Genomic DNA, 271917 nt, shown 5'->3' with positions numbered 1-271917 from the left:
CAAACTGTGAGATCATGACCCGAGCTGAAATCAAGAGTCGGACGCTTAACTGAGCCACCAGGCGTACCCTGAAATGATTTTTGATACAGGCTAAGTTAATGGCATCACATATCCTGCTTACTAGCAAAATGCCAAAAAGAAGTCCCCCAGGACCGACGAATTTGGAAACCTTTACTTTTAAAATAACAACTCTGTTATTTTAAACATGGCTGTGTAGAGAATTCGACAAGGAAATTCTCTGTGTGTTAGATTTGTTCCGTAAAGGAGCAGAATGTGTGAACTCTGTTTCTCTCAAGTCTTCTGCCAAAAGACTGTTCTAATATTCCATAGAAGATCTATTACATTATCTTTATTTGGAAAAGGGGAAGAGCCATTTCTATGAGCTTTGCTAACAAACTTCTAGAAGTGTAGGCAGAACATCCTGCCAGAGCTACTTAAGATGACTTGTGTTGTTCACAGTGACATCCATTCCCCACGCAAATTACCTTCAGTGGACTTCAGCGGCTGCTATTTTCTCATTTCCCATCGTGTAATAAGTTCTTATTGACTCTCCACTGTGCTGGAAGAAAATAATTTGTTGAGATTACGCACAGAAGTTTTGAAAGCAAAACCAAACACCATATGCAATGTAAACACAAATTTTCCATTTGAGATTTTAGAGTCAGAATTTTAAAGCCACAGGGATCCTGAAGAAATCAATGTTACTAAAAGCTCGCTCTTTTTTTTTTATTATTTTTTTTTCTTAATGTTTTTATTTATTTTTGAGACAGAGAGAGACAGAGCATGAGCAGGGAAGGGGCAGAGAGAGGAGACACAGAATCCGAAGCAGGCTCCAGGCTCTGAGCCATCAGCACAGAGCTCGATATGGGGCTCAAACTCACAGACTGAGATCATGACCTGAGCCGAAGTTGGATGCTCAACCGACTGAGCCACCCAGGCGCCCCAAAAAGCTCGCTCTTTTACAGAGGACAAAATGAAGATCAAGAGAAATTAATCATCTGTCTCATTCACAGAGGTATTCAATGGAACACCGGGACCAGAACTCACTGGAGCTTTGTTCTTTCATTCAACTAAGGGCTGCCATGCCAAGTACTGTGCTTGGTGCTAGGGATGCAATGATGAGTAAAGCATTCTCTGTGCTAAGATAAGGCAGGAAATAAAAAAAAAAAAACAAAAAACTATTATTTATAACATGCTAGATGACCTCCCTCCTCAATGGATTCTTTGGCATGCAACATACGTTATTCCTGTTGATTGCATGTATCTTTTTTTCCCCTTTCACCTGTAACTATAATATAAAATTCATGTAGTTTTCTTTAGAACATGTTAAGCACCTGGGTGGCTCAACAAGTCAAGCAACCGACTTCGGCTCAGGTCATGATCTCGAAGTTCGTGAGACAGAGCCCTGCGTCAGGCTCTGTGCTGACAGCTCAGAGCCTGGAGCCTGCTTCAGATTCTGTGTCTCCCTCTCTGCCCCTTCCCCAATCACGCGCTGCTCTGTCTCTCTGCCCCCCCGCCCAACCTGCTCACGCTCCGTGTCTTTCCCCACCTCTCTCTCTCTCTCTAAGTGTAAACATTAAAAAATTTTTTTTAATTTTTTTTTTTAAATAAAGCCTTGCACTTTATCACAGCAAAGCTCTGTTGTCAATAGCTCCCAAATGTGACTTGCGGAATAAGAAGGAAGTTCTTCATAGATAGCTATCATGTTTCAAAATTCCCTATTGTCCTCTTTTTCTTTTTTTTAAACCAAGTTAAATGTTGTGTTTTAATATATGTTTTCACCTTGGGACACGCCAATAAGGGAGTGTCTGAAAAACCGCTAATCCCTTTTACTTATCGTGTACTTCATTTACGTTGCCTACCTTTTACGTTAGTGCTCTCTCCATGCCCTGATACAGAATGAGAGCAATGTGGGGATCACACTGTTTCTGGCAAGGCCCTCTCCTTCCCCAGGTCTGCCTCTCCCACACCCTCTAAGGCAAATTTTTTAATCCCTCTCCACCCTAATTCTCCATAGTTAACGCGAAAAACCGAATTGCCAGAAGTTAACAAAAGCAAAGCGGTTTAAAAATAGCAAAGCCCCTTACAAACACAAGATTTGTCAACTATCCAACAAAGGCACACAGCTGCAGGAAAAGCACTCGGTACGAAAGGGTCTTCTCATTTGAAAGGGTAAGACTCTATCACATCGATATGTTTTTAAAGGCCAGAGGGGCATCGTCATTCCTCACAGTCTAAAGATAGGAGCTAACTTGCATGGTACAATACAGAAGTCCTGAATCTGCTTAGAGTTTGATGCTTTTGTGCAAGCAAATGTGTTTCCATGGCAACTTCCAAGTCCCAGGGGTGATTCAGGTCTCTAGGGACAGAGCCCCTGACCAAGGAGACTCTTGTGTTTCATCACCGGCCATGCAGTGCTTTGACTGCTATCGGTATCCTGGTCACATGCAGTAAGGATCTCCCAGAATGTGACAAACGTTTCATACTTAGTTCACTTTTTCCTCTTTTCTCTATAGTGATAGGACACGTGCTTTTCGCCAACACGGTGATGAGTGGGGCTTGCAAATGAAAATCCGTAATAATTAAAATGGAGGTGCAGTTCTGAGTGGAGGAAAACTTACAGAGATCAGCTGAATTTTTCCACTTTAAGAATTAATTCAACATGTCTTATTACAAAATATTCTCCCTGAATGGTTAGGTCAGAGAGGAATTGGTTCATCTGACTTGTCCGCCTGTGTTCGCAGTCCATTTAGATACTCATTTTCGGTTGCCTGGGTTTTCTGTTTTGTTTCATTTTGTTTTGTTTTTATGACTATCCCCCCAGAAGGTTCTTGCTTCTCAGCGGAATCCCTGCTCACTTCGCATTTGCCTCGCATATTTCTTCATTGTTTGGCATCTGTCCAGAAGAGAACTTTACTAAAAGATGAGGGTCTGAAATCGTCTCTTCACACAAGAAACGTAAACTCTCTGGGCACCAAGGTGGCTCAGTCAGGTAAACGTCCGACTTCAGCTCAGGTCATGATCTCACAGCTCAAGAGTTCAAGTCCCAAGTCGAGTCTGTGCTGACAGTTCAGAGCCTGGAGCTTCCTTCAGATTCTGTGCCTCCCTTTCTCTCTGCCCCTCCCCCACTCGTTCTGTCTCTCTCTGTCTCTCTCAAAAGTAAATAAAAACTTTTAAAAAATTTTTTTAAAGAAATGTAAACTCTCTTGGGCAATTTGTCTTCTTTACAAAAAGAGAAGAGCTCTGTTTAATATTAGCCCACTCTATTTTTACAATTTACATTCATTAAGACCATCTTCTCCTTTTTAATGGCCATTTCATTACTGTTTGTTAATTAGAAATCAAAAGAACACAAAGCAACCTGAATAATTGTCACCATTACTAATTACGCCATTAAAATAAGATTTAATAGAGTCGGCTTTTTTGGATTCATATTCCTGCTTTCACAAACAGAGAGGCTACTCACAAATGAGACCTATGTATCCACACTGGTATTGGAGGAGGAGGAAAACAGCAAGCTGCAAACCATTTTTGCACAATGTCCGGGCTGGGTGTAGCTGGAATGCCAAAATCAAAAGTTATCTATTCCTTTAAATGTATTGACTGGGAACGGGGCGGGGCTATTCTCATTCAGAGTCGACTTTAACACAAGCATCCCGTGAACTGAAGGACTTTGGTTTAATTCACTGCTTCCTTGAGACATTAGTTCAGTATGAACCACAGTGAAGTTAGCTAATCATGCGCTCACTTGCACAAGCCTTCCCGCTGAGAGAAGCTCGAGGTGTGAGTGGCCCCTGTGTGGCTTGTGACCAGAACCAAAGAGTCCCACATAAATACCTTGCCTGTCCCCAAAAGTATCTCTTTCCTAGAATTTGGTGTGAGCTGTGTCAGGAAAAATTGTGAAAGACTTGGGAAGTGGCACACACTCACACAAATTACCTCCTGTGTTATCTAGTGTTACCTTCTGGCTAATTTGGCCTTTCTCTGTCTTTGAACTGCTTTACAGCAGCATAAAATGTTAAAAACCGATAACAATGCTAATGATGCTTTATCCATGCAAATGCAAATTAATTGTGTCCTGGGGAAAAGCAATTGATTATCGCCTTGTCAATAGGGCCTTTTTGCATTTATTTGTAAATTCATTTCAGCATCCCCGTATTACTCATATTTGTGCATTCTTCAAATGTACCTTTGACCCAGTCTTAACCTCTTACTGGTGCCCTCATTAATCAATGAGTTAAAATCTCTTAAATGTGTTCATCTTACCTTTCGTGAGAATCATGATTTCGCCATTAAAAAAAAATATATCGTTTAACAGATGCAAATGATTTAATCATCCTCGTTGCTTTCTTTTAACATTTGCAAAACTAGAAAGGGAGAAGGTATACTGCTGATTGGCTAAAGCCCTCCTCTCAATTGTGAAATATAGCTGTAACAATTTTGGGTGTTTATTGAAATTAGCTTTTTGTCTTGTTTTGTTTTGAGGTCTGATCTCGCTCGACTATTGGCAAATGCCACATGTGTACTTGTATATATGTACATTCACACACACACACACACACACACACACACACACACACACACACACCATGCATATGCACTAGAGTAGAGTTAATTCACCACAGCTGCTAGTTCCCTCTTGAAAAGCATACAAGGCTTCAATAAATGCAAAGTCTTAATTATTTCTCACATCTGGAAAAACTTGAATATGAGAGTGGATTTATTGAAGAAGCTCTTTGCTTGGCTGTCAACACCATATCAAGAGCCAGAGAGAGAGTGTGGGGTTGGATCACTATTGGCAATTCTTTAACTCTTCGGAGATAGATGTTCTACCAATTAATTTATAACATGTCCGAAGCAGGAACACGATTTATGAAAACACAGTAAAGTAAATGATTTCCTAGTCGTTTATGGAGAAAAGCTGTTTTTGTCATGTTTTCAGGGGGGAAATCATGCATTACAATGTGGAAATAATAAGGAAATCCTTAAATCCTAGGAATAAAGGGGAAGGCTTTGGGGTTGTAGATTAAAAAACAGCCAACAGAACAATAATTTACATAAACACACGCAAAACTAGACAATTTGGCCCTTTTGGAGATAGTGGAATAATGTTCCTAAAAGGGGAGTTACATGAGATCATAACAAGGAGATTTAGTAGAAACCAAGGAATGGACAGATCCCTCCTTAGGGAGGATATTTAAGCCAGAATTAGGCAAAGTGATGGGGTTTAGGGAATGTATCCAAAGAGCATTTGCAAAGACCCAGAGACAAGAGTTGAAGGAACCAAAAGTTCAACGTCACTGGAGAATACAGTGGGAAGGGCTGAGGGTAGCAGAACAGGAGACCTCAGGGGAGAGACTGACAAGAGTACGTGGGCGGAAATCACTTATCTTAACACAAGAAGCTTAAACCAGTTTGAAGCATGAACCCTTTACAAAGAACACAGTTCCTGGTCAATTAACAGCAGAAACAGCACCTTCACACCCACTCTAGTCCCTTCATATGCCTCAAATTTAATTTCTACCCCTTCATTTTACCGTGAGTCAATTGAAATACTCTGTGTATCTAGAATTTACGAAAATTCATAGTGAAGAAATCTCTCCCAGGTTTACTAGTTTAACAAAGAAAAATATTAAGGGAAATATATTTGTGTTATATACACCCCCAATTAAATGGAATTTATGTCAAAGGTGTTTATAATACAAATTTCATACTTCCACATTTCTTTTTTTAATGTTTATTTATTTATTTTGAGAGAGAGAGAGACCATGAGGAGGGGAGGGGCAGAGAGAGAGGGAGGGTGAGAGACAACCCAAGCAGTCTCCCTGCTCAGCACAGAGCCTGACATGGGACTCAGTCTCACGAACCGTGAGATCATGGCCTGAGACAAAATCAAGAGTCAGACGTTTAACTGACTCAGCCACCCAGGCGCTCCATATTTCCACATCTCCACAATTTCAAGTTTATTATTGGAATGCACCTCTTTTTCTTCCTTTTTCCTAAATAAGTCATATCAGTGTTTCTACTTAAACCTTAAGTATCCAATTACTGTACCTACATTCACTAAGGCTTTGTTTTATCCTGAAATCGTGATTTCATCCGAGTTTTAAGCCAGGGAAAACAACACAAGTGATTCTCACAAGTTCAGAACTTGTGAAGCATTAATTCCTGCATCTTATTCCAACTGTTTCCACGGAGTTTCTTCATGTATAATGCAAAATACAACATAATATCAAAGTAGAATCATAATTAAAGTAAATGTATAATTAAAACAGCTATATAGTGATGTTTGGAAACAACTGGTACCCTTTGAAGAGCGAGAACTAGTTTAACATTATTTGGGGTGATTTCTTATACTTTCTCTTATTATTTAATATGTGTGTGTGTGTGTGTGTGTGTGTGTGTGTGTGTGTCTTCATTCATTTACTTCCCACATAATTTTGTGTGCATTCTGCAGGCCAGGCACTATTTTAATCTCTTCAAATAATCAATGAACAAAACCAATAAAAATCCCTACCCATCTCTCCTATTTCAATCACATATTCCTTCATCAAATATTTGAATATCTACTTTGTGCCTTGCTCCGTAGTAAGCATTGCGTCCCGAGGTTATTCCAAGTACTGAATGTACATATGACCGTCAATATTCACTGGTATGTTCAGTTAAAAATATGAATTTTCTTAGACTACGAAAAATGCGTTGGGCTTATAAAACCTACATTTTCAACAAAGCAGCATGTTTTAACGAATTTTTATCAATGTGCAAATAATTTATAGATATCAATTTTCTATCCTATTTTTTTTAATGTGTATTTATTTTTGAGAGAGAGAGACAGAGCACGAATGGGGGAAGGACAGAGAGAGAGGGAGACACAGAATCCAAAGCAGGCTCCAGGCTCTGAGCTGTCAGCACAGAGCCAGACGTGGGACTCAAACTCACGAATCGCGCGAGATCATGACCTGAGCCAAAGTCGGATGTTTAACCAACTGAGTCACCCAGGAGCCCCAATTTTCTATCTTATTTTATACACTATATCTGTAGATGATTTTCTCCATCCTTTTTTTTCCCTCAAATCGTGTGTGGGAAATTTTCCTTCCGAACCCCAATACGCTTGGCATACTTTTGATTTGCCCCTAAAGTGGCATCCTTTGGGCAATGTCTATCTATGATGTTTTAACTATATCAGGAATTATTCGCTGGAGCAGCTCCGTCTAGGAGACTTATAATGTGAGCTCCATATGCAATTTTAAGTATTTTGGTTGCCACATTAAAAAAGAAACATAAGTTACTTTTAATGATACATGTGATTTCATTCAATATATCCGGATTATATTCACTTCAGCATGTAATCAATATAAAAAGTACTGGGGTATTTTACATTTTTTTATACGAAGTCTTTGAAATCCAGTGTATTTTCATCTCATATTTGCAGTTCATCCCAATTCAGATGAGCTGTACTGGAGAGTGACCTACCATTGCACATTACAGCTGTACAATAATGTTATAAAAATTGTAAACCATTCGCTATGTTTTTCATTTTAATTGTATATACCTTAAATGTGAAAAAAAAATACATTTAACATTAAACTTCTTAAGAGGAGGGTTTCAGAACCCTAATAAGCAATAAAAACTGCAATCTAATTTCGTTTCCAGACCTACTTAAGTCAGAGTCCTCTGTATGGGGATGTATTGTATTAAAGGTTTCAACGGTTCTTCTAAATAATGAATTAACTCTTTAAATGATGTTTTAATTAACTTCACCGAAGGTGTATTTTCAAAATGCTATCTTGTTTCATTAATGAGAATGACATATTTAAGGTCCCAGCAGTTTTCAGGATAAATAGTCACTCTTTAATTATCTCTCTAATAAATAGATAATTATATGAGTGAATAATAGATATTGACTCTTTCTTTCTCTACTTAAATACAAAAAAAAAAAAAAGTCCAGATAGTGAAATATCTTCCACTGGTCCTCCCATTTTTAACTCCTAGAACCTAATTTAAAATATACCAGCAACTGTTTACCAGCTTGGCTTAGTTACCTAAGCCATTGTTATAAAGCAATGTTACAATGATCCTTTGCTAAAGAGGCCTGATGGATCATTTAAAGAACCGAAGTGTCTCACTGAAATGAGATTTTTTTCTATTAAAAACTTTAAATTTTCAAATTCTCAACAGAAAAGCCCTTGAGCAGCGAGAGGAAACACAGTATCTCTCACCTCTGTTCTACAAAGGACCCATGGAACCCGCAAAATGGATATTTTGTAACTGCTAGGATCTTCGATAATATCCAAATGCAATGAAGTGCTTTGAATCAAAAATGCTGTTACATAAAGCGATATCCAAGGACTTAAATTTTACTTGTGTCATCCCTCAGTCAAGAACTCTTAGAAGTCAAGAACTCTTAGGAACTCCGCCTGCTGGGTACTAGGAGAGGGCACAAAAGCACTGTGTGTGTCACAGGATGCCAAGCACCGTGACTGTGGGCTTCACCTATAAAATCCCACTTAATTCTCACACCATCCATTTCACAGATGAGCCACTGGGACCCGGAGAGATAATTTGCCCAAGTTCTCACACTGAGAGATATCAACCCAGGTCCGTATCGCTTCAATCTGTGTAAAATCTGTGGAAACAGGGAACGGGAGAACATTCAATGACTTATTTCTTTCTGCGAGTGATATTATTATTATTTTCTATCCTCTTTTCCAATTTCCAACTTCAAAGTAATTGTCATTGCTGACAGTGTCATGGCTGACAGGAAGAGTACTTGTGGTGTGGGGACAACTGGGTTCCTGTGGCGAAAACGAGACTTCCCAGGAGTCGGAAGCAATGGTAAAGCACATAATAATGAAAGCGTTAGGAGCACTCTTGACCCGGCAAGAACCTAATTGGAGAAGCTTTCCTGATTGTTATTCAATAATGATACATTTATAAGCAGTAGTAAGCTGGAAAAATATTTAACAACCATCTCTCCCAGGGGGAGGAAGGAAGGAAGGAAGGAAGGAAGGAAGGAAGGAAGGAAGGAAGGAAGGAAGGACACGGAAGGAACACAACTGACTCAGATGAGCTGACTTGAGCCAGAAACACGAAGCACTGTGAGTAACAACAATGAAAAGCCTGCATCTCACAGTGAGTGGACCAAAGGTTGCCAGTAGACCTGAGAGACTAATCTTCCAAACTTTAAAACAGGCATTTCAAGATGCACAGTTATGCCCCAGTGCTATTCTGTCCCATATCTGTATGCTGATGAAATCGTGCTAAGAAATAACATTTCAAATTTATCAGAGCAGCCGTTTTTCTTTACTGATGGCCATATACTAAGATCATAAAGTCTGTGTTTGTGTTACTCTTAAAGATAATTCAAATGCATATCAGATACTGTACACACAAACGAAGGAAATGGGATGAAAAGTAATGTAAGAGGCAGATTTTACTGTATTTAAATAGAGTCTCCCCTTTCTACATAACTGCCTTGATACCCAAAAAGATTTGACGAGTTTTCCTTTAATGCAATTCAATGCATAACTGTTTAAACAGTATGGAGTTTCCTCAAAAAAATAAAGATAGAAACACCATATGACCCAGCAGTTCCACTTCTGGGTACTTATCTGAAAAAACAAAACAAAACACCAACTCAGAAAGATATCTGCACCCTCATGTTCATTGCAGCATTAATTGCAATGGTCAAGATATGGAAACTACCTAAGTGTCTATTGACAGATGAGTGGATAAAGAACATATGGTGTGTGTATATATATATATGTGTATATATATATATAAATATATATATATATATGTGTGTGTGTGTGTATATATATGTGTATATATAGATGTGTGTATATATATACACATATATATGTATATATACACATATATACACATATATATGTGTATATATATACACACACATACATATATATATATTATATATATATAAAATATATATACTCATACTGGAACATTCTTCAGCCATAAAAGGAAGGAATTCTTGCCATCTGAGACAACATGGATGGATCTTGATGGCATTAAGCTAAATGAAATAAATACCAGAGAAAGACAAATACCATATGATCTCATTTATATGTGGAATCTAACAAAAACAAACAAAACAAAACAAAACAAAAAACCCACATACACACCAAGCTCCCAGACACAGAGAACAGATTATTAGTGATTGCCAGAAGCAGGTGGGGGGGGGGGGGGGCGTTGGTGAAATGGGTAAAAGGGATCAAAAGGTATACATTTCCAGATATAAAATAATAGGTCACAGGGATATAATATACATCATGGTAACTGTAGTTGAGAATACTGTATTGCATTTGAAATTTGCTAAAAGAGTCATTCTTAAAAGTTTTCATCATAAAAAAAAAACACTTTTTGTAACTCTGTATAGTGATGGATATTAACTAGATTTATTGTGGGGATCATTTCAGTGCACGCAAATATTGAATCATCTCGTTCGACACCTGAAACTAAGATAATGTTATATGTCAATGATACCTCAAAAAGAATTTTAAAAAAACACTAAAAATTCAGAATATTGTAAGTATTCATTGAAAACAGTGTGACAGCAGTGACATTTTTGTAGCATGCATTCCCTGATTTAGACAAAACTGATAATTTGCAAAAAACCTGAATTCTCTGGATTTATACTAGAATATTAGGAAAAATTCATCTCAAATATAAGGACAATAATAATTGTACTAAAGAAATACTGGCCTGAAATGTACTCTGAGCTAAAAATTACAATTTCACTTAACAATACTGTTTATTTGTGAAGCGCATGTGTTCTAGCCACTTCTTGTAAATCTAACCATCTTTAAAACACAGAGTAGCTACTTTCAAGGTTTTCTAGGACAAAACTGTCCAATAAAACTGACCTCTTTGAAGAGCAATCCCACTATGAGGGTCTTTCTTGTGTCAAAATTTTTACTTAAGGATAAAGTTTGCTGTAAAGGAGGTCTTTTGGCTGACATACGTTAATGAAGTAGCAAAGACACCTTTTTTCAGACCACTATTATAACCCTATGAAAGAATTTTCCTACAGAAATATCACTACACGTGCATCTGATCAAAGCTGTGCTTAGTTCCTTATTTTAAGATTTAAAATCACTATATATAGGCGCCTGGGGGGCTCAGTCAGTTAAGTGTCCGACTCTTGGTTTCGACTCAGGTCATGATCTCATGGTTCGTGAGTTCGAGCCCCACGTCAGGCTCTGTGTTGGCAGCTCAGAGCCTTCTTGGGATTCTCTCTCTCTCCTCTCTCTGCCCCTCCTCTGACTATTCTTTCTCTCTCTCAAAAAATAAATAAACTTAAAAAAAAAAAGATTTAAAATCACAATATAATTCTTTTGCTAATTCTTTTTTCTGTTAATGTCTATTTTTGAGAGAGACAGAGCAGAAGCGGGGGAAGGGCAGAAAGAGAAGGAGACACAGAATCCGAAGCAGGCTCCAGGCTCTGAGCTGTCAGCCCAGAGCTGGACGCAGGGCTCGAACTTGTGAACTGTAAGATCATGACCTGAGCAGAAGTCGGACCCTTAACTGAATGAACCACCCAGGTGCCCCGCCCCCTGATTTGATAATTATTTATGATATTTACTTTCTCTTATACAAATAATCATGAGGGAAGTCTCAGATTTAAACTTAATCAGAATAAATAGCTAAATTGTATTATCCTACATTAAAATATCATATGCATGGGTTTTAAAAAACTTAGAATAGGTTTAGATTTGCTTAACAAACCTTACAAGATTTTGTTTTAAAGATATCATCTGATTATCAATTAAGTGTGGCCCAATTCAAAATACAAAGGTTTCTCTAAAGGGGTAAATCATCTATATGATAAAATCTAATCTTCTGGGGTAGTTGCAGAAGACTTTATTACAAAGAAAACTACACACAATTTTATGCTTTAACTAGTGCTTTATTTAATTTACCTTTTCTATTATACTCTAAGTTCAGTGTTGTATTAATTTCTTTTTTTTTTTTACTTTTCTAAAACAGCAATAGCAAATGTCCTGTTTAAACAAACTATCTTTGTTTAAATATTCAAAGGTTTAAATATCTATGATATAAGGACTAACTAGTTCTCAAAACATCATCAAAAATGTATCTTTTAAAGTACATTACAGGCTTTTGTGACGTTTGTATTTCAGGGACAGGACTGGCGACTGTATTCGGAGTCATGGCTTGGCAAAGATTACAACCGACTCAGGACCTATGTTACGGTGAGGCTTCTACTCAAATCCTTTACATTATGCTAAAAAAAAAAAAAAAAATGCCTGAAATTATATTCCACAGTGAATTGATAGCAGAACTTTATGCTGTTTTCTATCCTGGCAAAAACAGTACGACTGACCAGGCAAAAATGACTAAGCACAGAAGAGACGCTAAGCCCACCAGATCCTCACGGAATGAACCTGAGTCGCTGAGCCATTGTTGGCAAAACCCATCTGGTGTGCAGAGGGTAAAAAGCATCAGCCCTGCCCCGAGGAGTCTACTATCTGAGTTCAAAACCCCACTCTGCTATTGGCTAGCCCTGTGGCGTCATTTGAAGTTTTTGGTCCTTTATTTTCTTATCTGTTCAAAATCAGGTCAGCCTTTCTAGGTTCTGAGACTGTATGATTACCAACTTTATCTCCTAATCGCTGGGGCACAGAGTTCGAAGATAAAAACATCATCGATCAACAAATTCTTTTACCAAATCACTTTTGGTTTTGGGAAAAGTGGAACTGTATTGAATAGTAGACACTGTGGTAAGTAGCCTTTACGTATCTTATCTCATGGCATGTTCCTAAACTCTTTAGAAAGCAAATCCTGTCGGGATCCCCACACCGAAGCTCAAAAAGGTAGAGTAATTTGCTTTAAAGTGACATCAACAGGACTGGAGTCAAGATCTTCTGTAGGTTTATGCATCTTCTCCCCATATAAACCCATGGCGAGTATTCAACGCTGTGATGTTATACAGCTGGACTCTACTTTTAAAGAGTCCCCTTGTGTTTTGACTACAGGTCAGAAACCCAGCAGGTATGACTGAATGGCTAATAAAGCATGAGATATTTATAAAACCGATTCCCATACACATCAGTATGTCGTGAACTGTTATAAAGACGAGGCCTTTAAACAACTACAAAGACATTTTCATAGTCTATTCTAAAAACGAGAGTATTAACTCAAGGTACCTATATAGATGACACTATAAGAGGGTTCCACATGCGCATAAAATAGGGATGTATTCCCAAGGCATGGGAAATCATCGGTGATGTAGCTATGCTGAATATCTTCGTGGGTATGTGTTCCAAAGTCGATATAAACATAATCAGTGGGAAATTAAATTCTAGTAGAGCCAAGAGCATGGCTTTGAAAAGCTTTTAAGCATTTATCTCCACAATGATCTCATGGGGAGTTCAAGCTTGCTTTGCAAGCAATGACAGTGTCCAAAGCTCTAAAAAGCAGATATTTACCATACCATTCAATCTGTTGCAAGAGTTTCTTGGCAGTTTGACTCAATATGAGAAAATAAAGTTTTCATGTCATCACAAAGGGGAAACAATTGTTATCTTAAGCATGTGTCCCTAAGTTCCTTGTCCCTCAATTTAATTACACATTCTCTTTCAAGGTTATAATAATAACTTTTATTATTCTTCACCCTAATAGTAGTTTAGTTCTGTAAATATGAATGCGAACTAGAAAAAATAAAAATCACTATTTAAAAATAAACGACATGACCAACACAACTTTATTTTATATTAGTTCTGCTTTATGTTTTCAGTTGTATTACCATCTCCTAAAGGAATGCTTGGGGACTGCGGCTTATAAGGAGAGTAAATCAATGGCACTGATATGTTTGAAGTGCAAACATATATTGGCCATGTATATATTATTTTAAAATAATTCAGTATTTGGATCAAAATATCAATATTTGAACTACTACATACAAATCATTACGTTAGGTATTGCAAGAAATATAACACCGAATAAAATCTAGCCTTTCACAGCCATGAAGCAATTAAAGAGGATACTAAAGCCGTCAGAGAATTGCAGAGGGCTGTAACCATTCAGAAGATGGAAGAAATCAGAAATATCAAGGAGACTCTAACCGAGGAACACTGCCTTTGATCTGCACATTAGGAAGACCAGTCCACTTGTCACAAGTGAGAAAAGGGAAGAGGGAAGACAGAGCACAAGCAAAGACAGCAGAATAGCCATACGTGAGCCCCCGTGAGAAATAAGTTGAGTGTGCAGAGACGAAGTGTAGGAGTAAGGAATACATGCAAGGCAGAACAGGACAGCTGCAAATGTCAAGCCAACAATTTTATATATAATTCAATCAAAAATGTTGCATCTTGAAGTTTTAAGCAGAGGAGTGACATAAAAATCCAATATAAAAAGGTTAATCTAGTTCCGATGGGCTGACACGAAAGGAAAGAGAATATCAGAAGATTTCTGCAAAAGAGCCCATGGAAAAAATAAAGACGGATACCAGGGTCACGAAGTTGCCAAAAGTAAAGATTTGAGAGACGCTATAACGATGGAGGCAGAAGGACGCCTGAGTGGCTCATGGGTTGGGCATCCAACTCTCGGTTTCAGCCGAGGTCGTGATCCCAGAGTCATGGGATCGAGCCCTGCGTGGGACTCTGCACTGAGCGTGGAGCCTGCTTAAGATTCTCTCTCTCCCCCCACCTCTGCCCCCTTCTCCCCCGACTCTCTTTCTCTATCTCAAAAGAAAAAAAAAAAAAAAGATGTAGGCAGAGCAACAGACGTGAAGAATGAAAGGCTTTTTTTTTTTTTTGAGTAAATATTTTTCTTTTTTTTTTTTTATATTTTATTTTATTTTATTTTTATTTATTTATTTTTTTTAATATATGAAATTTACTGTCCAATTGGTTTCCATACAACACCCAGTGAAAGGCTTTTTTAAGGTGTTGAGCTGTTTGCCTAGAAAGGGAAGTGCGCTTAGCCACGCGGTTGAACCTAAGGTGGAGCTGTTCAGGTGAAGTAGAGCCATCAGTTAGGAATGTGAGGTGGTCAGATTAGGGCACTGGCTCAGCTCTGAGACAGGAGTCCGAGTTCAGACAGGCACGCGCAAATAGCGGAGAAAGTAAAGAAGACAGTTTTACAAAGGCATCTCCTAAAGAACAGCAAATCGTCCTCCACAGGCACTGCTGATTGTTAACGTTGTAACATAGGAAAAGGTCCACTCCCCAAACAAGGTCTCCTGGGGGACAAAGAAATATTCTCTCTATTCTGTTTTCTTAACAATTCTCAAAAACTAGACTACTTTGTTTTAATGGAATGCTTCATTAAGAGTATTTATTGGAAAAAAAAGTATTTATTGGGACACTCTTATAGGAGTTAGGGACTTATAGAAGTTAGGAACTTATAGGAGTTAGGACACTCTTACAGGAGGTAGGAGTTAGGAAATTAATCATCTTCCCAAAGGTGCTTTTAAAACCATTTACATATTCTTGTCTGGTTATAAAAAATGATAAATGTTCATGGTTTACTGGAAATAGCAAAAAAGCATAAACACCAAATGTTTGAAATATTGCATCGGGAACTGTTGTCGAATTTTATCAAATGCTTGTTCAGCATTAGGTGGCTTTCCTTATTTGACTTTTTGATTAATATCAATAGTATATTAACTTTATAATATTACTAGATTTCCTAATATCTAACCATCCTTGCATTCGTGAGTAAAATACTACTTGCTCTTGGTAGATTACTCTTTAAATGAATATGATTTCATAGCATTTTATTATATAACAATATGTATGTAATAATGAACATTTATGTTAATGACCAGAGCCACTGATGTTCATGAACTTGAGTTTTCTTTCAAGGCTATTACCTTTTTTGGGGTTCTATGCCAGTTTATGTACATTTGGAATGGCTGTTCCCTGAAAATAGGACAGACTCAACAATAAAGCTATATCATACATGTCAATAAACCTACCTGCATGAACCATGCTCGGGTCCCTGACTCTTGTAAGCGGACTGTGAATCACATGACCTGACTATCCAGCCATGGCTCATTAGATCAGGAGCAGCCATTGCACTTGGGGAAAGGAAGTGCACTGGCCATCCACTGACTAATAAGAATGTGTTTCATGAGTTTGAACGAGAAGACATTTCGTTGTAGATAATCAGAGGGTGGTGACTGCTGGGGTTATAAGGCCAGGTACACTCAGGCAGATGGCTGTTTTGCAATCAGATGCTGAGAAGGAGGCTAAGAAATCCCATACTGAAAAGCAGAGACAAAGAACTACACAGACCCTAAAAGAGATGGTTAAAGAGATTTGCTTTCTAATGGCTTCACAATTCCCGTGGCGTCCAATACTCCTGTTGGAACTGTTTGCTATGATATTATCCCATATCTTGCCTATATATCCCTTTTTTCTTAAGCCATTCCTTGGAACCAAACACCCCTAAGACAATATTAGGGACAGGAGCCTTTTAGAAAGCTAATTATTTCATAATTTTTTTCAGTGTTTTCCTTGGTTATTGCTTTGCTCAGCTTTTCTAATTCCTCTGGCATCAATTTTGGAAGTCCCTATATTTCTTTTAAAAATCCATTTCATTTGTATTTTCAAGATTTATTAACATAATGTGCTCTTGTGGGTTTTGAATTTAATAATAATCTAATCCGATTCTGAGCCAGAAGAGATAACCACACATCCAGAAAGATGTTCAAAACTTGAAAGAAATGCATGAGAGGGTAAAAATAATGGAAGTGGGGATTTCAAATTATCAAGACAACTTTAATAACAGATTTAATATGCACTGATGATTCTAGCTCTCGAGATTTCCTTTATATATATATATATTTTTTTATGTTTATTTTTGAGAGAGAGGGAGAGACAGAGTGTGAGCCGGGAAGGGGCAGAGAGAGAGGGAGACACAGAATCCGAAGCAGGCTCCAGGCTCCGAGCTGTCAGCACAGAGCCTGACGCAGGGCTTGAACTCACGGACCGTGAGATCATGACCTGGGCTAAAGTTGGACGCTTAACCGACTGAGCCACCCAGACGCCCCACCTTTTTATAAATTTTCTTAATAAAAGTTCTTTAGAGTACACAGCAGGCATCTAATAAATGAACCGATCACTATAATAATACTTCACTAAAAAATACTTTTTAGACAGTTACATATATAAAGCACCAGGCTTTGAAAATTTTAAAGTTAATGTTTTAAATCAGATCCGCAAGCTAACAGAACATATTCATATCCGGATAGTAAATGAACATTCTATTAAAAACACAATAACGAAAACTCATTTCCAAATGTTATCATAACCTTATCACTTAGTTATACAGCATAGTAATACATAAAAGACTGTCTTTCTATGATAAATCCTTATTAACTAAGTCCTCCCTTATTTCAGAAACAGCTAGCCTTTTATTTCCTGAGAAGTGAAACATAATGAATCATAAGGTAATTAACCAGTCATCTAGTTTGACAAGATGTTTGATGAGTACAGATTACTAAATGTCAGAATTCTAAAACTACAGGCAAGAACTATTGCTTCCCAATTTCTTGGTCTACACAATCCTGAAACATAACCATATGAAACAGCTACAAAGGAGGGGTAGAAATAGAAGGAAAATCAATTTTAAATATAAAAAATTTAAAATGTAGAAATATCTAGAGTGTGATTATGAAATCTTTCTCAGGCAGTTCTGAAGAAAACAATCTAACTTCCAAATGCTTCCTGAAAGCCTCTAACCTTGTTTAGGGATGAAATGCGTCCCTAGCTGAAGCTCTGTAAGATGACAAACTGTTTTATACTCCACCACTAGAGTGACAGATAGATACAGGATATTTGAAACAGGACATAGGCATCTCGCACCGCACTGACCTGCAGAAAAAATTACTAGAATATCATCTATTTTTTTTTTTTGTCTTAACATTCAAGAGAGAAAACTTTACTAGTTTCTGGATCTACAGCGGCACATACATGTAATGTATAAGTAAATATAAAATGTACTGGGGAATCAGCTCAGACTTTTACCTGCTGACAGGAATGGCATGGTGAAAAAGACAAGCTCGGTGCACTAAATTATAAACCTGATGACACGAACAATCCTGCTTTGGCCTAATAATCCCGTGTGCGCCTAGTACAGAGCTGATAAGAGCATCAATTTTTACAAAGTTAAAACTCAGCTTGTGAATCCAAAGTCCGCCATTTTGTTGCCTCCCAGAACACGCACAATTGCACTTAGAATACTGCCAGCAAGAGGGGTGCTTGGGTGGCTCTCTCGGTTAATCGTCTGACTCTTGATTTCTGCTCAGGTCATGATCTCACAGTTCGGGGGATCAAAGCCTGCATCGGGCTCTGTGCTGACACTATCCTCTATAATGGTCACTAATGTAACGTCACACTGGCCTGACACACTTAATTCATTTGTCTCTTCAAAATGTCCTCTCCACTACTTCTCCGAGGGAATAAGTGTAAAATGGCAGTAAAGTTTCCATCTCTCTTACTGATACATCCGTTGATGTCACAACCCAAGTCAATAGTGGGATGTGCACCACGGAGCTGGTTTGCAGTCTGAGGCAGTTCAGGAAATGGCTGTTTTATTGACTTCTCCCATCCAAGTACTAACCGGGCCCGACCCCGCTTAGCTTCTGAGATCAGATGAGATCGCGCGCGTTAAGGGTAGTATGGCCGTAGACTATTTTATTTACTTCCGAATGCACACCAAGCTCCAAACTATTGACAACTTGGGCCACGCATCGCTATGTATCACACATCTCTAACTTGTAATTTGGAACAATTTGGATCTTGGAGAGGCTGGAAAAAATCAAGGTAGCTATGCCAATTTTGATATAAACCAACTTACAGGGAGGATGTTAAGCCAACATAGGAAAGTCAACTCCCTCTGAACAGCATATAAAATGCCTGAGCAGCAAACATGTCCACAAAATGAATGTGTTTTTCTGTCTCACACTAACCTTCTCTATAATTATTCTATTTTATTTTGGGGGCATCTGGGTGGCTCAGTCAGTTAAGCGTCCGACTTCGGCTCAGGTCATGATCTCACAGCTCGTGAGTTGAAGCCCCGCGTCGGGCTCTGTACTGACAGCTCAGAGCCTGGAGCCTGCTTCAGGTTCTGTGTCTCCCTCTCTCTCTGACCCTCCCCCACTTCTGCTCTCCCTCCCTCTCTCTCTCTCCCCCCCCAATTAAAAATAAAAAAAAAAAACAACAACAATTATTCCATTTTATTTTTCAAGATACTTCTTTGTGTATATGCCAAGATCTTATGATTAATATCTGAAGGGAAAAAAAAAAAAAACAAGAAAAGTATTTTTAACTCCTTCCTGTTACAACCTGGCATAAACAATTTATGTTAACAGGCAGGTGATACTATAAATGGAAGTTAATATGATCATTGAGGAAACAAAGACAAACATTTCTGCTAACGTATTAATAAAACTATAGGATCCAAAACAATCTACACAGGACACAATGAGCACAGTGGTTAAAACCTAACTACTAGCGTTAAATACTGAGTTAGAATACAAGCTCCGTCATTTAGCAGCTCTGTGTGGTTGGTCAAGTGATTTCACTTCTCAGAGCCAAGCGTTCCTCATCAGTAATGTTGAAATAACAAAGATTGCAGCCCTCGTTGGGTTTTGTGACAATTAAATAAGGTCACGTGTCTAGAGCACTTTCATCAGCACACTTCAGTAAGCGCTTAATAAATCCTTCGTATTATTTTCATTCTCTCAAAATTGTTTCCCCTTAACATGATCAAATTAAAGCACAAGACTATGCACTAAAAACTTCTGGGACAGGGGCGCCTGGGTGGCTCGGTGGTTAAGCATCCAACTTGGGCTCAGGTCATGACCTTGCAGTTCATGAGTTCGAGCCCCGCGTCAGGCTCTGTGCCGACAGCTCAGAGCTTGGAGCTGCTTTGGATTCTGTGTCTCCCTGTCTCTCTGCCCCTCCCCCGCTTGCTCTGTCTCTCTCTTTCTCTCAGAAATAAATAAACATTAAAAAAGTTAATAAACATTAGTAACTTTTGATAAAAAATTCTGGAAAAAAATTGAACAAAATACTAAAGTATTACTGGGGATCAGTATGAGGGTTCTTCAAAGGTTCTAAAATGAATATACTATCACTAAAAATAAACCAGATCATGAATTATTTTAAATATCCAAAACTAAGAAAATATTTTATGGCAAGAGAAGGCATCCAACGGGGATCTAGTTTCTTGCTAAGAGAGGAGTCACCCATATTTTCTGAGAAAATCATACTTTTGTGAGAAAAATCATGCAATGTGTTAGGCGAACATATGGATTCCGGTCCCACTGCTGACCCTCTGGGTGATGTTGGGTGAGGCCGTACTATCTTTGTAAGCCCTGCCTCCCTTAAAATAATAAATGTAGCCCATGCATGGGTTATCTTTAAAAATGCTTCCATTTCACACTTTGTGTGTTTTTATAAACACAGGAATCCTGTCACCATGACTTTTGCTTTAAAAGGATTTTTTAACACCTATTATAAAGGCTCTATTATTAGAACTGTGTGCTACTAGAACATTCACACATAGAATGGGATTAATAGTCCAGAGACAGACCCACATGCATAGGATAAAAGGCATTCCAGTCAGTGGGGAAAAGGAAGATGCCTTAAGAAATAATGTTAGAACGACACGGGAAACAATTATCATTGGATCCACTCCCCAAACCCCACACCAAGATAAATTTTAAATGAGACCTAAATGTAAAATACAAAGCCATGGAAGATCACGGGGAGGGATTACTCTATAACCAGGGACTGGGAAGCCATTCCTAACCAAAATCCAGAACCAATGGGGAAAAGAATGACTATGTGAAAACAAAAACAAAAACAAAAACTTGACTACATAAAAATAAAAATAAATAATAATCTAAAATTTACACATAAAAATAAAACACTGTAAGCAAAATATAGTTAGTGGAGGTGGGGGCGGGTAATTGCAAACAGATCGTGAAGGAGTAACAGCCCCAGTAAAAGGAACTTTTAAAAATTCAGACGGAAAGCCCAACAACCCAATATGGACAGAAGCGGAACATACAGTCTACAGGAAAAGAAATGCAAATGGTCCTCGGGATTAGAAAAGATGCTCAACTTTCCTAAATGATAAGAGAAATACAAATTAAAACATGAGATCTCATTTTTTACCTTTTAAATTAGCAAAACTTCCAAAAGTATACAACATACTCTGATGATAAGATTGTGGAAAAATTGGCCCTCTTGTATATTACTGTTGGGAGCAAAAAACTATTCAACTCCAATGGTGGTAAACTTGGCAATATCTAGAAAAATTACAGATGCATTTACTCTTTGACCCATCAGGCCCTCTTATAAAAATCAACTCCCAAAAGTACTGGTAAAAAAAAAATGAGATGATGCATTTATAAGACTATTCATTACAGGACCAATAATGGCAAAAGACTGGAAATAACCCAAATGTCCATCAACTAGGGACTGGGTAATTAAACTATAGAACAGCCACAAAAAGGAGCTTTCTAATCCATAAGGCAGATCACCACAGACTGCTATGGAGTGGTCCCCAGGATACAGCAATAAAGGAAAAAAGCCCAGTACAGAAAAGTATGTACTGAATGTTACCATTTGGGTGAGAAAGAGGATATGCTATATAAACACAGCTACTTACATATTTTTTTTTTTTTTTTTTTTTTTTTAAATTTTTTTTCAACGTTTTTTATTTATTTTTGGGACAGAGAGAGACAGAGCATGAACGGGGGAGGGGCAGAGAGAAAGGGAGACACAGAATCGGAAACAGGCTCCAGGCTCCGAGCCATCAGCCCAGAGCCTGACGCGGGGCTCGAACTCACGGACCGCGAGATCGTGACCTGGCTGAAGTCGGACGCTTAACCGACTGCGCCACCCAGGCGCCCCCATATTTTTTTAAAACATAAGGAATAAGCCAAAACTAATAAAAAAATGTGGGGGGGCCTCATGGCTTAGTCCGTTAAGCATCTGACTGTTGATTTCTGCTCAGGTCATGATCTCACAGTTCATGAATTTGAGCCCCGCATCAGGCTCTACGCTGACAGTGCGGAGCCTGCTTGGGATTCTCGGTCTGTCTCTCTGTCTCTCTCTCAAATAAATAAATTAATAAAAAGGAGAAAATGGAACAATGTTTATGAAAGAAATGGAATGTTTATGAACAAGAAGGAAGAAATGGAGCTATATCTCTTCCAATATACTTCATTTCATATTTTGATTTTGGAAAATCATGTAAATATTTTATACAGCTAATATGTATAAATAATTCAAAGAGACAAATATAAAGCAACCTCTAAAATCTAAAATCAGATTGAAATAATTGGACCTAATGATACATTGGTTTAAGTAGCATAGCCACACAGAAAAGAATTCTTTTTAGTATTTTGCCATGTTGCATTCACTATATTTGGTACCAACAAGGCTGTTATTTTGTAAGTAGCATATTTTTCTGTTTCTAAAAAAGTGTGTTTTACTAACTCTGTCCACTAAAGATGTCTAGAAATAATGACAACCCAGTAAAAACCGGTAATCAAAATATTAGAAAAACGATTTTCTTTTTTTTTAAATTTTTTTAACATTTATTCATTTTTGAAAGGCAGAGAGAGACAGAGCGTGAACGGGGGAGGGGCAGAGAGAGAGGGAGACACAGAAACAGAAGCAGGCTCCAGGCTCCGAGCTGTCAGCACAGAGCCCAACGCGGGGCTCGAACTCACGGACCGCGAGATCATGACCTGAGATGAAGTCGGCCACTTAACCGACTGAGCCACCCAGGCGCCCCAGAAAAACGATTTTCAATCTATCTTCATGAACAATCTGAGATAATCACTGAGAAACTGAATTTGTGCCTTTTTTTTTTTTTTATTTAGGAAATAAATGTCAAGATTTTATCCAACAGTATTTTATACTGTTAAAAGAAAATACAGTAGTGCTGATCCATGGCAAAGTTTTCAGGTCTAAGGTGAAATTAGAAAAATAAACCAATCTTGAGAAAGAACAAAGTGTGAGGTATCACAATCCCAGATTTTAAACTATACTACACAACTGTTGTAATCAGAACAGTATGGTACTGGCACAAAAACAGACGCAAAGATCAATAAAACAGAATAGACAGCCCAGAAATAAATCTGTGCTTATTCTGTCAATTAATCTATGACAAAGGAGGCAAGAATATACAGTTGGAAGACAGTCTCTTCAACAGGTTTCCTGGGAAAACCAAACAGCTACGTGCAAAAGAATGAAATTGGACCACTTTCTTACACTACATACACAAAAAGAAACTCAAAATGGATTACAACTCTAAATGTGAGACCTGAGACAATAAAACTCCTTAAAGACAATAGGCGGTAATCTCGTGGACATCAGCCTTAGCAACACTTTTCTAGATGTCTCCTCAGGCAAGGAAAACAAAAGTAAAAATAAACTAATGGGAATACACCAAAATAAAAAGCTTTTGCACAGTGAAGGAAACCATCAACAAAACAAAAAAGCAACCTACTGAATGGGAGAAGATATTTACAAATTATATATCCAATAAGGAGTTAATATCCAAAACACATAAAGAACTAGTACAACTCAACACTAAAGAAGCAAATAATCCAATTAAAAAATGGGCAGAGGACCTGAATAGCTATTTTTCCGAAGAAATCCAGATGGCCATGAAAAGACGTTCAACATCACTCATCATCAGGGAAACACAAATCAGAATCACAATGAGATATCACCTTATACCTGTCAGAATGGCTAATATCAAAAAGACAAAAAATAACAAGTGTTAGCAAGATTATGGAGAAAAGGGAACCCTTGTGCTCTGTTGGTAGGAATGTAAATTTGTACAACCACTGTGAAAACAGAATGGAAGTTCTTCAAAAAATTAGAAATAGGGGCACCTGGGTGGCTCAGTTGGTTGAGCACACAACTCTTGATTTTAGCTCAGGTCATGATCCCAGGGTGGTGGGATCAAACTCCATGTCAGGCTCCACACTGAGTGGGGAGCCTACTTAAGATCCTCTCTCTCTCTCTCTCTCTCTCTCTCTCTCTCTCTCTCTCTCTCTCTCTCACACACACACACACACACACACACCTGGTTAGTGTCTATCTGCCTCCAACTCAGCTCCTCCCCCCCTCCTCTGCCCCAGTCTGTCCCAGAGGGGGCGCCCTGAGCACTGCGTCTCCATGGCTTCCTTGCAGGTCTCTTCTAATGGAGTCTGGCCAGGAACAGGAGATCAGAAGGTAGGAGAAGAGAGAAGGAGGGTATTTCTTCCCTTCACCCATCCTCCTGTGGTGCCCTCCTCTGGTAGGAGCTTCATCCTCACAACTATAAAACCCTGATTCCAAGTTCTCCGTGGGCTCCCCCCCACCCCCGCCCCAGAGCGGGATCATGACCCCCTGAATCTCTGGGCGCCTCACTATCTCTTGCCTTTTCCCTTAACCACCCCCAAACCTCAGTAAAGTCTCTTCATTTGCCGTCACATGGCTTTACTCTGTTTTCTGCTGAACGCTGACCAATACAGGAACAGGCACACACTGCTGTACTTACATATCCACAAATATACGTACATACACACGCTCTCCTATATTTGTATATGCGCACACAAACCCACACATGTATGCATAGAAATACATACATATGAACGTTATGTGTGTGTCCAGGTGTGAGGTTGGCAATAACTTTTACTACCATTTTACATGAAAATGCCCTTTTTTGGAAGGGGAAATAGAGTTAGGTAATGGCCCTAAATAGACTCCCTAATTTTTTTTTTAATGTCTGGTTCCCAATCAATTTTCTTTATACTCATAAGGTAGAGCAAAACTCATAGACACATAGAAGCACGAGGGTCAAGAGAAAAGAGCATGAATCTGGAGAGCTGACAGGTTAAGAGCGTCCCCGCCCTGACGTGGGGCCAATAACTGGACATCTGTGTGCCTTGCTCACTCCTCTGTACCACAGGGACCCAAAGAAGGGCCCCACCTACCTCGTGGGACTCTTGCGAGATTCCAAATGCACCAGGTGCTCCAGAAACATTAAAAGCACGAGAAATATATCATTTGTTCTATTTCGCCAGAATGCATACAGTGCTACATCAGTAAATTCAGAGTGTCGCTTTACACCCCTCCCTCCCCCACCAAAAAGCAAACTGATTATCCATTTAAGAGTGCTCAAGACTGAAACGGACCTTGACAGAAATATCTAGCCTATTCCTTCTAATCAGCAGGACTGCATCGAAACCATTCTGGACAGATGGGTATTTAGTTCTATTTTTAAAGACCTCCAGGGAAGGAGATTCTACAAACTGCTTTGGCAGCTGACACGCCAATGCATTGGAGGATAACTTATAAATATAAGAACAGTTAAAGAGGGTCTCCAGAACGCAGCCCAGCATGTGTGTGCTCACGGAGCACTGACACGCAGCTAAGAGTCATCGTGAGCATTCCGGCCACCTCTCTGAGTGCTGTTCCTCTTGCTTTTAATTATAGATGGTCCTTCGGAAAGTGAGTAAACCCAGGCGAAGGGGGGGAAAGGAGACTTTGTATTAATAAGAAAGATTCTGAATAATATAAAATACACTGATCGGACCTAGTGCAGAGACACAGACGGCTTCATTCAGAAGTAAGGGTTGGGGGGAGGAGAGCATTTTTCCTCCTGACACGTGGGAGAGGTTCAATAAACACGTGTTAGGCGAAAGCATCTGAGAGGCCTAATCAGCCCCTTACCCATTTAATGAGGAAGAGATTTCCCGATGGGCCATGTGGAAGTCAGCTGATGTCACGTAGAAGCCAGTCCGGTCTGTCCTACCACCCCTTTCACCCGGGTCCTGGCTCCAAGAACCTGCTATTTCCCGATTCAGGTAGACTTCTGAACTTAGGCACCGGAACTCCTCCCATCCAAAAGTCCAGCAGGAATGACGGAAGGGGCCAATGGAAGATGAGATCCAGCCTACGCTTCCTTCGCCGCCCCTTTTCTCATTAGGCGCCCCGGGGAGCCACCTTTTCTAACTGTGCACAAAAGCGCAGTGTAAAGCTTCCGGAGAGTCTTGCTTTGACCCCACCCCTGGGTCGCCAAGATTTGAAGACTTTTCTCTCAAGATAGAACAATTCTTGGAGACTGAAGAGCAAATTCAAAAATCACTCCGTATGAGCGACCATCAGCTAGGGTGACTTTTGCCCCCAGGGGACATTTGGCAATGGCTACAGATATTTTTGAGTGTTCCCATTGGGGGGTTCGTAATGGTATTTAGTGGGGAGGGGCCAGGGATGCTGCTATGCCTCCTAAAAGGCACGAGACGCTACCCAACAACAAAGAATGCTCAGGATCATGAAGTCCACAGTGCCGATGCGGAGAATCCCTGTACTACACGCAAGGCCTTTCCACGATGTGTCTGGGGCCAAGAAAGTTTTATCTGTAATAGTTTACGGTGGGCGTAAGCCAGTCTGCTCAGACACCCACACCTTAACTTATGATCCAACAAACATTCACTGAACGCCTCGAGGTCTCTACTAGGCATGCAAACAAGTAAAAGGCACTACCTTCCCTCGGAAAGATTATAAGCTAGCTGGAAAAGAAAAGTGCGGAACAGCATGTTGGAACAAACAAAAGCCCGGAGGTGGGCAAGCCCACAACTGCGTAGAGCGTTTCTGTCATTTCCAAGATGAGTGAGAAGAGACAGGCAGAACCTCCTAGAATAAATCTGAAGTCCTTTTTTTTTTTTTTAAACTAGGAAGATAATAGACATAAAATTGAGAGAGGATGGGCGGAGATGATTTAGTTTAGTAGTTTCGTATGCTCTCTGGAACACTGTAGAGTTTTCCCTACAGAAAGAGATTATAAATAGTAGTTCAGTGCCAGGTCAGCCCAGAGAAGCTTATTTAACCATAATCCAGCTGAGGTAATAAAACAAGGAGTCTGGCATACAAGAGCCCTGAGCTTTGTGACTCAGAAGAAAGAAGGACAAAGAGATTACTGCCTCCTCCTGGCTTCCCCCACGCCCCTCCTCCCTTCCTTCCCGGAACCACACACCAATTTTCCTCAGGGCAAGAATAATCCTGGAAGTGATTTCTTTTTTTTTTTTTTTTTTTTTTTTTTAACTTAAAAGTAATAGACGTAAAAAAATCAAACTGTACCCCCAAAATTGCAAATAAACAAATCCTACCTCAGACCCGGATCCCCAGGCTCCCTTCCCAGAGGCAGCCAAGCGACTGTTTATTGTATTTCATCCAGAAATACTCTCTGCATATACTCAGGCAAACAAATGCATGCATATATGCATATTAACATTTCAAAAATCACATACAGAAGTGGGAGCATACTCTACAGTCTGTTTTGTACTTTCTTTTTAACCATAAATCTACCTTGTTTCTTTAGCGGATGCAGAATATTCCATTACATGGATGCACCACTTGTATTGATAGAGGATGACTCCTAGGAACATTTTGAAAAAGCAGAAGTTTCTCTCTCCCCTCTTACAATTCAGTGCCCACAAACCCCAATATTCCCCTGTCCTCAGGGCAGAGCTGCCCCAACGCCTTCACTTTCTCCTACTGACCAGTTCTGCCCTAGCCGTTTCCCGAAATGTCCACTCTCCAAAAGGGCTTCTTCTCTCCACCAAACACAGTTAGCTGCTCTCACAGTGGCTGACCTTGCTGACCCTACTGTGAAGAAAGCAATCTGATTCACCCTGGTTATTATATGAATTACTGACAAATCCTTCACCTTCACTCTTAGAAAAGGAGATGCTTGTAAACGAAGTTGAACCTAATTATTGGAATTCCAGAGAGAACAACAAAATTGAAAAAAACACAATCAAGTGCACAGCATTTTGACTTGGGGGTTACCATACGGACTACTGATTCACGTCAGAGAATCTAGGCAGAGAGCTTCCTCTAACTGATGACACTTTGGGCAGTTTCTACTTTTCCTCTAGCTAAAAATCCATTCATTCTTGGGGCGCCTGGGTGGCTCAGTCGGTTAAGCATCCGACTTCGGCTCAGGTCATGATCTCGCAGTTCATGAGTTCGAGCCCCGCGTCGGGCTCTGTGCTGACAGCTCGGAGCCTGGAGCCTGCTTCCGGTTCTGTGTCTCCTCTCTCTCTCTGCCCCACCCCCATTTGTGGTGTGTCTCTCTCTCTCTCAAAAATAAACGTTAAATTTTTAAAAACCCACTCATTCTTCAAAAGTTCTGAGATTTTTCACAATACTCTGATTCGACAGGGAGCCTGCAAGGATGACAGATGCCTGTGGACGTGGGTCATTAGTTCCTGTGTAACACAGGGACCCGCTATCCTGACACTGGCCACCAGTAAAATGAGAAAGAACAGAAAAGAACATTTTAACTAAACTCTCCATTATACCTCTTATGAAATCCTATATAAAAACACCAATATCTCCTCATCAGATGCACAAAAAAATTGCCTGAGTAGCTACTGGTATCTTGTTGCTATGCTGTAGACAGAAATAAGTATTCCCTTTCCACCAGGGGCAGGATGGTTGCAGGCTCAGTTCTGAAATTGTATCCTGTTTGGACAGAGACCCGAGGTAAATGCTAAAGTCACGTAACACAGAGCTGTGGGCATGGTTTATAGTAATGGATTCTTCTGCTATCCTTACGAAACTTGACTAATTTTTCAAAGACGACTTAAACAAACTTGGGATTTGATTAAATGAAATGCTGCTTCCTTTACCACCCCTTTTTACTTTTTCGTTTCTTTTCTTTTTAATTTCCTATTGCAAGCTTTGGCTCATAAACAATGAGCCAAGGGCGCTGCCTGTGCAAACGCCTGTATGGAAATTATCCACGGTTTGTCCCGAGGTTGTTGAGTATTAGATGTCATATTCTAGGGATTTCCAGCCAATTCTATTCCCCAGGGACATATTACTGTAGGACTTAGACTCCAAGAAAGAAATCTGTCCCTCATTAGCTGAAAGTGGCCAGGGAGAGATTTTTGTTGGAATCTACGTGAGCCAAGCAGGCACGTGGGTATAGTGTGCAATCTTGCATTCGGCAAGGGCCCGCAGCATCGCTGCTGATCGTCCATCCACCTGAAGAGTCATGCTGAATAAGCGTTGCTAACGGTATTCAGGAGGGAGAGAGAAAAGACGCGCACGAAGAGAGAAACACAACCCAGGACCATCCCTGTCAATAGCACAAGCTCTCCACTGAGACCTCAGGACTCAAAGATGAGAGGCAAAGGCCCCTCTCCTGAAAGACGTCCCAGATGAGTTGGAGCAAGAAGAAAAGCTAGAGATGCTGAAGGTCTGAACACGCAGTAGCAGTGGGTGGGAAGAAGGGATGTGAGGCTGGAGGGGCTTGAAATGTCACTTGATGGCTGCGTGCAGGGGCCGGTGGAGGTGAGGGCGTCTGGGTGGCTCAGCCAGCTGGGTGCTGACTTCGGCTCAGGTCATGATCTCGCAGTTCGTGGGTTCGAGCCCCGCGTCGGGCTCCGTGCTGACAGCGCAGAGCCTGGAGCCTGCTTCGGATTCTGTGTCTCCTTCTCTCTCTGCCCCTCCCCCGCTCGTGCTCTGTCTCTCTCCGTCTCTCAAAAATAAATGTTAAAAAAAAAAAAATCTAAAAGCAAATAAATAAACATTAAAAAAACGTTTTGGGAAAAAAAGATGGAGAGGATAGAGGTTTCTGACCAGCCACCAGATATGCGGCAAACATAGCAAATAAGATAGGGAATAAAGAAGAATGAGAGGAACGGATAATGAGGTCTGTCTGGGATTTACTGACCTTCAGATGTCCACGGAACACTGTGGCAGATCACAGACTTTGGCTTCACCGTGTAAGATGTACAGTAACTCTAAATTATTCCTATAAAAAAATAAATCTTTTCTTCACGAGGATCCTTAGTGAAAGCTGGCCAGTGGCAAGACAAAAGGAGCGTATCATCAAATACGGAATAACGGACTCAGATAGGGGGTCCGGCGCCCGGAGCCAACCGTGCTCGTCAGTAGCAGTAAATAAGAAACATGAAGGAGCTGACGGTTAGTCTTTGAAATCAAGGAGAGAGAGGCCTAACTATAAACTGTGTATCCTCGGTTAAATCAAAGCCAAGTCAGTAACAGTACATGAAAACCATATCCCGAGAGTCATAATTTCGATTGCTTGAGTTAAAAACCAAATTCTGTCCTTTAAGTGTCTATGTAAATATCCTCTGCTAGTGTAAACACAGAATAACTCGAGAGAAAGAATGCACAGAATGACTTCCAGGTGGCAAACGGTCCAGGGCGCAGCCTGTAAATGGCCAGAGAGCCAGGGTTCAAATCCCCGTTCCGCAGCCCCAAGACCTTAAGCAAGTAGCATCAACCCCGACAGGTCATGTTTCCTAAACCGTCACCGCGCCTCGTGGTGAGATATGAACGACTCCTACACAGGCACGACCAACTGTATACCTAAAACATGAGCCTTTCTTAAAGGCACAGCCCATAAAACAGCACCATCCAATAGAAATATGATGTAAGCTATCTACTAACTAACTTTTCTAGGAGCTGCTTTTTCAAAAGAAAAGTTTTTTAAATCCAGTGAAATTAATTTAACAATATCGTTCGACTCAACATATCCAAATTACTGCCATGTCAACACGAGGTCAATATAAAACTATCCATGAGGGAATTTACATATTTTTCAGCTAAGTCTTTGAAACCAGGGTACAATTTACACTCAGAGCGCATCTCAATCCAGACACTAAATTGTAAGGAAGAAACTTGGCGTAGATTCAGATTTCTATACTGATCCAGACATAGCAAAAGTTTTCTAATAACTGAATCCAGTATCAGTTTTTAAGTTAAATTAACTAAAATTAAATGTCCAATGCTTCCGTTGCACCAGCCACATTTCAAGCACTCAGGAGCCACACGTGGCTTGGCATCTAGGTAAAAGAATATCCCAGACCCGTTCTGAGCCCGGCTATGCCACTGCTTTTGCAAACACCCACAAGAGGACTCAGACGTGTCCAAGATGGGGGGCTGAGCTGAGATGGGGTTGTACGGGGCCAGCTCCGAAGCATTCGGAGGAACGCGGTGAAAGGTGCAGTGAGCCCACAAGCACAGATCCAGGAAAAGCAGAAACCCCCCATGGTGAGCCCCCACCCTCCACCACTAACCACAAGCCCGCCTGTACCTCAACACTCACCTTCTGCTTTCCTCCCCTACTACAGTGGAGGAAGCGTTCTTGGGTCCTATCAAAAGCCGACCTCTCCACTTGTGTTTTGAATTCCATCTCTCCATCTCTCTCTCTCTCTCTCTCCCTCCCTCCCTCTCTCTCACTCAGGTGTCACTGGCTTCTCCTCCTCCACTGGTCAATCCCATCAATACTAATTCAAATAGGCTTTACTAGCTCTCATAGGAAAAACCAAACAACAAAAAAGATAAATGTAACAAAAATATTTTGACCTGAAATTTACCTCCACCTTCAGTCTCTGCTGCCCTTCACAGCAAAACTTCTTGAATAAGTTGCCTCTGTTTGCTATCTCCAAACCATCACCTGGCAACTCCAGCCTGACCTTCCTCCCCGCCACACCACTGAAACTACTCTTGCCAAGGACAGCAACCCCCTTGATGGTGCCAGGTTTAATGAGCATTGCAGTCTCCTCCCTTTATGTGACCCCTCAGCAGCATTTGCCAGTGGACCGCTGTCCTTTTTAACAAATGCTTTGTCCCTTGGTTTCTGTTCCCCAATTTACCTTAATTCTCTGTCATCTCACTAGACCCATCTTGTCTCCTTCCTCCCCTTCTACTGGGCCTCCAAAAGGTGGAGAGTTTAGGGCTTCTCATCTCTACACTTTCTCTCTAGGTGACCTCAGCCAATTCCAGGGTTTGAAATACTATTTAGGTGCTGACGACCTGCTTCAGTTTAGACCTCCTTCCCTGCTCTCTCCCATGAGTTCCATGTTATAGAGACAAGACCTTGCTGGTCCCTTCCACGTGGATGTTCATATCCAACCAAGAGAAATTTCTATCTTCCACTTTTTCCTTCCCTGACTTCCTCATCTAAGTTAAATGGCCACACCGTTCACCCATTTGCTAGAACCAAAAGTCTAGGAGATGCTTCTATTTTCTCTGTTCCCTATTCTCCGTATTTCATGCTTTAGCATGAAGCTGAAGGAGCCCCAGTTCCAAAATAAAACTTGAAATTGTTCTCTTTTCTCCATTTCTATTACCACCAGCTTCATCCCAACGAGCATGCCTTACGTGTCCTCCATAATCATTCCCTGTGTTCATTCTTGGCCCCGTGCAATTCATTCTTTTTTCCCACAAATCAGCCAAGCAATCTTTTTGAAAATGTAAACCAAATTGTGTCACGTCCCTGCTTTAAAACCTTTAATGGCTTCCATTATACTTACACTAAAATCCCAGCTCTTATCATGGCCCTGCCTTCTCTGTCTTCCTCCATCCTGTACCCCTTCCTCCTTTGCTCACTCTAGCTTTATCTGCGTGCCCACAGCATACAAAACTCCTTCCCGCTGGAAAATTTCCATACTTGGTGCCCCTTCTGCTTTGAGCCTAGATGGATGGCCTCTGCATAGAGGTGAACCAAGTAAATACCAAGAAGAAAGACAAAATCCTCCTTCCAAATGGTTCTGAGCCTCCTCCAATTCACAGAGGCATATGTGATCCAGGCCCCAGTCTCTATACCATAGGACTTGCCTAGAATGATATAACTGGAACACATCCAAAGCAAACAATACTGTATACCCATTAGAGATCCAGAACATTTGAACCAGCCACCTCTGTCAGGTGGACAGTGATAGGCTTGCCCTCCACATATAACACACAGAAACAAAATTCTGCGTCTTCACTTCAGTTAATCATGGAAAACAAGTACTCATGGGGCTTTGAGAACGGACAGTATAACTGAGCAAGCAGTTCCTTTCAAATTCACACCTAAGACATTCATAATTTTCTCAACCTTTCCTTTTCCATAAGGAAAAAAAAAAAAAAAACTCACTCCCTGCCACTTCAGCTTAAGACCAGCCAACCAAAATTTTCACTAGGAAGAAGTTACTGGAGCATGACAAAGGTACACCATGATTTTCAATCCCTTCCAAACAGCTGGTACATTGTAAATTCCTCAGCAGAGGATGCAAAGAGAAAGAGAAAGAGAGAGAATTGGGGGGGGGGGGGTGGAGGGAGGAAGGGAAGGAGAGGGGAAAAGGAGGGGTGCGGGGAGGAGGGGATGGGAAGGAAGGAAGGAAGGAAGGGAAGGAGGGAGGAGGGAGGGACACTTTGCAAGTTGAACCTAATAATAGACCAAGCAGAATCAGAAGCATGACAAGATCAAGGAGAGATTTTCCTCTAGACTAACAAAGATATGGGGTGGAGGTCAGTAGATCACCAAGCAGGAAGGAATGTCAACCCCCATGCTCCAAAGCATGTCCTGGGAATGTCCTGACCTCCTAGGGGAGGCTCCATAGCTTGCCTAGGAGGCTGGACCCAGAAACTGGGGTTTCCAGCCTGGGAAAGATTCCAGAAACCAGAATCCCCTGAGACGTCACAGACAAGCGTATCAACAGTGACCATGAAGGACTTGAAATAAGAACTTTCCCTCCCCCCACCCCAACTGTCATCTTTTACCTTCTTAGATGCATCCTAAGATCAGCCAAGGAAGTCCCATGCTGACTGAGCTGATTATTTCTAGCGGTCAAATTCAAGCTAAAATAAGTAAAGAAATAATAAAGAAATAAAGTATTTCTTTTTTGTGTGACTCATTTTTTTTTTATTTTATTTTTTAAATTCACATCCAAATTAGTATATAGTGCAACAATGATTTCAAGAGTAGATTCCTTAAGCCCCTTACCCATTTAGCCCATCCCCCCCCCACGACCCCTCCAGTAGAGGGGTTTGTTCTCCATATTTAAGAGTCTCTTATGTTTTGTTCCCCTCCCTGTTTTTATATTATTTTTGCTTCCCTTCCCTTATGTTCATCTGTTCTGTGTCTTAAAGTCTTCATATGAGTGAAGTCATATGATTTTTGTCTTTCTCTGACTAATTTCACTTAGCATAATACCCTCCCTCCAGTTCCATCCACGTAGTTGCAAATGGCAAGATTTCATTCTTTTTGATTGTCGAGTAATACTCCATTGTGTATATATATATATATGTGTGTGTGTGTGTGTATTTACACACACACAATGGTATATATATATACATATATATATATACCACATCTTCTTTATCCATTCATCCATCGATGGACATTTGGGTTCTTTCCATACTTTGGCTATTGTTGATAGTGCTGCTATAAACATGGGGGTGCATGTGTCCCTTTGAAACAGCACACCTGTATCCCGTGGATAAATGCCTAGTAGTGCAATTGCTGGGTCGTAAGGTAGTTCTATTTTTAGTTTTTTGAGGAACCACCATACTGTTTTCCAGAGCGGCTGCACCAGTTTGCATTCCCACCAGCAGGACAAAAGAGATCCTCTTTCTCCGTATCCTCACCAAATCTGTTGTTGCCTGAGTTGTTCATGTTAGCCATTCTGACAGGTGTCAGGTGGTATCTCACTGTGGTTTCGATTTGTATTTCCCTGATGACGAGTGATGTGGAGCATTTTTTCATGTGTCGGTTGGCCATCTGGATGTCTTCTTTGGAGAAGTGTCTATTCATGTCTTTTGCCCATTTCTTCACTGGGTTACTTGTTTTTGGGGTGTTGAGTTTGATAAGTTCTTTATATATTTTGGATACTAACCCTTTACCTGATATGTCATTTGCAAATATCTTCTCCCATTCCGTTGGTTGCCTTTTAGTTTTGCTGATTGTTTCCTTTGCTGTGCAGAAGCTTTTTATTTTGATAGTTCATTTTGCTTTTGTTTCTCTTGCCTCTGGAGATGTGTTGAGTAAGAAGTTGCTGCGGCCAAGATCAAAGAGGTTTTTGCCTGCTTTCTCCTCGAGGGTTTTGATGGCTTCCTGTCTTACATTGAGGTCTTTCGTCCATTTTGAGTTTATTTTTGTGTATGGTGTAAGAAAGAGGTCCAGGTTCATTCTTCTGAATGTCTAGTTTTCCCAGCATCACTTGCTGAAGAGACCATTCTTATTCCATTGGATATTCTTTCTTGCTTTGTCAAAGATTAGTTGGCCATACAAGAAATAAAATATTTCTGACCAAAATTATTTCCTTACTAACCACACGTTCTTTGTGTTGGCAATGTGTTAGAATAAATGCTCTTTGTGACAACTGCCATATATTCTAAAATACTATTTTCTAAAAATCGTGTTGCTGATTAAAGACACTTCAACAGTTGTCACTTACATCTATTAAATACACTTAAATAAAACAATTCTATTTGTCAATATTAGTGCCTGTGCTATTCCTCTGCATGCTTTTTCTAGTCAAAGAAATTCTGTCAAAAGGACAAAAGTTGAAAACTGTAACCTCAGCAATCACTAACTTTGGGGACTTATCCCCTGGTACAAATGTTCATGCATATGCATATTTTTATCACACACTCAGACAGATGCCCTTGCATTGATTTGAATACTTGCATAAATATTAATGTGTACAAATGCTTGCATGCAGAAAGCCCACTTATGAAATATCCAATTGCATAAATTAGGAACATTAGATACTAACTGCATTAACACTTCATAAAATACATGCACAAGTTTGCATGACAAAAAAAAAAAAAAAAAAAAAGGCACAATCCTTCGGAAGAGGCTAGATTCCCTCAGTTGTGTTTGCCATTCCGTAGCCACAAACTGGGAATTTCCACAAACTATTTGAAGCCTTTAGATTATTCATAATTTTTATTTACATTTAGATGCATCTCTCCTGGGCTGAAATGAATGAAGTTCTCTTCTAGAGTAGATTTATGAATTGTTACATATGACCCCAAAAGGAAATGTCAGTTTTTTTAAGTCACTCAATGGCCTCAGAAACTAGTCACAAAGACTATGACTCAAAAACATTTTTCACAATATAACATCCTCTAAACTTAGCTGTATACCATTGTATTATGTTTGATTCTTTTGCAGTCACAGCAGATAAATGCAAACTCTTGGGGTTTTTAAAAATTTTTTAATGTTTATTTATTTTTTGAGAGATAAATACAGAGTGTGAGCGGGGGACGGGCAGAGAGAAAGGGAGACACAGGATCTGAAGCAGGCTCCAGGCTCTGAGCTGTCCACACAGAGCCCAATGGGGACTCAAACCCACGAACTGTGAGATCATGACCCAGCCAAAGTCAGATGCTTAACTGATTGAGCCACCCAGGTGCCCCACTTTTGGGTTTTTTTTTTTTAAGTTTATTTATTTTGAGCGAAAGGGAGAGAGAGAGAGAGAGAGAGAGAGAGAGAGAGAGAGAGAGAATCCCAAGCAGGCTCTGTGCTATTAATGCAGAGCCCAACTCGGGGCTCAATCTCACAACTGTGAGATCATGTCCATGAGATCATGACCTGAGCCGAAACCAAGAGCTGAACACTTAACTGGCTGAGCCACCCAGGCACCCCAGCAAACTTTTCAAAAATTATAAACGAAAATACACAGAGGGCAGACTGATGGTTACCAGAGGCAGCCTAGAGGATAAGCAAAATGGGTGAAGGAGGTCAAAAGGTACAGACTTCCAGTTCTAAAATAAATAAGTCCCGGGTAGGTAATGTACGGCATAATATCTACAGTTAACAATACCAATCTGTATATTGCAAAGTTGCTAAGAGAATGGATCTTAAGAGTTCTTATTACAGGAAAAAGAAATTGTAACTATGTGCAGTGATGGATGGTAAATAGATCTACTATGTCATAATGTATACAAATAGCAAATCATTATGCTGCACACCTAGTATGTTATATATCAGTTATATCTCCGTTAAAAAAAAAAAAAGGGAAAGAAAGAAAATACAATAAAGCTCCGTGGTTTAGTAAAGTTGGACACAACACCATTGTCAATTGGCAGGTGGCTCCTGTCCTCCACCCAGCTCCCACTTCCAAATGGGGACAGGCTAAGGTTCTTCTCCGGGGGAGACATGTATCGAGGAGATGATTTTCTTGTGACCATCTGTGTCTTCTCAGCTCAGTCTATGGCCAGCTGATGAGTTTCCATTTTTTTTACTTTTGTACTTTTTGTGACAGTATAAATTCACTTAAAAAATATTTTTTCATTAACTTTGAAATCAAAAGAAATCAAGTCTGCATTTCACACTTGAACTTTTGCCACCCTTTCACCACATTATGACAAGGTCTCGCTGCCCACTTTATTTTTTTTTATTCGATTAATGTTTACTTATTTTTGAGTCGGGGGCCGGGGGCGCAAAGAAAAAGGGAGACACAGAACCCGAAGCAGGCTCCAGGCTCTGAGCTGTCAGCACAGAGCCCGACGCAGGGCTCGAACCCACAAACCGCGAGATCATGACCTAGCTGAAGTTGGACGCTCAGTTGACTGGGCCACCCAGGCGTCCCTCACCACTCATTTTCGATCGGACGTCAGTCTCCTCTCTAGCTAAGGCAGACTTGACAGGTCTACGGTCACGACAAAGAAGACAGAAAAAGGGTTTTCAGCCCAAAGTATCACTTCTACTACACAGAGGGCCTCCTTCTCCCCGAAACTCAAATTCTGCTCGTCTGAGAACACACGAGCAATTTAAAGGCTGACCGGACACACAAAGCATGGCACTGCAGTAGCCTCCCCAACTTACCCACTGTTTTCCTTTCAGCAGTTCAGTTACTCACTGTCACTGATGGTCTGGGAGCAGATGGTCCTTCCTCCTGACTTGTCATCAGAAGGTGTCAGTAGCTGCCTAACATTGTGTCGTGGTGTCTACGTCATTCACCTCACTTTACCCTCTCGCACCGTCACTTGGTCATCTTCACGCCATCCCGGGAAGGCGGGGGAGTACAGTACCATAAGGGATTTTGAGAGAAGGAGAGGAAGACCACACTCACATGACTTGTCTCGCCGTCCATTATCATGGTTCTCTTTTGTTATTATTTGCTGTCGTCCACCTCTTACTGTGCCTAATTTATGCATTAAACTTTATCACGGGTGCGTCTGCATGGGAGAAAACATAGTATGTGTAGGGTTTGGTGTTGTCTGGGGGTTCAGGCATCTACTGGGGGTCTTGAAATACATCCCCCACAGATAAGGGGGCACTACTGTATTTCTGCCTAGTCTAGGAGGACCGACTACTGATAAAAGGTATGCGACGGGGACTGACTGTGGCCACCAATACCCACTTTTGTCTTCCTTCTTGGTCCCCTGAAGTTAGGCAAGTCACAGGACTGAATTCCGGCCTGGGCAATACGGATGGTTGTGCTGTACACAACTTCCAGATGCAGCCCCTGTGATCTCCCAATTAATCTATTGCTGAAGTCAGACCACACAACTTACCGGATATTCTCTTAACAGACAGATCTTTGAGACATCGCAACGCATCTCTGCCAGGGGGCAAAGAGAGCTGAGAGGGTGGCAAAATAGGGCGGGGCCTCATGAAGAGTTTTGAGGGGAAGTGAACCTGGGAATAAACTTCCAGTCTGTGCAATGGTGAGGCAAAATGCCACACGATTCTATTTATTCACGAAAACATTTATTGGATGCTAATACACGCCAGGCATTACGTCTGGTGCTGAGGTTAAAAATATTACTGGCCACATTCCCTGAGCTCAAGGAACCACAGTCTACCTGGCTTGGGAGAAAGGAAATTAAATCAGTCCTTTGGCACAGTGTGGTAAGTGCCATAAAAGTCGCCCTGAGGAAGCATCTATAATCCTCTCTCAGATGTGGATTATGTGTAACACACAAATTGGTAATCCGTAACAAAGGTTGCAAAATAAATTCACTTCTGGATGAAAAACAACAGAAATTCTGGATCTTCCAAGAGGGGGCGAAACATGACGGATGGCAACTGTGAGCGTACAAGTAATACTGATATTAACTAACGCTGTAGATGATTATCGGCTTCTCTTTTATCAAAGCCAGTAAGCCCTGCACGGAAGGACGCAGATAACAGAACTGGGGAACCCCCAGCGAGCAAACCCACCCCAGTGATGTGCCTTAAAATATCTATATCGCCTGGAAATTGCCACGGACACTGACAGATCTCCTCCCTCAGATCAAAAACTGAATCTGGAATCTGTGCCCTTTAATGAAGCAGCAACAGAATTTAAATGTTAGTTTCTACCCTTTTAAGTGAAAACACAGAATTCCAGCAGACATATAGGCTTCCCCCATCATCCATCCATCTCCCACATCCTATTTAAAAGCTGACATTTAAGTAACCTTGATGTTTATCATAATGTTTGTGAGGAAGCAAAACATCATTAAGGATGTGTCTGAAGATCACAGGGTCCCGCGCTTAAGTTGGGGAACAATTCATTTGCAAACTTATAATAATATGTGCTGTGCCAAGTTGCATTAACGAGAATTTTTTTTTTCACCTTGAATACATGAGAATCACTAAGTGAGTATGCTTATTCTCATTAAAAGGATCAAATTCTGTGCTCATCAGTGAAAATTCTATAATGGACATCAGCTCCCAGGAAAATTTTGCAACCTCTTTAATGATGATTTTTTTTTTCATTTTTTTAAGTTTATTTATTTATTTTGAGAGAGAGAGAGGCAGAGAGAGCGGGAGAGACAGAATCCCAACCAGGCTCTGCGCTGTCAGCACAGAGCCCGACACAGGGCTGGAACTCACGAACCGTGAGAGCATGACCTGAGCCGAAATCAAGAGTCGGACGTTCAACCAATGGAGCCACCCAGGCACGCCCCAATGATGATGTTTTATACAAAACTGTGACTGATAGTGATCAAAATAATGTTACTATGGGAAAGTCCAAATAAAATAAAATAGATTGTTAGAAATGGCCATCAGTTGGAAGACTGGAAATCCTCTTCCTATTTCTACAGACACTAAACCATGTGACTCTTCAAACATTTTCACGCCACGACCTTGTTTCCATTTCCAATCTATTTCATGACAATAACAAAACTATCACTTATTGAGCACTAAGTCAAGTGTTTGAACTACAAATAAAAGCTAATATTCAATTCTTATAATAATCCTACGAGTTGTGGATTTTTTTATTTCCATTTTACAGATGTGGAAATTTAGATGTAGGGAAATGGATGAGGCAGAAACCCCTTAGTATTCTGTTTCCTAGAACAACAGTGGTAACAAAAGGAGGTGCTGTCCTTCGAACCCAGGCCTTGTCTGCCTCTAAAATCAGCATCTAGGACCCACAGGTCTGCTGAGGACAGAGCCTAGGAAATGGCAGGTAGTGATAATGAAACTGTGCAGAGTCCCAGCTCATATCTACTTGTCACAATGGTTCACGTCTTTTCTGTCCTGAGTCACGGAGTTAACCGCGTCTCTTGCCTACTTCACTGTACAGTTAGATCTGGCCTAAGAGCAAGAATTAAGTGAGGGCTTAAATCTGATTGACAGCTTCTCCTCCAGTCTACAAACATTTCAAAGAGCAGAAAGCCAGCTGCCTCTCCCTTGGCAACTTCCCACTGAATCCAAATAAATAATGCAGTGTTTTCTGTGTTTTAATTTTCTTCAGGATTACTGTTCATTGTGGTTTAATTTCTGCCTGTTCTAATTATTGCACATGCTGTCCTTCAAAATGACCTCGTAATCCTGTGTGTTCAGACTTCAACATTCTCCCACCTTATGAATAAGGTTAGTTTGACTCTTTTTCGGGGCCACAAATATCAGTTCATCTCAACTAATTCTTTTTAAAAGAACAACACCTTAAGGTAGAAGGAAACTGGACCTTCCATAAAACATGGCACTTTTTGCCTGGTATTAATCCCTATTTCAAAATATAACATTTTGGGAGCCTCACTTGGCTTTCGCTGTGTGGTCTGGAGGGATTGAAGAGGACCTGCCCAGTGCAGAGCAGCCCGTGATGGCGCCCGCTCTCCCCTCCCCTGCATCAGGGCACACACGATTCCCAGAGTCTACAAAGCGAGACGACACTGCTTTCCCCGTGTGTCTCAATCACATTCTCCTAAAATTATAAGAGGCCAAAAAGGGACGCCAATCACCCCTCCGTGTACTTATATCCATAGACAGAGCTTGACTTCATATTTTTACTTAACGGTGGCTTTCTACTGCGTCACACAAAGGGCTTTTCCATCAGGCTGTCCTTGATCCTCTCAATTTAAAATAAGCATCAAATATTATCATTCCCATTGGAGACATAGGCGAAAAGAGGCATAACGATTGAGATATAATGCTCTGCTAAAATAGATCATTTTAGGGGCGCCTGGGTGGCTCAGGCAGTTGAGCGCTCGACTTCGGCTCATGTCACGATCTCACGGTTCATGGGTACGAGCCCCACATCAGTCTCTGTGCTGACAGCTCAGAGCCTGGAGCCTGCTTCGGATTCTGTATCTCCCTCTCTCTCTGCCCCTCCCCTGCTCCAACTCTGTCTCTCTCTGTCTCTCAAAAGTGAATACACATTTAAAAAAATTTTAAGTAGGTCATTTTAAAAGTTGAAAGAGCCCTAAGGCTTTATCCTGTAATCCACATATCGTAGGAAGCTATTTCTTGTTTCTTACTCGTGTGTCTTGTTACAACCCAAAACTAATTTCCTTTGCTTGTAACTAGGATCCAGTCCTCAACTCCTTGTAAACAAAAAACTAAGTCATTTAAAACCATTCAACTACTAGGATTTTGTTCCTGTGCACCCTGACTTTAGGACTCAAAGGTAGTCAAAGGTGAACGGTCTCAAACAGGCATCCTCATGGACTTCCGAAAATATTGCTTCCAGACAGCGTCCTGAGGATAAAACGGACTCTGGAGGTCACCTCCGCGACCATCTGTGCCCTATATAATGACCTATGCGGATCAGGGTCCGTCATCTCTGGCCTGTTCAACGAGCAAGACGCAGTGCCATTAGCTACAGTCTGGTTTGTCATCTGACTTTTGGAGACACCATCATAAAGCAACAAAGGTTTAGGCTTCACCTTTATTGAAACACAATAAGAAGTTGACCAGAACACCCCCCACTGCCCCCGCTGCAGACAGTTCAGTTAACTGGGATTTTTCTCTCCATATTTGTATGGAACTAATGTAGCATTTGCACGCGATGCTGAAGGCATACATATTTATACGCCTTTGCACTTTCAGACCTGCCAACCTGACATTGTGTCTGAGACTAGCCATCCCAGGCTTGTGTCACAGTTGGGGCGTGAACACACAACTGCCCTATTTACATACCATACAGACACCTGTGCTCAGCATTCGTCATTCGGTTCTAAATCCACGCGATAAAACTGCTTACATTCTTGTTTTTATTGGCATAGCTTAAAAATAGAGATACCGGAACGCGTTATTTTCTTCTTCTTCTGTTCTCCAAGAGCCGACCCCTACAAGTACTGGTATCATAATCATCCCAAGGCCCAACAGCCAGACATAAGGGGCTCCAAGATCCCATGGAGACAATTACAATGAAATCCCACCCAGAGAAGGGCCAGGCTGACAACAAGCCTACGTCAGCCACTCCCAACATTCACACAGTGACCCAAAAATCCGGTGACATTCCCTTACTTACAAAATCTTTTCGGAGTGCCTGGGTGGCTCAGTCAGTTGAACATCCAACTCAATTTTGGCTCAGGTCATGATCCAATATTTCAATGGGAGGCTGTACTCATGGGTGATAAAGCTCTGTTCCCAGGGTTAAAAAATCTGAAACTTCTAAATTTGGTCCTAATAGCAGGATGCGATCTCCAAAATGCCATTTAAGGATAAATCAACTTCTGCATTAACAGTAACAAAGAAATTCCTATCTTGACATTTACTCTACAGCACAAGGGCTCCAGATATCGCATAGAAGGGATGATCCCAAAATTCTGGTGTAAAGGGAGAATCCTGTATTTGAGAGTCAGAAAAAATCTGCACTCAAATCCTGGCTCTTTTATCTTTCTTTTAAATGTTTATTTTTGAGAGAGAGAGAGACAGAGCACGAGCACGGGAGGGCCAGAGAGAGAGGGAGACACAGAATCCAAAGCAGGCTCCGTATCGGCTAGAACCCGACTCGGGACTCGAACCCACAAACCATGAGATCATGACCTGAGCTGAAGTCAGATGCTTAACCAGCTGAGCCACCCAGGCACCCCACTGACTGTGTGTGCTTTTAGTGGTCCAAGAAGCCAATCAGATTTTCTCCAAGATCCGTACGTTGTTTCCATACATGGGAACTGGGTTTTCATATCATCTTTCCATCATTTCACAATGAAAATCTGTGTTTCAAAATGCTGTAGCCCTTTTGTTGGTAGCTACTCAGGGGGATGAGGTATAAACCCAAGGAAACACAGGGACCTTCAAAATTTTCTAAAGTTTTCTATTTCTTTTTTTTTTTTTAATGTTTTTATTTATTTTTGAGACAGAGAGAGACAGAGCATGAGCAGGGGAGGGGCCGAGAGAGGGGGAGACACAGAATGTGAAGCAGGCTCCAGGCTCCGAGCTGTCAGCACAGAGCCTGACGCGGGGCTCAAACTCATGGACCGCGAGATCATGACCTGAGCTGAAGTCGGATGCTTAACCGACTGAGCCACCCAGGCGCCCCGAAAGTTTTCTATTTCTTAAGCTGGGTGGTGGGTACACGGGTGCCTGCTTTATTACTATCTTTTACACTCTACGTAAGTTTCTGTGGACTGTTTTGTATGTGTGATACATTTCACAATTTAAAAGAAAGAGTCTTAATACTGAAAAATCCCAAGCATGGAAATCCCACTGGCATTTACTAAGGATAATGCATCACTATTTTGTCCACCTGAACGGATGAATTTTTTTAAGCCACTGATAATATTTACAGTTTAATACCTAAAAGTTACTTTTTAAAATGTACCTTGAAAGTCTAATTCTGAAAGACTGCAAATTTCAATGCCACCAACGTGACTCAAAGCGTCAAGCGTCCAAAAAAGAAAGGCAAACCAGATTAACGGATGGAAGACCTCAGTTCTGGCTGACCCCAGTTTTTTACAAGCTAACTTCCAAAGTATTCAGAAATTAAGGTCAGGTAGTACTTAGCCTAACACCCTCATATGGGATAAGTACAAAACAGTGGCTGTTTTATGAAGGCACGCTAAAAGCTGCCAAACCGGACACGGCTCCTCCCTTCTTGTCCTGTCCTCCCTCAGGACATTTTCTATGCCCCATGTTTGGTGCATTTATGCCCACCAAAAAACAATTTAACTGGGGCGCCCGGGTGGCTCAGTCAGTTAAGCATCCGACTCTTGATTTCAGCTCAGGTCACGATCTCAGGGTTCACAAGTTCAAGCCCCGCATCGGGGTCCGTGCTGACAGCGTGGAGCCTGCTTGGGGTTCTCTGTCTCCCTCGCTCTCCACCCCTCCCCCACCCATGCGTGGGTGTGCGCTCACGCTCTCTCTCTCTCTCTCTCTCTCTCTCTCAAAAGTAAATAAACATTTTAAAAAATCATGATTGAACTAATCATTTCACATTTAGAATACTGATAGTGATAATCACAGTAATAACCTACGGAGCGATCTGCAAAGGTCAGTACAGTGCCGATAAGGTGAACAGTATTACAACTGTGTCATGCTCTGCCCTCAGCAAATCAGTCACAGACGTCGGTACTGGGAAATCACACGCGCGTGCACACGAGCCGTCAGGAGACAAACGGGGGATAGTGGAGGCAGCAGATGGTGTACTGAGTACTTGAGCACTGAACTGCCTCATAGGCAGTTGAGCACAGGCTTCGTACACAAGCGAGGGAAGGGCGCCCCCAAAATGGAAGAGAGTTCCACCGACTTATCCAGAAGCCTGCGATCAGAAAGTCGAACAACTATTCATTTTCAGCCTACCCGTGCGTAGGCCTAGATCTTAGCAGTATTGGTGTTGATTTTTTTATTACTATTATTTGTTTCATTTGAGGGGGAGCCCCACAATCTCTGTGGAATTCAGAACCTTCAAAGGTTATACTCTAACCCTAGAAGCAGAAATAACAATAGAATGGAGTTTGGAGGTGATGGAAATAAATTTGGCCCTTACGCCTACCTCTTAAATATTTCCCCATTTTTTGACCGATAATGTAAACCCCGTGATCAAAATGCAAAATGCCAATCCGCTGACTCCAAATAACCCAGTGGTGTGGTTTGCTTCGTTATAGAAATAATGTGAAATTCACTGCACAATTCCCGAGAAAATGGCTTTCCTCCTTCAGTAAATAATGGCTTACCCTTCACAGTACTTAATCATTTTAACATGCCAAATGTCTTATCTGGCAAAACAGAAACGTGCAATAAAGTTATGAAAACGTTTACAGTCGATGCCCAGGCGTGGGCAGGAGGAAGTTTTGGGGAAAATGAGGGAAATAAATGGTTAACTGCCAGCACACACACACTCATGCTAGAGGACACAAAGAGGTTCCCAGCAGTTGATAAATTCATTTAGGGAAACTCACTTTATTTTTCCAACAGAGCTCTCACCAGCTAATCTGTATTACAACCTGCGGGAGTCTTAATATTCTCAGCAGGATCAAGATTCAGGCCACACTGATTCAGCTATTTAATCTTGCAAGAGAACAATATTTGGCAGGAAAAGACCCCACAGCACTGAGGGGACGTCCCAGAGGTTCGTCGTCGGCACAGATTGGGCCAGCAACTCCGAAGGTGGAAACCAAACAGCGCTAACCAATGTTTATCATCAGCTTTGCGGAGCTCCCTACTCAGACACGCCAGTACACGCGACCTATGTACGCAAAACATACGCATCACGTGTGTGTAGGGCTCTTTTCGGGTACGTGTACATTTTTAAGATGCAATATGTTTTGCCAATATTTTGGACCGAGTCCTGAGAAGTTTTTGATTCGAAACTATCCCTACAGAGGGTGAGGGTACAAAAGAGATGAAGAAAAATGGTCATCGCTTTACTTTCAAAACTTTTCAGCCTCTTGAGTACTGAAAACCAAGATGGAGAGAACATGTGTCTGAGTTTTTAAGTGTATGCAAATATTTACATACTAATCTTCTTAGCCACTGTGACATTAATAAGCTGATCGAGGGGTACCTGGGTGGCTCAGTCGGTTGAGCATCCAACTTCGGCTCAGGTCATGATCTCGCGGTCTGTGGGTTCGAGCCCCGTGTCGGGCTCTGTGCTGACAGCTCAGAGCCTGGAGCCTGTTTCAGATTCTGTGTCTCCCTCTCTCTCTGCCCTTCCCCTGCTCGCATTCTGTCTCTCTTTCTCTCTCTCTTTCTCTCTCTCACAAATAAACATTAAAGAAATTTTTTTAAATAAGCTAATCGATACTCTGCTATAAATGCTCATTCTTTTTTTACATTTCGTGTGTAATCTATGGCTTGATTAATTTTGCGTGATATTTTCTGGACACCCCCACTGACAGGCAAATAGGGAATACAGAAAACAGATGGAAGGAGAGGGTCAAACTTCAACGCAAAGTTGATGGCATCTACTGTACAAACAAACAATACGAATCACGATTCAAAAAAGAATGATTTAGTAAAATTCTTCAAAGACTATTTTCAAGTAACGTTGGCAAGCTTTCAATTCCTTTATCTCCCAAACCTGGCTGGCTACCCCTCTAATAACAGCACAGGGTTTCCCTCTATCGAGCATTTATCATCCTGGGCAGCCATGGTCTGCCCGTTAGAGGGTGAACACCCAGCTCCATGAGGTGAGGGGTCAAATTTATTTCGTTTCTCATTATATCCCCTGCCTCCTGGCAAAGTGCCTGGCGTATGGTAAACACTCAACAATGTCTGTTGAGTCAGTTAATGTGTTCAAAGTGATTTCTTTTGGAGATTTTTTTTTGGCCTTGTAGATACCAAAAATATGCATATTTGAAAATATGATGCCAATCTTTCACCAATCTTGCCTCAGTCTGCATTTCAGTAATGGTGTCTCTCTCCCTCTCCACACTCTGACAAGTAGGCGCTAGGTGCTCCCAACCTTATCGTATTCCTTCCTTCCTTCCTTCCTTCCTCACCTTACAGCTTTTAAGACTGCCCTGCGGCGGTGAAAACCTTGGCCAGCCACTGAAGGCACCCTCACAAGAGTATAAACGCATACACAGAGTGGTGTCTCACTTTCTCTGCCATCTATGGGGCCCGGTGAATGTAAGGTCCACAGCAAATGTTTAAAGAACAAACACATATGCAGCATAACCGTGAAAGCAACTTCCCCCTTGTCTTATTCATCACAGTTGAAACACCGTGTTCTAGAAGATTCCGGCATGAGCAAGAAATGCTGCTTGCCCTCAACGGGTTCATCACAATTACACAACAAAAGCGAACATTGAAATCACTCTGTTTGGGAAAATTCAATTCTCGCTCTCGACAATAACAAGTGTTAAGACCAGAATGATTTCTTTGAAGGTTTTTTTCCTTTCATTCTTTTTTCTGCATCTATACTCTATTTCATACTTTCCGAAACAGACAAACTCTGCCATTTTCATCATCGTTCGCAGAAGGCCATGACACGAAAGCTTAATTCAAACGAATTAAAAGTTGACTTGGTTATAGTTAATATAGCCACAAGAGGAAAAATCCGTCGCAAATATAAGCAAACAAAAAAATAAGTGATCATCGCTTCTTGCTTCTTGTCCTTGGAACCAAGCCTAAGGGTACTGCACAAAAGCAACCGGCCCTTCAAAGAGAAATGTAGACATATCCTTTTACAAACAGCATTGCATGCGATTCTGTACCCAAGACAGAAAGGCTACAGAGCAGGCCTGACGACCGTGAAAGAAAAGGAACCTACGGTAGAAAGTACGAGCAAAAAATAAAGAAAAGCAATTTCCATGACATAATTCTTCTAGGAAAATGAAATGCAAATTAGAGAACATATCTATCTGCATATGCTTACAAAAAGGAAGACATTCTTGCCTCTAACTTCCAGTGGTGCAATTTCCCTTAATTGTATAAACTTGGCTTGGGTTACCAATGGCTTCTAATTAAATCTCTTTATAATGTCTCCTTTGATTCATGACCTCTTAATAAGTTGCGACTATTACACTTATTAGCTGGAAGAACAACCGGTTTCAAACCTACCTGCAAAAATCCACCAAAGTTATAATGATGTGGCATAATTATTAATGACGGTCGCATCTGGCGACTCCACAAATATATAGGCAAGACTGCCGGATCTTCTTTAACGTTCAGTATGTGCTCGCAGTAGGTATGTCCCAAAGGGTATAATCAAATCTGGAAGAAAATTCAGATACTTTGTAAGTTTTTAATCTGTATCGTGTGCCGGAAATTGCAACATTTTTTAAAAAGCTCATCTTTATTCGGCTTTCCCCGTGGCACAGAAATATTTCTTTTCTATTGTCACACCTCTGCCCTCCTTTCCCTCACGTCTGTCCAGGCCAGACTGCCAGCACAGGACATGTGAGATCTACACTCTGAGCTCCATCATTCGACTGAGACCTGGAAAACGTAATTACTACTATATGCTATCTTTGTTTCTATAAATGACTGTGGCTCAAAACCACAAATAAAGAGGCTTGCAAGGGCCAATTAAGGATCGGAAATAGGACCCAGAAGGAAATTCTTTTTTGTTGTTGTTGTTAAAATTGTTCAGTTTAAAACAGAAAAAAAAAATTTAAAAACCGGATGTAGAAGTTTTCCCGAGATGACACAAGGTATTGTAATCCACCTCTGCTAAAGAAGCTGACTTATGATAGGAGCTTATGATTACAAAATGTGTATTACTTAGTTATCTCAAAAGTCCCTATGACGTATGCAGATCACTTCTCATTTGTCCCCGTTATGGACTGAATTGTGTCCCCTCCCCCAAAACTCGTATCTTGAAACCCTAAGCCCCAGTGTGACTGTCTTCGGAGATGGAAATTTTAAGAAGGTAATTCAGGTTAAATGAGGTCAAAGGCTGGGGCCCTGATCCAATTCAACTGGTGTCCTTCCAAGAAGAGGAAGAGACACCAGAGACCTCTTTCTCTTATACACATACATGTAGGAAAAGGCCATATGAGGACACAGTAAGAAAGTGTGCTCTCCCAGCCAAGACAAGAGCTGTCACCAGAAGTCAATCCTGCTGGCCCTTGATCCTGGACTTCCTGCCTCTGGAACTGTGAGAAAATAAATTTCTGTGATTTAAGCCACGCAGCCTGTGATATTTTGTTATGGCAGCCTGGACAGTCTAATGCAAGTCCCATTTATCAGATATTTAGACACGATAAGATAAGATGAGATAAGATAACATAAGATAAGATAAGATAGGATAAGATAAAAGTAAATTGCCTGACATTTTAAAACAGGGTGGTCATTGGATATCTAATACACTGATATTCTGAATTCTTTTTTTTTCAATGTTTATTTTTAAGACAGAGAGAGAGAGAGAGAGAGAATGAGTGGGGCAGGTATAGACAGAGAGGGAGACAAAGAACCCAAAGCAGCTCCAGGCTCTGAGCTGTCAGCACAGAGCCCAATGTGGGGCTCGAACTCATCAACCGCTAGATCATGACCTGAGCCGAAGTCAGACGTTTAACCGACTGAGCCACCCAGGCGCCCCTAATACAGTGAAATTTTTAAATGCCACATTAGAAAGCAAATGTTCCTGCTTTACTGAGAAAATACTGCTGTAAACTTTCGATGAAAACTATAGAAATCACTGAGTGTTTAAGTAAAAATAGGAGAAAGTGAAAAAAATGGGTGTTTCGAAGCAGCACAAAACAAACAACAAATTTGAAGCAACTTTCAAAGCTAAGAACTCTCTGGGGGGCACCTGGATGGCACAGTCGGTCAGGCATCCGACTCTTGATTTCAGCCCAGGTCATCATCTCACAGTTTGTGAGTTCCAGCCCCTTGTCAGGCTCTGTGCTGACACCGTGGAGCCCGCTTGGGATTCTCTCTCCCTCTCTCTCTCTCTCTCTCTCTCTGCTCCTCCCCTGCTCGCACACACTCTCAAGATAAATAAATAAACTCTGAAGAAAAAACAAAAGCTACAAACTCCCTTGCATAGAGAGGTTTCAAGAGAAAGAACGTGCAAATTTGTCAATATTTTAAATATTATCACTTCATTCGTGTACTCAACATACATTTCCTGAGCACCTGCTATGTTGTCAAGCACTATTCCAGGCATTAGCAATTTTGTGTTGAAAGGATGTGCTGGTTCCCTACCCTACTGTGGTGCATATCCTAGGAAAGATTTGATTTGCTTAGACTGAGAAGTGGATGGTAAGGCAGACTCTTCTGAAAAAGAAAAAAAAAAAACTTGAGGAAATAATACCCTTAAAAGAATTCAGTCATGGGGCACCCGGGTGGCTCAGTTAGTTAAATGTCTAACTTTGGCTCAGGTAATGATCTCACAGCTCCCCCCATCAGGCTCTGCGCTGACAGCATGGAACCTGCAATCAGACTCTCTGTCTCCCTCTCTCTCTCTGCCCCTCCCTCATGCACACCTTCTCTCTCTCAAAAATAAATAAACGTTAAAAAAAAAAAATTCGGTCATTTCCTAAGTGAGTATTTATTAGGCAACTTCATCGTGCTACAGAATGACGGAATGAAGGAAAGATCTGGGAGTTTTAAGGAAGGAAATTGATGTGTATCTGCACAGACCTTAAAAGAGATGCTTTGATTAAGATAGATCTAGAGCTATCAGAACGGCTTGTAATAATCTCCGCTGTACGATGAAATTCACACAAGACTGGAGGGGATTCGCTGGTCAAAGTATCAAAATGGGTGTGTTTACAGAAACAGTCCTGGTTAGGCCATCGGGGAGCCGACAGCCTCGGGCATAGTGAGAAGCCTTGAGAAGAAGGTACGTTGGGCCAAGAAGTTAATGCATCCACTTATCAAACGTGGCTCCGTGTTCGGCCCTGGGGTGGCAGAGAAGAAGCCTGAACCTTCATAGAGTTCAGTTCAGGAGGAAGATAACTCAGCGTGCGGTTCCAGAATGAGACTGCCAGGATGCCAAGAGAAAGAGGAAGGCCAGGGAAGAAGAGGTAGGCTCTGAGCGTAGAAGGGATATGGAAAGGGTACAAAGAACCTTCCAGATGGAAGTGGGAAGTGCATAGGGCTGAGGGTTCAAGAGGGACCCCCAGGCTGGAGATCTCATCTGGCAATAAACCAGAGACAGTCTCATATTCCCTGCTACAGTATTCGCATTTCATCCCAAAGGGAATAGGGAGCAAGAGATAGATTTTAAGGTAGAAAGTGACGTGATCAGATGTGCATTTTAGGAACTTGCAAGAAACCACAAAGAGAGCAGCTCGGGAGGGAGAAGAGGCAGTCTTGTGGCAGGCAGGAGCAGTTTAGAGACTTCTTCCCACAACCAAGCGAGGGCAGGGAGGGCCAAGGATGTGACCAGAAAGGTGAAGTACAAAGCACCATGATATGCATTCTTAGAGAGGCAAAAAATAAATTGAAGAAGACGTGGATGGTCTTCATCTTCCTGAAGCTAGAGAAGTAAAACACATAACCAGTGAAAATGCTCCTTCAGACCAAACTGTGGAACGTGATGTGTGAAATGAGCGGTGCGGTTAATGGTGCCATCGAGCAAAGCACTGTCGTGATTGGGAGAGGAGAAAGATCGCTGTAGCTGGGGTCTGAGTGTGGGTCCAGGATCATTTACAGACACCGTGAAATTGTGCCAAACGAGAGGAGTGACTCATGCAAAAGCCCAGGACAGACTAACTTAGTCGGGCCTAAAAGAAACGGAAGAACCGTGTTGACAGGCAGTGAAAGATACGGGGAAAAGTAATTTAGGAGCCGATCGTGGAGGGCCCTGAGAGTCAGAATGAAAGAGCTTCGGAGATTAGACTTTGTCCTACGCAGAGTGGAGCTCCCAGGGAAGTTCTTAGTGAATCATAATTAGGGTCTTGATGAAAGAGATATTTTAGAAAGACTCATCTGGTGCCAGTGTTCAAGATACAATGGAAAAGCTGCAGAAGGAGCCTGGAAGGAGAGAAGGCCAATTAGGAGGTCCCGCAATAACTCAGGCAGGCTAAGGGGCCTGAACACAGGGGAAGAGAAAAGAAAAGAATGAGGGAAAGGAATTTCACTAAAGAAGGATCTTCAGAAATTGTTTGCGGGATCGTTAATCTCTGTTTCCAAAAAAAAAAAAAAAAAAGTCATATGTGTTAATTCTTTTACTCTGGGGGCCCTCCCCCACCTCCCGTTTAGACAATGCCATTTTACAGCCACAACCCTTGTACTTGCCATGCACAAGTAATTACTGGTCTGGGATGTATTTGTTTCTTTAAGTGGCTGTGGCTAAAAACCGGAGGATAAAAAGAAGAGATCAACCTTTGAAGTTCTGCCCTAGGTGGAAAAATAAAGCAAAACCAGGTGTAAGGGAAACCACGGATTTGGACACGAGAAAGGACCGAGAGGTGATTTTCCGTACATTTTTGTTATGAAAGTCTAACTGTTCCTTATAGAAATACTTTCCCTGAGGAGAGGTTGTGCAGAGAATCTAATTAGACTGGGTATGTCAAAGTGTTTCGAAACAAATAAAGCATTCATACATGTGTTCGGTATTATAAGGAAAATACATGTTAATGCCCTATCACCTTCTCTGACATATCGGATCTTTGCTTTAAAGATAATGCTACTTACCCACTATTACTCAGGAATACATGGGAGTTACCAGTTGAGACAAGTTGGAGGTAAGGTACAGCCCATTACAGTGACATATAAATTCACTCTGTGAAAATACTAGCCTCCAAGGGCTTAAATCTAAGCTACTGACCTAATAACGATCTCTGTTATTTCATCTACATTAATCAACCTGGTTATGAGTTGTATCAAAAAAACCATATGATTCTCCTCTCCAACTACTTAATGTATTAGACTTTACCACTCAAAATCAGAAGCTTTCAGATAAATGTTCCATGGCATATACAACAGTTATGCTTCTTGTGTAAGGAACAAAATTAACAAATACTCTCTGTCAACACTGAATGTCTTTCTGATTTTTACCTTCCTCGCCTTTAAAAAAAGAAACTTTTTTATGTTTGCTGAATGTAAAAAGAAAGAGAAATCCTTCTGTATCAGTTGTTCGGGTTCATAGAAGACCTAATTGCCTCTTACACTGTAATTTCGCCACCAGTTTACAATTAGCATGCATTTCTCATGCATGAGTTGACCCAATTACATAACAAATTTTGCCTTTGGGGATTTCTCTTGACTGCTTGTCTTCTGTCCACCATACAACTCAATTTCACACCGTCAGCAGCCTGAACATGGCCACAGTCAGTCTCTGTCAAAATGATTTATTTAAATTACAAACAGAGACCAGATCCCTAGATAATCATCCCTACCCTCCTGCTCACCCTTACACTCAACCTAACTTTGAATCAAATATTTTAATAGCCCATAGACACTGCTATTCAATTATTAGGCCATGTTTGCCTCCAATAATCTAATATTTTTGAAGCTAACTCACAAAATCTCAGGGAACTAAATCATCAGCATCCATGTGAGCTTATTAATGGACACATAATTTATTTTGCATTCTAAGAAGTCAATGAAAAATTATGTAGCTGTATCAAAAAAGCTAAAAATAATTACATTTCAATATCAAATTAGAGAAGAGACTCTTTGCTCTGTAACGTTTTTTTATAAAAAGGCTTCAATCTTAGCTTTTCTTGTGAAGCAAGTGAACATTTTATGAATGGCTACGCTACGTTGAAAATGGTAGTAAGAAGGGGTATTTGGGAAACAGGAAAGATAACCAAACCGATAGATTCTGATGGGGGAAGGGAAGGAATATAGAGCGGGTGAAAATATTATTGCCTGTGTTGTCTATGGGCCAGTGATCTAAGGAAAGGGTGTTTTAAAGATGCCCACTGAAGCCAACACACACAGGCCCACTGCACGCACACACACACACACACAAATTATTTCCTTTGTGAGTCAAGGACAGACACAAATCTTGACAAATCACCTAATGGCAGACTTACCAGTCAGTCCGCAAAATACAGGATCCTGTCATCTGGTTTTGGCGGGGGGTGGGGGGGGGGGGGGGTGGGGGGGGTTTCCCCTTCCCCCCCATATATTTCTCCATTACCTAAAGTAAATTAGAAAATAAACATCTAGATTTTATCCATAGCACAAAGATTTTAAAAGTCTCTTGGGGTTGGACTTTACCGTTTCGTTTCACAATTTATCTATAGACTGTCTCAGCTAATTAAAAGCGCAGTTTAAATGAGTGCATAAGCAGGCAGAATGAAACACATCAATAATCTTCTCAAGGCCCGACCTAGTCCCTTAGATGTCGGCAGTGATTCTCTGCCCAACTGCAGGTATCCTGAATGCACTGCTTATAAACCTGAAGGTGATAACCACCCGCGTCAGAAACCACCTTTCCAATTACCCACACGAGCTGGAGGTCTGAGGACAACAGGAAAAACGGTTTTTGAAAATGGCCAAAGGCACAGTATTCTTTGATACAAGACTGTACGTTGTCTTTTAAGAACATTTCCCTAAAATATCAAGAAGTAAAGAAAATGTGGAGCTCTACCAGGTCATGTCTGCCCTTTCTGAATTTCTACCCCGGACTTTGGTGGGTCGTGGGAGGACACAATTAGGCATTTTCTGGAATTTTCTGGGATTTTGTTGTTGTTGTTGTTTCAGAAACCATTCTGTTTCTTTCCAACCATTCAGTAAATTCTGAAACCTGGCCTCTTTTCTTATTCTTTCTGCAGCTATACTAAGTCGGTGATATAAGAGAGGAATTTTAAATTGCAGCATTTCATAAATCTCCCAGATTCGATATGCTGTCATTACAGAACCCCCCCCCAAAAAAAAAGTCAAGGCTAAACCCACGTTCACCCCTTTCATTACACACAATTTCAAATTTATGGGTTGTGTTCTATCCCACATCTCAGTAACAGATACAGACTGAGTGGGTATTTCCAAATGATTTCAAATCCTGCACAAATGAATCAGAGTGGCTGAGAAAGTTTCATAACACCAATACAGACACAAGCAATCAAAAATGCCCATTCATCCACAACACATTGCCCAAAACACCTAAGAGGTGTCATTAAATTCAGTTTTATGTCTTCCTACTTTCTTTACTCTGAAAGGGATTAAAGGCAGCTTAGAAAGACCCATACAATATTCAAAGATAAAAATAAGGCAAACTAGTAAGTAAAAGTAAACACAAATAAGAAAATGAAGCAAACGGAAAAATAAAGATTACAAAGACCTCGACTTAATAACCCACCTACATCAGCCTGTATTAAACTTGTAGCTTGAATGTCATATGGCTTATAATTTTCAGAATGAGTCTGCTCATCCGAGCACCCCCAGCAGGCAAATTCTGGTGGAGACCAGTCTGGACATTTTCTCACCCCCTTCCCTCTCCAAACAGACACAGTCCAGGCCACTGTCAAAAATATCTGTCTGGATTTGGCGCACATGTTTCGGTATTTGGGTTTATCTGAAAGTAATGTGGAAAATTGGGCTAACCAAAGTGCCACCTTCCATATTAGCCCAAGTTTCTTAGAGAAAAAAAAAAAAGAAAAAAAAGATCTTTGAGTAATGTGGAAAACCCTGTGAGGTCACGGAAAAAGTTCATAAAGTTGCAGCCTTGTTAATGAATAAAAAATTCACGAGACCTCAGAATATTTAACAGTTTCCTTTCTTCAGGAATAAATCCCTAATGGTAATATTATGATATCTATATTCTTTACTGCTATTCAAACATGACTATGCCTCACCATGGCTTAAGAACCAGAACTCCTTGGAACACTGGTAAGGGGCTAACATAAGACAATCGCAAATAAAATAAAATAAAATAAAATAAAATAAAATAAAATAAAATAAAATAAAATAAAATAAAATAAATTTAGGTGTCGTCTCAATTATATGCTTTTAAAAATCAGTGTTGTCTACATCACAGGCTTAATCCAAATGGTATTTGTATATACTGCCATGTATATGATACATACAGATTCATACGTACCTATACGTACCTGTGTTATAAGGGGTTTTTGCGTAATTAAGAATGGATCTGCAAACAGCTCCACGTGTTGAATAAAATGTATATTCCTGCTAATGATAAAGGTTGGTGAAATGATCAGTTCTTTTCTTATTAAATACGAATATTGACTTAATTTGAATATAAATTAAAGGGCTTACCTTTCGACTGACTGCAATCCTTACGGTAGCTGTCCCATGGATATCTTAGAGTAGAAATGTTTAGTTCTTTTTGAAATATATTTCTGTGACAGTTTGTGCACTTACGATATAACTTTGTTTTGTGTGGCATTATTTTGGGTTTTGTTTTGTTTTGTTTCTCAAGTTCCCCAAAAATAATCCAAAGAAAGAAACGTTACCCTGTGTAACTGCCAGTGCCGTATCCCTAACTCACATTTTGAAAAACAAAAATCACTTTTTAATTTAAAGAAAGAATGAAGAGGAAGAAAGATGAGGGCCGTAACACATGACTGGTGGGTTGTCGGGACGGGGGAGAAAAACGAGGGGACAAAAGACGTGAATCTTTAAAATGCATCCCTTTTACCTTCAAAGGAAAAAAAAAGTTCTTACAAACCTAAAATGTCCATTTAAAGAGCAAATAATGAATAAACCTTAGGGAATATGGCAAAACAAAGTGTTCCCTCCACCTCCTGTTATTCCCTAAAGAAGTTTTTTCAAAACATCACATCGTTGTGGTTTTTTTTCACAAATAAAATTCTTTCTCAAATTGTATTACTACAATTTTATCTCCAAATTGTTATATATAATGATGACGGCCAAATGTCAGCGAGTTTAAACCATCTGCTAATTAAACACTTCCTGGAAATTAAGGCTCCATTGTTTATAACATCTATAAACATCGTTTATAACACACAAAGTTCGGTGAAGTAATACACAAGATACACTTCTCATGAAACACAGCATGAATCTTGCAGAGTTGTGCATACTTCTGTATCATGTACATAGTTGTCGATTTTCATACGTATGTCCTCTTGGATACCTAACACTGAACTGATTTTTTTTTTTTCTGAAAAAAAAATACATTTTGACAAACTTCGTATAAAACTTTGGAAGAAACATAATCACAGGCGTGAATTATGAAAATGAAGATAAGCTATTTATCCGCCTTCACGTAGTACGGAATTAACACTTTTGGTCCCTAATGTGCTGGGAACTGATGCTCTCCTCAATTTTCTTTGTCAGGAAAAATATATTACTTAACGAGATACAGCTTTCAAATCCACGGCAACGTCATACGTAAGTGTTTGTTTCAGAAATTCGATGGAATACATCATTTCAACAAATTTCTAGTTTAAAGTGCGAAAGCTTACATACACACAATTAGCAAAATAAGATTATTCAAGATACTTAGCCTTATGTGTATATATTTTTTGTCTGATTAGCCACAGCCAAAACCAAAACTGTCAGGTGTATAATTTTACCTATAAAAGTCCTGTTTTGGAAAAACGCAAAAGCGGAGAACCATTAAAAATGGCGTAAGATGCTAAATTATAACAACTCTTTTAATAGCGATGACTATATTTCTAAATACACAATTCTTGTCATCAAGTTGATCTCTCTAGTAAACGCATTTCGCAAGTTGCTTTAATGAAATAAGTTAAATATGTATTCAGAAATATAGTCGTTGCTATTAAAGTGTGAGGCTCTAGGTAACCGTGATGAAATCAAACGGAAGGAGTTCCCCAGTTGAGCCTGGCATATCTTATGAGCACCTTGAGAACCGCTTGCCCACGGTAGCGACAAGGACACCTCCAAGTCCCAACCTCATTCTCTCATCCAGACACGCGAGTTAGGGCGACCGAGGCACCGAACAGTCACCTACGTTACTGATTTGCTCTTGAGTCCTCTTCAGCCTCTGGAGTTCAGGAGTGTCCGTGACGATGCTGAACCCCCTCCCTTTGCTTTCTTCAAAATCTCTTTTGTACTTGACCTAACAGAAGGGAGGGGAATGAAAGAAAGGAAACGAAAAGTCAACAGAGGAACCACAGATCCCACTCAGGGAAGGCCAGGGCCCGAGAAGCTGCTACAATCGGAAGCAGTGCCTCCGGACGGCAGGTGGCAGAGGGAGAGGGCCGCAAAGCGTGGCCCAGCTGCCTGGTCTGTATCCTATCAATTGCGCCGACTGCGTGACCCTAGGCAAGTCACTAAACCACTCTGAGCTCCGGTGGTCTCATTCTATTTTGTAAGGCAAAGCATATGGATACGATTATACAACGCGATATTACCAAATGTCAAGTATATAAATGCTATGGAAATATTTATAAAACAGGCCACACCTAGAGATTAAAAGGCTCCAAGCACATGCCCCCGGCATACTCTGCTGAGGTACCTACGATTTTTTTTTTCGGTATTTAAATACACTTCTTTTCTAATTACAACGCAGCGAAGCTGAATTTTACAGTTTCCTCGAGGGACCGGAATAGCTAATGCTTAATCTTACTAGAGCCCCATCTCCTATTATTAGCATAATGACGACAACTGTCACACCCGTTAAATATTCATTCTGCTTGTTAGTGACCGAAATGGTTCTATCACTTTATTCTTATTTCTCTAAAATATAAACATCAAGTAATATGGAAACGCATTTTTGATGTCCCACACAACCCCCGTTTTACATTCATCATCACTGGGCTTAAATCAACACTTCAATTAATAGCTAACGTTGAGGGTGCTAATAAAAACATGATTCTGTAAGGGCAACTTTCTGTAGAAATTTGAAAAGTTCTCTTAGTTGAGTATAGAATGACTGTTTTTGTTGAGTCATGTCTGCGTTTAAATATTCAGTTCTCTCAGGCATTACTGTCCTTGAGGCTACCGAAAAATTTCCTTTTCCCAGAAAAGCTTGAAAAAAAAAAAAAACTTCCCAAATGTCAACAAATAGAAAGATTTAGACACTCTCATCACCCGTAGCTTAAGAAGATCTAATTTTCTCTCCGTATTTTCATCTAAATTTGTGAAAGTACTACAACCCTTACTCTTACTATTTCCATAAATAAAAGGTCAAATATGCCACGTGGTTTTTCTTTCATGGAAAATGCTGAATGGGATTAGCCTTCTCACCCTCAAACCCCCAGCACGTGAGAAGATACACAGTCCTGTACGTTCTCGTTGTTGTATGTCTACGCAGGGAAGCCATTCAGCTTTGCTTGAAGGAAGCACAGCGCACAGAGTCATAAAATAATAAAAGTAGGAAAGATGACAAGGTTATAACAGTGACAGCCATGAAGAAGTGAAAAGAAAGATCCGTAAGCCAGATTCGGACACCCCTAACACCAGTTTCAGGGAAGGCACATATTCTTTTTGGGATTAGTTTAAGGGTTTTTGTTTTGTTTTGTTTTTTTTTTAATGGTGATTTCCAAAGAAAGAACTGAAAAGACAACTCATTAAATTCCAGATTCATAGAGTTGATCACAATTGAACAGTCCTTCCCACATCCACAAGACACACAAGAATCACCTGACTCGGGCTTGTCTCATTAAGGGACTAGCTTTGAGAAGCACACGATCACCTCCGTAACTGGTCTGCAGGGTTTTAGAAGATGTTTAATCCTTCTTCGAGGTATGATCCACAACCAGCCTCATATACTGTCAGTCCCAACACACATGCCACCCACCCAGGACACCTTTACCGCATACAGGGACCCCGGCAGCCACAGTCACCTCTTCTCTTGTCTCCCATTCACTTACGTCCTCTCTCTCTCCCCTTAGGTCTAATTTTCAATGTTCTAACTCATGATCTGCCAGCCACGCATAGTCTGATTCTGAGAGACAAGTGGATTTAAAAAGAGATCAGAGGACAGAGGGAGGAGGATTCTTCGCTTCTATCTCACGTGTCCCCTTTGCCCTCACAACATGACCCCATCCTGCCAACGAGAATGCTGCACCCTTGAGCCCAGAGCTTGACCCGTACTGGACCCGTAATCCAGCACAGGCCCGTGAGTCCCAGATCTGGGACCCTGGGAGGAACCCTTGAGGAAGGGGTGCTGTTTCTCCACGGTCTAGTTCAGTAGGCTGTAAAAACTGAAGCTGCCCATCATGACCCGGCCACCCCCCCAGTAGTGACGAAGCCAATACAGAGGCAAGCAGAGCAAGAGACCTAGAGGAAGTCTTGGTCAGCCACCAGGTTTATCCATTAAGTGAGCTGATCTGTCTCTTCTTTTACAATCAAAAGAATTCTGATTGACACAACCCACTCTCACCCTGCCTAAAACGGATACGCACGTACAACAAGGTTCCCAGTAAATATGAACATGTGAGTTTCTCCTCTGTGACCTCTATGCTCTGGTCCTTCCTATTTGCGATGCCAGGTTTCATCATTTACAAAAACAATGGGTTCGATCTCGGAAAAGCGTTGCTTTAGCGGCCAAGAGCCTGGAACGCTCATCCATCCCTGCACTTCTCAACCACCTCGCACGTCTTCTAGCTTCTCTGAGTCAGTCTCCTCATCTCTGATTAGAGATTCTAGCAATTTCTTAACTAACAGATCTGTAGAGACGGAGATAGAACACAGGAAAGAACTTTAGGAAGAATAAGGTCCTGTGCAAATTCTCAGCATGGCCATCATTATATTGGTTTTGCTTGATGTGAAAGGATGACACGGTATTTGTCATGAAACATTAAAAAGAACAGCTGTTCAGGAATAAGCTAACGAACAAAATATATTAAGAATTAGCCATTAGTCTACATTTACAAATGTTACTCAAGTCATTCTAGAACAGAAACTGATTTTTTTGTGTGCGTGTGGGACCTGAGCCAATGATCAGACCCCTGTGTAGCACCTTAGCTATGTCACTCGGTGATCACACAGGTGGAAATGAGTTCTGAACCCATCTGTGCAGGTGCTGGGTGACAATCTGTCTTTGCCAACAGTCAACACCACATGCTGTGCAAATCTTGTAAGAACTGTATGAAGAGTATTCTTGTAAGACTACCGGGGGTTCTCTGTCACTGACAGAATGTTCCCTCTTCCTCCCTACCCTGAGCCCATGGGAAGCATAATCCATTTATTCATCAAAGCTCAGTGCCAGTGATGCTCCTCTGTGAGCAGGACGGGCCTCCCCCCAGTCTGGGGCCCCACAGCTCTACACCTGCCTATTAGAGCAGTTCCCACCCTGAACTACACTTAAGGTGGGGTCATAGTGCCCCACTCTAGAGCACAGGAACATAGTGACAAGGGCAAAGTCTTGCAGATCTTCCTAATCCCAGAAACTAGCAGAGCACTTGGCCCATTAAGATTAAGAAAAAGAAGGAAGAGAGAAGAGAAACAGAAAGAAGAGGGATAAAGACAGAGGGGCCCAGCACAGGCCCATGAGTCCCGGATCCGGGACCCTGGGAAGAACCCTTGGGAAAGGGTGCTCTTTCTCCACGGTCTAGATCAGTAGGCTGTAAAAACTGAAGCTGCCCATCATGACCCGGCCACCCCCCAGTAGTGACAAAGCCTCTCTACCTGCCCCTGAAGAAGCATTCTCAAAGTCAAAGGTAAGAAATATACACAACAGGGAACTTGATTTGACATATTTTTCTTCAGAAGAAACTTAAAATTGTATTTCAAGGGGTGTCTGGGCAGCTCAGCTTGTTAAGCATCTGGCTCAAGATCTCAAGGTTTGGGGGTGCCTGGGTGGCTCAGTTGGTTGAGCATCTGACTTCAGCTCAGGTCATGATCTCGCGGTTTGTGAGTTCAAGCCCCGCATCAGGCTCTGTGCCGACAGCTCGGAGCCTGGAGCTTGCTTCCGATTCTGTGTCTCCTTCTCTCTCTGACGCTCCCCCACTCGCACTCTGTCTCTCTCTCAAAAATAAATAAACATTAAAAAAAAATTTCTTTTTTAAAATCTCAAGGTTCGTGGGATCAATCCCTCCATCAGGCTCTGTGCCGACAGTGGGGATCCTGCTTAGGATTCTCTCTCTCTCTCTGCCCCTCCCCCTCTCAAAAAAATAAACTTAAAAAAATGCATTTCAAACACTGAAGGCAACATAATATTGCCATGCTATGTTTACATGTATGTGCACATATACACATAAGCACACACGTGATAATCTTCCTGTACTACAGATTAGAACCCTAAATTAAGACTCAAAAGACCTGAATTTAAACCTTAATTCTGTCCTGTGATCTTAGTTTGTTCAATTTTTCTAACACTCCTGATCTTCAGCTATAAAACAGAAAAAGAAAAAAAAAAAGCAATATGCTACACAATGTCTGGAGGGTTAAAGTTAACATACGAAAGCATCAAGCAAGGACAGGCCATCAGTAGGTCTCCAGGAAACACTACTTTTGTCCTTGCCACTAAATTTCAAAAATGACCTTTGTGGCTTACGTATGATTATTTCTGCCAGCGTGTACATGCTCAGCGACATTCTGTTTGGAGACATCAGCAAGTACCCCTCCCAAGTTCACACAGAGGAAGAGCCTGGAAGCCAGGGTGGTTCTGGCCCAGCTTAAGAAGAAGGCTCAGAATGACTGAAAAGGAAGACTTATTAAAAGCAAAATGGTGGGGCGCCTGGGTGGCACAGGGGGTTAAGTGTCCGACTTTGGCTCACATCATGATCTTATGGCTCATGAGTTCGAGCCCCGCATCGGGCTCTGTGCTGACCGCTCGGAGCCTGGAGCCTGCTTCGGATTCTGTGTCTCCCTCTCTCTCTCTGTCCCTCCCCTGCTCATAGTCTCTCTCTCTCTCTTTCTCTCAAAAATAAATAGAACATTTAAAAAAAAAAGCAAAATGATGAACGGAGATGTAAGTTGAATTATTTGCTAATTCTGAGATACAAATTCTCTCCCCCGAATGCTGCAAGGGCCATAATTATTAATATTATAACCGTACAAGTAACTGTATAAGTAACCACACAACCGAAAAGCCAGAGACTCATTTCCGATGAAAGAAGCCAAGTGCAGCCACGGTCTGGTAAATTGTCAGACAACGAACTAAAAGGAAAGCACGTCAGAGGCGGCAGTGAAGTCAAGGATGTCACATCCCACATCCCAGCGGCCCCACCCCCAGCTGTTCTCATCTCCATAGAAACCCTTGCCCGGAGCACTTAGGGACAGAGACCAGCATGTTCATAATAACTGTATTATCAAAAAAATTGGAAACAACCTAAATATCTATGCACAGGCGAATGAATAAATTATATTCATATAATATAATTAAAATTATAACTTATATAATCTAAGTTATATTCATATAACACAATATTATCCAGGAGTGAAAATAAATGAACTACAGCTACACGGAACCATACGCACGAACCTCAGAAACGTTTTGTTGAAGGGAAAAGAGGCAAAGAACACGTACATATGTGCTAAATAAAGGGAGGAAAGGGGACTTGCTAAGGGCACCATCCAGAGTTGTTGTGAGATCTGCTCATGGAAGGATGTCCGGAGAGCTTCTCTGGTCCTGACGTTCACGTGCTCGAGCTGGAAGGTAGATCTACATGCGATCCTTTGTTATCATGCCTTGAAACTTACCTGGATACTCCGTACGTTCTTTTGTATTGGTCAAATCTTTTACTATAAAACATCTTTTTTTTTAAGAGTTTTTTTTTTAATATTTATTTATTTCTGAGAGACAGAGAGCGAGCTGGGGAGGGGCAGAGAGAGAGGGAGACACGGAATCCAAAGCGGGCCCCAAGCTCTGAGCTGTCAGCATAGAGTCCTATGTGGGGCTCGAACCCACGAACCACGAGATCATGACCTGAACCAAAGGCGATGCCTAACGGACTGAGCCACCCAGGAACCCCTAAAACATTTTCAAAGAAAGCAGGGACAGAGTTTTAAAACCCCTGACGGGGAAGCTGAGGTGCGCAAACTTGGGCTTTCCATAAATGGCGAGTGACCTGGCCAGTGGGCATCCATACGCAGAAAGTGAAGTTTGTCGCTCGTTTCTTCACCTTAATGAAGCTGCTTCACTGTATTGGCAAAGAGAGAGCAGAAGCAAAAAGGCAGGAAAAATAGAAATCGAGAGAGGGAGAAAGGATGTTGCAAAAGGGATTGCAAACATGGATTAATGAGGAATCCTAGCAGGATAAGAGAATACCGGGCGTATCACAATAGACCAGACGGCTAAGAAGAATCCAGGGGTGAAGGGTAAGCAAAAAGAGAACATTATTCAGCCTTAAAGCAGCTTACCTTGTCAGAATATGTTTAACGGAAACCTAAAATCTAAAGGCATATTTATTACTGTTTCATGTTATCCTGCCCTTTATTTCACACATTTAAAAGTGTCCAGGGGGCGCCTGGGTGGCTCAGTCGGTTAAGCGTCTGACTTCGGCTCAGGTCATGTTCTCACGGTCCGTGAGTTCGAGCCCCGCGTCGGGCTCTGTGCTGACAGCTCAGAGCCTGGAGCCTGTTTCAGATTCTGTGTCTCCCTCTCTCTCTGACCCTCCCCCGTTCATGCTCTGTCTCTCTCTGTCTCAAAAATAAAGAAACATTAAAAAAAAAATTTAAAGGTGTCCATCTGATAGAGTGAAACCAGTGACCAATTTGACTGCCTTTTATGACATGATGGATCCTTTTCATTTCTTCAAGGTTGGGGGGGAGATTGTGAGAGTAGCAAGATTTTTCATTACATGCAGAATTCTTAGTTCGGTCTGAAAAATTTAGCACTCAATTTATGTAGCATCGTGTATAGCATAGATTGTAAAGTGCTAGAGAACATGGGCCATATGCTGCTTTCTTGTGCAACGCATTTTGCTTGGCGCTAAGTATATATTCAAAGCTCAATAACTATTTTGTGATTGATTGCCATCTCGTTTTGTATTTTTTACATCTAAAATCCAGAAAATTGGCTAATGTCACAATGCTAGACGGGAATTGACCACAAAGGAAAATCTGATTAAGGGCTTTTTTTTACGACAGAGTTAATTTTAACAAATGTGAAGTCACATGAGCTCAAAAGAGAATTTTTTTAATAAATTAATCTCATAATTTGTACATTTATGGTTAATTAAATAAAATTAAATTTTTAATTACCTTTTCAAACATGATTAAAAAGCATTAAAATAATTTTCGCAGGTTTCTCAGCCTCAAATTAGCCTTCTACTGTATTCACAGAGGTACTTCCTGATATTTACAGATCTGTCAGTATTTTATGTGTATTCACAGTCCAGCTTCATCAGCGTTGGAGTTCCTTCACTTAAGACACATTGAAATCTAAATTTTATTCTAAGCAAATGTTCAGAATACATAAAGCACATCTTAATTAATTTCTCAATAAGCTAAGATAGTTAAAAATATGGGGCGCCTGGGTGGCTCGGTCGATTAAGCGTCCGACTTCGGCTCAGGTCATGATCTTGCAGTTCATGAGTTCGAGCCCTGCGTCGGGCTCTGTGCTGATAGCTTGGAGCCTGCTTTGGATTCTGTCTCCCTCCCTCTCTGCCCCTCTCCATCTCGTACTCTCTCCCTCTCTCTCTCAAAAACAAAAACAAAAACATAAAAAACATAACCCCTACAACCCTAAAGGGTAGCTTATGGATTAACAGCTCAGGCTCAGGATTTTGACAAACTCCTCTTAAAGCCTGGTTCCGCCTCTTAATAGCTGTGTGACCTTAAGCTAGTTACTTAATCTCTCTGAGCCTCAGTTTCCTCATGTACAAAATAAGTATAACAGTAATACGGCATCAGTAGCACCTTTGTGAGAATTAATGAGATGATGATAATAGAAGCTGACATCTATGAGCTCTCAGGGTCCCAGGCATTGTACTGAGCGCTTTCTGGATCAAGTGAGCAGTCAGGCTGGGAAGGCCAAGCCACGATGTGTAAGGAGTGCTCAGCACTCAATTTCCACAGGCATGTGCTGACGTACTAAAAGTAGCCAAATGGCTAGAGAACACATCTCAGCACGGGGGCCAGGCTCCATGCCCCCTGCATTAGGGAGCCCCTTCAGTCTTTTGGGGATCGAAATAGAATATAAATAAGCAAACAATTAAAATGTGCTTTGGGGCGCCTGGGTGGCTCAGTCGGTTGGGCGGCCGACTTCGGCTCGGGTCATGATTTTGCGGTCCGTGAGTTCAAGCCCCGCGTCGGGCTCCGTGCTGACAGCTCGGAGCCTGGAGCCTGCTTCAGATTCTGTGTCTCCCTCTCTCTCTGCCCCTCCCCCATTCACACTCTGTCTCTCTCTGTCTTTCAAAAATGAATAAATGTTAAAAAAAATTTTTTTTAATAAAAAAATAAAATGTGCTTTGCCTATATCATCGTCAGATAAATGCTAGCAAGGACACATTTTAATGCCCATTTTCATCGATGAAGAAAGGAAATGTGAGACGACAGAGACAATAGGAGACCCAAGTCTCTCTCCAGCACCTCCCCAGACATTATCCATCGATTCAGCTGACAGCGAGAAAATGCAAAGTGACAAACATCAAACTGAACACACATAAGATACAAAAATGTCCTGTAAATAAGGACACAGAGGAGTGTGGAACCAACCAAATATTTCTTAGCAGAGGATGCCGGAAGATTTGTATAAAAGAATTTTAGAGACGTCTTTATCTGCAATGGAACTTCCAGCGCCATAAAAGGGACAAAATTATCATACTTTTCATTCAAAATGTGTCCTGGGATATCTCTTTTGAAAGAGACAACTGTGTAAATTTCCTATGGGTGAGGAGGGTCAGGCCGGGGGTGGGGGAGGAACGCTGTCACCCAAACTGTAGTATTCGTGGAAATATTGATTCAAACCAGAAAATCATATCCACGCTAATGAAGAAAGTTAGAGCCTGAAATATATACACATAATGCATATTTTCACCAGGAATTTTACAGGAGGAAAATGTAACTAATCTACCAAGTTCTGCCTATGAGTTATACGTTACTCTGGGGAATAAATTAAGTATGTGGTGATGATTAACTTTTTCAGGAAACTAAAGTATCATCCAATTAACTATTCGGGTACTAAAGGAGCAAAAAACAATTAGTATTCTAATACCTGATGCACTACTGAAGAATGATTGGCTCACAGAGCCTGACTACTGCTGATTTACGTTGCCATGTTACTTTTTAAATAACAGTTAATAATTCAGACAATTGATGGATTTTGATTTCTGGACACGTGTTCTCTTAACTCTTAATCCTTTAGAGACAGCCAGCCTCATCCCATTACATGATTATGATTTTTACATATAAACAGCCTAATTCACACACAGATTAGAATATTATTGAAATTATGTTGAACCAGAAGATATCACGCAAGGTTAAATTAAGGAAAGAAAGGACAGTAAGCTACAAGAAGGAACAGTCCTGCGTGCACACTTTGAATTATAGAGTATTGGGAAATGGGTAATTCCCAGTTAGGAAGAAAACCCAATTAGGAAATCAGTAATTCAGAAAAGAAAGCTACATCTAAACTACAGTGAAGAAAAGAAATAAGGAGAAAGTCAAGAATCAAGCAAATGTAAACAGCTGAACAAACAGAGAACAGTTGTGAAAGTGAAAATAACCTGTCCTTAATCTCAAAGAGTCACAGCTGATGGAAGTGACAGATGATTCCTCCCTTTTCTTACATATGCCTGCTCCCTAACAGATTGATAATGTCATTAAAACGGGTCCTAACGACCCTCCTACACCTGCAATGGCATTATCCTTCGGGCAACACCGACTGCTTTCCTGTAAGAAAACATGCTTCTTTCACTTCCACAACTGAAAGAAAGGAAAATAAAAACTGTAACACAGCAAATACAAACAAACAAAAAGAATGCAGAGGAAGAATAAATCTAAATGCATTATACTTAACGTGCACACAAATGACATTGAGAATAGCTTCCATGACAGATACCTTTCGCCAGCCAGAAAAACCCATGGATCTTGGCAAGATATTTTAATTAAAAAAAAAAAAAAAATTACAAGATGAAATTCTTAGCACAGAATTTTCTTTAAAACATAAATTGCCTAGAAATTTTGACAAGTTATTAACCTATCTATGCTACGACCAGAAACTTAGTAGTAATTCAGGTCTTCCATAGGGAAGAAATGATTAGAAATAAATACATGCACAGTGTTGAAGAACGAAGTAAAGAATTATGGTTTCTTAGGCATCTTAGGAGTGAGAGTTTCACATAGATTACAGGTGTCAGTTTTGAGAAATGCGGTTTGCTTGCCTCTCTGTAATACCAGCTATGACTTATCAAAGAGCTACAATCGGGGTGCCTGGGTGGCTCAGTCGGTTGAGCGTCCCGCTTCGGCTCAGGTCACGGTCTTTCGGTTCGTGGGTTTGAGCCCCACATTGGGCTGACAGCTCAGAGCCTGGAACCTGCTTCGGATTCTGTGTCTCCCTCGCTCTTTTCCCCTCCCCCCGCCCTCAGAAATAAACATTAAAAAAATAATAAATAAAAAGCTACGAGGTATGAGACGTTGTATCATCCATTTGACAGACTCTCTCGCTGAATCTTCAAAATCACTCTGCAAAAGCGGTATCTATTTTCCCATTCTTTACACATAGGAAATATAGTAGAAACCCATTGTGTGTCCACCTCGGACCTCCTTCCTTCTTAGTAAGGGTCTCATGCCTCAATCCATCCATTTGTGTCTTCTCAAGAGGCACTTCCATAACCACCGTGGACAGGCCCAAAGGTAGTCAATTGTCTGGCCTAAACTCGTCCAAGTCAGGATGTTTGGGGGATTTGGGAACCGGAACCCACAGCACACAGTGAGTTTCAGCCTCTAGCAACTACAACTCTAAGATACTTAAAACTTCGGAACCATCCACAGCCACGTTTGCCACCACCAGAATCCACAGGAACAGGTGAAGCTTAACCTGCCACAAAGAGAGTCTCGACCTGGTGGCATCTGATTTCTGATTCCTACCATTCCTGAAGCCCATACAGGCACGTTCCTGCCCTTGAACTTTTGTAGCCTAATATCCCCAAAAGATCACCTTGTTCAAAGGTTAGGTTTTCTGTCCCTTGCAGCCAAGAGTCCTAACTAATGTAGGAAACTGTGACGTAGTGATTAAGGCGCAAGTCTAGCACGAGCATCTGGTGAGTGGTAGAGTCTGGATTCAAACCCGGATCTGCTTCCGGAAAGCCCTTGCTCCTTCTACCACATCACGTTACAAGATGGCAATTCAAACATTTTGTAAACTTCAATCTTTCACTAAGATCGAAATGCACATTTGATGAAAATACACCATTATTTCTTTCGAAAGACTAGATTTTAAACAACAGTGTAAACCAGATCTTAAATACTTTTTTAAAGTTCATTTATTTATTTTGAGGCCAGGGAGGGGCAGAGGGAGGGAGAGAGAGAATCCCAAGCAGGCTCCACACTGTCAGCGGGGAGCCCAACGCGGGACTTGATCCGAAGAACCGTGAGATCACAACCTGAGCCGAAACCAAGAGTTGGACGACTAACTGACTGAGCCACCCAGGTGCCCCAAATAATTTTTAAATTGTCTTACATGTTGCATGTATTAGCCAGTATTGTATCTTTAATGGTTGTACACACTACCAATTAGATACTTAGTAGGTAAGTGGGTAAATAACTAAGATAACTGTGATGCTTCAAAATGAAACTTGAAAATGACCACTGTCTTAGGGAACCTGGGTGGCTCAGTCAGTTAAGCATACGACTTCCACTCAGGTCATGATTTTGTAGGTTCGTGAGTTCGAGCCCTGCATCAGGCTCTGAGCTGACAGCTCGGAGCTTGGAGCCTGCTTCGAATTCTGTGTCTCCCTCTCTCTCTGCTCCTCCCCCTCCCGCACTCTGTCTCTCCCCAAAATAAACATCCAAAAAAATTTTTTTAATGATCACTGTCTTACAGTCCTAACTTGGAAAATTTTGTAGACGATTCAATATGTTTACTTTTAAATTAACTCTTATTTAACATGAAAAATCAGACACTAAAGTGACTCAAGAAAATCCAGAGTTTAACATTATAATTAGAAAAACTACTGCATAAGTCTGCACATCGATTATTATCTTGGCTGTATTTTTATGAAGTTCCAAGTTTCACGTTGCAGCGTCATTTCATGGTGCTACGGATGCAATTACGTTGCTCCCTTGCTGACCTGAGAGACTCCCCTTGGGTCGGAAACACTAACAGGGTCCCAGTGAGTCCGTTCCCCAAAAGAACAAAAGGTTTTTCTTCTCCCTCTGGAATAAGCACCTCAAGAAGCAATATCCTTTTTTTCTTTTCAATGCGGAAACAGAAATACCTGGCTTTTATAGTTACAAAGAGTAAAAAGAAGAAGAAGAAAAAAAAACGGACTCTAAAAGTAATAGAAGTGGGAGAGGGGACCCAGGGTGAAGCGACATGGACAAGTGTCTCTTAATAATTCCGATTCTGGAATGCCATTCTGCCTGAGCCTACGAACGTCTCACTTAAACATTTCACGGTGCGTGAGAGTACAGCTATTTGAGAAACGGAGATAGGCTGCCATTGCCAAAGAGCCAGGTGGTTCCACTGTTTGGAAACCATCTGGTCTGAGTTTTCTCTTTGTCAGCACCATTAATACTCCAGGAGCAGGAGCTATTATAGTGATTGTGTGTGGCTCACTTCTTTAAATAAACTCAAACACAACTACCCTGCATATAAATTCATTATTTCTTTGAATTGTGCTTGCAGAGTATAATGAAACCCCTGTCAAGATGAGTTACACTGAATACCCACATTGATTCCATAAATTTCACAAAACCAAGCGGCAAAATACTAGAAGCCTGCCCGCAACTTCAGCAGGGACTCTTGGTCATGTTAACCTTCACTGGGGTATCTACTGGCCAGCTTCCCAGGAGCAAAATGGGAAATGTTCTGCTGAGGTAGATGTCACAGCAGAGCCCTCTCTCGATATATGGAGAGAGAGAGAGAGAGAGAGAGAGAGAGAGAGAGAGATCTACAGATATCTATATCTGTGTCTATATCTATCTGTATATATCTGACTGTAGAGAGATTTAGATATTGGGAAAGCTCAAAGGTACATATTATTTAATCAATCAAGAAAAAAAAAACTGAAGGGGTCTAAGAAATTTAAATCTATAAATCATTGTTCCAACTGCTCATCCAACAGACAACATGGCAAGCCAGTGAGCGATACTCACGGCCTCACTGCCTGGACTGCAGAACACAGGACAATACCATGGCTGCAAAGCACTGGGCCTTTACCTCCACTTAGAAGAAAGATGCTTGAGGCTTACTAAAAACTCTAGGCTCTCTCAAAATTAAACTATTGGGTCTGTGTCAACATAAAAAGCTGTTGCACAACCTAGGAAACCATCAACAAAACAAAAAGACAACCCACCAAATGGGAGAAGATATCTGCAAATGACCTGAGAAGGGGCTAATATCCAAAATATATACAGAACTTAGAATACTCAGCACCAAAAAAAAAAAAAAAAAATCTGATTAAAATATGGGCAGAGGACCTGAATAGATGTTTTTCTAAAGAAGACATCCAGATGGCCAACAGACCCATGGAAAGATACTCAACATCACTCAGCATCAGGGAAATGCAAATCAAAACCACAATGAGATGGCACCTCATACCTGTCAGAATGGCCAAAGTCAAAAACACAAGAAATCACAAGTGCTGGCAAGGATTTAGAGTAAAAAGAACGCTTGTGTGCTGTTGGTGGGGATGTAAACTGGTACAACCATGGTGGAAACCAGTATGGATGTTCCTCGAAAATTTTAAAATAGAAATACCATATGATCTAGGACTTCCACTACTGAGTATTCACCCAAAGGAAACAAAAACACTAATTCCAAAGGATGTATGCAGCAGAATTGGCAGTAAGCAAAATACGGAAGCAACCTGAGTGTCCGTCAACACGTGAATGGATCAAGAAGACGTGGTGTATATTATACGATGGGATGGACGAGAGCTTGCCATTTGCGACAACGTAGGCAGACCCAGAGGGTATGATGCTGAGTGAAATGAGCCAGGCGGGGGAAAAACAGACACCAGGAGTTCACTCATATGTGACATCTAAAAGACAAAACAAATGAACAAACAAACAAAAGGCGGAATCAGGCCTGTAAATCTAGAGAACACACTAGTGGCTGCCAGAGGGAAGGGGACGGGGTGGGAGCAAGGTGGATGAAGGGTCACGGGTCTGAAAGACACAGCACAGGGACTGCATCAATGATATTGTAGTAGCATTCTATGGCGACAGACAGCAGCTACACTTACGGTCAGCATAACGTAACGTGTAGAGAAGCCGAATCACTATGTTATACACCTGAAACTAACGTAACGTTGAGTGTCAACTATTCTCACATGAACACATTTTTTTAAATACGAGGCTGTCTGTGATACACATATGTGACAGACACTGGCATTAATAAACCTTGTCTTCTAAGACCTTAATCTCAGCTTCAGTCAAAGATAAAGTTTCCAGACCCAGATGTTTTTATCAGAACATCCAGAGTCAAAGCTCCCTAAATGCCAGCATCTACCCTCCAAAGGCAGACCTCCATTTCCCTGCCCTTTCGAGAGAAGCCGGAAGTCACCCTGTCACATTCACTTAAGAAGGGACAAATTAAAGAGGTTCAAGTACTGACCTAAAGTTAAAAGAGAAAGAAAAGTGAGGACGCAAGAGATTTTACTTTCTTCTGTCGTGGGTCATCCTTGTCCCCCCCCACTCTTTGCACCAATGTTTGACTTGTCAAAATTGCTTCCCTGCATCTACACCTGACATCTAAATCACCTGACAGGCACATAACCTTATCAAATTTCTAGTTATAGTACAAATAGAAGTAACAAACCATGGCAACTGAAATTGATAACGGCTCACACGAGCCAGCAGGCTGATTGCAGGAGGGGACAGAGACACTGCAGGCGCCCTCCCCGCTCCTGCACCCCTGCCCCCGCTCCTGCACCCCTGCCCCCGCTCCACGAAGAGAAGGAGGAGGAGCCTAAGCCAGATAAAGGCTAATTCCACCAAACCCAATCGCTGTGCAATTCCTCTGCCTGAAATTCAAGCAGCCCAAATTGTGACACCAGCGATCTGCTCCGACTAGCGTGCAAGCTTAAAAGGCAAATGGAACAAAAGCATTAGAATGCTACCTTTCAAAGTTTCCTGCTAACTACCATTTGCCGTTATACATCAAGTGTGTGAAGTACCAGGTTATGAAGTACAATTTCTGTTTTTTTTTTTTCAAAAATTTTTTAATCTATTTATTTTTGACAGAGAGACAGAGAGACAGTGTGAGCAGGGGAGGGGCAGAGAGAGAGGGAGGCACAGAATCCAAAGCAGGCTGCAGGCTCGGAGCTGTCGGCGCAGAGCCCGATGCGGGGCTCGAACTCACATTTCGTGAGATCATGACCTGAGCCGAAGTCGGACCCTTAACCGACTGAGCCACCCAGGTGCCCCTGAAGTACAATTTTTTAATTCAGCAGTGCAATGCAAGGAATCATCATTACATCTCTGATTTTCTCTGGAACTCAAGCCAAATCTCCCTGCTTATCCCTAGTATTTGTTCAAAAACAATAGGAAAAATAGTATTTGCCCCAAAAGAATAAAATAATACATCACATTTAAAAATTAATCCTAGATCATTGGGCAAAACATAAAACCCTTTTAAAAATACGTTTCCTAAGCAGTTGGCAACAGTAAGTGCTCAACAAATAATTCCTATAGCACTACGATTAAACATAGCTTTTTAAATTTTTTTCCTAAGTATTTAATCTTTTGTTGTTGTTGTTTTTATGAAAGGAACCTTTCGTCCTTTTTATTTTCTAGAGGGTTGTTACTTATATTAAGAAAATTGTTATTTCAGTACATCAGTTTACAAACTTCCATCTTATTTAGTTCTCTTTTCTATAGTTTTTCAGTTGGCTCTCTTCAAATACCCAGGTATATAATTTTATCATCTGAAAACAATTATAAATGGCCCTTCTCCTATGCAGTTTTACTCACTCGTTTCTTCCCATTGTTTAATTGTCTTGGCTAAGACTTCTAGAACCATAATAAATAATAATAGAAATAATAAATTAATTCATTAATTCATTAAAATTAAAATAAAAATGCATCTCCTAAATTTAAATAATCCAGGCTCCCAACACTTCGGGAAACACTGCAAAAGAAATTAAGGAACTAAATATGATAAATGTATGCAGTCAGCTAGGCAGTCCCCCAGTTAAAGGATAGACCCCAAATTAGATTTCAGTTGGCCCAACCATAAATGTCCCAGCTTCCTAAACACTCTCCTGGTTTGAGACTTTTTAATCCCAGGCCCAGGAAAGGCTCATCTCTGATTAAATACTCAAATCGGAACCGCAACCCCTTTTACCTTTCTAAGTGAAAAATGCACAATTAATACACGATTCCTTCTCTGTAAGTCTACCCTGCTCCTGACATGGTTAGGCAAAATTAACAAGCTCATTCTAGGCTTCCAGTTTCCTCACCCTCCTCTTCCTCCAGCTCGTTCCGCTCAACTCCCAGCCAGAGAGGCCAATGAGTTTCTTTCCTCCATACCTCAAATCCGTCCCACTCCTTCCCAGCCCCACCGCGGCTACCATGCTCCAGCCACGCTCTGACAGCTCCAGAACCTTCCGACCGACGCCTCTGTCTTGCCTCTGCCACACGCATCCTAAGGGAGCTCCCAAAACTCCAAACCTGGGGTCTTCGTTCCTTAGCCAAAAACTCACCGATGTGTCTACACTGCCCTTGGGTGAAATCCGGACACCGCAGCTTTGGTGAGGGGGCCCCTGCATTCTCTGGTCACATCCCTCCTGGGTCTCCACCCTGTCCTCATGCTCCCCAGCGCCTCGCCTTCGCTCAACCCAAGGACAGTCGGTGGAGTAGAGACGACCATCGTGAAGCCGGGTCCTTACTGGTAAGTCGGCGAAGTGTCATCAGGGGTCACTGAAGCAGAGAGAGCCTCTCATACCTCGAGGCCAGCGCGTGATGGCACTACCACCACCCTGAGCTCCAGAAAAGGCGCCGGTTAGAAGCTTAGCAGGGTGATCACCGGCCCAGCACCTGCGTCTTCTCGCCGCTCTGGTTAGCTAATCGTTCGAGTTATTTTCTACAAAAGCACCAATATTCTTTTAAGTCATCTTATAGCCCGAGCACGTTTTCAATTTATTATTTCTCCCTTCTAACCAGACAAAATGTCACGCTTTCCGGGGTCTGACCAGAACTGTGCGCAACAAATCCCACAGGAGCCTTGGAAGCCTCCTGTACTTCTATGTTCACACCTCCCTCACTAAAAAAAAAAAAAAAAAAAAAACCCTGAGGATCCCCCACTTGAGCAACAGGTGATTTCATTCCCCCTCTACCACGTGGGTACAAGGTCAGACCTCACGGGTCAGAGGAGCATAGGCTCCACAGAGAGCTGAGAAAGTTGTGAAACAGGCAAATGGTTCACTGCTGGAGGGACGGTCTGCCCACGGCGCCTCAGATACTGACACGGGCCCCAAAAAAGGTTAACGTAAGTCTCGCTCCTTCCCGTTATTACAAGATAAAGGATTCTCCTGCATTTCACAATCAATGTGCAGAATTACAAGATGGTTATTTTATAGATGGAAAACACAAAATGTGATCTGTATCGTGGTCAGTACCTGCTACTCTTTGACCGCCTGTTATCCATCACTCCTTTGGTACGACACCCTTACTTTCTTTTGAAAACTCAGCTCTTTCCAAAGGTGGCCAATGTAACATAGAATTGGCAGGGATGCTCCATTCCCGTATCTCAGTGATTCGTTCAGCCACGGACACATATCCAATCGTGGCCGGATAGAAAGGGTGACCTCATTGGTGGGGGCCTCTCTTCCCTAAATTCCTACAAGGATGTAGGTTGAAGGTGTGGCAGCCATCTTGCAACCACGTGAGGTAAGCCAACCTGAAAATGGAGTTGTCGCAGAAGACACAGACTTGAGAGACGGAGTGAAACTGGGCCCCGAATGACATCCTCTGAGCACCCGCAGGCGGCCCTGCCCTAAAAAGCCACTTTCACCCCTGACCCCCCTGGGACCTGAGCCAACAATCCTAATGCCAGATAGTGTTGAGTTTTCTGGCACTTGCAACAAAAAGGTCCTGACTGAAATGCTCACATACATTTTGTTAGCATATAAAATATCTAAATGGGTTTTAGAGCCTTCCAGATTACTTTCCTCTCAGTATCATACCTTTCATCTGTCGGGCTAAGACTTAACACAGCTGTTTGTGATCAAAGCTCAATTACACACACTAACAGAGAAGGGGTTCAGAAAGTTCTAAACAGTGGATACTTGAAAATCATTTGCATATGGTTTGGGAATCCGTCATGAAGTTAAGGAAACAAAAAGAAGTCACAAAACACTGTCTAAGTATTTTTTAACAACTGCTCAGATGGGAATCTCCTTCCCTAAATGACTGTGGATTAAGTGTAAAACAGCTAAACTTGAGCAAGAAGTCTGGTTTCCAGAATTTTCTGGGATGTCACTATTTGAGCTGCTGGTGACAGCCACACTTAAGTGAGCAAAGTAAATAATAACTGAACTAAAATGTTATTTAAAACAATTCTCAGAAAAGGGGATAATTCCACAAGTGATGGAAAATAAGGTAACTGTGACTTAGCTTTACATACCCACTGTTTCTGTCAAAAGGTGTTTTCTGCATTATGCAAAATTCCCAAACACTTAAGAATAGGAATCAGCAACCATCCCACTTATATCCTTTTGAATACTTTTTAATCACTTAGCACATAAGCACATGCTCAAAAGTTCTTACTGTCCCCTCCCCCACAAAAATCTTTCCTCACTATCTTTTGGGGTTTTTTAGTCATTTTGATTTTTTTTTTTTAATTTTTTTATCGTTTATTTATTTTTGAGACAGAGAGAGACAGAGCATGAACGGGGGAGGGGCAGAGAGAGAGGGAGACACAGAATTGGAAGCAGGCTCCAGGCCCTGAGCCATCAGCCCAGAGCCCGACGCGGGGCTCGAACTCATGGACCGCGAGATCGTGACCTGAGCCGAAGTCAGACGCTTAACCGACTGAGCCACCCAGGCGCCCCTAGTCATTTTGATATTTTATTTTTCAATCCCAGTTTTGTTTAGAAATGCCTGAATAAAGAAATAATGGGTAAATTCTCGTATCCAGAAAGTCATGTCTTCAGTAAGAATGTCAAGTTTTACATGGATTTGGGCATATACACTCTAAATTTAAAACGGATCACAGTAATATCTCAGAAGATTTCACTAGAATGCTTTACCTGTAAGCTAATTCCAATAAAGAAGAAAGCAAATGCTAAGGCTGGAAGCTGATATCCTGGGTGGGTAAAGGCCCCACTCCCTGGGAACACGGCAGGGGGAGTGGGTCAAACTGGTAAAGGAACCTGGATTCTAACCTTGGAGCTGAATCTAACATGCTGTGTGACCTTCCCAGATTCCCTGAGAATCATATTTCTTCACGTGTAAGGTGAGAAAATTAAACTAGATGATCTTTACAGGTCTCCCAGAATGCTAAACATTTTTGATTCAGTCTGCGAAATCATCTAGAGAATTAACCATGAAAGATGGTAAGAACGATGATCTTAAAACAGCTTATAATAAGCCCCAAATGAAAACACAATGAGTATGCTTCTATTCTAGTGCAAAAGTGTGCACTAAGCTTCAACCATGGCTTAGTTCCCGTGTACTTTGGAATTATTCTCAAAAATCATGAGGGAAGTAAAAGCAGCTTTCTGGTTAACCTTTGGCTAACCGTAACACTGAACTTGGGGGAAACCTCTCCATAATCATTCCCATTCTCTATGGCAATAAACATACCAGTTGTTCTCAAATTGCTCAAATTGCAAAGTGTTGTGCCCAAAATATCTGCTCCTACATGTTCACAGGCATTCAGTGAAAACCAGTCCAACCTAACGCATAGAACGCAGAGAGAAATTACAGTAATTGGCTTGTCCGGGGACCGAACCCAAATCTTGGCGTCATTAATAAATTGTCCGTGCCAACTGGGAAGCTCAGCCACGAATGCATGAGACGTACGCACTTACCTCTGCTGTGAAAGGTTCCAGAAAAACACCATAAATGATACACATAGCAAGGAAAATGCCTAAATGTACCAGATGCTAAAAAATATTGGTAAGTTACACTTTAGCTAATCAAGTCTTATTTTAAACACTTCAGGAAGCTGGTCTTAAAATCCTTTTACAGTAATTACTTTCTAAAAGAGAAAGTAATTTACCTTAATTTATCTGTTCTGTAAATCCATATCATTTATCAAAAGGTAAAAATATTAAACAGCTCGCTCAATAATTAATCTTTAATTAAAATCCATAAAGAGGGGGAAAATACTTTCTACTATTGAAGCATTCCAGGCAAACATTCCAAAATCCACCAAAAAGTTAACTTTATAAAAAGAATTCCACAAACTTTAAAAAAGTGAAGATTATATCAAAAGCAGGCACGCAAAGAACACATAGTAAAAATCTAATATCACACTTGTATAAGCTACCCTGATTTCCACCATCGTTTTAAATCAAACCATCATGATGCCATTTCAACTTAATAACAAAATTATTTGTTTCCAAGCGATCTGAACAATGTAGTTGTCAGTTTATTTGACAAGGTCCAAGGGACAAAACTAAACAATCTAGTGGAATAGAAAGTTATTTATGTTTTTCATATAAAACCAAAATAAAATATTAAACTAAAACTATTACTTCTAGAGAGAAAGCAAAGAGCTAAACCATTTTCAACCTCACACAATAACATCTTGGTTTCATCAGGTTCTAACAATAAGCAGTTTTTACCCTGCAAAACTTCAAATTCAACTTTTTTTAACCTAGAAAAAAGAATTAGGGGCACTGTGTAAATCAGGTCACTCCTTTCATTCAAGGTTTTACAAGGAGCCCTGGAAAATCTCCTCCCGTGCATTCCTGAGTGTTTGTCCTGTGCAGACCTCCCCTACCCACACACAGTCTTGGTTTTACACTCTAACGAAAATGTCCCACATTTCTACAGCGCCCGAAACTCCATCTTCGTGGGCAAAGTAGTCCAGGAAAGAAGATGCCTTCACCCACAGAAAACTGTGTTCAATAACTGTTTTTTTTTTAAATCAAGCTCTGTGACATTCTAATAAGATTATCCTCACCTAAATACCAGAACAGGGATCAACTTTATGACCATGAAATCTCAATCTAAACTGCTAATTAAGTGTTAGGCTAACTTCAGCGAAGTTTCTCCTTGAATCCTGCTACTCCCGTTAGTCAGAAATGTTCACGGGGGCGCCTGGGTGGCTCAGTCGGTTCAGCGTCAGACTGCGGCTCAGGTCATGATCGCACAGTTCATGAGTTTGAGCCCCGCATCAGGCTCTGTGCTGGCAGCTCGGAGCCTGGAGCCTGCTTCGGATCCTGTGTCTCCCTCTCCCTCTACCGCTCCCCGACTCATGCTCTGTCTCTGTCTCTCAAAATAAACATTAAAAAAAAAAAAGAAAGAAAGAAAGAAATGTTCATAGCAGTAAACAAAGCTCTTCTATTTTACCATAAATAAATAAATAAATAAATAAATAAATCTCCCAAATACATTCTACAATTACAAACATTCATCTATGCTGAACGTGTGATATTAATGATGGGGAACAGTGCTGAATTAAAAGATACATGCTAGCTATGACTAAAATTATGGTTTAAAATAAAAAGCATGCATTTGGGTGCCTGGATGGCTCATTTAAGCATCCGACTCTTGATTTCGGCTCAGGTCATGATCTCGTGGTTGTTGAAATTGAGCCCCACATCAGGCTTTGTGCTGCGTGTGGAGCCTGCTTGGGATTCTCTCTCTCCCTCTCTCTCTCTCTCTGCCCCTTGCCTACTCTCTCTCTCTCTCAAAATAAATAAATAAACATTTTTTTTTTTTAGTTTTTAAAAAAAACTTTAAGTGCATTTATATATCAAAGGACTGAAAATAAATAAATAAAATGTTGATCTATTAGATTCTTAGAAAATGGGCCTCTGGGTGATCTTAGATTTTTATTTCCATTATTGCTGTTACAAAATTATTTGTGCAATAAATTAATTCAGGGGCACCTGGGTGGCTCAGTCGGTTAAGTACACAACTTTGGCTCAGGTCATGATCTCATGGTTTGTGGGTTTGAGTCCTGCATTGAGCTCTACACGGACAGCACAGAGCCTGGAGCCTGTTTCGGATTCTGTGTCTCCTTCTCTCTCTCTGCCCCTCCCCTTCTCTCTCTCTCTCTCTCTCTCTCTGTCAAAAATAAATAAACATTTAAAAAAAATTTTAAGTATAAATTCCTTCAGATAAGGGTATTGGCATATTTTGACCCAGTGGCATTACTAGCATGGAGAATGGACCCTTCTCTACAAGGGGAAATGGACTACATTAAAGAAAGCAAAGTGCTAGATTGAGGATACCCATCAGAGGCAATCATACATAATTCACTGCCCTCCTGCAAAGCTCTAATATATATGTAGCTGTGAATACGTGCTTTTTCCAAATAAATAAAATATAACCACACAATATTTACCATATATATAACTCATGCAAAACAATCGATATATATGAGTCATATATAATCCATATAATAATATATGTATAACATACATTCCATATATCATACATATAATTAATGCAAAGCAATCCAACCATTCAAAAGTTCGGTTCGACTGTTGTAATAACCAGATTAGGCTACGCAAAAACAAATACAAATGGTTAAATAGGGCTAACAGTTCTGGGACACCTGGATGGCTTAGTTGGTTAAGCGTCTGACTTTGGCTCAGGTCATGATCTCACAGTTTGTGAGTCCGAGCCCTGCAATGGGCTCTGTGCTGACAGCTCTCAGAGCAGAGAATCCTGCTCACATTCTCTCTCTCTCTCTCAAAAATAAATAAAGATTAAAAAAAAAAATGTGTGTTAAATAGGGCTAACAGCTAATGGAAATGTCACATATATCATTGACCTAAGCAAAATAATTAGCTGAAAGAAATTCAATAATTATTTTCTTCCTTTCAAAATTTCCAAAGTACATTTGAGTTAGAGCCTAACAGGCAATTCAATATTAGTATTATAATCAGCCTAGTCAGTCATCATTCAAAAAGGGTGCTGGACTGCAATGATTTTAATTAGTCTAAATGACAGTTTAAGGCAGATTAAACTAAATCTTATCTAAAATCTCCTTCAAAAATAAATTCTGCGATTCTCTAATTTTCTTAATATATCAACACACAGAACAGGTGTACAGGATTGACAAGTAGCATCAAATCATAATGAACAAGTCAGTTTCACAATTTCAGTTCCTAAGTTTACAATAAATGACCTAGAATCTTTTTTTTTAATCATAAGTATTACTTTTCGGGGTGCCTGAGGGGCTCAGTTGGTTAAACATCTGACTCTTGATTTCGGGTCAGGTCATGATCTCACAGTTCATGGGTTCCGGCCCCACATCAAGCTCCATGCTGACAGTGTAGGGCCTGCTTGGGATTCCCTCTCTCTCTACCACTCCCCCACTAGTGCACTCTCACACACACTGTCTCTCTCTCAAAAAAAAAAAAAAAAAAAAAAACTTAAAAATGTTTTAAATAAGTATTACTTTTCTGTGATATATCTTAGCCAACACTTACTTACAAATTTTAAAGTAATCAAGTGAAAATGAAGAACAAATATATTCTTCTAATCCATAAGCATGGAAAGTCTTTCCATTTGTATCATTGTCAATTTCTTTCATCAATGTTTTATAGTATTTAGGATACAGGTCTTTCACCTCCTTGGTTAAGTTTATTCCTAGGTATTTTATTATTTTTGTAGCAATTTTCAATGGAATTGTTTTCTTAATTTCTCTGTCTGCTGCTTCGTTATTAGTATATTGAAATGCAACACATTCCTGCAACCTCACTGAATTCTTTTATCAGTTCTAGTAGTTTCATGGTGGAGTCTTGAGAGTTTGCATAGTATCTATCATGTCATCTGCAGATAGTGAAAGTTTAACTTTTTCATTACCAATTTGGATGCCTTTTATTTCTTTTTCTTGTCTGATTGCTATGGCTAGGACTTCCAGTATTATGCTGAACAAAAGTGGTGAGAGTGGTCTTGTCTTCCCTTAGGGGAAAAGCATTCAGTTTTTCACCATTGAGTGTGACATTAGCTGTGGGTATTTACTGTATGTCCTATATTATGTTGAGGTATTTTCCTTCTAAACCCACTTTGTTGGGTTTTTTTTTTTTTTTATCATGAGTGGCTGTTGTACTTTGTCAATGTACTTTTTTAATGTATTGCTGGATTCCGTTTGGTAATATTTTGTGGAGGATTTTTTCACCTATGTTCATCAGAGATATTAGCATGCAGTTCTGGGGTTTTTTTGGGTCTTTATCTGGCTTTGGTATCAGGGTAACGCTGGCCTCACAGAATGAACCTGAAAGCTTTCCTTCCTCTTCTAGATATTGGAATAGTTTTGAAAAAACTAGGTATTAAGTCTTCTTTAAATGTTTGGTTGAATTCACCTGTGAAGTCATCTGGTCCTGGACTTCTGTTTGTTGGGAGTTTTTTGATTACTGATTCAATTTCATTGCTAATAACTAGTCTGTTCAAATTTTCTGTTTCTTCCTAATTCAGTTTTGGGAGGTTATATATTTCTATAAATGTATCCATTTCTTCTAGGTTGTACAATTTGTTAGCGTATAATTATTCATAATATTCTCTTATAATCCTTTGTATTTACATGGTGCTGGTTGTTATTTCCCCTCTTTCATTTCTGATTTTATTTGAATCCTCTTCCTTTTCTTCTTTCTTTTTTTTCTTTCTTTCTTTCTGGCTAAAGATTCATTGATTGTTGGTCTTTTCGAAGAACCAGCTTTCATTGATCTGCTCTATTATTCTTTTAGTTTCTATTTACTTTTGCCCTAATATTTATTATTTCCTTCTTTCTATCGGTTTGAGGTTTTTGGTTGTTCTTTTTCTAGCTCCTTTACATGTAAAGTTAGATTGCTTATTAGAGATCTTTCTTGCTCCATGAAGTAGGCCTGTATTGCTATAAATTTAGCTCTTAGAACAGCTTTTGCTACATCCCAAGGATTTTGGACCATTGTGTTTTCATTTTCATTTGGCTCCATGTATTTTTTGATCTCCTTTTTGATTTCTTGGCTGACCCATTCATTATTAGTAACATGTTATTTAACCTCCATGTATTTGTGTTCTTTCCAGATTTTTTCTTATGGTTGTTTTCTAGTTTCATAGTGCTGTGATTATAAAGGATGCATGGTATGACTTCAATCGTTTTGAATTTGTTGAGATTTGTCTTGTGGCCTTGTATGTGATCTATTCTGGAGAATGTTCCATGTGCACTTGAAAAGAATGTGTATTCTACTATTCTAAGATGGAATGTTCTAGGCGCATATGGGTGGTTCAGTTGGTTAAGTGATCAACTCTTGATTTCGGCTCAGGTCATGATCTCATGGTCGTGAGATTGGGCCCACACTGGCTGTAGAACCTGCTTAAGATTCTCTCTCTCACTCTCCCTCTGCCCCTCCCCTCCTAGTGCTCACTTGCTCTCTCTCGCTCTCTCTCTTTCTCTCAAAAAAAAAAAAAAAAAAAAAGAGATGGAATGTTCTGAATATATCTGTTAGATCCATCTGGTCCAATGTGTCATTCAAAGCCACTGTTTCCTTAAAGATTTTCTGTGTGGACGATCTATTATTGATGTAATTGGGGTGTTTAAGTCCCCTACTATTATTGTATTACTATCAATTATCCTTTATATATTTGTTATTAGCTGTTTTATGTATTTGGGTGCTCTCATGTTGGGTGTATAAATATTTATAATTGTTGTATCATCTTGTTGGATTGTTCTCTTTATGATCATATAGTGCCCTTCTTTGTCTCCTGTTACAGTCTTTGTTTTAAAATCTATTTTGTCAGATATAAGCATTGCTACCCTGGCTTTCTTGCCACTCTCATTTGCATGATAAATGCTTTTCATCCCTTCACTTTCAATCTGCATGTATCTTTAGGTCTGAAATGTGTCTTTTGTAGGCAGCATCTAGATGGGTCTTGCTTTTTTATCCATTCTATCACCTTATGGCTTTTGATTGAAGCATTTAGCCTATTTACATTCAAAGTAATTATTGATGGGTATGTATTTATTGCAATTTTGTTACTTGTTTTATGGTTGTTTTTATAGTTCTCTGTTCCTTTCTTCTCTTGCTCTCTTCTCTCACTGTTTGTTTGATTTCTTTAGTGATCTCCTTGGATTCCTTTCTCTTTATTTTTTTGCATGTTTATTACTGTCTTTTGATGTGTGGTTACAATTAGGTCTGTACAAAACATCTTCTGCATACAGCAGTCTATATTAAGTTGATGGTTGCTTAAGTTTGAGCCCATTCTTTACTCCTCTCCCTGCCCCCCACATTTTAGGTTTACTGTGTCATACTTTATATCCTTTTATCTTGTGAATACCTTGACTGATTTGTATAGATATACTTATTTTTGATGTGGCCTCTTCTCTACATTCAGCTGTGGAGAATTTCTTCTGCCAGTCTTTGGATCATTCTCTGAGTTATTTACACGGATGTGGGTGTTCTCTAATTGTATCCATGAGACGAGGTGAGCTTAGAGTCCTCCTACTCTGCCATCTTCCCCAGAAGTCCCCAAGGAGTGACTTTATATTCACTAGACCCTCTTTCTATCTGATCCTACTATGAGGAATTATTAGTGCCTCTCACCCACCAAAAAAGATTTTGTTGACTTCAAAGAGTCCTGTTTCAGCAAGCCCAAAGCATCATTGCTTAATTTGAATTTTAAAAGCCATTCCTGATACTACATTTTTAAGGCATTGGGTTAGACTAAAATGCTGATCATGGGGGCGCCTGGACAGCTCAGTTGGTTAAGTGCCCAACTCTTGACTCCGGTTCAGGTCACGATCTCACGGTTCATGAGTTCAAGCCCCATGTGGGGCTCTTTGCTGACAGGGCAGAGTCTGCTTGGGATTCTGTCTCCCTCTTTCTCTGTCCCTCCCTCTGCTTGCTCTCTCTCTCTTTCTCTCTCTCTCTCTCTCTCTCTCTCTCAAAATAAATAAAAATAAACTTAAAAAAAATAAAATGCTGATCATGGATACAAATCAGTCTACTTTTTCTGGGGTATTATACCATGTTTCTGTGATTGTATAGATGGATACTATATACAGATCCGTTATTGGTGTAGCTGTACTTCCACAGGTCAGCCTCCAACTTTTTTATAGAAACATTCATACACAGGATTCTTTATACTCAAACCATGATTATTTCTAAGGACAGCTTCCTATGAAGCCCTTCAAATGATGAGGGTATTTTCTCCCGGGTCCCAGGAAGCTGGGGGTGGGGGTCCCCATTCCTGCCCACTGCTATCTCCGGGCTTTTATTCTTCTTCCATCCCAGCTCTTTCAGGGGGTACGTGCCGCTGGACAACGCACCCACTGCACCCTGCCTGCAACTATCACACCAGTCACATCACCTCATCTACCCACTGGCTCCGCTACTTCTCCCTCTACTTCTACTCTGTCAACATCCTCAGTGACCGTAACATCACTCATGCAATGCATTCAATACCCTGGGTCCTCAGTCCGTGACCAGCTCTCCTCTCCCCTCCATCCATCTCAGCCTCCCACCACCAGAGCCAGAGCCTGGAGCCTGGAGCCTGTCGCCAACAGCTGTGCTACCTCCAAGGTCGGGTCAAGCCTCCCAATCAATGACCAGCCCCATTTTTTTTTTCAACTCATTCCTTTCAATGCTTCAACTTCAAGGACTCTCTGACCTCGCCAAGGCTCCCAATCCCCCGATCCCACCTACTGCTTGCTTCTTGTGTATCACTGTCTTCGCTCCCTCCACATGTAACTTAGACTCTACACCCATCATTATTTTCATTCCCCAGCAATTACCCTCAAGTACTGTTCCCCTTGTTCCCGCTATTGGAACCTCCTAGCAAAATCGATCCCGGATAAAAATCCAACTCTTTGCCTACTGTGCACTGCATCCAAAAAGCCCAATCTGGCAGAGGAAAATGCACAGGTATGCTCTCTGATCTCGCTTAAATCTACGATCATTGCAACCCAGCCCTCAGCTCTGTCTAGCAACCTCACAATGTGTCCTAAACCCACTACTTTCTCATCAGTCAGGAAAACGATTTCCACGCTCCTCTGTCTCCCCAACATTTTACACCCACTCCCCAACTGGGAGCCTTCGGCTTTGTCCCATTGATCAGTTTCTCTGTCTCTGTGCCAGTTATCTTCAGTTGATGACTTTACTTTTGATTTCCCTGTGGAACCGGTACTCCTCAGAAGAAAGCTTCACTATTTATCCACCAAAAAACTTACCAACCTTTCTGGATCTGTGCCTGTGGGACGCTGCCTTCTCTCTGATTCAGCAGGACTAAGTGTGCTGGCTCCTAGATAAGGCCAACCCCTCCACTTGCACACTAGGTCCTATCCCCTTTTGCCCAGTCGAGGACTTGGCTCCAAAAACTCAACCCCTCTCCTTTCAATCATCAAATTTCTGCTCTCTAGTGGACCTCTGCCATTAGCATACAAACATACTATATCACCTAGAACTCTATTTTTCTGCTCCTTTTTATAGCAGCAACTCCTCAAATAGTTGTATAAACTCACAGCTCCTATTTGTCTCCTTTTACTCAGTCTTCTGTCCCACGACACCACAGAAACAACTCTTGGCAGAGCCACCTGTAAATTCCACGCTGCTAAATCTAATGAACAAATTTGTCACCAACGTCCCAGACACATTGTGACCACCTTCAAGCACCTCCTTCACTTGGCTATATCCCCAGCACCTGGAGAAGTGCCTAGCACACATTAGGTGCTCAATATGTGCTGTATGAATGAATGTATTCATCCACTTAAATGGACGAACTTCTCAGCTGTTTCAAGCTAAAAATTCTCAGTGTGATCAAGCACAGAACGACTTTAAGAATTTCAGCTGCCAGGGCCGCCTGGGTGGTTCAGTCTATTGGGCGTCTGACTCTTGGTTTCAGCTCGGGTCACGATCTTGCGGTTTGTGAGTTCAAGCCCCGTGTCGGGCTCTGTGCTGATAGCGCGGGGCCTGCCTAGGATTCTCGTTCTCTGCCCCTCTCTGGTTCTCTCTCTCTCTCTCAAAATAAATAAATAAAACTTAAAAAAAAAAAAAAGAATTTCAGCTGCCAGAATTATTTTATCACGTGTTTAAATATATGGTCAATTTTCTAAAGTAGCATCTTGAATACAAATAAAGAGGGTTTATGAGAGGTACGCACCTAGTAAGTACAGTACCTGTGTCGTGAGACAATCAAAATCTTCCCAAACAACTATTTTCCCCAATTTACCTAGTTTAAAAACATATTGAATCACCTTTACCTCCTTTTCTTTGCAGGAAATAATTTCCAAAGATGATTATTCAACACCTATCTTCGTGTTAATTAACCATATGTGAAAACCCAAGCAAATGACATGATGTACCCCCTTCACGGCCTGAGAAACTCAAGAACTATGTCACGTCTTCTTCGAATTGATATATGCATTCAGTGCAATTCCAACCCAAATCCCAACAAATTATTTTTTAGACTTTGACCATTTAAGTGGAAGAACAAAGAACCAAAAGAAGCCAAACACTTCTGAAGTATGAGAAGACGGGAAGGAAGGGACCATCTGCCCTCCCAGATAGCAGGAGTAACATAAAGCCACAGTGCAATACTATCACCGGGACAGACACATTGATCAATAGAACAAACCAGAAGGCCCAGTGATAGAACCACGCTTATAATACAGACACTTGATTTATGACCATTATATGTCAGGGATTCCCCTTCTATGAAGGGACACCGGCTCAATGAACATTCAATCAACCCTGTGGAGCAGGGGGTCCTTACCCTGAGGTCTACAAAGGGTGGGTGATGGGCTCGTGACAGAATTCGGGGAGTCAGGAAACTCAGATGTGGAAGAAAGGTAGGTTTATTTTCAGTCACTTCTAACTGAAATTTAACATTCACACTAAAGGTCAATGAAGTATTAACAAACCTGTGTCTTTAATTTTCTAAAGTAGCATCTTGAATACAAATTAACATTTGTTAATTTTCTTGAATACAATTTTTCTTGAATACAAATTTAACATTGCTAAAAATCAGAGATATTTTCATAAAAACATTAGAATTGCTACAGATATCCAGAAGTATTATTTATACTCATTATTACTTTGAAAGTATGCTTAGTACCCTTAACAAAAGAAGACTCATTATTCTATTACATTTTCACTTTTCTATATTTCAATAGCTATTTCAACATACTTTACTTCTTTGTCATCTGCTGTATTTTATGCAATGAAAAACATTTTTTTCTAAAAAGGAACCAATAAAATAAATAAAATAAAATAAAATAAAATAAAATAAAATAAAATAAAATAAAATAAAATGGAACCAATAAGCTTCACCAAACTGCCAAAGGGGTCCATGGCACACAAAAAGTTAAAACCCTTGTTTTGGGGGAACCCTCTTGCACTGTTGGTGGGAATGCAAATTGGTGCAGCCACTCTGGAAAACAGTGTGGAGTTTCCTCAAAAAATTAAAAATAGACCTACCCTATGACCCAGCAGTAGCACTGCTAGGAATTTACCCAAGGGATACAGGAGTACTGATGCATAGGGGCACTTGTACCCCAATGTTTATAGCGGCACTCTCAACAATAGCCAAATTATGGAAAGAGCCTAAATGTCCATCAACTGATGAATGGATAAAGAAATTGTGGCTTATATACACAATAGAATACTACGTGGCAATGAGAAAGAATGAAATATGGCCCTTTGTAGCAACGTGGATGGAACTGGAGAGTGTGATGCTAAGTGAAATAAGCCATACAGAGAAAGACAGACACCATATGGTTTCACTCTTATGTGGATCCTGAGAAACTTAACAGAAACCCATGGGGGCGGGGAAGGAAAAAAAGAAAAAGAGGTTAGAGTGGGAGAGAGCCAAAGCATAAGAGACTCTTAAAAACTGAGAACAGGGGCGCCTGGGTGGCTCAGTCGGTTGAGCGTCCGACTTCAGCTCAGGTCATGATCTCGCGGTCCGCGAGTTCGAGCCCCACGTCGGGCTCTGGGCTGATGGCCCAGAGCCTGGAGCCTGCTTCCGATTCTGTGTCTCCCTCTCTCTCTGCCCCTCCCCCGTTCATGCTGTGTCTCTCTCTGTCTCAAAAATAAATAAACGTTAAAAAAAAAAAAATTAAAAAAAAAAAAAACTGAGAACAAACGGAGGGTGGATGGGGGGTGGGAGGGAGGGGAGGGTGGGTGATGGGTATTGAGGAGGGCACCTTTTGGGATGAGCACTGGGTGTTGTATGGAAACCAATGTGACAATAAATTTCATATATTGAAAAAAAAACAATGTAAAAATAAAAATTAAAAAAATAATAAAATAAAATAAACCCTCGTTTTGGAATGCAAGAATACTTACTGCTATGGACTGAATGGTTGTGTCTCAACCTCACCAAAATTCATGTGTTGAATGATGGTTCGTTCATATGACGGTATTCAGAGGCGGGGCCTTTTTGGAGCTCATGAGGGTAGAAACCCTCATGAACGGGATCAGTGTTCTTTGAGAAGAGCCTAGAGTGCTAGTTGTCTCTCCACGTGAGGACTCATCCAGAAACAGCCCTCTTTAAACCAGGAAGCAGGCACCCACCAGACACCAGATCTGCCAGCACCTTGATCTTGGACTTCCCAGCCCCCAGAATTATAACAAATAATTTTGTTGTCTAAGCCCCGCCCCCCCGTCGATGGTATCATTATAGCAGCCCAAACTAAGATACTGATCCTTAGGCCAAATACATCTTACAGTACTGACGCTATACAGAGGGAGAATTTATGCAAGTCAAAACTACTCACCAAGTCGAGTTTAGCCAGCCTCACCAAAAAAATAGTTTTCTCTCTGTCTCACCCCTAGTGTGACCTGCTTACTGATCTCTGGCCAGAGACACTACCTGCCACTTTTTACTGCATCGGTCCATAATCTTTTTGCTCCAGACTACTCAGCTCCTCTCTGGTTGTCTGATTACCAGCCCGACTGGCCCATCGTCTCCAGATTCTGCCGGACCGAGCAGCTCTCTCTTCTCCTTCCCCTGCCTGCTCCCTGCCGCACATCTGGGCATCCCAGAGGGTACACCCCACCCATGCTTTCCACCAGCTATGCCCTGCGCCATACGACAAATCAGCATCTCCGGCACAGACTCTCACATCTGATGGCTTTTCTCTACAGGGACACAAGGGCTATAATTTAACATCTAAAACACATAGAGGGGTGTGGGATATTTCCTCACAAGCCCATTTGACAATTTTCTCTGCAGCAAATGAAATGTTCTAGATGCCATTTCTTTCACTAAATAGAGAATTGGGTCTCTGACTTAATAAAGAGTTTATGCAGGGGATTTTTAAAGGTGGATTTATGACTGTCAAGCCCTAAAGGAAATTGAACAATGCTACCAGCTTGATGAAAAAGACAAATGTTGAATTAAGTAGAATGGTCTATAAATAGATGGGGAGGTTTTTTTCCTTAGTGTTATAAACACTACCTTGCTGTGAAACTAACAAACCAATTTAGTCAAATTTATCATCATAAATTTGGAGAAAATGAAATCTAAATCAATGAGATCTTGATGTAAAAGAAAAATTTTAGTTGGTATTTGCCTTTCGGGGATATTGCAAGGAAAAATACACATTTGAAAAGTATTAGTCTATAAGGTCAGAGGTTCTGTTGGGTTTTTTATTTGTTTTATACTAATGTCCATTTTTCTAAAAAACAATAATAATTGGATAATTTACCTTCATTTTCACTTTTTAAAAATTACTATACTAATTAATATGAATTAAAAGTTGGTTTTAAAATAGATAGTATGTGGGGCACCCGAGTGGCTCAGTTGGTTAAGCGTCCGACTCTTGATTTCAGTTCAGGTCATGATCTCACAGTCATGAGATCGAGGCCCATGGTGGGATCTGTGCCTGCTTGGGATTCTCTGTCCCTCTCTCTCTCTCTCTCTCTGCTTCTGTCCATCCCCACCACTTGCTCGCATGCTCTGTCTCTAAAAAACTTTTAAAAAATAAAATAAAATAGTATGGAATTTACGTGGACACTTTTCACGCTTTATGGTTATTGAGAATCTTTTAAACAACCCTAAGTTTGGGCGATCTTTCGCGTTTTAAGTCTTGCTTCCCCAAGGTAGGAACTGTAAAGTCACTTTCTCAGCCTCGCCCATGCCTACGATACAGGCAATGTAACCTCAGCACAACCAACTAGATGGACCCTTAAGAGCCTTTAATTCAGAAAAGAACATGGGGGAGCAGAATCTTCTTTCTGCTAAGAGTGATGACAAAGGTTCCTGGGCTTGGGGCAGCCAGGACATTAGTGACAGAGTGCCAGGGTCCACTAGCCCGCTGGGGGCAGGGGAGGCATGAACTCCCAGCAGCAGGTTTAAGAGGGTCCTCGTTTCTTCGTTTGTTTGTTTTAATTTTTTTTTTAATTTTATTTTTGAGAGAGAGAGAGACAGAGTGTGAGCAGGGGAGGGGCAGAGAGCGAGGGAGACAGAATCTGAAGCAGGCTCCAGGCCCTGAGCTGCCACTGCAGAGCCCGATGCAGAGCCTGAACCCATGGAGTGGGACCGTGACCTGAGCTGAAGTCAGATGCCCAACGGACTGAGCCACCCAGGCATCCCTAAGAGGGTCCTTGTTGACACGACCACGGTGCAGTCTCAGAGCCCTGGTCCGGGAAGCACGGCTCCAGACCTGTCTCTCCTGCCCTCACTCTGAACTTTTTTCCCTGAACTACCTAATACCCTACACTACACTTATTTCCTCCCTAAACTACAATAAAGTTAACTATTAACTCTTTTACATGGTTTGTCAAAGTTATTTAAAAGTCACTTCAATTTTCTCTATGAAACGATCAAAAAAGCCTACATAAAGTTTTAAACTATGTAAAATCCCCCCAAATACATGATTAAGTAGGTGTGTCTAATTATATTAATATTTCAGAGGATATATTCATGCAAACTCTGGTCATGACATCTGGCCAGCAAAGGACATCACTGCATCGCGGCCAAGGAATACCACTAACTTATGAGCAACATCAACCCTGATTTCTTGATAGGGTAAAAAGGATCTGAACGTAAATGGAGCCTATTAACCGAAATGAAATTCTTACAAAAGCAGGGATTTTTTTTTTTTTTTTTAGTAGCCGCACCTATTAGCTATTTCCACCGTTATGCTGCATAATCATCAGCATTTCTTTTTCTTGCTCACAGATCTGCAAGCCAGTTGGCACAGTCTGCTTGGTTCCAGAAGGTCCCATCTCCCTGTGTCTCATTCTCCTTGGACCACTAGCTACCCAGAACACGTCCCACAGAGAGCACCAGAGGCCAAGCCAAAGCCCAGGGCACACTGAAGATCTCTGTGGACATCATGTTTGCTAAAAGTCCACTGACAGGCATGAATCACATGGCCACACCCAACATCAATGGGGCAATAGTACTTCCTCCAATGGAAGGTCCTACGAAGTCACAAGGCAACGGTGTGGGCATACGATTCTAAAAGGGGGAGGGGAGGAATGGGGGGAAGCACTGCAATTCACCACAGAAGGTGCCCACTCCCTTTTCTAGGGCACTGCCACCCTAATTAACTCTCTAAAGAGCAAAATACATTGGCTTATCATGGTTTAACAGGGTTCACCCACATATCAACCTCCCTCACCGTAGCCAATGCCACCATATATTATGCATTAAGATTGGACCCGCACACTGTCATATTAAACAATACCCGCATAAACAACAGCAACCATCTCGCAACACAATCATCGCACAGCGAACACGATACGCGTTACATATCTCCAATTGCCAAACCCCGAAGGCGGAGTGATTCTTTCCATCCAGGAATTTAAACTCTCTTTCAGTCCAGCCAGCTAAATCATTTTTTCTCACGTTCTGAATTGCACTGATCTAAATAGAATATACCTTGCCACTGAGTCATTTATTCGATGTCACACATAATTGCTCTCTTTAGTTCCTCCATGTGTAGTCAATTTATCAGCCAGAATGTATTTGAACTTGAAACTGACTCTCCACAAGAGAAGCTAGAGACAAAGTACAGCTAATGTATCTCTAGAGGGATCTTTCCGTGGATTTAATCCAGGGGATCCAAAAAGAGTAACTGTATCTACGATATACATTATTACAAGCCCCTAAGATCGCCGCAGTAACCGACAGACACAAAGATGATTCCAATGTCATTAATTCCATGTCTTGTTGCCTTCAAGATTCAGCTTGAAAGAGAAGACTTGATCTATTGGCCAGAATCCAAGAAGCCTACAGCCATACTGTTACCCCAAGTTACCTCATAAGGGTAATTAGGAAGTGGTAATGCATTTACAGACACCTCTCCTGGCAACCAACCACAAATGCCCATCTTGGGCTGGAGAAAACATTAAGGGGCCTGGGGACCCCTCGCCTTTGAAGCAAAGGGAAACGCAAAAGGAAAGTGTTCTTGAAAGCAAATGGTTTTTCCCGCCCCACCCCCACCCCACCCCCAAAAACATGCACAGCACCTCCAGTAACTCAGAAGAGGAGCGCAGGTCTGACAGGGCCCGCTGCTCAGACACAGGGTGGGGAATGATGTTTACAGCCCCCAGGGGTGGAGAAGAAGGCAGGCACTGCCTTCTTGGGAGGGAAACATCCTCGTAATTGCATCAGATGCGAGGGTAGCGGCTGGACCATCCCGCCGGCGAGACAAAAAGAACAGGACAGTAGCTGTCGTTGTCGTGCAAAATGAAGGCTGCCACACAAAAGAAAAAGGGGGCCCTGCGCTTGAGCGAGGCCTAAAAAGTAAAAATGCTCCGGTTCGGTGCAATTATGAAGGGCTTCGCATGGGCGCTGCTCGCTGAGGAATACCAATGAGCCGCGCTATGGTAACGGAGGAGACAAATATATCAGGAAGATGAATAGGAAGATGCCGCAGGAACGAAATGAACTCCCGACTCGCCGGTTCTGTCTTTTCGTCAACTGTTGCTAATAACCCCCACGCATCACAATATCCTGGGATTTTTTTTTTTTTTTTTTTTTTTTTAAATTTCCAAACCCTACTTTACGGGTTATTCTGGAGCCGTTTCCACGCGTCCTGAAGCTGACACAGCTGTTTGGGAGCTATCTCTGCAAACGCTGCTCGGTTTGAAAATAATTACTTGCGAGCGGAGAAGGCTGGCTACGAGCTGGATGCTGCGAGCAGCAGTTCTTCACCGCTGTCTGCACCCACTCACTCCTCGTGGTACTAATGCATTTTCCTCTATGGTGTATCAAAAAAAAGAAAAGAAAAAAGAAAAGGAAATCTGCACCTCCGTTTTTAAACAGGGAGCACCCCCCGTTCCGGGGCCAGCTTCCTTTACGCAACTCATCTCTGCCAGCAGGTCTGGAGAACAGCTCAGCTCGCTCCAGTTCACGGGCCTTGGCCACTCACACGCATCATGAGCCTTGACCGGCCTGACACTGGCGGAGGCCTCGCACAGAATCAGTCGAGGGACCGGGGCCACGGGGTGCATCGTCGTGGCCCAGAGTTTAGGATTATCAGGAAATGCCCGAGCTATCTCATGTATTTCCTTCCTTCCCGATGTTGTCTACTTGACCTGAAATATACCCAACCCGCTAGGTCATCTCACAAGACTGAGTTTTGCCATCCAGAGTGCCTCTTAGCGTGAATATGTATTTTTTTTTTTTTTTGCTTGATTTGTTTATCAAAACAGTAGGATTTTAAACTTTGTCCTTGGCTTAAGCCACTGAATACACAGGAGAAGCTCATGTGTCTTAACCGTGTTCATAATGCCTTATGAGTTGGCAGAGGCTTCTACAGATTTCCAAAATACCTTTACTTGTTTTTATTTTATTTCTCTTACTACCGCCTTAAAATTCCATTAATCCTACAACTCACCAAAAAAGTAGGCAGACAGCCATTCACTGAAAGAAACCATGCAGGTCATGAGAAGCAACTGACTGGTTTGCCTTTACTCTCTTAGATGTCTCCTGAGACACCATTCTGATTCTCTACACTCTCAAATTATCACCGTGCCTTGGGTATTTCCCCGAACAAGTTCATAGATTATTTAAGCAAGCATGATAAGTTATTTAATAAGGAATTTCACTGTTTTTATAAATCGGAATTTCACTAAGCTATAAAAAGATCAACGAGTACTATCTCTTTTCGCCTTATTTTCTCTTTTAATTTTGGAAGTAACGGGCCCGGGAACGCCTGAATATGCCCTCTAATGTCCCCAGAATCTAGCCTTTGCCTCCCACTTTCCCCTCAATCTAGCCTCCTGTTCCTGGGCCCCGTTGCATGTCTTTAGACACACATCATCCCGTGTGATCCTCACAGAGTCTATGCGTGCTGGCGTCATAATCACATTTTTGCAGAAATGGACTCCCAGGTTAAGTTACTTCCCAAAGCCACGTAACCAGTCAGGGACCGTGGGTGTTTCCACCCAGCTCTGAATCCACGGTCTTTGGCTTAATTTTACATGTTCCCCCTACCAAGTTCCAGCACCGTGCTTTTCTCTAGAAGCTGAGACCAGCTAACAAAGATCAAGGATGTGATTCCCACAATGCCTTCTGGGTCACAATCCCCAAACCACTTCCAAAAATAAGAACAACAGCCACCACTTACAAAACTCATCAGTATCACTTTGAGGACAGTGAGAGAAAGCACATAGGACCCTGGAAAAAAGCGAGTGAACTAACATTTGCCGGGTGGCTGCTGTGTGGCTGGGCCCATGTGTCGGCCTGCTGGCTCCATATATTATCGCCGATCTCCCAGCAACCGTGGACGAGGGAGAGAAAAATCACAATCTTACAATGAAGGGTATGAGACTTCAAGAAACTTGTCCAAGGGGCGCCTGGGTCGCTCAGTCGGTTAAGCGTCCAACTTCGGCTCAGGTCACGATCTCGCGGCTCGTGAGTTCGAGCCCGCGTCGGGCTCTGTGCTGACCGCTCAGAGCCTGGAGCCTGCTTTGGATTCTGTGTCTCCCTCTCTCTCTGCCCCTCCCCCACTCTCTGTCTCTCAAAAATGAATAAACGTTAAAAAAAAAAAAAAAGGAATTTGTCCAAGAACACATAGCATTAAGTGATAGAGACAGATTGAAACCCACATTTACCCTCACTCTCCTCCACATTCCACGGGCTCTCAAGGGGTTGGATTACACGAAGGCCAGCTTTACCAGCTAAGCCATTAAACCGCATAAGGTACCTTCTTAAAGTGTCATACCGATAGCCTAAAAACAGCCAGTTTTGCAGGGGTATTTCTGACATCCCCCAACAGGAAGATGAATGGCAAAGCTAAACAAATCTAAAGAGCGGACCAACCCCCCCGTTCTAACTATTTTTGTGCTGAGACTTTCCTCTGCTCTCTTTCTTTCTCTGTAAACCCCAGAACGAATTTTGAAATGTGCATGCAATCCATCATTGCCTTGGCCATTTCGAAAAACAAACGTTCAAACAGGAGAGCCATTCCGCATGTGTAATCTCTAACATTTGTGTGAGTCAACCACACATTGTAAATGGTTTATTTTCCAAACTCACGCTTTCCAGCTTGCAACGGAACATGGCTTTGGAAAGCTTTAGTTGCTAATAAATGGATTTCTCCTGACTGTCATGGTTTGTCCACCTGTAGGGAAGTTACCTCCCCTTACATGATTGCCAAACTCCTCAAATCAACGCTAATCCTGAACTCACCCCTCACTCTCAGTCCTTCATTCACTCACACGTTGGACACGTAGGGTGATGAGAGATCATGAGCCCCTGACCAATCTCTCTCTGACCAGAGGAACGACAGCAGCACCAGCTTCTCAGACCTACAGCCTCAAAGGCCTCAGCCATCTTGGCCTCCGTATCTCCCAGTGGCACTGCTAAGGGGGTCTGGGGTGTGGAGAGAAGCGACCACAGTCCTCATTAGGCAAACCCCCACCACCAAAAACCTCACCAAATCACAACACAATCTCGGTAAAAACAGTCAGCTGGTTACACAGGGCCCAAAGACCTCTTCTCTTCCAGTGGGTCAGCCCACTGGACGCTCCTTCGACAGAAATTCTAGAACGTCCGTCAGCTTTTCCCCCCACATGCACTCATGCCTCATAATGTGCCTCCTTCATAGTTTCTCTCTTCCTTTCCATCCCCTTGATTATCTGCCTGATGATCGTGCACTTCCATTACAGGGAACATTTCCTAACTTGACTCCCTACTTCACATGTCTCCCCACCCAATCCATCTTGCTGCCTGAGTAATCTTGCCGAAACGTCATTTTCAGCAGCTCGCCCCCCTGCCCAAGTGCATGTAGATAGATCCCTGTGCCTAGGGATAAAGCCCATTTGCCATTCCGGTCTTCTACAACCAGCCCTACCACTTCTGGATTTTCTGTGGGGTCACTGGTCCACTGAGGGTCAATCAACACATCTACCTCTTTTCCAGCACTACCTGCAAGATCCTGGGCCCCACCATCTCTCCTCCCACTTGTCAAAGCCTCTGCTCTTCCATTAAAGCGTGTCCTCTTTCTCATTACACTCGTAAATATCCTCTGTTTCCCATGGAGAGTGTTCTTAATTGCTCGTTGGCACTGGAAGAGCCCAGGAGAAAGATCACATAGGCACAGGGTCTTGTACACAAGCGGAAACCCCCGGTGAACCCTGCCCAACCGGGGCAGTGAGCTCGCCTTTCTTGGGGCACGGCCACTGCCCCCTTCAGGGGCCAGCTGGGTTCTCATCTCTCCTACAAAGCTCTGTGCTGAGCGAAGTCTAGAAACCACAGCTGGTGCTGCTCTGACATTTTGGAGTCCCCAGAAGGAGCCCTGTAATGGTCACGGAGTAAACCGGGGTTCTAGGTCGCTGAGTTGTCTCAGAAGAGAACGACGAAATATGTGATGAGGTGGAAAACATCTCGGGCAATAAAAGTTAGCTCCCAAAGAATTTATGACGGGCAACCGATTCTCCAACATGCTACGTATTAAAGTGTTTAACCAGTTTCTCAACAAATAAAGCATCGCTCCACTAAATATCAAATTTCTTTAAAAAAAAAATTTTTTTTAACGTTTATTTATTTTTGAGACAGAGAGAGACAGAGCATGAACGGGGGAGGGTCAGAGAGAGAGAGGGAGACACAGAATCTGACCTGAGCCAAAGTCGGACACTTAACCGACTGAGCCACCCAGGCGTCCCTAAATATCAAATTTCTAATATAACAGTATTTTCTATGATCAGACCAACTTTAAAAATATTTTTAAAATAGTAATAATTTATCCATCTTTCAGTGGATTTATAATAAGTTAAATGGCAATACTCTGATCGGTAGTAGAAATAAAAAGTTCAAAAATTAGATGCATGAGGGGCGCCTGGGTGGCTCAGTCGGTTAAGCGTCCAACTTTGGCTCAGGTCATGATCTCGCTCGTGAGTTCGGGCGCCGAGTCGGGCTCTGTGCTGACACCTAGGAGCCTGGGGCCTGCTTCGGATTCTGTGTAACCCTCCCCCCCTCACACTCTGTCTCTGTCTCTCTCTCTCTCAAAAATTAAACATTAAAAAAAATTGAAAATACCTTTTAAAAAAAATAGACGCATGAGACATACGCCTACACAGAATTAGAAGTAAAAAATCAGTCAGCTCAGAAAGCATTTATTCAACACAAATTTAAATAGAGAAAACAAAATAGCAGAACTGGTAAAATAATAACTGAACCAAAATAAGTGACGGGCAAACAAGAAGTTATTGTGAAAACAATTAAAAGTATTAAAAACCTCCAGGGACAATAAAAATCACTCTGAGGGCCAAACTAACACCACCAATAAATAAAATAAGATAAGAAGACATTGACCAGACATTACAATTTTTAAAACTGCAGATATAAACACTTCACCTCCTGAAGAGAACTTGGAGAATTTTAAACATGAAATGTCGTAGCTACGACATGCTATTGAGATCGCAGAAAGGTACACACTGTATATCTGTAGTCTCAGGCCTGCTGAGGAACATCTCAGGCTCTGGACGCGGAAAGATGCGAGGTGAGGCCAAATACTAGGAAGGGCCTTGACTGGCTGTGTGACCCCAGGTAGTTTACATGACCTCTCTGAACCGCAGCTTCTCCACCTACGAAATGAGAACGATCACGCTTACCTAAGAAAGCTCTCGTGAGGACTCGAAGAGATACTATACCAAACGCCCTCAGCACCGTGGCTGGCTCACGGTAACCTCGCTCTACTGAATGATGTCCGTTATTGTTCACAATCATTCACTCATCTATTCCTCTAGAATCTGTGGGGATAACAAATCCATGGGGAAAGGCCTCCATCCTTGCTGGAGCTCTCACAACACAGGCATTTGGAAACCATGGGCCCGGACTGCGACAAGAACTTGCAGGAAGAAAGAGGGTAGCAGAAATGATAGAACAGGGGCACCTGGGTGGTTCAGTCAGCTGAGCGATTTTGGCTCAGATCATGATCTCACGGTTTGTGAGTTCAAGCCCCACCTTGGGCTCGCTGCTATCAGCATGGAGCCTGCTTCGGATCCTCTGTCCCCCACTCTCTCTCTGTCCGCCGCCCCCCCCCCCAGCTCACACTCTCTCAAAAATAAAAAAACATTTTAAAATTTAAAAAAAAGAAAGAAAGAAATGATAGAACAACAAAAACGCTATAGCTAGGTGTCATACTTGACATCAGAATCAACAAATAGGAGTGCCTGGGTGGCTCATTCGGTTAAGCGTCCGACTTTGGCTCAGCTCATGATCTCGCGGTTCATGAGTTCAAGCCCCGTGTCGGGCTCTGTGCTGACAGTTCGGAGCCTGGAGTCTGTGTCTCCTTCTCTCTCTGCTCCTCCCCTGCCTGTGCTTTCTCCCTCTCAAAAATAAATAAACATTAAAAAAAAAATTTAAAAAAAAGAATCAACAAATATAACCCAGCAGATGGCTGTGAGGGAAAAGAGAAAGTGTAATAAAGCACACAGCAATCATACTATCCTATCTGCATATTCAAGTGCTTTGAGCACACTGAGATGTGGCTCAGATACCCATAAAAGCCACAATCCGGGGCACGTGGGTGGCTCAGTTGGTTAAGCGGCTGACTTCGGCTCAGGTCATGATCTCACGGTTTGTGGGTTCGAGCCCCGCATCAGGCTCTGACAGCTCAGAGCCTGGAGCCTGCTTCCGACTCTGTGTCTCCCTCTCTCTGCCCCTCCCCTGCTTGTGCTCTGTCTTTCTCGGTCTTTCAGAAATAAATAAAACGTTAAAAAAAAATTTTTTTTTAAAGGCACATTCTGAGTTCAGAGCCAGTCCCAGTTAAGTCACTTAATTCCATCACGTCACTTTCCACTGAGTGACCCGTATCTGTCCAGCTTACAGGTCCGAAGGACAGTGGCCAGGGTGAGATTTCAGGACGGCCAGGACAGGCCCAGAAGCAGGTCCCACTCACAAAAGGGTCTGGAACCAGCCAACCCGCTGCGTGTCCCAGCCGGGTGACGCCCAAGGTCACAGCCAAGTCAACGAACCCAAGCTTGCAATACTTCTCACTCCCAGGCTAATGTTCCCATCGCTCATCCCCAACAGCAGCGCCCAAACGTCCCCAGTCCTACGATCGGCTCATACCATATGACAATACAGGGAAGCCCAAGTGTATGGGCAAGAAAAAAGGGGGGTGGGGGCTCCCCTGAGTAAAGACTTTTCTAGCTTATGGCAACAATCATTCACGGATTGCCTAATGTGTGTGAGAGCCTTGAGACACCAATCAGAACTCTCGGTAAAGCCAGATTTCCAAGAAGTACCCGCCAAACTGACCGTACGTCAGGATTCGAAAAAGTCTGTGTTTTACCTCCACTCCTCCAGAGACACGGCTCAGGCAGCGAGGGACGACGGTTCCTTGTTCCCTCACCAGCTCTCTTTTAACTGCCTCTGAGGCCGTTAAGCTTTTCACATCTATTCGAACATAAACATGAACGTTTCCCCTTTAATGTCTTTTTTCTCCCATAATAATCTGCGCTCTAATTCAAAGAAATGCAATTTCATCGTTGGTTCACCAGGCTGATGTTTGAGAAAAGACCATGCGATGCGAGCCATAATGACTAAGAAATCTAATGGAGACTACATAGCAGATGATTCCAAGCAATGCAGTCATTTACTATAAAGCGCTTCCCTCCCTGATGACAGGTTTGGAAAAATTAAGCTGCGACTGCAGCCATGAATTGTTACATGCCGGCTGCCCGCCTGGGACGGTGTCACCGCCTTCATCGTCGCTGAATCTCTGACTCAGAGAGGACTCCGGCCACCAGGCAGAGGGGAAGGGAAAGGTCAGGCAGATGGGGACAATGGGGGCCGTGGTCCCCACAACGGATCGATTACCTTCTGCCATGAAGTATTAGTTTAGCCCTAGCACGGCCCCGTAAACGGCCATGCAGGGGGCCCTGAGCTACAGCTGGAGCACGGGAACAGGTGGGTTAGCTTAGGACCCAATGCCGCATGACGGGAGGTTCTGGTCTTACTTACGTTCTCAGACAGGAATGACTTCTCCTGGCCTAAAGAAAGCCTATCACCTCCCCTGTCTACACAGGGCTGCCGGATGCTGGACCTCCACAAACAGAAGTCTCTGCAGAAAGAGAAGCCATTCCCATGTAAAGGAGTAAACAGAAACCAGCATGTGCAAAGGAAGGAGTGAGATATCTGCATAAGAGATCAAGTGGGCTTAGAATCTGTTTAAATCTAAACTCTGAACACATTTGGACATGGAAGGGTTAAATACTTGCTGCAAACAGAAAGGAAGCCTCTGAAACAAGAAAGTCACATCTCGATACGGATATAAGTCAGCAAAAGCTTTGCACGGAGCAGAGGACACCAAATCAAACATCTCTAGCCTTGGGGCTCAGTTGGTTAAGCATCCAACTTTGGCTCAGGTCATGATCTCGTGGTTCGTGAGTTCAAGCCCCGTGTTGGGCTCTCTGCTGTCAGCGGGAGCCTACTTTGTATCCTCTGTCTCCCTCTCTCTCTCTCTGCGCCTCCCCTGCTCTCTTACTCTCTCTCAAAAATACACCCATTTAAACAAACATTTAAAAAGAAGTCTCTGGTCTTTCTGGGTGCTCTGCCATTCGAGGGCCTCACAAAGATCTGGAATAAATGTGACGTGCTGAACAGAAATCATGTACAATGAAGGTAGAGAAGGAAGGCAGTGTTCAGATGGCCGTGAATGTCTACACTGAGAGCCAAGGGCAGAGGATGAGGACGGGAAGCACAGGTGCACGGCCAATAAAGCAATCCTCTTATTAACTCCTACAGAGCCCATTTCTCTCCAGAAAGTAGTGGGCAAGATGTCAGAGACACGGAAGGTTGCCAGGAAAGAGCCCCTCTATCTACCATCACACCTGGATATAGGGTCCCACCCCGCCCAAGCCAGCCAGCGGGCACTGCCACATTCCACAGGGAGAATGGGGACTTGTCACAAGAGGAAGACGGGCACGTATGAAGTGGAGTGGGTGCCTGTGTCACACAAACACGGAACTCGCCGGGCTCTTCCAAGTTATCAGGTGGACTTAACTGCAGGGTCTACCAAAGCAAGCGATTTACGCGATGATACGCAACATTATCACAGATCCACCGGGGAGACAGAAACCCAGAAAAACAAGGGGACTATTGGCGAAGCCCAGGGGTCAGGATTCAGGAGATGCCTGACTTTTTGCACTCCTCGCGTGAGCAGATAACTTCCTCAGCAAGCCATTGGTAAGTAAGTCAACACTCTCCTTCAAAACTAAGTCTTTCTGTTTCTTCTTCATAGTCATATGTTTTGTTTCCCGACAGAAAAGACAAACTGGCTCCCTCGCTCGGTTAGAGAGCAATGTAATATACCCATTCTCTGAACCCACTCACCAAATATCCAAACGGTCTCTCGATTTTTCCTAACATAACCATTTCTCATAGAGGAATTGATCTAAAAAAAAACAAAACAAAACAAAACAAAACAAAAACAAACAAACAAACAAACAAACAGGCACAAGAGGAAAAAGGAAAGCCGACTCTTTTCTCGGTAGGTAGGCAAGGTGATTTGTTTGCCTAGGGGGTTTTTCGAACTGTATACTAGCTCAGGATAAATGCCAACCTCTAAAGAGAGGTAGGTACTTTTTAGATGAAGGGAAATATCTTTAATGTGGGAAAGGGGGGGGGGGGGTTATGTTGATGAAACATTGTTCTTTCAAATGTTACTTTACAGGGCCCCCCCCCCCCCCACCCCAGGCTGGCTCAGCCGGTTAAGCGTCTGACTTCAGCTCAGGTCATGATCTCACGGTTCTTGAGTCCAAGCCCCACGTCTGGTTCTGTGCTGACAGCTCAGTGCCTGGAGCCTGGTTCAGATTCTGTGTCCCCCTCTCTCTGCCCCTCCCCTGCTCATGACCTCTCTCTCTCAAAAATAAATAAACATTAAAAAATTTTAAACAAAATTAGATAAATGTCACTTTACAATAGTCTTACTAATATGAGTCATAGAAAATTATTCATGGATAATTGTAGCAGAGCTCTGTGTTCCATGCAGGAAAAAAAAAAAAAAAAAAGTCCTGGAACTGCAGATAAACACCAGAATTTAGTCACCTAGCACTTATCTGCCACCTACTGCGTGAAAGCCTACCACGTTATCCTAAACTGTAGAACATTTTTACCTTGTCAAGGATCTATTCAATGATAGTTGAACTTTATGATACAAATGAATGTCTAAAATCATAAAGGCACAGAAAATTAAAGCTTTCAAAGTCAGTTCATCGGATTTGTTTCCCACCTGACTCTGCTGACTGACCTGCCACACAGTCCTGCTGACACCTTCCGGATGGAACTAGCTGGAAGGATAATGCTCGGGCCTGCCTCCTGTGCTGCTCCTGTCCAGTTGCCTCTCTGCCCACTCATGTCTCTGCCCAGCACCTCCCCTGCCGCACGATCATTCCTTTCATGTTGGTTTCCCCAGTATTTGTTGCAAAGGGCTCTTGTTACCGTACCGTGCAGGTCATCACATGCACATTTGAACTACTTTCTGCACTAGATTGTTCTCCCAAGACAGAAACTATGACTCTTCCTTCTGTGTTCCTCGTGGAATCTAATACATAGCTCTGAAACCAACTCTACTCGATCGATGATTATTGACTGAGGGATGATGTCATGGGTTTCCTGCATCGACTTGGGGTGTATATATCCTGCTGTGGAGATAAAAGGTTCTCAGGGCCTTTCTGATCCGAATAGCATGAAGGTTGTTGTCTATACAGGTATAATCACATGAGCGATGTAGAAAAATGGTCACATAGCTCTTATCACATGAACTAACCTTTGCTTCAATTACTTTGACATTTCAGATAAAAGGGTTGGGGAAGAAACATGGGAGAGGGAATAAATCTTAGATATCTTAAAAAACATCTTCAGCTTTTGTCTCTACTAGGAATGTTTATAAATAAACCAAAAATAGTCCAAAGAATCAAGAATTCCCAAAAATATATGCATTCTGATTTTACTCCTGTAGTTACAAAAAACAAAATACACTATAACCTGTAATTTTCTCTTATTCATATGTATATACTTACTCTGTTGCATTAAAGACATTCGAATTTGACCATCAGATTGTTGATTCTTCAAACCATTCTAGCCCCTTTCTAAGGTACACTGATCGATTCACATTCCACATGGAATTATATATGTTTGGTAATGATGATGCTGTCTGAAAAAGTTTTCTCTTGATAAAATCTCTCTAAAATAAAGGCATCGCTAATGAACAAAAAGATGAAATAAAAAGCTGTTTCAATATTGGAAATTTTTTTACAAGACCATCTGCTGAGTCAAATACCTAAATGTCTTGAAAATTAATTACAGCATCCCTCCTCTTATCTGTATTCCCTTGACCAGGAACCAGAGCAGTGGCATAAGTTTTCAGAAGCCTGTCAGAGCAGCACAGAACTCCAAGGATCCTGCCCTACACACATAGGTCAATCCAGGATGAGAAGTCAGTGAACGTGAACCGACTTCCACACAGAAAAAGAGCCAAGCTTTCCACAGCCATGCAGAAAAGGAGCTCAAAGATGGGGAAAGTCTTGGTAAAATTCTGAGGGGGAAATGCCAGCAGGGCTCATTATTTGACACAGAATTTGATGGAACTAGTTCTCAAAATTAACCTGTGTAAGAATGACTTAGGAACAGATTTCTGGACTCCCTCTTAGTGGATCTGGGGCCAGGCCCACAAATGAGAGTCTTCAACATGCTCGCCAGGTTATCTGAGACACAGGAAACCACACGTTTGAGAAATGCTGACATACAGGAAGCACCTCACACTTCTTTTTCCTCTAAAATCTTTTCAGTTCTATCCTCCTTCGGGGTCTTTGGGGCATTTCTGAAGAAAAGTTGGAGGATGAGGCAATAAGACATTTAACCAAGCAAAAGCGGGAAGATCAAGACCTTACTCCAAATTCTTAGGTTCTTACCAACATGAGAGCAGCACGTATGTTCTCCACCTTACATACCCACAACCGAGTAAACATGAACGTAACACGTGGAGCGGAGGAAGCTCGAACGCAGCGCGAACCATCCCTGACTCATAGACACAGACACACACGCACATACGCACACAGCCACACGTTTGTGCACACGCACACATCCACACATATACACACCCACACACCTGCATATACACACACATACACCCACACACAAGCATATGCACACGTGCACACACATAAACACAAACGTACACATACACAAATACATACACACATCCCTGCACCCCTACAAACATACGCATATGCACATACACACATACATACACATCTATACACACACATGCACACACACTCGCATATACACACCTACACACATACACACACATACACACATACAAACATATACACACCTACAAAAACATGCACACACTTACACACATATGCATACTTACACACACACCTACCCACATGTACACATGCACATACGCACATGTGAGCACACCTACACATGTGTATACATGCACACACATATATAATACACACACCCAAACACAAAGGGGTTAGTTCTCTGACTCTCCCGCACAAAACCTAGTACATACATAAAATAGACATCCAACAAGCATTTGTTAAAAGACTAAACAACTTTATGGGGTGCCTGGGTGGCTCAGTCGGTTAAGCGTCCGACTTCGGCTCAGGTCACGCTCAGGTCACGATCTCGCGGTCTGCGGGTTCGAGCCCCGCATCGGGCTCTGGGCTGACGGCTCAGAGCCTGGAGCCTGCTTCCGATTCTGTGTTTCCCTCTCTCTCTGCCCCTCCCCCGTTCATGCTGTGTCTCTCTCTGTCTCAAAAATAAATAAAACGTTAAAAAAAAAATTAAAAAAAAAATAAAAGACTAAACAACTTTAGACCCATAACCCACAGGAAATTCATCTAACATGTCAGTAGGGAGATCCCAGGCTGACCAAACGGGCCTAGTAAGTGCCACCAAACTGAACTGAAAAGCTCCAGTGTCACTAAGTGCAAAAGAAGTAAAAGAATGGAACGTCAAGTGCGTATCAGCAAATACGCCTTTAAGTCATTATTTTATTTCTTTTTATGTCTACCCACACATATACATATACACTTTTATATATATACGTACACATATACACACATACATATGCATAGTTATATACGTACAATTATACTGTTTTATATATAACTGTACATATATAGCTACATATGTGTGCATTAATGCCATCATATACTTTTGTTTTTAATTTTTGCAACCTCTTTCCCCTTTGTTTGGCTCACCATAGATAAGTACCAAGACCCAGTGTATATTCAGCTACTATATATTAGTCCCTATTTTTCTCCCTACACGTATCATCTTAGTCAGACACGCAAATTCAGACACAGACATGCACACATATGCACGCAGGGAAAGCTTTGGAATTTATATGCTTTTATCTGTATTTCCCATTAAACAAATACCACGTGGACATCCCTACATGGCATCTGGTAGATCTCTATTTCATTCTTTCTAATGGCTGCATGATATCCTAGGGTCTGGATTATCACAATTGATTCTGCTATTACCCTGTTGATGGGCTTTCACTACGCTTCCTGGTTTTTGCTCCTTCCAGCGATGCTGTCCTAGAGACCCCTGTTCATATGCCTCCTACGTCGATGGTTTTGTTTCTATGGTAGAGATTCCCAGGAGTAACTACTAGATTAACGAGTATATATATATATTTTTAAGTCTTAACAGTTGTTGCTAGATAGCTTTTTTTTTTTAAGGCAGTAACATTTCACATTTCCCAAACAACTACTCTTTCAATCAAGATAAAATAAAATTGTGCTTCAAAGGCAGGAAATCCACAATCTTCCTGTGACCAGCCTCTAGTCTCTGTTGAACCTTCCTAAAGCTCAGCCAGTCCTCTTCCTCCCCTTGGCCAATCTGGCCACTCCCCCTAAAGCTTGGGACTCCAATGGCCTTCATTCGCCCATGAACTCCCTGCAATTACATGCTAAAGTTGGCATATTTTTGCTTTTGTACCTGATTCAAAGGAGAAGTTCAATGGCTTTCATCAGATTTCCAAAGGGGCCTCTGACCCAAAAAGGGTTAGGAGCCTCTCCTCTGGAGTCTGGAGGATAACGGGAGGGTTGGGTATTGCTGACGACATGATTTAATTCTCTTGATGACAACCAAAAAAAAAAAAAAAGTGGATTTTAATAGAGAAGGTTTCGATGCTCATGAAGCCATCAAAAACATTTTTCATTCACATTATTTTAAGAAGAAGCAAGCTCTACAAATCGTTTGCAAAAGGGTGTGGGTGCTAAAAAACAAGAAGGGTGGTGGGGGCGACATGGGTGCTAGGAAACAAAAAACAGAGAGAGCTATTTCCAAAACCAGATAAAAGGTCATTTCTTCTCCAGTATATTGTTTCTCAGAGCAGTTGGTATTTGATCCATGTGAAGGGGAAGTCATACTGGGCTTCCATTCAAAGGAGTAAACATTTCAGTAGAAAAAGAGAAGAGAAAGTGAAATGGCAAACAGAAAAAAGTAACAGTTTACAGAATTTGGGAGAAGATCTTTTGAGGAGACCTAATAAACCCTCTAAGCCAGGAATTGTGCCTTTACTCACTCCTCTTCCCCCACGGCTGCTGGCTTCTCTCCACACCCCCTCACACCCTGAGGGTCAGCAGTGTCTGGCCAAAGGAGGTATTCAGTAAGCACAGACTGAACCAAGAAGTAATTGAAACAGCTTTATACAAAATGAAACTACAGGGGCGCCTGAGTGGCTCAGTCCGTTAAGTGTCTGACTCTTGATTTTGGCTCAGATCATGATCTCACGGTTCGTGAAACCAAGCCCCATGTCAGGCTCTGTCCACGCTGACGGTGCGGAGCCTGATTGGGATTCTCTCTCTCCCCTCTCTCTCCGCCCCTCCTCTGCCTTCCCTCTCTCTCTCTCAAAATGAATAAACAAACTTTAAAAAAAAAAGTAATTACAGGAAATACAGTTAAGTCCTTAAATGCGACTTCTTTGCCAGTAAAGGTTTGAAATCAAGAATAGCATGGTTTTTCTTGATTTGTGGTTAATGGCGAGAAAGGATGAAAAAAGGCATCTGTCTACCACTCAAGAGAGTGTCCAATTCTTCATTCTCATGAACTCCTGATTTTCATAAAGTTGTTTACAGTTGTTCCTACTTCATTTCATGCATTATCACCCTTACCATCAAATGCTGTAATATAATCCTGATAATTGTTTAGCATGGTCATCAAATAATAACCACTAAATTAATAAACCTCTGGACTCTAGTTTAAAATCTAAAACAAGGGATGAAGACGAAACAGGTATTTATAGAATTAAGTTAATAAACTACAGATAGAGTAAGTAAAACCCATCAAAATGGGTAAAACCTTTCATTGTGTTTCTGCTTGTTATGTTGTGGAATGAATGGCCTGTCGTCTGGAATGAGCAATATTTTGCAAAAGATCTCATTACCTCACTTCCAGAAATAATACTACCTCTGTTACACTTTTCCACAATAGCACTTTCTTAAAACATATGGAACGACTGAAAGACACAGGCACCGCAAAGCTAATTTACATGATGGGAACCTAGACTGCAATGATATAGCTGTTTCAGTGTCCGGCAGTGAATTAAATCATACTTGGCCATTGATAACAAAAGAGAAACAACACTTCGTGTTTTCTCAGCCCTTCAGGTTTTCAAAGAGGCTATTTACTGAACGTTGTCTTTCCAAGTTAACTTTATTATGTTATCACGTACGTTTATATATACGCATATACGTATGTATATACATAAATATATATGTCTATTATACTCATATGTATATACATGCAGGGGCACCTGGGTGGCTCAGTTGGAAAAGCATCCAACTTCGGCTCAGGTCACGATCTTGCAGTTCATGGGTTCAAGCCCCACATCAGGTTCTGTGCTGACGGCTCAGAGTCTGGAGCCTGCTTCAGATTCTGCGTCTCCCTCTCTCTGCCTCTCCCCTACTTGTGCTCTGTCTCTCCCTCTCAAAAATGAATAAGCATTAAAAAAAATGTAATAAAAATATGTATATACATGTATATGAATACATGCATATTGTATATGTATGTGTTATATGCATGTATACATATACATATGTGCAATATACATCTACATTTTATACATATTATATATAACAGTTTATATACACATTAAGTGGTATCCTATAGAGAGTAAAATATTCTAGAATGAAAAGTTTCAGAACCTTGGCAATTATCCAATCCCAAGGAAATCTTGTTAAGTATGTTTTCTGTGCAATAGGAAAAACATAAGTTAAGATTTATTTTAGTTTTAATTTTAATGATTTATAAGCATTACAGCTATTCTAGAGATAAAGAAGAAAGTGTATAATGGCTCTAAGATTGGTTGTTTAAAAATAGGTTACGATCTTGGGAATGCAAGCTGGTGCAGCCACTCTGGAAAACAGTATGGAGGTTCCTCAAAAAACTAAAAATAGAACTACCCTACGACCCAGCAATTGCACTACTAGGCATTTATCCAAGGGATACAGGAGTGCTGTTTCAAAGGGGCACATGCATCCCAATGTTTGTAGCAGGGCTATCGACAATAGCCAAAGTATGGAAAGAGCCCAAATGTCCATTAATGGATGAATGGATAAAGATGTGGTATATATATACAATGGAGTATTACTCGGCAATCAAAAAGAAGGAAATCTTGCCATTTGCAACTACGTGGATAGAACTGGAGGGTATTATGCTAAGTGAAATTAGTCAGAGAACGACAAAAATCATATGACTTCACTCAAGTGAGGACTTTAAGAGACAAAACAGATGAACTTAAGGGAAGGGAAACAAAAATAATATAAAAACAGGGAAGGGAGCAAAACAGAAGAGACTCATAAATATGGAGAACAAACTGAGGGTTACGGGAGGGGTTGTGGGAGGGGGGGTGGGCTAAATGGGTAAGGGGCATTAAGGAATCTACTCCTGAAATCATTGTTGCACTATATGCTAACTAGTTTGGATGTAAATTTTAAAAAATAAAAAAGAAAAGAAAAAAAAAGAAAAAAAGAATAAAATCAAAATGTACTAAAAACCCAAAAATAATCAATTAATTAAAACACACACACAAACTATGCAATCTAAAAATGCATACACATCAATACATATTATTATATATATTTACATATAATACATATATAATAATATGTATGTATAGTTAATATAATAACAAAAACCACCATAGTTTAAAGACATTAAGAATGTATTTGCTTAGGGGCACCTGGGTGGCTCAGTCGGTTAAGCGTCCGATTTCGGCTCAGGTCATGATCTCACGGTCCGTGAGTTCGAGCCCCCCGTTGGGCTCTGTGCTGACAGCTCAGAGCCTAGAGCCTGTTTCGGATTCTGTGTCTCCCTCTCTCTGACCCTCCCCCATTCATGCTCTGTCTCTCTCTGTCTCAAAAATAAATAAACGTTAAAAAAAAATTAAAAAAAAAAAAAGAATGTATTTGCTTAAATAAGCTCTATTGCAAATTCATTTATTAACTTACAGTCCTTTGCTATAGTAAATGAACACTCCTGATTTCTTTGATGGGTACTGTTTCTTATAGACTGTATTTCTTAAACTTACGGTATGAATTAGGTATGGAAGTGCTATCCGTCTGAAGCCTGCCTGGTCTTTTCTTATGTCTCTGAACAGTCCTTGGTCTCCTTCAGGGGCCCCCGTTCTTCTGCACCCGTTGGCACCCCATTAATAGCCACGATTTAATCCTCAGCCCTCTTTTATAATCCCCATGCCCTTCTTCCATCCTTTTCTGTATCACCTACATACCGATAACTCCCAAATCTCTGTCACCACTTCAGAATATTTCCTCCGCATCAGGTTTGTACAAGGAACAATCCAGTGGACGCCTGAAAAACCAAGCAGGGAGCTGGGACCAGCTCTTCCTAACTTATTTCAAATTAAAAAAGAATCGGTTACGATCCTTGGCTTCACTATCCTTTACTTCTTTAGTTTAAGTAAGAGTGTGAAATTTGGTATATTTAGTCGTTTGGTGTCTAAAAACACTATATGCTTGGGAAGGTAAATCTGTAGCTGAAGATGCTTATTAGATCTTCCTCCGTAGCTACTTGCAGATTACAGACTCCCCTGAAGTTAAAACAATTCCACATATATGGAAACGCAGCATGTCAATCAAAAGGAAGCCAGATTTTCCCTACTAGTTAGGATCAAATTTGTGTTAACTTAATTTCTGATTTACCATCATCTTAACTCTTGACTTCACCAAAAATCAAAAGAGAGGCCAGGAAGGGGTAGAGGAAGGGAGAGAAATTCTTCTAATCGTTCTCTTCAGACACTGTAGTGAGAAATACTCCATTATAAAGTACAATCAAGGGCGCCTGGGTGGCCCAGTCGGTTAAGCGTCCGACTTGGGCTCACGTCATGATCTCACGGTTCGTGGGTTCGAGGCCCACGTCGGGCTCTTTGTTGTCAGCTCAGAGCCTGCTTTGGAGCCTGTGTCTCCCTCTTTCTCAGCCCCTCCCCTGCTTACTCTCTATCTCGGTCTCAAAAAATAAATAAAAGTAAACTTAAAAAAATTGTTTTGAACATATTACTAAGAAAAAAACAGTATTAATCAGTTGAGGATTAAGAAATATTCAATCTCATGAGCTTACTAACTTAATGAAATGGCTTTAGGTTGAGCTTCTCTGTGCTGAGCAGCACTATCTTTCACCTTTGAGCAATTCCTGGAGTCCACCGAATTAACTCAAGGCTGCAGGCTTAGCAAAACAAATTGCTTCTAGAAAGGACAGGGGGTGGGGAGCACCTGGGAGGCTCAGTCGGTTGAGGGTCCAACTTTTGATTTCCGCTCAAGTGATGATCCCTGGGGTCATGGGATCGAACCCCATGTCAGGCTCCGTGCTGAACATGGAGTCTGCTTATGATTCCCTCTCTCTCTCTCTCTCTCTCTCTCTCTCTCTGCCCCTCTCCCCACTCACTTTCTCTCCCTCTCTCCCCCGACTCTCTCTCAAAAAATAAAAATAAAAAAAATAAAATAAAAAATAAAGGACAAAGGGGTAGTGAAAAGCCAATAACCCTGTAGTGAGAAAACACCGACTTTTAACGTCCAAAAGCTGTGACCTAATCAAAGCCACTCAAGAAAACAATTTAAAGCAAAGCATAAAGGAAATGAGCTAAAATAACTAAGGCACTTCTTAAAAGTATATTAATACTTCTAGTTACTTCCACATAGAAAACCTGAGCAACTGAACTAAAGATGACACTAATTGCCATCAATGGATGGATATTACGACTGCTGTTACTTTTGTCTTCTCTTGTCCTCTGTTATTTTTAAACATGTTTAGTGCAAAATTGGACACATCTTCCGAAGCAAAACTGATTTTCCCATCAACTTTCTCAGACCTCTGACCTTCAGCCAATATCTGAGACTAGTCTGGGGAATGTGCTTTTAAAGGAATAGTCACACGACATGGAAGGTCTGACGATTATTATTTTGGCAGACAAAAAAGAATGGCGATTCCTTCTCTTTAAGGTCTTTTCATCTTTGCTAACCTGAGATGTTACTGCAGAACACTTTTGTACTACAGTCAAGATCATTACAACTGGAGGGAATTTTTAAAAATCATCCAGTACAAGCCATTATTTTATGTCCTGAAAAGGCCAAAGGTCAGTGGTACCCAAAGTCACACTTAGTGGCAGAGGCGGGACTCAAACCCAGATCTGTCTTTTTTTTTTTTTTTTAAGTTTATTTATTTTGAGAGAGAGAGCAGGGAAGGGACAGAGAAAGGGAGAGAGAGAATCCCAAGCAGGCTCCACTGTCAGTGCAGAGCCCGAGGTGGGGCTTGAACCCACAAACCGTGAGCTCATGACCTGAGCCAAGATCAAGAGTCAGACACTTAACCGACTGAGCCACCGAGGAGCCCCCTTGAAACCAGATCTCTCGGTCTAGGGCTGTATTTCACCACAAAAGCCAAAGGTTAGCATTTTACGTACAATGTACTCAGATACAAAATAAAGGTCGATTTCCTACAGCTGCTCTGCTATTCCTCCCGAGTCCCCATCACATTCAAATGGGAGGAACTAACTTTAGTCCCAGCCATTAAACCAAATCCACTCAATGATGTAAACGGCTTAGGTATATTCAGACTTCCTCTTGCTTCCTGTCTCCACCATCAATATGCCGTCGCAGCCGGTGTGAGCTGGGAGGGCTTCAGTGACTTCAGAGTGAAGACAGAGGGAAGTCCTGAATCCACGTTCACAACTCCCCATTCTCCCCTCTAACTCCTTTGGCCACAGTGGCATCTCCTCGACCTCTTGGTCATTAGCATCCACTGAGGACTGTGGCTGGTGACATCATGGTGTATTCTTCCCTTGGCTCGGAAAAAGCTTGGTGGCATTGCCTGCCGAATCTGGCTCTCCTCACGGGGGTCCTACTACCGCTCCCTGCCTGCGTAAGCCACCCCTGGCTCCAGGGGCACGTTGTCCCTGCAGTGGGAGCTCCCTCCCCAGCAAGCACCCTCGGCCTTCCCCTGCGAGGTGCGCTGAGACTTCCATCGCCTTCCACGCCACGCCCGATGCTGGAAGACAAAACCCAGGTTCTCCCCGTGCCCACCATGCCGGGGAGGCTCACTGTTCAGGTGGGAAGAAGCGTACGTCTTGTAGGGTGGTCTTCTCTGCTTGTTGCCCCCCTGCCACCTACTCACCATGCCTCCCCATCTTCCCTCTGGGACACTTCGGCCAGGACAGACAGGGAGGTCCCGTTTCAGACTCTGATTTTTCTGCCTTTTCCCACAATCTACCAGGGCCAAAAGAGGGACGGACAGTCCTCTTCACATGGGAGCGTATTTTATCCTTCTCAAAATGGGGTTCGCTCCTCGCCTTTCTCTGGACCCATCAAAGCGAGGTGGTGTGGCAGCACACGATTCATACAAGAGAAAGGTGAAAAACACGTTGATTTGATATTGCTAAAATATTCACTTCATCATAGCTGTTATAGTCATGACCCCAGAGCCACAAAATTGATAGGCTATGTATTCAAATGCCTAATTAAAGGACCAGGAATCTGATTCTGGCCGGCAGAATCACAACAAATAGCGCGTAGCCCGGCCACACAAAGTACAGCACTCACATCCGCCACCATGAGCTGCAGGAGTGATGGAAAGGAAGACAGGACGAGCCAGGAGGGCACCAAAGACCCACGATGCCAGGACTCCGAGACCAGATGGAAAGAATATGGGTCATTTCCGGAGGGGGAGGGGGAGAAGACCAGGCCCCTGTGATGAAAAGCTCTAAAACCCCATCATGACACAGCAAATCAAAACATCTTGGGTCATTTTGCTGTCTGTCACTACTGACATTTTTGTCCCTTACATCATTTTATCCAGAAGCAAAATACGAAAACAATCTGCCTTAAGGGAAATTACCAGGGTTAGAGTTAACATCTGCACAGCACGCTAGGTTCCCTGGAAGAAACGTGCCGCATTAATATTTCTCCTTTGAAGTTCTTACCCACATTCATCCCTTCCTATACGTGAAACATAATCTCTCATCATTCTTGCTGCCTCGAAACCCTGCGAGGGAACGTGCTGAAGCTTCTCCCTGTGAACTTTCACCTTTACATCCAGGAGAAGGTGCTTGTCGCGGGAAGGAGGCAGCATCGCCATGGGATCAGGATACAGCATCAATGGTGAAAAATCAGAAGATGGGAACTAGAAAGCTGCCAAAATTAGGTTCAGAGAAGAGGCACGCATGAAAGGTGTCTCGTGCAAGATCAGCGGAATACAAGAAGTACCAACAAAAACTATCTGGGGGGACAGTCCTGGTGTTCGGAAGTCTGAGGTTGTCGGACGAGATAAGGGACGGATGGGAAGAGGACCCGGCGAAGAGCAGAGGAGAGTCGGCTAAGTTCAGGAAATGGAAACAAAAAAGGAAAACTGATACGCATTTTGAAATGGGGTCTATGGCCAGGCAGGATGCAGCAGACCAGACGGAGACCCCATTACACATTTGTCTGCAGAAAGGTACTCAGGCCTCCTACTCCCTGCAAATGTTTTAAAACATAATTGGAATACACATGGCCCTCCCTGCAGGCCTTGTCCCGGTTGCCATTTTACCCACTTTGATTAGTTTTTTATTACCATCCTGTCCCTGACTAAACCACAGATCCCCTGAGGGTGAGAACTTTATCTGGGCTTTGCTCACCACAGTGTCCCCAACGTGGCCTTTGAATGGTGCCCGGTGGCCAATGAAATTCAGGTCAGATTTATGGCGGGGTGGGGGGGGAGGCCCTCGGGAGGGGATTTGAAGCCTTCAGAAGATGCTATCCAACTACCTCCCCAATAGTCTTTCAAAAGCCACGGGGGTTCCCAAGTCAGAGATTCGTGGCTTTGAAGGAAGTCAGTCTCCGGCGACACTCGATCAGCGTCACCCGAGAGGGGTCTGCGTTAGGTAGTTACTTAACACCTGACTGGATGCTTAGACGGCAGACAACTGAGAGAAAAGCCCTCCGGAAATGCAACCACAGAATGGGGAGGTCCAGAAGTTGCCAAGGGCAAGCTGGAGAAAGAGAAAGCATGCCACAGGACCACCTCCTCGAGCGTCCAGAGGTTTATAGCAAGCACGTGTCTTCCTCTCCCCCACAAAGACGCTAAACTATTATGTCCCCTATTAAGAAAAAGATACATTCCCTTCTCACCCTTCCTGCTCCCATCTACTGTATTCCCTCCAAGCCATGCGCTTTATGCCTCCGCAGAGACGCGCAAGATTAAAAAAGAATCAGCTCAGATTACAAAATGAAGACTCAAGGGTTCCAGAATGATTTGTATTCTCCCCATAATCATTTTCAATCGTTCATCTTACCCGCGCTCGTAAATTACACACACTCCATTTAAGAACACAGTGAGCCCAAAATCTCTATTATTTTCGGCATGATTGCAAACAGCTAAGCCAATCACATAAACAACCAAGTGGGTGCGACTAACGTTCCACTTGGAGCGGTGCTTCTCAGACCTCTGCCCCACAGAGGGCCAGGGTTTCCTGAGACAGTCACCCAGCCCTGGGAGTGGGCAGGGGCGGAGACGGAATGGGGGTTTGGTCCTCCTTCTACTGGAGCTTCCCCTGCCCATGCCACTGAGCGACCCTTTCCACAGATTTTAGAAGTCCGCAGACCCCCGGGCCGGGCACTCAGAACATCCGTGCCCTTTCTTCCAGAAGGAGTATGCTACACAGCCTGAAAAAAGGACACGTTTGCTAACAACATACTTTGAAAATAATTCGTCAAGAAAATGTTTCTCCTAAGGGGCTTCTCACATCACTTAATTTTTTTTTTTAAGTTTATTTATTTATTTTGAGAGAGACAGAGACAGTGTGAGCAGGGGAGGGGCAGAGAGAGCAGGAGACAGAGAATCCCATGCAGGCTCCACACTGTCAGCACAAGCCCAGTGCCGGGCTCAAACTCACAAAATTGTGAGATCGTCACCTGAGCCGAAACCAAGAGTCGGACTCTTAACCGACTGAGCCAGGCAGGCCCCCCTCGTGTCACTTAAGTTTTTAAACTTTAGGGATTTTGCAACTTACAAAGGGTTTGTGTTCCAGGTGAGTTTACAAGGCAGGGCTTTTCAACACCGGCTCACTTTCCTACAGGGCAAGGATATTATGCCCATCCCGAGCATGTTACTAATGCTAATAACTAATAGTTATTTTTATTAGTAACGTTACTAATACCACTGCAAGTAGAGTTTGACTTTTCCTCCTTGTAGAAGGGGCCACCAGGGGCATCGAACCACTATGTACCCTCTTTCTTTGAAGCCATCCATCCTGTGATCTGTGATGAAAAAGGAGTTAAGTGACAGTGGAAGTCCTTCCCCCTCTCCCTCCCCACCAACTCAACTGCCTGTTTCCAGGGCAGTCCCTGTCCCCCTGTCCACCACAGCCAGTGTCTGCCCGTCCGAGGCTCCAGTGGCATGCCAGCTGGAGAAAGCCTGGAAAGCAGTGCCACCACCAGCTCTGAAAAGCTAACTCACGGTTTGCTTGTTTATTCTCCAATATTTCTCATCATTTTATTATGACAATCTGGCACCTAATACAGATCCCCCCAAAAAAGCTTGAGAGGGTTTGACACTCAGGGGAGGAAAAAAAAAGATGTTGGAAGTGTCTACAACCCTCTCAGAAACTAAGAACCAAAAAGATGAAGGAAGAAAAGGGAGAAGATCACAATGTGTCTCTATAAATAACTGTTCAGGTTCAACCAAAATTTCCTTTTTGTTTTTCCTCCATTTTGGCCCATTTGGTAAGCTAATGAGCTGAAACAAAAGAACTCGTTTTGTTTTTTGGTTTTTTTTTTTGAATGTTTATTTATTTTTGAGACAGAGAGAGACAGAGCATGAGCGGGGAAGGGGCAGAGAGTGAGGGAGACACAGAATCCGAAGCAGGCTCCAGGCTCTGAGCTGTCAGCACAGAGCCCGATGCGGGGTTCAAACTCATGGACCATGAGATAATGACCTGAGCCAAAGTTGGATGCTTAACCGACAGCCACCCAGGCACCCCCAAAAGAACTAGTTTTAACCAAACAATTCTAAAAGAGGATTTCAAACTTGAGATTTGGCACAGGCTTAACTCATTTAGTATCACAAATGACTATAAACAAGTAAATAAAATACTAAAAGTCAATTTTCCACCCAAACAGTTGAGCTGTTCAGAATTCTTGATGTCCAAACACTAAGGTAATGCTGTGCTGCAGAAGCAAACTATTTAAAATGCTAAAATTAAATCAACTGCCATTCATGAATGTTACCATTTGGGAAGATCCCTTTCTACGCCTTTGCCAAAGCAGAAATGCTCTTACAGAAGTATTTTCATCTGTCACCCAGAAAAATACAGCTGCTAATAAAGAAGAGGAGGAGGATTTCTTCCTTTGCGTGACTTTTGCACATAGCAAAAGTACCTTTGCATAAGCTGAACTACCACCTTGTGCTGCAACCATTTGCTCGCGGATCTCCTTTTCTGAGCGCCCTCTGAGCCACAGGACCAGAACACTGGTTAAGAGGGCGGATAACGGGGGCTCACAAAATGTAGGCCTATTCCAAGTTCAACTGCTTACCAAGTTTGCAAGGACAAGTTATCTGACTCTTTAAAGGTTGAGTGCTTCATCTAAATAGGGATAGTAATCATAAATACCTGCTCCGTGGGGCTGTTTGAGACCAAATGGAACAACACGTGTAAAATTCTGTGTCCAGAATATAGCAAGGCTGACAATGAGGAGGAGGCTTTCACATCCCCAATGCCCTGCACAGTTCATTGCAATAGTGCAGAGTCAGTACATGTTTCTTGAACCGAGTTGAATTTCCCCACACGGTCGGCCTGATGAAGTCCTACATTTCTTTCCAGCGATGACACCGGAACAAAATCTTAAAGAAAATCGGACGCCTTCACCCGCCCACTGTTTTGAGACCCCACGGTGCTTTGTGCCTTCCTCTATCAGCCCCGTGCCACCACCCTATCGGCACCTTCTGAAGCTTGCAGGTTGCTCCGTGACAGAGAATAAAACCAGCCTTTCGTGAAACAGTGAGCTCCTTTTCTTTGCATTTCCAGAACCGGGCACGTGGCAGGAAAACAGTAAATGCTTGTTCCTGGGCCCGGCTCAGGCACCTATCGCCACTAACTGAACCCACAGGGAGCGGTGTGCCTTCCAAGGAAGCAGACAGGTGTTCATATCCGATCCTTTCTCAACCCTCAAGGGTCCACTCCAATCCCACCTCTGGCGGGAACCAGAGACCAATCCCACCGGCACTCATCCCTCCCTTTTGGAATCCTTACTGTAAATAAAAGATAGCCATTCTGGTGGGGTTGGTGTCGGGGGGGGGGGGGGGGGCTGGTTTATTAGTCCTGTTTCCTCACATACCCTGTGAGCTCTGTGAAGGGAAGATTAACTAATTATGAATTCTTTTGCACAGAACAAGGACATGTAATAGGCAGGAAACAAATATTTGATTGCTTGATTTAGTTCTGTTTTCCAATGTGCTCGAAGTACTCCTCCAGAATTATCTAATTAATCCTAACTTGATGAGAAGAAAGGCATATTGGATCTGCACAGACCACAGCCAAGTCCTGGCACCCTCCACAGTGTGAACGAGCAGGGGTGTTCTTGCCGGCTCGGCGACACTGCCTCTCTTTGGCCAGCACTCAATTTTTTGAACTAATGGCTTAGCACACAAGAATTAGCATTTTACAGAACCAAAAACTAACTGCCAACCAAGTCTTCATGGTGCTGCTAACCGACAGCAAACTCTACTTTGAGTTCTATCTCCCCCAACTAAACGGACTGAGAAGTGGTCCCAAGACCCACAGAAAGAGGGTGGAGGGAACCACAATCGCCCCCATGGTCCCATAAACCTGCACAGAGATAATGAGATCCGCTACCACCGAGAGCCGACCGCTGTCATTTAGAATGGCCACAACTAAGCATTTTCAAAGCGTATCAGCCAGGTACCTCTTTCCTTTGCAAATTCTGCGCTTCTCCCTTTTTTTTTTTTTTCATTTCGAGGATTTTCGGGGACCATCATAAAAACAGTAAGCCTTCACGGTCACATAATCTGTTAACTTTCAAAATGCTTTCGCACCTCACGACCTGTTGGATACCTGCAGCCACCCAAGACGGGTAGACGAGATAAGACAGACGGATAGCGGGTCTCACTTTACATAAGCACAGAGAATCAGAGCGGCTGGCCCAATGTCCCAACCAATGAACCACAGCAGGGAGGGGCCAGACTCAGCCTTCGCCTCCCTCGGCTCCTTGGTGTTGTCTTACTACATGGTTGACCAAAGGGCTGCAATGTAGCTGTTCCCCATCTTCCCACAGTGTGGCAGGCAAGACAACGTCTCTGAAAGAGAGCGCCCTGTGTTCCCTAAGAGATGGGGTGTCCCTGCGGAAAGTGCCGAATTTAAATCCCCAGTCTTAACCAGCGTGCTTCACCATATTGAAGGCAAGTTTGCATCCAAAATGGTTGAGTGGGAGCCAACTGTGGTGTTCTAATCTTTGTTCATGCTGTCAGTGTGACATATGAAAGAAATAGGAATAACGTGACAGGATGAAAACAAAGCTAGTGGCTGGTGTGAGATACACAGACAGGGTGTTAGCCCCACACGCACTGCAACTGGGTCAAGTTAACACCTCTTCTTTCCCCTACATATGCGGTGTGGAAAAGCTATTTATAAAATGTTTTTAAATATTTAGGACCAAATAAATCAATATTGTTGGGAAACACTTCCTCTGACCAGAACTCATTTAGTTGCCCTAGTCCCATGTGAATAACAGGACCGGGAATGTCAGGATGATCCAAGACCAGGAATAAAACAGATGTTTTCAGCGCTTTCACCAAGAATGCCCTCCCAGGCCTGCCTTCGGCCTCCACACCAGCCGGTGACCGGGCATAAACAGAACAATGGTGAAACCTCAGGAGAGTGGCCTTGGGACTAATATTTGGTACCAGTGCAACAAATATAGGCTTTCGAGAAGTTACCTGACTCTGCAATTCACTCTGCTGTTTCAGGCGAAGATTTTCAGGTGTATCTGCCACCGTGGTGAAGGACTGCTTTGGGTAGTGCCTGTGGAGAAATATTTTAAAAGAACGTAATTAAAATACTATGTTGCAAAGCAATGCTTTGACACCCAGTTGCTTTATCCTTCCCTCCCATCACAGTGGAAAGAGGTGTCTCTCTCCCCTTGGCGAAGGCCATCTCCGTATCGTTATTCTGGGTCCCTCCTCCATTCTCATGACCCTCTATCACCAGTTACCCGCCACGCCCCGAAACCTCAACCTCGACTTCTCGACTCTGTTGGCTGCCTCCCATCAGCATCCAGGCATGCTCGAGGCTCTCCTATCTTTTATTACCTCTCCCTCTAACCACACACTATTCTAGCCTGTGGAGCTAGACTCTCTTCTCTCCTTCGGCCAAACTTCCTCACCGAGAGGCCTCAACTCACTGTTCCTGCTCATCTCCTCTCCAACTCTCCTCGGCACCACACATTCGGGCTTCTACCTCCTGCTTCCAGAAGTTTCTCTGCTCAAAGTTCTAAGGACTTCCCTGCGGACACATGCAGCAGCCATCTTTCTGTCTTCCTCTTGCTTCACCACCGCTCCATCTGGAAATGTCCTCTCTCTTGGTTTCTGTGTCACCGCACACTGCCGGACTGGCTTCTCCCCCTCTGGTTGTTCCTTCTCTGTCTCCTGTGGGTTCCTCTCGGTTTGCCCTTCCCCCTTCAGGGTGATCTACATCTGAGTGATCACCTAGGTGATCTCAGTGACTCACAGCCGCGGGTGATCGTTACGTGTATGCCGATTACTCCCAAACCTAGCCCAGCGTTCTGTCCTAGATCTCAGACCCCCTGGCATTTCCTCCTGTGTATGTTCCACAGCCACCATAAACTCAACCAGTCTGAAACTCAGCTGTCCGATATCCCACCCCACCTCCAAGACAAGCACCTCCCTCTTATCCACTCTTTCATTTAGAAGTGCCCAGTTGGCCAAGCCAGAAACTAGGACATAATCTTGCCTCCTCACACAGTCAATCAGTCACCAAGTCCATTGATTCTATCTCCTACGTACGCCCCAGATATGTTTACATCTTTCCATCTCCACTGCATTTTTCCCGATAGGCCACATTTTCCTTTCAGGGAAACAGAACGCTTGCCAGTCTTGCCCTTCTGAGCCAGGGTGCCAAAGCAAACATTCTAAAATGCCCGTATGATTACATTACTCCTCTGAGTGAAACCGCTCAACGTCTCCCCATTGATCTGAGAATAAAGTCCAGTCTCCTGTCTTCCGAGGTTCCACGATCGCCCTCTGAAGTCTTCCTGCTCACTCGCCACGTTCCACCCATGGAGCTCACCCTTCTCTTTCCCACCTCTTCGCCACACGCCGCTCTCCTGGACCAGAATACTCCTCCCTCCTCAGGCCCTGCTTCTCTGGCTGACACTTCCTCATCGCCTAGGTCTCGTCCTACACTTCACTGTTTCCAGGAGTCCTTCCCATCGTAATTCTCATCCCATTCATCTGTACGCTCCCACGGACATGTCTCCAGCTCACAATACAAGGCAAGTTCCATCGTAGCAAGAACAGGCTGTCTTGCCCCTTGTCAGAGCACGTGCAGCCCCTACCGGCGTCCGGCTCCTAATATGACTTCAATAATATGTGTAAATATTTGTGGAAGGAAGAAAAGAAGGAAGAAGGAAAGAAAGGTAGGAGAGAGGGGGAGGTAACAATCAGCCATATGACCAGAGCACGCGATCAAGCTACAGGAAAGCTTCACCATGTTACGTAATAGATGGTCACACATATGCAAACACACAGGTCCTCCTAGAGGTGAAGTGAGGGGCCTCTGCTCCCTCTGTGTGGGTAAGGGTACAAACCCTGATTCGTGGCTGCCCCCCCCCCCCACACTTGGCTGGCACGGGGGGAGGGGGCGTGTATCACTAGCTGCTGTGACTCGATCACCACCAAAGCTGTGGTGCTCAGAGCTGTCCCTCCAAGAGCCTCCTCCCTGGCCCCTCTCGTTAGTGATGTCCACCCTGCGTCTCTTCCTGTGGTTTCTCAAAAGTCCTCTCTGCCCCACTATTTATACGGCACTATACCTACTCTCCTTGTAGACAGAGACATTAACAGAGCACGATGCAAAGCACTAGTGTTTTCAAAGTCTACCAAGGTCCAGGTGGCCTCGATCATAGGAAATCATGGTGCGCAAATGACTTCTGGCCGTCAAGAGATCACTTTTCCCACACAGCACTCAGCCTCTTACGGTCTCCTTCGCTTCTGGTTTCCACCTTCTAATCCAGACCACGAACCTAGACAGTCAAGTCTGTTTCGAATGTTGGTCAAAACTAGAGTATTAGGGCGCCTGGGTGGCTCATTTGGCTAAGCGTCTGACTCTTGATTTCGGCTCGGGTCGTGATCCCAGGGTCGTGAGATCGAGCCCTGCCACGGGCTCTGTGCAGACCGTGTGGAGACTACTTGGGATTCTCTCTTTCTCTCTCTCTCTCTTTTTCTCTCTCTCTCAAAATAAATAAATAAACTTTTAAAAAAAGTATTCTTTTCAGGGGAGGAGGGCATAGCCCACAAGGTTTCCTCCCTCTACGCACCCTGGAGTCACAGCCTTTGGGTCATCCACACCCTTTGGGGACTACTACTGAACAGTGCTGCTCACAGGGGAAGCTGGATAGATGATTTCGGTATGTTCTGGAATATTTGTACATCAGTCTTGGACAACTGAACTTCACCGGACTTCCAAATGTAGCAACTATGCCTTGCTATAATTTAAAGCTAAAATAACAATTTAGCACATGTGCTTTTTTTTTTTTCCCAAAATACATTCTGTGGAATAAAGTTTCACAGAGATTTTCAGGGATTCCGCAATGTTTAATTCAAAAATTTTACATATCTATTTTAACTACTTTGAAAACTGTAATGAAAGTCTACCCTCGAATGTGTCACAGGCAGTTTCGCCCGCTGAGACCCTGCTGGTCTAACGGACCAGTTACCTCCGTTTGGGGACAGACATTGGGGGACAACCTGCTCCTGCCTGTTTATGTTTAATTAAAAATCAAACAGGGGCGCCTGGGTGGGGGCGGGGGGTGGGCTCAGTGGGTTAAGCATCCGACCCTTAGTTTGGGCCCAGGCCATGATCTCTAGGTTGGTGCGTTCGAGCCTTGCGTGTTTGGGATTCTCTGTCTCCTCTCTCTCTCTCTGCCTCTTCCCCCACTCAGTCTCTCAAAATAAATGAATAAACATTTTTTAAAAATCAAACAGGACCTTTTAGGTAAATATAATTTTAAAACTAAGCAGAATTTTTTTTTTTTTATAAATTTTTTTTTTAACATTTATTTATTTTTCAGACAGAGAGAGACACAGCATGAACGGGGGAGGGGCAGAGAGAGGGAAACACAGAATCGGAAGCAGGCTCCAGGCTCTGAGCCATCAGCCCAGAGCCCGACGCGGGGCTCGAACCTGCGGACCGCGAGATCGTGACCTGAGCCGAAGTCGGACGCTTAACCGACTGAGCCACCCAGGCGCCCCATAACTAAGCAGAATTTTAAGTTAAACAGCATCCTGAGGTGGAACAGTGAACTGTTGGAGGGGCAGGTGCACAACCCGTTACTGCTTCTCTGTGTGCACCTGCATTTCCTCCACACAAGTTCTATCTAAACAAGTTCTAAAAACAAGTTCTATCCGGATATAACGAAACCTCCCTTGCCGCACATACCTCTCATTCTGGGGTATCATTTCCAAAAACAATCTAATTATTCTCTATCATTTGACTTGACAATGAGAAGAGGCGGCAGATCTGAGCTTTAAAGTATACGCGTATAGAGGTGCCTGCGTGGCTCAGTCGGTTAAGCCTCTGACTTCGGCTCAGGTCATGATCTCGTGGTTCGTGGGTCCGAGCCCCGTATCAGGCTCTGTGCCGACAGCTCTGGAGCCTAACGCCTGCTTCGGATTCTGTGTCTCCCTCTCTCTGCCCCTCCCCAACTCATACTCTTGTCTCTCTCTCCCTCTCAAAAAAAAAAAAAAAAAGAATAAACATTAAAAAAAATTTAAGTACATGCATATAAACAAAACGACACTTTTACAAGCCTGACTCTGGCATCCCATACTGAGTTTTATCTGGTCAAGGGTTACACAGGAAAAAAAAAATTTCGAAAAGTTTCTGCTGTTTTGTTGTCGTAGTTGTTTTAGAAGACGCACTATGCCGACCAGGTGGCCAAAGCAGCCACCCTAACGTGCCGTGCGATTACAGTGAGGACTATAAACACATCGGCAATATTCTGCATTTTTTTTCCAGTCCTCAAAGGTTCTGTTAGTGGTGGGTTCATGCGTATATACCATAGCTTTGCCTAAAGGTGCATAACAGGCAGAAATTATGTAAAATTTGACCTGGGAGAAAAAATCCAATTTACAGTTACTAACCAAAATAATAAATGCTGGGGGAAAGAAGGAATTTCTATTTGACACTAGTAGGGATCACGAGTAACATAATGGATTTCTCAACACCGTGTCTATGTAGTAACATCCACCTGCACTAATCCAACAATATTCTGCTCTGAAGTCATAACCTCAACTCTTCCCTACCCAACACCACAGCTACAAAAAAAAAAAAAAAAAAAAAAAAAAAACAGATGTAGAAATATATTGAGGGCCCAGTGGTCCCTCATGGGATCATACGAACAGCAAAGCAAAGCATTTGCAAATTCATTGATGGTACTGTAGAGTTATTTCTAGCTCTTTCCAAATACTATGTTCAAGTGGTAGTAGGAAGTCTTCCGAAAATAAATGTCTTGAATGGAAATCTTAATGAAAGTAGATCTCTTCACCAGGGCTTACAGGAGGAACATTTTCTCCTTGTCCCTATTAGGGGTCAGTATATAAGATAGAAGCCATGAGGAATGGATGTTCGAAGAGAACCAGGAAAAAGGTAAAAAAAAAAAAAAATACAAAAGAAGGGGTGGATGAATTGGTACATTAATAAATTTCCTGGAAAATGAAATGTAACTGTGTAAATACGGCATATAATACATTGACAGCCTGTGGAAAGATCTGGAGAATACTGTGGAATGTTTAAGCATCATAAATAGAAGTCTCTTAGCTGAAGTACACAGGAATTGGATGAAGTATATGTATCAAACTAGGCTGCCAGCTGCAACAAACCCAGATTTCCATGAAATGCTATAATCAAAATAAAAAGAGAAAGAATCAAGATAATAACAGAAGACAACATCTGAAACAGCAAAGTTAGGTTCTAGAAAGAAGACTTCCAATTTTTATCTCGGAGAGATTTAGCTGATTCAAACAGAGGAAAAGTTATATGCAAACCACTGAGCTGGTCAGAGTGAGAAAAGCAGTGTAAGCAAATCGCAACCTCCACGGCCATGGTTAGAAGACGGAACAGTCTGGAGAACGTGAACATCCAGGACCTCGCTTTTCATCCAGAGCCAGGAGGGGCCATGAGCCCTGAAGCCAGATTTCCTGAGTTTGGACCTGGATCTTCCACCCGCTAGCTGTGTGCCTTCGCACAGGTTTCTTAACCTCTCTGGCCTCAATTTCCTCATCTATAAAATCAACACTAGGATGGCACTTCTTGAGCTTAGTCCAAAATGAACACCTGTAAAGCATTTCAAACAATGTTTAGCTCACAGGAAGCACCCAATAAAGTAGTAGTACTTCCTCTATGCTCTGCACGGTAAAGTGACTTAACCTCAGGACCTCATCACCTTCGTCCATACAGTAAGGATAAAATACTCCTGGCTCTCTCGCGAGGTTGCTGGCAAACGACACAAAAGACCTTCCCATACGTAAACTACCGTAGGCGTGAGGTATCAGTGAGCCGCTCAGACATGTAAAGTCAAGGTCTTTATGAGTTTATTTATTGTAAATTGTGCATTAACACAGTGGTTCTCGCACAGGACATTTGGTAACAGGCAAGGTCGGGAGACATTTTTGACTGCCTTTGGTTTAGGGCAGGTGCTGGGGTAGTGCATACTGTTGGCATCTAGTGAGTAGGGTGCTGGGAAACATCCCACAACGCACAGAACAGCACCCGCACCCCAACAAAGGCGTGTCCTGTCCGAAAGTCAATACTGCTGAGGCAGGACAGCCCTAAATAACAGATATAAATCTCTAACATGAGAGGAGGCCACTAATATTAAAACTGCCAGCTCTTTCTAACCAATCTGGTATCTTCGTTTTCACTGGCAAAGTCAAACAACGCCCCCCCCAACACACACTTCCCCCAAATCCTAGGCCACGCTGCGGGTCAATTACTCCTGTCTGAGCCTTCTCCCTCATGAGCACTTAATTCTTCCCTCTGTAGCTTTTTGTTGACTTGACCACGTTAAAGTGCCACTCAAACTAGAAAGTGTGAGAGCAGAATTCAGGTGTCAAAATAATTTGTTATTACATCATCATTTCCTTATGGGCCCTGTGCAGGAAAGAGTTAGCACAGCAGGCCTGAGCACTCTGTTTGAAAAGCTAGCCTACAAGGTTGGTCCTTGGCCGGTTTCTAAGAACTTGGATTTGGGGACGGTTCCCACCACCATTAACGGATAACACGGTGCCTAAGCTGTTTGTACAAACAGTATGGTTTATGCTGAACATTTGCTTTCCTTCTGGGAGTCTGGCATTTGAGTACCTACTAGGCAAAAGGTGTCTCTGTGAATGGCCGCCAGCGAAAGTCCTAGGAACTAAGTCTCTAATGAGCTGTGTTGGTTGGCAACATTTGACACATGTTGTCACAACTTGTTGGTGGGGGAATTAAGTGCATCCTGTGTGACTCTTCTGGGAGAGGACTCCGGAAGCTTGTTTCTGCTGTCCTCTGGCCTTGGCACCATACGTCTTTTCCCTCTGCTAATTTTGCTTTGTATCTTTTCATTGTAATAAATCATAGCCATGAGTATAACTCTGTGTTGAGTCCTAAGAGACCCGTTCAAGAATCATCAAACCTGGGGGTGTTCTTGGGGACCCCCAACATATGACTCGTTGTTCCTAACAACACATCATTAATGAAAGAAAAATGATATTAGCATTTTTAATATATTATCTACTTTAATAAAAAGCCATTTTATCTCTTAAGAACATTTAAAAGGCCGAAGTTCAGGGACATCTGGGGGGCTCAATCAGTTGAGCACCTGACTCTTGATTTTGGCTCAGGTCATGACCCTTCGTGGGATCGAGTCCCGCGTCAGGCTCTGCACTGAGCCTGGAGGCTGCTTAAGATTCTCTCTCTCCGTCTGCCCCTCTCCTCTGCTCACACTCTCTCTCTCTAAAAAAAGTTTAAAAATAAAAGTCCAAAGTTCGGACTTCCCATTATTAAAAACTGGCTTTTCAGCCCTGCCTTTCTGAATTAGATCAGGACCTAATGACTTTGCTTTGGGCCATCTTTTCATGCTCCACTCTTAACCAAAGATCCAAGGACCATGATCATAATGGTTTTGGATGGTGGGGAAATGACAGAAAGTTTAAACACAATTTTGAGTATTTCCCCCAAATCGGAACAACTCCATTCTTTCATATCATTGAAAATATCTTCAAAAAATAAAACATTTTAAAATAAACCTGAGAGAGATTATCTTCTGTGAATTTATTTATAAAGGATGCACTTCAGCAAGAGAGAAAATAACTCCAGAAGAACAAGCTGAAATGCAAAAGGGAACAGTAAAGCAAATAAAATGGTAAGTGCACACATACACATTGTGTGGAATAGTAACGATGTCTATTATTTGGGTTTGGGTTTTTTTTTAAGGAAAAAGCTTAAAAAAAGAAAAAGCAAAAATACTGGACAATCACATTGAGAAGGTAGTCTGAGAATTAAAGTATTCTAAGGTCCTTCCATTCTTCATAAGAAAGGTTAGGATCTTGCTGGATTTTAGGCTGTCCTTAAGTAAATGTGATAATACTTTAAGGGTAATCACAAAGAATGAAAAACCATACACAAAGTCAAGTCTTATGGAAAGGGAAAATCAAATTTTTAAAAAGTACTAAAATGCTAACTCAATAAGATAAAAAACAAAGAACAGAAAGAAAAGAAGCACAGAAGAAACAAGACAAATACACATTTAACCACTGGGAGAAACAATTCAATAATCACAAAAATATCAATGAGTTAAAAACACCAGCTGAAAGACCCAGAGTTCTATTTTTAGCTCTCCTATAAAAGAGCTGTATCCGTTTGAGACAAAATACACTTTAAAAGTAAAGGCATTATTGGGGCACCTGGGTGGCTCAGTTGGTTAAGTGTCTGACTCTTGATATCAGGTCAGGTTGTGATCTCACAGCCCCAAGATGAAGCCCCGAGTCGGGCTCCACTCCGAGCGCGGAGTCTGCTTGGGATTCTCTCTCTCCCTCTCTTCCTGCGCCTCCCTCACTCATGCTCTCTCTCTCTCTCAAAATAAAGAAATAAACATTTTATAAATAAATAAAGGCATTATTAAGTCTGGAAACACTACAGTGATAAAGGTTCAATGCACGAAAAAAATACGTATCATCCTAAATACAAACGTACCCAATATCGGTCTCAATCAGTTGTTTAAAATAAGTGTGTGCACATGTATATTTAGAGAGAAAGGGGGAGGGGAGGGGAGAGCACATGGACACGCAGGGTGCAAAATCGATAGGGGGAAGACTGGCACACCCACCAACGTGGTGAGAGGTTTCAACATCCCTTTCCCAATTATTTCCAGGTCAAGCAAGGAGACACAAAATCAGTGAATGCATCAGACATGGGGAGTGTGGAATTCGTGACGATAATATTGGTGATGTCTCCACACAGGGGTGGCGTTCCGCCGACTCAACAACCGGTACCCCCTAAGCACTCATCCATCAAAAACGTCTCAGGGCACGTTCAGCCGTGACTTACTGGCAGGACTGAGCAGCGCGTACTGATGACCACCAGCCTGCCTCCAAGCGCTCCCACGAGCAGGAAAAAGCAGAGGCCAACGTGTGCCACGGGGAGTGAGCAGAACCAGAAAAGGAAAGGAAAACTCTCTCTGTTGGGATACGGACTCTATTACGTAGACCCCTACTCCCTCCGACGGAGCTTCCCTGAGGATGCTTGCATTTGAACCCGGACGTAGTGAGAAATGGTAACAGAATGAAACTGGGAGCAGACAGGCAAGCTGAAGAGGGGGAGAGGGGGGAAGAAGGAGAGAAAGACTGTAACCCAGACCAGGACCAACCGTCGCCTGCTAAATCAGAGAAACAAGCGCTAGCCACCTTCAGGAAGAAAAAGCGTTGAGCTCCAGGGGCCCCTTTAAAGAGCTTCGCATTCTGCCCAGAGAGGTTTCTAATGGCAAAGGACCAACAGGAAGAAGCGCACGAGGACACACGAGCCAGGCCCAGCTGTGAAGGCCGGACCAAAGCACCCCGACTCCTGAAGGGGTAGGGGACCCCAGGAATGGATGAGATGGAACAGCTTCAGACTGAAGTCTGAACTGGTGCGTTTACATCTAAGTTGTGCGGTGTTCTCCCAAAAACTAAAATGCTAACAGATTTGTTTAAGGAAGGCCTCCTCCAATGCCTAGAAAATCGGAACTGAAGCCAGCACCAGGCTGCCACGGCAAGAATGGAAAACAGCAGCGCACTCTCCTTTGTAAACGCTTTTCCTGCCTGAGCACACTTTGCCAGACACATCAGAGAGTTTCCCGGGGCCATCTTCCTTCCCCGCTGGAGCCCAAATCTCAGAAAGCCTGGACACCCAAAGGCCAGGGGCTGGGCTCCCTCACTCCGTTCTCCAAGGCAAAGTGTGTGTGTGCTCACATTCCTAGTCTTCGGGTAGATTCCATTCCCCAGGGAGTATCTTCAAATTCACCATCATTGCATTGGAAATGCATGGTTCGTTAAAGAGCCATGAGGCAAAATAATACATGAGAGGAGAAAACCTGGAAGTTTTTCCCTTGAAAAACATTCCTAGGAAATTCGCAATTAATAATTCTCAAAAACAACCCTACTGGGGTTACCTTTTCCGGTGTGTAAAACTGTATAAGTAAAAAAAAAAAAAAAGTTATCATGAAATGTTTTAAGACTCCGATGGTAACCTGAGTAAATCAATAATTTTACGTTACTTCTGCTGATATTCCAGATTGAGTACTGCGCAGGGAATCACCAGTTAATGGGTAGAGACACTTTAAGATATCTTTTTTACATGTTGGGGTCCATCTAGGCATTTTCTACCTACTAGAAAATTTGTTAGTTTACCATGAGCACTATTCAACATCAGCCAAAGACACGTCTACTCCAGACATTCTTCAGGATCTTCGGGTTTAAATGCACCGTTTGCTATCTTCCTGTGTCACCGATGCGATGTCTGTATGTAAATTTCCTTCCACGGCCATCACCTCATTCTTAATTCTTCCGCTAATCTTCCCTGTAAGCACCTCCATAAACAACTCACACATAATGCTCTGGTTGCAAAACATCAATTTTATGATAAAAAAAAGAGTGAATTAGAGCAAGTAAATGGGGAATGCTCTTCCGAAAGGAGGCTTATGAGAGCTGCCGGTAGGTCACATAGAAGCGAAAAATGGATTATGATAATGCAGGCTTCTCACACATGAAATACAAGCCCGAGCTGACAGGAGGTCCGGAATGCAAACCCCTGGCTCTCTAAAGGGCAGTCGATAACCTGTCTAACAATTTACCAAATTCTCTTGCTGGCTGGAAGGGTCAAAGAACTTGCCACCTTTTGATTTCCTTCCTCCGCGGGACTCCATTGTAACTTCTACTGCGTGTTTACAAAAGAAGGCGTTATCAAAGGGATTACACGGTAACCTGACCTCCCACACTGTGAAGTGCTTATCAGCTATTGGAACATGTCACCTAGATTTTGAAGAACAGTATAAAAGGTGAGAAATTAATACATGCACACGCATGCGCACACACACTCACAAAGAGGTTGTTTAAGAAAAATATGAGCTTTTGGAGGACAGTCTATTCCCTAGGCTGTCGCTGATACTGGCTGAACAGCTCTGTGATTTGTGCCCAGAACATCAAATGCCACAGGTGATTACGGCCAAGAATACGTGCAGATTCGGGACTCAAGTATCTAAGACATTCTTAGAGTCTGAAAAGTATTAAAAACCGGGTTTAGAGGAAAACCACCTTTGGAACACAGAAAAGATCACATTATATTCCTATAATAATAAATATAGCACCTGCTCAAGTGCTCAGTAACAATAAAATAATTACTTCAGGCCTGAAGAAGGGGGAAAAGAATCAAATAATTCTGTCTTTAAGAAAAGGCCTATATACAACTCAAAATGTATTATCCCACCCGGCTGCATATTCTCCATAAAAATGTTACAGACTCACAGATAAATGTTTGGCCCAAACGCAAGCCAAATAAATCCTGGGGAACTAATAATGAATAATTGTAAGAAGAAGAACCAACACTACGCTGCCTCCGTGCTCAAGGCTGACGTCACTGATCACGCCGCTCCGTCTGAAGGACCCAGAAAAGAACCAACATTCTTCCCAACACAGCACGCCAGGCAACCACTGCCAAACATCCTAGACCTCAGGCTCAATCGGCTTGCCACCAGCAGACTCTACTTCTTTGACCATTGGCAGATCCGTTGTTTCCTAACTTTTCAGGCTATTAAAGTAATATCGAGAAACTAAAATCTACGTAAGCATTGGCCTCCACTCTGCAATTAGGGAAATATTCTTACAGAGCAGGGGAACTCTTCAACACACTTCGATGTGTTCAGTTCTAAACTGTGTACAATAAATTCAATTTTTTTATTTTTTTAATGTTTATTCATTTATTTTGAGACAGAGAGAGAGCATGAACAGGGGAGGGGCAGAGAGAGAGAGAGAGACACAGAATCTGAAGCAGGCTCCAAGCTGTCAGCACGGAGCTCGATGCAGGGCTCGAACTCATGAACCACGAGACCATGACCTGAGCCGAAGTCGGACGCTTAGCCGACTGAGCCACCCAGGCGCCCCCTACCCTAAATTCATTTAATGTGGTTTCAGAATAAGCAGACTGATCGTTTCTCGGCCTTTTGGCTAAGATCAAGTGCAGAATAAGCAGACTGAGGGAAAACAAAAGAAATCATACCAAAATGGGGATCTTTCACACCAGGATGTGTTAAAGAAAATGAACTCAATGTCATCTATAACATCATCAATTGCTGTGTTCCCCTGTCCCTTCTGCCTCTTCTAACAACTCCCTGAGCAAGCCACATTCCTTCCCTAGGTACCTGAAGGCACGACCTAACCACAAAGTAGATCAACTCTTCTTTAAATGTACTTTTTTTCCGGCTATGTGATTGTATAATTGAACTAACACCCAAGAGGCCATTATTCTACTGTGCCCAGTGCCAAGTATGAAGAGAAAAGTGTGCAGCTTTAAATGTTTTCATCACAGGTTAATGGCATGGGAAGGAAAGAAGGACTCAATGCAAGGCCTGAAGTAAGTTTGGTGTCTTAAAAGAAACATAATTATTGCCTTCAAAGTTGTACATATTAGCTTCAATATGTCTGACTCACAGAACTTCAACAGAGTTGCGGCAAAAGGCAAACCAAGTGCCTCCCACCCAAAGCCCAAGGGAATTTTTTTTTTTTTTTTGAGAGAGAGAGAGAGAGAGAGCACTGACACAAGCGGGGGAAGGGCAAAGGGAGAGAGAGGGAAAGAATCCCAAGCATGCTCCACAGTCAGCATGAGCCTGACAGAGGGCTCGATCCCACAACCCTGGGATCATGACCTGAGCTGAAATCAAGAGTTGGACACTCGACCTACTGAGCCACCCAGGTGCACTGGGAATATTTTTAAATGTACATACATACGTATATTACACACACTCACACATACACACACACACACACAAGCACCGGCAGAGTGAAGATTAAAGATACCTTAGTTGAAAGTCACCAGACAGGGTCAGATTAATAAGGAAAGGGGGCTCTGGAAATGTCCCCAGGGCCACTCCAGGCTATTGACAACCGTGTTCGGACCAGCTCCTCAGGCTCCTTCCCTTCTCCATTTACTCCCTGTACACAGCATATTCCCCGGGCTCCACCGGAGAGGTGTTTACCCCACGCAGACACCTAGGCCTGTCTCTGAGGAAAATGAGAGGTGAGCCTCTGGACAAATCCTGTCTCAAGGCCTGTGATGAGAAGGACAGGCCATGAGGTGACCTGTGGACATCTACATGAGTCACGGTGTCGGGGAGGAGAGATATTCTAAAACACCCAACCCACAGAGCACAGCCCTCCTTGCTTATGTTTGTTTCTGTGTTGTTAGTTTATTCCTGGACTTTGAGTCTCCACCGTAACTGGCCCCGTGTGTGCACCCGGGAAGCTGGTGGGGTGACCGCCCTGGTCACGCCCAGCCTGCAGAAGGCCACAGGTGCCATTTTCTCTCCAGGGTAATCCCTGCTGTGGACTCAGACCCCCCAAGTGCCATGGAGACCCAGGCCAGCTTCCTATACTCTTCAGCCTCCTCTTCCATCATCAAAATGGACAGACAGCCAACGAGCCCCAATTGTGTAAGAAAACCCAACGGTAAGAAAGAAATGGACAAAAACGTAAAGATGAGAGTATGTCTGTGTGTGCACACAAGAGAACACAGCCAACCCTGGAGGAAACGCAATGCATGCGTAAGGACTCTGAAAATCATCCCAGAGAATATTATATCGTATTACACAGAATATTACAAGAATCAAGTTACAGCAACATCAGTATCAAATTGCTATGGATCAAAAACGCCAATGAGTTGCTAGAAGATTTAAAAAGAAAAATGTACTTGAAATTAATGACTCACATGGACGGGGAGGTGGGGGGGAGGGAAGCTGACTACAAAGGAACATGAGGAGAGAATTCTTTGGAGTATGGAAGTGTTCTGTATTTTGATCATGGTGGTGGCCAATCAACTACCCGCACATGTCAAAACTCACAGGACCATACTCCAAAAAGAGCAAATTATACTCTACCTAAAATTTTTGAAGTGAATTTAAAAATATATGGATGTTGGGCCCCCCGGGAGGCTCAGTTGGTTGAGCGTCCAACTCTTGATTTCGGCTCAGGTCACAATCCCAGGGTCGTGGGAGGGAGCCCTGTGTCAGGCTCTATGCTGAGTGTGGAGCCTGCTTGGAATTTTCTCTCTCCCTCTCTCTCTCTCTCTCTCTCTCTCTCTCTGCCCCTCTGCCCCACACACACACTCACTCTCTCTCTCTCTCTCTCTCTCTCAAATAAATAAATAAATAAATAAATAAATAAAATGATGTTGAAATAAAATAGCCAACAGAGAAATTCAGTGATGGGATAAATACGTGAACTAGTTATCTTCAAGATAAATTAGAGAGGAAAAAAACTCGCCAAAAAATAAAGAGATGGGCAATATGAGAGAAAAACTAAGAAATCTGTAAACAAGTCCATTTAACAGGAGGTTCAGAAACAAAGAAGAGAGTAAATGAAAAACCGTTCACACCTTCAGCTCTAAGGACAAACTAAGTGTCCAGCCCAAAAGCAAAAATATCCCTACAAAATGTACCCGTAGTGAGATTTCAGATTTCTAAAAATAAAGAAAATCATCGGAAAGCTTTCAGTAACACACAAAAAAAGGATGAAGTTTTGTTGGTTTTGTGTGTGTGTGTGTGTGTGAAGTTATAACACCATCAGTCTTCTCTTTAACAAAATTTTGAGGGAAAACAGTTTTATACCCCGTCAAACTCTGAGGACAAAAACATGACATTTTCAGTCAAGCGGACACTCAGATCTGCAACCCATCTTTTGAAAATATAATACGGGACATTTTCCATGATAACAAGAAGATTCAAGATACACCAAATTCAACGGCAGCTGAGAATGACCTAACAAAGTTAGTTTTCAAAATTCTGACTAGGGCCCACAGTAAGAAAGGTATCTTACCTCCCAGCCCAGTACTAGAACAAAGTAGAAAATGGTGGAGGAGGGCTTTTTTTTTTTTTTTTTAGCTGTTTATTTATTCATTTTGAGAAAGAGAGAGTGAGAGCATGAGTGGAGGAAGGGCAGAGAGAGACAATCCCAAGCAGGCTCCATGCTGTCAGCACAGAGCCCGACGCGGGGCTCGATCCCATGACCCTGGGATTGTGACCTGAGCCAAAATCAAGAGTCGGACGCTTAACTGATTGAGCTACCCAGCCACCTCCATTAAAGAATTCTGACTTTGGACTAGATTTTGCTTACTGATGAGATCCAGGAAATTCAGACAAGGAAAATGACTTGAATGTTTTGCTCAATTAAAAAAACAAAACCTTAGGGGCGCCTGAGTGGCTCAGTCAGTTAAGTGCCAGACTCTTGATCTCAGTTCAGGTCATGATCTCATGGTTTGTGGGATCGAACCCCATGTCGGGCTCTGCACTGACAGCACAGAGCCTACTTGGGATTCTGTCTCCCTTCTGTCACTCCCTCACTTTCTCTCTCTCTCCCTCTCTCTCACAAAAATAAATAAATAAACATTAAAAAAACAAACCTTAATGACTTTTTGTCTGAATTCTCGGGTTCTAAATGAGTGAGGTTCAATTTAATGAGGTGTTATTTAGTAATTATTTGAAAAGACTGCAATGGCTGATATTAAATAATTCCGATTTTAATCACCTTAGTGATTATTTACCTTTTAAGTAACTGATTTTCCCTCCTATCACCAACTCCAAAATATCCGTTACAGCTTTCATAGTCAGATGTCTTCTCCGGACTCTGAATAACCTGCCAACTTCATTCTAGAGCCACAGATGCTCCGTGAATCAAAAGCTTACAAAGATTCAGTACTATGATAGTGAAGACTGAATAAAGATGATGCATCATGCCATCGTTGCCAATGGAACTGAAGGAAGATTCAGACTACGTGGAAAAAGCCATGGAGGAAAAAATTTTTAAAAAGAAGAATTTTTTATTTGAAGGAAAAATTCCTTTTACTAAAAACAAAAAACACAACGTAAAAGGTGATACTAATTTAGTTTATGGCCTCTTATTGCCAACCTTCAGCTCATTCTTCAATCCACTTAATTTAAAATAACTGGTGGGGCGCCTGGGTGGCTCGGTGGGTTAAGCGTCCGACTTCGGCTCAGGTCATGGTCTCACGGTCCGTGAGTTCGAGCCCCGCGTTGGGCTCTGTGCTGACAGCTCAGAGCCTGGAGCCTGTTTCAGATTCTGTGTCTCCCTCTCTCTCTGACCCTCCCCTGTTCATGCTCTCTCTCTGTCTCAAAAATAAATAAACGTTAAAAAAAATAATAATAAAAATAAAATAAAATAAAATAACTGGAAGGATACTTACATATAGAGCCATGCTGCATTCCCTTGACTACGAGAGATCCAACACTAGTAATAGCTTACATTTACCGAGCATTTACTATGAAGTTAGGCACTACTCCAAGGATCTGTGTTCAATATCTCAATTAATTCTCCCAAAGACTTTACGAGGTAGGTACTCTCACCACACAGCTAGGAAGTGTTGGATTCCGAAAAGTACCACAAGTCTGCCCCACCACTGGTGTGTGTACTAGAATTAGGTCAGTCTGGCTTAGGAGAGCAGATTGTTAAATTCTGGGGAATTTTGTGGGCAGGTTGCTAAATACACCACTTAAAAGAATTAAGTGATGTAAACTTAAGAGTTAAATAAATTCTAATCCCAGCAAAGTTAAGGAGTGCCTGGGTGGCTCGGTCGGTTAGGCATTCAACTCTTTCTTGGTTTCAGCTCAGGTCATGATCTGGCGGTTTGTGAGTTCAAGCCCTGAGCTGGATTCTGACCATCAATGCAGAGCCTGCTTGGGATTCTCTCCCTCTCCTGCTCTCTCTGCCCCTCCCCTGCTCTCTCTCTCTCTCTCTCTCACTCTCTCTCTCTCTCAAAATAAATAAACACAAAGTTAATAAATACCCAAATCTCATCACTTCCTAATCACACGACTACATCTTTTATTTCTGCGCCCTTGGTGCTACCTACACCTACTGTATCTATAAGGGAAAACTACGGAATGTACGTTATTGTGTGTCTCTTTCCAACCCCATGTTCTGTAATATCAGGCTGGTGTCTTAAAATTAAGCATGGTGGTTGTATTTCCACCATGCAAAAAATGGCAACCATGGCCAATTAGGCCTTCTGTTCTCCCCCAGAGCTGGGTGTTAAACATTTACCAGCACCACCCACCCCCCCCCCCCAGATTCCTCCTGCAGACCACAGGCTCCTGACGCAACAATGTGCTCTGTCACCTGATAAACATTACACATTACTTTTGATTAACAAAAACAAATGGCTTTTCACAGGGAGGCTCTGTTTTCACTCAGAAAATTACACCACATGAAAAGTAAAAGTAGTTCACTCCATTGAACCATTTAATTAAGTTCTCAGAGGAAGACTTTGCTTTCTGGTTCAAAAATAACATTTCCCCAAGAAAAAAAGCAGGGGGCGGGGGGAGACTGCTCTGTAAACAAACAGACAAAAAAGAATACGTTTCTACCAGTATCTTCCTGGAACCTACTTAACCACTTCTACCAACGACTTAAATCTGACCGAAGTACTTATTCCCAAATACAGTAAATCCTGTACATGTCTTCAAAAGGGTCTGAGACCGTAGCTCCGACTGGCCCTTTCCTCCTGAGATCATAGCTCAGATGTACCCTCTCCCCACTCCATATGATCACCCTTCCGTCCGATGCTTCACATCCAACAGATGGTTAGAGCCATTTTTGATGCTTTTCTTCTTTCAATAAAATGGAACGCCACCAACCACTTGTCTATCTACAAAGAGACAGCACTCGACATTGACTAATTTAGAAGCAGCCTTGTCAGAATTTTGAAAGCCTGCAATCATAAAAATCCAAGATCTTCAAGTGTGCTTTCTATGCACAATGAATGAGATAATTAGCTCCTTTCCTTGAATACTTAACTTTCCCATGTAAGAGGGACAGCTGCGAGAGATCGTTCTTCAAAATTGAATTTTCTCTAACAAAATAACATGCATGTGACTCCTATCTGTGCACACAGACCCACATATATGATTAAAAGAATTATCTTATTAATTTATTTATAAACTAGATTTTCTTTCTCCTCAAAAAAAAAATTGCGGATGGGAATATCGTAAACGGAAATATTTTACTATCATCACCTTTCCTACTGAGAGGCTTGCAAATGTTGTAACTGTCACTCCTGGGAAAAATATCTGCCAAGTCAGAACACAGAGGTCTCTCGAACCTTCATTCTTCCAACAGCTAATTATTAGGTATCTGATAACAATATCGTTATATTTATTCAACACAGATGCATCAGACCATGTTATCATATGTGTATGATTAGGTATTTGTTTTCTATTATCACCAAATATCATAAATAAAAATAGTTGCCCAAGATCAGGCCGGGAGGAGAGAATTGTCAAGTGAGTTCAGTACACATCCTGACCCACTAGTCTATACCACCATATGCATGCCACCTTCTGAAGCGGCTTCCTACAGAACTGCTTTGAAAGAAAGTAAAATATTTCTTTACATGGAAAGCTGATGTTGGAGAACATGATTACAGGCCTGTGTTTCCCTAAACAATGCTTCATGGAACACAAACTCCATGGAATGTTTAAAAAAAAAAAAAAAAAAAAAAAACTGTTGTTTTGAAAAAGGGGGGCACTGCTCTGTCATCAAATATAATCGGGCAATAGAGAATGAAGAACTTTGGGGCACCTGGGTGGCGGTTACGCGTCTGACTTAGCTCAGGTCATGATCTCAAAGTTCGCGAGTTCGAGCCCCACGTCGGGCTCTGTGCTGACAGCTCAGAGCCTGGAGCCTGCTTCGGATTCTGTGTCTCCCTCGTTCTCTGCTCCTCCCCCGCTCACACTCTGTCTCTGTCTCAAAAATGAATAAGCATTAAAAAATAAATAAATAAATAAATAAATAAATAAATAAATATAATTTTTTTAAAAAAATTTAAACACTGTCTTTACTACAGGACTTCTCAGATTTGGCCCTCTTCCGCCAGGAACATCTTACACGATTGCTCTTCTTCAGAACACATCCGGAGACATGCTCATTTATCAGCACGTTAGCCTAAGTAGGTAGATTGGAAAGCAACGTTTAGAAGAACAGAAAATAGGTTTGTTCATGTGACTGTTCGCAGATTCTTTCCTCAGCCCTGAGATTTCCAGCACGATGCATTTGCCTTGGCTTTCCCTTGAATGTGCTCTGCCTGATGGCTGAATGGCCAACACCTATCCACCCCTCTGGGTCCCGTTCAAGTGCCCCCATTCCCAAACTCTTCTCTGCCCGCCGCACCCCCCAGCCCTCCAGTCACAGACTCAAGGCAGCACTCTTGGAACTCACATTAAACAACCCACTGTATCAGCAGTTGTGGCCCAAACCACTTCCTGCCGGGAGGAAAGGAGCTTCCAAAAAATACTGAATGAATAGACGAGTGAACAGCTCACTACTGGAAGCCGGTGAAGAGAAAAAGGTGAAACGGGCTTGAAATACAGACATCCTGGTTAGAGACTATTTTGCTGAAAGGAAAATAAAGCTCTTCTCTCTCGGTACATCCGGATTATCGCCGGCTTCCATCAGTTGTTAAAATTGACACTGTATCTTTAAAATTCCTTACAATTATCCCTTGGACTCTGAACCATGCGTTTAAATTCGGTAAGCTTTTTATGGTTTCTAAATTGCAGGAAACACTATGGCCAATTAAGAGAACCCAAAAATTCACGCTCAGAGATTAAATCTGGCCACTCACGTATTAAACAAATGACAATTCGCTGAAAATTTTCATTTGCACGTTGAAAGACACATGTTCCTTCTCTTTAAGGGAGTCACAATCCTGGCAGCACTAACTGCTAACGACTGAAAACCCACCAAAAAGTGCTATTAGCCTCAGTACTCACAAACTCACTAGACACCAAGAAAGACCGTGCATGTCCAACTTCTTAAAAAAAAAAAATGAATCCTCTTGGGCCAAGAAAGAAAGGCAGATATGTGACTTGCCATTCGCTTCCTACATGTAAAATCTTTGTATGAACCTAATTTTAACATGTTTTATTATTTGCCACTTCTTTTTAATCATTAAAGGGGGAAACGTCCATTTTGGGTGGAAAAATCATGAACAAAGCGATGACTGAGGCATCCCTTGTCAAAATGTTGGCCAGTGCTTGAACGGATCACATCCTCTCTGGGAGGTTTATTTCCAAGGACGGTATCCAGGCAGGCACTCGATAAGGGGATTGGGGCAGAAGGCAAAAAAATATCTACAGGACTCCGCAACGCTTTAGTTATTTCAAAGAAGAATCTATCAAGAATGCAACTCACGTTTCTCTTACGCTCACTGAATAACAGATCTCTGGGGCGCTGGGCGGTTTAGTCAGCTAAGCATCCGACTCTTGGCATCGGCTCAGGCCGTGATCTCACTATCGTGAGATCGAGCCCCAAGTGGGGCTCCACGCTTCGAGTGGAGCCTGCTTGGGATTCTCTCTCTCTCTCTCTCTCTCTCTCTCTCTCTCTGTCCCTCTGCCCCTCCCCCACTCAAGCATGTGCACACTCTCTTCCTCTCTCTCAAAATAGATTTTTAAAAAACTTAAAAAAAAAGAACAGATCTCTTTGTATTTAATACCTTCCCCAGTGAAGCCATAGAAAAAACTATTTTTTAATATACTCCACTTTGTCCCACAAATAAGTTAGAGATGAAGTAAACATTGGCTAAGTTCATGGCAGGACCCAAACAATATGCTGGTGTTGTATGGAAATCTAGAAGCAAAGCAGCCTCAAGAACTATTGTATGAATCAGAGGACATGATTCTGTGACCTTGACCAAATCACTTCATCTCAAGAGGTTCCCTTTCCTCATATTGTAAAGAGAGACTGTTAATACCCTCCCCACATGCCTGAGTGATGTGGTCAGAGGCCATCCACTGAAATAAACCATGAAAGGATGTATAAATTTCAAGTGGTCCGCACTTTGCCAAGAGGCCGCTTCTAGCCCACAAAGATACTGCCATCTAGCTTTTAAGCTTCCCTCCTTTGTGGGGGTACACAAGCACCATAGAATATTTAATACAACAGATGAATCCAGAATCTACTCGACAGGAGACTTCTGCATCTCACATTATCAACGTATTTCGATGCAAAATCAGCAGCTTTCCAAGACAGAAATTTCCACCGTGGCAGCTTCACCAAGAGGAACATCCTGTACTGAATTCTTACAGCATCTCTTGGCGTTCGCATGGGCACTTTCAATGCTGTTGTCTTCCCCTCACGCACTGTTCTGAAAGAGTTGGTATCCCATCAGTCACTGTGACAGCCCCACATTACAGATCAATGTAGTTTGTTTATTGACTTCTGAATACCAAATTCCTCCGAAGAGAGTCACAGATCCACAACATGCTGGGAAAACATGGCCGCAAAACATGTAAATACAGACGTGCCCTGACAGCTCTCGATGGCTGCTACTCAGAAAATCTCCCAGAGTGCACTTCTTCCTTCAGGGGCCATTCCACTCTTGAGCATGATAAATTTCTTACAAAACAGAAACAAAACAAAAAACTAGGTAACGGCACAACAGATTTACTGCCACATGAGTTTTAAAAGCACAAAAGTGGTAAAGACGTAAATTAGCCAGGGTTCTCCGGATAAACAAATCAACAGGAGATTGGTTATATATGAGATTGACATACACACATGGGAAGAGAGATTTATTTTAAGGAATTGGCCAAGTCTGAAATCTGCAGACTGGAGAGCAGGCTGGAGACCCAAGGAAGAGTTAAATATTGCAGAATTCCTCCTTCCCTGGGAGACCTAGTCTTTCTTTTGAGGCCTTCAACTGATTGGATGAGGCCCACCCACACTATGGAGGGTAATCTGCTTTACTCAGAGTCCACTGATCTCAATGTTAATCTCATCTAAAAAATGCCTTCATAGACCATGGGGGAGGGGAAGGAAAAAAAAAAAAAAAAAAGCTAGGGAGAGAGCCAAACCATAAGAGACTCTGAAAACCTGAGAATAAACTGAGGGTTGATGGGGAGTGGGAGGGCGGGGAGGGTGGGTCATGGGCACTGAGGAGGGCACCTGTTGGGAGGAGCCCTGGGTATTGTATGGAAACCATTCTGACAATAAATTTCATATTAAAAAATAATAATAAATAAATAAATAAACAAATAAATAAAGCCTTCATAGCAACATCCAGACTGCTGTTTGACCAAAAACTGAGTTTTGTGGCCTGGCCAAGGTGACTCACAAAATTAAGCACCACAGTTGCTTTTCATATTGGGGGTATGTTTTTCACCATACAGGTAGCTACTGTCTATCAGACTCACCCCACGAGGGTCTAGGACCCCCTGCTTTACACTTTCAGAGAAGATATTTTACCAGTTTGTTAGGTATTTGAATGAGAACCGAGTAAGTTTACTTACTCTAACCAAGCACCTGAGAAGATCGCTTATAAATCAGAAACAAATCTAATGACATTGTGTGGGATACCACACCCCTCCGGTGCCTAGGATGTCATCTGTGCAACCTTTACACCTGTGCTTCGACTACCCCCTCTCACTCCCATCTACCTCCTGAATTCTTTTTATTCTCTTAAGACTTTCATCAAATACCACAATCTTCAAAAGCCCTTCCCGGTCCACACAGCCTGTCCACCCTGCCCTGTTACTCCCTCACTTCCTCCTACTCTGCTGCTTGGTGACTTTTCTTATGCTCCCCCCACCCCCTTCCCTACTGCAGCGACATCATCTGGTCCTCTGCTGGCCAAGGCTGTGCTTCCACGTCCCTCTTCTCTAAAGTGGGGACAAGGAGGACACTGGAAGGCAAAGTGAATCAGGCATTTCTACAGAAATCTTTCCCTCTCCGTGGTTTTTGGTTTGTTTGTTTGTTTTAATTTTTAAACATTAGCTCTTATTGGTATAAAACCTCAACTGGCTAGAAAATACTGCCTTGCCAAAATGCTTCAGCCCTGGACGGTGAGAGTGTCAGATCCCCAAGAAACCAAAGTGACAATCGAAGGCCACCGGCGCAACCTGGGTGGTTCCATCAGTTGAGCGTCCAGCTCTTGGTTTTGGCTCAGGTCATGATCTCACAGTTCATACACTGAAGCCCCGTGGGGAGCTCTGCACTAATGGTGTGGAGCCTGCTTGAGATTCTCTCTCTCTCTCTCTCTCTCTCTCAAAATACATATATAAATAAACACTACTACTCATGTTAAGGTTAATGCTTTAGAGTTCCCAAATGGACACACCAGCTTCCACTGACTTCATCGGAGGCTGGCTGCTTCCTGATGACATGGCATCCTAATTCTCTCTCCTTTTTCATATCTCAGATCGCGTGAGGAAACGGGTTACTCAGAAGAGTCTTGCTTCTAGGGGGACCAACCATCCCTCTCTGCCAGGGACTGAGGGGTTTCCTGATAAGCGAGACTTTCAACACTAAAACCCGAGAGTCCCAGGCACGCCATTTCCTGCAGACGTCCAAGTACAGCCACCACGTGCGTTCCCGTCAGCTTGGGTCACGTGGTGTTTCAGGGCCCTAGCTCTGACGACTTGTTCCTTTGCCTACTGACTCTGCTCCTGGACTTGGCCTCCATCTACTGTGCAGACTGCAGCCACCCACGCAGGAAATACAGTGTCCTTCTTCTTTAACAGAGATTACAAACCCCTAAAACCGGGTGAGCATTAAAAAGAAAAAGAGAGAGGACAAAGCAGCAACCTTGGCGTCCGGAGACAGGAAAATACCCAGGAACGTCAGCCTCAACGTGACTGCAGTCCCTTTGCTCTCCTTATACACGCAAGCCCTGCAAAGCAAGGCATGTGCTAGATTTGTGAAACAGTAAGAACGGGGGGAAATGACCAGAGGTGTGCAGAAATCACACCCATATGACCTAAGAAGTCAGTCTAACAAACTTGAGTAAATATGATAGGAAAACTCTAAAGTACTAGAAAACCATACATAACAACTAAAGGCAGATATATGAAGCTATAGCAACGTAAGCAAAATTAGTCAGAGAAAGACAAATATATGACTTCACTCATACGTGGAATTGAAGATACAAAACAGATGAACATAAGGGAAGGGAAGCAAAAATAATACAGAAACCGGGAGGGAGACAAAACATAAGAGACTCTTAAATATAGAGAACAAACTGAGGGTTGCTGGAGGGGTTGTGGGAGGGGATGGGCTAAATGGGCAAGGGGCATTAGGGAGGACACGTGTCGGGATGAGCACTGGGTGTTATATATAGGGGATGGACCACTGGATTCTACTCCTGAAATCATTACTGCACTATATGCTAACTAACCTGGATGTAAATTAAAAAGTAAATAAATTTTTTTTTAAAAAAAGAAGCTATAGCAATGAAGTGGGGTTTTTTTGTTTGTTTTTTGCTTTGTTTTTTTTAAGTTTAAAAGACACTATAGAAACACTGGTCTCATTTACAGAAAGAAGAAGAGGGGGGAGGAGAACGAAGGGAAGAAGGGAGGAGCAACTCGTTTAAAGATGTGTTTAAAGAATGATTCTATAACCTTTAGGGATTTGTACACCGAGATAACAACTGTTTTTAAATATTTAACTCCACTGCAAACTTCACACATCAGGTGAAGGCAAAAACGGGACCACCCGCGCAATCAGAAAAGTGGTGTTTTGCTCGCTTGCTTGAAAAGGAGGTATCAAGCCGCATTAGGAGTGGTTCCGAAGAGGTACCACCGTTAACAGGTGTCACGAACCGACACTAAGAAGAAAAGAGCAAACGAATGTAAAAGGCTCGTAGAAAATGGCGAGACAGGTCAAGTCCGCATTTCACGGACAGAAACCTTAATACCCACCTTAATTCAGCTATTTCCCAACCTGTCCATAGTAGGAATAATGGCAGCTAAAAACAAAGTAAGACCCAAGAAAATCTGGCAGCAAAAACATACCCAGAGACCAGTCTAGTCTTGCTCAGGATCCACAAGGCATGTGAAGGAGAAAACTCACCCCTTCCCTACGTGGGGAAACTCAGTCACCAACTGGCTGTCTTGTCATCAGTTGGTCATCTGCGTTGAAGCTCTTTGTACATAAGGCAAACTCCATAGAGACACTAGAACCAAGATTAAAGGGAAATTGCTTGAAAGCATGTGGATAATCCAGGGACATCACCAGCCATCAGGAATAGCACCTTCATTCCAGGCCTCAGTTCAAGATTTTACAACACGGGTCCCCTCAGCCCATTGTTGTGGAAATACCACCTCCTTGGGTCCTATTAGAGACGGAGCCGTAACAAATATGGTGGCACCGGCATGAAATGCAGAAGGAAACGCCCAGGACGCATCTGTCCTGGCCTAGTCCTCCTGGTGATCCCACTGAAGGATCCGGGGTCAAGACAGAGAATTCACAATGTTCTTCACCCCCCACCATCTTTGACTATATTTGATACAAGATTTGTAATCTGGAGAATGCTGAGGCAAAAAAGAAGAGGATGGGGTGTTAACCTGACTTCTTGGTTAATCTCATTTCCCACTTCTTTTCTAATTTTTTTAATGTTTATTCATTTTTGAGAGAAAGACACAGAGCATGAGTGGGGGAGGGGCAGCGAGAGAGGGAGACACAGAATCCGAAGCCGGCTCCACGCTCTGAGCTGTCGGCAGAGAGCCCGATGAGGGGCTCGAACTCGAGACCCACGAGATCATGACCTGAACCGAATTTGGCCGCTTAACCGACTGAGTCACCCAGGCACCCCTCCCACTTCTTTTTTAAAATCATGGCTATCCGAGGTACTTGGGTGGCTCAGTTAGTTGAGCACCCAACTGTTGGTTTCAGCTGAGGGCATGACTGTGGGATCGAGCCCCACATCGGACTCTGCACCGAGTGTGTTTAAGATTCTCTCCCTCTCGGGCACCTGGGTGGCTCAGTTGATTAAGTGTCTGACTTTGGCTCAGTTCATGATCTCACAGTTCATGGGTTCGAGCCCCATATCAGTCTCTATGCTGGCAGCTCAGAGCCTGGAGCCCGCTTCGGATTCTGTGTCTCCCTCCCTCTCTGCCCCTCCCCCCCCCCTTCTCTCTCTCTATCAAAAATAAACAAACACTAGAAAAAAAATTTTTTAAAGTCTCTCTCCCTCTCTCCCTTTGCCCCTCTCCCCTGTTTGTGCTCTCTCCCCCTCTAAAACAAAATTAAAATCAAAACAATTATAAAATCATGAATATCCTCCTAGGTGTTTTCTATGTGTCCAGCACTCACACACTCATGAAAGTCTAGAAAGAAACACACAAAAATAGTAACAATGATTGTTCCTGGATGATTGGAATCTCAAGCAGTTCTTTTTTTTTTTTCTTTATTCCTTTATATTGTTGAAAACATTTGTAATGAGCATTAACAGAGGAAAGACACTGGAGCTGTTTTCATTTTTCAAATACAAAAATAAACTAATCCCTTGGATTCTTTATAAACCTCATCCAGTGGCCCCTCATTAAAATAATTCCCAAGGAGGTACGCAAATGAATGTTTGGCATTTCATTTTTACGGTTGTCCCTGCGACTCGGGCTGAGCTAGTACGAAGGGTTGTGTGTGTGCGTGACAAAGTGGGACTTAACAGAGATGCCTCAACACTCAGGAGGTCAGGGCAAAATGGGCAAAAGAGGAAACTGGAAAGAAAACTGGAAAGTTTTGTGAAAATTATTTTTCCAAAGGAGCCTCTAATCAACTTGTACTAATACGGTGCTGTGACTAATTAACTGGAAACAGTACAAAGGTGATTTCCGGACCCACTGACATTTTCTCTTTCTTATGCTGCTGTTTGTTTTCTGGCTGTTTTTATGGCCGTTACTACTAAATTTTTGTTTAAAAAAAAAAATTCTGGTTACGCAGAGCTGGGTCAGATCCGCTTCACTACGACTTTCCAGGTTGGTTTCCTAACATGTGGGAGGCTGGCTGGCGTTGTTGTGGACACCCCACGTCAACCAACCCCTTGCCTGGAGCGATGGCGTGTCACACGCGGTCCCTGTGATGCACTCAGGCAGCTGGGCTCCTTCTCTGACAGTGCTCAGTGGTCAGGGCATTGTTTTTTCCCTGGCTCAAGAACAAGCTTTTTCTGTTTTCTCTGAAATGTGAGAGATTCAAAGAATCTCTGTTATCTTCTTTTTTGTTAAGTCCTTTTCAATTCACATTTTACATTTAAATTCTCTTGGCCATAGATGAAAAAAAAGGACCACAGCACAAATGTATTTACCCAAAATGTTCTAAGAATTTTGAAAAACTATGAAAATGCCACGCTCTGTCTGAGAGCCCCATTAATGTCATTCAAATTAATTATATTTTATTGAAACTCCGGATTTAAAAGAAAAAAAAAAAGTATGACGTGGCATTTACTACAAGGCATATAGGTACAATTACAGGACCCAAAAATGCCCAAATATTTCAATGTCATGACACTTGGGAGTTAATTACCCAGGCACTGCAAGATAAGTTGCTATATCAACACTAAGACAGATTTAGATGTCTTAATGGTAACCTCATAAAACAAAGGGGCTTTTAAAGAGTTCTTACTTCTAGCTGAAAATACAAACTAATGAAGTTTCATTTCTTTGGAGAAGAACATGAACTTCTACACTAAAGCAGAAAATGTACCCGGTTAATTTTAAAATCATCCACAGCTCATTCTATCTGGAAGAGTCAGTGGTACTGAGAATGTTTTTTAAGCTTCTGCTATTAAAAAGTTTCACAACCATATGCTTTCTTAGCTTTATCAGAAGCACTGGAACAAGTTATAATCTCAAACTAAGGACGAAGAAATTGGAAAAGAGCCCAAGCAAATCTTTTTAAATCCATAATTTTAGGGAAAATCATCACAACTCTGAGTACTGGTTTCTCTTAGACCTCAAGAGACGTTATAAAGAGGGTGATGTTCAGCTAGCAATAATTTTTTTTAATCTGTTAATTTACGCCCCCAAAAGAAGCAGGGCTAGGGTGGGGACCCTCTGGGGTCAACGTTACAGCCCTTTCAACTTGGGTATTGATGCTATATTGACACACGAAGGTTAGGGCACGCAAGGATCGTGTGAAATACACAAATGTTCACTCACCTGCTTCACTAGCTCAAGGTAACCGTTACACGTGTGACTGCATCCCAGCTTTACCGGCCACCAGCTCGGTCACTTGGGCATGTTATTTAGCCCCCCTGGGTCTGTGTCCTCATCTCCGAAGTGGCAATAATAACAATACGCACCTCACCGAGTTGTTAGGAGGATGATAGGAATTAACATCTGTGAAGTGCTCTGAAAATAGCTCTGGCACACAGTAAGCAGTTTGTGTCAAACAAACTCCCATTTACAGAACTGCCCCTGCAGCCCAACTCTGTGACAAGCCCGTAGTCCAGATGATTCTGACTACACTGGCATCGGAAGTAGCCACAATTCCCACGAGAGAGAGAGAGTTCAGGAAGCCCCGGTGTGAGAATGAAAAGAAACTATCCAAGACGACCCAAGGTAGCTGTGTAGGGACATACACGTTAAAACCGGCCAGAACAGTCTGGCTGTGGGCTGCCCTACGGCTACACAGACAAATGCTTTGTTTGTCCTGAGGCTTAGTTGTCTCCGGGTGACTCATCACAATGCAGACCAATGAACCATGTTCAAATTGTCCTGCGTTAACACCGGAGCTCGGTTAGACGGGAAGCATAGGGCAGGCTGGTATTAGCCGGACACGGGTTGGACGCCACGTAAGGCATCTCCAAATCAGGACGCAGGGAAGGTTCCCTGCTTTGCACAGTAGAGAACATTTTGCCATCATGACGCTGTAAGCTGTGCGGCCCCAGCTCATATTCAGATTCCTGATTCCGGTCTGGACTTTCTCCTACACGATGCTCCCTTTTGTTTAGAAAAACGAATCGAGAGTATTTTCAGAGAGGGAGAAGAGAGACTGACTCAACTCTTGAATCCATCAACTTCCCGAATTTGTGCAAAGTTCGATGCTAAAAACCGGAAATGCAAAGACAGCCGTGGTCCTCCGGGCACTTGAAAAGTGCTAGGGAAAGGTTGCGGGGGGCAACAGGAACAAAGTACGCGCTTCTGGTGGTGGAAGAAATCAGCACGACCACCTCAAAGCAAATGGCATCACACCCAGAAAGGTCGAACGTGCACACAGACCTGGTAATTTCACTCCTAGGCACTTGTAGACTCAAAACTCCTCCACATTTCCACTCACGCCGTCGTATCAAAACACTGGATGTATTCCACACTGGAAATCTACAAAACGGCAAAAATCACGGCAGCGATGTGTGGCAACCTACGGCATCGTGGATGAACCGCAGAAGTATAGTGTTGAGTAAAGCAAGTCACAGAATACACACAATGTTATCCCATTAATATAAAGTTCAAGAAGATATAAAGTCAAGAAATACATGATGTGTGGAGTTATCCACAGGCAGATTAACTACAAAAGAAAATTATAAACACAAAATTCAGCGCGTCGGGCTCCGTGCTGACAGCTCAGGGCCTGGAGCCCGCTTCGGATTCTGTGTCTCATTCTCTCTCTGCTCCTCCCCCACTTGTGCTCTGTCTCTCTGTCTCTCAAAAATAAATAAATATAAAGAAAGAAAGATAGAAAGAAAGAAAGAAAGAAAGAAAGAAAGAAAGAAAGAAAGACAAAATTCAGAATGGCAGTTATTCCTCCAGGAGGGAGAGGAATGTGGTCAGGGAGCGTGTGCTACGTTCTGAATGTTTACGTCCTCCCAAAATTCACATCCTGAAATCTTACCCATCAAGGCATTAGGACGTGAGGCTTTTGGCAGGTAATTAGGTCACGAGGGTAGAGTCCTCATGAAGGAGATCAGTACCCTTACAAAAGAGACCCCAGAGAACTCCCTCACGCCTTCCAAGTAAGTTACAACACAGTAAGAGGACGATAATCTATAAACTTAGAAGCAGCCCTCATAAGACACTGAATCTACCAGAATCTTCATCTTAGACTTCCCAGCCTCTGGAACGCTGAGAAAGAAATGTTTGTTGTCTGGGGGGCCTGGGTGTCTCGGTCAGTTAAGCTTCTGACTCTCGGTTTTGGCCCAGGTCTTGATCTCACAGTTCGTGAGTTCAAGCCCCGCATCGGGCTCTGTGCTGACAGCTGCAGAGCCTGCTTGGGATTCTCTCTCCCTCTCTCTCGCTGCCCCTCCCCCCACTTGTGCACTGTCTCTCTCTCTCTCTCTCTCCCTCTCTCTCAAAATAAACACTTTAAAAAAAAAATTTGTTGTTTAAGCCACCCAGGCCAAATATATTTTGCGATAGCATCCGCAGTGGGTCGAGGCACAGAGAGGGTGCCATGAGTGCTGGCTCCCCTCTCAAGTTCAGTGGCAGGTACACAGGTGTTAATGTTCTGATTCTTTATACTATGTGTTTAATTTATGGTCATTTGCTTATACAATATATTTTATTTAAAGAAAGTGTTTGAAAACAAGTAGAAAAGATTAAACTTATTAATTGCTACAAGTAAAAAAAAAAAAAAAATAGTCACATACACAAAAAAGCCACAGAATAAGACTGGATAAAAGGAAGGATGGAAAGCTGACATTCCCTGAGTGTCTAGGTGCCAGGTCAGCCCTGGAGACTTTCACATAAGTAATTTCATAAAAAGAAGCACAGAGGTATTATATGGGGTTTCCAGAGGAAAGGGAGATGATGCCTGGTTGGACGCAGAATTGCCTAGAAAGGATTTGCTGTAAGACTGGGTAACGCATCTGAGTAGGTAGTAATGGGGAGATGGGGCATTCAGGCCAAAAAAGCAACATTTCTTTTTGTTGTTGTTGTTGTTATTCTTTTTTTTTTTTTTATTTTGAGAGAGAGAGCTTGTACACACACAAGCGGGGATTTGAGGGGGTGAGCAGAGAATGAGAACCCCAAGCAGGCCCCATGCTATCAGCGCAGAGCCTGACGCAGGGCTGGATGCCAAGAACACGAGCTCATGACCTGAGCCGAAATCAAGAGTCAGATGCTTAACCGACTGAGCCACTCAGGAGCCCCAAGAAAGCAACATTTCAAAAGAGAACACTGGACAGGCCCCGGCAAGGTCGAACAGTCCAATGTGAATCTTTGCATTAACTCTGCGTGGCCAGAGAGAAAGGGTACTGTGAGCCGGTTCCCAAATCTGAGGCTTGTTAAGAGGCTGGATGACCCCTAAGGGCCTATGAAAATCCCCAAGACTCTCTCAGAAATGCCTCTACTGTTAATTTATTCGTGACCTCCTACGCATAAAAAGAATGTTTAAAACTAGGCTTATTTTGCTTCTCCAAAATCTTCAGTCAATCAGTCTTGAGCATCACCACCATAGGGGAAGGCGCCCACTTTAAGTCTATTTTTACCGGAAGACACATCAATTAACTTCAAGCAGGGCGACCTTCAAGTCAGTTTTACAGTCAACTGCAATCAGTTCTGTGTGTCTTCTCAGAAATATTACGAAGAGCAGCTACTATCAAAATGAATACCATTCACTGTGGAGGTTATGGGACCTGCTTACCGGTTCTACAGCCCCATTAGCTCTTCCATTCTGGCCAAGACCCAGGCTTAGTTCAAGTACGTTAGACTTGTCTCCTTCCATTCTGCCTCTGATGTTGACAGCCGCACATTCTCGCTGTCCCAGGAGAATGTGCATGTGATCCACTCTTGCTTTTCTAGACTTTTGGAAGGTGCTTTAAGCTAAACTTGGCACTGAATTCTTCTGTTATTTAAACTTTCTGTTATTTAAACTTGCACTGAAAGTTTGAAAGCAATCAAACAGAAATAATTTCAAAAACACCAAAAAAAAAAAAAAAACCAGCTTCAGTCACTTGTAAAGATAAGGTTTAAAATATATATGGGGAGAGGGAGTAAGAAAAAAAAATTAAAAAAAAGCGATCTGCTATCATAAAAGTTCATATCTGAAAAGTATAAGCCAAAAGTACAAGTCTTCCGAAAACAATGACTGTGTGTGTAAAGTTTTATAATGCATTTTAAAAACAACTCCTAAAAGAACCGACATTATTTAGTAGCATGCTTATCAATGCAACATTAAACACGAAGTCATCTCAGACATCAACCTCAACCTAAACTTTCTTAAGACTTTGCAAAGCTATTATTATTTCAGAGTTGCGTCTACAGATTTGCAATTTCAAGGAAACTTAAAGATAGTTCAAGCATACTCTAAATGCCTGTCAAGCTGTCAGCTGTTCTAGAACATGAGTTGGTTCACTTCCGAACTACAGAGGTTCCTAACTATGGGCGTGAAACATCTGAACCAGGACTCACACCCTGGGTTTTAGGGTTGGCTCCCACACTCACCAACAGTGTGAAACGGGATAGGTCAAAGGCTCCTAAGTCTTGACTTTCTCTCCTGGTTTGCCTCTACGCAGGGTGTTTGTAAGGATAAGATAGATGGATATAAAAGTAATTAAATATAAAACGTGAAATATTGTAACACATGTTATTAGAGAGTATTTCAAGATCACACATTGGAAAATCTCCACTATCGCTTCCCTCTATGGACCGAGCTGACCGCCGACCGCCACGCCAGCCAGTCCGGGGTAAACCCTCCACCTGGGCGACCAGAGCACCAGGGCCTGCATCCAGCACTGTTCTTATCACACTGGATGTATCACAAATGCTGTCTGCTGGACCTGTCAGCCCCGTGGGATCCTGCCCCCCCCCCATGCCCTATGTCACCTGTGCTGGGCACAGAGACACCCATTTCTGTCTGGGATGTTGGCTGAGTGAACACACGTTCCAGGCTGAAAACGTTAATATTTGACGAGCACAAACAGAATTAGCAAATCCCAGAATACTAAAAGGCAAGGCTTGTTCTCAATGTCCTTAGACACAATCAGAGAAACTACTGAAATGCCTTTCTAGAACTGAAAGGGGATTCACACCCCTTCTGACTACTTCAAAGGAGGGAGGAGGAAGTAAGTGTCCTCTTGAGAAATGTAAACCTCAGAGAGTGGGGGAGATGCAGCCTCAACGATCATATCTCCTACCAAATAACGTGTAATCAACGTTTTCAAAGTCACGTCTACAGCTAGTAAAGCATAATTCTCTGTACGAGCCAAACACCTGTCCACAGCAAGTTATTTTACTAAAGCTGAAGCCCATTGCCGCTTTAATTAAAACTCTTTCCACGGTCTCAACTTTTTCCAGTATTCTAACATTAGGAGAATCAAAGTCAACTTTAACTGACTCAAGAAAGAAAGGACGGAGACTGTGCTTCTTATTGGAAACCGTGTATTTTAGGGTAAAAGTGACTCCAACGAGCCATCACGTTAAGGTGGTCACACTAGCCCACAGCTACAATTTCCGATGAACAAAATAAAATCATAACAATCGTCGGATGATCAAAACTGGGGATTTTCCCTTGGGAGGGTTTCAATGGAAATACTAGGTCACATTTTAAGTAAAGGCAATATGTAAAAATTAGCTATAATGGCATTAGGGTGTTAGGACATTGATTTGATATACGGTGCTTGAGCCCAGCCAAATACAAATATTTCAAGGCCCCACAACACACTCTTCACTCTGCTGGAGTCTGATGCGGGGTCATCTAAAAATAGTGGCTGCACCTCCAGCCAGATCTCCTCCCGGGCGATGCTGAAGAGGCGCCTAGGAGTGGCAGGACTTCTGGTTTAAAGAGACAATGCAGCTTATTAAGCCCTCGGAATAAAGCACACAGGGAGAGAGCTGCCGTTGCCTGTGGCTCGACCCCCTGTACAACGCTGTGGTCAAATTCATCTTGACTCACTCTTGCCCCTCACTCATGGTGGGGGGGGGGGGGGGGCAATAATCATCCTCCTAAACCAACTGGTTTCAAAATAACTCCAAAAACACAAAACTGATTCCGCGATGGGATAAAATGCATCACAAGACACAAGAATTTTAGAGGGTTCCAGAGATCCCCTGGAACAGCGATTCTCAATCTTGGGCGTCTCTCACAATCGCCTGAAGGGCTTGCACAGAGCTTCAGTATGGCCATCGGATCCCCGACCCTCTTGCCCACCCCCCAGCGACATCACTCTAGAAATTGTCCCCTTTTTCCCATCACATTCCCCCCTCCAGTGGTTCACTCATGCTGCTATTTCTCTCATTGTGTTACAAACAAATCCTTTGAACTCTGGTTTCTCCACTGCCTGATCTGGTTTCTCCACCTTACTTGTCTCTAGCCCTATATGAAAAACTGTCTACACTTGCTTTCTCTAACTCCTCTATTTCTGTCCTCTCTTGCACCTCAATCCAGTTCTCATCACTGAACCACTAAACTGAAATCACTCATCGCAAGGACACCAACGACCCCCACACGGCTCGATCCCATGGTCAGTCCTCACTCGTCATCTCGTTTGCTTTGTTAGCAGCATCTGACTCAGTTCATCCTTCCCACCTGCCAGAAGCATATTGTTCACTTAGCATCCAGATCACCATGCTCTCTTGCTTCTCTTACTACCTCACGGCTGTTATGGATTGAATAGTGTCCCTCAAGATATGTTCAAATCCTAACTGCCAAGACCTGAGAATATGACCTTTTTTGGAAACAAGGTCTTTGCAGATTTAACCGGGTTAAGATGAGGTCGTTAGGGTGGCCCTTGATCCACGGCGACAGGTGTCCTCGCAAAATGGGGAAATCTGGTCACAGACCTGCACAGAGCAGAAGACACACAGGAGAAGAAGGCTGTGTGAGGAGTTAAGCATCTACAAGGAACGCCAAGGTTGTGGGAAAACACCAGAAGCCAGAGGAGGCAGGGAAGAATTGTGGGTAAGAGCCACCGGAGGTTAGCGTGGCCCTGCTGACACAACCTTCATTTCAGACTTCTAGCCTCCAGAACCGTGAGACAGTGAATCTCTATTGTTTTAAGTCACCCAGGTTTTGGTATCTCATTACAGCAGCTGGAGAAAACGAATACACTGGCTCATCGTTCTTAGTATACATGGAGACTTTCTCATCACCCTAACCTTGGGATGGCTCAGGGCTCAGTCACCATACCTCTTTATTTGCTGTCAACACCCACACCGAGTTGATCTCGGCCAGGCTCCTGGCTTTAAACACCTGCTCTACGCTCATGGCTCCAGCCCATGATTGCCCCCGATCTCCGGACTCTTGTATTCACCTGCCGTCCTGACACCTCATCCTCTGGGTTTTACGGCCATCTCAAACCTAGCAACTCCTGCACCAAACTCCCAATTCTCCCCCAGATAACCTGTGCCTCCTCCAGTCCCTCCCATTTCAGTAAATTACTACTCTCGGACCAACTGTTCAGGCAGAAAAAAAGAAAAGAAAAGAAAAGAGAAGAGAAGAGGAGAGGAGAGGAGAGGAGAGGAGAGGAGAGGAGAGGAGAGGAGAGGAGAGGAAAGAGAAAAGAAAAGAAGTGATATCTGACTCTTGGCATTTTTTTATACCCTAAATGCCAAAGGTAAATCCTGAGGGCTCCCCAGGAGCCCTCCACAATATATTCAGAACAGGGCCCCTTCCAATCTCTTCCCCTATCACGAGCCTGGTGCAAACCCTATCATTTCTCACCTGGATTGCTGTGACAGATTCCCTGCCTCCACACTACAGCCCATTCTCATCATAGCAACCAGGCCGAACTTCTAAAACATAAATCAGACACCATCACTCAGAGTGAAAGTCAAGAATCTTTGAATCGCTGGAGAGATCCTACCGGATTCCTGCTTCAGTCCAACCTTCTCTCCCAGGCTCCCCCTCCCCCTCCTTTGCCCCTTCCGCTCATCATTCAGTGCTTCTTCCCCCTTTATACCCGCTCTTTCCTCAAACATCTTCCCAGCCCTCACTTCCATCGGGTCTCTGCTCAGGTGTCACCTCATTAGAGACCCTCCCTGACATCCTGCATAAAATAGCGGCCCACCCCTCAACCTGCCACTCTCTTTCCCTGCCTGTTTCCAGAGCATCCCTCGCCATGTGACATACGAGCGATTTACCTCCTTGTTTTAATCTGTCTCCCTTCACCAGAGTCAAGTTCCACAAAAGCAAGGAAACTGCTGTATCCTCAGCTCCTAAACGGGGCCTTGTACTTTGTGGGCGTTTGGTACCCATTTGGAGAGCGAATGAATAAATTAACAGGTAGAAACTCCTAACATGACGTGAAATCTGCTTCGTTATATAAACAGCACTTTCACAAGTTCGTCTACCTAAACTTCTCCAAAAGTGGGGCAAGCCCGGCTCTACCTCAGCACTGCAAACACTGTGGCCATCAAAGCAAATTCAGAGATTCTGGGAGGAAGCGGAACGCTTCGGATTAAATAAAGAAGAGAAGGGGCGCCTGGGTGGCTCAGTCAGTTGAGCGTCCGGCTGTGGCTTAGGTCACGATCTCACAGCTCATGAGTTCGAGCCCCACGTTGGGCTGTCAGCTCGGAGCCTGGAGCCTGCTTCAGATTCCGTGTCTCCCTCACTCTCTGCCCCTCCCCCACTCACGCTGTATCTGTCTGTCTCTCTCTCAAAAATAAACATAAAAAAATTTAATTAATTTAATGAAAGAAAGAAAAGCAAAGGAAAGTAAAAAGGAGGAAAAAATTACACCAGTATCATTCTTCCTTTAAACAGTGTTTTTGCCCCTAAGGATGCCTGGGTTCTTCTCAATCTCACGGTCACCAGGGACTGAGCCGCCGAACAAAGTGACTCTTCGGCATCGGCTTCTCCCTTGCAGGGGCTGTGCACCTGCGGCTGACAATAGTCTGTGAATTCTCACGCTTCCCGCTCACGTAAGCTACGGACGCAATCACGTGGCCACAGGAGTCAAGGGTGTTCTGCTGCTGCTTGAAACGACCGTTACGAAATTCATCTTCCGACTTCCTGACATACAAGACGCAAGCCCGATAAAAAGAGTCAAGAGGTAAAACAAGAATATCGAAGCAGTCAGTGATGAAGATTCTGGTAGTGTTCTATACGTACACAGCAGCTGCCTACTTTGTGAAGTTTAATCTTATCAGACTGACTTCTATTTCATGTGCCGAGGTGGTTTTGGGGTTTTTTTGTTTGTTCGTTTGTTTGTTTGTTTAGGACTTGAGCAGGTGCAGTGTGACAAATAAATATAGCCAAATTCCTAGCCACTGAGCTAAGAAAACCCCCTATCACAACACCTCAGGGTAAGAGACGGCGCAAGTCGTGGGAGAGGGAAAAAGGAAAAGGAAATAAAGAGGACAAGGTAAGATTTCCACAGGACCCTGTTGTGTACGCATTGGAAAGCTGTTAGGAATTTTGTTGCTTTGTTTCCATAGCTGAAGGACTTAGCTATTTGTCTTCTGTGGCCAACGCCTAAGTCCCCAGCAGTCTATGACCACAGCGCCATAAAATCTGGACTTGAAATGGGGTCTTTCGGGGGTAATAGTGCTGTGGGGTCAATGTGTACAGCATTCTGAGCATCTGAAAAGAACGTGCACGTCAAGGGAACAGAGAAGGGGAAGAATGACTAAGCTGTGGCCCAGGAGATGAATCTAGAACAGTGGAGAGGAGAGGAGCTACAGAGGAGAAATGAAGTCGAAGATGCAAATTTGAAAGCAACAGGAATAAAGGCCCCAGATACGGGAGGGCCGGAGAGACGTCAGCCCGGAGACACCTGGACATTCCCATCTGTGCCCAGCTGTTCCAAGGACTGAGAGAGGACACGGCAAACCCCCGGCGTCTAAACAGGACCCTCAACCGCACACGCACAGCTACCCTCCAGCAACTTCATACCCTTCAGCCTCATTTCTGACCTCCGATGCCCACCCACGCACATGTCCCTGCACGGCCATGCTCACAGATCATTCCACACGTGCCATCGAGGACTCAGGCTGTGTCTTCTGCTCTGAATGATACCTGAGGCTCCAAATTTGCAATTATTATTAAATCACTAACAGCCATTAGATACTTAGTCTTTAAGACTGGCATCAGAATAACATATTTAATTAAATTTAATAAGTAAGTACTAATGAGGAACATGGAGCTGAAATGCCTCTTTAATGAAATCCATGGAAACATGACTCAGATTATCACACTTTTCTAGTCAATCCTAGAAAATTCAATGCTGGTTATATTTCCCTTCTGATTCCCACTGCCACGCAGAATTGCTTTTAAGTATCTCTGAGTTAAAGGTTTGTTGGTTGTTTTATTTTTTAACTTGGGGTGGTTTTTTTTTTATTTTGTTTTGCTTTGTTTGTTGTTTAAAAATCACATCACTGATCAACTGCTTAAAATAGAAAACTAGCACAGATGTAAATACGTACTAGAGGTCAAAAAACAATTTGAATTCAAATGAATTTTCTAAATATATTCATATTTCCTTTCTGATTTCTATGGCTATGTTCGCTCATTAAAAACTCATATGCTATTTTGGGATTTTACAGCAAAGCAAAGATAAGCCCTGATTTTTATCTGGTAAGGGCGTTTCCTTCTCAGAAAAACAATCCAGGCCAACCACCACAATAATAGTAAACACAATGGTCAAGGATGTAGAAAAGAAAAATTCATGATTTCACATTCAGCACATAGGGCTCTGACCCAAACTTAAGAAAAAAAAGTTAACAATATACACAATTCTCTTGAGAATTCTAGCTTTGTTAACCATTTAAGGCAACTGTAAGTTTTTATTAACTTTTCCTCATTAAAAATATTCTGCTTCTCTATTAAGTGTTACTAATGTTTTAAAAGTAATGATATTAGGAGACACATTTCTAATTTCTAAAACTATTGCAAACAGGGGTCCCTGGGTGGCTCAGTCAGTTAAGCATCTGACTTCGTCTCAGGTCATGATCTCACAGTTTGTGAGTTGGAACCCCACGTCGGGCTCTGAGCTGACAGCTCAGAGCCTGGAACCTGCTTCGGATTCTGTGTCTCCCTCTCTCCCTCTCTGCCCCTCCCCTGCTCGCTCTCTCTCTCTCTCTCTCTCTCTCTCTCAAAAATAAACGTTAAAAAAAATTTTAATAAAAAATTAAAATATTGCAAAGCATGTCTCCAGCATATCGAAATTAAGCAATTACCTATAAAGGCCCATAATTGGAAATGCAATATGAATTCTGTTCTAACAAACCAACCCATTGTGTCTTAGAGATAGAATAATTGGCTCAGATACTATTAAACTGGATGCTATGGTGATAGATGCCAGAGAGATGTAAAGACAGATTTATAAAGGAAAAAAAAGTAGCCTGAAAAAGGAAATTAAGCAATATGTGCAAGCAGGAAATAAAATATCTCTGAGAATGAAACAGGCAAAAAAGAGGGAAAAAATGAGGGGGACGAGGGGTTTTATAAGTGGTAGTAGGAGCGTGTGTTGGAATAAATATTTACTGTAGGTAGTTACTCCCTATGTGTCTGAGTCTACCCAGTAATGAGTCATTGTGACTTTTAACTGAATCAAAAGGTTCGTTGTGTTTTTTTGGGTTTTTTTTTTCTTGATGGCACTGGAAAAAGATCCTTCACAAACATGGAAGTAGATTTTTAAGGAACCGGAAGAAAACCCCTTTTCAGTGAAGAGAAAAATCTGACCCACCAGCACATACTTTCCTTACAGAGAAGGAACTCTTGCAAGTTTCTTTTGTATTTAAATTATGAAATTGACCCCAAATTTCGGTTTAACACGCGAGTGAATAAAAGTGTTGTTTTTGGGCGCCTGGGTGGCTCAATCGGATGAGCGTCCGACTTCGGCTCAGGTCATGATCTCACAACTCATTGAGTTCGAGCCCCGCATTGGGTGCTGTGCTGACAGCTCAGAGCCTGGAGCCTGCTTCGGATTCTGTGTCTCCCTCTCTGACCCTCTCCCGCTCACACTCTGTGTGTCTCTCTCTCAAAAACAAATAAACATTAAAAAAAAAATTTTTTTAAGTGTTGTTCTGTTTTCTTCCAATTTGACAATCATTTGGGAGGATCTGAAATGATAAAAAGAAAAAAAAAAAGCAAGTGTCGGGGCCAAAAAAATAGGTACACGGCCTCAACTTTATGAAAAACAAGTATTACAGGATTGTTTTCCACACACAGTGCTTAAGATGAATTGAGTACAGAGCAGTTGTCAGAAGATACTTGTTTATGAAGAAAAAACCGTGGGAAGGAAGGAAGCTGTTTGCTTCTGAACTGTAGGTAGAGACTGTTCTAAAATATGGTAACGTCTTAATGCAGGTTTCTTATTGCAAAAGGTGCCCCATCCGCCACTAATGTCTTCACTCAAATCCAGTGGCATTTATTGAGCACCTACTATGTATGAGGATTGCCCATTTGGCGTCTGTCATTTAGTATTAGCCTTTAATCCTGCAGCTGAAAAGCCCCAGGGGCTGGTGAGCAAATAGGACTGGTAACAGCCTATCACCCGACCCGGGAATACTCGCACTCCATCTGGCACGTTATTCCTGGAACAGTCACTGGAAAAGAAATTGCACTGGGTAAGAACATTAACACAGGCGGGGTGATGGGTTTCAGCGGGAATTGCATGTGACACGGAGCTCTTCTGGTCCCCCCGCCAGCAGCTGCACGCCTCCACTGCACCCAGTGACTTGCTACCCCTCCTCTGGCTCCTTCCACACCTTCACCCTCAATCCGTCTCACTCGCGGACTAACGGTTCTGCCAACTCGGGGTCCATCAGTCTTTCCCCATCAGCGTGAAGCTCTGTGCAAAAGGGAAGAGAGTGCAGGGCGATCTTCCCCAAGACACGGGTCACTCCTTCCACTCTCACAGGCTTGGATAACTCATTCTGAAGTCCACCCGGGTTCTCCTTCCTATCTTGTAAGAAGCACCACTGACAAATTCCCTTCTCCACATACCTTCACAGACCTGACATATCGTATGTGAAGTAGCTACTAGTGAACTTTTGGTGAAAACAGTAAAAATCACCTAAATAAATGAAACAAATAGCATCTGTCATGTCCTACAAAGATGATAGAAATTCATTGTTCAATTGTGTCCATGCCAGTGCTTATAAATGAAAATAAAAGCTAAGAATTGCAACAAAATTTAGTGATTGATGAGACCTGATTTAAAATAGAAAAACCAGGAAATAGAATGACATACACCTTCTCAAACAAATAATGTCTGAGATATTTAGCTAAAGGAAAGTGACACTAACCCAGAAATGACTGACATAAGCAGGGAATTATTAATTCAAGCCTCTGAATTTCCTTTAAAAAGGCAAGGTTTCAATATTCTTTGCTTGGACTTACCGTGCTGAAAACATAGCAACACAGAGAGAACAATGAGACATCCTTTCTTAGGAGTTCATTTACTAGGTCAAGTGTGCTTTAGAATCCTAATTCTGATCTACAAAATCATTGTTCTCTTACAGTTAGGCTGAATATTTATATTCTTGGGTTATTTAAGGACACTCCAGAATTATTTCAATCATGTCCCACTTGCCCCATCTTATAGAATACTTAGAACACACACACACACACACACACACACACACACACACACAAAGTTTAACAGCCTATGCTTCTGAAATCATTTGACTTTACTTGTAAAATTGGATACATAAATGTTTTGAGAGTGCTATTTTTAAATTTTACTTTCATGACAAACTCTTCATATTGAGCCCCAAACTGTAATTCATAAAGAAACTTGAGAAACTTCTAAAAATGAATTACACGTCTCACAACTGTCATGAAACTGGGGAGACAGAGTTCCCTCCGATAATGAGCACCTATAAGCTTTCCTTATATTACGAAAAAGAAAGAGCAGAAACGGGGGAGGAGGAGGAGAAAGGAACAATGAAGAGAAATGGGTGTGTCCAGCCAAGAGATAAAAGGAAATTTGAAAAGAGCTGAGAGACTATGGCTTGGAAAGATTAAATTCACTCCACATAACTCCAGAGCGCAGAGAAGGCACCATCAGCACAGACTCAAGGGGGACCGGTAGCACAAAGTCATAATGAATGCGCTGCGTTATGGGGTGATAAACACAATATCCCTAGAGGAAGTCAAGTAGAAGCTGAAAGACTAGTTGGCACGGACACCGAAAATGTGAAGTTCTCTCTACCAGGTGGGAAATGGGACCAGGGGACGAGCTCCATGATCCCACAGTCAAATGTGTTGAACCCTCTTTTACAGAATCAAAACAAGTGTAGGTCAGCAGTGTTCAATACATGCATTATAATTCACATGTCAGAAACGTTTCCATTTTGGCGCTCAGCGTCCATATTCCCCCTCCTGGTGACATCCGTTTGCGCTCTCCTTTTGGAACGCACCCAGTCCCTCTGGTTTGAGTGTAGCTCATCTCACCCCTACCCCTTCCCCTTCTGTCTGAGTCATCCTCCTGGCCACTGAGATGGGCATGTGACTGAAATCAGACCCAGCCAAATAATCTTGGAGCTTTCATTCAAACTACTGGGGAAGGGAAGCTCTTTCTGCTGAGCTGGCTAGGATATAAGCCTGACGCTGAAAGGAAGCCATCTCCCACCACAAGGCAAGAGGCTACCTGGAAAAGAGTTGAGAGAGGGAGAAGGGCTGAAACGTGATAACCCTGGGACCGTCAGCTCTGCAAGCCTGCACGTCCTCTAGAGCAGTGAGAGTTTGTGCTGAGTTGCTGTTTTGCAACAGGACTTTAGTCCTGGCTAAAGTCAAAGAACGAAACAATGAGGAAGGGAGCTTGAATGTCTAAATCCTGGCTAGTGATCTAACTTGCTATGTAAGTTTCAACCTTTAAAACCTGAAATATTTAGGTTATCCCCTTGGTACCCTACGAACTTGCTCATCTTTTTCGTCGTGACTATTTCCCAGTTTGTATGAAACACTTTTCTCCCAGTCTTCCGCCTGGGTTTCCCTTAATCCCTCAAGAAGTTCTCTCCTGGTTTCCCCCAATCCTCCAAGAGAGAGGGGATACAGAGCCACTTCCCAGTGCCGTGAGCAGTCCTGTTCATGAAAAGCAACCAAGTCCTCCCTGCTCACTGCATTTCTGCCCATCAGCAGGAAAACACTCCTCTCTCTAAGGAACAGAATAGTTTATCAAGCTGTCGGGTTTACTGTTATGAAACCCCTGGCCACACCAAAAGAATAAATCCCTTTGCTCCCCGAATCAGGATTTTTTCAATGAACCCTAGAGGACTATTAACCTGTGCATCCTGAATCTCAACATTCCACACTTAAGTTTTCTGCATTTTGGAGCACTTTTAAATCTCTACTTACATATTCTTTTTTTTTTTTCTCAGTTTATTTATTTATTTTGAAAGAGAGAGAGAGCCCAAGCAGGGGAGGAGCAGAGAGAGAGGGGGAGGGGGAGAAGGGGAGAGAGAGAGAGAGAGAGAGAGAGAGAGAGAGAGAGAGAATCCCAAGCAGGCTCTGTGTCATCAGTGCAGAGCTAGACGCGGGGCTCAAACTCACAAACCGTTGAGATCACGACCTGAGCCAAAACCAAGAGTCCGACGCTTAGCCGACTGAGCCACCCAGGCGCCCCTATTTACATTTTCTTAACAGATCAAGAAAGGGTTCGTGTTACAAATTTTAACACAACCTGGCATGGGCGCTAGAATAGAAATCTCGCCGGTCACCATAGTTGTTCTAACCTACAGCACAAAATAAGGTGCAAGGAAATAAAAACGTACACACATATCCATAGCTGATGGTTATCTGATTTTATCTAACAATATGAATCACAGTATCACGGTTTACAAAAGACGGAAACACGTTTTCCAGAAGAATAAATCTTCTGCAATTTCCCCCCCTTAAGATGGAAGCCGTGTAAATACCCCCTACCATGTACTTAGGGCAGCTTAGCCAAAAGGCAGGCACTCAGCATAGAAATGAAGCATGGGATTTGCTGCGCGCAGTGCCTACCTCCACACAAAGCCTCACACTTCGGGACAGGAAGGGAAGAATAATACTGTATCCACGGGTAGCTGCAGGGGGACTTTCGGGAGGCAAAACGGCATTACTTGAGTTGGAATTTGGCCAGGACACTGGGGCTAAATACCCGGACTCTTATGAAAAGTGCCCTGGGATTGTTAATGCCCTCGAGTTGTCAGGACCTCAGTTTTGTGTCTTCTATGAAAAGAAAAGCTGATTAGATCATTTAAGTAAATCTCTCGGTGGGCTTCTTTAGCTTCTGATTATCTAGATATGCTTTAATCACCGTCAGATTGCCCCGGTTAAAATTAATGACGGATTAATGTGAGACACTCCATGATATCAAAGCACCAGAATATATACCTCCATAATATAGCACATATATATTTTTCATTTATTCCCCAGGGGATTAATTTGGAGCCCCAGCAATTCCTACTTGGACTAAATCATGCTGTTTTAAAGAGTACATAATATCCCAATTATCCCATTGCCCTTATCTTTATGAGTCTCCAAAGGAGGGATACAGTAAGTGGGGTGATTAGATTTAATACCACATCCCTGAAACCCAGGTCCTGTTTCAACAGACACTCTCTCTTTTTTTTTTAAACAATTACTCTGAACATTAAATCTTCTGTGTTATTTACTAAAACACTTAGCATAATAAGACTGCAAACACAATTATTCATCTCCTTTGCCATACAGAAATCGAGACTCTATTCAGATTTCTTAAGGGAACCAAAAAAAAAAAAAAAAAAAAAAAAAACCTGAGAATCTTCATTTGTGGTGGTAATAAAATTCATAAACATTTTAAATTGGCAGGCATGTCCAAGGAGGGAAGTATTTGTATTATGGGAACAACTACACTTTAACTACAGCGTTGGGGGAAGTGACCAAAAAATATTAGCAGATGAAGTTTTTCCTAGCACCTATGAAACCTATCATTTCTTTCCTTTGCTTCCCCAGTTTCTTGTTTTACAAACATCCCCTTCTGTTCTCCTTGAGCAAGTTGTTTTTCTCCTTCTCATGCTTTGCAGAAGGATTTTTTTTTTTTAAGCTTTCTCTGGCCCACGTGGCAGGTTTGCTGAGCCTTCGTTCCCTCGTCTGTAAAATGGGGCAGTTGGAAGACATCGGTGGTTCTGAACCCAGGCTGTGCATTAAAATCACCCAGGATGCTTAATCCCTTACCCTAGCCCCCAGAGACCCTCTTTAAAAATGATCCTAGGGGTGCCTGGGTGGCTCAGTCGGTTAAGCGTCCGACTTCAGCTCAGGTCACAATCTCACGGTCCTTGAGTTCGAGCCCCTGGGCTCGAGCCTCTGGGCTGATGGCTCAGAGCCCGGAGCCTGTTTCCGATTCTGTGTCTCCCTCTCTCTCTGCCCCTCCCCTGTTCATGCTCTGTCTCTCTCTGTCTCAAAAATAAAATAAACGTTAAAAAAAAAAATTAAAAAAAAAAAAAATGATCCTATCTTTTTAAAAGTTCTCCAGATGATTCCAATGTGCAAGGGCTGGAAATGACTGACCTAGGTGTCTCCAGGATTCTTCCTGTCCTAAAGCCCCATGTGTCCTTCTGTTCATTTAGTGACCACTTGGCTAACATATCCAGTAAACTGGACGGATTAGTTTCCTACAGCAGTCATAACAAATCACCACAAACCTTGTGGCTTCAAACAACAGAAATTTGTTCTCTCATGGTTCTGGACGCCCAAAGTTTGAAATCAAGATCCTGTCAGTGCCAGCTCTTTCAGGAGGTTCGGAGGGAAAATCGGTTCCATGCCCCACCTCCCAGAATCTTGGTCTCTGAATGTCCTTTCCTTTTTTGTCTCTTATAAGGACACTTATCATTGGGTTTTGGGCCCACCCAATCCAGGACGCTCTTATCCAAGAACTGTACTTTAACTGCATCCGCAATGACCATTATTACAAAAAGGGTGACATTCTGAGGTTCTACGCAGACATCTTTTGGGGATCACCTCTATGCTAGAGGTGCCACGTTCATCAGAAGCCAGTGACAAATCCTCTGAAACAGGTGCAGGCCAAGTGAAAGGCACACCGTGCACAGACCACGCAGGCCATGGGGCTTTGGCTGCCATTACGGGGAAGACAAGGGACAGAAGGGCATGCCACGGTGGCCCACTGCCAGGCCCACTGCCACCGGCAGCTCTGGGCTCAGCTGTGAGGTCAACTCTACTCTACATTCAACCGAAATGAGTCAAGAGAGAGGCGACGACTGTTCCACAATGCAGGCTCTACCAGGGCCTACTCTGGGCCAGGACAGAGGCTGGGACGAAGAGGCACACGTTGTATGACCTCCACAAAGAGGGACCAGAGTCTGGAAAGGCCTACCATCACCTCTCAAGAAGTTACGCATTCCCTACTTTGTTCATTATGTTCAATAACTTTACCACTCTCTTTCCCCTGTTGCCCCCCCCACCCAAAGTCAAACAAATCCTCACACGTAATGGATTCCCATGATTCTTGTTACACACGGCAACGAGGCAAAGAGGTGAGAATGCTATAAAAGGCCTACTACGACTACAATTTTGTTTTTACACCAACGCACGTCATTCCCTTCTTTCAAAACTATGCTCAAAATCCTTGCCTCTCCGTGGTTTCTCCCCACGCCTAGGCCTGAGAACCATACAATCCACACCCCTCAGCATAAACGTTTATGATTTTAATCATGTGTGCTTGTACTTATAAATACGCCTGTTCCACGCATCCCCGTGTCTTCTTAGATGTACATCTGAGGCCGACAGCTCATTGCAGAAATACACCCTATGGGTTTCCTCCTAGAAACCGATATGGTCCTCTGCACAGAGAATGTTGTTCGTGAAGAGACTATTCTATGAGTGCATCTCTAGCAAAATGTTGTTTCTCATTTACTCTTTCATGACTTCTTCTTTTATGACTACAACCCCCCAAAAAGAAGGAAATGAAAGAAGGAAATCAGATATGAAAGATACATTTCTCTATCCTGAACCAAGAATGGCATACCCATCGTCGAGATGCAGTGATGACATCCGAATGGCAATTCCATGAAGGGACCTGGCAACAAACAGTCACGTCAATGCGAAGGAAAAAACACCTCTCAAAGTGGTTGGTGGCTGCCCGGGCTGTGTCACTAGTGGATTAACAGAAGAGCGGTGAATGGAGAGTCTGTTTGTCTTCTTCGGTCCCCTGATGTAAAAAGACCTAAGGACAGCACCACCATTACTTGGTTGCCTGGGTCTCACACAGTTACATTTGCGATCCATGACATTACACCCAATGGCAGTGTTTTCACAGAATCAACCGGTCACACTAAGAAGAGGCAGCAGAAGTTGTTTTACCATGGCCAACCCCATCAAACTAGAAACATGATGTCGTTGCCCAAAAACGCAATCTTCTGCCCCTGCTCTGCGGCACGAACTGCCTGTCCACAGGATACCCTTCTTTGTCCTCAAAGCAGCTATTAGGTCACATCGCAGGATGACAGAACTTCTCAGCCAACGGCATCCTCCATTTACATAATCAATTCCCTTCAACAGAGCTACGCTTAGAAAATACTTGCAAATCATTTCTCTGAGGAGGGATTAACATCCAGCATATACAAAGAACTCCTACAATTCAACAACAAAATAACAAAAAACCCAATTTAGAAATAAGCAGAGGAAGGGACACCTGGGTGGCTCAGTTGGTTAAGCAGCCGACTTCAGCTCAGGTCAAGCATCAGGCTCTGTGCTGACAGCTCAGAGCCTCCAGACTCTGTCTCTATCCCTCTCAAAAATAAATAAACATTAAAAAAAAAATTGGGGGGGTGGGGACTGGGTGTCTCAGTGAGTAAAGCGTCCGACTTCGGCTCAGGTCATGATCTCTCGGTTTGTGAATTCAAGCCCCGTGACGGGCTCCGCGCTGACAGCTCAGAGCCTGGAACCTGCGTCAGATTCTGTGTCTCCCCCTCTCTCTTCCCCTCCCCTGCTCATGCTCAGTCTCTCTCTGTCTCTCAATAATAAATAAATGTTTAAAAAAATTTTTTTAATAAGCAGAGGACTTGAAAGGACATTTCTCTTAAAAAAAAAAAATACAAATGGCTGAATGGCACACAAAAAGGTGCTCAGAATCACCAATCATTAGAAAAACGCAAGCCAAAACCACAGTGAGATAACACTTCACCCACATTGGGTGAAGCTATTACAAAAAATAATAATAATAACAAGTGTCGGCGAGGCTGTGGACAACCTGGAACCTTTGTGCACTGCCGGTGGGAATGTAAGGGAGGCAGCTACTGTGGAAAACGGTAGGGCACCTTCTCAAAAAATTAACCACGGAATTACCATAATACCCAGCATTCCCACGTCTGGACACGTAGCCAGAGGAACTGAAGGCAGGAACGCCAACAGATATTGGTCCATTCATGTTCACAGTAGCCAAAAGGTGGAAGTAACTCAAGCGTCTATTCGCACCAACAAAATGTGTCCCCATATGACGGAATACGACCGAGCCTTCAAAAGGAAGGAGATTCTGCACATGCTGAAACGTAGATTAATCTTCATGACATTGTGGCCAGTCAGATAAGGACAAAGAGTACAGGAGTCCGTGTATATGAAGTGCCTTAAATTGGTCAATTTCATAGAAACAGCGGGACGGTGGTTGCCAGTGTCTAGGAGGAGGGGAGGATGGGGAGTTAGTGTTTAAGAGGAAGGGAGTTTCACTTGAGAAGATGAAAATGTTCTAGAGATGGACGGTGGCAAAAACTGCCAGACCGCGGGAACTTGACGCCACAGGACTGTACTGTGAAAAATGGTGAAAATGGTAGCTTTTGTGTTATGGGCACTTGACCAGCCCAAAAATGACATATGAAAATAACAGCCACCCAAGTTCAAAAGCGATCTGCATCGTAATGCTAGCGTTATAACGAAGCTGTTAGTCTGGCTCGCTTCTTGTTCGGAACGGTACTTAAAAAATCAGGCATCGAACTTTCTTTTAAAAAGGTGGGGGAGAGAAATAAAAGCATCTTCCCTCACGCATCCCCCTCATGGCGGCAGCACGGTAAGGGAAGCTTGAAATTGCTTTTAAGTAAATACAAAACCACTGCCATTTTCATGGTTAGAATTAGGCTACTGATGTATTGCTTCCCTTTCACCTTTGTACCCCCCCTTCCTCATGTTCTGGTCCTCACTTCCATCCCATTCCTAAATCCCCTAGCACTGGTCCCTCCCACCCACAAACCCAGAAAGAGGAGGAGATCTCTCTCCTCTGGGGTTAACGCCCGTTAGGCACAACACAACTGATAGACCTCTTGGCAGCCCCAGCTACGAGCTTCCCAATTCCATTAATGACCACAAGAAAGTGCTTTCGCTCTCAGAAGAGCCATCTTACAAACAGCCAAGATATCGAGCAAAATGGATACTGCAGAGTCAGGGTCATTAACAAGACACAGAGAGACTGGTTCTAGAACAGTGGCTCTCATCACTGAACCTGTTCTGAGAACCAGGTTTTGTAGGGAGCAGAGGGGAAGGGAGGCAGAGCGAATGCATTCTATGGGAGAGAGAAACGAGAAGTAAGGGAGAAAGCAATAATCAAAGCCGGAAGCTTATCCCTAAAATCAGACCTAAAAATGAACACCTCAGCATAAGCGGAAATGTGCCCGTGTCTTCACGACAGAAGAATGGACAGGAATGAAGTAGGTTTCTGTGTTTCTTTAGCATCTTAACATTTTGCGTGACTTACACAGTTTTTAATCGCAAGTAAAATGTGTTGTTTTTAAAATAACCTTCCAAATTACCACAGTGAACACTGTCACAATATGAAAAGACAACCCTCTAAATAAAAAATGGAAAGATCGCAGACTGTAATAATGTAAATACTTTCCTTTCCTAAATACAGACATTTGTATTTTCTGTACTATTTAAACTTGTCTACAGTGTTTATCATCCTGGACCTTCCTTCCTGGTCAATGCACCTTGAAATTCTTCTCAAATCCCAACACACACAGCCCTATATTTCTGTTTTTATAAATGGCCTCAACACACATATGCAGAGGTATCACTTCTAAGACGTGCTCAGTTGGGCAAGCGGTCAGTGGTTTTGATGGCTTAATAAACAAGAATCGTCTATACAGACTTTGCAACAGGCCAGAGAAAGGTTCACATCCCAGAACATTCTTTCCATATCTATCAAAGGAAAAGACACTTGATCATACTTTTAGAGAGAAAAAAAAAAACACAAAGACACTTGGGCAGAGCCCTGGAAGAAGTTGCTGTCTTAGTGTTTCGACCTGCTGATTAGCCTGTTGCCACTTGGTGGCACTGTTGATTCCAGTTTGCTCCCTGATACTGGGGTGGGTACGTCATTTGATCCAACCATCAGAAGCACGTGTGACTCTGGCTCTAGGAGGAACTTCATTAAGCCCTGACAGCCTTAAAAGAAACATCAAAATGACTATGTTCCTGCCACCCCCAAATCTAAATGGTAAGTTCATAGTAAATGCCCTCCACTTAGAACCTCCCCTTGGTTTTTCTCCAAATACAGAAACCCAACCTCTCCTTCAAGGTGTCTCTCTTCGCCTGCCTCTGTGAAACCTTCCCTATTAACTTCAGCCAGTCCCCCACTGGGCATGGCAAATCTGGGGAAGTCGCCCTGGCCTCTGGCAAGTAGGCAGGGACTGGGAAAGAAAATGTATTGGTGAAAAGGAAGCAATACCACCATCTTGAGATTTCGAAACAGCATGAAGTGCAGGGCAGACAACGTCTTGATAGACCTCCATTTACGTCATTTATTCGCTGAGTGCTTTAGTTTAAACCTCTCAGCACCTCTGTGCGAGCTTCCTGTTTTGAAGCCAGGAAAGTAAGGTTCAAGCTCAAGGGCAGGCACCCAGAATTTGCAGGTTGCGACCTGGAACCTCATCCCGATCTCCACACCCCAACACACCACACTGCCTGGCACGACAGGAGCCATCAAAAGGCCCCCAATGTCAACACACGCGGAGGCCCAACAACTTCCGACCCAAGTCTCAGGACCGAAGTGGGGCAGCCTCCCTCCCAAGGTCCACGGCTCTGATCTGCACTCGCCCACTCCCCGTCCACTCCACAAACACATAAACTCCCGTACTGGGCTGCACATTGTTTCATGCTCAACTCCCATTTTCTTCTCTTGCGATCTGCAAGGTTGCTAGTTTAAGAACATTTTTTAACGTTTATTTATTTTTGATAGAGCGCGAGCAGGGGAGGGACAAAGAGAGAGAGGGAGACACGGAATCCGAAGCAAGGCTCCAGGCTCCGAGCTGTCAGCACCGAGCCCGACGCGGGCCTCGAACCCACGAACAGTGAGATCGGGACCTGCACCGAGGTCAGACGTTGAACTGACCGAGCCACCCAGGCGCCCCAGTGGTTGCTAATTTTGAAAAGATTCCAGTTACACGAACATTTGGAGGAAGCAAAATACCCTGACATACAAGACCACTGTTGTGTTCTGTACACCCTTGGAGTAGACCTGCCTCTGTTCTACGTTGAACTTTCTCTTTTTGCGTGAGGAAGGGCATGGCGGAGGCCTTGAACAATGACAATGTAGAATCCTCGGGGGAGGAGCAGGATATGGATATTTTATACCAATAATTGTTCTGTTATTGCTTTGAACAACACGTATTACATTCTTCAGTGGGGAGAACAGCATTCTGCGAGGTCTTCACTAGCACAGATCATAAATCATCATCAGTGAAGTATAAAACGAAGAGAGATATTTCTGGTGGCTGTGATCTTATTATCAGCATTTAGTTTATGGTGCATATAAAAACTAACTGGCTATAAAGTCATGACGTGGAGCTTTCAACAAACACCACAACTTATACACACAATAAAAGAATGTCACCACCTTCGAAAATAGACGCTTTGGAATCTTAGAGACATCTCCTTGGGGCTGCTTCAAACTCTGTGAAAATTTCTCTTTTGATGCTGTATCCAATGCCTGAAACATATATATACTTTGGATTTTTTTTGTCAATTGTGGTAAATAGTCATACTTTGAGGGTGGTTTTCATTTGGGGAAACAGCTGAGTCATTTGGAGCTAAATCTGGCACATAAGCTGGAGAAAATGGTTTGAATCAAAAAGAAGATTCATTCACTGAATTATGCAACCAGATATTGCCTTGGACACGATACAAGAGGAAGGTAGCCTCCCCGGGGGCTCACCGTCTAGAAGGGAAGAAAAGCATGTAAGCAAGTAATAGTAACCCAAATAATATCATCTTCCCAGACATGTAAGCAGCTCTCGTTGCTCTTGGGGAGGGCTACGACTGAAGAGTAACAAGGCCGAGGCCCTGGATGGGCTCAGAAAGCAGTCACAAAAGCAGCTTCCAGAAGGAGGTGTTCCACACCTGTGTGAGCAACGGCAGCTCCCGTGCATCAGCGTGTAACTTCCCAACGGTGCTGGTCCAGCGGAGGATGTTTGTCCAGATAGTTACATCCGGGCATGTGCTACTGTTACAATTTCATCTAGGTATTACTTTGTAGTCCCGTCTGCCAATCCCGACAAAGCTGCAGTCCTGGGCTAGGATACCAAAGGATAAGAAATCTTTCCATGATGTTTCCTAAGGTGGCCAAAAATCAGTGTGGCCACCATTAAGGGTGGCCTGGCACAGGAGCCTCCCCGGGTGGGGGGAGGGGCAGCCAGCTGCAGTGGTGGCCAACTTGCTACCTACGGGGATGGCGGGGGTGGTTGTCGCAAAAAAGCAAATACACAGCAGACGACGGGAGGCAGGGGTCTCACCGCCAGAGAAGGGAGTTATAGGTACGGAAAAGGAAAAAAATACCAGGACTGGAGATATCGGTATGAGCTCAGAGACACAGAAATTAATGACATTTAACACACATATAAACACACATACTTCCTAGCTCTGACAACTGACAGGGGCCTAGAAGCAGCAACACCCCCATAGCAATAAGCGTACCTGAGGTACTAATGCTTCACTTCGTCGTTGTTGTTGTTTTATTTTTATCTTTATGTTTATTTACTTTTGAGAGAAAAGAGAGCGCGAGCAGAGGAGGGGCAGACAGAGAGGGAGAAGCAGAATCAGAAGCAGCTCCAGGCCCTGAGCCGTCAGCACGGAGCCCAACGCGGGGCTCGAAACCCGCAAGCTGTGAGATGGTGACCTGAGCCGAAGTCGGACGCTTAACCGACTGAGCCACCCAGGCGCCCCCCACCCTCTACTGCCTCGCTTCTAGATACCGTTCTTCACTGAAAGAGGGATCCCTGGAGAAATGGTCAATTCCAGAGATGGACAGGGAAAATATCCCATCTGGAACATCTGAACGTCCCAGAACGTCAGTAAGGGCCAGAAGAATGACAGAATCATGTCAAAAGGACACAGAAGCGTGCTTACAAGGGTTCACACCAGCCACGTGCGGGACAACTGAAGGATCAAAATAAATAACAATAGTGATGGATTACAACCCACTGAATGAAACAGGAAATCCTGAGTCAGTACTGATAAAAATAAATACACGAAAAAAGTAAAAGTCTGAGGAGGACTAAAATACAGAGCTAGGCTCAAAGGACTGTCAACAAAATATGCATTAATTACAAAGGGAAGAAGGTGACCTTACAGGGGAGACGCCTGACAGACATGAACTTAATCAAGTGATCAAAGGGAACGTCACTGGTAATGGGGCGAAATACATGTCACCTGGGAGGGGTGCAGTGAAGAGAATACAGAGCCGTGTCGCCAATGCCTAAGCTGAATATAATCGTGAAGAAACATCAGCCAGACTCAGAGTGAGGAACATTAACTGACCTTCAAAAGTGTCATGAAAGACTGGTGACTAAGGGCTTGTTCCCGGGGGAAGGAAGCAAACGAAACACGACGAGGAAATGCAACATGTGAGACCAGCCCGGGTGCTTCTGCTGTAAAGGAGGTTATCGGGACAACTGGCAAAACTTGAAGGGGGTCTGGGGATTGGACGACGGTGACAAATCAATATCAGTTTCCAGATTTTGATGGTTGTCCTGGGACTACAGGAGAATGCCCTTGTTTGTGCGAAATCCACACTAAAATATCTGGTGGTGATGAGGCATCATGTTGGCAACGGACTCTCAAAAGAAATGTTCCTTACACCCTACCTTAAAATTTGAAGTTTGAAATTCCTCCTCCCCCGCCCCCAAAAAAGAAAGGTTTGAAAAAAAAAAAAAATTGTGTAAAAAAGTAGACTAAATAGCCTGACTCTGGCAAACGGGCCATTCCCTCACCCCCGCCCACTGTCCAGCTGGACCCTATACTGGTAAACCAGCACAGGAGGGAAAACATACCGGACCTATCACTAAGGACTTGAAAATACATTTATCTAAAAAGGGGAATCCTGAGACATGCAGGAAGGATGTTTTCTTGTTGACTGCTTCGTAGACCAAGGATCCCAGTGATGAGAAGAAACCTTAACACTTACCAGAGGCCATCAAGCCCCTCCAAGTATACAAGCTTCCAAGATCCTTTAGGGTACAAGAATACCAACTGAGTTAAAAGGACCTATCAGAGTAGTCTAGGGGCAGTCTAGCATGACCCCAGGGCAGTCTAGCATGACCCCAGGATAAGCACGGATCTATTTAAATTGGTTTCACCAATGGGCCACCAAAAGGAGCTGTGTCGTTATTTTGTTTATACTGGCAGGTTCCCTGCCCCTTCTCTGGGAACGGACCCCGCCCCTCCTCACCACTACGGCACCCCACTCCCCTCCCTGCGGTAGTCGTCTGTTCAAGGGGTACCTGAGACCCAAAAGAGCCAATGTGAGTTCTTCCTGAAATATGTATGTGATGCTAGAAAAAAGACGCGCTCTCTCCCTGCACAGAGGTCACTTAGCTCTTCCTATCACTCCATCAGATCTGGTCCCTTCCAGAGCCAGCGTTCTCTTTCACACTTAAGCTACTAACTACAGACTGGGTTTCTCTCACTTGTCCCCAAAGAGTTATGACGAATTCAACTGCCATCTTGTAAAAAGTCTCCGGTGTAGATTTCGGGCACCAACTTCCTCGTGTTTGGGTGCCATGCACTGGTTTCCAGGCCCTAACCAACTACTAGATGGATAAAACAGTCACTGAGCTCCCAGATTGGTGGAGCTAGGAAATTAAATCCTGGAATCCAGAGAAATGGCCTTGAGGCATCCTTCAATTTCTCTGCCCCTTTAATTCAACCACAAGTGGCCAATTCTGTACAGCGTATCCATTTATGCTCTGAGTGTTCATTGCAGTTGTCTACATCGTTGCCTTCTGTTTACGCTGCTCATCTCCTCAATTACACTTTAAGTAACACTGCTTTCTGGGCACGACCTAGACTACCTCTCTCTCCCACTGCAAACTGCTGAGTAGACATTCAATAAACGTGACGGCATGGTGATATCACGGATAAAACATCACGGGGTAACTCAAGGCTCCGTGTGAGAAATGAGACTGAACAGAGCATAAGACTCTCCCTACACATTCACAGTGCCTCGTTCGGCCTCCGCTTCCGAGAAACACCGGATGAATGAAGTAACCTCGCCGTCCCCCTCCTGTTAAATCGCCAGCAACACGGGAGCCAAAGCACAGGGGTCATGCACACCAGCACAGAGCAAGCCTGCCTGCTGCCAAGCCTTGACGTGACTTTACCACCTGGTCTGGTCATGATTCTCGGTCAACTCATTAGGAAGCCTGGTGGGGAGTTTATGCACGGCTGCCTTGTCGCACATGAATGCTTTTTAGAAAAGAGACCAGTGGATTAGTGCAGAAAAATGTGAAAGGGTGATGCCAATCTGAGCTCCTCTATCCTAAGGTGATGTCACTTCTTGTCACGCTCGCTGTGCCTAAACGGCTCCTTCCTAGCCATGAACCGATACCACGAACTCTCGGAAGACAAATGACCACAGATCGGAAAGGATCGCCCTCGAAAACTGCTCGATTTTCATGGGAGGGCTCGTTTTCTTTTTTATGTTGCATCACATGCATGCTATTCCTGAAACCTTCTGTTTCTTCCAAAAGGGGAATGTACTTCAGATCCACTATGAAGTCACCTCAGCTCTCTTCTCATTGCTATAGAAACGTCAGAGTTTCAAAATAGTGTAGTTTCAGCTACGACATTTTAAAACAACAAACGTGTAAAACGCCTGTTTACGTAATCCATTAAAGGGAGTTTTCTCCATAGGCATAAAAAAGCTTACATTTGTTAAAGTAAAATTTTGTCCTAATATGGACATATAAACATACTTCATCCTGTCGTCGAGGTTCGTTTATGTCTATACATAAAACTATATGAAAATATTTATGTAAATATGTTTTGCAGAAATATAAATATACAAATGAACCTCAAGGCAACAGGATGAAAGAAGGCGAACACATCCTTCCTCATTGGCATCTTATCCTGTGAGGTAAACAAGTCACGCAGATATCGTGAACAAATATAAAAATATTTTTGATACACTGGGGGATTTTTTTTTATGTTTTTTTTTTTTTTTTTTGAGACAAAATTCTGAGAGAAAGCACAAGCTGGGGAGGGACAGAGAGAGAGGGAAACAGAGGAACCGAAGCAGGCTCCGCGCTGACAGCAGAGAGCCCGACGCGGGGCTCGAACTCACGAGTCGCGAGATCATGACCTGAGCCAAAGTCAGATGCTTAACCGAGCCACCCAGGTGCCCCCATTGGCGGAGTTTTGAAAGGAAACCTGCGCCTTTTCATTAAGGATTGTCTGCATGGTCTACACCTGTCCTTTGCCCTACCTTCCCAATATTTCTTTCATAAACTGTATTTTGAAGCAATCCGTAAATATGTTTTCTCCCAGCAGATTTAGTATTCTACTGGTGCACTGATACAGAAAGTAAACAAAAGACACTGCTGGTTGTGCTTCATAATTTTCACGGGAATTTAAAGGTTCGGTCCGGTGCTGTTCATCATTTGGACCAAAACAGAGCTCTTTTGTATCCGTGTTTAGAAATACTCCACAGTAAATACCAGTTTACGCAAAACTACACGATTTCTGCAAGGAGAAATCGACGATGTAACAGATTTCTAATTTCCGATAGACTGCGTTAAGACCCTTTATCTAAAACAGGATGATGCTCTTCCCATAAGGTTGTCCGTGCCTCACCTGCTTCCTCTCAGACATGAAAAAGTTATTCTTTAAAACACTTACGGCCGAAGAATGACCTAGAGAATCGGTCTCTGAACGTGTGAATTAGAAATCAGACTTCTGGTGAAGCTATAAGCCAAGAACTGACACGAGTTTGTTAGAGTCCAGTCACACCTCGTGTATCTGCCACCGCTAAGGACTTTGGCAAGCCCGCCTCACCAGCCAACCTCCTCTCCTTCTAGACCCACACGCCCTTCCCTCACCACAAACACACGAGACGCTTTCATGCCCCTTGGCATTTCAGTCCCCGCTCTCTGTTCTTTGCTTGGAATATCTTCCCTCCTCCCTACCCCCAACACACATCCCAGCCAACTGGTTTATCTGCTAAACTATCCATCCAGACTCAGCAGAACCATGACTTTCCCAAGGGATCTTTCTCAGTTCACCATCCGTCCTCCCTCAACAAAAATTTGCCTGCCTCTCTCTTCCGGGCTTCCGTCACACTTTGTGTAAAATGCATGGCACAGTGTCACAGACATTTATCTTTCTCTCTCTAGGAATGCCTAGAGGACACAGTGAACACTCTTTGTGTCCCCAATGACTAGCAATTTCTATTGTAGTCAACAATAAATGTTTGTTGACTGAATATATGAGTTTTCTGAAAACCAGAGCTTACTATTTTTTACCTCATCTGTCCTTTTTTGGGTTACTTTTTCTAAAAGGGCCCTGCTGGGGTGCCTGGGTGGCTCAGTCAGTTAAGCATCTGACCCTCAGTTCCGGCTCAGGCCATGATCTCACAGTTTCATGAGTTCGAGCCCAGCGACAGGCTCCGGGCTGACAGTGCGAAGCCTGCTTGGGATTCTCTCTCTCGACCCCTCCCCCTGAGCTCACACTGCCTCTGTCTCTCCCAAAATAAATAAATAAACTTAGAAAAAAAACTGTAAGAGGACCCTGCCTTGTTAGGGTACAACACATAATTAAACTTTTTTTTTTTTTTCTTGATGGCCGAAGTTCATCTTCATTCTAGAAAATATCACTGCACCCCCTCTGGCTGCTAATATCTACAAGGACCGCCTGCTACGATCCCAAAACCTTCCCCATGGCAGAGACTTAGGAATTCTTAAGCTACTTCTTAAGTTTCTAGGTTTCTCCTCTTTTTTTTTTTCCCCCCCAGACTTTCTCTTCTCCCAGCGTTTAGTATAACTGCTTCTGGTAGTGTTCACAATCCACCCTCCCTTAATTGGTAGCCTTTAATCTGCTAAGGGCAGGGGAATTCGATAACTAAGCTTGTTAATCCTGTGCAACTAAGACTAAATAATCTTTGAATTGGTGCCTATAAAGTAATAAGGTCTTGGGGCTCTGGTATTTGGAATGTATGACTGCTACATACTTCAGTTGTTTGAGGTCTTAGAAATGACCTCCCGGGTTCTCTGCCCTAGTTTGCAGTCCTGACCTCCACATAATTGAGATTTTATAACAATTAGGCATCTTAGACACGAGTTGCCATAATTCCTCCTCAGAAGAAAAAGACTCACGTGGACATTTTACTCGGAAATGGCACGTCTACAATGACTTAAACGGCCCTTGGTACATTCTGAAATAGGCTAAGAAATTCCTGGACCGAATCTGACCAATTGCAAAACAGGAAACGCCATTAAACCAGTTACTGTACATAGATATTGCGTATCAATCAGGGTAGGCGAATGATGCTGTGGGAACACCCAGCTCAAGACTCACAACGTCTTCCACGGCCGGTGGTTTTCTGTCTTTCCTCACTCGTGCCACCCGTCCCTCACGAATCCCATTCTACATCCTCACGCTGGGAACCGAACTCTCGATCTCAACAGTGTCAGCCCCCTGGCAGAAGGAAAGAGATGTAGAGCACCACATACGGGCTCATTAAACTTCTGCCCAGAGGTGACACACATCACCTCCGCCCTCACTTCATCGGCTGAGGCAAGTCACACGGCCCCTTGTGAGTCCAGCCGGGTAGGAGGGTACAATCCTCTCTCCAGGGAGCGAGCTGAGGGGTAGGAAACTGGAATATTCGGTGAACAGGAACAGATTTACTACTCTAAAATCTGCTACTACTAATTTACTCTTCTAGGCCCTCGAAGAACGGGGATGCAGATATCAGGCCCCGGTGTTGACGGCGAAGAGATGACAGCACTCCCTCCGACGGGGGATAGACTTTACCTCCCAGTCTCTCACCCCAACTCTCCAGACAGCCACTACCAACTGACGGAGGTCAGCACGTGAGATAAAAAATATCTGCCCACCCCTTCTATAAAGAGTCAAGTAATCCAACATTCAGGGTTAAGGGAAGGCTTCCTAGAAGTCACGGCTGAAGTGAAAACGGGTCCCCTCCGAACCAGGTGACAAAGAGGGAGAGGTTGAGGCAGAAGCAGCAGCCCACGGAAACCCCTCCGGGCAAGATGCCACAAGATGCCACAGCCCTCTGATGAGCAAGGAGCCTGAACTCGTGGGGGGGGGGGGGGGGGGGGCGGGGCGGGGCAACTGAGACAAACAGGTGCTATGGAGGTCAAACGGATGTGACTAGATCGTGTGTGGGATCGACACTGTGGGTTTCTGGCTTGAGCAGAGTCCAGATGATGCTGACGGTCGAGAACTAGGCACAAGGACGGAAGAAGGGCTCAGTGGCGGGGGGGGGGGGGGGGGGGGGGGGGATACGAGGCCAGTCCCAGGCACCTGGGCTTGGAGCCGCTTGTGGGCTATGCCTTTAGACACGTACGTGGGGCTTGTCCAGGCCACAGCTGGAGAACTCAGGGTGAGATCTAAACTCCAAAAATGGACAGGAGCATCATCGGGTTAGGGATAGCCCTGGAAAGTCTGGAACTAATGGGACGGCTCAGGGAGCGATCAGAGTGAGAAGCACAGAAGACAGACGAGAGCTGAGAGGAACCCCACCAGAGAACAGAGAGTGCGAGGGGGGGACCCAGGGAGCTCGGGGCAGAGAGACGAAGACAGTGGGGATGAGGAGGAGCTGCTGAATTTACCCAAAAGAGGGGTTCTGGTGACCTGGGAAAAGCAGGGTGAGAGGCCAGGGGGATGTGGACACAAGTGCGGCTGCTTGCGGGGACCAGGACAGTGAATGGGAGGTAGGAGGGCACAGACTGCCTAACTCGCCAACGCGCCCCAACGACAGCCCTCCCCCCCTCCCCGTAGGAATCAAATGCTCCTCAAGGTAGAGGGCCCGTGAGAATTAAAGTAAGATGAAAATGGGTGCATTTTTCTAAAAATTATATTTTCACGGCCCTAATACTCAAAATTAATCCTTTGCAGCACGTTACCTTCTTTTAAACTTGAAAACGATGACACATCATCCTTCACAACGTGGCAAAGATACCAAATGTACATACTGCCTCCACGCTGATGAGTCTCAAACTCTTATTTCCAGCCCAGATCTCTGCCCCGGGTTCTAGCTGTCCTACTGAATGTCCTGCTGGTCACTCAAACCCACCCTGGCCCCTGCTGACCTCCTCATCTTCCCCCGAGGGCACTGTGAGCCCCGCAAAAATGGAATCCCTGTCCAGTCAGACCAATATGGTACTTAAGCTGTTCGAGAGTCACGGTCCCCACAGCGAACTGCTCACAAAGCAGCATCCCCCCCAAGAAGCTCTGCCTGGTAAGAGTGCAAACACAGATTCGTGCCATAAGCAAAGATAATGTCTACCTTCTAAATCGCAAGTACGTATGCATTCCTACCTTTGCTGTTGCCCCTTAATTACAAGCATATGTTTCTAGAATGAACAAATTAGTCACACTTACCATTTTTATTTTATTCCTTACCCACCTGACTGACTTGTGTTACACCAAGTCGGCAGGGCCGCATGCCAGCTTTTTAAGAATTAGAAAGTTGAGCAGCCTCCCTGTCCCCGCCCCGATGTGTCATTAGCCATTTCCCACCTGGCTCAGAACGAACACACAGCTCACGGCTGCCGGTCCCTGCTGCTCACTTCCTACTCTTCAGCCTGAATACATTTCTCTACTGAACTTCAGATATACATATCCACCGGCTAGTGAAGAGACGCACTTAGATACCCTGCGGACATGTCAGACTCAACGTGACCAAAACCAAGTTCGTCACCTACCCTCACAAAAGAGAAATTACAATTTCCTTCCCAGTGTCCCGTCACCACCCAACCAATCATCTCAACGAGACCCTAAGCATGGACGTCCCCCTCCTCCACGCCCCAAGGTCATTTCCACTTCAGATTCGTCCACTACTGCCCAGGTCCCAGCCTCCATACTCTCCAAGCCTACTAAAATAGCCCTGACTGGAAGCGAGAGAGCAAGGTAGTGCTTCACGATTAATGTCTCGGTTATAACATTTTCCTGGTGGGACGTCTGAACTTAGATCCTCATTTTCCTCAAAAAAAAAAAAAAAAAATACAGAGGGTGTTTAATGTGGCTGTGACATTGTAATAAATGAAAGAAAGAACACAGGATTAAGGATCCTAACTAGATCTCGTGTTCCTTCTACTACAAAGAAATAGAGTATGAGACCAGCAGGGAGCCTTCAAAACACAGAGTCGATACGAAACATAAACACTTCACTTCCTTATCCAATTAGCTATCAGGTGCCTTCAAGTGTTCCTCTAAAACTTTCCCCCAGTTCAACAATGTTTTCCATCTCTCCAACTGAGAATCTCGGTGTGCCATGCTTAGACTGCTACTAGAGGATAGTTTTTCTTCCACTTGAATTTGCTACCGATGTTTTATATGTAATTAATTTAATCCTACAGCATGTTTTAGTGTTCCAATTTGTTAAGGTCAGTTTGAATTCCTTCATATTTTTACAGAGTATCGGCAACTCCGTGAAATCGGCAAAGTCGGTGTCGTGTTCCCTAATTCTTAATCAAGTTACCCCCACATACACTGAGCAGAACTGGTCGCTACGGGTTACCATGCCTGATATCACTTCATTGGCAGTGAGAATAATGCTAGATGCTCTATGGGTGTGAGATGCATGCATTCATTCATATACCATTACTACAGTCAAGAGAAAGCACCATATTATTAAAGCGCAGATGAACACAGCTATTGTATTTCCATGATTTATCTGTCCTCTCCTTCAATATACAGAAGACAGATTGATTAGATTAGCCTAATGCCGTCGAGTTTATGCAAAACCCAATTGGTTACTAGGTGCGTCTAAAAATAATAATAAATTATTTGATGATTTCTTTTTCCTGGTATCTCCATGCGTTTGACGTTGCTCTGACTTGTCTGCAATTTCCACGGTCAATCTATTTTTGGCTGTTTTGCAAGCTAGGCACAACACTTACCACTTTTTAATTCTCGGAGACTTCTCTTTGTCTCCGTAATTAAAAACTAATAACAATAATGACCCGCCACCACAGTCGCACCTGGTAGTTCTTTCTGTACCCAGCATGTCTAACTAATACAAATAGTTCCAGTTCTTCAAAGCACTTTTTAACTCTTTTTCTATTTTGACTCTCTTTACTTTCATCAAAACTGGGAACTGCTCCAGGCTCCTTCACATCTGATACCTCTTATGAAGAGTGAATTGAATAAGACATTAAAAGCCTCTGCCTTTTCACCAGCTTCTGTTACCGGTTTTCCTGGCCTGTCTATCAGGGACCCATGCCAAGCAACTGGTGAAATTATATTACAACAAAGTCTTTCTGAAACTTGCAGTAACCGGCCCATATGGACAGGGTCCAAAGTGGACGAACACTATATTCTCTCTGATGTGGAAAAAGTTTATGACAAGAGAATAAAAGGGAATATAAATTGCCTTTTTTTTCAATTTATTATATATATATATATATATATATATATATATATTTTTTTTTTTTTTTTCCTCTCAGGTTCTCATGCACCTTTAAAGGGGAAGGAAACCAGGCGAGAAGGTTTCTTTTGGTTTATTTTGTTGTTTTTTTTTTTTTAATGTTTAGTTATTATTGAGAGAGAGAGAGAGAGACAGAATATGAGCATGGGAGGGGCAGAGAGAGGGGGAGAAGACAGAGAATCTGAAGCAGGCTCCAGGCTCTGAGCTGTCAGAACAGAGCCCGATGCAGGGCTCGAACTCACAAACAAGATGGTGACCTGAGCTTAAGTCGCACGCTCAACCGACTGAGCCACACCCAGGGGCCCCCAGGCGAGTTTTTAAGAGCATTCCTACTTACGGATAATCAGGCCACCCCGTTTCATTTTAACACAAGCAAATGAAGGTTCTTCAAGATTTGATCTGTTTTCACCTCGTGTCCTGATGACTCAGAAGAGAAGTATCTGGGGGGAGAAAGTGCATGCTGGTACCAGGGTCTACTGGCCTACAGTGTCTGAGGCATTTTCTTAGAGGACCGCAAGCTGGACTAGACTTTATCGATGAGAAAGAAAGAAATGAGCAGGAAAACCTGGCTTCCATCACTCCGTTTGCTTCTGTCTCCTCCCCCAGTAGCGCTTGGAAAGAACCACCAAGCCCATCAGCCCCTCCACCAGCAGCGGGAAAACTCCATCAGTGTTGAGCCAGTTCACCAAGTCCAAGAAAACGGAGAAATGTTTCCAAACGGCCACTCTTGCCAACAAGCCGAAACAAGAGAAGGACACACATCTACATGTGGTCAAAATGTTTTCAGTTGCTTCTTTCATAATTAAAGAGAGTTGGTAGAATCAGGAAGACGAAAAGATCGGGAGGGTCTCTTCAGCTCCCGAATCTACAAATCTCTATCTTCATCAAATACATCTTACTAAGTTCACCCACCAGAAAGGGAGAGAGAAAAAATTTTCCAAAAAATCTACTGCTTTGTACACAAATCACTACACTATTTGTGAGAAAAAAAATTTTTTTTTTTTTTAATGTCCTAAACTGGTTTTCTAAGCCTCCACTTGGATGTGTTATTCCTATTCAATGAATCACACCAGAATTCTCACTGGCTTTCTTTTGCAGAGATAATTTATTTTTTGCCTTAGAACCAGAAAACGTTTTATCATTTTTGTGAAAGACTATTTTCCATTCCAAGCTTTCCGCAGAAAATTCTATTTATCTGTGGTTTGATACTTTAAGTATCATTACTCAACTTAATTTGCTCTTAAGAGTTCTTAAGAGTCCAAAGAAGGCCTGCAGTCAGCTACTGATTAAAACCTGTTCCTTCTCAATGTCACTCTTTGGTGGCAGCATGAGTTTTATCCCTTGGCCCTCAAGCCTCACTCACTGAGAGTAGATTGCCCCAAACCAGATTCATCAACTAGAAGATGACAATACTGTATGGAAAACTAGGATTCTTCCCCACTAAGTATTCTTAAGTACAGAAAATGGAATGGAAAACTAGGGCCCATAGACAGAGCCAGTGGCTACAACAGCACAGAAAAAAAGCTCCCTATCATTAGGTAAAGGGATCCAAAGTGTAGATGTCCCTAGGATTTTTATTAGTGCACTCAAAATCTGATATCATTTAAGCACTGCGATTCACGGACCACCTACATCAAAGTCAATGGGAGTGCTTTTTTTTTAAATTTTTTTTTAATGTTTGTTTATTTTTGAGAGAAAGACACAGAGACAGAGAGAGAGTGCGAACAGAAGAGGGGCAGAGAGGAAGGGAGACACAGAATCTGAAGCTGCCTAAAGGCTCTGAGCTGTCAGCACAGAGCCCGACGCGGGGCTCGAACCCTCAAACTGTGAGATCATGACCTGAGCCAAAGTCGGACGCTTAACCGACTGAGCCACCCAGGTGCCCCAGGAGTGCTTTTTAAAATACAGGTTTGGGGGTGCCTAGGTGGCTCAGGCAGTTAAGCATCTGACTCTTTGTTTTGGCTCAGGTCATGATCTCACGGTTTGTGAGTTCGAGCCCCGCATCGGGCTCTGTGCTAACAGTAAAGAGCCTGCTTGAGATTCTCTCTCTTCCTCCCTCTCTCTCTCTCTCTCTGCCCTTCCCCTGCTTGCACTGTCTCTATCTCTCTCTCCAAATAAATAAATAAACATTTAAAGAATAAATTAAGTAATAAATAAATAATAAAATACAGGTTCCAAGGCCTCATCTCTGACCAACTATATTGGAATCTAAAAGGTGAGGTCCAAATATCAGCTCCAAGGACTATTCTCAGGTACACTACAGTTTCAGAATCCCTGCCCTGAAAGAAGAGTAGAGAGTTATCCGGTGGCCAAGTTATGGGTTGGCTTGGGGAAGATATGGACTGAGTTGGGGAAAATCTTGCCTAAGCAAAGCGGGCAGAAGGAACAATAAGGGGACCAAGGTCAGAGGAAGGTAAACTGACGAGGAGAGATAACCAAAACCACCTACAAGTTCCCTTAAATAAAGAAAAAAAAATTTTTTTAATATTTATTTATGTTTGGGATAGCACAAGCAGGGGAGGGGCAGAGAGAGGGGGACAGAGGCTCTGCCATGAAGGCTGATAGCCGCGAGTCCGATATGGGGCTCGAACTCACAAACCACGAGATCATGACCTGAGCCAAAGTCAGATGCTCAGCCGACTAAGCCACCCAGGTGCCCCTAAGAAAAAATGTTTTAATTCTACATCAATAAACTTTTGGAAAACACTGAATTAAGGGTGTTAAACCATGGTATTAGCATAAGTCTACCTTTTAAAATCAAAGCACTAAACTGCTATTCAAATTGTTGAGCTTAAGGATTTTGAAGCAAACCAGACTATGGAGAGTGTATGTAACATACCTATAGCGAAGAATGATAAAGTATGGGAAGTATGGTTCAAACCAGAATGGCAATTTTCTCTTAAATCTCAAGCATTTTCTATATTAATTGAATTTAGAGCACTCTGTGCTCGAGGACAGACGAGTACCCCAGTGGTGTTTGTCTCCTGGCCACTGGTTGACTTCCTTCTGTCTCAGTCAGAGATAGTCTATCAATGTCAGCTTTTTGAGAAAGCGATAGGGAAGACATAGTTTGGCTTTCTCATGCCTCTTTCCACACCAATCCTCACAGGACTATGTAAGACGTGAGAGCAGGAACATAAGAAAATCTGGGTTCTGGTCTCTACTAATCCACTGATAGACTGAATAAATCATTTAAGCTTGTACATTGAAGCTTCCTCACCAGTACAATGAGGAGGTTAGATGAGATTATCTTCTGGCTCCAAAACTCTAAATGTCACATTACACACAACCCTGATGCTGTGCTTTTTGCTTTAAAGAGGATAGAACCTACAGGCATCTCAATGTATCTCCCCCGCCCCCCAACCCCGATATGTCAAAATGATCCTGTTGTTAATACTATGATTTTGATTGAGAAAATGAAAACAATTATGAGTAAAAAAAAAAAAAGAAAGAAAGAAAGAAATCTACTTTGGACTTAGATACCAGGGAAATTCTAAGGCCCTCTTCCTTACCTTCCTTCCATCCACCTTCCTTCAGCTCTCTCTCCTCCCTAATCTCACCCTCTACCAGCTAATTTCTTTAGCTTGAGTTGGGCATAACCTGATCTGCATGTCAAACTTACTCCTCAAAAAAAATTTAGCTGAGGGTAGTAGCTTAGATTAGCCTGAAGAAGTTGCTGAAACACTTTTAAAGGATCTACAAAAAACATAATATTGGGGCACCTGGGTGGCTCAGTCAGTTAAGCATCCAACTCTTGATTTTGGCTCAGGTCGCGATCCCAGGGTCGTGGGATAGAGCCCCATGTTGGACTCTGCACTGAGCATGGAGCTTGCTTAAGATTCTCTCTCTCTCCTGCCCCTCTCCCCAGCTCACAGGTCGCTCTCTCTCTCTCTCAAAAAAAAAAAAAAAAAAGGAAAGAAAGAAAGAAACAAACAAACAAACAAACAAACAAAGGAAGGAAGAAAGAAAGAGAAAGAAAGAAAAAACAACGTAATATTTACACACATTTCTGAATCCACTTGGTTTTGAGTGTCTATTTTTTTTTTAATTTAAAAAAAAAATTTTTAATTTTTTTAAAATTTTTCTATTTTAATGAATGGGGGAGGGGCAGAGAGAGAGGGAGACACAGAATCGGAAGCAGGCTCCAGGCTCTGAGCCATCAGCCCAGAGCCTGACGCGGGGCTCGAACTCACAGACCGCGAGATCGTGACCTGAGCCGAAGTCGGCCGCTTAACTGACTGAGCCACCCAGGCACCCCTTGAGTGTCTATTTTTAACAGGGATTAGGCTGGTTTCGCCACATCAGTCTATCTTTCCTCAACTTGTACCACTTTTCACCTACTATGGGCCCCTGTATTTTATCTTAGCTCCCTCACTGGTTCCTCTACCCTTCTGAGTCACAGCATCAATAACCTACAAGCTGTCCTTAAAACCAAAAAAATAATGATCTCTCAGCTTATATTTCATTTAAATGCACTTGTAGGAGTTTTGACTTCTCAGATACCACTACTTTGGAAACTTTTGCCCACACACTGCCAATTCTTTACTGTTTCCAAACAAAATTTACAACAACTGTTGCCTCTTAGCAAAAAAGAAAAAAAAAAAAAAAAAAAAAAAAAAAGAACCCAATAATAGAGTGTGTCCCTTCTGTTCCCTATAGCAATAGGCTTGCCTCTATTTCAGTGTTGCTTAAACTAGTCATTTCATGTATTGTCAGGCATTGGGGGCTCTGCCTGTACTGTTCTGGTTACATCATCACCAACAAAAGATTTACAAAAAGGTTTCCATGGCAAGCAACAAGAACAAATGAAAAAGTCCAAGAGAACTGTAAACAGAAAAGATAAGGCTCAGTCAATCTCTAAAACTGACACGAAACTGACAAGCAACCCCATGCAAAAGCAACTGCGTCAATCACAACAAGTGAAGCTATGGGCATTTCCCTGAAACATGATAAGGGCCACACAATAAATGAAGACACTAGACTTTTTATGGTTGGAATAGTCACACACAGCTCGATGCAAAAGACTCTAGTGACACGAGGGCAGTCACCTTCTGCATACAAATTCTATTCCTTGTTTAATGGACTAGACAAGTGTTACCATTTTAATTCATGGCCCTACATAAAATGAGCATTAAAATAATCTCCTTTTGAATCTTTATGTTTTCTGTAACCCTGGTAGCTAACTGCTGATACCAACAATTATCTAAGCACCAGCAGCTGTTGGAAAAGGCAGAAATCAGTAATGGCAGGTCAGCTGAAAAGAGACAAGAGTGAGGTGTGGATTTATGGCAGGGAAAGAACTCAAGCTGTAGGCACCTCTGGGGTAATAACAAAGCCAAACACACAGAGTGCGAATAGGGAAGGAAACATTTTCATCACTGACGCAAAAGACAAAGGCAAAACTATGATTTGTTCCTCTCTGTAGCCCTAGAACTCTTCCTGGCACACAGTAGGTGGTCAATAAATGCTGAGTGAAAACATAGCACCAAATTCAGAGTCAGGAAACCCACCGATGTAAAACGATTACCATGCAAATAAAATGGCATCATCTTACATAAAGGGAAAGTGGATGGATTTTTCTCTCTCTCTTAGTAATGAGAAGCCATTCTGGATATTTTAATACTAGACGTGGAATAATTTCTTATTTCTCAATTTCCTCTCTCTCAATCATTCCTCCCCCTCCGACCAATTGGTGAAGATAAACTCAGGTCATTTAGGGCTCTATAAGGCTATTACAGGAAAGCATAAATATCCTGCCATAGGTATCACCATAATTTGAATGTATATAGAAAAAACAAGTTTTGATAGAGTCCCCTTCTGGCCCTCTTCCTCCACGGCCTCTCATCGGTGATGATGTGAATAGTTGTTTTGTCTACAGCCATAGCTTTTGCAAAGAAGTCAAAGTGAAACGAGTTTGCCTTTTTCCATAAACATATCATTTAAAAAGATCTAATACGAGACAGAAACGTACTGAATAAATTATTAACCTAAAGGTGAAGGGTATGGATTCAATCATTCTAATTTCTTTCTGTGGAACCTCAACCACTCTTAGTACCCCGCCCATCTACATGGTGGCCTCCCTCAGCCTCCGCCTCCCCTCTCCCCTCGCCTTCTCCCCCCGTCTGATGCCTGTGCTCTGTCCCTTCACACCAGCTTGCCACTTCTATTCCCACCATCTGGAGCCGGTTTTCAGTATCTCTGTCTCATCAGCTCTCCATCTATTTTAAAATATCATCTGAAAACATATGTTTCCCCCCCACACACCCCTTCCAATTTCCTCTTTGCTTTTATTTATTTCATCCTCTGACTTCCTTCGGCTCTGAAAAACCCATCTGATTCACTTCAGAAAACTGCTCTACAAAGGGCCGTAACTGCATTTGATATGAAAGATTGTAATCTCCCAGGTTTGAAATATCCCATGTGAGTGGTCAGCGCATGCTCCTCCATTTTATCTCCACGAGATGATGGAAAGGGCAAGAAAGAATATGAACCGGGAAACGAGGGCATTTCTAACATTAAAATTCCCTCAAATGCTGCAGATCGCTTCCGAGTGTCCGGGGCTGCCCTGCCCTGTTGCACAGGACCACAAAGAAGCCAACCCAAGGTCAGCGCCGAAAGTCACCACCCTGGACATCTTTTTAAACACTTCCAAGCCGGTAAGAAGCCGCTTCACCCGTCTTTAAGACTGCCAATAAGGGAGCTGGAGGGAAAAAAAATCAAAAAGCTTCCCTCCATCCTTTCTATTTCCCTTCAAAGTCTTGCCCGATAATCTGGAAGAAAGGAAGGGAGGGAGGGAGGAAGACAGACCCCCAAACAGAAGGAGGATAAACTTGCTCGAGACACCCAGTCGGTCAGAAACTTTGATTTTTAGACTGCACAGTCATCTCCTCCTCTCGCCTCTTTACTTTCTCTAATTAACCTCTGCTGCTGTGGTGACTCCCTTTTAATTCTCACGGCCAGCATCTACTCATCACGTGTAGGATGCGTGGCACGGCACCCTTCTCCAGCATCAGCCGATGCTTTTCCGCACTGTGCTGTTGGTTGAGGTTCTTTCATCCCGTTTGCCTTTCCTTTCTTTATTCCCCCTTAACCACAGTGAAGACGCTGAAAAATGAGGATCTCACTCTCCAACTCCGCTCTATTGTCAGTTCCGCGGGCTGCGCGGTTGTAAGGGCCTGAGGAATCACTGTTGCTAAGCAACACTGTGCACCCTGCGTAAAAGATAAAGAGCACCGTGCGCGGCTCTGAGGACGAGGCAGTCCACTTCCCTCTGAACTCTGGGGGGCCACCCCCGGGGACAATCAACAGAGAAATGTCTATTCTATGAATACAGGGCTGGGGGAGAAAGTTCTTAAATTTTCTTTCTTTTTCTTTAGATCATTTCTCATCTTCTCCAAAAGAAGCATGACCTCGTGGGCAAAGAAATGGATGGCAAATCCGTAATTTGGGTTTCCAGGACTGATTTGTGCCACTCGTTGGACAGAGATGCTTCGTTATATACCCTTCCATGACTCAGTTTCTTCCGCTTAAAAAAGTGAAAATTAAAATCAGCTGCTTCACAAAATTGCGAGACATTAATTTTTTTAAGGTTATTTATTTTGAGAGAGAGAGAGAGCACATGAGCAGGGGAGGGGGCAGAGAGAGAGAGAGACAGAGAGAGAGATTGAGAGAGAGAAACCCAAGTAGGCTCCACGCTGTCAGTGCAGAACCCAATGCAGGGCTCAAACTCACGAACTGTGAGATCATGGCCTGAGCCAGTATCAAGAGTCAGAGGCTTCACCGACTGAGCCACCCAGGCGCCCCAAGAAATTAATTTTTAAAACAGTATTATAACATCCTTAGCAATGACTAAGCCACTAAGTTATTAAATGTTAATAACACATTTCCTGCCAGTCTTCCTCAGGTGTCCCTTGTAGCAGTTTTCTCATGGGAAGCTTCCATTCTCTCATCCCGACCTTCCACAGAAACATTTTGTGATTTTTTTTTGGAAAAAGTATTAGCCATCAGGAAGTAACTCTAGCAGAGGGAGGGGAGGGAGGTCAGCTCCTTCCATTCATAGCCCGATATAGAAGAGGGTGGGCCAGTGATGGGGTCGAAGACCCAGCCTGCCCTCCTCCAGCCACGTCTCCAGTGACACAGCCTCTGTGTCACTTCCTTGAATTGATGCAAGAAGTGAAGTTCTGGGTGACACGGCCACACCATGAACTTCGTGAACTCTAGTCATCTGTGAGGCTGAACCTCCTGTGATCCTCAGACCCTTCCCTGTATCGAAGACTGCCAGTCACCCCCACGATGTCTATTCTCCGTTCTTCCAGCTCACCTGCAGCTCGCTATGGCCAAGAAACAGCTCCAGCCAAAACCATCTGTACAGAGATGTGATGGTTGAAACTGTTAGGTTTCTCCTGCCCCCACGCCTTCTTGGTGCAGGGGAAGTGGACATGGTGAGAGCCACCATGAAACGTCGGGACAAGGCGAGACCGACGGATGGTGGAAAACAAGAATGAGGCGGGTCTCTGATGACCTCACAGAGCTGAGCCACCACATCAGCTCAGACTTGGGTGACAGAGAAACATCCTTCCTTCTTGTTTAAGCTCCTGTTGTTTGGCTTCTCTGACACTTGAAGACCCTCGATAATATGCACCCCAGTAATTCACGTTCTACCTCAGAGGCTTTCCCAGGCCTCAGTAGGGTCACGAATGGCAGTATAACAACTCTGTGCCCAAAGGAAACCCCAAAACGTTTTAGAAGTGGAAACTGTAATAAGATCTACCACGTACCGAGGGCATCTTTCCACTAAACCAAGAATGTGAGGCGGTTCTCATCTATAATTCATTCTAAGAAACATCATTCTGTCAACTAACCAGCATATATTTACTAAGGCATCACCGTGTACAAAACACTGTCCCAAACCGGGTGGAAGCCACAAAGGTGGACAGGACTTGGCAGTCTTCCTGGAGCTCATGTTCTCATGGGGGAGTCATGAGATGTTAACATTTCGATGAGGCTTAATTACATAGTGTGCGACTACCCTGGACAGATCACTCGCTTCTCGGTGATGGCGAAGAGCATCTCTACGGTCTCATCTGCTCTAAATATCTAGGCTTCTACTACCACAACTGTTAATGTGCTACTTCAGTGTCTCACCAATGCCAGGAGTTAGGGTTCTTTTCACAGCTTTAATGAAGCATAATTGGCACACGATATGAGGCACATGTTGAAAGTGTGCAATTAATGGGCTTTGCCATCCGTATATATACCCATGAAGCTATGACCACAATCAAGATAGTGAAGATTTCCATCCTCAACAGTTTCCTCAGATTTCTTTGTATTCCATTCCCCCTCCTTCTCCACTAACCCAAACCCAGGGAACCACCAATACGCTTTCTGTCGCTACAGATCATGGTGCCTTTTCTAGAATTGTATGGAAATGGAATCACATGTGAACGTTACTGTGTGTACTGTGTTACTGGGTGTGTTACTGACTAATCCCACTGGCTCAGTATAATTACTTTGAGAGTCATCTGTGGTGTTGAGCGTGTTGACGTTTTGTTCCTTTTCATTGTTGAGTAGTATTACGTTGTATGGATATACCAAAATCAGTTCACATTTATCCATTCACACTGATGGACATTGGTGTTGTTTCCGGGTTGGGGCTATCAGAAATAAAGCTACAGAGCCATGAACATTCACGTGCAAGTCTTTATACATACATGTTGAACACCTATGCTTTATTTCTCTTGTCTAACTAGGAGTAGAATTGCTGGAGGGATGGTATCCAACTTTTGGGGAAACATTTATAATGGGAATATAACATGGGGAAACATGTTATGCGTTGTAACAGCACAGTAGTGTATCTGTGGTTTTAATTTCCATCTACTTAATGACTAACCATGTGAAAAAAGATGCTTCTCCAACTCTTGTGCCCATTTTTAACAGGCTTCATGAAGTTTTTGTCTCCTTACTGTTGAGTTTTAAGAGTTCCTTATAATTTCAACTATACTTTCATAATAATAATAATAACAAAACTAGAAAAAAAGGACTCCTTTATGTATTCTGGGTACAAATCCTTTGCGTGATAAGTATTTTGCAATATTTTCTCCCATTTCACTTTCCTATTGGCACCTTTGGAGGAAAAAAAAAAGATTTTAATTTCCATGAGATGCGACGTATCCATTTTTGTATAGTGTCTGCTTTTTGTCTCATATTTTTTCAATATCTGCCCAACTCATGATCACTAAAACTTTGCTCCACATTTTCTTCTAGAAATTTAATTGTCTTCCATTTATGTCTGTGGTCCACTTCAAATTCATTCTTGTGTGTGGTCTGAGTAAGAGAGGAAGTCTTTTTTTTTCATGCATATAGCTATACCATTGTTTCAGCCCCATTTGTTGAGAGAATGTTCCTTACCCGATTGCGTTAAATGGGCATCTTTATGGAAAATTATTGTGTTTCAAGTCTCCTAATTTCATGCTACCACCACACGGCCTTGATTATTGTAGCTTTACAGTAAGTCCTGAAATCAGGCAACATACGTGTTACAATTTCCTTCTTTTTTTTTTTTTCAAGATTTTATTTGTAGATCAGCAGTCAAGTTGTGCAAGACAAAAAGGATGCTGGGATTTCAACTGCGAGAATGATGAACATATCGATCAATTTGGGGAGAACTGACATAATAATACTGAGTCTTCCAATCTGTGATCTATCCGTTTTTTTAGACCTTAATTAATTTTTCTCGGCAGAATGTTATAGTTTCCAGTGTAGAGGTCTTACCCATTTTTTTGTCCAATTGATCCCAAAGCACTTCATAATTTTCGATACTGTTGTAAATGGGATTGCTTTTCAACTCCAAGTTCTAATTGCTCGTTGCTAGTACTGTGTATAGAACTATAGTCAAATGTAATCCATGTGCAGGATCTTATCTCCTGCCATCCTGTAAAACTCACTTACTAGTTCTAGTAGCTTTTTTTAGATTCTTTAGGATTACCTACAGAGACCATCATATTGTCCATAAATAAGGACAGTCTATCTTTCTTTTCCAATCTATATGCTTTTTATTTCTTTCTCCTGCCTTATTGCATCGACAAGTACCTCCAGCACTACCCTGAATAGAAGTTGTGAAAGTGGATATCCTTGCCTTGCCCCCCATCTTAGGGTAAAGCTTTCAGTCTTTCACTGTTACGTGAGCGGTTAGCTTTACAAACGTCTGTCACAAACGCCCCGTATCAGGATGGAGAAGTTCCCTTCTGTTCCTATTTTGCTGAGTTTTCATCAGGAAGGGATGTGAGATATGGCCCAATGCTTTTTCTGTGTCTAGTTAAGATACACATATGTTTTTTCTTTTTTAGTCTGCTAATATGAATAACGCTGATTGATGTTTAAATTTTATACCAACCCTGCATTCCTGGGATTAAACCCTTACTTGGCCACGATGTATTATCCCTTTTATGTATTGTTGGATTTGATAGGCTAAAAGTCGGTTAAGAACATTTATGTCTGTGTTTATGAAGGATGTTGCTCTGTAATTTTCATTTCTTATAATTTCTTTGTCTAGTTTTGGAATTAGGATACTATTCACCTCATAACCTTTACCATTTTCTGAGGGTTTATGTAGAATTGCTATTTCTCCCTTAAATACTGGGTAAAATTCACCAATGAAGGAAACTAGGTCTGGAGTTAGCTTTGTGGGAATGTCTTTAAATACAAATATAATTTTTTTAATAAAAATATGATCACTCAATTTGTCCATTTCTTTTTAAGTGGGGGGGTAGGGGGATCTGTGTCATTTCTGGGTCTTTTTCTGTAGATTGTTTTCTCCTCATTATGGATCACATTTTTCTGCTTCTTTGAATGCCTGGCAATTTCTGATTGGAGGCCACACAATGTAAATTTTATTTTGTTGGGGCTGGTGCTTTTTTATTTTCTTTTAAATATGTTTGGCCCATTTAGGGGCTCCTGGGTGGCTCAGCCGGTTAAGCGTCCGACTTCGGCACAGGCCGTGATCTCGAGGTTCGTGAGTTCGAGCCCCGCGTCAGGCTCTGTGCTGACAGTTCAAAGCCTGGAGCCTGCTTCGGACTCTGTCTCCCTTTCTCTGCCCCTCCCCTGTTTGTTCTCTCTCCCTCTCTCTGAAAAATAAATAAACATTAAAAAAAAATTTTTTTTTAATTGAATATGTTTGGCCTTTGTGTTGGATGCAACAAAGTTACTCGGAAATAACATGATCCTTCCGTGGCTTGCCTTTAAGCTTTGCTAAGCAAGACCAGAACGGTCTTTAGTCTAAGGGCTAATTGTGCCACACAAGTGCGGCAGTGGTCTTCTGAGAACTCCCAATGACACCTGGACGTTAGCGCGTCTTCCCGATCCGGGTGGTGGATTCCACCCGAGCCTTTGCCATGTCTTTCCCTGGCCTCGGGCAGTTTCCTCCCACGCGTTCACGGAAAACCACACAGACCTCGGGGGCTGTCTCTCTGTGTCATTCTCTGCCACCCAGGGCCTTGCCACCCTGTGAATTCTAGCGACTGAAGCCTCTTTTAACTGTTTCTTCAACTGAGGGTGACAGCAAGGCTCTACTATGTGTCTGAAAATACAATATGTACTCCAGGCAGTGAGCTGGAGCGATCCCACTTGTTTCCCTCCTCCGAAAGATTACCGTTTTGTGCTCCTTCTACTGGTCTCACGTCTGAAAACTGCTGTTTCGCATATTTTCCCTGGTCATTTTTAGCTGTTTAAGTCGAGAAAGCAATTCCAGCCCCTTTTACTCTGTCGTCGCCAGAAACATGTCTTATCTCTAAAAACTCTCCGCATCTTCACCGGTTCTCTCCAAGACCAACTTTCGAGAGTCAGTTGACTATACAGCACGGTAGTCAAACGGGCTCTGGAGTCAGACAACATGGGTTCCTGTAGCGACTTTGCCACGACTCTGTGCATGACCTACACAAGTTATTTAACCTCTCTCGGTCCACCTTGCTCATCCGAAAAATGAGAAGCCTATAAGCACATACCTTCCTCATAGGGATTTTGTGAGGTTTAACTGAGAAAACGCACATAAGGCAGCCAATGCCTCTCTTAGCACACAGTAGTTGCTCAGTGGTCATTGTTGTTTAAAATTTTCATCGTCATGATCTTCCCAAATGCCAGCTGACAACGATCACCACCTCGCGTCACCCTGGCTAATCTAGCAACCTCACACCTATTACCAATGACACCTGTGCCGACCACGGCTGCACCTGACTTATCTATGCTAGCTGAAGAATCCGGTCAAGTTCAAGAACTGACCAGAACGTCTCCTCCAGCTAATGTGTAAAATTTGCCACTCCCCGTTTCCTTCCTTGTCATCATTCTTTCTATGCAATCGTCTCTCAGCCAGGGTCAAAATATCACCATATAATAGATATTCTGACCCTGCCTCCCTCTGAAGGAGCAAAGCGTTCATTCTCCGTATTCATTCCGAGTCCTCCATATACATTGACTCCATTTTCTATTTAGTGAAACAATAAAATTCTAAAAGCATATTTAAAAACCTAAATTGAAATTATCACAAGATAACAGCACAGCAAGCAACTCTTAGCTTTTCTCTACTTAATGTTCTCTCGACTTAATGTTAAATCTCATTTGCTCTTTTTCCAACCCCTGGGGAAAGATTTTTTCATAAGCGCAACTGGTTAAATGAGCATAAAGAGTGAGCGAAGTTTGTTTCATTGCTGAAAAAGCTAATATTTGTTATATGTATTTAGACACTGCTCTAGATATGCCAAAAGGCAGAACTGTGTTAATCTCTTCTAAATGGAGGCAGCTTTATTTTTCTAAATTACATATGTTATGGAATGACTCTTAATAAAGCCCCTGATCCCAAGTTTGTCTTCCCACAAATGCGTATTCCATACACTGATAAAATACAACACTGGGTGTTACAATTCAGCACAAGTTACACCCTAAACACAAAGAAACTTGGAGACGTTGTTTTCACAGCTTACAGAGCACTTGAACATACATTATCTCATTAATTCTTACAACAATCCTGTGAGCTGGGGATTCACAACAGGAGAAAGTCAATATTGTGGAAACAAAAGAGAAAGACTGAGATATCCCACACCAATCATTTCTCTGCTCTAAAATTTCTGAATTCAAGACTCTCTGAATCAAGCTCACGTAACAAACTATGCTGCGAACACTTGTTTTCAATGGGCTGTTACCATCTAACTCTGCTTTATTCAACAGTAATAAAATGCCATTTTCTCATAAACATGAGCTTAACAACTCAACATTTTTCTCCACTACCTCCTCCCTAAAACAAAAGTTATTTTCTCCTCAACGTTTTATGCTGAAAATTTCCAACCTCAGAAAGTTTTCAAAAACAGTGCAATGAGTATGTCTTCTACCTAGATTTAAAGATTTTCAGCATTTTGCCATATTTGCTTTATATATGACACAAATGTATGTATGTATGATTTGTAGGTATGTATGCATAAGGCAAATACGCATCATATATGTGATACAGTGTATTATATTATATTATTATGTATTTACTATAAGTTATAGATCACAAATATTGTCATATATAATATTTTATATGACTCCTATGAAAGTTAATAGCAAGGAGTGTGACAATTAACTCATAAATACTTCGATATGAATCTCCTAAGAACAAAGACATTCTTGACACAAGCAAAACTATTTCACTCAGGAAACAACACTGATGTAACATGATTACCTAATACATAGTCCATTTTCAAATATCCCCAAATGACCCAATATATGTCCTTTATAGCTGTTTCCCTGACCCAGGATGCACCCCAAGATCACACACTGCGTTTAGATGTCACATCTCTTTGGCCTCCTCCAACCAAAAAACAGTTCCCCCAGCTCTTTCGATCTATAATGACTGGCATTTCTTTAAGAAAAAAAAAAAAAAGCCCTCATTTTTGGATTTGCCTGATGGTTTCCTCGTGAGTAGATCTGGGTTAAACATTTGGGGCAGGAATGCTGCATAAGCAACAGGCAGGGATCCAATCAGAAGGTACAAGACGTCAATTTGTTCCTCTTTTGGTGATGTTAAATTGCCTGAATTTGATCACATGTTTAAGGTATTCTCCACTGTAAAGGTACCTGTTTTCCTTTTAACTGAGTAGCCCAGAGGGTGACACTTCGAGAAAATTCTGTTCCCAACAATCTTTCACTCACTGATTTTAGCATCTATAGATCATTCTTGCCTGAATCAATTAATTACTATTCATTGCTATGGTTTCTTCTTCCATGCATTCCATTCCACCATTCCTACACTGGTTAGTCGGCACTCTTCATAAGTATTTCGTGATAGCAGAAAACACCTAGGACCACCGACAGGACACCGTTGGCACAAGAAGGACAATGCTCGCTCGAGAGGGAGCTCCAGAAGAAAGACACATGCCAGAGAAGTCTGGAGCAAGCACTACATACATACAATAGAGCTCTGTGTTTGCTGCTGTAAAGATTCTTCTCAATGGTCGAACTGGTTCAAAGGCATTTTTCCACCGAGTAAGCTGTGGATGTTTACCAGGTTCTTTGTTTCAAGATGATGATGGGATACTGGCAAAGGATCTAAGGGAGCCACACTTTTTAAGCTTCAGAGAATAACCTCAAGCTCCCTCTATGAAGTAGAGGGAGAACCTCTTAAAGTATGAGACCGGGAAAATGAAACATGGCTAAAAAACCCAGGAGGTAATTTCTAAAGTATGCCTGGCTCTGAAACGTTTTTTTTGGTTTTGGTTTTTTTTTTTTACAGTATAGATCAAGCACCCTGAAATTACACCCTGCTATCTTTTTGTCTTGCATGGCTTCAGTTCAAAGGAAAGGGTATTTCTTCCTATCCCTTTTCTACCTCCCTTACAGAGAGATACCCTGAGCCTTCATAACAATGTAATTTTATAAACTTGGTCCGGCTAATTGTCTGTGGACCACCTTAATGCTGTGATAATCCTATGCCCAGTTCTTCCAAGATTCAGCCCCTACCACTGAGCTCCACGTGACAAAGTCAAAAGAATATTTTAGTTTAATTCAACAATCACAGCCCACCCCCCCCCCCGATTCAATAATCGTGGCGCCCCCCCCTTGGATGTCATTTGCATTTAACCTTATGCCTTCCAAGGTGACACAGAGAAAGCCAAAATCAATGCATGCCTACTGCCAGTATATTACATAATGGTAGAAATTAATGACTAAATAATCCTCTTATAAATCACGATAAAATGATAAAATATTTTCAGTTTATTTATTTTGAGAGAGACAGAGAAAGAGAGCAAGAAGAGGAGAGGCAGAGAGAGAGGGAGAGGGAGAAGTCCAAGCCCCGATGCAGAGCTCCATCCCGCAATCTGTGAGATCAAGAACTGAGCCGAAACCAAGAGTCAGTTGCTTAACTGACTGAGCCACCCAGGCGCCCCCCAAATCTTAATCTTAGAAGGGGTCATAGAGAGGTAGTCCGATCTCCTACCCAGGGCCAGCCTCCTGTCTTTGGTATCAGAAAGAGTAATGCCATCTCTGCTTAAATACCCCTAGTGAGAGCCTACCACACACGACAGCTCATCCCATTAACCTAAAGCCACACACAAGACAGCCTGGTGATCGTGGAGCTAAGAATCAGTGTATACTGCATGGAAACCTACCAGTGTACCAGAAAATACTGTGACAGGAAAATACAAAGTTAATAATAGGCTTCCTGTCGATCCTAAGCTTTTCTAAAACATTTACAGCAGAATTCTATTTATCAAAATTTGATATACCAACATTAAGCAAGTTAACGGGTAACATATGTTTCAGGCCAAGGAATGCAGGGGTTTCTCTTGCCCTGAAACAGATCTTTCTCTGTACCATTAAGTCAAAACTCTATCATCTGTGTCTTCCATCAGAGTCTCGAGAACATCACTTTCTTTCCTTTTGTCCATTTGCTCTGCATATTGGGGCTCGCTTGGTTAAAAATATCTTCTATTCTCTTGACCTACTCACAGTTCAGTATAGATGCTCGTGGCAACTGATGAACACAAGGAAATATGGATATACAGAAACAGTCAATGATTCTGAGCCTCAGTGATTAGAACAACAGTGCAGAAGAAGGAAAAGGAAGTCAATCTGGTTGGCTTTAACAATATCAAGTTTGAGGTGGTGGAAAAATGCTCAGTGTCCAGGCATGAAATCCAAAACAGGTATCGATGTGTATCATCAGCAGACACAGCAGTTGAAAATACGACACAGATGGATTTCCTAAGGAAAAGACAAACGAAGAAGAGAGCAGCAGGAGAGACAAACCCCTCCAGCATTTCTGCCTTATATATTGCCTTTTTGGATTTTCTGATTTTTCCCCAATGAATACTCTTACCTTTCCAATGTAACATAATTTCCGTAACGTCAGGAATCCAGTCTCACAAACCTACTACGGTTACTATAGTCATCGACGATACTTCGATAACATAATTTTGGCTGGTCTGGTAGCAACCCAGAAAGATACACGAAAAAGCTAGCAGTGGGACCTCACCAATGCACAAGAAACTCCCTGGACAATGAGGCCCACCTCTACTGGGTACTCTGGAGTGTCATTTATAATGCCTCTTTGAGACCAAAATCATAGGATGTGCTATATTAAATTCATGTATATATATTCAGTGAAAACTGTGAAAACCCACCATGTGCTAGGATGTACCTTTTGGGAAACATAAAGCTAAATCAGACAAGGTCTTCATGCTTATAGATGTTACAGAATTATAATCCTCTTCCGTAAAGTCAAAGACAAATTTGTACCTTGAAGCACGTTAGGGTAGTACACTGTATTTGCTAATACAGGTGCTTACAACTTTATAGTTTTCTTCTGACTTGGCAAACAGTCTAAACTACCGAAGCCAGCAATGATATGGTGTGAATATACCTGCTGCTTACTTCCTATCTGTAGATAAAACTTCATAGTCTCACAGTTCTCTAGCCTCAGTTTCATTCATACACTGAAATCACTAGCAAGAAGCTCACTAAGTCTCTTGTGTGCCTAAGCCCTCAGTTCAAACCATCCTGGCCTTCCCAGTGGCCCATCAATCCTCACCGGACGGTCCTTCTCTCTGGCCCTACCAGTGCCATTATTTGTGCCTAACGGGCTTCTTCTCCTCACCTCACCAGCCCCCACCCAAATTGCCCAAATTCTTCTTCCTCTTGGTGTGGCATCTCCAACCCATCTACTCTATAGTCTCCCTGTCTGAGTTCATGTAATATATATCTACTAGCCTCAACCAATTCAACATTTAGGTTCAAGTTTCCTCGTGTTATTCAATCAATGTTTCATATAAGTTCTTTTTCTCTTTCTTTACTGGAGTATAACAGTAAGCTCCTTGAGGGAAATTGCTGTGTGTGTGTGTGTGTGTGTGTGTGTTCACTAGCACCGTTTTATAATGTTTTTTAAATGTTCATTCATTTTTGAGAGATAGAGAGAGGGACAGAGACAGAGCATGAGCCAGGGAGGGGCAGAGAGAGGGAGACACAGAATCTGAAGCAGGCTCTAGGCTCTGAGCTGTCAGCACAGGGCCCAACACGGGTTTCGAACTCACGAACCACGAGATCATGACCTGAGCTGAAGTCAGATGCTCAACCAAACCACCCAGGTACCCCTCACCAGCACCATTTTATACAATTTTGCGCACAGAAGATGGAAAATATATGCAAATGGATGAAATACTTCTTGGTATTTATAGAATTCCATATAATACCTTCCACATTTGTCACCTAGATAAATGCTTTTAGATCATAATACTGCTTACTAGGCCACCATAAATTCATTCTATTCATAACCCAACTCTTCAGAAAAGGTTCTATTTTGCTGAAGGATGAAAACAGGGGTAAATCTTGTAACATATTGATATAACTATTATCATTGCTGCATTATTGTCCTTTACAATTTAAAGCAACATCACTAACAACAATTAGAGAAAAGACCAATGAATTATGAGTTATTAATGAAGGGATAAAAAGAATTCTAATACCAAAGGTATTGAAGCTAATAATACCTTGCCCTTCAGTTGCTAATCTGTAATAATCAGACCAGGGCCCTTTCTCCTGGTTCACACAGAATGTGATGTTTCTTCCTGAGAAGCCACAAGACCCTTCTGGCAATAAAACCACCGCATTAACTTCATTAGGACCACTCTTAAAATTAGGCAAATCCACCACCCACTTATATTAGGATTCAAAGTTTCAAACAGGATAGGGAATACAGAGTTTGGAGAAGAGTAATAAAAATGATCAGAAATTGGCCAAAAGAAATAAAAACAGCATTGCCCTGAATCAGTCTGCACCGAAGTCCAAGTAGAGAGGAGAAGCTGGGGAAAGGCAGGGCAAAGACACCACAAAGGAAACTTGGCCCCCAAACAAGCCAGAAGACTTACAGCCACTGTGGAAAACAGTATGGAAGTTCCTCAAAAAGTTAAAAATAGAAAGCCAGTAATTCCACGACTGGGTATTTACCAAAAAATACAAAAACACTAATTCAAAGGGGTATATGCGCCCCTATGTTTATTGCAGCATTATTTACAATAGGCAAAGTACGGAAGCAGCCCAAGTGTCCATCAACAGATGAATGGATAAAGAAGATGCGGTATATGGATACAATGGAATACTACTCAGCCATTAAAAAAAAAATGAAATCTTGCCATTGGCAATGACATGGATGGAGCTTGAGAGTATAATGCTAGCGAAATCAGTCAGTCCAAGAAAGACAAATGCCATCCGATTTCACTCACATGTGGAATTTAAGAAAGGAAACAAATGAGGAAAGGAAAAAGAGAGAGAGACAGGCCACAAAACACACTCTTAACTGTAGAGAACAAACTGATGGTGACCCAAGGGGAGGGCAGGGGTGAAACAGGTGATGGGGATTAAGGAGGGCACCTGTCATGATGAGCACTAGGTGATGGATGCACGTGCTGAGTCACTATTTGTACACCTGACACTAATATAACACTGTATGTTAATTATACTGGCTCGTGTCAGGGAGGTAGAGACACTCATTGAAAACAACTGTGACGTCCCCGATTTCTATACTCAATGCGATCTTCAGGTCTGTGGAAGCTTACACACACACGGCCACTACGTGCATGCATGAGGCTAAAGCTTTATCTGCTCGTCAACAAAGGGTCCCATCAGACTGAAATAAAACCAGGAGCTCTTTTTATATCAGACTCCTATTAAAGGGGTGCTTTGTGGTTTTAAAGTCTTGCAAACGACTTTAAATTCAGAAGGCACTCAGGGTGGGGAAAAAAGGAACGGTGGTCGAGGATGGGGCGATTAATGAACTGGGCCGTCGGAGGCCTCACTTGAAATTATCTAACATCACCCTTGCCTTTTTCCTGCAAGATAAAGCCTCAAAGGAGGGAGAACACACAGGTGGAAGAAGTGGAAACTGCCAGGGTAGGAAAACAAAGGTAGGTCTGCCAAATGCGAATGAATTTAGAGAGAATGTAAGGTTTTTTTCCTTGGCCATCAAAAATAGTTTGGAGGGTCTGTGCCAAAATCAGAAATAAAAGCATGCTCTTTTCTCCCTGCACCCTACAGAGTTGCCTTTGAAGTCACATGTGCTCCACAGGACACAGACAGAAACAAAACTCAGGCCCTTCTTAAATTTTATTATATACGGTTCACTGTAAGACAGTGTCCTTCAAGCATTCATAAAAAGTCATTTTCGGCTCCTTCTTCTCAGATACGGTAAGCTTTTGTCGCATGCCCTGGAATTTAAATCCATGCTTCCCTCTGGTTATGCCTTCTGGTCCCAGGGACAGCCTCGGGGACTTGGCCCAGTCGCCTGGATCTGGTTCAGGCGCTGCCTGGATGGATGGGCTCCAGCTCCCGGCTTGTAGGGACTGGGGCGGACTCTCTACGGCCACCTGGCAAGGCTTGGCCAGCTTTGCAGCCTTCTGGACTTCCCTGAACAGCTCACTGGGGGGTCCTCAGCCCTTCCTCGTTCCCTTTCCCAGGGCTAAGGGATGAACAGCCGCTCTCCATTCTTCCTGCCCGATGCCCCATATAGAAGGTGAGAAAAATATCACAATGGGAGTAATAACAACCATAATGCTGGTATATTTCCAAGCCAATCTATCTTCAAACTAAGGGAGTTTCTTGGTAAACCTCATTACAGCCTCAAGTACAGAGAAATGCTGATATCATTTGTTTCATTTTGTCTTCTACCTAGATACTGAGCTTAGGGTCTGGAAGCGTCCTGAGCCAGTGTCACATAAGCGGGAGCTAAAAGATCAAAGGGAGAGAAACAAAAACCTTTCATATCTTCCAATGCATTAATTCACTCACTGTGTGCACTCTACAGAGGAAGAAAACAGAGTATTTCCAGCATAAGAGATATTTACTGCAGAGCATTAGAGTACAGCCTCTTTTCTCTGGAAGGTAAGCTAGAACTAAAAGGAATCTTAAAGACCAACTAATCCAATTACTTAAAGAGGTGGAAACTGCTGTGCAGAAGTTAATGACTCAGACTAATAGGGTGACACAGAAGCCAATTAGAGGGAGCTTCCACTGGCCAAAGACGACACAAGATGAATATCAAAAAGAATGACAGCAACTGATTCAAATACATCAAATCTATAAAGCCTGGGGGTCAGTAATGACTTGACGAGATGTCCTGCCACCTCCACCCGCAAAATAGTAGACAGCAGTTTACTGGTAACCGCCAGCACAAGTTGCTACAGCCCCAATTATCACGCTGACAATTGATAAGTAAAAGGCAAAGACGAAAATGTATCCTGCTTTTTCTTGTCAAGCTGTATTTCAGGATAACCAAATAACTGGTGGTGGAAATCTTACCCATATGAAAGGTTCCCAACTAATACAGGCAGAGATAATGATGGAATTAGAAAGTTTCCATTTTGCAACTCCTAGGTAAGTTGTTGCAAAAACCGTTAAGTAAACGGCGGATGAGGTACTTACAAAGGATGGATCGAGCACACGGCTAAATCTTCTGCTCAGTCTTAACAGCACTGAAATGGGTGTGTCAGACATCACGTCCCTCCTAATGTGATGCAATGGGAAATACACAGCACTACCTACCAAGTGCTCTTGCCAGAAAACAAAAATGGTAACAATAATAAACCAGAATTTAAGCAGATCTCTTGTTCTAACTATGAGTTTACAAGAAATATGGGGACAGAAGCACAAGTTAAATGATGCTACACAAAAGCAATTAGGCAAACCAAAGTTGTGGCACGTTCTACAGTGTAAATGATCTGGTTTCCCCAACCAATAAAAGGAATGAAAAAGAGGACGGGGGTGGAAGGGGACAATTATAAATGTAAAAATACTTACTAGAAAAAAACAGCCATATCAATGGATGTACCTTGTTTGACTCCTAATTTGACCAGCTATTTAAAAAAAAAACAACCTTGGGGCATGGGTGGTTCAGTCGGTTAGGCGTCCAACTCATAATCTCACGGTTCGTGGGTTCGAGCACCACGTCAGGCTCTGACAGCTCAGAGCCTAGAGCCTGCTTCAGATTCGGTGTCTCCTTCTCTCTCTGCTCCTCCCCCTGCTCATGCTCTGTCTTTCTCTCTCTCTCAAACATAAATAAACATTAAAAAAATTAAAAAACAAAACAAAACAACCTTGCTAGGGGCACCTGGGTGGCTCGGTCAGTTAAGCGCCTGACTCTTGATTTCAGCTCAGGTCATGTTCTCATGGTTGTGAGACCGAGCCCCAAATCAGGCTCTGTGCTAAGCATGAAGCCTGTTTGGGATTCTCTCTCTCTCTCCCTCTCTCTCTCTGCCCTCCCCCACTTGTGCGCACATGTGTGCTCTCTGTCTCAAAATAAATAAACATTTTCAACAAATAAAAAAATAATAAAGTAAAATTTAAAAACAACCTTGTTAGGGGCGCCTGGGTGGCTCAGTCACTTAAGGGTCCGACCTCGGCTCAAGTCATGATCTCACGGTTCGTGAGTTCGAGCCCTGCATCGGGCTCTGTGCTGACAGCTCAGAGCCTGGAGCTTGCTTCAGATTCTGTGTTTCCCTCTCTCTCTGCCCCTCCCCTGCTCATGCTCTGTCTCTCTAAAATGATAAACATTTTAAAAATAAGGAAATAAGTAAATAAATAAATAAATAAATAAATAAATAAAAATACATAAAAACAACCTTGTTAAAGAATGAAATGTTACTATGGACTGGTGTCACAGGATATAGAGGATTCTAAATTTGGGGCAATATTTATGTTGTAGTTTTACATAAAATAAGGGTGCTTTGTTAATTAGAGATGCATACTAAAATTTGGCATAAAGTTAAAAAAAAAAAAAAAAAGTCAGTGACTCAGTCAGGACTCGGACCTGCTCTTAGGGTATCCTGCACATGCTCTCTACCTTATAACCAAATTCAAAGGATATACAACTAGTAACCTCTTTTTAAGTTCTTGAACAAAACCAACGGCCAACTATCATTTGTGTCCTCTCTTCCCTCCATTAATAAGAAACTATGTTTGAACACCACAGATGAGCCACATTTTCTCCATCTGGAAACAAAAACCTAAAACATGTAAACACAATCACCCAGCAATCTTACAGATTACGGTAATTGCTGCGGGGTTTTGCGCATTAAATCAGCTCACCTTTTGGGTGTCAGCGGAGGAGGAAGAAGCTCCCTACACCAAACATCCCATGACATCCCAAGAGATGCTGAGATTGCTTCAAATTGCTAAGTACATTTGCCATTTGGAAGAAATAATGCGCTGCACACGTAGTCCTCGGCTGCTTTATCAGATAAAATTTAGTCTTTAAACCAAATCCTAGGAGACGGAACGTAGGGCAGCTAAGAATCAATGAGAGTGAAGGGGGATAAAATGAGAGTAATTAATTACTAGGAACATAAAAAGAATGAGTATCCGGAAAAGAAAGTTCAGAATGGAAATGGGGCAGCAAAAACACAGTGTGGGGGAGACAGAAGAACACCACCAACACATTTTCAAGTCTCAATTTAGCCCAAGATTGTTTAAAAAGAATTTTTTTTAGGTGTGACCAAAGTGAGAATGTACAGAAAGTACAGAACATAACACTGGGGCAGAAAAAAAGATGGTCCTCTTTGTGGCAGCATTATTTACAACAGCCAAGACAGAGAAACAACCTAATTGTCCATCGAGGGATGAATGGATAAAGAAAATGTGAACATGTACATACATTTAATGGGATATTATTCAGCCCTTTAAAAAAAAAATTCTGCCTGGGAATGAAAACTAGTGCAGCCACTCTGGAAAACAGTATGGAGGTTCCTCAAACAATTAAAAATAGAACTACCCTACGACCCAGCAATGGCACTACTAAGTATTTATCCAAGGAATACATGTATGCTGTTTCGAAGGGGCACATGCACCCCAGTGTTTATAGCAGCACTATCGACAATAGCCAAAGTATGGAAAGAGCCCAAATGTCCATTAACGGAAGAATGGATAAAAAAGATGTGGTATATATATATATACAATGGAGTATTACTCAGCAATCAAAAAGAAGGAAATCTTGCCATTTGCAACTACGTGGCTAGAACTGGAGGGTATTATGTTAAGTGAAATTAGTCAGAGAAAGACAAATATCATATGACTTCACTCACACGAGACTTTAAGATATAAAACAGAGGAACATAAGGGAAGGGAAGCAAAAATAATATAAAAACAGGGAGGGGGACAAAACAGAAGAGTCTCTTAAATATAGAGAATGAACAGAGGGTTGCTGGAGGGGTTGTGGGAGGGGGGATGGGCTAAATGGGTAAGGGGCATTAAGGAATCTACTGCTGAAATCATTGCTGCACTATATCCTAACTAATTTGGATGTAAATTTTTCAAAAATAAATAAATAAGTTACTAAAAAATAATAATAAAGTAAAAAATAAAAAAAATCCTGCCATGTGCAATGGCATGGATGGACCTTGAGGGCATTATGCCAAGTGAAATAAATCAGAAAGACCAACACCACATGATCTCACTTACATGTGGAATCTGAAAAAAACTGAACCACGGATACAGAGAACAGATTGGTGGTTGCCAGAGGCAGGGATAAGGAGAGGTTGAAAGGGGTGAACGGGGGTCAAAAGGTACAAACGTCCAGTCATAGGTAAGTCAGTTCTGGGGATGTCATAGATATCCCCAGATGTATATGTAACATACATACACATGATGTGTATGTAGCATACGTACGCATGATGTGTGTGTAGCATACGTACGCATGATGTGTGTGTAGCATACGTACGCATGATGTGTGTGTAGCATACGTACGCATGATGTGTGTGTAGCATACGTACGCATGATGTGTGTGTAGCATACGTACGCATGATGTGTGTGTAGCATACGTACGCATGATGTGTGTGTAGCATACGTACGCATGATGTGTGTGTAGCATACGTACGCATGATGTGTGTGTAGCATACGTACGCATGATGTGTGTGTAGCATACGTACGCATGATGTGTGTGTAGCATACGTACGCATGATGTGTGTGTAGCATACGTACGCATGATGTGTGTGTAGCATACGTACGCATGATGTGTGTGTAACATACATCAAACATACTATTTCATATATTTAGAAAGTTACTTTGAGAGTAAATCTTAAAAGTTCTCATCACGAGAAGAAAAAGGTGAAACTCTGTGTGGTGATGGAAGTGAACTAAACTTACAGACGTGATCATTTTGCAATATATACATATACGCAATCATCACGTTGTACATCTGAAGGTAATACAATGTTATATGTTAGCTCTATCTCAATTTAAAAAAAAAAGGACATGCTGGGATTAAAATGGACAGTGTGCTAAGAGCCCACTATCAGACTAGAGATCATGACAGTGTGCTGCATCCAAGGTCTCAGGGGACTATACTTTATTCACTATGAGGATTCTCTCTGTCAAAATAAATAAATAAGCAGAAGTAGCAAAACCAAATTAAAAAAAAAAAAACCCAGCCAGAAAAAAAGCACAGCACAGCACAAAATTAATAAAGGCAGTGTGGAGAGGGTCAACATTGCGAAATGTTGTTTTGTAATACATTTGGAACCTCTGGAGTGTTTCACAGGTCATAACACTGAACGCTGACCTCAAGATTGAAACAGAAGCACCGTCGTTTTTTTCTCCCCCCTGAACTACTCATTTCTTCTAACTGCTGAGTTTGAGAGAGGGAGAGAAGAAAAAGAGAGGGCAAAAAAGAAAAAAGGGAAGCTCATTTGATGAGGATCTGGATCCCAGTTTCTCTTAGTTCTGGTCCTCAAAATGAAGTTGGTAACATTTCCAGCCGTTGCATTTTTTTGAATGGTCAATTAACTTTGTCTCCTGCTTTTCCAGAAGAACAGATACAGCTTTCTTTTCCATTTATGTGTTTTTTTAGTAAGTATGTATGTTTATATAGGAAGGGAATTCTGATACCATAAAATCCACCTTTTTAAAGTATGCAATTCAGGGTTTTTTAGTATAATCTCAAAGTTGTACAACTATCCCCACTATATAATTCCAGAATGTTTCATCACCCCAAAAAGAAACCCTGTTGTCATCAGCAGTCACTCTCCATTCTCCCCTCTTCCCCAAGCCTAACCTGTCTCTATGGATTTGCCTGTCCTGGAGATTTCATATAAATGCAATCACAGTATGTCACCTTTGGTGTCTGGTTTCTTTCATTTAGCTTGTTTTCAAGGTTTCTCATGTTATGTCGTGTTTTAGTATTTCATTCCTTTTTCGGACTAAATGATGTTCTATCGTATAGATACATGCCATTTTGTTTATTAATTCATCAGTTGGTGGACATTTCCACTTTTTAATGGATGCACTTTTTTGATGGGCTGTTTCCACTTTTTGGCTGTTGTGAATAACGTTGCTACAAACATTCATGTACGAGTTTTTTTGTGCAGTCTTATGTTTTCAATTCTCTTGGGTATATGCCCATCAGCAGAATTGCTGGGTCGTACGGTAATTCTATGTTTAACTTCATAAGGAACTGCCAAACTGTTTTCCAAAGAAGCTGCACACTTTTCATTCCCACCAGAATGTATGAGTGTTCTGATTTCTCCACATCCTCACCAACACTTGTTATTGTCCACATTTCTGACTTTGTACACGCCAGTGGGCGTAGAGTGGCATTTCATGGTGGTTTCGATGTGTATTTCCTTAAAGACAAAGCCTCTTTTCATATGCTTATTGAGCCATTATATATCTGCCTTGGAGAAATGTCTATTCAAGTCTTTTCATTTTTAATTGGCTAACCTTTTTATTATTGAATTATAACAGTTCTTTATGTCCAGTTTTTTCAGATATATGATTTACAAATATTTCCTCACATTCTTGGAGTTTTCTTCTCGCTTTCGTGAGAATGCCCTTTAAAACACAAATTGGGGGGATGCCTGAGTGGCTCAGTCAGTTAAGCATCTGACTCTTGATTTCAGCTCAGGTCATGATCTCACGACTCATGAGTTTGAGCCCCACGTCAGGCTCTGCGTTGCCAATACAGAACCTGCTTGGGATTCCCTCTCTCTCCTTCTGTCTCTGCCCCTCCCCTGTTTGTGCTCTCTCTTGCTCCCCCAAAATAAATAAACTTAAAAAAAATAAAAGCACAAATTTTGACAGAGTCCGATTTATTGTGCTGTGGCTATTGCTTAGGGCTTTTGGTCTCATCAATTATGCTACCATCTAATCCAAGGTCACAAAGATTTATATCTGTTTTCTTCTAACAGTCTTATAACTTTAGCTCTTACATTTAAGTCTTTGATCCATTTCAAGTTAATATTTTTTATATGATAGCAGCCCTTTCAACAACAGGCAAATTATGGAAAGAGCCTAAATGCACATCAATTGATGAATGGATAAAGAAGATGTGGCTTATATATACAAGGGAATACTACTTGGCAGAGAGAAAAAATGAAATCTGGCCTTTGGAACAACGTGGATGGAACTGGAAGGTATTATGCTAAGTGAAATAAGTCACTCAGAGAAGGACAGATATCATATGTTTTCACTCATATGTGGATCTTGAGAAACTGAACAGAAGACCATGGGGGAGAAGGGAAGGGGAAAAAAAAATAGTTACAAACAGAGAGGGAGGGAGGCAAACCATAAGAGACTCTTAAATACAGAGAACAAAGTGAGGGGGGATGAGGGGGTGGGGAAAATGGGTGATGCGCATTGAGGAGGGCACTTGTTGGCACGAGCACTGGGTGCTGTATGGAAGCCAATGTGACAATAAATTAAAAATTTTTTAATAAATTTCAAAAAAAAAAAATTTTTATATGAAATGAGGTAGGAGGCCTTCATTCTCTCGCCAGCTTTTTTTCCGTGACACCTTCAGTCTGTTTGTACGGCTCTAGTCCTCACATCATCCGCCCCAGGACAAGTCACAGCTTCACGGTAAGAGAAGCAGGTACTATTTTTAACAAAAGGAAATTAGCGGGAGGCGGTACACAGGGCAGTGGCGAAGGACACAAGTTCTCAAGCCAGATTCTGTCCTGATACTACTGATATAAGCTGTGTGACTTCGAGTCGAGTTATTCTCTTCTCTGCACTCTGATCCTCCACATCTTAAAACGAGGAGAGGGAAGAAAAATAGAGCGTCTTCAGAGAGTCGTAAGCATTACGAGTGAATACAGGCAAAATACTCAGAAGAGTGCAGGGCCCATCGTGAGCATCAGGTACACGTAGCCGTGACTTTCAGTAAAGACCCAGTGATATTCATCCTACAGCTACAGCTTCCAAAGAAATGTAGGTCTCAAGATAAGAGCGGAGTAGAGCCCGATTGGGTGCTGTGGCTTCCAAGAAATAGCTGATTGTCGCAGGCGGTGTCCTTGAATCTCAGAGCCTCCAGCTAACGTTGCTGATCGCCTTTGTCCTGTGTGCAAGTTTTGTTTTGTTTTCTCCAGATTTGCAAACTTACCTGAGACAAATTCGAAGCACGTGCCAAATTTCCACGCCAAAGGAGAAAAAAATTTTAAAAAAGGCTTGAACTTACTGAAGTAATGGTCTACTCTGTTAGACTCTAAGCTACCTGATAAGGGCAAAGTATTCTTTCTCCATAGTGTTTTTGTTTCCAGGTCATTTCAGCAACAGTGTTAGAAACACTTTGTAAGCCTGGAGTCAGAGGGCAGGGGTTAATTCCCTCCATCTCGATTTTTCCAGGAATTTCCCACCCATTTCATAAATAGTAGGAGACACCATTCAATCCACGTAAACCCATATCATAAACAACTGTAAGCATCTCTTCTAAGGGCTATCTTTTTCACTGTCAATCCCTAATTATCCCAGGTTTGGACAAGTTTCCATTCTACGGTGATTTCCCATCCATTGGAAGGCTTCTGGAACATTTCCCTTCCCATCTTCCCAACTAGCCCACCAACTGTTGTGTGTTCGGCAATTGAAAATTTAATATTGGTATGTTAATATAAGTATATGTAATAGTTTAATATCGGCACACGCAAAATACAATTAAAATTTTACCATTAGCATTTGCAACATGTAATAAAATAGGAAACATTCAGGAATCAAATCATGTACTGGGTGATTGCTGAGCTCTGACGCTATTATGGCAAACATCAGGATTTGTTTTTCCAGAAGAACACCGCCCCCTTTTCATCTGTAAGGTATGCTCCTCTGATTCTACAGCTTAAAATGGTTTTCAGAATTCCTTTTAAGAAGTCCTCTCAGACTGCCGTCTATGTACGCACATGTCAATATCTTATACCTTTTTTAAAAACCAAAAACTGTTTCCTTCAGCTTGACCATGAGCTCAGTCCACCCTCGACTGAGGGCAAGCCTTCTGCAGGTTCCAGTGAACTCCCTCATTTCCTCCACGGACACCCCTTGTGAGTCATTTTAGTTCAAACAGAGCTGTGTCTGTAGGCCCTGTTTTATCCCAGAGCCCAAGCTGAGAGCAAAGCAGCCTGAACTCCACCCTCGGGACATTCCTCACTCAAGAAAACACATTTCCCTCTTCCAAACTGAATGCAGAAAGCTAATAAAAGAGCGGAGCCACTGGGTGAGGTGAGGCCACAGGGCCTCTGCCAACAGGACCGCCCATCCTCCCCAACCTCCCTAAACCCCTTTCTCCGGTGTTTTACCATCCTTACTGCCCAAGGGGCTGTTTTAAGACCTAACTAACTTCTCCGGCCTCAGTACACCGCACCTGAGTTACAGCCTCGGTGGAGAATGAGAGAGAGAATAAAAGAGCTGGCGATGATTCTGGGACAATAATATTTGACACAAGGAGGCATCGGGAGGCTACCTCTCAGGCCAGGGGAGGCTACCTGCACTCAGCCTCCTTCAGCCGCAGGGAATGAGCCTGAAGAGCCAAAGAAACTATACCACGAAGGGCTCCTGCACGAAGGAGTAGGAATGTCTCCAACTGACATCCGGATCCTACCTGTTGGGCTATTCACCTGGCCTGGGACACACGGCCCGGGCTTCTGCATGCAGAGCAGAGTCACCGATGGGTCTACACGATGAGGGCTTCTTGTGCAAGTAGGGTGGCCAAACACCCCTGCTTGCCTGGGACGTCCCGGTGTCAGCTCTGACAGTCCTGTGTCCTCAGTGGCCACCCTACCACCATCAGCTCTCTGCAACGTACTTCTTTCTTTCCCCACGTACTTGACCTCCTGCTTGCAAAACTGCAGATAATTGTAAGACTCATCTCAGAAGATGGTTAGAACTCAGTGAAACAATTTTTCAAAGTAGCTGGCATCTGGGATTTAAATAATAATTATTATCACTATTAGCACTAGAAGAGTATGTAGATAGTAAATATTCGTCCAAACAACTTTGCTGTATTCAACTACACTATCCTTGCATGCTTAGTCTTCATGCTTAATTGTTCACATAGGCTTGGTGCTCATTTATAACTCTGAAAAAATGAGGGCGGGGCACCCGGGTGGCTCAGTCAGTTAAGCGTCCGACTTCGGGTCAGGTCATGATCTCATGGTTCGTGAGTTTGAGCCCCTCGTCGGGCTCTCTGCTGTCATCGCAGAGCCTGCTTTGGATCCTCTGTCCCCCTCTCTCTATGTCCCCCACCTGCTCACACATTCGCTCACTTGCTCTCTCTCTCTCTCAAAAATTAAATAAATATTAAAAAAAAAAAAAAACTAGGGGAAAAACAAGTCCAGTTTACCAAATGATCCCATTCAGTGGCTATGTGCCCCATGACTGCTGCTGCTGCTGCTAATTTCCTCCCGGCTTTTCAGCCTTTAAAATAAATCCATTCAAAGTCATGGTCACAGAGGTTCCTGCCTCATTGGCCACTTCCTAGAGGTGGCACCACCTAAGCAAAAGCATAACTGAGCACGTGGAGAAGAGCTGAGCATGGTGGGAACATTATGATGGCTAGTGGGATTTCTAATGGACGGTAATCAGCTCGTCTTTGCCAGGCCTCCCTTCTACAGGGTTAACGATGATTATATCATAAAGGCAAAATTGGAAGGAACATCAAACTGGCGTCTTCAAACAGTAGATGCCAAGACACTCTTGCATCGTTGAGACAATGGATGGCATTGTCCCAACTCACACCCATAATCTGTGTCTATTTTCTGCTTGGAATTTCCAAGACCAACAAGAGATGGGACACATACAAGAAATGACCCTGTAAGGTAGGGAGACTTGATGGCCTTTGGGTTCCTACCAAGCTAAACATGTGGTGGCCCAGAAGGTAAAATTGAAGGGCTCCTCCGGGAGACAGAGAGAAGATCTCTTTAAAATAAATAGGCCATCAACTATGGCTCTACCATGATTACAAGGTTTAAAAAAAAAAAAAAAACATAGCGAATATAAGCAATGCACAGATTATAGATAAACCAAAAGAAGGCTCAGGGTTCAACAAGATGTCAAAGGGGGAGATGAGCCAGACCAGAGACAACAGATGATGACAAAAACAGATGGATGGTAAGTTGGAGAACCAGAAAAGTAATAATTGCACAGAATGTCTGCCAAGAAAAAAATGGCTACCACTACCCCAAACACTGTACGTAAGCAAAATGAAATTAGATTACCAAAAGTAAATAGCACATCATAATAAGTGGTGGCCTCTATCCGTGACTTTGTGATATTCTTATACAGGATCTATTCCTATTTGAGTCTCTCTATGCAACTGCAATTAAGCCTTCAAGTCTGTTCAAAAGCAAGCCAATCACAAAAGTCAAAGGAGGTCACACTTTGTCCGTCTCTAGTTACAATACACGCACCGAGCGCTCAGATCTTAAGAGCAGCGGCTGGCCTAGGAATTTTCACCATCAAGTTACACAGCACTAGTGGAACTCTTTCTGGGAATCTAAGCCAAACTCTCAAGGCTATAATTCCAACTAACATGGAGAAATTAGAGAGAGACATTTTCATTAACGTGAAGCTTTAGACTTGTGGCCAAAGATTTGAAACGAGATGCAAAATCCAATCAGATGGAATAAAATGACTACATAATGTTGCCAAGAGCTGAAGAAATGCAGAATGTAATCGAGCAAGGGAGGAAACTAGCTGCAGCCTGGATGAGGGCACAGATGTATGTCTACCTAAATCAGGCCAAAGGACATGAGGGTATCGACCCAGGAGATCAAGGCTGAAAATCCCATCACATCTGAAGGGTGTGGACTGCTCTCTGTTGTCATAGCAACTATAAAGGGCTTAGTCTCCTGTTGTCATAGTGATCATAAAATGGACTTACTGGCAATTCAAAAAGAACCTGGAGATATGCCTCCTCGACCCCAAGTCCCTGCCAGATAAACAACTGGAGGGTGGCCCGGGCACCTCAACAGTTTGCATGGCAACCTCAGCCTATCTCACATACCTCTTTCTACCCACAGTGAGCATGTGTCTTGATAAGATTTGGGATTAAATATAGACACACTAAAGTTAGTGAAAGCCACAGTATTAATAGTCTTGTGTTGAGTTCAGAATAATCTTTGTACGTTAGGTATTAAACTGCATGGAATGCTTAAGAATCCAACATCTTTGAGAATGTACCAGATTGTACTTGATTTTAGGCTTGTCATTGACGACAAGGTGAAAATATGGGTGTTCTCAAACAGTATTAGAATGCTTCGGAAGATGAGAGATTCTCTGTATTTATGAGTTTAATTTTTAAATTTATAAGAATTACTTAAGTGGTTTTTTTGCTAATACCTTTAGGTTTGGGTCAGTAGGCATTTGAAGTGATTAAAAAGATCAGATATATTAATTCACAAGTGCAAATTTAAATGTTGAAGGAAATGTGATTCTCTCATACACTAAATGAAAAAATGGGAATTCAGTCCTTGCAACATGAATTTATTGGCCATTATTTAAAGCATACACCCAAAATCTGTTTGTTCTTATTTTATATATGACTTATGAGGGGCGCCTGGGTGGCTCAGTCGGTTGAGCGTCCGACTTCAGCTCAGGTCACGATCTCACGGACCGTGAGTTCGAGCCCCGCGTCGGGCTCTGGGCTGATGGCTCAGAGCCTGGAGCCTGCTTCCAGTTCTGTGTCTCCCTCTCTCTCTGCCCCCTCCCCCATTCATGCTCTGTCTCTCTCTGTCTCAAAAATAAATAGACGTTAAAAAAAAAAATTATATATGACTTATGAGATCCATATACAGAATGACAAGTATTTTAAGTAAAATAAAGGCATAAAATAAAAATAAATCTAGTTTGAGGCACCTGGATGGCTCAAACTAGAGCCAGTTAAGCATCCTCTGTCAGTTAAGCATCCAATTCTCGATTTCGGCTCAGGTCATGATCTCACAGTTTGTGAGTTCGAACCCCACACTGGGCTCTGCGCTGACAATGCAGAGCCTGCTTGGGATTCTCTCTCTCTCCCTTCTCTCTCTGCCCCTCCCATGCTCACTCGCTCTCTCAAAATTAAGTAAAATAGACTTTAAAATAACTAAATAAATCTAGTTTTTTTACTTTAATAAATTAATATTAAGACTAATATTCATTTAAAATTAATATTAATTTTAGTTCTGCCAAAAATGCATAACCTGAATCTAATCATGAGAAGACATCAACTATAAAATAAGAGGCATTGTACAAAAAAAGGAAAGAAGAAAAGTCCTCAAATATGTCACCATCACAAAAAAAGGAAAAAAGGGAAGATGAACTCTTCCAAATTAAAGACCAAAGGGCCTGACAGTTCTATAAAGTGCATGATCTGAGATTTTCTTTCACTAAAAATGACATTATTATTTAAACTGGGAAAATCTGAATGAGATCAGTGGATTAGATAGTACTATGGTATTAACGTTAGTTTCCCAATTTTGAAAACGGGATGGTATTTATGTAAGAGAATTCCTTTGTTTTTAGGAAACACAGAGTTAAGTATTTAGGGACAAAGAGACACTGTGTCTACACTCATCTCAGTAATTCAGGGAGGAAAAAAGACAAAAGAGGAAAAGGATAATACAAACGTATTACAATGTCATTGGAGAACCCTGGTGAAAGGTATACAGGAATTCTTGGCAAAACTCGTGCAACTTTGCTAAATGCCTAGTATTATGTCAAAATCAACATTAAAGAAGAACTGATATTAAAGTAGCAGTTCAAAAACATGCCACCCTTGAACACCAAAAATCACCCACTGACAAAGCAGCACAAAAAGACGATAAAAAGCTGGAAAAATGAATCTGAGAGACAAGAGTAGAACTGAGTAAAAACAGACAAGAGGAAAACGTCACGTTCTTAAGAAAAGTCTGAAAATTAGAGGACAAAAAAGGACTTAAAGTATGTTAAGCTTTCCTCTACTTTGAACCCAAAGTCAATTGCGTCCGGTCAGACGACAGCACTACTGACACCAAGAAGGTAGAATGCCCACTGCAAACGCCTGCCCCAAGGTCCGCCCCCCCCCCCCCACGCCCTGCCAAAGGAGCCCACATTCTGGATACTCAGCCCCGGCCCGCCCCACCCACTTCAGCATAACTCATCTTCTGGAAAATCTCTCTCTTGATCTAAAACCAAATGCTCCTAGGTAGAAGGCAGTTCCCACCCCTGGTACCCACATCTCAACCCCAGCCAGCCCAGGACTAAGGAGCTGTGAATCACGCTTTGTGCCAGGACAAAAGACCTCATTCAGTAGGAACGGCAATTCTCTTAGCATTCTCCTTGGTAATATAATCCATCATTCCTAAGCATTCCCTGTGGGTGGCGGTCCCAATATGCAGATAACCTGACTTCAAATGTGTCTGGACCTTCTCTACAGAGACAACGACCAAACAGACCCACCAAGTGTGGCTTCACTCTGGGTTGCGCCAGCCCCTTCTATTGGCTGAACCGCTCCACGTGCTATAACCCTGCAGATTCCAGCTTGCCTTACTGGGATCGTGAGGGCGCTCTGCACAACAGGCCGCCTTACCTCTCACTCCAGGGGAAAACTACCGGCCAAGGGGCGTAACAGAGCGCTCACCATAGAAGAAGAGAGAACAGGAATCAATAGCAGCCTGTGAAACAGAAACTAAAACAGACAAAGATGTTTTCTAACAGGATCAATGATCAAAAGTCAAAATTGACCATGTAAGGAAGTCGTGGTAGCCTCTTCTCTAAATTCTTTGAAGTCATGGGGGAATTTTTTTACTCTGAATATTTCAAATATTCTCATGTCTGAAACCAGGAGACACCCTATATAACCTTGAAGTGGTTATACATTGGTGACTGTGAGACTAAGAATGTGTGTGTGTGTGTGTGTGTGTGTGTGTGTGTGTGTGTGTGACTGAAGCACAGAAATACATAACAATTACCTTACCCTTTCATTAATTCAGTAAGTGTTGGCTAAGCACATGTTATATGCACAATGGAAGCTGAGGGGCTTTCAAAACCACGCAGACATGGAGGTTAAAACTCAAACATGAGAAGTGCTTTATTGAATACTTAGTACAACAATTCAATGAAACAAGTACAACCACCCTCATTTTCAAGGTAAGAAATCTGGAGGAAAAAACTAGACAAACATCAGAAGGATGTTAAATGGCACAACCAGAAGCCTAATAAAATTGAAGAGTCCCCAGTGTTAATCCTTAATCTGGAAGACTGGGTAATCTTTTAATCAAACCACCCCGATTCCCAAAATCTTGGCTTCTCCACCTGCTCAACAGGTAAATTAAACCAAATGGCCCCTGAAGTTGCTTCCAGCCTTAAAAAAAAAAAAAAAAAAAAAAAAAAATCTAGAATTTCCATCTTAGGACCTAGCCCCGTTGTACATACATAACAAGCCAGATCAAGAGAAGAAGGGAGGAAAAGTCTAAAATTAGGCCATTTCAGAAAAACTATATCATAGTTTACTCTTTTACACAGAGAAGGAAATGGTAATTATTCAATCAGAACAAAAGTTACGATTATTCAAATGAGGTTTTGTAGAAAACTCAAATAAGAGGATCTCTGTACTGTTTCTCTTGTGATTATTAAGAATAATAACATTCTCTAGTCTCCGCAACGCAAAGGCAGCAGAGGCAGTATTGCCCTTGCAGGGAGGGAAAGCGGCACCCCGCAGAGGCTCCTTGGCCTTTCCATCGATCGCCCCCTAAGGAGCAAAGACACGGTCAGCAGCTCTCAATCCCCCAGTCCCCTTCCAGTTTTCCCAGGATTAGGGAACACCTGCGGACTAAGATGAAAAGGCCACAGACATTTGGAGAAGTTCTCGTTCAGTCTTGCCTCCCTTCTGTAACCCAATGCCCTCTCTCTTGCTGCTTCCAGACTTCCACCTGCCCCACTAAGATAACCCACCTTCTTGGGCCTGCTGAGCCTCCCAAATAATGCTTTGTGCTCAAAGAAAAGCAGACTGGACCAAGAGGAGCCTAGTGCCTAATCAAGTCCCATCAATAATTGGCCACGTGACCTGTATGTAACTAGCTATTTTCAGCTTCGGATGCCTCTTACCTACTCTGAAAGATAGCAGTTAACTGTGGACCTGTCATTTCAATGGAAAAGTAAGTAAAATCAAATATGTTTTAAATATATAAAACACCTTTCAAATTACAAAGAAGATCTATCTCCCAGTAGATAAAGAAGTAGCTGAAAAGGCTAATCACAGAAGAAGTAAAGATGGCTAACAAAGACAAAAAGCCGCTCCTTTAATAAATCAAGGACGTGAAAATAACACAACCTTCAGAAATTATTTTTCATCCAACAGACTGGCAAAATTTAAAAGATTGTATTAGCAAGGGTATAGGAAGATGGGTAGTACATATATTTCAGTGGGAAGGTTGTCATTATCTTTTGGGGGAATTTCGTGGTATCCAACAAAGAATTAAATATGCATACTTTTAATCTGGCAAGATCTCTTACAATCCCCTCCCAAAGGCATGTTCTCACATACGCCAAAAATATATGTATAAAGATGTTCGGGCAACACTGTTCACTTAATTGGAGGGTGGTTAAATAAATTACTTGATATCCCTAAACCATAGAATATTAAAGAGACAATAAAAAGAATAAGTAGGGGCCCCTAGATGGCTCAGGTGGTTGAGTGTCCGACTCTTGATTTCAGCTCAGGTCATGTTCTCATGGTTCTTGAGTTCAAGCCCGGCATCAGGCTCTGTGTTGATGGTACAGAGCCTGCTTGGGATTCTCTCTCTCTCCTCCCGTCTCTCTCTGCCATGCATGCTCTCTCTCTCTCTCTCTTAAAATAAATAAACCTTTTTAAAAAATTACGTAGATCTATTTCTTTTTTCCGACATGGAATACATTATGAAACAGGAAGTGCCTGGCACGTAGGAGTCACTCAGTAAATATCTTTTGAATGAATGAATACACATACAGCTTCGCCTAGCACTTTTACATACCCTATCTCATCTAATTCTCATCATAACCCTACCATACGAGCCAGGCAGATGTTACCGTCCCCGATGTAAGGAGGAAACTTGGGTGGTGACGACTTACCCAAGATCATAAACGTGAGGTACTTACTGGCCAGCGCTCTTTGGTGGCCGACACTCACCCTGCTCACGGTGACTGCCAGCCAGCAAGCAGACCCTCAGGGGGTCATCAAGTCTGTAGGCAGCTGGGGGGTCACTCAGCAATAGCTTGTTGACTGGGACAGACTGATTCCTCTTTTACCACAAAGCCTTCCATTAGGTGAGGCTTGGCTCTCTAGACCTCTACTGGGGCCCACTGGGCATCTAACGACAGGTCTAAAAAGAGGTCATTCAACAACAGGTTGTCATGGAAACCCTACCCTCCACCCCTGGCCCCTGGAACAGAATGGAGCGGGAAGGGAGAGAGGAGCATTTGTGAAGTGCCTGCTATGAGCCAGGCGCGATGAATAGGAAAAAATTCATCTGAGCCTTCCTTTACAAATCACCAAGAGAAAAGGACACTGTGCGCTGTTAAACAAAGTGCAGAACACGCCTGCTTTGCTGCGTAATCTAGGTCAGTCATAGCTGCGGAGGCAGCTGAGTTCACGTGGCGCTCGCCGTGCTCCTCCCTCTTCCCCGGTGCGCACGGCAGGGGCCATGAGCCTGGTACCACGTGGCCGCCGAGCCACAGCCTTGCGGGGGCCCTGCCTCCACCAGGCAGTCACCTGTTCACACCAGGAACACGCATGGCAGGCACACGGGGAAAAATTACCGGCTGATTTGCAAAACACAAACACTCTGTCCCAGATAAGCCAGGGGACAGCCAACACGTTCCAAAATGTCGGGCACGGCGCTCTCATTGAACCGGTCCTCTTTCACTTGTATTCGCCCTACACTCGCTTTATCAGAAAATGCTGAAAAACAGGGCTGTGTTTGGGCAGAGTTACCTTGGAACTTTCATCTTAATTACAGGCGCTCTTAGTAACCGTTGCTTAGTAACAAACACTTTTGAAATAGATTTGTTGACTTATTACGAGAAAGTCTGAAAAGACCTTGGCGTGATGGAAAAATAGCAAGGGCCTGGTAAAGCAAAAAAAATGTTTTAACTGACAAAGCGCTAGCAAACTTCAGGCATTCCCCAATTCCAAGGGCATTACTGAATGTCTGCAGTGGTTCCATAATATTTTACTCTATTTTATTACCAACCTATTATTTTCAGACCCACGTCAGGTGCAGCTGAGTACCAAAGTTCTGGGACACAGGCCTGGGACTTTTACGCAAAGCAGGATCGCACACAGAACAGCAGTGGCTTCTGGCCGTCCGCGGGTCCGAAACCTCCTCCATGGCATAGTTTTGAGGCTGCTTTTATTCAAGGTTTCAGGAGGCGTCTGAGGCGTCTGGTGAGCTTTCAAGTCAGAAGGGAAAGCAAGGGACGCTTTCCCTCAATCTTTCCAAGAATATTTCTTTAGCACCTGCTAATAAAATCTGTGATAAAAGCGGAAATGGAAGTGCCTTTCAGCACTACGTCCAACACACATCTCCCCCCCGAAGCAAAACTCCAACCTCACGCTCTCTCCTCTTCGGGCGTCCGCCTCCTCGGCCCCAGGGCAAGACCTCTCCCTCCACTGGCCATCTCCACCTCAGAGGCTGGACACCTTCACCCACTCTGCTGTGCTCTCATGACCTCCCAAGAAGGGACCCTCACTGGCATAGTAAATCCATGCCCTTGGATCTTTCTGGTAGTTTCCTCTGCCCCGGCCTCTGCTCTCGTTTCTTTTCTTCCTATTTTGAAAAACTTCTCGAAAGAGGAGTCTCCCCTCACTGGTGTTCTTTTCTCACCTCCCACTCAATCCTCAAGCCACAGCAACCTGACCTTACCTCATGATTTCCTTTTCCAGTGGCCATTTCTGTTGTTTCCAGAAAGGCTTTGATGAAGAGTAGCAGAATTTTCAGAAATCTATCCTTCTGATACGTGTTTGTCTCTGTATTTGCAAAAATATTGCCAGACAGTAAATTATTGGTTCCACCACCACACTTCTCCCAGGGCCCTGGCTCACTTAGCTCCGGTGTGGACTATTACGTTAGCCTGCGAACCCACAAGTCTCCAGATCCACTTGAAGGCTTCCCACGCTGTCAAAATTTCCTTCCTAAACACTTCCTGATCTGACAATCTTTCGCCTCCGCTCAGAAACCTTCCTGGCACTCCATGCCCTCCAGTATCCTTCCTTCCCAGTTCTCTCTACTATTTAAGTCCACCCACCCCAGCCCATCTGCCTGGGGAGTCCTTCAAATTTGCCACCATCCAAGCCCACATCCCTGTGGTAGAAAGAAGGAGTCGCCACTGAAGGAGGTAAGACAGCATCCACTCAGCAGGGCCCCGCCCCAGACATTCTATCTGGTTTGCCCAGCACGTCCCATTGCTTCAGGAGTCTACTCCGCTCATTTACTTTGGCTGCCCAGCCCCAAAGGCATTTGGACTTGAGGCCATGGGCCGAAATCTTTGGACCAGCCTTCCTCTAGCCTCCCAAACTCTATTCATTTATGGACTCCTTCACTGAACAAACAGTTATCGGTGTGCCAGGCATTGTACGAAGGCAGCAATGACACGATAATAACAGAAGATAATAAGGAAACTCTGTCTGATCTCGGGGAGTTCGAGGAATAAAGAATTATTCAAGTAAATATAAAGTAAGTGCTAAGAGGAACTGTATAAGGCTTGTAGGAGTTTACAGTAGAAACAACTAGCCAAGTCAGGAAGACATCCCTGTTGAGAGCTGAGGTCGGGCAAGTGAGGGAAAGTCATCAAGGAGGCAAAGTTACGTCCGTGGGAGGTAGGGGTGAGGAAGGCAGTACTCCAGGAAGAGGAACAGCATGTTCAAAGGTCCTGTTCCTTTCTTTCTCCAGTATGCTCACCATTAGGGAGCTTCCCTACTAGGCTATGTTTTCTTTTTTAGCATGTCATTATTGGCTTCTAAACTAAACAAAGACTCCCATTGCAAAATCAGAGCAATCATTGTTTTTGAAAGACTTAGGCTGTAATGTAAAAAAACACAGTGCTTAGGTTTTAAAACATGTATTTACAAAAACATTTTTCTGTATTTCAACACCCTCATTTATTCGCAGCTTGTACCTTTTTTAAGCTGAGGATTTATATCTGAGTATTGGAAGCATTCACTTCTCATCAACTTTCTGACAAATTCCACTCCGAACAGCTGCTACCATAAAATTTAATTTGCCACTTCCCAAAAAAGTCACTTCAACGTAAAATAACTTTGCCTTCCTGCTAATATTTCACAACTAATTAAAACTGAAAGGATGGGCTGAGTCCCCGCAGACTGGCTCCGTCCACAAGCCTGCACAATTACAGACTGTGAGGGGGGAGGGAACTCAAGTCTTGAGCGCTGGAGAATATACAACGTGTCTCCAAACATTTGCCCTTCCAAGAAGCGAAACTAGCGAGGATGTGCGGCAAATACGAAAGCGAGATGTGAAAACTTCAGAACAATTATCTGTGTAAATCGATTTCCGGATTTCCAAAGTTCAAAAGGCAAGTCATTATGTGCTTCTAATTCACCTTCATGGTAACCATCGTTCGTACGCCTTCCGTACAAAAATCACAACCCAAGCCAAAATACCGGCAACCTACCTTGTGGCATTTATTATTAGCCCACAAAATGGAAACTTTCTTCAACTATTTTCCTAGGTGCCTTAATTGTACAAGAAAATTAACAGGAAGTGGAACCAGGCCAACCTCTTGCTGCAGAACAAGGTTCTGTTGTCAAACTCATTCACGCCAAGGCGGTGCTCGACGTTCAAAAGAGGTGACGGGAAGGTTTCTTCAGCCAAGCTGAGGAAAATTAATGACCACCACTCAGAAATATACAGTCTGTTAGGGCAATGCCCTCACCCCTGATCATCACGGAAGGGCAGGAAGGGGAGGATGGAATGGGGGAGGGCACAGGAAAGAATGGGGTTGTCTGTCGGGAAATCCACAAGACTCCATCAGTCTACAGGATTTTTCCAAACCCCCTCCAAAGCAGTCGAGGCCCAACTTACTTCCAGGAAATAAAACAACGTGCGCAATGTGTCCACCCTGCTTAAGTCAAACGCAGTCACCGATGATGACGGAAAGCCCTGTACTGCCCCTTTCCACAGACCCTCGTGTCCTAGCTACACCTGGGGGATAAAACTCCCTCGAGGACTTGGGCTTCGATTTGATGATAATATACTCCCGTTTTACACTAAGGATGCTATCTGCACACCCTCCATGTGACCGTCCCTTTGGCACACACGCACACACGCACACACACACACATACAAAAAGCCTTTTTTTGGCTTAGAGTAGGTACATTACTTTCACAGCAGACAGAGTGATCCTGTTAAAAACCTATCACACATCATGTCACTCCTGTGGCTCAGTGCCCCCAGCAGCACCTGCTCAATCACCGCTACCCCAATTCCAGGGTCCCTATAATAGTCTAAAGGCCCTTCACGCCCCCCATCGGCACTCCCCCTTGCTCCCCACCCCCCACACCCCACTAGCTGGCTGCCCTCCGGCTCTCCCACTCACCTCTGCCGGCGCTCGCCACGAGCTCCCCGACTGGCTCGTCTCTCCTACACTCCCAGGGTTCTCTGTGTGTCCTTGCTATTATTTCCTTGGTCTGGGTCTCCCCAGAGCTCGCTCTCTCGCCTCCCCCAAGTTTTGCTCAGATGTAAGAACGCGATTTCTCTGGCCAGCTTATCCTAAGTTGCAAGCCACCCTCCAACCCCCGCCTGACCCTCTGACACTCTATCTCCCTTCTTTGCCTGATTTTTCTCCGTAGTACTTATCACTTTCTAATGTTACTTATTGCTTTGTTGTGTATATTGTCCTCTTCTTCCCTCTAAAAACGGAAACTCCGTGCGGGCAGAGATTTTTGTCTGCTTTGTTCACTGCAGTATTCCCCAAAACTTAGGACAATGTCTGGTCATGGTAGGCAGTCAATCAATACTAACTAAACAAGTGAATTTCACCACTGAATGCATAAATAAAGTAGGGACTGAAATTCTACCATTCACGGAATGGGACAGCAGAGATGAGCCTTACTGGGCTTGACAGGAACGCAGACAAAGTCAAGCCCAATTTTACTTCCATCCCCCTCAGCTTCCCAGGAGCCTACAACTGCAATCCAGGATGGACCCTCTTTTATCTGGCCATCCTCTCCCCCAGTGCCAAGCTTCTGGTTATAAACTAAGCTTCTGGTTATGACTCTAGTGTCATATTTAAAATCCACTGGGGCGCCTGGGTGGCTCAGTCGGCTAAGCGTCTGACTTCAGCTCAGGTCATGATCTCACAGCTCATGGGTTCGAGCCCTGTGTCAGGCTTTATGCTGACAGCTCAGAGCCTGGAGCCTGCTTCAGATTCTGTGTGTGTGTGTGTCTCTCTCTCTCTCTCTCTCTCTCTCTCTGCCCCTCCCCTGCTCGCTCCCTGTCTCTCTACCTGTCTCTCTCTCTCAAGTTAAATAAAAATTAAAAAATAATTTTTAGTGAAATAAACTCCACTAATCCCGGGGCGCCTCGGTGGCTCAGTGGGTTACACGTCCGACTCTTGATTTCGGCTCAGGTCATGATCTCACAGTCATGAGATCAAGCCCCGTGTCAGGCTCTCTGCTGAGTGTGGAGCCTGCTTGGGATTCTCCCTCTCTCTTTCTCTCTCTCCCTGCCCCTCCCCTGCTTGTGCTCTCTTTCTCTCAAAACAAATAAGTAAACATTTAAAAAAATCCACTAATCCCAACAACTCCTGTGGCACCCAGTAAGCATCAACCCACCCCCACTCCCTAATGCCACACAAGGCCCCCGGGGCCACACCTCATGACACAGGCTATAAGGACAGAGGGGTCCACTGGCAACAAACATCCAACATTAATCGAGAACAGAAAAGCCGAACGAAAGAGAGAAGGAAAAGCACATCATTCCATCCAAACATTTAACTAACCCAGCCAACATCCGGTAACATACTTGGTTCTAGGCCCAAACTCCACTCCGAACTCATGAACCTCAGAAGTAATTTAACTTCCTGTTTGGAGAAAATATAGAGATAGATGCATCAAGTTCTAGTCCAGAATACCAATGACCACAAACCTTTTCCTGTGTATTCTGCCAAAGTAAAACGTGACTTTGGGGGCCACGGGGCGGGGGGCGGGGGGAGAACGTCTGTACCCATTTCCTTGTTTGTACCAATATGAACAACAGAAAACCCCAATGGAAAAGCAACACCACCTTAGGTACTTAAAACCAAAGTCCTGGGTCTCCTTGGTTTCAACCTCTCTTTCCAGCCTTTGTGGATTTTCTCTGGCCTTGAATCCCAGATCTCCAGTCGGCTAGTCCCAAATCGTTCAGCCCACACTGCACATCTTCTAGCTCATAAATGTGCAATGATAATGGGTCAAGCACTTTACATGCACTGTCTCATGTAAACCTCTCAACAACTCCAGGGGGGACAGTGTTATTACCACCCTCATTTTACAGATTAGGAAACTAAAGTTGGAGACATGAAGTGACTTTCCAATGGAGTCCAGAGCTCAAATTGAAACGTCTGACTTCAAATCTTGGTTCCCTCATGACTACGCCATACAGCAAGGTTACAGAGGCTAATGCGTTGCCAATTAACTTCTTGAAATAAGTATACACAGAAATAAAATAAAAGTCTTTTGCAGCATAAAAGTAAGATGCGGGGCTGCGTTTACATCTGTTAAATGATGCATAATGTAATAAGGCCACATAAAATGGAGCAGGCAAAATAGGAAATTCACAATGAGCCTATACATGACTATATGGTTTTCAGAAATGTTGCACTTTGAGAAATGTTTACTAAACATTGACTTAATGATGAAGAGAACAATTTCCCAGTTCAGAAGCCCTTATGTCATTAATACTACACAGAACATAAATATTCTTTAAAGCAACACTGAAGTCAAATTCAGAAAGTGAGCCCTAATGTAAATGAGCGATAACACAAAATTTTCCTCTCTGTCTCATAGCACCTGTGCATTTAGAAATCCACAATATAAAAAAAGTACAAAAAAAAAAAAAATAGCACAACTCCCAACATTATTCAAAATGTTAAAGAGACGATGCATGTGCATTTCCCTCAACAACATCATAAAACGAATCTTCACAGCGAAGAGTCTCTTTCATATGTTCACCATGAGGAATTTTTTTTACTTGAAGTTTAAAGCTAACAGACAGAAAAAAAAATAAATAAAAATAATAATAATAATAATAATAATAATAATGTCCCTCCCAAACTCTCATTCAAAACCTGAATCTCACAGAAAAGTCTAACATAATTTGAAAATGCATTCCAATTTGAAAAACAGCACACAAGCACTTCTGAAATCTTGCCTGTAAAAATTTAGCGGCTCAACTTTAAAATTCACACTCAGTGGGGTGCCTGGGTGGCTCAGTCAGTTAAGCATCCAACTTCGGCTCGGGTCAAGATCTCGAGATTCGTGGGTTCAAGCCCCAACGTAGGGCTCCGTGCGGACGGCTCAGAGCCTGGAGCCTGCTCCCAATTCTGTGTCTCCCTCTCTCTCTGCCCCTCCCCTGCTTGTGCTCTTTCTCTCAAAAAAATTAATAAACATTAGAAAAAAATTTAAACTCACACTCAAAACCCAGGAAATCATGGCTTTGTTCCAGCTCAAACAATGGTTACATTTGAAAAGACAAGAACAGCAGGCTGCCCGGTTCTAGAGAGATGAGAACAGACTGAGCCCCTTGGAGAGGCATCACTGGTGGCCCTTACTGCTCCCACAAACAGAGGGCTGTGCCCTGTTCTTTCTAAACACGACTTCCCCTTTTCTTCTCACAGATGGTGCCTCCGTAGAGATTAAGCCCCACTGCACGATGAGGACAGAGGTGGAGTGGGCCTGACAACCTGCCTTTGCTGTCTCTTAAAAGTCAGGTAGGTAACTGCCCTACAGTTTCAGGCAGAAATCCTATTTGAGATCAAAGGCTTTTAGAAAAGTTAAGAATGGGGGCGCCTGGGTGGCTCAGTCAGTTGGGCGTCCGACTTCGGCTCAGGTCGTGATCTCACAGTCCGTGAGTTGGAGCCCCGTGTCAGGCTCTGTGCTGACAGTTCAGAGCCTGGAGCCAGCTTTGGATTCTGTGTCTCCCTCTCTCTCTGCCCCTACCCCACTCACGCTCTGTCTCTGTCTCTCCAAAATGAATAAACGTTAAAAAAAAAAAAAAAGTAGAATTACAAAAGTTAAGAATGTCCATCATACCCCAAGGCTGAATTTCTGGCCACTCAAATGGTAAACACAGAAAGCTCCAGTAGAAACTAGAAGGGGGGAAAAAAAAATCTAGAGTCATTGATTTATTGGGGGGCTGGGGGGAGGGAAGAGGGGCGTGCTAGTGTAACTGGGGAGAAGTAGTTTTGTCCCTTTTCATAAGGCCCAAAGAGATTTCCATCAGGCGTCCTGCCAGGAGTGTTATAAGCACCGTGCAAAAAGCAGCCAGGTATAAATGGACAAAGAGTTATCAAAAAATTAATTCAAGACAGAAACATCAACAGTACTAGGAGACATTCGAAGTTAAGATCTGATTGTGAGGAGGAAACAGGAGGCGTGTGTTTGGGATTTGTTTTCAAAGTCCGGGGCAGGAGTGCAAGGGTGGAGGAGAAGTGCTATTTTGGGGTAAGATTTCTATCTGGTATTAAAGTTCACCTGGGAGAACAGGCTAACCAGAGAGCGTGTCCACTGAAAACAAACCAGGACCAACACGAGCCTTATCACAGGATCCACCTACACCGCGAGTATATACCATTTCTTCGGGCAGCCCAACACGTCCATATAAATGCCAGCACTGCAGAAGTAAGTGTACTCAACTAACTCTTGAGACCCAGATAAAATTCTTCCTTACTTCAGGAAATAATAAAAGAAAGTAAAGCCATCTGAGTAAGTTTCATGGTAACATGAATAATTCAATTCTGAAATTGAAATATAAATCCTAAATCGCGGGAATATTGCAATTATAAATCTCCACACCAGAGTCTTGTAGCTGCACTTACAGCCTAGGTCACAGTCATGAGATTTTTTTTTTTCCCCTTCTTAAAAGTAAAGTGATAAGAACTGTGTCATTTTCGATGAAGTTTTAAACCATATTTCTTCTGGCCTTTTCCATTTGAAACTGAAATTCATTTCCCAATAAATATTTTAACACCATTCTTATGAGCAGGGACAATCCATCAGAGAACAATTCCATAATTGTTTCCGAAGCTTACAATGCATGTAATGTCACAAAGTAAAGGTCCTGGATGGAAGACACGATTATTATTAAACCTTGAAAACAATAGTGAGGTCTTGAGAGCATACTCATCAAATGAAGAAACAGAGCCACGTAATTCAAATGCAGATTAAACCAAGTGCCTGCAGACAGAGGGAAAGAGAATACACCCACTAGAAATTCCTTTATGAAGATTACCAGCATTGAATGCCTTTTTAAAAATTCAAACTTCACCCTGCATGTATCTCCCTTCTTCTGTACTGTCAGAAAAATGAGGCTGATTTTGCTTTGCTTGACTTTTGTTGGTGAACCTGTTACGGGTTGGCCGAACTGGGTCCCCACCCCCTAAAAAAAAGATAGGGTGAAGGCTTAACTCCCAGTGCCTCAGAATGTGACTTTATGTTGAGGCAGAGTCTTTCCAGAGGGAATCGGGTTAGAATGAGGTCATGAGGGTGGGCCCTCATCCAATATGACCGCTGTTCCCATAAAAAGGGGAAATTTGGACACAGAGAGACACACAGAGGGATAATGATGTGAAAAGACTCGGGGAGGAGGCGGCCGTCTACAAGCCAAGGAGGGAGGCCTGAGAGCCCCCAGAAGAAACCAATCCATGGACACCTTAATTTCAGACTTCTAGCCCCCAGAACTGGCAGACAGTACACCTCTTTCTGTTAGGTAAGCCACCCAGACTGGTGGCTTTGCACAGCAGGCCTAGCAAACTAATACAGAAGCTACAAGGGCTCTTTCCTTTGAGTCCCGTAGACCATCCCTGTGCTTACCCACAGGAGACTTTCGCCAGGAATTAATGTCAGATTTATTAGGCTGTACTTTCTACAGTCTGTGTCTTCTTCCGCTTTCTAAAACCAGGCCTAGGGGCGCTTGGGTGGCTCAGTCGGTTGGGCGTCCGACTTCAGCTCAGGTCACGATCTCGCGGTCCATGAGTTCAAGCCCCGCGTCAGGCTCTGGGCTGATGGTTCGGAGCCTGGAGCCTGCTTCCGATTCTGTGTCTCCCTCTCTCTCTGTCCCTCCCCTGTTCATGCTCTGTCTCTCTCTGTCTCAAAAATAAATAAACGTTAAAAAAAAAAAAATTTTTAAACCAGGCCTATTTTGCCTTCTCCAGAACTTTCACAGAGCCCTCTTTTGCAGATAATTTCTCAAAAAGACCAGGCAATAACGAGTATAACTCATACTTACACGCTATCAACTCTGAGTCAGCTGTTTGCACGGATTGCCTCACTCGGTCCTTCCAGTCCCCGGAAGAGGCGGGAAGAACCATTGCTGTCTTCAGACAGAGCACAGACGCCTCCTTCCGCAGGTGGACTGAGGAAGCATCACCTGTCCACAGACAAGGAAACTGAGGCACAGTGAGGCGAAGTAACCCAGCGGAGCTCCGGAGTCCGTTCCCTTAACCCCCACCCCCCTCCCCACGTCCCCTCTCGTTTGTTGTTCAGGGCCATGGATCACGGGCTTCAGGTGGACGGGATCCTCAGGTCCCCGAGGTGCCATCCGTCTGGACCTGGAGACCCGAACGTTTTCCAGTTCCGCGATGAATGACGCACGTTCACTTTAACTCCTTGATGACGCCTGCGAACCTTTTCTAGCTGGAAATGGCTTCTTCTTGGTTGCGAGGATGACAACTAACTAGCAACCCAATAATTCTCCTTGCTTCTCTGTCTTCGTTTATCATCACCGCGTCTCCCCCCAGCCACGGGTCATCTCTTGTCTCGGGATAGACGTGCATTTGAGACTTGCTTGTCTTTAGAATTTCTTGCGAGCCTTTGCTCACGCCGGCCGTCGGCTGGCTTGGCCCTGTTCTTACTGTCGGTACGTTCTTGAATTCTCAGCTTTTACCATCTTTCACATAGTGTGCTGTACTCGTCGGAGCTCAGAAAGCCCGCAGGGGATGCCCTATGTGGCTTTTCGGTTTGGGGTTTGGTTTTTGTTTCAGGAGGCATTCCCCTTTTCTCACTCGTGGGAATAACCCACCTTCAATCAGAGCTTGATTTTTCCAAGTCTTCTATCTCGCTGAGTCAGCCTTCTCTCTATCCCTTCTTTCCTCTCCTCTGTAAACTACACGAAGGCCAAGTGCCAGCCAAGGACCACTCGCACACAGTCCCCGGGCTCTCCTGAAGTCGGCCTTGTGGCGTGACCAGCCACCCCTCCCTTCACCCCGAGGCAACAGAGACCGCTTGTTCCAAAGTCCTGGCGACCGCGACATCACCAGCCGGTCCTTCCTTATGTCCCACGTGAAGTCCGTAGCAACTTGAAAACAGTGAAACTGTACGCAAAAGGCACAGCAAAAGATCCACTGATACTCTCTCCCGCTTCCAGCGGCTCATTAAACCTCCCTTCCCCGCTGCATCTTGCCTCTGCGCCGAAGTGGAAACGTGCAGAGAGAGCTTGGGTGGTTATCTCTTCCCACCTGCCTGTAGCGGTGCCCACATCCCATGTTCTCCATCATTCTTCCACCTTCGAGTGTCTTTCTTTCTATACGTGGATCCACCTTTTAGACATGTTTCTTTTTTAGCACAGCCAGCCTCCCCGCTGCCAGAATTTCATTATCAGCTCGTCCCCGCCCCCCCCCCCACACACACACACACTGGCGACCCTGCCAGATCTCATGAACCTCCTTGAGGGTCTCTGCGTTGGTACAGATGGATGAGGTCATCAACGCTCCTCTGCTCTGTCCCTTTGGAGAATTGCTTGACGCTTCCTCCATTCAAGTACCTCTTTTGTGTTCCCACCTGTTTTCTCCTGCTGGGGAATTAATTTTTAAATCCCGAGTAGCAATCTCTGCTAACCCACCAGAGAAGGATGCCAGGAAGGAGGCTTCCTGTCAAATGAAGGGCTGCTCCCATTCGGAATAAATGTACTTTTACAGTCAATCCACGCATGTTCATTCAGTGTCTGTTATATACCCAACAGCGTATAAAGAAAAACCAATATGCTTGTCTTTCAACATCTGTGACACTGTCGTTATGCAGGACGCTTCTTGGGAAATAGCCCCCAGGTACAATTTACAGGTGCGTTCACTGACCACTCACCCCTCAGGTACATACGACCCAAGAGACGCACAAATAAACCAGCCTCCTGACTCTTGGCCAATTAAGCCTGACATTACATAACTGCCATTTAAAAAAAAAAAAAAAAAAAAAAAAACCCACAGAGGCAAACCCTCTAAACAGGATTTTCCTTCTTTAGCAGCCTCTGAGGAAGAACTGTTCTAATATGGTGTTTCTATTCCTGACAGGAATAACCCTTAATTATTATGTGCCTTAAGCATCTAGAAATTTTTAAATAGAATTGCACTTAATGTTAAGAAAATCAGAGAACTACGTCAGTGGCAACAGAAAATACTTTAAACAGAGAGAGAGAGAGAGAGAGCTGGCATGGGGGACAGGGACGGGGGAAGAACACAGATCTTGATAAGTTGCCTTTGAAGTTCTGGAAATCCGAGAGAAGAGACAGAGCATTGAAAAAATTCACCAAAGAAAATTAAATTCTTCCATAAGAGAATGTAAAGGCTCGTCATTTATCAGGGATTAATGCATTAATCCCTGATCACGTTTTGTTTCCGCAAATAAATCATTGTTATTTCCAGGAAAAATATATAGATATGCAAATAAATATGCACATTGCCTAATATCTAAACACAAGGTTCATGTCTCTTTTTTTTAATGTTTATTTCTGAGAAAGCGAGAGAAAGAGAGCACATGGGGGAGAGGCAGAGAGAGAGGGAGCGAGAGAGAATCCCAAGCAGGCTCCAGCTGTCAGAGCCCGACGCAGAGCTCGAACTCACAGACCATGAGCTGAAATCAAGGGTCATATGCTTGCTTAACCGACTGAGCCACCCGGGAGCCCCAGAGTTCATTTCTAAGACTTTCAAACACATAGTTATAACAAAGTGATTGTTACAAAGTACCTACGTAGATGTTATTCCTGTCTTCTTTTGTTCAGTTGCATATTAGTGACCAATAATCTAGCAATAAATTTCAATATTTTGCCTAAACTCTCCAGCAGTAGCTACCATCCATGTGTGTTATCAGTCTAAGCACAGCCGGGTCCGGCTGGGATCGCCACAAAGATCTTCATGGAAAGAAATCTATCCTCTCCTGTCAAGTCAGCTCTGTCAGCCAGAGAGGCCTGCCGTTGAGCTGAATTGCTCAGACAGCCAGAGGGACTCAGCCAGTCCCGACAGAGCTAGCTGGGCGATGTGCTCTATCGAGGGGACATCTACTGAGCACACAGTAGATGCTGGAGTATACTAAGGCAACTGGGACAATTCCTGCTCTCAAAAATGCTGGTTAGCTAGTAGGAAAGACTTGCTTTTTTATGAAGAACAAATCTAGAGAATTCTATCAAGATTCCTTCCACAAATAGGTCCTCTCACCCACCTCCTGTGTGCATTCAGCAAACAGTTTACAAATCTTTTTTGTTGTTGTTTGTAATGTTTATTTTTGAGAGAGAAAGACAGAGACAGAGAGAGAGAGCACACACAAGTGGGGGAGGGGCAGAGAGGGAGGGAGACATAGAGTCCGAAGCAGGCTCCAGGCTCTGAGCTGTCAGCACAGGGCCCGATGCAGGGCTCGACTTCACAAACCGTGAGATCATGACCTGAGCCGAAGTCGGACGTTTAACCGGCTGAGCCACCTAGGTGACCCTACAAATATTTTCTTTAATGTTTGTTTATTTTTGAGAAAGAAAGAGAGACAGAATGCCAGAGGGGTAAGGGCAGAGAGAGAGGGAGACACAGAATCCCAAGCAGGGTCCAGGCTCTAAGCTGTCAGCACTCCCAACTCGGGACTCAAACCCACGAACCATGAAATCACAACCTGAGCTGAAGTTGAACGCTTAACCGACTGAGCCACCCAGGCACCCCGACAGTTTACAAATCTTACCCAACATCTGTTGATTGGTTAAGTAGATATGGTGGGTTCTAGATCATCATTCTTGTCATAATGAGACCGGAAGGTTCATGATGTGAAAGAACAACACCGCGTCAACAGTTCAAACAACATATCTGATAAGGACAGTGAGAAGCACGCCTGTTGTATCATAAAAAATCTGACCTGCATTTGTCCCCGCTTCCTGGGACGTACTCCAAATAGTTGTAATTTCCCAAGTAATTGGAAATATCTTTGTTATTCGTCAGTCTTGATCCATACCTGAGTTATGCTAACAAGATGGCTTCAGATGGGACTGGCCACTCCAGAAACCACGAGATTAGAGGGTTGGTCCTTTGAGTCGGGCAATATCAGTGGACCTCCTCCAGGGAGGGGAGGGGGACAAGAGGCTGAATAATCACACGTGGTCAATAAGTCATCACATGTGTGGAATTAAACCTCAGTAAAAACTCTGGACACCGAGCTCGGTGGAGATTCTCAATCAGTTAACACATCACCGCACCCGCAGGGAGACACGTCCTGATTCCACAGGGCAAGGGCAAGAAAACGTGTCCAGGACCCTCCCCACCCTCGCCCTATGTGTGCACTCATTTGGCTGGTCCTGATTAGTATCTTTTACAATCATAAAACCATAATCTTAAGTACAGCCCCTTTCTGAGTTCTCTCAGTCATTTTAGCTAATTAGCTCATTACGGGCACCCTCATATTTGTTTTCAGAAGTGTGGGTGGCCTGGGGACTTCTGAACTTGCAGCTGCCATCTGTCTCGTTGGGGACCGCACCCTTAACTTATGGACTCGACACTAATTCCGGGTGACTGATGTCAGAATTGCACTGCAGCATTGCAACACCCATTCTCAATCCCTTAAAAACATGCCAGAAATAATACCTTTAAGAAGTCACGCTCTTGCAGTTGACCTTACCTCCCCAGCCCCCAAACCACCTCCAACCCAAGATGCGAACGGCCATGGTCCACCCTCGGCAGGACACTGCCTCCAATAGGTAGACAAGCACAACACAGCCATAGTACAGGGCAGGCCTTTGGGTAAGTGCTAGAATTGAGGTGTAAAACCAAAATAGGCACACAAAGAGAGCCCAGCAAGTAAAAGGTTCAGGATGGCTTCACAAAAACTGTCACAGCTGTGCATCCTAAAGATGAAAGTAACTTAATTTTTTTAACATTTATTTATGTTTGAGAGAGGGGGGAGGAGGGGCAGAGAGAGAGGGGAACAGAGAATCCACAGCAGGCTCTGCACGGACAGCAGCGGGGCTTGAACTCACGAGCTGCGAGATCACGACCTGAGCCGAAGTTAGATGCTTAACCAACCGAGCCACCCAGGTGCCCCAGGTGACAGTAACATTAACAGAGGGGAGAGCAGGAAGGCCTAAGAACAGTGCGAGTAAAGGGTCAAATCATGGGGCAAGTTTATTAATGAAGAAATTTTTTTTTATTAACTCCTTACTGTGTGCCTGAAACTGGGCTCACCTTATTATTTTGATATTCCAATGAATCCTTAAACCTCATCTAGTATCATACCCATTTTACAGATGAGGATACTGAGACTTAGCTGAAGAAATTTGATGACGGCATTGGGCGAGCCGCCCAGTATGACTGGAGAGGAGGAGGGGAGACCGATGTGAGCAGAGGCAGGTAGATAGATGGTAAAAAGCCCCCAGGTGCCGGTCAGAAACCTACTTTATTTTTTCTGCAGGCAATGGGGAACATTCAGACGTGTTTGTGCAAGGGAGTAGTATGCCCAGAGCCATGGTTTCAAAAGACAAGTGTGGTGGCAGGAAAAGCCTTCAAAAAAGAGAAAGACTGGAACAGAGAGACCAGTTGGGGGACAACGGTCGGATCAATGGCCAAATATGGTAAGAGAGCCTGAGCAAAGGCAAGGACAGAGGGGATGAACACAGGGATGGGATGATGGGGAGGGGGGCGTGGGAGACAACAGAGATGCTTAAGGCTCTGGGGCACAGGTGGATCAGGGAAGAGTAGCCAGGAGAGGATGGCACAGACATCTAGATCATCAGAAATCCATCTGTCCATCCGGCGTCCCTCTGTACTGATGCATACACTGACTACACTGCCTTCTGTTGCTCCCGCACGTTGCCTGGTTTCGTGGAAAGATCAAGTTCATGCTCTTGATCAATTAACGGCTAACAAAGTCACACTTAAAGACCGACTTCGATACTGGTGGGCAGTCATCTGACTCCACACCCCAGATCTCTGGCCCCCTGCGGTACCCGGCCATCCCATTTCTCCCAGGCTCTCTGTGGTTGACTTATACCTGCCTTTGATGGGTAATGAGCATCAGGGGATCTAATCAAGGATTTTTGACTAAGTGGCTTTTTAGACTGCTGAGCTGACGCCGAAGTATAAGAGACCACCAGTCCACCTATCGATCTGATGCTATTCAAAAATACACACATCGAACTAGTTTTCTCCTGGCTGCGCCTAGGATTCGATGGGAAGGAGTCAACAGAGAGCGTGGAAGAGGAAACAGTAGTTGAACGCCACGCAACTCCCTCAAAGACTCCAGAAAGAAAAATGCACAGCCAACTACAGATAAAATTAATAATGGGTTTCCAGCATCGGAATAAATAATCCTTGCTGTTCAAACCTGGTCCTCCTGGCAACTTCCTGTTTTCTGCTTATGTCTCTGCCCCACGTCTAGGTTCCACGAGAAAGGCTGCAGAATGTTTTATTCGCTAGCAGAACTTCAGAATCAATAACAATGCTTTTACTAAGCCTGAGAAATGTTCTGGGTACTCAGCTCATAAATATTATTCTAGATCCCACTTCTCTCACACTGCTAAAGAGCCTAAGGCTTCCTAGGTACACTAACTGTAGGAGAACAGAAACAGAAAGGAAAAGAAATTCAACTTTCTATTCCTCTAGAGACGGAGCTTGGAGGGGCCTGAGGCTCTGGAGAAGGAGGGTGTCTTGGGGGGAGTATGTCTGTTCTCTCTCACTCCCGACATCCCCAGGAACCACAATGCCTTTGTAAAGCACTCCTCTGAAAACGTTTAACGAAGACATACCGAAATGCACCCTTACACAAGCCCCTGACACATAATCAATACCCCTTTAAGCGCACACATCTATATCTTGCATTAACCTTGCATTTCACTGTGATTTAGGAGATCTGTGCTTCATCTCCAAATCTTTTCTTATCTGACATCATTCCATAACAAATACATCATCATAAAGAGCCCACACAAGGAAGGCGCCTTGCGCAAACACTTTTAAGTGTGGCAGAACTCAGTACCTGATGTGTAACCTTGGTCTTCTCCAACGATTTCAAAAGATATTAACATTCACGAGATACCCCCCACAGTTCAATAAGGTAGCTGAGAAACAGATCAGTCTGCATATGCCCGGAACCGTTTTGTTCGGTTCAAATAAAATGTCTCCACCCTTCACTTTCGATCCTCCCATTTTCACAAAAATACAAACACAAAAGCAAAAACCAAACACCTGTCATCCTCCTGCATCAGGTCTATGTCAAGGAGCCAGAGGTTGAATCTTTTTCTATGCAGTATGTAACTGAAGTCAGGCAAGGCATATTATAATTGATGCTAACTAGAACTCCCACAGACCACAACGCCCATAGATAGACACTGTTACTTTTAACAATGTGACATTTTCTCCTCCCTTTAAGGGGGAAACATGAGACAACTTTCAATTTATGATAAATAAGACAGGGGACTGGGGCGCCTGGGCGGCCCAGTCGGTTAAGCGGCCACATGCAGCTCAGGTTATGATCTCGCAGTTCATGGGTTCAAGCCCCGCGTCGGGCGCTGTGCTGACAGCTCGGAGCCTGGAGCCTGCTTCGGATTCTGTGTCTCCTTCTCTCTCTGCCCCTCCCCTGCTCATGCTCTGTCTCTCTCTCTGTCTCTCAAAAATTAATAAATGTTAAAAATATATATTTTTTAATAAAGTAAAATAAATAAGGGAAGGGACTAACATTTGTGCACCTGTTAGGTGTCGTTTGATGTGCTGAGGCTTACAAATATTTCCCCCATTTAATTTCTACAGAGTTCCTGTTATGTAAAAATTACTATCTTAATTCACAGACTATAATTAAATCCAGAAGAAAATAAAGGAACGTCACTAGGGGATCTTTTAGGATGGCATGCTTGGAAACCGAGCACGTAAGCAGCGAGGGGAAACCCTACCGTGTTCTTTACGGCGTGGCAATGGCCAGCCTCAGCCGGGAGACTTCAGCCCTCGGTATTCAGACTCTGTGCAACCTGGCCACCACACCGCCATTCAGGCTCCCCAAAACGTGCTCTCGAGCCAGCTTCTCACCCCGCCCCACCTCTGCCCGCCTGCCCGAGAAAGAAAGCAGGCTGGGCCGCATCCCGATCTGGGGAGTAAGGCAGGGCTACGCTGATAACAGCACGGCCTCCACACTCACGGAGACAGCTAATCTTTATGAAGGGCTACGTGCCAGGCTCTGGGGGTGCAGAGTGAGCAAGACAGATGTCCTCAGAGCCACCCCAAGCTAGAGGAGGGTGCACACACAGATAAGCACACGGCTCCTTCAGAGGATGGTGACGACTCTGCCGGCTGAGCGATTCCTGAAGGGTGGCAGGGGACGGGACAGGATGGAGTTGGCACCAAGGGGGTGAAAGCCATGGCTGTCTGAATCCATGAACTCAGTGAGTACAGGGCTGCACGGACCGGCAGCCTTCAGTGCTCTCTGACGCGCGGGGCACTGAGAATATGGCACTGAACTAGTAATTCTCAAACTTTCTTGACCACCATTTCCAGTAAGAATATTTTTTACATCATGATCCAGTGCACTCTGTATACACACAACTAGAAAAAAAAAAAAAAAAAAGAAATGAGGGGCGCCTGAGTGGCTCAGTCGGTTGAGCATCCCACTTCCGCTCAGGTCATGATCTCGTGGCTGAGTTCGAGCCCCGCGTCGGGCTCTGTGCTGATGGCTCGGAGCCTGGAGCCTGCTTCAGATTCTGTGTCTCCCTCTCTCTCTGCCCCTCCCTTGCTCTCTCTCTCTCTCTCCCTCTTTCTCAAAAATGAGAAACTTCAAAAAAATTTTTTAAATGTCTGCCAAAACAATACTCATTTCACTACTCAGATGCACTCCGATATTCTCTCCCTCTCCTTCTCTCTCTCTCTCTCTCTCTCTTTAAGTTCTGGATACAACCCTCTAACGGATGACAGCCCACAGTGTGAAAAATATTGATATAAACCTTTTAACAGGCATAACTATTATTTCTTTGATGTACTTCCTCTTCTCCCCCTACCCTCTTTTTCCCCCTTCATCCCTCACAAAACTTATTTCCACTGCGGAAATAAAAGCAGTCCTGTCTACGGAAGTTCCACTGCATGCCAGAAATACTGCACTGTCTCCTTAGTCCCACACAGCCCCAGTAGGGTGAGAGGTACCATTCCCATTTTACAGAAGAAGAAACTGATGCTTAGAGATCAAAAGATTGGCTTGGCAGAACATGCGGGAGCCAGGATTCAAATCCAGTTCTGTCTTGCTTCAAAACTCCAATTACACCACAGTGCCTTTCGTGAAAAGTTCTTAAGTAATTAAAGCCAACTTAATAGCAAGAATTTCGTAAGTCCCCTTGAGATAACTCAAGCCCTTGGAGGGTTACAGAACCGGGGTTGAGAGGTCTAAACAGAGATAAGGGAACTACACGGTGGAAAGCTCTCAGGTTTAAATTTAATTTCCTTCCGTGTCCTCGGAGCACCCCTTGGTAAAGGCATCAACAAGGGCTGACCAGCAGAGAAATGGTAAGTGAGAGCCAGCAGAGCGTTGGCCTAGATAGTCACCCTCAAGACGGGCTGGCTGAGTGGCAGTGACCTCTCCGGGGGGCTGACAAGGAGCGTCACCTACCTCAGCATCTCCCAGGCTGTCGACAGTCAATAAATATTCACAAGACGACCGCTAGCACAGGCAGAGCGAAAGTAAACACGACGCCCCGCTCCTACTGGTTTATTTTTAACATCTCCCAAAATTATGCTAAGTGAAACTATTTGCTGAACAGAGATTCTTATTTGGAAAGATAGTGAAACATGTCGAACACAGATATTTGTGTTCTTTCGGCCCCATATTTAAAGATCCATTTGGGGGCGCCTAGTTAAGCCTCCGACTTCGGCTCCAGTCATGATCTCCGGGTTCGTGGGTTCAAGCCCCGCGTCGGGCTCTGTGCTGACAGCTCGGAGCCTGGAGCCTGGAGCCTGCTTCGGATTCTGTGTCTCCCTCTCTTTCTGCCCCTCCCTTGCTCGCACTCTGTCTCTGTCTCTCTCTCTCAGAAATAAATAAACATAAAAAAAATTTTTTTTAAAGATACATTTGACACAGACACAAGGTATATCAAATGTGGGCAGATCAGGACAAATTTTCAGCCCCTCAAAAATTCCCACAGAAGTGATGATGTGGGGAAATTATTGACAAGGTCCTGCTAAACTATTGCATCCTTAACTGAGCCCTCCCCTGACCTAAAATAACTAGACTTTTAGTGCCAGTACATCAACTGGCCTGTCACTGCCATTGCTATATTTCTAAGCGGTAATATTTCTCAGAAAATTTGAAGAAATGAGGTATTATTTTTACAAACACATAATAAGTGCAATTTTGACTTTTACACATAAGTTAAATAATTTATTTGTCAAATGGCCTTGGGGTTTATATTCTTTGTGTGGCTTGTTGGGTAGTTTAACTTGGCATATAAATTCACATACAAAAATGAGGTATGTTTTTTTGTCTAATCATCTTAGTGTTGTTTTCTCAAGATCTCTTAGCAATAAAAATATCACCTCGTCCTCTTTTCTTTGCAAGTTTCATGATGAAAAAAATTCTGAATGTGCCAAAGAATCCATGGCCTGCTTATGAAACATAAAGGCTATGAAAACATGGCATGTATTTAAGTAGACAAGTTTGTTTTTAAATATTTTAATAGTGTGACTACTGCATTAGGAGCTAAATGTGTATTAAGTCCAATCTTACATCAAGTGGGTAATATACTTTGATCATTCTATCAAAAGATCAAAATTTAAATATTATGTAAATTATACCTTATACATGTTCTCCTTTGCATGAAATCAAACAGAAAACTTGTTTCTTCTCTGAACACATGAGACTATAAACAAGCAACATATTTAAAGGGAAGAAAATTCTCACTACTTCATTCCACTAAAAAAAAAAAAAAAATGCCCCCAGGTATCAATTAAAATAAAAAGCCTTTATGTTTTCTAAAAATAATCTTAAATGTCTGTTTATCCTTTCCAAGTTTCAAGCATATTCTTAATATTTATTTTAAATATTTTTGGTAATTATGTATGTTTTTTTCACAAGAAATGCTACATAAGTCCTCTTTGTGAAAACTCCGACAGATTTTATAAATCACTAGAAAAGAAATTAAAGAATATTAAATCTCCAGTAATCAAAAAAGTTGTCATTTTCACAACAACTAAATGTAAAGTATGAACCTTGATTGGATTCTGGTTTAAAAAGAAAAAAGCAGATACAAAAGACATTCTTTTTTTTTTTAATTTTTTTTTTAATGTTTATTTATTCCTGACAGAGAGACAGAGCCTGAGTGGGGAGAAGCAGAGTGAGAGGGAGACACCAAATCCGAAACAGGCTCCAGGCTCTGAGCTGTCAGCACAGAGCCCAACGTGGGGCTGGAACCCACGGACCATGAGATCATGACCTGAGCCGAAGTCAGATGCCCAACCAACTGAGCCACCCAGGCGCCCCTACAAAAGACATTCTTAGGACGAGGGAAATATAAATGTAGACAGGATTTTAGATATTATGAAATTTTGGTTAATTTTCTTTGGTGTGACAATGGATCTATGATTGTTTAAGAAAATATCCTTATTCTGGAGTGTCTGGGTGGCTCAGTCTGTTAAGCATCCGACTTCGGCTCAGGTCATGATCTTGCGGTTTGTGGGCTCAAGCCCTGCATCAGGCTCTGTGCTAACAGCTCCAGAGCCTGAAACCTGCGTCGGATTCTGTGTCTCCCTCTCTCTTTGCCCCTCTCCCACTCATGGTCCCTCTCTCTCTCTCTCTCAATCTCTCTCTCTCTGTCTCTCTCAAAAACAAATAAACATTTAAAAAGTTAGAAAAAAAATATCCTCATTCTTAGCACATGGATGATGTAGTTTTCAGGGAAGAAATATCAATGTATGAAATTACCTTCCTTGATGCGTGAAACTGACAAACGGTCTGACAATAATATATTTGCACACATAACTAAATAGAAATAAGGGGCAAATGTGACCAAATGTTAATAACACTGGAATTTCAGTGGAAGGTATACAGATGTCCATTGTATTATTCTTTCAACCACTTTGTGTATATGGAAATTTTTCCAAAGACAAGTTGTGGGGGGACAAATAGTCATTTTCATTTCAACATGTATGCATGTCAACTCCTGAACCAAACAAAGTACAGATAAAATATTGCTCTACATGGATACAGAATGTGTCATTTTCCAGTAACCGTATGCTTCAGAGAATCAATTTTCCACCATTGACCCGGAGAAATTATGGCAACCCTTCTGGCCAAGACCATTGACACACCACCTGAATTAGAGCAGAGGCATCAGAATCCCCAGAGGGTAATCCATGCTGCCCAGCGAGTTTACAAGGCAACCTGTGCCCTTGGAAAAATAAGAATTGAGAACAGGGGCCTTCCGGCCTGGAACCTTCACAGCAGACAGGTTCCATTTCTGGACACAGCAGATCAAGCTGTGACATGAACTTAAAGCTAAATTAAACAAATTGACACCATCAACTGGAATCATTCACCCGCTAAAGCTAGATTTCTCGTCTTCCCCTGTCTCTCTGCTCAACAAAGTGGACCACCAGGTTTAATATTCGACAAGAAATCTGAGATGCTACCCCCCCAAGTTCCACTTAAACCTAATACCAAAGCACTTGAATTATATAAGAAAGTTTAAAGAGAAAATCTGTAAGCATTTGATTTAGACATACCTAAAGCATTTAAAATAAGACTCCGTCCTATGAAACAACATAGTAGGATGTCTCCTATCTACAGATCGAGGCTGTTTGTTTTGGGGCCCAAATCTCAACAGTTCTGGGCACTAGTTCACTATTAAGTCAGATTGCAAACCAGCCACCCTTGACTTGCCGCAGAATCTGATATTCTTTTTTTTTTTACATTGATTTATTTTTGAGAAACAGAGTGAGACGAAGCGTGAGCAGGGAAGGGGCAGAGAGAGAAGGAGACACAGAATCCGAAGCAGACTCCAGGCTCCGAGCAAGCGGTCAGCACAGAGCCTAATGTGGGGCTCGAACCCACAAACTGTGAGATCATGACCTGAGCCGAAGTCGGACACTCAACCGACTGAGCCACCCACGCGCCCCTCTGATATTCTTTTTTAATTAGACTGAACCGAAACTAAGCAGTAAGCACTGAGTTTTCAAGTGGTCCCATGCAACCAAGACTCTCTCAGCTGTACCTTTTTTTTTTCTGTCCTTTTATTTTAATCATTTCTTTTCCCCCTAATTCAATTCTTTATCTACCTGTATGTGTCTATATGTAAACACATACATAATTACATACGTATACATGTTATACCGTATCGCATCGTATTAAATGTAATTGTTCTCTCCTCAATTTCTTTCTCTCCTGTCTTTCCTTTTCTCCTCCAACTCCTCCAGGCCTATCAGGGCCACCCGAAGGCATGGTTATCACCGGGTTGAACTCCAGGATGTGGAGCCATAAAGAATCTTGATGTGGCCCATAAAGCCTAATCGAATCAGGCCACAGGCTGGAGTAGTTATGGGAAAATGGTTCACTTTCCTTTAAACTAAAGAACAATTATCTCGTTTATGGGTTGTAGGAGACCCTTTCCCATCTAGGTACTGCCGGCTGCCTTTGATGTTTAACCAGTCACACATACCTCTCTTTAAGAAAAGCAGGAGACTATGACACTGAAGTCCCATTTTTGGTTCCGTGTTATCGCCATAAGATACATGGTATAGGAGGGCCGAAGACATCAATGAGTTTGGGCAATGTCTGTGAACTTCACTTATCCAAAAAAGTCCTGAATTCTGTTCAGTGCTCCCATGTTCTGATTTCTTGAAAAGTTTCTAGTCAGTCAATAAGCAATAAGCTGGGACCAATCAGTAAGCAATAAGAGAGTAACAAAAAAAAAAAAAAAAAAAAAGTTCTTCACCGGAGAGGTATAAGCACACTACATTTGTTTACCAAAAATTTACTATGAAAACACAGTCCCATGAGTGAACTGTCAGTTAACCATGGGCCCTCCATCTCCAGAAGACCTGGCCGAACCTATTTCCGAAACTCTAGAGAGAGTGAATCTCCAGCCATATTCCAGCCAAAAGGCTAAGGGTCCTATGCCACCTGTAGGCTCCATCGGCCCCCACAGGGGAATGGGGAAGAAGGCGGCTCAACAATTCAGGGCCAAGAGCTCTGAAAAGTGCTAAAAACACTCTTGGATGGGAGAATACTCAAGGTGTGGGGAGACACATGCCCCAGGGCAGCAAGGTCGCCATTTGGAACCAAGGGCCAATTTCCAGATTCTAGGAGTGATTGGAGCCCTTTCCTGAGAATTATTCTCTCAATGCCTCAATTTCTTCATCTGTCAAATGGAGATAATAATAGTGCCCCCCACCCCCACCCCCAAGTCACAGAATCTGTAAAGATTAAATGAGTCAGGAGGCATAAAGTGCTTACCACAGGGCCTGGCACACAGGAAGCACTGCGTAAACGCTAGGTAATTGCCACCAGTATAGGCTAAAAGCATGCCTACGGAAAAACCTGCCAAAGAAAGGCTGCCTTCCCTAATCTCCCCCAACAGACCTACTCCTAACCAGCCGGAAACACCGTGTCTCAATTCCTTGGTTCTCTGTTTCAGCTCTAGGATCTCTGGAGCGGTCTCAGCTAAGATTAAGCGAGACTCCTTTCCCTAGCAACTAGGTTCAGATATAAAATTGCAATATGGCAACATCACGTGACTGAAATGGAAATCTGACATGCACTTCAGAGCCCACACTTTCGCTGCGTGTAAGTTCTTCAGCTTCTAACAAATGTCCCCCACTCTGCAACCCTGTGAGCCTCAAAAATCGACCCCGCTGGAAGACACACACAAATTACCCTGCACATGAAGAAAGACACGAGTGCAATGACCTTCCGCAAAGTCCGTGGCCCCAGCGTGTGTGACATAAACCAGGAACTGGCCCCTGCCACACCTGCGTGACACAGTGAGTCAGTCTCTCGGAACGGGCAGATGCCCTCACTTTTGTGTTCTGGTGCTGTACCTACCACACCTGGCACACCTTGTTGACAATACTTACGCATTACAATAGGGCTTCTTTTCATAGCCTTTGTAGTTGTTCATGTTGAGAGCCATCTTACAGACCTCACAATGGAAACATCCTTTATGCCAGTACTGAAAAATAAATAAATAAATATTTAAAAGTTTCGTGCAATGCCAGCGCTTTCCGGGACGGGTACAGAAAGGAGATATTTTTCAGTGCATCACAGTCCCCACCCTCACTTGAAAATACCGCAACAAAATGATTGTAGGTAACAGGAGATGTGGTTACCTCCTCTCGGTTATGTAAATAAGGCAGACAGCTACGAAAACTGAGTTTTAAATGAATCCCCACCGCGACGTACAGATTCAGAGGCAAGAACTGCCAGGGCTCCATCCACACGGCACTCCTAGGAGCAGCCAGAATGGAATCCTAAGCTGGTTAATAATGGAGACGTGGAACCTGGGTAGTGGCTTCAGAAGGAAAACGAATCCAGTCCAAAGCGCCTAAACGCGGAGTTTGTTGGATCTCAATAAATATGTGTCCACCGGAAACCAGGCAACCCGAAGGAGCCAGGAGGGGGACTAGGCAAGTACCCTCGCCCCCCCACCCCCATCCCTGTCCAGCTTCTACTAAATTGCAGGAAAGGTGGACCCAGTCCGGGAGGGCTGGCGAGATGACGGGGTGCTCTCGAGAGGCATTTGTACCAGCACACGCAAATTTGTCAGGGACCGCCTCCGGCTGGTTTCAACGATCAGTCACTCAGGATAGCGCGGGGCTCGCTCCCCCAGGCTGTTCAACTCCATCCACGCCCGGGAAGGACAGGGAGCAGGGCTGCAGGGGCCGGGCCTAAAGCCACTTCCTCTGGAATTCCCCAGCCGGGTGGATTAACCCCCCGTGGATCCTGCTCGCCGCGCCGAGCCGGGGATTATTCTTAGCAATGCCGCAGCGGCCGCCCCACGACATATTAATTATTATTTGCCTCTCCGCCTCACCGCCGTCACGGGGGGCGCTGGGGCGGGGGTGAGGTGGGGTGCGGGGCGGGTGAGGGGCAGGAGTGGCGGTGCGAAGGGGTCGAGCCTGGGCTCTTCGGCCCCCGGGCCGCGCTCCGCCGCGCGCCCTCCGCAGCAGCCCCGCACCCTCGCCGCCCGCACCCCGACGAAAACCCTCCCCGGTTCCAACATCACCATCGCCAAGCGTGCTCTCTGGATACTCCTGCGGGCGTTTTTCCTTTGCGTGCCCTCACCCGGTGCCAAAACACACACACACACACACACACACGCACAGAGCCCCACTCCTCTCCTTGCATCCCAGGTGCCAAAACTTCTCGGAGCAGGTGCAGCCGGGCCCCCGGCAGGTCCGGGCTGGCCCGGCGCCCCCTCGCTCACCTTATCCAGGCAGTTGACTTTCTCCGTGGGATACACGACTTTTCCGCAGCGGGCGCACTGGGGGTTCATCGTCGCGGTTCCCAGGGGCGGCGGCTGTGCGGCAGCGGCTGGGGGCTCCGAGGAGCCGCTGTGACATCCCCCGGCGAGCCCCGCACCGCCTCCGGGCAGGCGGGAGGGCTGCGGGCGGCCGGGCGCCGGGGTCGGGAGTCGGCGCCGGACCCCTGGCCAGCCGGCCGCGCGGCGCGCGGGAAGGGCGGCGGGGCGCGGGTGGGTGCGCGGCGGGGCCTGGCGCCGGGGTTGGGGCGGGTGGGGGGGCGGCCGCGCTCGCTGGCCCGGGCTCGGCTCCGGCTCGGGCTCCGCGCCGCTCGCTCTGCGTCGCTCGCACTCCAGGTACCGGTGACTCACACAGACACTGGCTCCCGCCCCTCGCGCTCACTCGCTCCCCCGCCTCGCCGCCGCCGCCGCCGCCGCCGCGCAGGCCAAACCCACCGGCGCGCCCGGACCCAAGTGGCAGGGAACGAGCACGTCGGGCACCGGGGAGGGAGGGCGCGGCGGGGGGGAAGGGGGAGGGCGACACCCGGAAAGCTCCGCAGACAGCCGCGGGCTGCGACTGCGAGGCCTGGGAGCGAGCCTGGTGCCGCAGCCGCAGCCGCAGCCGGGGGCGGCCAGGTGGGCGGCGGCGGAGGAGGGAAGCGCGAAGGGGGGGTGGGGGGAGGGGGGGCTCAAACCCGCGCACTCCCTGCGCCTGGTCTTCTGGCTTCTGCCCCCGCCGGGTCACCGCGCTCGCAGGCCGGGGTTCCTGGTGCCCAGAGGACGCGCGGGCTCGAGCCCGCGCTCCTCCGCCAGCCCCGGCGCCGCGGGCAGCGGCGCACCAACGCCCCACGCGGAGCCGACTTCCCGGGCGGAGGCCGTCCCGGCCGCGCGCAGACACGCGCTCGGGCCCGGCAGCCGCGAGACCCGCGGGGGACCCCGGGGCCTCCGGTCCCCGCGGCGCGGAGGGCTGTGTCGCGCCCGCTCGCAGGGGAGTCTTCGGAGAAAAGCGGCCCCCCGCGCGCGCGCGTGCGCGCGTGTGAGGTCCTTGGACCCCAGCTGGGGAAGCGACTTCTCTCGCTGGCTCCCAACCTCGCACTTTTTTTTTTTTTTTTTTTTTTAAATCTGTTCTTGGGAAACCAGCGGTCATTTTAGGCCTGTCACGCCCTTCTGGATTAATCAGCGGTCATCATCCATTCTGCTGTGCGTGCATGTGCGCGTACGCTGTATGTTTTTACGATCAAACACCACCGAATCCAGGAAAAGTTCTTCTCCTGCCTTAAGGGAAGCAATTGCCAACTCATGGTCCTAACCGGAAGGTCCAGAAGATCGAGCTGAAGGCTGAGGTGAGGGTCGGATGAAAGCAAACGGAAGAGGAATCCGGCGCTAGTTTTCAGCAGGTCTCAGGTTATTGGACTCGCTTTGGAAAAGGCAGCAACACGGAGCGTCACTGCCTGAGTTCGAAGCCCAACCCCGCCATTTACTAGTCGTATGACTTTGTGCTACTGCTTAGCGTCTCTACGCCTCAGTTTTCTAACCTACGAAATGGGGATAACCTAGCGCTGCAAAAACAGCTCCTACTCTCCCACTGTGAGGATTAAGTGAGTCAGCAGTTCTGAACCGCTTCCATCTGCCTGCCTCGTGGTAAACTCTACATAAGTGTCAGCTAAGATTATCATAGGTTGGGTAGAACAAATAAGCAAACACATTCCGTTGCTAGCACACAGATTAAGGCTCAGTAATGCCACATAGCAACTACTGTGACAAATATTTCCGCCCTTTTTTCAATAATCATAGCTGCAGCCTCTTCATGGAAAAAAAAAAAAGTATTGATCTGTGAGCCTCTTAGGCAGCCTGCGTTGTTGAAATATCATTCGTAATGATGCTGCGCCGTTTGACTTTTCAGAAGAGATAATTGCTGAAAAGAGATTCACCGATGCAAGAGCCTTTGAACCACTCCTTGCCCTGCTCACAAATCCCCCTCAAAGGCAAAGAAGACAATAATTTGCTGTCAGAGAGGATCAGTTGTCATTTTAAAACACCTCAGAGCTCATTAGAAATGCCTGAGACCATGGATAAACCTGGAGGATTTTATGCTAAGTGAAATAAGCCAGAGAAAGATAAATACTGCATGGTATCACTTATATGTGGAATGGGGAGGGGAGGGGAGGGGAGGGGGGGGAGGGGAGAGGAGAGGAGAGGAGAGGAGAGGAGAGGAGAGGAGAGGGAAAGGAAGGAAGGAAGGAAGGAAGGAAGGAAGGAAGGAAGGAAGGAAGGAAAAAAACTATAACATAGAAACAGAGTAAAAAATGTGGTTGCCAGGGGCTGGGTGGTGGAGACAATAGGTGGGTAAAAGAGTACAAACTTTCAGCTATAAGATGAATAAACTCTGAGAATCTAAGATGTATAACATGGTGCCTACAGTTCAGAACACTGTATTGTATAATTGAAATTTGCTAAGAGAGTAGAACTGGAACTGTTCTCATTAAAAGCAATGTAAATATGAGCGGCGCCAGCATGGCTCAGTTGGTTAAGCATCTGACTTCAGCTCAGGTCATGATCTCACGGTTCATGAGTTCGATCCCCGCTTAGGGCTCTGTGCTGACAGCTCAGAGCCTGGAGCCTGCTTTGGATTCTGTCTCCCTCTCTCTCTGCCCCTCCCCCACTTGTGCCCTCTCTCTCTCTCTCTCTCTCTCTTCCTCTCAAAAATAAATAAATATTAAAAAATGAACAATGTAAATAGGAGAGATGATGTATGTGTTAATTCGGTAGAGGGAACTTTTTCACAAGATATACATATATCACATCATTACATAAAATCATAAAAATAAAATATAAATAATATATACTTATATAAAATATATTTATAAAAAATTAAAATCCTATTCTCTCTTTTAAATGGTATGCAAAAAATTCTGAGGAAGATTGACGGTGATTGTCACGTTTGGAGCTGATTTATCAGACCTTTTAACTATGAATTACACAATTTCTTAGCCAACCAGCACCTATCACAATGCCTGACACATAGTAGGTACTAATTCAATGTTTTCTGAAAGAAAATATGAATAAAACAAATGAATGCATTAAAATTGGAATTAACTATGATGTTTTGTTCTCTCAAGAGTAAACAATGCTTATAGTTGTACTTTTCCCATTTGTTTCTCTTACTATTTTCATTTTCTGCATTAAGCCAGCTTTTAAGTTGCTTAGTGTCATTTTACTGATGTAAGAAGAATTTTAATACCATCTGTCTTAAAAGGACTTCTTTATTTCAAAATTCAAAGCACTATAAACAAGAGATTTGGCAGAAACCTGTCATCTGGCCCAGCCTTCCTCCTTCAAGCAGATGAATAATTTAATTATCCACTAGGGAGACCTTTGCCCCTTTCATGACTTTCTCACTTGACTGGTCAAGAAATCATTCCTTGTGGTAACTATGCCCCCCCATCTCTACTTTAATTAAATCCTTTTCTGCTGGCTTGAACATCCATAGATAGAAAGAATGACTAACCATCATGACCCTCATGAAAACATTTATATGCTTATAAAATTAAATTTTTTTCTTTAGCTAAATTTCCCAAATCGATTTACTTTTACCTCTGGGGCCTATTTATACAGAACCTATGGGAGAGTGTATAATCACATTTGTTATTTAAAATAAATAAACTGAACCTCACATTAAAAGCTTTAACCGAGCAGTTACAATCACAAAAGGCCAAAGAGTGGCTTTGACGAACATTACCTCAGGCACAGAACGTGATAGATTGTATTACTAGTTCACAACTTTTTGTTCCCTTCTATCCTGGCAACATTTCCTGTAGGCATAGTGTATTTCTCTACAGCGGTGACTCTGCACTTGACCAGGTGACTTCCTTTGGCCAAGGGAGCAGAAGCTTTAAGGTACTTGCATAGTTTACCTCTCTGTTCCCCCATCCCTTGAGCTCTGGTGCCCAGCCAGGAGACGAGTATATCCCAGGGAGTGGCTGCTTCACTGACTTTGTCCAAGAATCCCAAAACCCGTCTAGCTAGTAGAGCCCAAATGAGTTCTGTAAACCCAGCCGCGCCCAGCAGAGCTGTAGCAAGCCCACAACCCTCACACAATGGGAATAAAAAATAATTGTTGCTGTCAGCCATTGAAATTTGGGGAGTTCACTGTTACTGCAGTTAAGTGCTGACTAATACACCAATGATGAGAATTGAAGAGAAATGCTTTCTACTTCAGCAACGAGGAAATAATGGGTTTACATACAAGACTCAGTATGTGTTTTGTTCTGCTTTGTTTTGGTTTGTTTACTTTTCTAAAAGGCACGCTGTTAAAAGCGTAATGGCCAATAAAGCATAGCCCTTATTATTAATTAACTATTCATCCTTTCATCACACAAAGCTTTATTATGTGCCTTCCGTTTGTCAGACATTACGCAAAATTGTATACATTTTTGCCAGTTGGCTCAAATTCCCCATGGAGGCAAGTCTTTCCAGCCAACAACGTTCGTAGGTAAAAAAAAAAAAAAAAAAACTTTAGCTCACAGTTTCATTTGCGAGCTGTGTATGAACCTTAGCCCAATGAAGCATTTCTCCAAAGATCTTACCACATTTAGAGAAATTATCTCATTTACCATTATAGTATTCCTGCAAGTCAATGAGAAATATAAAATAAAAACATTAAGGGAAATTCAAGATTCAGCAGCTATTCTAGAAACGATTCCTTTCATTCATCCATTCAGTATACAGTTATTGGTAGCCAGGTAACTGTACCAGTTATTGGTACAGTTATTGGTAGCCAGGTAGGCACAAGAGGATGCAATGGGGAATAAGGCATAATCTCTACTTGTAATAAAATCTAGTGGGACAGATAAGCGAGCAATGAATTATAATGCAATGTGATAAATGCTCTAAACTAAAGCTCTGCCCAGACATCATGGAAGAACAGAGGAGGAACTTCTAATTCAGCTAGGAAGTCAGGAAATGCTACCAGAGGAAGGGGTCGCTACACTTTCTACCAGGAGTAGGAACTAGCCGGCAACCCCCTCCCAAGAATACAAGACCCGCTAACATGGAGAGTTTAGGTTGATTACCCTTCCCCTCCCCCCTCCCCCGCGCCCCCCCCCCCCCCCCGTTTTAGAGATTACTCTGCTCTTATACACACGCTGAAAGTGTATTTACATCACTTGGATACCCCCTCCCAACATGGCACCACAACAAACTTCAAACAATAATGAAACATTTCTTAATGGATGACACATCTTATCAAACAGGCCCCCCAAAGCCCCCAATTTACCAAAAATTTTTGTAGATACATCAACTCATAATTAAGCTTGACCCAAAACCTTTTAGAAATTGCAAAGGGGAAAGAAAGGCGGGAGAAGCAGGATCATCTTTGTTTTGGTCCCTGTGGGACTGAGCACCCTAGGGTGATGGGGAAGGTAGACTCCTGCGGTAGGCAAACCATGGCCCTCAAAGGTGTCCTCATGCTCATACACAGAACCTACGAATATGTCCCCTTACATGGCAAAAGAGGCTTTGCAGATGTGATTAAGTTAAGGATCTTGAGATAGAGATTATCCTAGATTATCCCAGTGGGCCAATGTAATCACGAGGGTCCTTCGTAAGAGGGAGGCAAGAGAGTAGCGTCAGAAAAGAAGACGGGACAATGGAAGCAGAGCCCACGCAGATCTGAAGACGCTACCCTGCTGGCCTGGATGATGAATGAGGGGCCACAAGGCAAAGAATGCAGGCAGTCTCTAGAAGCTGGAGAATGCAAGGAAACAGATTCTCTCCTAGAACCTCCAGAGGGAACACAGTCTTGGCAACATCTTGGTTTTAGGACTTTTGAGCTACAGAACTGTAAGATATTAAATTTGTGTTGTTAAAAACGCAACGATAAGGGTTGTCCCAGCAGCAATAGGAAACGAATACACCGTCTATGTGTGAATTCTGTTTGGTCTTTAGGATCTCGGTGAGTTCCAGGACCTTGAAAAGAAGCACTTGGAAATCAAGATGGCTATGATTCTTCATCATGGTGGCCGCCAAGCGAGACGTCCCAAAGCAAAGTGGTCGAAAGTCCAATATGTCGTCACCGTCACGCCTAATAAAAGGACTTATTTTACGTGCGACCCTCAGATGATTGCCTCCCTTCTCCAGCTAATTTTTCACATGTAAATACAAAAAGTGTAGGTGGTTCAGAGTCACCACATTTCTCTCCAAATCTCCCTGAATCTTCCTCTCCTCCTCTGTAGAACTACGTGGTTGAGTAACGTCCACATCTCCACAGCCGGAACCCCAGAAATCAACCCAAATTCTTTCCTCTTTTCTGAACCATCCCTGTCCAGTTACTCAACCCTGTTGATTTTATCTCCAAAAGAACTCATGAATCTGTCTCCATACCCACCGGTATGACACCGGTGCTGCCTTAGCTTAGCAACTTACCAGGTCTTCCTTGGATTGTTCTGTAACAACCCTCTACGAAGTCTTATCATCAGACAAGACATGGAAGGAGGTAGGACTTCACTTTCCCAAACAAGACTCGGAGACACTGCAGATAGGAAATCCTGGGACCCCACACTACCTGACTTTAACAAATAAAAATTAACTCATATAAAACATTATACACACTGTCTAGCATCCAGTAAGAACTTAGTAAAATATTTGCTTAACCGTTGAACAACTGGAAAAATAAGTACATAAAACTGACCTCCTTGACGTATTTGAATACGAATCAGTGAGGAGGTGACAAGGAAGATGATAGTTATTATTACCCTTTCCATGTGCCTCGAGACTGCTTTCTGAATGAATCATCTGCCAAACTTGATAAATATCAAGCTACAAAAATAAAACCTGCATTATATAAGACTCGCAAAGTATCAAAAAATACTTCAGGGCATCAGTGGCGAGCTGAGGCAGAAGCAGGCTGTGGTGGCAAGGACAGCAGTGGCGGTGTGGCACCACGGCAGGGCTCACGGGACGCCTGATGCCTTGGCGATCCCAGACTGGCAGCCAGAGAGCACAGTGGCACGGCCCCGGAAGAGGGGGGGTTGAGGAAAGTGGAAGGTAGCAGCCCACGCCTGCTGGCTCCCGTTAGATCGGTTCCTGCACTGGTGCCCGGCAGCCTTAGCAAAGGCCCTCCTGACGGACTTTAAAAATAATAATAAGGGGCGCCTGGGTGGCCCAGACGGTTAAGCATCTAACCCTCAGCTTCAGCTCAGGTCATGATCTCACGGTTTGTGGGTTCGAGCCCTGCATGGGGTTTGGCACTGACAGTGTGGAGCCTGCTTGGGATTCTCTTTCTCTCTCTCTGCGCCACCCCCCACACACACATACACACACACACACACACTCTCCCTCCCTCCTAAAATAAATACACTTTTTAAAAAACTAAAAATAGTAATAATGATACTTTGCTTAACATACATGAGGGAAAAAAGTGCACGGTTTATTAAAAGTGTAATTTGCCTTTAACGCCTGCTATGAACTGAGTTACATCGGTGCAAAATTCACATGTTGAGGCTCTAACCCCCGAGGGATGGTATTCGGAAATGGTCTTTGGAGGATAATTGGGTTTAGATGAGGTCACCCTCCTGATGGAATTAGTGCCCCGAGAAGAAGAGACACCACGGAGCTTGTGTTGACGCACAGCCTTGAGCGTTTCCAGGATGAAGTCCGGAACTGGTCCTCGTACGTGGAAGGTCAGGAGAGATCAAAGAGAAAGGCAGACCCTCCAGATCGGCCATAACAATGGACATGACACACGAGACTTATCTTGCAGCTGCAAGGTGAGTAGGTCTTTACACCCTCCTGCCAGGTGCATAGAGAGACCTCAGCGGGGTTCAGCCACATACACAGTCCAGAATGACACCCTCCTGTGTCAAGACCACATCTTGCAGTTGACCTGCCCTAGTACAAGAAAGGTGTGGGAAACATACAAACAGAGAACATGGCAGGACGTAAGGAGCTCTCTTGTCGCCGGGGTCCAGCTCCTGGGTCCATAAGCAGTCACGTCCTCTCAATGGCCTCCTCCAACTACTTTCTCTCTCTCTCTCTCTCCAGCCCCCCTCCCATACATGAGCACACAGCAAGAGGGCAGCCATGTACAACCCAGGAAGACAGCCTTCACCGGAACCCAACCATGCAGGCACCCTGATGTCCGACTCCCCACCTCCAGAACTGTGAGAAACAAATTTCCGCCGTTGAACTCACCCAGTCCATGGCACGGCATCATGGCAGCCAAGCTAACTAATCTACTACCTCAACTTGGCTTACAGTCAACCAAGAACTAGCGCGAGGAAAATGTACTTGCCCGATGACAGTAGTAATAGAAATAAAGATACATTTTTTTCTATCCCTGGTAGTAAGTTCTTATGCTTTTCACACCAAAGCTCTGACTCATTAATTAGCATCAATTCTGAACTTCGAAAGAAAGTAGATTTCCAACCTGCCTGGCAAGAATTGCAATTATGTTCGGTGACAAATTAAAGGATCATCTTCTTCTTAATACACACAAAAGCAAATAAAAATTTAATCATTTTAGAAAGTAATGTTAAATTATATGGTTTAGAAGCCGTCAAAATAGGGTTGTTTTAGGTGTTTAAAAAAAAAAAAAAACAACCACTAGGGTTAGATTGGGTTGATTAAAAATCTGCATGGACCTAACAGAAGGGTGGGCAAGGGAGGGGCTGGAATATACGTGACAACCAAAGCTATTTTAGGGGGGAAAAAGATATTAACTCTAAAACTTATCCAAAATGAAGATAATGTTTTAGAGAGCTACGCCAGTACATTCAGTGAAAACAAACTCATAGTGGGGCGCCTGGGTGGCTCAGTTGGCTAGGCATCCGACTTTGGCTCAGGTCATGATCTCGCAGTCCACGAGTTCGGGTCCCACATTGGGCTCTGTGCTGACAGCTCAGAGCCTGCAGCCTGCTTCAGATTCTGTGTCTCCGTTTCTCTCTCTCTGCCCTAACCCCACTAGTGTTCTGTCTCTCAAAAATGAATAAAAATGTTTTAAAAAAAAAAAAAAAAAACAGACTCATAGGAATGATCCTTTCATACAAAAACCCGGGAAAAGTTGAACAACTTAGCTCCAAAAAAAGATGGAATCTTTGTGAAGCCTCAAGAAAAAAAAAAAAAAAAAAAATCAGATCCATAATAGAATCAGTTTAAGAACCTTTACTTTACTGACTTGTGGTCTGATCGTTGACGCCTCCCCCCAAATTCATATATTCATTGAATATTTGAAATCCTACTGCCCCAAGGTGATGGCATTAGGAGGCCAGGCCTTTGGGAGCCCTCATGAATGGGCTCAGTGCCCTTGTAAGAGACACCTCAGGGCGCTCCCCTGTAGAGGGCCCTCCCTAGACACCGACTCTGCCAGTGCCTTCATTTTCAACTTCCCATCCTCCAGAATTGTGAGAAATAAACGTCTGTTGTGTGTAAGCTTCCGGTCCCTGGTTTTCCCGTTACAGCAGCCTGAGTGCGCCGACATCTGTTGTTAGGAAAATTCAGCCGATCTCCACTCATCCGCTTCTCTCTGTCAATACCAACTTGCTTCTTCTCACCCCCATTTGCCTATCTTACGTGCTTCTCCATAGACCGGATTCCTTGTTCACAGATCCTGCTTACTCGTAATTTCCTCCTTATAAATTTGGCTGGCCATGACCACACGCGACCCTGAGTGCTTGTCTCAGCCCCTTTCCATCTTCACCTCCCATAAATAACAGCCTTATTCTTTTTCCCTATTTCCAGTTCAGAAAAACATGCTAATCAGCCCAACTCGTCTGTTCACATCTCTGGGTCACCTCTTCATTGTCCTGAAGTCAGGTCTATGCGGCTCTGGGGGAAGTGCGGGGGGAGACACAGAATCACAGGAACAAGGAATCACCCTTCCAGAGAGGCTGCGGCCAGGCAGGCACCTGATGGCCTGACCTACGGAGAATATTAAGGGAAGCTCAAAAAACAAAAAGGAGGGAAGGGCTACGCTCACTTTTTAAATCCAGATGTCGTTATAGACCAAAATCTGACCACAGAGAAGGTGTGGCTGTGGGGTGTTTTTTTTTTCCCCTTTTCAATTAAATTTAAAATAAATTAAAACAGAAGTATACTTTATTCTTGTCTTTAAGATATGCTGTTCCCATTTCTAAGAAGCAAAAGTAAGTAAGAATAAAGAAGCCGCAATGGCCTCAAAGAAAGCTCTCAGCTCTTAGCAATTGGAAAACGGCAAGTTCCAAGCAAGCATGCAAAGGTCTGTATGTGTGCTGTCCAACAGAAATTTAGTGAGAATCGCAAACGTGAGCCGCATGCATAATTTCACATTTTCTCGTAGCTACATTTTATAATAAGGAACAAGTGGAAGATATTTTAGTACTATATTTTGCTTAGCCTAATTTATCCAAAATATTATTCTATTTATAAGCACGCATAATTATATTTATGATATCATTATTGTAAAATAGAAATACAAGATGTAGTTATAATATATAATTAGACATGTTTAGAATCAAATGTTAAAAATTAATTTAATTATTAAATTCTATAAAAATAATATTACAACTGTAAATATTTGTAATTATAATGATTATATTTTGGATAAACGTAATACATAATATAATAATAATAACATGATAAATATAAGATTATTATTATATTATTATCCTAAACAGCAGATCTGCTCATCTCCAGTCAGAACGGGGTGCGGGCAGCCCGAAAAAGGCAGCGTCGCAGGTGCAGGTGAATGAGTCACCATGCAGGAAGGGAAGAAGACGAAAGAAGATGGGGAAGGAAGAAAGAAGGTGAAGAAAGAAAGGTGTGAGTGTGGAGAGATGGAAGCGGGGAGTGCAGGGATCCCTGGTCAAAGGGGGGTTTGAACAGCAACAGAAAAGGCACCCCGGTGCCCAGAAGGGAGCCGGGGGGGGGGGGGGGGGGGGGGCGCGGGGCAGGGACCTCTGAGCATGCGCAACAGAGAGCCAAAGGCAGGGGCCCGGGGGTTCCCGGGGAGGCAGGTCTGTGCGCGCGCTGGAGTCAGCCGGGCCCAGAAGTGCAGTTCATAAAAATCAAGAGCTGGAAAAATCAACAGAGCAAGGTCAAGGACACATAGAATATGGGTTGCTTTCCATCAAGAAATGAATACAGTCGCTTAATCTACTTGAGCTGCTGGTCATGAGCTCCCTGTGAAGGCCTCGCACCAGGAGAAAATAATTGCTGGGCAGGTTTTTCAGGGGTGAAGACAAGACTCACCCTAAGGAAAACCGAGCCAGCAGTTGAAGCGACCAACAGCTTTTGTTTGTTGCTTTTTGTTTTGTTTTCGTGTGTCCTTGGCCGTGATTATCACTTTTCAGGGGGCTGAGGTTCAAGCGCCCCATCGGAAGGTGTTTCCCTGTTGCAGGTGCTGCAGCAAAGTCTGTCTTGCGGCCGGACTACACGGCGCTGATGCACTGGCTCCTCGCTCCACGAAGGGGCTGGCATCTCACTGGAAGAGCGGGGAGGTGGCTTTCCCTCCACTTACAGTGACTCATCAAACAGGGACCGGTGGCGTCTACACCTCGCCCCCTTACACACGCTCTTGGTGCCCATTAGCGGTAGCTCCCAGGGCCAGTAAGTGTCCTGCAGCATTTGTAACAGAAGGTAAATGAAAGGAATGGAACCGACTACACGGAGACGAATGGAGGAAAGAGCCTTCGTCATATAAAAAAAAAAAAAAAGAAAGAAAAAGAAAAAGAAAGAAATCGGAGCCCCAGCCTTTGCTCCAGGAGCTTCATCCAATAAAAACACGCGTTAGAGCTCAAATAAAGCCAAACAGAGATGTAATGTTCGAGTACAACAGAGTACCTCTTAAAAATTACAGTGAAAAGGTAAAAACATAATGTTAAAGAGGATTTAATGACATGAAAAGATGTCTCCGATATTCTGTTACGGGGGAAAGAGCAGGTTGTGAAAACAAAGGTTCACTATGATCTCATTTTGGTTCCTTTTAGGGAAGTGAATGTGCACAGAAAACGTTGGACGGGGGCACACACCAAAATGTCAACAGAGGTGGGATTACCGTGGGCTTGCATTTTCTTTTCGATCCATACTTTCCAATTGTCTACAAACCACATCATCGTAACAAAACTCTTCTATAAAGCGTAAGGGTGCTCTGTTTTTGAGACGGCTGTCTAATATTCTCCCCACCTTCACCTTGTCCACCGCAAGGGGGCTCCATCCGGCTCGGCGACAGCCATTGAAAGTGGCAACTCTCCTTGTCACTCCAGTGGTCTTTCATTTGCTCCATTAGAGAAAAAGGTGGAACCGTGGAGAAGTCATGGGCAGTTTGCAGGACAGATTTCAGGGTGTGGTTGGTTGTTTTGTTTCGCTCACATTTTAAAGAATGTGCCTGGTAACACCCCACAGCCCTGGTTCCAGCTGCCGACAAGAGCCTGAGGGTGTGCAGAGGTCGGTTCCCAGACGGCTGAGACCTGCTGGGAGTGAGAGAGAGTTCCCCGCCATCCTGTGGGACTCCAGGTGGCCAGGACTGAAGGAGGGTGGGGCTCCTCAAAGCTCACCACCCAGCTATGCGCAGAGAACTTCACCTTCTCTTCCCGCTCCCTTTCCCTTCGCCCCACCCCCCACCCCACCCATACGGACGTGGCCTTCATAAAATTCCAGCGGTATAAGCAATAGATTTTGCTATTTGGAAAATGCTCGTGTCTGACCTTTGTAGACCTTCCATTTTGTCTTTCTTTTACTTTTCAACGTTTCGGCTGAAAATGGAGAATTCAGTTATAATTCCTGCCGCTGCCTGAATGCTCAACAAAGCTCACTTAAGACATCAGAGAGCTGGGTCTACAGAGGCTTTCGTTTCTGATAAGATAATCCCCATTTGCGTCTCTCGAAATTCCTAGTATTTAAGAAAAAGGAAAGCAAAAAAGTGACTTAAATTGTTAAGACTTCGGGTAAAAGGAATGCACGCTTTAAAACTTAAAAATGTGTCTATGCATAGAAAGTTGGTACAGATATATTGAATATAAACATTTAAGAGGAAATAAAACACAACATGCATAATGAAATATGCATGCAATAGCCTCTGTAAGAAATTGCCTTCTATAGGGGTGCCTGGGGGACTCAGTCAGTTAAGTGTCCTCCTCTTGATTTTGGCTCAGGTCATGATCTCCCAGTTTCATGAGTTTGAGCCCCACGTCTGGTTGACTCCATGCTGATGGTGAAGAGCCTGCTTGGGATTCTCTGTCTCCCTCTTTCTCTGCCCCTCCCCCACTTGTGCTGTTTCTGTCTCTCTCAAAATAAATAAATAAACTCAAAAAAAATTTTAATACATAAATCAAAGAAATTGTGTTTTATATACATACATTCAAATGTCTAAAAAGATGTTTACCAAGGCGTTGACAGTGGTTTTTGCTGAATGGTAGGACTTTTTTCTTCCTCATCTCTCGCTCTCTCTTTCTCTGTCACTCACACACACACACACGCACTTGATGTATTTTCTAATTTTTCTATGTGCACATGTTGTATAGTATTTTTATTTAATAAAATAAACACAATCCAAATTGTATCACCATATCACCTATACTATACCTAACACAGAGTAGGCACTTAATAAACATTTTCGTAAACATTTAGTAAATGTAATAAACATCTAATTCTATTGGAAAATAATAGCAGACAGCTTTTATTGTTTACTGTATGCCAGATGCTATACTAAAAGTTTAATATATATTATCTCATTTAAATGTTTATTTATTTATTTTGGGAGAGAGACAGTGTGTGCCTGAGCCTAAGTGGGGGTGGGACAGAGAGGGAGGGAGGGAAAGAATCCCAAGCAGGCTCCGTGTTGTCAGCACAGAGCCAGACAAGGGGCTGATCCCAGGAACCATGAGATCACGACCTGAGCCAAAATCAAGAGTCAGATGATTTGTGAACTAAACTGCCCAGGTACCCCTATATTATCTCATAAACCCTCCAACAATGCTATTAGATTGGTACTATTATTCTACCCTTTGAAAATGATGCTTAAGATGGAGAGCGTTTAAAAAACAAAGCAAATTCCAGAACACTAGGCAGGGAGTGGTTTTGATTACAAAATCCAGAAAGACTTTTTGATAAGTTAGATTAGTATCTGCCATATTTGTAACTGTTTTCTATTCATTGCCTTTGGTGTTAGTGTCTTTCTTTTTTCCTTCCACTCTTTTCTGCCTTGTATTTTGAGCATTTTATATGATTCCATTTATTTCTCCTCTCTTAGAATATCAGTTACACTTCTTTTTCTAACTCTTTTTTTAGTGGTTGCCCCTGAGTTTGCAACATGTATTTACAACGAATCCAAGCCCTCTTTTAAATGATATTATAACACTTCACAGACATGCAAACAACTTAAAACAGAGTTTTCCCAGTGTTTCCCTCCTGTCCCTTATAACTTTGCTATCATTCATTTTACTTATCCATAAACAATGCTCACTGAATACATTGCTGCTACCATTGTTTTGAACCGACTGTTTAGATCTGTTTAGATCAATTAAGAATTAGAAAAATAAGTGTTTTATTTTACCTTCATTTATTCCTTCTCTAATGCTCTTTTTACATAGATCTGAGTTTCTGATATCCATCATTTTCCTTCTCCTTAACTCTTCTTTTAACTAATTTTGCCAGGCAAATCCCCTGGCAACAATTCCTTCCACGTCTGATTGTCTAGGAAAGTCTTGATTTCTCCTTCATTTTTAAAGTATAATTTCACTGGATACAGAATCCTAGGTTGGTGATTTTTTTTTTCTTTTAACAATTTAAATATTTCACTCCACTCTCTTCTTTCTTGCATGGCTTCTGATGAGAAGTCCTATGCGATTCCTTTCTATGCAATTCCTTTCTTTGCTCCTCTGTAGGTAAGGGACTTTTTTTCTTCTTGTTTTATTTTTTTTTCAAGATTTCTCTTTGTCTTTGATATCCTGCATTCAAATAGGATATGTCTAAATGTGATTCTTTTTTTTTTTTTTTTTTTTGGTATTTATCCTACTTGATATTTTATGAGCTTCCTGGATCTGTGATTTGGTGTCTGACATTAATTGGGGGCATTCTCAGTTTTTATTGTTTCATATATTGCTTCTGTTTCTTTCTCTTCCTCCTCTTCTCCTGGCGGTATTTCCATTATGTTACACCTTTTGTCGTTGTCCCAGAGTTCTTAGATGTTCTATCTTTCTCATTCTTTTTTTTTTCTCCTTGAATTTCAATTTTAGAAGATGCTATCGACATTTCTTCAAGCTCATTGATTCTTTCCTCGGCCACATCCAGTCTACTAACCAGCCCCTCAAAGGCATTCTTCTCTTCTGTTACAGTGTTTTTTCATTTCTAGCACTTCCTTTTGATTCGATCTTAGAGGTTTCATCTCTCTGCTTACATCACCTATTTGTTCTTGTGTGTTTTCTACTGTTTCCATTAAAGCCTTAGCATATTTCACTCTTTTCTTTTTTTTAAGTTTATTTATTGATTTTTGAGAGAGAGAGCAAGCAAGAGAGGGGCAGAGAGAGAGGGAGAGACAGAATCCCAAGCAGGCTTCACGCTGTCAGCACAGAGCCTGGTGCGGGGCTCAAACTCACGAACCATGAGATGATGACCTGAGCCAAAGTCAGACGCGTAACTGTCTGAGCCACCCAGGCACCCCAAAGCCTTAGCATATTTAGAGGAGTTTTCTAAAGCATGCAGTTTTTTCATTCTGTTCCTCTGCTCAGAGCTCTTGCCCTGACATGGCTTCTCACCTGTGGCTGATGCAAAATCACTGCTGGGATCAAGTTACCCTTTGGAAATTTGTCAAGATTCTAGACATCATCCCAGAATTGAGATAGTTGGGATCAAAAGGCCTTTTTTGCTTTAGGGCAAAAAGAAGCGTGTCCTCTACTAAATTGTTAACTCTTTGAGTGATGGGATAGTATGGGTAATTCATGTTGCTAGCCCAGCACAAAGGTTGGCCCATTACAGGCACTCAGTACTGTTCTATCAATTGACAGAAAAGACAGCAAAAAACGCTGGATCCAGTAACCTCTCTGACTAGTTAATAAGAATTTGGAAAGCAGGATCATCCAAGCCTAAATGAGTACAGATGATCCATTTGTTGATTATTAGAAGTGGATTGTACAGTGTAATTAATCTCTTAATGCAATTTGGGTGTCATAATCTGCTTATACCAAACACTCACAAGATCATTATGAACAGATTCATTAAGAACAAAAGATCTAAGGATCCAAACTGTTACTGAAATTGAAACACACTCTAGAACATAGAATAACCGCTCTAAAACTTACAGAATAAAAATGTAACCAGCAGGTAAATAAAGCCAGGCAATAGATGCGTCCTTTCTATTAACCAGCTATATTCTAGTGTTGGAGGGAAGTGATAAGAGCTGAATGCTTCCAAATTACCTCCTCAGAATCCAGCTTTCCCCTGTCTCTGAAAACTGAGAGCAGGTAGGTTTTCAGAAAAGAATTGGGCACTGCTAACTGATCATTTCTTTTGTTTGTAACGTTCCCCCCTTTATAATCGACAACGGCTTTAAAATGTTTCTGTTGATGGAGAAAACCTTACAGCTACCTCGAATAGAGACAGGGAGCCGCAGCTTTTAAACACGTTCAGGGTTTAGTTCAGGAGCATCCGCAAGTGTTTGTCTTCCATTTGCCAACCTCCCACCTGTGGCCCCACCCCAAGCATTCCTAAATCTAGCATAACATCAGCGAGCACTTCTCAGATGCCTGGGATATGTCAGGCGCTTTGCATATTTTGACAACTATACTCCTCACAAGAACACTGGTAGTTCTGTGATTAAACCCAGTTCATAGATGAGAAAAATGAGGTATGTGGACAAGGAGTAATCTGTGCAAGAACTTGGACGTCAACCCAGGCCATCTGACTTTGGAGTTTGAATTCTTACCCTCTGTTCAATATCAGAAAGAGCTGAAACTTCCTTGTTGCAACTGCATACCAGGTTAGGAAGTCAGACCTAAGATTTCTCCCATCAATGAAAGCTCTTATCTGTGGCATATCCTATTCTATTGCCAGGACAATAACTGAGTTTATTGATTGGTTGGAACTTTTGTTGTTGTTATTCTGCATATGTCAGAGAGGCCTGCTCAACAAGAAAAGTACGAACCCAGCATCTGCTACTGGCTTCTGGAATCCCATTATGTAATCATTTGACCCAATGCCCAAAGCCTTTGACAATAGGTACATTATTAAAATATTATTGTTTTTAGCTAAAGGCATTCTATACACTGAGTCATTCTTATCAAAAAATAAATCCCATCAACTTCAAGATCACTTTCCCAGCCCCTCCCTTTGACGGACTGACATGCTTTCCCACTAAACATTTGATGATAGAAAACTTCCCCAACTCGTAAAGCTGGAAATTGCACAGGAGATCTGGGGGTTGGGGGAGGCCCCGAAAGAAAGACAGTAAGAGGTCTGTACGGCCAAGTCTTTAGAGTATCTCTGTTACAGACTTAGCAGGCACATTATGGGGAAGAGGGTTATTGATTGCTCTTCTCAAAGAGGTCCCCAGGTTTCTGTTTTCTTAATGACTTATGCAGTAGAGGATGTCTTATGGGTAACTCATCATTCCTGTGTTCTTAACAAATCTACTTCTGAATAGGTGGCTTCTTCTAGGCAATGAAGTTTCCAGGCACTTCATTGATTCCGCCATTCAACCAATGTCTTTTTTTTGTTTTTTGTTTTTCAAACAGCGGTCATAGCCATGAGCACAGGAATAAAAAGCTACAGGACAAAACTCCCGACCTCCATGTGCTCATAGTCTAAAAACAATAAAACGTAGAGGGACGCCGGAGTGGCTCCAGTCGGTTAAGCACTTGACTCTTGATTTCGTCTCAGGTCACGATCTCAGGGGTCGTGAGTTTGACCCCACGTCGGGCTTGTGCTGACAGTGAGGAGCCTGCTCGGGATTCTCTCTCTCCCTCTCCCTCTCCCTCTGCCCCTCCCCTGCGCGTGCACGGACGCATGTTCTCGCTCGCGCTCTCTCTCTCTCTTTCAAAATAAATAAATAAACAATAAGACATGAACAATATACAGACATCTTCAATCCCAAAGACATGTTATTGGAGCCCCCTAGAGGCACACCTTACTCCAGGGGTGGAAGATCTCCAAGACCGACTCAGAGCTGAGCAGTTCAAGTTGGAGAGGTTGGCTAGGCGGTCAAGAGGGGACAGGGCATTCCAGATAGAATGAAGAGCATGTCCACATGCGCTGAAGAGCTGCCCATGATCTCACGAGGCAGCAAGCCAGTCACCAAGATGAGAACAGAAGGGTGAACTGGGAAAGAGGAATGAGCCAGGAATATGGGGTAGGCAATGGGTCGGCATCCGGGGACCTGGAAGCCGCAGAAACCTAGGGATTCAAGGAAGTCTCATATCTGAACAAACACAGCCAGTAGCCAGAAGTGGGCAGGAAATGATTACTGATGACCGCAACGAGTTCAGGGAGCCAGTGCCCAAGACGTGAGATGGCCACAGACCAGCAAGGGGGCATCCAACAGTGCGCAGGGAAAGCTGCAGTCCCCGTCCCCACCGCAATCCCCCTCAGCTTCTCCCATCCCCCCAACCTACAATCCAAGTTTGAAGAAGGGATGAGCTTGCTGTGCAAACACTGTTTCAAGCCAAGTCCTACAGAGCTCTTTCCAACCAGATTGCTTTCCAAAAGCCCTTCTCTATAGAAATTCTAGAGCAACCACCGAGAGCCAGAATGACAAAAGTAGGAAAGATGTGCCTTCCACGGCCTAAGTCTGAGTAAGAATTGATAATAATTACAGCTAATATTGATTGAGGGCTTACTCAAGCACAGTCTCACACATTTCCCCTGCATTATGCCCTTAAATCTTTAAATGATTCTGTAAGGAACTCCGCACGGGCTGTGACTAACACTGTAGCACAGTTTATTTGTAGTCTCAGGGATGTCTTTAGTACAAACATTAGCTGCTGTTAAAATTTAGCAGCTTTTACACGCATGTTACTTTTTTTTTTTTTTTAATGTTTACTTTTGAGGGAGAGAGAGTGAGCAGGAGCCGGGGGAGGGGCAGAGAGACAGGGGGACAGAGGATCTGAAACGGACCCTGTGCGCTGACAACAGAGAGTCCCATGTGGGGCTCAAAATCACGAACTGTGACATCATGACCTGAACCAAAGTCAGACACTTCACCGACTGAGCCACCCACGCGCCCCTCCTGCATGTTACTTTTAAATGTTACAGATGTAGGGTGCCTGGGTGGCTCAGTCGGTGAAGTGCTGACTTCAGCTCAGGTCATGATCTCGCGGTTGGTGGGTTCAAGCCCCGCGGCAGGCTCTGTGCTGACAGCTCCGAGCCTGGAGCCTGCTTCAGATTCTGTCCCTCTCTCTCTGCCCCTCCCCAACTCGCACTCTGTGTGTGTCTGTGTGTGTGTGTGTGTCTCAAAAATAAAATAAACATAAAGAATTTTAAAAATAAATAAATGTTACAGATTCAAAGATAAAATGATAAGCTATTATATTTCTCCCCAACGAAGTAGCTTCTTTTTTTTTTTTTTTTTTTTTTTTTTGGATAAAGTAGCTTCTTAAAACAAAAATGTTTTTAAATATTTAAACTCTTCAAAGTTACATAAAACACCCCAACCTAGCAATTTTTTTAATCGAAAACAAGTTATTGAAGCAAGGTAACATGGATACCAAAAGCAAGACACGTAAACTACTTTACAACGAATTATCAAATTACCCAGATTTCAATTTTCTCGTTACTGATTTGCAAGTGATTACTATTTTTATCAGTTCGTGTTCAATAATTTTACTTGTGTGACTTTCCAAAAATGATTTTGTAATCACTGTTCTCATGAGAGAAATCAAGCATACTAACTTAAACCTTGCTTACCTAAGGGAAGGGCACCTTTTTCTAAGTCTCACAGAGCCATTTTATGAGCCAACAACGCTGGGAGAGGAGCCAAAAATGGAGGGGAAAAAAAGAGAATCGTGTGCCCATCCTTTGAGGCCGTGGCAAGTCTAGTCTGCGCGATTCAGTTATATGAGCCCATAAATTCCTTTTCTGCATCGGCTGCTTTGGTTGGGGTTTTCAATCATTGGCTACCGAGGAATCCTCACTGTTACAGAACAGCATGGTCAGGCCTACAAGACTCACTTCAGGGAAATCAGATAGAAAGTTAATGACTTAGTCCAAGAAAAACAATGGGGTTGGCCTGCCCAAAGCACCAAGGTGGGATGGCATGGATTCCACAGGTGGTCAACTACCCTGGATAAATGGGACCTGGCTAGACCGATGGACCACAGGTAAGGAGGGAACGGGAGTAATCTAAACCGACGTGCATTTCTAAGAACCTTCCAGAATATCACAAGTTATTAACTGACAAAATTAGGAATCTCCTACGCCTGGCTCCCTCTCTTTCCTCGTGTGAAGGTCGTTGTCAGACCACTCCAGTCACCCTGGAGTGTCAGATAGGGACTGCCATCTTTGTGAAAGGAAGATCTTCGCATTTTTGGAGAGACAGCACTCAGCAGGATTAAACCACAAGGAAGAAAAGCAGACGGTAATAAGCGAGGAAATATACCTGGCTCAACTTGAGTGACAGCCATAAAATTAACTCTACTTCGGAGGTTTTCTAAAAACATAAATCTCCAAGTTGTCAGGGTGGTGTTCAGCTTAAGAATCACAACATATCCAAACGTACAATATATTCTAGTAATTAAATCAATTCTCCGTCACCAGAAAGGACTTTCATTCCCTCTGAATATATTCCCTCCGTGAACCTGCCAGGCCACCGAGACTTGAGACAGGTGCTTTCAGTGACTAGCTAAATCCCGGATGCCGGCCATTTAATTGCAGAACCATAATTCCAAGAGTATTTGGGATCATTTTGTACCATGTAACACGTAACCTACCCCCCTCTCACTATCCCTGGAGTTTAAAACACACATGTTATTAGTCTATTAGCTCTAAGTAGACCAACATTACCAAAATATGCTGTAATCAAATAGAAATATTGGTGGTGTTTTATATCAATTACAGGGATTCTGCAAACATCGTTTTGAAGTTGATGTCACAAGGGCCATATCCATACACAGCCAAAATTAAAGCAACTGATGGAAGTTATACCTATTTCGAACCCTGCTACGAGTTTTTTGTTTCATTGACTCTAACACTATGAATGCTGGTGATAGCTCTTTATTTCTGGAACTCTTTCTCCATTGGCTTCAAGGACACTGCTTGGCTTCTCTCCTGTATCAGGCTGCTTTTAAACAACCGATTTGAGAATGATTTTTTATTCCTAAGCCACCCGCTGGTGTCACTTTGACCCAGTCTCATAATTGACCCTTCTTTGAGTAACATCATTGAGCATGAAAAGCTCAGGATCGTGTTCTCATTTTTTTTTTCTTTATTCCTTAAACTCAAGCTTTGCTGCGAAGGAAAATGCACAGCAGCATCTCCGTGAGGCGCAATTTGCTAGGATGTTCTTTCATTTTCTCACGTTGCTAGTTAGCAGCGATGATGGATCTGATACTTACAAACGAAAAGCATGATGAGGATACAGTGGCACGGATTCCTCTAAAAATAATGACATATTTAATTTTGATCTTCAACTTGCGGAAAATGGTTATTTCTCTTCTGGTGAGTTCTATCAAATGGTTTTCTACGGCCGTGGCGCCCAGCCCTGGCTATGCATCAGAATCCCTGTGAGGTTGTTTAACCATACAGACGCCCAAGGCCCTGCTACCAGAAATTGTGCATCTGCAGCTAGCATTTGTATATTTAAAAGCTCCACAGGTAGGGGCGCCTGGGTGGCTCAGTCGGTTGAGCGTCCGACTTCGGCTCAGGTCGTGATCTCACAGTCCGTGGGTTTGAGCCCCGCGTCGGGCTCTGTGCTGACAGCTCAGAGCCTGGAGCCTGTTTCGGATTCTGTGTCTCCTTCTCTCTGTGACCCTCCCCCATTCATGCTCTGTCTCTCTCTGTCTCAAAAATAAAATAAACGTTAAAAAAAATTTTTTTTTAAATAAAAGCTCCACAGGTAATTCTGATGGGCAGCCAGCATCGAGAGCTCTGTTTTACAGTGTGTCTGAAAGCTTTTCTTCTTAGGGAACGGGGTATAAGGATCAATTAGCTCCTAAGTTTTGAAAGCAGCAACTCAACATTGACCCACGTTTTTACGTAGCAACCCAAATGGACAAGGGGTGATGTAAGACACAGACAGCAAGGACCATAACCTTGTTCCTCTGCAGAGTCTGATATCCGCTTGTCACCCCCTTCACCGGCTTCTCCCCTCTGTGGCACAGCTGTCGGCTGCTTGCATGTCCCCAAGTCCTTAGATCTCATTCTTCAACAGGGGAAAAGTTCAGAGATCTTTCCCTTATCTTTGAGACTTACTGGAAGGGGAGACGGGGGTCACAGAACTTCGCCTTTTTCCCTAAGTCCGTTCAGGCTGCTACAATAAAGATACCATAGATTGAGTGCGTTAACAACAACATCTATGTCTCACGGTGCTGGAGGCTGGGACGTCCGAGATCAAGGTGCTAGCAGGTTCTGTCTCTGCTGAGGGCCCTCTTCCCGGTTCAGGGGCAACTATCTTTTCACGGTGTCCTTACTGGCTAGAGGGACAAGAAGCTCTCTGGGCTCTTTTTTAGTATATGTGCTGCCGAAGCGAGCACTCTCTGGGCTCTTTTTTACAAGGACACTAGTCCCGTTCCCCAGGACTCAACCCTCAGGACCTTATCATTTCCCAAAGGCCCCACCGCCAAATACCACCACACTGTGGATTAGGCTTCAGCGAACGAATTCAAGGGGGGACGCACTCAGTCCACTGCAGTCTTCAAATTCTCCCTTCTTCTCGATTCCTTTCCCGGCTCTCCTGCTTTTGCCTCTTTCGCGCTGCCCGCTTCAGTGCTCTCCCACCCGCCAGGTGCTGTGGTGACACCGTCCTTCCCTACAGCAGCACCAGTCACAACGGGGTTGGTGGCAAACGTAGAGTGAGAGTTTAGAGCAACAGAATTTGCTTAAAATCCCAACTTGAATACTAGGAATCTGTTCTAAAAGTCTCTTGGCCGTTCTTTTTTGTCGTTGCTGCTTATGTGTTTATTTTGAGAGAGAGAGAGAAACAGAGAGAAAGTGGGAGAGGGGCAGAGAGAGGGAGAAAGAATCCCAAGCAGGCTCTGCACCCTCAGCACGGAGCCTGATGTGGGGGTCGAACTCCCGAACCATGAGATCATGACCTGAGCCGAAACCAAGAGTCAGACGCTTAAGCGCCTGAATGCCCAGGTGCCCCTTGGCCATTCTTATGCCAAGATCCCCTCTGTATTCCTCCGTGTAGGGCCCTGCTCATTGCCGGTTGTCACCCGGTCCCCCATCCCCTCCCCTCCCGCTGCCGGCCCAGGCCCCGGGGTCCTGCTACTTTTCCGGTGTGGAGTGATTGAGCTCTTCCTCCATCAGCATATCAACCAGAGGCTGCTGCATGATGGGCCCTCCCCCATTAGGCCCTGAAAATCTATCCAGCTATTTGGTAATCCAAGGCAACCATTTTCTTTCCACTTGCCATCAAACGAATGCTTTCTGCCCATCAGACTTGTTCCCAAACACCTAGCAGGGATCAGCCTGAATTAATCATTGAAATTTTCAAAACCTGTAAGCTTTCTTGAACCCTGGAGAGATTTTATCAATGCAAAGAAGGCCTGCCACAAACCCTTTGAAAACACCCTACTAACTGCACCTTAGAATGTTCCATCCATTCTTTCACACCACCATGGTGTGTTGGTACCTGCCTGGGCCCCACCCCGCCTCCCCCCACCGCTCTACAGGTGCTTTTCCCGCTCTACAGGTGCTCTACGGGTGCAACTGTCTGCCCGGGGACTCGGGGTCTCCGGGTCTGTTTCCCAGGAAACCGCACCGAAGACAACTGGCTACACT

The 271917-nt window shown here is 43.2% G+C and overlaps 1 protein-coding gene and 1 long non-coding RNA gene across 2 annotated transcripts; one reads left to right on the top strand and one right to left on the bottom strand.

Annotated features, from left to right (window-relative positions):
* Nucleotides 1-57721: 57721 nt before the first annotated feature.
* On the bottom strand, nucleotides 57722-249163 carry LOC128775014 (sterile alpha motif domain-containing protein 1-like). The gene is made up of 5 exons (XM_053895383.1): nucleotides 247984-249163; nucleotides 246635-246729; nucleotides 222340-223115; nucleotides 120805-120889; nucleotides 57722-57829 (listed from the first exon to the last, which is right to left on the bottom strand). The coding sequence occupies exon 1, from the start codon at nucleotides 249161-249163 to the stop codon at nucleotides 247985-247987; it is 1179 nt and encodes a 392-aa protein (XP_053751358.1). The 3' UTR covers nucleotides 57722-57829; nucleotides 120805-120889; nucleotides 222340-223115; nucleotides 246635-246729; nucleotide 247984.
* Nucleotides 249164-250238: 1075 nt separating this feature from the next.
* LOC128774952 (uncharacterized) lies at nucleotides 250239-254134 on the top strand. The gene is made up of 2 exons (XR_008419511.1): nucleotides 250239-251913; nucleotides 253963-254134. It is a non-coding gene; the product is annotated as an uncharacterized LOC128774952 (long non-coding RNA).
* The last annotated feature ends 17783 nt before the right edge of the window (nucleotides 254135-271917 follow it).

This window comes from Panthera pardus, unplaced genomic scaffold, assembly GCF_024362965.1.
Source record: "Panthera pardus isolate Hobbes unplaced genomic scaffold, ASM2436296v1 HiC_scaffold_6, whole genome shotgun sequence".
Classification (NCBI taxonomy): domain Eukaryota; kingdom Metazoa; phylum Chordata; class Mammalia; order Carnivora; family Felidae; genus Panthera; species Panthera pardus.
Note: the sequence above shows the minus strand (reverse complement) of the source record. Positions and strands in the feature narration are given on the sequence as shown.

Bases quoted from the DNA above. Each gene is read 5' to 3' on its own strand.
- LOC128775014 (XM_053895383.1), bottom strand. From the start codon at position 249,163: ATGACCGCTGGTTTCCCAAGAACAGATTTAAAAAAAAAAAAAAAAAAA.